This window comes from Dromiciops gliroides, chromosome X (genome assembly GCF_019393635.1).
Source record: "Dromiciops gliroides isolate mDroGli1 chromosome X, mDroGli1.pri, whole genome shotgun sequence".
Classification (NCBI taxonomy): Eukaryota; Metazoa; Chordata; class Mammalia; order Microbiotheria; family Microbiotheriidae; genus Dromiciops; species Dromiciops gliroides.
Window position 1 is genome coordinate 35,518,180 of NC_057867.1, and position 288,358 is coordinate 35,806,537.

General features: G+C 38.7%; 2 pseudogenes; one reads left to right on the top strand and one right to left on the bottom strand.

Annotated features, from left to right (window-relative positions):
- The first annotated feature begins 21,836 nt into the window (after positions 1 to 21,836).
- LOC122733925 lies at positions 21,837 to 94,580 on the top strand (annotated as a pseudogene).
- A 16,355-nt stretch (positions 94,581 to 110,935) lies between these two features.
- Positions 110,936 to 177,770, bottom strand: LOC122733926 (annotated as a pseudogene).
- Positions 177,771 to 288,358: the final 110,588 nt, after the last annotated feature.

The following is a 288,358-nucleotide window of genomic DNA, read 5'->3' on the forward strand; positions in this document are numbered from 1 at the left end:
GGCCAGGAGGGAAAGTACAGGGGTGTCATCAGGACCTACAGAGGAATTTGGCTGTGCCCCCCCAGCAGGGAACCAGAAAGAAATACTGAGCATGGGGAGGCACAGGTGTGGGAGGGGCACAAGCTCTTCAAAGCTAAGAACCACACCATAGAAAGCTTTGCTGGTTGGTTATTTAGTAAGTAGGTTTGGGGTTATCTTCTGACCAGAGAACAGGCCAGGTGAGAGAAATACCTGCCCTTCCTCAAACCAAAACACCTGTGACCCTCTGAAGCTGGGGACAGTAGTGTAGCCTAGAAGCAGGGCCCCGCCCCCAGTGGAGAGTTAAAAGTCAAGTAAATGAGGACAAGATGAGCAAGTAAAGAAAGTTTAGAACTACAGAAAGTTTCTTCAGAAACAAGGAAGATCAAGGTGCACCCTCAGAAGATAACAACCTCAGGGCTCCTAAATCCAAAACTTCCAAGAAAACTACGAACTGGTCTCAGGCCATGAAAGCTCGCAAAAGTGACTTTGAAGAGAAAGTAGGAGAGATAGAAAGAAGATTTAGAGAGGGAGAGGAAAGAATGTAAAGAGAAATGAGAGCCATGCAGGAAAGTCATGAAAAAAAAAGTCAACAGCTAGAAAAGTCAAATGGAAAAAGAGATAAAAAAAATTGTCCAAAGAAAATAATTGCATAAGAATTAGGAATGAACAAATGGATGCTAGTGACCTTATGAGAAACCAAGACACAGTAAAGTAAATCCAATTCAATGAAAAAATAGAGGGCAATGTGAAATATCTCCTTGGAAAAACAACTGACCTGGAAAATAAATCTAGGAGAGATAATTTGAAAATCATTGGACTACCTGAAAACAAAGACGAAAATAAGAGGCTAGACATCACCTTCCAAGAAATTGTAAGGGAAAATTGCCCTGATATTCTAGAAGCAGAAGTTAAAATAGAAATTGAAAGAATCCATCGATCACCTCCTGAAGGAGATCCCAAAAGGAAAACCTCCAGGAATATTATAGCCAAATTCCCGAGGTCCCACGTGAAGGAGAAAATATTGCAAGCAGCTAGAACAAAGGAATTCAAATACTGTGGAGCTCCAATAAGGATAAACCAAGATCTAGCAGCAGCTACATTAAAGGACCGGAGGGCATGGAATATGATATTCCAGAGGGCAAAGGAACTGGGACTGCAGCCAAAAATCACATACCCAGCAAAACTGAATATAATCTTTCAGAGGAAAAATGGGATTGCAATGAAAAAGAGCACTTTCAGGCATTTGTGATGAAGAGAGCTGAACTGAATAGAAGATTTGACTTTCAAATACAAGACCCTGGAGAAACATAAAAAGGTAAACAGGAAAAAGTAACCATGAGCGACATTAAAAGGTTAAACTGTTTACATTCTTACAAGGGAAGATAATACTTCCAACTCATAATGACTTTCTCAGTAAGGAATACACAGAGGACACAGGTCTGAACTGAATATGAAGGGATGATATCTGTAAAGCATTCATTTTTTATCCTTGTTCTCTGTGGGGCAAACAAGGTGGGGTGTCTTATGGCTATGGCCGGATTTGGGCTTGGGGAATCCTGGGTCGAGGGCTGGTACTTTGTCCACTGTACCACCTAGCTAACCCACGATGACATCTTTAAAACAGAGTTGAGGGGTAGGAGGAATATACTGGGGGAGGGGGAAGGGGATAAGTGGAATGGGGAGAGGTAGCTCACATGAAGGAAACAAGAAAAAAGCTTAAGATGGGGAGGGGAGGAGGGTACCGCAAACTTTGCTCAACTTAAGAATGTTATGTTATATACCATGAACCATACCTCCACTTCCCTACCAAGAGTGGGCAACGGGCTAGAAAAGAAAGAAATGGTTGCTTGCCAGCTTAAAATGAGTGTCTCAAACTCATCAGGTAACAAGGAAACTCATTATCTTTCCCCTCAAGCTCATCCCTCTCCTGAACTTCCCTGTCATTGTGTGCCACAGCAACAACCTTCTATCCATCCTGAGCTACAACTTCAGAGCATCTTCTGGTAAATGTGATTAGACCTTCTCTGGCCTGGATCCAAGCCTCCACTTCACCTCCTAGACACCAGCTCTAAACCTTCCCTCCCCTAAGGTTTTCAAATTCTCCTCAGTAATTTTGTCTTCCTCAGCAGAACGAAAACTCACTAAGACAAGGGCCTGGTTTTTTTTTTTTTCTGTGTGTTTTTAAACTCAGCATTTTGTTTATAGGACCTAAGCACCCAATGAATCCCATGCCTTTCTATTCTTCTCTATTTACCAGAATTGATTATGAAATTAAGGAAGTCAGGATGTCTGTTTCTTTAGTTAGTTGCTGGGAAAGATCATAACAGGAAGTGGGAACTAGGGTGGCAATCACACTTTAATAAGATGCAGAGACAACCATCAAGAGTGACAAAGAGGGGGGACCTGAACCTCCCCCTCTCAGAATTAGATGAATCTAGCCAAAAAATAAATAAGAAAGAAGTGAAAGAGGTGACTAGATTATGAGAAAAGTTAGACATGACAGATGTCTGAAGAAAATTGAATGGGGATAGAAAGGAATATAACTTTTTCTCAGCAGGACATGGCACCTTTTCAAAAACTGACCATGTATTAGGGCACAAAAACATCATAGTCAAATGCAGAAAGGCAGAAATACTAAATGCATCCTTCTCAGATCAAGATGCAATAAAAATTACATATAAGAAAGAGCCAGGGAAAAGTACAATAAAAATCAGTTGGAAACTAAATAATTTCATTCTAAAGAATGAATGGGCCAAACAACAAATCATAGAAACAATCAATAACTATATTCAAGAGAATGACAATAATGAGACAACATACCAAAATCTATGGGATGCAGCCAAAGCAGTGCTTAGGGGAAAATTTATAGCTCTAAATGCTTACATGAATAAAAAAGAGAAAGAGGAGATTAATGAACTGGGCATGCAATTTAAAAAGCTAGAAAAAGAACAAATTAGAAATCCCCAACTAAATACTAAATTAGAAATCCTGAAAATTAAAGGAGAAATTAATAAGACTGAAAGCAAAAAAACTATAGAATTAATCAATAAAACTAAGATCTGGTTTTATGAAAAATAAAATAAAACAGATAAAATATTGGTTAATTTGATGAAAAAAAAGAAAGAAGAAAACCAAATTGCCAGTATGAAAAATGAAAAGGGTGATGTTACCACCAATGAGGTGGAAATTAAATCAATAATTAGGAATTATTTTGCCCAACTGTATGCCAATAAATTTGACAATCTAAATGAAATGCATGAATATTTACAAAAATACAAACTGCCCAGGTTAACTGAAGAGGAAATAAAATCCTTAAATAAACCCATATTAGAAAAAGAAATTGAACAAGCCATTAATGAACTCCCTAAGAAAAAATCCCCAGGGCCAGATGGGTTCACAGGAGAATTTTACCAAACATTTAAAGAACAATTAATTCCAATATTATACAAATTATTTGGAAAAACAGGTGAAGAAGGAGTTCTACCAAATTAGTTTTATGACACAAATATGGTGGTGATACCAAAACCAGGCAAAGCCAAAACAGAGCAAGAAAATTACAGACCAATTTCCCTAATGAATATTGATGCTAAAATCTTAAATAAGATATTAATTAGCAAGGAGATTACAGCAAGTGATCACCAGGATAAAACACAATGACCAGATGGGATTTATACCAGGAATGCAGGGCTGGTTCAACATTAGGAAAACTATTAACATAATCATGCACATCAATAAGAAACCCAACCAAAATCATATGATTATCTCAACAGATGCAGAGAAAGCTTTTGACAAAATATAACACCCATTCCTAACAAAAACACTAGAGAGTTTAGGAATAGGTGGAGCTTTCCTTAAAATAATAAACAGTATCTACCTAAAGCCATCAGCAAGTATTATATGCAATGGAGATAAATTAGAGGCCTTCCCAATAAGATCAGGGGTGAAACAGGGATGTCCATTATCACCCCTATTATTTAATATTGTCCTAGAAATGTTAGCTTTAGCAATCAGAGAAGAAAAAGGAATTAAAGGAATTAGAATAGGCAAGGAGGAAACAAAACTATCCCTCTTTGCAGATGATATGATGGTATACTTAAAGAATCCTAGAGAATCAACTCAAAAATTACTGGAAACAATAAACAACTTTAGCAAAGTAGCAGGATATAAAATAAATCCACATAAATCATCGGCATTTCTATACATGACCAACAAAGTCCAGCAGCAAGAGATAGAAAGAGAAATTCCATTTAAAGTAACAGTAGATAATATAAAATACTTGGGAGTCTACTTGCCAAGACAAACCCAGGAACTCTATGAACACAACTACCAAACACTCTTCACACAAATCAAATCAGATCTAAATAATTAGAAAGATATAAATTGCTCATGGATACGCAGAGCTAATATAGTAAAAATGACAATACTGCCTAAATTAATTTACTTATTCAGTGCCATACCAATCAGACTACCTAAAAATTATTTTATAGAGCTAGAAAAAATAATAACAAAATTCATCTGGAAAAACAAAAAATCAAGAATATCCAGGGAAATAATGAAAATAAATTCACAGGAAGGTGGGTTAGCGGTACCAAATCTGGAGCTTTACTATAAAGTGGCAGTCATCAAAACTATCTGGTACTGGCTAAGAAATAGAGTGGTAGATCAATGGAATAGGCTAGGCTCAGGAAATGCAGTAGTAAATGGCACTAGTAATGTAGTGTTTGATAAACCCAAAGACTCCAGCTTCTGGGATAGGAATTCAGTACTTGACAAAAACTGCTGGGAAAACTGGAAGATAGTATGGCAGAAATTAGGCATAGACCAACATCTGACACCTTATACTAAAATAAGGTCAAAATGGATACACGATTTAGACATAAGAGGTGATACCGTAGGTAAATTAAGAGAGAAAGGAATAGTCTACCTATCAGATCTTTGGAAAGGAAAACAATTTAAGACCAAACAAGAGATAGAGTATATTATAAAATGCAAAATGGATGATTGTGATTACATTAAATTTAAAAAATTTTGTACAAACAGAAGCAATGCATCCAAAATTAGAAGGGAGGCAGAAAGCTGGGAAACAATTTCAGTGGCCAGTACTTCTGAAAAGGGCCTCAACTCTAAAATATATAGGGAACTAAATCAAATTTATAAGAATCCAAGTCATTCCCCAACTGAGAAATGGGCAAAGGATATGAACAGGCAGTTTTCTGATGAAGAAACCAAAGCTATCTATTCCCATATGAAAAAATGCTCTAAATCACTATTGATTAGAGAGATGCAAATTAAAACAACTCTGAGGTACCACCTGACACCTATCAGATTGGCTAAAATGACAAAAAAGGAAGATAATAAATGTTGGAGAAGCTGTGGGAAAATTGGAACACTAATGCATTGCTGGTGGAGCTGTGAAGTGATCCAACCATTCTGGAGAGCAATTTGGAATTATGCCCAAAGGGTGATAAACTGTGCATACCCTTTGACCCAGCAATACCACTTTTGGGTCTTTTTCCCAAAGAAATCATGGAAAGGGGAAAAGGACCCACATGTACAAAAATATTTATAGCTGCTCTTTATATAGTGGCAAGGAATTGGAAGTTGAGGGAATACCCATCAATTGGGGAATGGCTGGACAAGTTGTGGTATAGGAATACAATGAAATACTATTGTTCTATAAGAAACGATGAGCAAGAGGAGTTCAGAGAAACCTGGAGGGTCTTATGTGAGCTGATGATGAGTGAGATGAGCAGAACCAGAAGAACATTATACACAGTATCATCAACATTGAGTGTTGATCTACTGTGATGGACTATATTCTTCTCACCAATTCAATGGTACAGAAGAGTTCCAGGGAACTCATGATAGAAGAAGATCTCCAAATCCAAGAAAAAAAAAAACAACTGTGGAGTTATAGATGCTGAATGAACCATACTATTTCTTTTGGTTTTTGGTGCTGTTTTTTTTTCTATTTTAAGGTTTTTCATCATGGCTCCGATTTTTCTCTTATAACATGACTAATGCAGAAATATGATTAATGTTATTGTGTATGTATGTATATATATGTGTATATATATACATATATATATATATATATATTAAACCTATATCAGATTACCTGCTGTCTACCGGAGCGGGGGGGGGGGGGGAGGAAAGGGAGGGAGAAAAATCTGAAATTGGAAAGCTTGTATTAACAAAAGTTGAGAACTATCTTTACATGTAACGGGGAAAAAAATAAAATACTTTATTAATTTTTTTAAAAAGAGTGACACAGAGGCAGGTGGTGGCATGGGAGCAGGGAATGGGAGACTGGCAGCCTGGGGAAGAGAGGCAGAGAATATCAGCCATGAAATTAGAGTTGGGAGAACTCGGCATCATGGACCTGATAGAGATGGAAGAGTGCTGCCAATGGGCACAGGGGGCTGGAGGAGGGGGTATGAGTTTGAATATCATCTTCATAAGGCTTTTTAGGGAAATGGACCCACTCCCATATGGGCCACCTTGGGTTTGACTCATCAACATATTGAAATCATCTCTAAATTATCAGTCAAACCTCACAGTCATCATCCCCAAATGATCAGCACCTTTCTCATGTCCTGTTGGTCTGAAACTATGGAGGTCTGTATTTTGTATGGAATTTAAATATCACAGTACTAGGTGCCATGACAAGGAGACCCTACATAGGTTTCCATGGTCCAGTATATATGAGCAGGATATGAATTTTAGCTAATAATTATTATATGAAATAGTTTGGAAATGATATTCCTTTGGTCTTTGGGATGATTTGTATGTGACTTCCAGGATCCCCTTTACAATCTCATTTCCCACTTGAACTTACTTACGTTACTGACTAGAATCAGGGCGATTGTCAAGGGACCAGACAAAGATGGAATTTTAAGAGATATGGATCTATGTTTCTATCCCTAGAAATTTCTTTTGTTTGGGGGAAAGTTGCTATTCTTCATTGACCTATAGGTTCTGAACGGACTCTTGCAGTATCCTGAAAGGGCAGGCTAAAAAATATTTATCTTTCTCTATAATCTATATATCATCTCTCTCTCCCATGGTCCTAACTATCCCTCAATTCCCAATCAGTTGCCCAGTTTTATTCTTGTAGCCTGCAAAACACACTGGACAATTATAGAATCAGAGTATAAAATCGTCATTGAAAGAATCCACCCATCACACCTCCTGAAAGAGACCCCAAAAGGAAAACTCCAAGGAATACTGTAGCCAAATTCCAGAATTATCCAGTGAAGGAGAAAATACTCCAAGGAGCCAGAAAGAAGCAATTTAAATATCATGGAGCCACAGTCAGGAATGCTCAGGACCTGGCAGCTTCAACATTAAAGGATCGCAACGCTTGGAATATGATATTCCAGAAGGCAAAGGAGCTGGGATTGCAGCCAAGAATCTATTATCCAGCAAAACTGATCGTTCTCTTTCAGGGAAAAAGATGGACGTTCAATGATATTGGGGACGTTCAAGGTTTCCTGATGAAAAGACCCAAAGTGAGTAGAAAATTCGATCTTAACATACAATACTAAAGAGAAGTTTAAAAAGGTAAACAAGGGGAAAAAAGTTACTCAATAAGGTTAAACTGTTTACATCCCTACATGGGAAGATAATACTTATAACTCTTGTCTCGTTGTCATTTTCTTTTTTTTCTTCTTTTTTTTTTAAAGTGAGGCAATTGGGGTTGAGTGACTTGCCCAGGGTAACACAGCTAATAAGTGTTAAGTGTCTGAGGCCAGATTTGAAGTCAGGTACTCCTGAACCCAGTGCCGGTGCTCTATCCACTGCGCCACCTAGCTGCCCCTAAATTTTTTTTTTTGCAGGTCAGTGGGGGTTAAGTGACTTGCCCAGGGTCACAGAGCTAGTAAGTGTCAAGTGTCTGAGGCCGGATTTGAACTCAGGTACTCCTGAATCCAGGGCTGGTGCTTTATCCACTGCACCACCTAGCTGCCCCTATTACTTATAACTCTTGGGAACTGTATCTGTATTTGGGCAGACAGAAGGATTATACAAAGAAGGTATAAATATAAACTGTCTTTCATGTGATGATATGAAGAAAATTAAAGGGTTAAAAAGGGAGTTTATGGGGAGAAGAGGAAAGGGGAGGTACAATGGGGTGAATTACATCATATGAAGAGGTGAAAAAACCTATTACAATAGAGGGAAAGAAGAGAGGGGTGAACATTGTTTCAACCCTACTCTCACTAGATTTGATTCAAAGAGGGAATAACAAATATGTTCATTTATATAAAGAAACTTAACTTATTCTTTAGGGAAGTAAAAGGGGAAGAGGGAAGGGGGGATTGATAGAAGGGAGGGCAAAAGCAAGAGAGAAAAGGGTAAAGAAAAGGGAGGGGGTGATAAAAAGGGAGGGCAGATTGGGGGAGGCAGGGGTAAGAAGCAAAACGTTGGTGAGGAGGAATACGGTTAAAGAAGGGGGGGAAGTACACAGGGGGTAAATAGAATGGAGGGGAATAGACAGTAATAATAACTGTGAATGTGAATGGGATGAACTCTGCCATAAAACAGAAGCGAATTGCAGAGTGGATTAAAAACCAGATTCCTACAATATGCTGTTTACAAGAAACACATTTGAAGCAGAGAGATACTCAAAAAGTAAAGCTAAAAGGCTGGAGCAGAATGCTTCAGCTAAAGTCAAAAAAGCAGGGGTAGCAATCCTTATCTCAGACAAAGCAGAGGCAAAAATAGATCTAATTAAAAGAGATAAGGAAGGAAACTACATCTTGCTAAAAGGTACAATAGATAATGGATATGAATATTAAACATGTATGCACCAAATTCTTAGAGGAGAAGTTCAATGAGTTACAAGAGGAAATAGTAAAACTACACAATGGGGGATATGAATATTCCCCTCTCAGAATGAGATAAATTTTGTCACAAAATAAATAAGGAAGAAGTGAAAGAGGTAGAATACTAGAAAAGTTAGACATGATAGATGTCTGGAGAAAACTGAATGGGGAGAGAAAGGAATATACCTTTTTATCAGCAGTACATGGCACATTTTCAAAAACTGACCATGTATTAGGGCACAAAAACATTACAGTCAAATGTAGAAAGGCAGAAAAATAGGGGCGGCTAGGTGGCGCAGGGGATAAAGCACCGGCCCTGGAGTCAGGAGTACCTGACTACAAATCCGGCCTCAGACACTTGACATTTACTAGCTGTGTGACCCTGGGCAAGTCACTTAACCCCCACTGCCCCGAAAAAAAAAAAAAAGAAAGCAAGAAAGGCAGAAATAGTAAATGCATCCTTCTCAGATCATGATGCAATAAAATTTACATGTAATAAAGAGTCATGGAAAAGTAGATTGAAATTTAATTCTAAAGAATGACAGGGTCAAACAACAAATCATAGAAACAATCAATAACTTTATCCAAGAGAAGGACAATACTGAGATGACATACCAAAATCTATGGGATGCAGCCAAAGCAGTGCTTAGGGGACATTTTATAGCTCTAACTGCTTACATGAATAAAAAAGAGAAAGAGGAGATCAATGAATTGGGCATGCAACTTAAAAAGCTAGAAAAAGAACAAATTAGAAATCCCCAACTAAATACTAAATTAGAAATCCTGGAAATTAAAGGAGAAATTAATAAAATTGAAAGCAAGAAAACTATAGAATTAATCAATAAATCTAAGAGCAGGTTTTATGAAAAAACCAACAAAATAGACAACCTATTGGTTCATTTGATTAAAAAAAAGAAAAAAGAAAACCAAATTACCAGTATCAAAAATGAAAGGGGTGATTTTACCACCAACGAAGTGGAAATTAAAGCAATAATTAGGAACTATTTTGCCTAACTGTATGCCAATAAATTTGACAATCTAAATGAAATGGAAAAATATTTACAAAAATACAAACTGCCCAGGTTAACTAAAGAAGAAATAAAATCCTTAAATAAGCCCATATTAGAAAAAGAAATTGAACAAGCCATTAAAGAACTCCCTAAGAAAAAATCCCCAGGGCTGGATGAGTTAACATTTAAAGAACAATCAATTCCAATATTGTACAAATTATATGGAAAAATAGGTGAAGAAGGAGTTCTGCCAAATTAATTTTATGACACGAATATTGTGGTGATACCAAAACCAGACAAAGCAAAAACAGAGAAAGAAAATTGAAGACCAATTTCCCTAATGAACAATGATGCTAAAATCTTAAATAAGATATTAGCAAGAAGATTACAGCAAGTGATCACCAGGATAATACACTATGACCAGGTTGGATTTATACCAGGAATGCAGGGCTGGTTCAATATTAGGAAAACTAATAACATAATCAAGCAAATCAATAAGAAAACTAACCAAAATCATATGATTATCTCAATAGATGCAGAGAAAGCTTTTGACAAAATATAACACCCATTCCTAATAAAAACACTAGAGAGCTTAGGAATAGGTGGAGCTTTTCTTAAAATAATAAGCAGTATCTACCTAAAACCATCAACAAGCATTATATGCAATGGAGAGGCCTTACCAATAAGATCATGGATGTCCATTATCATCTCCATTATTTAATATTGTCCTAGAAATGTTAGCTTTAACAATCAGAGAAGAGAAAGGAATTAAAGGAATTAAAATAGGCAAGGGGGAAACAAAACTATCACTCTTTGCAGATGATAAGATGGTACAGAGAATCCTAGAGAATCAACTCAAAAATTACTTGAAACAATGAACGACTTTAGCAAAGTAGCAGCATATAAAATAAATCCACATATATCATCAGCATTTCTATACATGACCCACAAAGTCCAGCAGCAAGAGACAGAAAGAAATTCCATTTAAAGTAACAATAGATAATACAAAATACTGGGGAGTCTACTTGCCAAGACAAACCCAGGAACTCTATGAACACAACTACCAAATACTCTTCACATAAATCAAATCAAATCTAAATAATTGGAAAGATATCAATTGCTCATGAATAAACCGAGCTAATATAATAGAACTGACAATTCTACCTACATTAATTTACTTATTCAGTGCCACACCAATCAGACTACCTAAAAATTATTTTATAGAGCTAGAAAAAATAATAACAAAATTCATCTGGAAAAACAAAAAGTCAAGAATATCAAGGGAAATAATGAAAAAAATGCACAGGAAGGTGGGTTAGCTGAGCCAAATCTGAAGCTCTACTATAAAGGGACAGTCATCAAAACTATCTGGTACTGGCTACGAAATAGAGTGGAGGATCAATGGAATAGGCTAGGCATAGGAGACACAGTGGAAAATGACATTAGTAATGTACCGTTTGATAAATCCAAAAACTCTAACTTCTGGCAGAGGAATTCAATAATTGAGAAAACCTTCTGGGAAAACAGGAAGATAGTATGGCAGAAATTAGGCATAGACCAACATCTTACACCTTATACTAAAATAAGGTCCAAATGGGTACATGATTTAGACATAAGAGGTGATACCATAGGTAAATTAGGAGAGAAAGGAATAGCCTACCTTTCAGATCTTTGGAAAGGAAAACAATTTATGACCAAACAAGAGATAGAGTATATTATAAAATGTAAAATGGATGATTTTGATTACATTAAATTTAAAAAGATTTTGTACAAACAGAAGGAATGCATCCAAAATTAGAAGGGATGCAGAAAGCTGGGAAAGAATTTTTATGGCCAGTACTTCTGATAAAGGCTTCATCTCTAAAATATATAAGGAACTAAATCAAATTTATAAGAATCCAAGTCATTCCTCAATTGAGAAATGGTCAAAGGATATGAACAGGCAGTTTTCTGATGAAGAAACCGAAGTTATCTATTCCCATATGAAAAAATGCTCTAAATCTCTAATGATTAGAGAGATGCAAATTAAAACAACTCTGAGGTACCACCTGACACCTATCAGATTGGCTAAAATGACAGAAAAGGAAGATAATAAATGCTGGAGAGGCTGTGGGAAAATTGGAACACTAATGCATTGTTGCTGGAGCTGTGAACTAATCCAACCATTCTGGAGAGCACTTTGGAACTATGCCCAAAGGGCCATAAAGCTGTGCATACCCTTTGACCCAGCAAAACCACTTTTGGGTCTTTTTCCCAAAGAGATCATAAAAAAGGGAAAAGGACCCACATGTACAAAAATATTTATAGCTGCTCTTTTTCTGGTTGCAAGGAATTGGAAATTGAGGGGCTGCCCCTCAACTGGGGAATGGCTGAACAAGTTGTGGTATATGAAGGTAATGGAATTCTATTGTGCTAAAAGAAACAATGAGCAGGAGGAGTTCAGAGAAACCTGGAAGGACTTGCATGAACTGATGTTGAGTGAGATGAGTAGAACCAGAAGGACACTGTACACAGTATCATCAACATTGTGTGATCTGTGGGGTCCAGGAGCCAAGATGGTGGAGGAAAGACATTAAACAGAGGACTCCTGATACAATCATCCTAAAAATAGCAATAAAAGAAACCTTGGGGCAGAAACACACACAAAAATTCAGGCTGAGAGTTTTCTACAGCTATGGATAGATTTCAGGGGGCCCTGCTGGGCCACGAATAAAGCCTAACTCCGCCAGTGGGCCAACACACCAGACACCTGCCCGAGGAATTTGCCCCAGTGCCTCTGAATCGGCTGCAGCACCGGTGTCTTCTGGAACTAAGCACGCGATTGGGCTGAATGGCTGGGGGAGGGGGGGGGAGGATAAGTCCAGGGGTACCAGTAGACTGGGGGAAGGATTCGACTGTCCCACCCCTTCGGGTAACCAGGAAGAAATCCTGAGCAGATGAAGGCCCAGGGTGGGGGAGGAGAACAGGCAGGCTCATCAGAAGCTAAAAACCACACCACAGAAAGCTTTGCTGGTTGGTGGCTTAGTAAGTAGGCCTGAGGTTATCTCCAGACCTGAGAACAGGCCAGATGAGATTAAAACCTGTCCCCCCCTCAAACCAAAACACCTGGGACCCTCTGAAGCTGGGAACAGGAGCAGAGCCGAGAAGCACCCCCCCCACCCCACCCCCAGTGGAGTTTAAAATCAAATGAACGTGAGGCCAGGCAGGCTGAGAAGAAGCCCAATCATCCCCCGGGGCATGCTGTAGCTGGAACAGTGTGACCTGGAAGCAGTGCCACACTTTAAGAAGGAGTTAAAAGCCAAGAAATAGTAAACCAGGATAAGTAGGCAGAGAAAGCAGAAGACCACTGAAAACTTCTTTGGGGATAAGGTAGACCACAATACAACCTCAGAAGAAGAAGATAATAACAGGGTTAAAGCTCCAACATCCAAAGCTTCCAAGAAAAATATGAACTGGTCTCAGGCCATGGAAGCTCTGAAAAGGGACTTTGAAGAGAAAGTAGGTGAAAGAGAAAGAAGATGTAGAGAAAAGGAGGAAAGAATGGAAAGGGAAATGAGAGCAATGCAGGAGAGTCATGAGAAAAAAGTCAACAGTTGAAAAGCCAAATGGAAAAGGAGATTTAAAAAACTATCTGATGAAAATAATTACCTAAGAATTAGGATTAAACAAATGGAAGCTAGTGACCTTATGAGAAACCAAGACACAGTAAAGCAAATCCAATTGAATGAAAAAATAGAGGGCAATGTGAAATATCTCCTTGGAAAAACAGCTGCCCTAGAAAATAAATCTAGGAGAGATAATTTGAAAATCACTGGACTACCTGAAAACCATGACCAAAACAAAAGCTTAGACACCATCCTCCAAGAGATTGTGAGGGAAAATTGCCCTGATATTCTAGAAGCAGAAGGCAAAATAGAAATTGAAAGAATCTACCAATCACCTCCTGAAAGAGATCCCAAAAGGAAAACCTCCAGGAATATTATAGCCCCATTCCAGAACTCCCAGGTCAAGGAGAAAATACTGCAAGCAGCTAGAAAAAAGGAATTCAAATACTGTGGAGCTCCAATAAGGATAAAGCAAGATCTAGCAGCTTCTACATTAAAGGACCAAAGGGCATAGAATATGATATTCCAGAGGGCAAAGGAACTGGGACTGAAGCCAAAAATCACATACCCAGCAAGACTGAGTATAATCTTTCAGAGGCAAAAATGGGATTTCAACGAGAAAGAGATCTTTCAAGCATTTGAGATGAAAAGACCTGAACTGAATAGAAAATTTGACTTTCAAATACAAGACCCTGGAGAAGCATAAAAAGATAAACAGGAAAAAGACTTCATGAGGGATATTAAAAGATCAAACCATTTACATTCCTACATGGGAAGATAATACTTAGAAATCATAAGAACTATCTCAGTAAGAAACTCACAGAAGACACAGGTCTGAACTGAATATGAAGGGATGATATCTGTAAAGCATTTATGTTTTGTTCTTTGTGGGGCAGACAGGGTGGGGTGTCTTATGTCTGGGGCTGGATTTGGGCTTGGGACCTCCTGAGTCCAGGGCTAGTGCTTTGTCCACTGTACCACCTAACTAACCCATGATGACATCATTAAAATGGGGTTGAGCTGTAGGTGGAATAAACTGGGGGAGGGAGAAGGGGAGAGATGGTCTGGGGAGAGGTAGTTCACATGAAGGAAACAAAAAAGCTTATGGAGGAGAGTAGAAGAGGGGGAAGGAGTTGGAGTGAGTGAACCTTAATATCATCAGAATTGGCTCAAAGAAGGACTAACATACATATTCAAGTAGGTATAGTAATATATTTTTGCCCTGAGGGAGGGGAGGGAGAAAAGGTGGGAGGGGTGGGGGAGAAGGGAAGGAAGAAAGGGCAGATTGGGGGAGAGAGCAGTAACAAGCAAAACACTATCAAGGAAGATGAAGATGCTCTGCATTACTGCACCAGTATGACATATTGAATTGCTTGATCTCATAGGGAGGGCTGAGGAGGGAGGGAGGAAGAAAAATTGAGAACACAGAATTAGCTCAGGGACCCTGATCTCATTGGAGTGGGCTCATGGAGGGAATAGCTTTCATACCCAATTGGGAAGAGTAATCTATTTAACCCTGCAGGAAAGTAGGAGGGGAAGAGGATAAGGAAGGAAGGGTTGAAAAAAGGGATTGCAGAGCGAGGGAGAGGATAGTCAGAAGTAAGGCACCTCTGAGGAGGAAAAGGTAAAAAGAAGATAGAGTAAATGTCATGGGAAGGGAGTGGGATGGAGGGAGAATGATGATTGATTATAATGGCAAAACGTATGGTACCTACTTTGCTGGGCTTTTATGAAGAAAATTCTCTGTCAAGCTTAAGGTACTATGAACAGGATACTATCAGAAAAACTTGGAAAGACCTACATGAACTGAAGCAAAGTGAAATGTACTGTATACAAAATAACAGCAATAGTGGGGGATGATCTGCTGGGAAGCATGTGGTTATTTTCAGCAAGGCAATGATCCAATATAACCCTAAAAGACTTATGAAGATTGCAGCCCATCTGCAGAGAAAGAACTGATAGTATCTGAAAACAGATGGAAACACATTTAAAATTTTTTTCTTTTCCTCTTTGATAATTCCTTAATCTGAAGTTTTGGTTTTTTTGACTGTTTTCTCTCACAAATAGCTAATATGGGAATTGTTCCATGACCACTCATGTATAACTTATTTTGAATTGCTTGGGTTCTTGTGGGTGGGGGATGGGAATGGAGGGGGGAAGAGAAGTTGGAACACAAAGTTTTTTAAAAATGGATGTTGGGGGCAGCTAGGTGGCACAGATCATAGAGCAGCAGCCCTGCAGTCAGGAGTACCCGAGTTCAAATCCAGCCTCAGACACTTAACACTTACTAGCTGTGTGACCCTGGGCAAGTCACTTAACCCCAATTGCCTCACTGAAAAAAAGGATGTTAAAATTTTGTTTTTACATATATTTTGGAAAATAAAATTCTATTAAAAAAACATTGTGTTGATCAACTGTGATAGACTAGATTCTTCTCACCAATACAATGTTACAAGAAAGTTCCAAAGGACACATGATGGAAAAGGCTCTCCAAATGCAGAAAAGGACATGTGGAATATAGATGCTTATTGGATCATATTATTTCTTTTGTTTTTGGTGCTCTTGTTTTTCTTTTTTGAGGGTATCCTTTTTCCTGATTCTTCTTGTATAACATGACTAATGCAGAAAGGTATTTGATGTTATTGTGTGTGTGTGTGTGTGTGTGTGTGTGTGTGTGTGTATATAACACCTATATCAGATTACCTGCCATCTAGGGAAGGGGGGAGGGAGTGAGAAAAATTTGAAATTGGAAATCTTATATAAACAAATGTTGAAAACTATTTCTACATGTAACTGGAAAATAATAAAATACTCTTTTTTTTGCGGGTAATGAGAGTTAAGTGACTTGCCCAAGGTCACACAGCTAGTAAGGGTCAAGTGTCTGAGGCTGGCTTTGAACTCGGGTCCTCCTGAATCCAGAGCTAGTGCTTTATCCACTGCGCCACCTAGCTGCCCCCATAAAATACTTTTATTAAAAAATAAATAAATAAAAATTTTTTAAAAAACCACATTGGACAAAGGTCCTCCTATTTATCCCTCCTATGTGTTCCTTTAGCAAGGAAGTTGTCAACAAGTATCTATTATGCACCTATTAATTGTAAGGCCCTTGGCTGGCTGCTGGGGATACAAACACAATCATCAAAGAGCCCCTGGCTTTCAGTTAATTAAATCCTCTTGGGGGAGTAAACTTGTACATGCATAATTATGTCCCAAATAGAACAGAATGCAAGTGAAATGCTTTGGAGAATGGAAACTCCATCAGATGCTAATTCAGAATTGACAAGATTGGCAACCTCTCTCTGAACCCGACTTTGGAAATGTCTGGGATCTGGAAGTCACCACTTGTCCTGTATCTTGAACCATGCTCAAGGTACTGCCACTGGTGGGATTGATCCACCTTTGACTTCTCTAATTGTATTCCAGTCCTCTAGGATTCTGCTAAAATGCAGTAAGAGGAGGATGGAAGTCTGAAATGATGGGATGCTTGCTTCTAGACTTGCCATTTTTCCTGAACTTTGAAAGGAGAGAGAAGGGGAACAGAGATTTGAGCACCCAGTTGTAGTAAAACTGTCCCTGGACATTGGGACCATTTTCTTTCCAATCAGTATCTTTCCTCTTCTCCCTTTGCCATGTCTCATGGGCTCTTTGTCTGGTTATAAACAAAGAATAACTGTTACTTAAGCAAATCCTTGACTGGCCGAGGTAATGCTGGTGTATGAGAAGTTTGGATCCCTTTGGGTAGAAAGGGGACAGAACCCTGCTGCAGTGAGAGCTGAAGCAAAAAGTGGGGCAGAGAGAAGGAGAGAGTAGATAGATGTGGATCTACTGTGGAACAGGCACATATAAGAAAGATGAACTAATAATAACACTTTGAGTATGCCCAAGTTTCCAGAAAATAAGCACCAGCTCAACTGATGGGTGGATAAGGCACAGGACTTAGCGTAAAGAAGACCTAAGGTGGAATCCCACCTCATGTGCTTCTTATTAATATGGCTCTAGGAAAGTCACCAAAGTGTTCTTTGACTCAGTTTCCTCATGTGTAAAAGAAGGGGACTGAAAGCAATTCTATCTGTGGGTTGTTCTAAGGATCAAATGAGGTAATATGTAAAGTGCTTTAGAAATTTTAAAACACCATATAAATAAGAGCTATTATTATTATCATTGGTGCTTCTCCTATTTATTACTATGACTACTCTACTACTAGTACTTGTACTGGTGCTGCTACTGCTGCTACTTACCTGCTGGTAGGTCTAATCACAAGGAGCCCTCCAAGCAAATAAAAAGCAAGCCTGGACAAAACCAGCTTCCCTTGAGGGGCTTGTTCTCACTAGAGCTGGATCTGCTTCTCAGACCACGTTTAGGAGGGTACCACCATCTTTGCTCAACACACGATTTCTCAATGCTGGGAACTACCCCAACAAAAAGACAGGGCAGCTAAGTGGTGCAGTGGATAAAGCACCAGCCCTGGATTCAGAAGGACCCGAGTTCAAATTTAGCCTCAGACACTTGACACTTACTAGCTGTGTGACCCTGGGCAAGTCACTTAACCCTCATTACCCCACAAAAATTAATTAATTAATTGATTAATTTTTTTAAAAGACAGGAAGAGGGTCAGCTAGGTGGCGCAGTGGATAGAGCACCGGCCCTGGAGTCAGGAGGACCCAAGTTCAAGTCCAGCCTCAAACACTTAACACGTACTAGCTGTGTGATCCTGGGCAAGTCACTTAACCCTAATTCACACACACACACACACACACACACACACACACACACACACACAGGAAGAGACTGAAGACAGAAGAAATTGCTGTCTACTAGTTGAAATGGCTGTTTCAAGCTCAACAGGTTCACAATAAAGTTTCACAAGATTACACCATTCCCCTGAAATTCTTTCCTGGCCTAACTTCCCTGTCACAGTCTGGACAGTGCCCCCTTTCCAGCCACCCTGAGCTACAACTTGGAAGGCCTCATCTAATAAGGGAGTTTACAACTCATCTTGCCTAGAACCAAGTCTACATCTCATTTCCTACTCACCAGTTGTAAGCTATTCTCTCCTCTCTGTTTTTCAAATTCCCCAAGCTTGATTCTCTTCTTTCACTAGAATGGAAGCTCAGGGGGCAGCTAGATAGCACAGTGGATAAACCACCGGCCCTGGATTCAGGAGGACCTGAGTTCAAATCTGGCCTCAGACACTTGACACTTACTAGCTTCGTGACCCTGGGCAAGTCACTTAACCCTTACCCCCCCACACTGCCCCCCAAAAAAGAATGGAAGCTCACATAGGGAAGGGATTGTTTTTTTTTTCTTACTTCTATTTTAAAACTCAGCCCTTAGCACAGTATATGTCACATAGTAAGCACTCAGTAAATGCCATGAGTCTATCTACTACCTACCTGGCTATCTGCCTATTCATGCCAAGTAAATATTTTAAAAACAGCTCTCTGAAAAATGTGTACAAAATTGACCTTTTTTTTTGCAGGGCAATGAGGGCAAGTCACTTACTCCCCAATGCCCCGTAAAAAAAGAAAGAAAGAAAAAAATAGAGAAAGGAGGATGGGTATGGAAAAAAATTTGACATTGCTTTGGAGGAATTATTTAAAACAAAAATAAAAAGTTACATTGAGATATTATCAGGGATAATTCCAACAACAGGTCAATGTTTTCCTGTATGCTTAGAGATACTAGCAACATTGTTAACCCTGGAATATGCAAAATCACCTAGTAAATGAAATGACTGCTGTGAGAAAGTAATTATTATTATTTTTTGGCAGGGCTATGGGGTTTAAGTGACTTGCCCAGGGTCACACAGCTAGTAAGTGTCAAGTTCCTGAGGCCAGATTTGAAGTCCGGTACTCCTGAATCCAGGGCCGGTGCTTTATCCACTGCGCCACCTAGCTGCTCTGAGAAAGTAATTTTTAATAATGGATTTCTAGGAGGTACCCAGATATCAGCTTCAGTCCTTTCTCCCCCCACCTCCCCGCCCTCCCCCCTCTATCTCTCCAGAAAGTTCAGCTCTGGTCTGTGATGAGCCCAAGGGAACAAAGGAAATGGAGATGGACTCTTCTGTCTAGCTCAGTGAAGAACCACACCTAGATACTGGACTGTGCCCTTCAGCTAGAGTCCTCTTCACACTCTTCTCTGAGATCATCTGTAGAGTTAATTTTAATTTAGACTACCCTAAAGTCCTGTCAATCAATCAATGCAACTGAATGGTGCTAACCAATTAGCTTTGGTAGGACCAGGGAAATTTTTATTTGTCTCTGAAGGAAGATCCTCTAAAATTCTTCAACGACTTTTACCAAAAGGCAAATTTCCTTTTATTCCTACCTTAGCTTTATCACATTTACTGGAAGTAAGCTTGCAAATAAATATCTTTCTGGCTGGCTTTTCAATACTTAACAGTTCAGAGATTTGAGTAATTTGCATAACAATAAGTCCTCAGTTAGCAGGTGTTCCAGTCATGACCATCAACAAAACCAACTTTAGCATCTATCTCCCCAGGCTTACTGAAAATTTCACTAGACTTTGCCATTACAAGGCAGTATGATATAGAAAGTGCTGCCACTGGGATCAGATTTTGTTGTCATGAAATTTTACTCATGTGTTTCTCAGTGACCAGTTTCAGTAGAATTGTCCACCTTGGGGCATCTAGGTGGCACAGTGGATAAAGCACCAGCCCTGGATTCAGTAGGACCTGAGTTCAAATCTGACCTCAGACACTTAACATTTACTAGCTGTGTGACCCTGGACAAGTCACTTAACCCTCATTGCCCCGCAAAAAAAGAATTGTCTATCATCTCCTCTTTCAAAGTGTTATTCTGGCCATAGATATTATAGTTGGTAGTAAAAGAATTATTTGACAGACCTACATTACTGAGTCAAACCATTAAAAAGAGCAGTAAGGGCTGTTTCTGCATCTGAGTCAAAATTAGTCTGAATGTTATTTTTTTATAATGTCATTCCTTAGTAATATTGGAATTCAGGAGCAGCTAGGTAGCACAGTGGATAGACACCAGCCCTAGATTCAGGAGGGCCTGAGTTCAAATCCGGCCTCAGACACTTGACACTTACTAGCTGTGTGACCTTGGGCAAGTCACTTAACCCCAATCGCCTCACCAAAAAAAAAAAAGGAAAAGAAATATTGGAGTTCCTTTTTACAGTCTCAGCAATATTTGCTTCAGGGACTTCATCAGGGACTGACTGCAGAGCAGATAACTGTGCCTCATCTTTATAATTATGTAAAGTCTCTTCTTTATTAACTGTCTGGTCAAAATCTCACTGTCCCACTGCCTTGTTCCTGCCTTACACATCTAGCTCCACCATGTTTTGATCAAACTGTTTAGTTAGTTTTCTCAATTCTTCTTCATTATTTGTGCTTTAAACTTCATATAGCTGGTTCTTGTTCTAGATTCTATTTTTGTAACAGGAGGAGTACATGGACTGGTAGTTTTACCAATCTTCCTGTCTAGAAGGGAGTCTGCTTTTGGATTTTCACCTGAGGCACATCCAAAATTGCAACACACCTCCTGGCATACTGCTTATTTCTTCTTTCATCTAATGGACAGGTTGTTGCAGAATCTGAATGCCAAAATATTTCTTGCTGTCCATCAAAATCATTACAAGGGTGACTAAGGATAGGGAGGTGATCAAGAACTAGACTGCAACAATCCCTCTGGAGTTTTATACAGGCACATTGACTCAGCACTTTTACTGACAGGAACATAGCTCTCCTAAGACTGGGCCACTTCTCTCAGAGCCTGCCCTTTCCTCAGAACAGCTGCTCCCAAATCCACTGAGCTGCCCCTTTACATGCCAGGCCAACGAATTCTAGGGAATTGTTGGAGGCAGCCAGGCTGGTGGCCCTCTGAAGCCAGGAGATCCCACAAGCTTCCTCTGACAATTAAGCAGGGGAAACCAACTACTGCCAAACACTCTTTTTCTTTCTTCTCCCCTCACATCCTTCCCAGGAGGTAGAGGCAAGGAAGAAAACCTGCACTAGCACCAAGCAGGGGTCTTTGTGACCCTCCTGCCATCTTCACCAGAACTGCTCTCCTTAAATTTAAAAAGAAATATAACATCCAAAAAGGTCTAGTTTCATCTATGTTAGATAAGTGCACGCCTGGAGCCTGGCATTGCCTTTTGATCCAATGAGAAGTTTGAAAGTATTTAGCTCATGACAGACCAGTGCCTCTAACAATCAGCAATTCTCTTCCAAAGATGATGAAAAGGTCAGCAGGTATCCTACCATTGAGAAATTCACGTGCTATAATATTTACCCATGCATCAGAGGGGACCTAGACTATCACAGTGCTCCTGCCTTTCTATTTTCAGGGTTGAAAATTGGAGAAAGTGTAATTCCAGGGTTTGGCCACGCGATGGCAGACAAAATCTGTAATAACTGAAACGGCCACAAGGGGGCAGGCGTGCGTCAAAGGAATCAACGAACATTATCAGCCACCAGATGTCAGTGAAAGACCATGTTATGGAACTCAAAGTTATTTAATTGTTCAAAAAACTTTTCTTAAGCACTTGTTATAATCCACAGGCGGCTGTACTTGGTGAGGAGAGAGAGATAAAAATGAGGCAGTCGCTTCCATGAAGAGAATATCTAGAAATATGTTTTCATAAAACATCAATAAATTAGAAAGGAATTGGGTGGGGTCTAAGGACTAGAGAAAATGGTTTGCAAGCATTTATTTAAGCAGCAGCTGTGTGCCAATCACTGTGCTCAGTTCCGAGGACGGAAAACGAGGTTACAGAAGATGCTGTGCCTGAACAAGCTCCCCATCTCACTGGAGAAGAAAAAGAAAAAGGAAAAGCTCTATATCTCTATATACAGAATAAATGCAAAGTTTGGAATAGGCTTCGTGTCAAAATTGGGATGTTAAGTGTAAATTTAAAAACCATGGCAGCCAGTACTGCTAAGTGGCAGATACAATCACTTCAGGCATAGGAGATTGGCAGAGAAAACGACTAGAGTCAAGAGATGATTTTCTTGGTCATGGAACAGCAAGAAAGCCATTGTCACAATTTTTTGCCAGCCAATGAGTGTTAAGTGACATGCCCAGGGTCACACAGCTACTATGGGTCAAGTGTCTGAGGCCAGATGTGAACTCAGGTCCTCCTGAATCCAGGGGCTGTGCTTTATCCACTGTGCCACCTAGCTGCCCCCCACTGTCACAATTTCAAACAATAAGTGGAAGGGAGTAAGATATAAGAAGACAAGAAAGGAAGCTGTGAGTGTCATGAGTAGGCAGAGTGGGGCAAAGAGGTCAAGCAGGGTGTCTGTTCCTGCTTTTGGTCTTGAGTGAGTTGGGATCTGTTGATCTTTGAGGCGCAGCCAGTTCCAGATCCTTTCTCAGAGACAAGTGATTCTCCAAGACCACATTAGGAACCTTCTCTTATGCAATCTTCTTCATGGGGCCTTGGGGTTCACTCTCAGTTGCTGCCTGTGAGGTTACAATGCCTGGAAATGAATGTGGTGGCAAATGTTCAGAGAGGTCTCTTTCAGGAGGGAAAATTGATCAACCCTTCAGACTTAAGCCTTGGCCCAGCTTCCTGCCAATATACTGCCTTCCATGAAGCAAATGATACTATTGTCTTTGAGGAAGGGCTCCATGAATGTGGCAAGATGCTTCAGGTGACCACAGACTTGCTGGTTTATTGGATAAATCTACATTATAACCCAACTCCTGGTGGCAAGTCCATTATCCTAAGAAACAGTCCAGCTGTGATTTTAATTGACTGCTCTTATCCAAGGAGGAGTAATGGAAGCAGCAAGGCTATGCAACCAACCTGGACTCTATTCAGTTCTATACTGTCCTCACAAAAGGGGCTAAAGTTTACCTTAAAACTGATGACTGAGGGCAGCTAGCTGGCGCAGTAGATAAAGCACTGGCCCTGGATTCAGGAATGTACCTGAGTTCAAATCCGGCCTCAGACACTTGACACTTACTAGCTGTGTGACTCTGGGCAAGTCACTTAACCCCCACAGCCCCGCAAAAAAAAAAAAAAACCACAACCCCCCCCCCCAAAAAAAACGATTACCAATGACTGGAGCACTAAGAGGGCTTCTTCTAGCTATCAAATTTGGGATGTTATTTCCATCCAAGCTGATGTGCACACTGGAAGTCATGTGGCACTGGGGCTTTTATTGACAGCTGGGTTGCCACCTTAAAACCAAACCAATTTTCAACTCCTCCTTATGCTATTATTGATTTCCATGGGTGTCTAACTGATGATGAGTCAGAAAATGTTATTCCAACTTTCATCTCCCAAAGGTCCAATCCAGAGACCCTTTAGTTTATCATTGATGATTTTAAGTTCTCAAGAGAAGCCAGGGATCACATCTACACATGCCGCCTAAAGGTCACTGAAGCAGCTGACCTGCCAGATCTTTCAAATGAAGCTTGTTTCTTCAATAAATCAAGCCAGGAATAGTCTCCTGTACAAGGTACAGGTGATAGCTGTTGGGAAACTTGTACCAGCAGTGAGCAGAATGGTGTATCTGCCTCAGGTGGCAGGACGCATTATTCAGGTCCTGGGGGCTTCTCCCCACCCATTCCCACCATTCCTTCCTTTTCCCTGCTGAGTTGACAGTTAACCAGTAGAGCATGATCCTCTCAGATAAGAACAAACTACATAATTCAAACCCTAAAGGATTATCCCCACTCCCCAAAACTTTCCTTCCTTTCCCTGCTGAGTCAACAGAGGTTTTACTGAAGTTAGATAAGAAAAGAATCATAATATCTCAGGGTCTTGTTGTCCCACGGGGTGGACACAGCAGTGGAGCCACATCTGGGGGGGGGAGATACATGTTTAGAAGTGTTGTGAAGGGGGGCAGCTAGATGGCGCAGTGGTTAAAGCGCTGGCCCTGGATTCAGGAGTACCTGAGTTCAAATCCAGCCTCAGACACTTGACACTTACTAGCTGTGTGACCCTGGGCAAGTCACTTAACCCCCATTGCCCCGCAAAAAAAAAAAAAGAAGAAGAAGAAGAAGAAGGGTTGTGAAGAATGTGAACCCAGATGGGGTAGGGACCTTGCATTAGACCTAGGATAAAAAGGGGAACTTCACTGGGGCAAGTCTCACCACTCCTCTGGAGTGCCTGCCTTTTCTTGCAAGATTCTAAATAAATGACCTTCCTTCTTTGCAACAGACCTGGATTTGTGCCTCAGTTTACCTGTTTCTACCATGCAGGAACATCCATCTTCCAAACAGATTAACCAGAAGTCACTGGAAGAGGAGTATGATGCATTGGAAAGCTATTCCTCAAAAAGAAAATGGAGCTGATGTGGTAGTTGGACCTCTGGTCACTTCTGACGGGACAATGCATGCCTGCAGCATTGCTAGCCAGCCCAAAAGAGCTAGAACCGACTCCCAAGGTATGAAAAAAGCACCTCACAAAAGTGCTACTGAATATGTGGTATTTTTCTATCTATCATGCTAGTCATGTGCGAAGATTTGAAGGCTCATTTTCGTAACACTAACAGTTGTTAAAATATGGTAAAGTATATCTTTTAAAAAAGAAGACAGGAAAGGTAGATAGTGAAGGTCATTGAAAGCCAAAGAGAAGAGTGGGTATTTTATCCTTCAAGTCATGTAGAGGCAATGGAGATTTTTGAATGGGGGAAACACAGAGTTTCACCTGTGCTTTCAGAAAATCACTTTGATGGCTGAAAGAAGCATGGATTGAAGTGAGGAGAGACCTGGGGACAAGCAGACCCAAGAACAAGCTATTGCAGTGCATGACCAGTGCTCGCATGAGGTGATGCACTGCAGCGGTGTGGTAGCACTGTTAGAAGAGAGCAAATGGTAAAGATTTTGCCAAAATGGAAAAAAAGCTTTAGCAAGAGATTTGACATTGGGGGGGTGGGGAGAGATGGTAAGAAGTCAAGAAGAAAACCTAGGTTGTTTTCCAGAAGTACTGGGAGGCTGATGCAGGAAGCTACTGTAACAGAAATGAGAATAAGGGATTTAAGAGGACAGATGAGTTTGGCTTTAGATATATCAAGTTGAAAATGTCTATTGGAGGGGCAGCTAGGTGGCTCAGTGGATAAAGCACAGGCCCTGGATTCAGGAGTACCTCGGTTCAAATCCGGCCTTAGATACTTGACACATACTACCTGTGTGACCCTGGGCATGTCGCTTAACCCTCATTACCCACCCCACCCCCCCAAAAAAAGGTCTACTGGACATATAGTTCCATGTGACTCACAGACAATTGAAGGTGCAATACTGAAGGTGAGTACACAAAATGGGGCAGGACAAGAACAACTGAGCATCGAGCTGGTTATTAAATCCTTGGAAATTGATGAGATCAACAATGGTAACAATATGAAGGGAGAATGGAAGAGGGCCAAAGATGGGACTGTGTGTGATACATCAAAATCTAGTAAAGGAAAATGAGAAGGAGCAGTTAGGTTGATAGGAGGAGAACCAGAGATAGTGCTTTCCTTAAGGAGGGGAGGGGAAAGAAGATAATATCAAGAAGGGAAAGGTGTTCAGCAGTGTCAAAGCCTCCAGAGAGGTTGGGGAGAATGAAGGCCAAGAAATTACTGGATTTGGCAACTAAGAGATCCCTGGTAAGTCTGACGCCAATCAGGAAGGATGAAATGATAAGGCTGGAAGACAGATTAGAAGAGGTTTAGAAGAGTGTGAGAGGTGAGAAAGTGGGCACAAGTATTGTAGCTGGCTTGTTCAATTGGTTTAGAAACAAAGGACAGAAGAGGTGAAAATTAACATAGTGGATAGAAGAAATGAGTGATTTTTTTTGAAGATAGGGAAGGCATGAGCATATTCGTAGGCAGGAGGGAATGAACCAGGACACAATAATCGATTCAAAATGAGTGACAAAATGGGGATGACAGAAGGCACAATCAGTTGGAGAAGATAGAGAAGAAAAGGATTGTTTAAACAAATAGCTTGGGATTGTTAATGAATAAGGACAACTCATCATGACACACACACACATTCTTTTTCTTTCTTCTCCCCTCACATCCTAGCACTAGAAAAAAGAGGAGAAAATAAATAGAAGGAATCTGAAAAGGGAACGAGACAACAGAACTATCTCTTTTTGCAGATGATAGGATGATATACTTGGAAAATCATAAAGACAACTAAAAAGTTGATTGAAATAATTAATAAAAATCCTACACCATATACCAAGGTAAATTCAAAATGGACCCAGATATTAAGGGAGATATTACACAAAAATCTGAAAAAGGGCACATATTATGTATCAGCCTTATGGGAAGAACAATTTATGAGTAAACAAGAGATACAGAGCACTGTAAGATATAAAATGAATAATTTGACTACATTAAATTAAAAATGTTTGTAGAAACAAAACAAATGTAGCCAAGATAAGAAAGAAAGCACAAAACTAAGGGGGGGCAGAAATTTTTTAAACACCTCCTCAGAAAAAAAGTCTTGTAACTCAAACACATAAAAAACTATGTCAAATCTATAAGAATGTGAGTCATTCCCTAAACGATAAATGTGGAAACCCCCTACTGCCACACACTCTTTTTCTTTCTTCTCTCCTCACATCTTTGCCAGGAGGTAGGGGCAAGGGACAATATCTGCACTAGCACCAATCAGGGGTCTTTGTGACCCCCCTGCCATCTTCACCAGAACTGCTCTCCTTAAATTTAAAAAGAAATATAACATCCAAAAAGGTCTAGTTTCATTTATGTTAGATAAGTGCATGCCTTGAGCCTGGCATTGCCTTTTGATCCAATGAGAATTTTGAAAGTATTTTTAGCTTATGACATACCATTGCCTCTAACAATCAGCAATTCTCTTCCAAAGATGATGAAAAGGTCAGCAGGTATCCTACCATTGAGAAATTCACGTGCTATAATATTTACCCATGCATCAGAGGGGACCTAGACTATCACAGTGCTCCTGCCTTTCTATTTTCAGGGTTGAAAATTGGAGAAAGTGTAATTCCAGGGTTTGGCCACGCGATGGCAGACAAAATCTGTAATAACTGAAACGGCCACAAGGGGGCAGGCGTGCGTCAAAGGAATCAACGAACATTATCAGCCAACAGATGTCAGTGAAAGGCCATGTTATCGAACTCAAAGTTATTTAATTGTTCAAAAAACTTTTCTTAAGCATTTATTATATTCCACAGGCTGCTATATTTGGTGAGGACCGAGAGATAAAAATGAAGCACTAGCTTCCATGGTGAGAATATATATAAATATGTTTTTATAAAACACTAACAAATAAGAAAGTAATTGGGTGGGGTCTAAAGACTGGAAAAAATGGTTTGTAAGCCTTGTTTTATTTCTTAAGTTCACAATAAAATAAATGCATTTACTGAAAAAAGAAATTGAAAGCATTGCTTATTAAATCAATAGACTTGGTACCTTGGATCTTTCTTTCCTAAGTCATATACTCTTTTCAGGTTCCAAAGGTTTGTCTTGCCAGGGTGGGAGTGGGGATAAGCTCCCACTCTCCATAAAATGCTCCAATAGCATGCATCTCAAATAGCCTCTGACAACCAAAGCCCAACTCCTGGCCTTCTCCTGGTGGAACTGTTTCCACTAACAGGAGAAAGGGCAAAGGTGAGTCACTGGTGCCTTAAAAACCAGTCGCTCTGGCAGGTGGGACTCGTTAGCCTTGGGAGGCAACCTGGCTAGGGGAAGGAAACCCTCATTTTAAACCTCCGCTCCCTTGTGGCTATACCCATATATGGGAAACGCTTTGGGAGTTAACCCTGAGGAAAAATCAGGAGCGGAGTCCCTTAGGCAGTTGGACGTTGGACATCACATCCCTCTGGCAACTCCTGCGGCCACGGCACTGGTGCCAAACTGTACTGCCTCTGCCTCTCCTTTGGATCCACCAATGTCATGGAGAGGGAAAACCTGCTGCATGGGCAACAGCTTGTTTTCCATATTGATCCGCCCAGGCCAGCACCCTGGAGAGGACGCTCCAGCTACTCCTCATGGGGTAGATACAACAAGGGATGCGGCAGTTACCCGTTATAAGTCACTCAGGAGCTGCGGCTCTAGTATCCACGCTGAGCTACAACTTCAAAGACATCTGATAAGGGAGATTGGACCTGAGCTTGCCTGGAACCCAGCCTCCACTTTACCTCCTAGCCACGAGCTCTAAACACTTCCCCCCTTCCCTTAAAGTTCTCCTGATGTCTTTTGCCTTCCTCTCTAGAATGGAAATACACTTAGTAGTTTTGTTTTGTTTTGTTTTGTTTGTTGCTTGTTTGTTTTTTCAGGGCAATGAGAGTTAAGGGTCACACAGCTAGTGTCTGAGGCCAGATTTGAACTCCTGAGTACAGGGCTGGTGCTCTATCCACTGCGCCACCTAGCTGCCCCTGCCCCTGGTATTTCTAAATTTAAAAAGACAGCAACAACCAGATAGAAGCTGAGCTGCAGTACATGGGTTAGGGCATAGGACTTTGAGTCAAAAGAACCTAAGCAGTACTCCTGCCTCAGGTGTTCCCTAACTATCTGACCAATGGCAAAGCACTAAATTCTCTAAGCTTCAGGTTACTGAACTATACAATGAGGGTAATAACACAAAAATCAGAGGTTTATTGGGATTCTTTATTGCAGAAGACCCATGTCCTGGGAAGCTGGAACAGTCCCATCTGCTGCTTAGAAACCCTTAGCCAAGGACATAGGTCGTGCTGGTACAAGGAGTTTTCTCACAACTCCACATCTCAAGAAAACCATAAGTCTTATTTCAAAACTACTACTATTGCTACAAATATTGTTATTAATATTATCATTATCATCACTTAGATGGATCTCTACCCAATTGAAATCAGCCCTTCATAAACTTGCAAAGTGATCTTTTAAAAGACCACCCTCCCATGAGATGCTCTGTCTACCTGCCTTGCTTCTCAAAATATGTTTAGAAGGGTACCACAGACTTTGCTTAACAAAAGAATGTTATGTTATATACCATGAACCCATAACTCCACTTCCCTACCAAGAGTGGGCAAGTGGCTAGAGAGAATGAAGTGGTTGTTTGCTACCTTAAAATGAGTGTCTCAAACTCATCAGGTAACAAGGAAACTCATTATCTTTCCCCTAAAGCTCATCCCTCTCCTGAACTTCCCTGTCATTGTGTGGGACAGCAACAACCTTCTATCCACCCTGAGGTACAACTTCAGAGCATCTTCTGGTAAATGTCATTAGACTTTATCTGGCCTGAAACCAAGCCTCCACTTCACCTCCTAGCCATCAGCTCTAAATCTTCCCTCCCCTAAGGTTTTCAAGTTCTCCTCAGTACTTCTGTCTTCCTCAATAGAATGAAAACTCACTAAGAGGAGGGCCTGTTTTATTCTTCTGGGGTTTTTTTTGTTTTGTTTTTTTAATTTTGTGGGGCAATGGGGGTTAAGTGACTTGCCCAAGGTCACACAGCTAGTAAGTGTCAAGTGTCTAAGGTCGGATTTGAACTCAGGTACTCCTGAATCCAGGGCCGGTGCTTTATCCACTGCGCCATCTAGCTGCCCCTTATTCTTCTGTTTTTAAACTCAGCATTTTGTTTATAGGACCTAAGCACCCAATGAATCCTATACCTTTCTATGCTTGTCTATTTACCAGAACTGATTATGAAATTAAGGAAGCCAGGATGTCTGTTTCTTTGGTTAGTTGCCAGGAAAGATCACAATTGGAAGTGGGACACAGGGTGGCAATCAGACTTTAAAATAAGACGTAGAGACAACCATCAAAAGTAGTACATGGGGCAGCTAGGTGGGGCAGTGGATGAAGCACTGGCCCTGGATTCAGGAGGCCATGAGTTCAAATCAGGTCTCAGACACTTGACATTAGCTGTGTGACCTGGGCAAGTCACTTAACCCTCATTACCCTAAAAAAAAAGTAGTACAGATGGGACAGCTAGGTAGCACAGAATATAAAGTACCTGCCCTGGATTAAGGAGGACCTGAGTTCAAATCAGGGTTCAAACACTTGATACTTACTGGCTGTGTGACCCTGAGCAAGTCCCCTAACCCTCATTGCCCTGCCAAAAAAAGCAGTACAGAGGCAGCTGGTTGTATGGGGGCAGGGAATGGGATGCTGGCAGGCTGGGGAAGAGAGACAGAGAATATCAGTCATGAAATCAGAGTTGGGAGCACTCAGCATCATGGACCTGATGGAGATGGAAGAGTGCAGGGGGCACCCAGATATCAGTTTCACTCCTTTCTCACCGCCCCCTCCCATCCAGAAAGTTCAGCTCTTGCCTGGGATGAGCCCAAGGGAACAAAGGAAATGCAGAAAGACTCTTCTGTCTAGGTCTGTGAAGAACCACACCTAGATACTAGACTGTGCCCTTCAGCACAGTCTTTGGCATACTCTTCTCTGAGGTCATCTGTAGAGTTCATTTTAATTTAGACCCCCCTCAAGTCCTGTCAATCAATGCAACTGAATGGTGCTAACCCATTAGCTTAGATCAATGTGTAATGACCCGCCTCCACCTAAAGAGGATAAAACCCCTGGCCACACCAGAGTCCCTCTCTCTGGCTTCTCCTCTCTTGCCTCCCTCTCTTAGCTCTTCCTCTGAGGACTAGGTAGTTCTGAAGGCCTGAGACCATGACAAGTAAAGGAAACACTCAGTCAATATTTGACTGATATATGATATTAATTAATAATAAATGCTGACTACCAAAACTGGTGTAATAGCAAGCAATTCATCTATAAAGTATAGTAGTAGCAACAATTTTTAAAACAAACACTTCTATAGCTAGCCACTGTAAGAAGTAGTAGATCTGGGATTGGTATCTGGCTTTGCTACCTCCAATTCTAGTCTTCCTGCCATTGGAGCGTGTCTTATTTTTTCTTTCTTTAAATATTGTATTTTTTAAAATTTTGTTAAACATTTCCCAGTTACATTTTTTCCTGTTTGTTCAAATAGTTTCTTTTTTGAAAAATCTTAATATTTTATTATTTTTCAGTTGCATGTAAAGATAGTTTTCAATATTTGTTTTCATAAGATTTTAATTTCCAAATTTTTCTTCCTCTCTCCTTCCCTTCCCTCCCCCCTCCCCAAGATGGAAAGCAATCTGACAGAGGTTATATATGTACCATCACATTAGCCATATTTCTGCATTAGTCATGTTGTGAAAGAAGAATCATAACAAAAGGGGAAAACCTCAAAAAGAAAGAGTAGAAATAATCTGGTTCCATCTGCATTCAGAGTCCCTACAATTTAATAGAAATCAACTGAAAACATACATATAGAACCTCTATCAGATTTCTTTCTGTCTTGGGGAGGGGGGAAATTTTGGAACTAAAAATCTTATGAAAACAAATGTTAAAAACTATCTTTATACGTAAATGGAAAATAATAAAATACCTTTATGATTTAAAAAAGAAAGAAAAGGGGCAGCTAGGTGGTGCAGTGGATAAAGCACTGGCCCTGAATTCAGGAGGACCTGAGTTCAAACCCAGCCTCAGACACTTACTAGCTATGTGACCCTGAGTAAGTCACTTAACCCCCATTGCCTAGATAGATAGATAGATAGATAGATAGGAAGGAGAAAATAAAAGATGCAAATTAAAATAATACTAAGGTACCAGATGAAATCTATCATATTGCCTAACATGACAGAAAAGGAAAAAGACAAATACTGGAGGGGAGTATGTAAAAAAAGGAATAATAATGCACTACTGGTTGAGTTGTGAACTAGTCCAACCATTATGGAGAACAATTTGGAACTAGAACCACTGGGTTATACAGCTGTAAAGTTATAAAGCCCTTTGACCCAGAAATACCACTACAACTTCTGTATCCCACAAATAGCAAAGAAAAGCAAAAAAGGACCCATTTCTACAAAAATATTTATATCAGCTCTTTTTTTGTGGTGGCAAACAATTGGAAAGTGAGATGTGCCCATCACAGGGGGAATGGCTGAACAAGGTGTGGTACATGATTGTCTCAGAATACTATAGCCCCATAAGAAATGATAAGCAGGAGAGTTTCAGAGAATCCTAGCAAGTCATATAGAAATTATGTAAAGTGAAGAAGGCAGAACTAGCAGAACATGGTACACAGTAACAGCAATAGTGTAATAATGAACAACTGTGAAAGACTTAGTTACTTTGATCTAGAAAATGATAAATGATAACTCCAAAGAACCCATGATGAAAAGAGTATTCACCTCCAGAAAGAGAACTACTGAACTCAGAGTGCAGATTGGAGCATACAATTTGTACTTTCTTTCTTTAATATTTTTGTATGAGTTTTCTTATGCAACATGACTAATATGGAAATATGTTTTGCATGACTTTACAAGTATAATCAATATCATATTTTTCTGCCTTCTCAAGGGGTAGGGGAAGGGAAAAAGGAGGGAGAAAATTTGGAATTCAACATTTTAAAAAATTGATGTTACATATTTTAATGGAAATGGAAAATATTTAATGGAATAAAAATATATTTTTAAAAGAAAATAAATAAAAAATAGTTTCATATACAGACACACATACACACACTGTGTAGACCCAAATTTTAGACAGATGTTACTAATTAAAAATGTTAGCAGGTACATTTTTTAAAAGGACATCATTCCTCATTCCAACACAACTTCTACTAGGCATGAGACATGGATAAGAAAAACAAAGACACTAAAAGGAAAAAAAAAGGCAAAAAACCCTTGTATCTCCAAGCAGACTTTTTGAAGAATGTAGTGAGACTGTTGGGGTTCAATCTTCCTTCTAGAAGAGGAACAGGGACTTCAGGAGGGTGAAGTCTTGACATGCAAATGAATTGGATTTGAATGAGGTAGAGCTATGCAGTCACCAGCCTCACTCTCTCCTCCAGGCTCATGGGAGTCCAGTGGCAAGACATAGATCAGGACAACTGGAAATGGCCCCAGATGCAGGGGGAGCCCTTGGCCTTTCTAAGATGAAGTCTTTACCAGGTCTTAGCAAGGCAACACCCTTTCAGTAATTAAATGCTAGGTAAAATTCAGACAGAACATGGCCTAGTTTGCCTTCTTAAAAGAATGAGTCTGGGAGGCCAAGGGTTTCTGGCCTGAATAGACACAATTTCTATTTATACTCATTCTGAGCCCATCAACCCCCAAAAAATCTGTATATCAAATCAAATGAAATTACATACTCTTCTTTCTTTGGCAAAAACTGTTATTCATATTCCTATTCATGCTAATGAATGGAGTGTCTTTTTCCAGAGGAAAAAACAAAACAAAAAACAAGGTGTGGTCTAATGAGGTCTGATAAGGGTCAAGACTTAAGTTTCAAAATGCAGATATTAGTAATGCTCCTGTGTATTGTAAAAATGATGGTATCAATTTTAAGAAACAAACTTTGTAGATCACTGAAGGGTGAGGCCTGAGAAGCCCAACTGTCAGGACTTGGAAGGTCCTTAAAACCTTGAATATCTGGGCTTTCACTCACATTTCAAGGAAGTATGCACCAGGTGGCTGAGAGCTTAGACACGAGAATGTCCTCTTTCCTGGTCAATAACTCCTTCTCAAGGCCTCCATTAGGAATGGCAGGTGAAGCCCAAACATTAGACTGTGGAAGACACATAGAATTTAGAATGTCTGAGCTAGAAGGAAATATTAACCCCAGAATCCTCAAGCAGATGAGGTACAAAAGCCAGAATGTCAGTGTTGAGACTTACTAGAACAGAGAAAGGAGTTGTTCTTGGCTTGATCAAGGAAATGGTCAGAACCCATGGGATCTGAGCACACAGAATAATGGGATCTGCAGTAGTCATAGAAAAGAGAATGAGAGATGTAGGGGAACACTGAGATGTAGTGGTATTAGCGGGAGAAGAGATCTCTTAGAAGAAAAAGATGAAAATTCTGAGTGGCACAGAAACTACTGTAGGAGATAGCTAAGAGGGTTCTAAGGACACCAAATATCTAGTCTCCAATGGGTCTCAGAGTACAAAATATCACCCACATCAAAGATTGATTGACATCACTAGTCTTAGTACACTGGACAGCAAGAAGGTCAAATCACTCTACTAAAAGAAATTAATACTGTTTACTGGAAGGCCACGTACTGAAACTGAAACTTCCATACTTTAGCCACCAAATGAGAAGATTAGAATCAATGGTAAAGACCCTGCTTTGGGAAAGAGTGAAGGCAAAAGGAAAAGCAGATGGCAGAGGAAGAGATGAAATGTCATGGCAACAACTTGGACAGAGTATGTGGAACAATGGGAGATAAGAGTTAAGAACCTGGTCTTCTATCGTCCATGGGGTCATGAAGAGTTAGGCAGGACTGAACATCTCAGAAACAAAAAATATTCTTAGTACTCCCAATATTGGCATTTGCTAATTAATTTACAACATAGGAAGAAAGATTTTTCATGACAGCAACAAGCAAAAACAAGACAAAACACCAGACATTTGAAATAAATTACCAAAATTTTATCTAAGATTATTGTGCAAGTTTTGGCAAGGCAAAAAACCCTAAATCCCCAGAAATGTGAACACCAGAACAAGTGGAGTTCATCTGTACCATATTACTAAAGGCTGCTCTTTCCATCACTATTAAGAAAACTGAATCTTCAGCAATTTTGGACACAAAAGGTATATGTTCAGTACAGAGAGTCTTTTAGAAAGAAAACTTCACTCTGGAAGTGATCACATCTGTAAAACCAGTGTACATGGCAAAAAGCATCCCATTAATTACATGAACAATGAGAAATCGACACAAGTTCTCCTGATATGACTTTAGAATGAAAATTGTCATGTCTTAGATGCTGCCTTGAACAAGATTGGTTTGGGCATCTAGGACCCTTTCAAGTGGGAATACTGGAAGGAGTTGAGAGGAGAGAGAGAGGGAGAGAGACAGAGGGAGAGAGAGGAGAGAGAATGAGAATATACATATATATATAGCAGATGTAGGAGTTAATAGCTGCCACTAAATGTCCAAAGGAGAAGGGAAAGTGAAGCCAGAGTAGGGGATCATGGTGGGCACTCAAACTCAGAGTGTGTGGGCTGGATGGTAACTTTCAATGTAGAATCCTGAGCCTGATTCATCCATGGAATCTCTAATGCCATGTGTCAGAGGGACTAGACATGGGAGAGGGGGAGAGGTTCAGAAGCTGAGAATGGGCACTGAGAAACAGGAGGGTTTTAGCACACAGGCTGGTGCAGCCATGGTGAAGAGAAGGTAGGAGGTAGGAGAGCACTCTGCAAAAGGGACATCAGAGCAGAGAATGCCCTGAGACTCCAAAGGGCAGATCTTGGAACGTCCTGCAACAGAAATGACCAACTCTGAATGGGCCAGGGAAGAGAAAATGACACATTTGTCAAGGAGGCCTTCTCAGATAGATTCTTATTTGGCTCAAGTATCCAATTATTTAGATCATCTGAAAAAGAAAAAAGGAGGCAGAGTCCTCTTATGACATCAAACCTAAATCCTAATTTAATTTTTAGAATGCATTGGAGCCGCAAAAAAAGAAAACGTCTGACATCCTTACCCACGAGCCTTAACATTTCAATGAAAACACTATCAATTTTATGTGCCCCTCAAATATCTTACTGAGAACGGGAGGATGTGAGCACACAGAGTGTCAGGTCTGGGAGTTGCCATGGAGATGAAAATGCAAGAGCTAGCAGTGCCCACAAGAAGGGGATCAGACAAAAGATGGCCCTTAAGGTTAAAAAAAAAAAAAGGCTGGATCTTAAGGTGCACTGTATACTATACTTTGGAGGCTTCAGAGAAAAAAACCATCTACTGGGGAAGGGGGTCTTAGGAATAATTTATTTTTAAGTATACTCTGAATGGGCTATTTGATTGTCCATTTCATTTACAAAAAATAAGACAAAGGTAGAATTTTCTACATTTGTATTTATTTTCTTTTTATAGGTTAATATAATTTATTTATTTTATAATTCTATTGCATTTATTCTATCTATGCCTTAATTCTTAATATAGTTTTATTGGACATCATTCTTCTATAAGAAAAATAAAACAATGAAAAGAAAAACCTCCAGCCTCCCCTCACCTCCCAAAAGAGTTTGGTGGGATTATTGCCAATTTTTGAGCTAATGAAAAAAAAGAATAAAATAATGACAATCCCTGAAGAGTAAAACAAATGAAAATGAATGTATTTCTTCTCTTAGTAAAGAATAGTTTTTTATTGCTAGTAGTAAAAATGAGTTTTGATGAATTTTCTAGCAAAAACCAGATAGATGTTCAGAACAAAGAACTTCTTAGGGAGACTTAAAACCAGTGTATATGATAATTATAATTCAATTTATAAAAGTAACAGTGAGAGCCTGACAAGTTATCAGGATACTGCTTTATGACCAAAAGTCCAGACATTTCTAATGCAGACTCTGGGGCTTTTTAGACAGTAAAATCTGGAATGCCAGTACGGAAATACACTAGAACAGAGAAAGTGGAAGACATGGGCAGCAGATAGAGCACCAGCCCTGGAGTAAGGAGTCATGAACACCTGACCTCAATATGGCCTCAGACAGTAGCAATGTGATCATGGACAAGGCAATTAAGTCTGTCTCAAAAAAGAAGAAGATATTTGGAGAATAAGAAAACAATTTATGAATACTAGGGGATTTTAGCAAAGAGAATGACAGGCTTGAGAATAACCACAGAGAAGGGAAGGAATAAAGGAGAACCACTTGGAAGGAGCTGGATCAGAGTGAGGAGAGCTCTAAGAACATAAAAGGGCAGCCCTGGACTCTCCTAAATACTGAGATAAGCCATATGTGGGGGTGCTCTGTAAAAAATTTTAGATTTAATTAAATTTAAAAAATAAAAATAAGAGAGTGAGGTTAAAGTACTATCTACTTATTGGCAAGCTAAAAAAACACAAAACAAACAAAAAAACAAAACAAAGCACCATGAAACTGAAAAAAACACCAAAACAAAGGCAATTGCCTATTGGTCCTGCTTTGTTCATGACTATTATGGATATTTCTATGAAGGAAAATCAAGGACAGTTTATTTGCACAACAACTTGGAGGGGTAGTATAATATCAACTTAGAAGAGACAGGAGTAAGTTTTAGAAATTTGCATGCCAGTAAGATAAATGTGAATTTTAATAATTATTCAATGAAAATATAAGGAAAAATTCTTAAAGATGATAGGAGGTTATGGCTTTAGAAGTCAAAATACATGGCCTTAATAGGCCCTTGGAAAACGGAATATGTGGGCTTCCCGGGTTCTTTCACAGATATATGTTGGAGGGGTTCAGGAGTTTAGCATATATAATTTCCTAAGTAGGGGATAAGTCCTGCCTCTGAATGTGCTGATCTCAAGTGTAAAGCTGAGAGCCAGTACTAATGGGGGAGAGGGGATCATGGAACACAGAATGTATGAGTATGACAGAAATTTGAAATTCAGGACCAGGAACTGGATGACATGGCAGAACCTGCAAGGCCAGAATGGTGAGGACCTAGAGAAGAGAGAGGGCAAGATGTATGGAGACTGGGAAGGGGCATTTTTCAGGATTGAGAGGATATGATCACACTGAGTAGCAGGTCTGGGAGACAAAAATGAGAGAGCTAGCAGTGCCCATAGAAGAGGGGACCAGAGAAAAGATGGCCCTTAGGGAAAAAAGTCCAGATCTTATGGTGCAGTGCAAGCCACTGTAGGCTAGAGTTTGGAGGGTTCAGAGAACAAAAATCAGCTAGTGGAGAAGGGGTCTAATGAAGGATTTCTTTTCATGTAAATACGGAGTGGGTCAGTGGATTGTCCATTTTTAGCTAATTTTAAAATATAAGAGAAAGGCTGAATTTTCATAGATAATGCTTTCATTCTAATATATTTTTATGGACATCAGTCCTCTAGAAGAAAAACAAAGAAACAGAAAAGACAAACCAACAAGCTCCATTCCACTTCCAAAATTGGTGGTGAGATTTCTGGCAATTTTTGTGCTAGCAAAAACCAACAACTGAAATTGTGTTCCCAGAATTCTGAGCTGGATTTGACTGTGGGGTCTCTCATGTCTTTGTTCAAAGGGACTAGAAGGGAGAGAGTGGGAGATCTTCAGAAGCTGAGCATGGAAACTGTCAGGAACAGGAGGGTTTTAGCCCATGGGCTGGTGTAGCCATGGGGAAGAGAAGGAAGGTGGTAGGAGAAGAAGGGATATCAGAGTAGAAGGTGCCTGAGACTCCAAAGGGGAGATCTTGTCATGTCCTGAAAATCACCATGTTTGATTCCTAGGCAATCTTTGAGAACAGAAATGATCACCTTTGAATGGGCTGATGACTGGAAATTTCCAGAAATGGCAAAAATTGATTTTCATATATAAATTGGCCCAAATAGGAATTGGTAGGTAATTAATAAAACTACCTTTGTTGTAGGTAATCTATAAAACACGTGGAAGGTACATTTTTCCTATGAGATGAAAAATAGATAAAAATTTAAAATTTAGCATGCATAGGTGATGTAAAAAAAAAAAAGAAAAAAACCTCATTACAGAAACAGTAGGATGTGAGCACACAGAGTCTCAGGCCTGGGAGTTGCCATGGAGACGAAAATGAGAGAACAAACAGTGCCCATAGAAGATGGGAAAATCAGAACAAACAAACCTCTCAGGGAAGAAAAGGTCACATCTTTCAGGTTCCAGGAAAACAGGATATGCTACAGGTGGGAGGCTGTGAGTACAGAAATCATCTGCTGGGCAAGGGACCTCCCATTGGGAAATCTCACAACTCACAAGGATTTCTTTTCATATATATATGAGTGTGTGTGTGTGTGTGTGTGTGTATTTATACTGGGTAAAACCACATTTTATCCATTTTTTTTTACTAATTTAATTCATAAGACAGATTTTTTCATAGAGGATCATACATTTATTCCAACATATAGAATATATAGAAGGGCTTTTGTGATAGATAAGAAAAACCAACCAACCAACCAACCAACCAAAGCAAATGAACAAGAAATCCCCAGAGCCCTTCTATCTTCAACCAGAATCTTCATAGAATTTGGTGAGATAATTGTCCATTTTCTGGCTAGCCAACCAACCCCTCAAAATCACAGCTAAACAAATGTAGTTGCATGTATTTCTTTCTATAATAAAGATCATTGTTTCTATTACTATTGATAAAAATTATTACTAATGAATTTTTGACAGTAAAGCACCATGTGAAATATAAAGTACTTAGAAAAAATCATTTTATTTCAAAAATTATCATATTGGTAAGATCCAGGTACACTGTATTCATAATCAAATCAATCAAGAATAAAAAGAATACCTTGACCCAATTTTTCATGAGATGGCTTTAGAACTCAAAGGGTCATGTCTCTGCTGGTCCTTAGAACACTACAGTTTGAGGCTTCCAGGTACCCTTCATGGGGGAATGTTGGAAGTTGTTGATAACATGGATCCAGAATGTTAGGAGTTAGGAGTTCTTTCCTGCCTCTGAATGTACCAATAGGGAGTGAATATTGAAACCAGAATATGGGACCAGGGAGGGTTCTTAGAACCTAGAACATGTGGCCCTGACAGATATTTCTCCATCAGAATCTGGGGCTTTTTAGTCTGCAAAATTTGGAATGTCACTATGGAGAGACACAAGAATAGAGAAAGTGGTCAATATAAAGCATTAACTTGGTGGAGTGGATGGAGCACCAGCCTTAGAGTCAGGAGGACCTGGGTTCAAATGAAGACTCAGACACTTACAAGGTTTGGTAAGCTGGGCAAGTCACTTAACCCTGCTTGCATACGAAAAACCATGGGACTGTCATTTTCTTTCTCTGTTTTGGCTCTGCCTTGTTTAGGTATGAACACCATATTTGTGTCATAAAAGGTATTTGATAGAACTACTTCTTCACCTATTTTTTGAAATAATTTGTATAGTATTGAAGTTAATTGTCCTTTAATTGTTTGGTAGAGTTCACTTGCAAACCCATCTGGCACTGGAGATTTTTTTCTTAGGGAGTTCAATGAGGGCTTGCTCAATCACTTTTTCTAAAATAGGCTTATTTAAGGATTTTATTTCCACTTCAGTTAACCTATGCAATTTGTATTTTCAGATATATTTATCCATTTCCTTTAGATTGCCAAATTTATTGGCATACAGTTGAGCAAAATAGCTCCTAATTATTGCTTTAATTTCTACTTCATTGATGGTGAATTCATCCCTATTATTTTTGACACTGGGAATTTGGTTTTATTCTTTCTTTTTTTAAATTAAATTAACCAAAGGTTTATCTATTTTATTGATTTTTTTCATTAAACTAGCTCTTAGTGTTATTGATTAATTCCATAGTTTTCTGGCTTTCAAACTATTAATTTCTCCTTTGATTTTCAGGATTTCTGATTTAAAATTTAATTGGGGATTTTTCATTTGTTCATTTTCTAGCTTTTTAATTTGCATAAACAACAAAGCTCAGCAGCAAGAGATAGAAAGATAAATTCCATTTAAAGTAACTGTAGACAATATAAAATACTTGGGAGTCTACCTGCCAAGACAAACCCATAAACTGCATGAATACAATTACAAAACACTTTTCACAAATAAAATCAGGTCTAAATAATTGGAAAAATAGCAGTTGCTCATAGATAGGCCGAACTAAATAAAAACGACAATTCTACCTAAATTAATTTACTTATTCAGTGCCATATGAATGAGACTATCTAAAATTTATTTTATTGCATTAGAAAAATAATTTTAAAAGTCATCTGGAAGAACAAAAAGTCAAGACTATCAAGGGAACTAATGAAAAAAAAAGGTGCTCAGGAAGGTGGACTAGTTGTACCAAATTTGAAGGTATCCAATAAAGCAGCAATCATCAAAACTATTTGGAACTGGCTAAGAAATAGAGTGGTGGTGGATCAATGGAATAGGTTTAGCACAGGAGACACAGCAGTACATAACTATAGTAATCTACTGTTTGAAAAACCCAAAGATTCCAGCTTCTGGGATAAGAACTCAGTATTTGACAAAAACTGCTGGGAAAAAATGGAAGATAGTATGGCAGAAACTAGGCAGAGACCAACATCTTATACTGTATACCAAAATAAGGTCAAAACAGGTACATGATTGAAACAAAAACATAGGTCAATGAGGAGAGGAAGGAGTACTTTACCTCTCAGAGGAGATGGAGAGGAAAACAATTTATGTCCAAAGAAGAGATAGAGAATATTATGAAATGCAAGATGGGTGAATTTGATTACATTAAATTAAAATTTTTTTGTACAAACAGAAGCAATGCAGCCAAAATAAGAAAGGAGGCAGAAAACTGGGAAACAATTTTTACAGTCAGTGTTCCTGATAAAGGCCTCATTTCTAAAATATATAGGGAACTAAATCAAATTTATAAGAATTCAAGTCATTCCCCAATTGAGAAATGGTCAATGAATATGAAGAGGAAGTTGTCAGATGACAACTAAATTTATTCCCATCAATAAACCCTGGGGTTTGTTTTTTTAAAAGAGGCTTTTTAATCTGGTTTCTTATCAGTATGGAAGAGAGGAGGCTCAGGAACCTAGAGGTACCCCATTGTTTTCTGAGTCCCAATTATTGCAGCTAGCCTCCCAATTAACTCTTCCAATATTAAATTTGGCACTTACAGATTGGTGGCCCATACACGGATTAATGAACCTAGGGAATCTTTAAAAAAAAAAAACAAAACCTTACAAACCTCTGAACTGACATTATTTCTCTGAGTGAATTTAGAACATTTTTTATTCCAATATCTAAAATCCCCAATACTCAAACCTTGCTGTTTACTTCTACATTTCTACAAAATATGTCCCCTTCCATGGCAAAAGAAGCAAAATCTTGAAATGTTAATGACTGTCTTGTACATTTTTATTCAGCTTAAATTTGTCTTGTTTGTCTTTAACCCCTTTATTTTCTCCGTCAGTCCTTTCATAATACAAATGCTTTATAAGGTTACTAATTAAAGACAAAAGCAGATTAAGAAAATGATTATGAACAAAATGAGCATATCTGGAATTCAAAGGGTCTTCCAAGGTTGGTTTGGGAGAAGCACAGCAGGTCGAGTCAGAATCAAAGCCTGGCTGGGGTAGGGCTGAGGCTGACTGGGCAGGGACAGTGGCTGGTTGCTCTGATAACAAAGCAGAAGCTGCCAGCACAGGTAGAGGAGGCTACCCATGCTCAAGCTCAGGACCTGAGGAAAGTGGATTAGATCCCTTTACCTCCCTGGCGATCAAGGGGCATGGCCATGGCCTCCCAGTAGGAGGTGGCACCATCAGAGGTAGAGGAGGTGGGGTCCAGAGAGGAGGGGGCCATCTCTCCCACATGCTGCACGGCCCAGGAGGGACTAGGGCAATTTGAATCAGGCTTGGTTTCAAACTCAGGCCTGGGTTCCCCTCCCACCACCAGGGGGACAAAAGCATCTAGAGGCTGGGTCATTGCCTCCAGGCATGCAAAACTAGAGAAGCATTCAGTGTTAGAATGTGAAAAAAGGGCAGGAGTCAGAGGTTTCTCTGAAAAAGCAAGGTTGGGAGAGGGGGGTATATTTATGTTCCCTTATGTGAGCACCTTGCTCCCTCAATTTCCAATTCGTTGTCACCACAAAAAAGAACAGCTACAAATATTTTTTGTACATGGGAGTCCTTTTCCCCTTTTTAAGATTTCTTTAGGTATACACAGTATTATAGCCCTTTGGGAAAAGTTCCAAATTGCTCTCCAGAATGGCTGGACCGGTTCACAACTCCACCAACAATGAATTAGTGTTCCAATTTTTCCACAGCTTCTCCAACATTTATTATTTTCCTTTTTTCTCTCATATTAGCCAATCTGATAGGTGTGAGGTGGTATCTCAGAGTTATTTAAATTTGCATTTCTCTGATGCAGGTCAAAATAACTCTCATATCTATTGGATTGGATAACAAGACAGCAGAGAAAAATAACAAATGTTGGGATATGGCAAAAATGAGACATTCCAGCACTCTGGGTTAAGTTGTAAACTGATTCAAATATTCTCTAAAGCTATTTGGAACTATGGCCAAAGGGCTATAAAACCATGTATACTCTTTGACCTAATAATACTATTCCAAAAAGAGGTAAAAAACAAAAAGTTGAATTCTAAATTGAGGAGATGCCCATCAATTAAGGAATGGCTGAACAAACCATGGGATGAGATTAGGATGGAACACTGTTGTGCTATAAGAAATGATGAGCAAGATTCTATTAGAAAAACCTGGGGGGGGCAGCTAGATGGCGCAGTGGTAAAGCACCGGCCCTGGAATCAGGAGTACCTGAGTTCAAATCCGGCCTCAGACACTTAACACTTACTAGCTGTGTGACCCTGGGCAAGTCACTTAACCCTCATTGCCCTGCCAAAAAAAAAAAAAAGAAAAAAGAAAAAGAAAAACCTGGAAAGACATGTAAGCTGATGCAAAGTGAAATGTACTGTAAAGAAAGTAACATATACATTCATTTGGATAAAGAAATTTAGCTTCTTCTTTAGGGAAGTAAAAGGGTAAGAGGAAAAGGGGGCACTGACAGAAAGGAGGACAGAAGAAGGGGAGAAAGGGTAAAGAAAAGGGAGGGGGGGCTGATAAAAGGGAGGGCAGATTGGGGGAGATCAAGAGATGCTGATGATTTATGTGGATTTATTTTATATCCTGCAATTTTGCTAAAGTTTCATTAATTGTTTCATTTACTTTTTCAGTTGATTCTCTAGGATTCTCTAAGTAAATGATCATATCTACAAAGAGTGAGAGTTTTGTTTCCTCCTTGCCTATTCTAATTCCTTCAATTCCTTTTTCTTCTTATTCCCAAAGCTAACATTTCTACTACAATACTGAATAATGGAGGTGATAATGGATAACCCTGTTTCACTCCTGGTCTTACTGGAAATGCCTCTAACATATCCCTATTCCACATAAAGTTTCCTGATGGTTTTAGGTAGATACTGCTCATCATTTTAAGGAAAATTCCATTTATTCCTATGTTCTCTAGTGTTTTTAATAGGAATGAGTGCTGTATTTTGTCAAAAGCTTTTTCTGCATCTATTGAGATAATCATTTGATTTGGGTTCATTTTGTCATTGATGTAGCTGATTATGTTGCTAGTTTTATAATGTTGAATCAGCCCTGCATTCTTGGTATAAATCCCACCTGGTCAGAATCCATCCATCTGAGGTCTAGCACAATTACTGGATGTCTACAGAATCCATGAGATGTGGTATGGTAAGCTTCCCATAACATTTTCAGGTGTCATCAATGCAAAAAATATGAATAGCAAAGAGTCCTTTTCATATACATTCTAACTAACCCCAAATATGGTACATTTCTTGTGACTTTCAAAAACAAAGATGATTTTGAAGAGACAATGAATTCTTTCTGCCAATTTTATTTCTATTCTGCCATAGTGATGCTTGTATACAGATCACCCTTTCACAACAACACAGCCAAAAGACTGAGCTGAAAGCACTCTCTACTTTTTGGCAAGCCAGAAAACCTGCCCTGAAATTGAGCTTACTTGGACACTAAAACAAAGGCAACTGCCTATCAGTCCTGCTTTGTTCAAGCCTGTTATGGATATTTCCATGAATTCAATGAACGGTGAGCCTATTTCCTCAACAATATGAAGGTGTAGCCTTTCAGATACTAAGAAGAGCCACAGGTCAGGTTTAGAAATGTGCCTTTCTGCAGTGGATAGAGCACTGGCCCTGGATTCAGGAGGACCTGAGTTCAAATTCAACCTCAGACACTTGACACTTAACTGTGTGACCTTGGGCAAGTCACTTAACCCCAATTGCCTGACTCAAAAAAAACAAAAACAAAAAACAAAGAAATGTGCCTTTCAGTAAGATGCATGGGCATTCTAATAATTATCAAATGAAAATAGAAAGAAAAACGCTTAAAGATGATAGGAGCTTATGGCCTTAAAACCCAAAACTTATGGTCGTCATTGTGCCTCAGAAAACTGAAGCTGGGGGCAGCTAGGTGGCATAATGGATAAAGCACCAGCCCTGGATTCAGGAGGACCTGAGTTCAAATCCAGCCTCAGACACTTAACACTTACTAGCTGTGTGACCCTGGACAAGTCACTTAACCCCAATTGCCTCACACAAAAAAAAACAAAACTGAAGCTGGGGCTTCCCAGGTCCTTTCAAGTATATGTTAGAGGGGTCCTGGAAATGAGAAGACAGAATTTCCTGACTGGGGGAGAAGTCCTGCCTCTGAATGCCCAGATTTGAACTGTAAAGCTGAGAACCAGTAACAGATGGGGGACGGCTCATGGGACATACAATGGATGAGTTGTGAAGGAAATTTGTAACTGAGCATCAGGAGAGGGATGACACAGCAGAATCTGCAAGGCCAGAATGGTGAGGGTCTAGAGAAAAGAGAGGGGGAGATGTACAGGGGCTGGGAAGGGACATTTTCAGACAGGAGGATGTGAGCACACAGAGTGTCAGGTCTCAGAGTTGCCATGGAGATGAAAATGAGAGAGCTAGCAGTACCCATAGAGGAGGGATCAGACAAAAGATGGCCCTTAAGGTAAAAAAAAAAAAGGCTGGATCTTAAGGTGCATTGTATACTGTACTTTGGAGGCTTCAGAGAAAAAAAACATCTACTGGGGAAGGGGGTCTTAGGAAGAATTTATTGTTAAGTATACTCTGAATGGGCCACTTGATTGTCTTATTTTTTGTAAATTAAATGGACAAAGGTAGAATTTTCTACATTTGCATTTATTCTTTTAATCGGTTAATAGAATTTATTTATTTTATAATTCTATTGCATTTATTCTACCTATGCACTAATTCTAATATATTTTTATTGGACACTGGTCCTCTGTAAGAAAAAACCAAAAAATGAAAAGAAAAACATCCAGCCTCCCCTCAGCTGCCAAAAGAGTTTTGTGGGATTATTGCCAATTTTTGAGCTAATGAGAAAAAAGAATAAAATAACGACAATACTTGAAGAGTAAAACAAATGAAAATGAATGTATCTCGTCTCTTAGTAAATAATGGTTTTTATTGCTAGCAGTAAATATCAGTTTTGATGAATTTTCTAGCAAAAACCAGATGTTCAGAACAGAGAACTTCTTAAGGAGTCTTCTATTTGAAGTCAGAAAAGACCATTGTACCTTCGATTTATAAAAATAAAAGTGAGAGCCTGACAAGTTATCAGGATATGGCTTTATGACCAAAATTCCATGTCGTGCATGGTCCTGGGAACAGTAAAGGCTTAGGCTCCCAGGGTCCCTTCATGCATGGATGTCAGAAGTAACAGAGCAGAGGCTCATAATGTCTGAGATAGGAAGTGAATCCTGCCTCTGAATGTACTAATGAGGAGTGGAAAGAGAAGTTTGAATGGGGGATCATGGAGGGCACTGGAAAGCAGATTGTAGGGGCTTCGCTGAAATTCTGAGTCCAGAATCCCAAGCTTGATTTAGCTGTGGAGTTCCTCATGTCATGGTTCAGAGGGATAAGAAATGGCAGAGTGGGAAATGTTCAAGAGCTGAGAATGGAAACTGTCAGCAAGAGGAGGGCCTGTGTAGCCATGGGGAAGAAAAGGATGGAGGTAGATCATTTAAAGAAATACTATTTTTATATTTTGACTATTTGACTATTTTATATTTTTACTATTATTATAGAAATAGTATTTTTCATCTGAGATCCCTATTAAGCCAAAAAAGTGAAAAACAAAAACAAAAATTCCCCTACACATTGAAATAAACTGCCCAAAGTTTGGGTGAGATTAATATATTTTTTCATTAGCCAAAACCCCTGTGCCAATTCCACAAAACATGGACACTTGGACAAATTAGTTTTATGTATTCCCCTCTTTTTTTAGCAGACTACTGCTTCTATTAGTATTTTTTTTTTGTGGGCTAATGAGGGTTAAGTGACTTGCCCAAAGTCACACAGCTAATTAAGTGCCAAGTGTGTGATGCCACATTTGAACTCAGGTCCTTCTGAACCCAGGGCCTGTTCTTTCTCCACTACACCATCTAGCTGCCACTCTGCTTCTATTAGCATTAATAAAAAAGATCTTCAGCAATTTTGCACAATTCGAGCAGATATTCAGAATAGAGAGGTTTTTAGGAAGAAGACTGCAATTTGGAAGTCACCATACCTGAAAAGCCAGAGTAATTTGTAATAATAAGCAAATGAATAGATATATGATAATAACTTGACACAAGTTCTCCTGATATGGCTTTAGAAAGAAAATGCCACATCCTTGCTGTTCCCTAGAACACTAAAGGTTTAGGCTTCCAAAGTCCTTTCCTGTGGGAATGTTGCAAGTAGTTGAGAGACAATGGAGAGATTTAATCTGTTGTGGCTGCTCCACTGATGGAGACACCTCTCCATATTTACCATGTAGCACTTTGGGCCATTTAAACAAGGGGTTATGTAACATAGACTTGAAAAGTAAGAAGACAACTTTTTGCAAATCAGTCTATGGGTAAAACTCAAGTATCTTGTTCACATAATACTATGGAAAAAAAAACTTATCCAGCAAACCAAGGGTAGTTATTAAGAGGATGTTTGTCTAGATATGACAATCTCCTCTCTCTGAAGGACCTTAGAAAACATTATCTGGGATTCTATGTATTCTGAAAGTAGTTAAGTTGGTGCAAGGCTAGAGCTTAGAACACAGTATTTCCAAGCAAGGAAGTAGGCCCCACCTCTGAATAGAACAGTGAGGAATGGATTGTAAAGTTAGAATTCTTGAACAGGTCTTTGACTTGGAAGCTAGCATATCTGATCGAAAAGCCCTTGTATCTCCAACCAGACTTTTTAAAGAATTTAGTGAGACTGCTGGGGTTCATCCTTCCTTCTAGAAGAGGAACAGGGACTTCAGGAGGGTGATGTCTTGACATGCAAGTGAATTGGATTTGAGTGAGGTAGAGCTATGCAGTCACCAGCCTCACTCTCTCCTCCAGGCTCATGGGAGTCCAGTGGCAAGACACAGATCAGGACAACTGGAAATGGCCCCAGATGCAAGGGGAGACCTTAGCCTTTCTAAGCCAAGATCTTTAACAGGTCTTAGCAAGGCAACACCCTTTCAGTAATTAAAGGCTAGGTAAAATTCAGGCAGAACATGGCCTACTTTGCCTTCTTAAAAGAATGAGTTTGGGATGACAAGATCATCAGGGTCTCTGGGCAGAATAGAAATACTTTGCAATTCACACTCCTTCTGAGCCCATCCCCCCAACCCCAAAAAATGTGCAAGAGAACTGAGTTGGGATCTACTATTGGCCAATCAGTGAGAATTGGCTATTTTAAGGCCATGCAAGCCCCCAACCAAAAACTAAGACACATGCACAGTTAAACAAATAAAATTCCAAATAATTCTTTATTCAGTGGAGATTGTTCTTCCTCTTTTTATTAATAAAAATGATTATCAAGAAATTTTTCATAGAAAAATATAAACATTTAAAGAGATTATAAGGGAGAAGACTTCAATTTTGATTCCATAATATTGAAAGACCTATGTGCATTAAAATTATAACTGAAATAATAAAAATAAAAATTATACCTTGAACCCAATTTAGCATGACTGGCTTCAGATCCCAAAATCAAATGTCCTGGATGGTAGCTAGAACACTCAACCCTGAGGCTGTCAGTTACCCTTCCTGGGGCAATGTTGGAACCTGCAGATCACATCCATGTTGTATATCAGAGCTAGGAGTTAATCCTGTCTGTAAATGTACTAACAGGGAGTGGAAACAGGCCAGAATATGGGTTCAGGAGAGTTATTAAAACCTAAAAGACCTAACACAGATAGACATTTCTAATGCAGACTCTGGGGCTTTTTAGACAGTAAAATCTGGAATGCCAGTATGGAAAGATGCTAGAACAGAGAAAGTGGGAGACATGGGCAGAGGATACAGCACTGGCCCTGGAGTAAGGAGTCAGGAACACCTGACCTCAATATGGCCTCAGACAGTAGCAATGTGATCATGGACAAGGCAATTAACTCTGTCTAAAAAAAAGAAGAAGATACTGGGAGAAAAAGAAAGCAATTTATGAATACTAGGGGATTTTAGCAAAGAGAATGACAGGCTTAAGAATAACCATGGAAAAGGGAAGGAATGAAGGAGAAACACTTGGAAGGAGCTTTATAAGAGTGAGGAGAGCTCTAAGAACATAAAAGGTCAGTCCTGGACTCTCGCCATATATGGTAGTGCTCTGAAAAAACTTTAAATTAAATTAAATTTTAAAAATAAAAATATACTGTTGTTTTTTTTTCTATTTTGAGGTATTGCATTACTGCCCTAATTTTTTTCTCTTATAACAGGATTAATGCAGAAATAGGATTAATGTTATTATGGATATATATATGTGTGTATATAGACATATATATGTATATGTATATAGATATATAGATATAACCTATATCAGATTACCTGCTGTCTAGGGGAGGGGGGAGGGAGGGAGGGAGAAAAATCTGAAACTGTAAAGCTTGTATAAACAAAAGTTGAGAACTATCTTTACATGTAACAGAAAAAATTAAATACCTTATATGTAAAAAAAAGAAAAGAAAAAAAGGAAAAGGAAAAGAATCTATATATACAAAACTAAAAAAAATTAAAATTAAAAAAATAAAAAAAAGTAAGGGGCAGCTAGGTGGCGCAGAGAATAGAGCACTGGCCCTGGAGTCAGGAGTACCTGAGTTCAAATCCGGCCTCAGATATTTGACACTTACTAGCTGTGTGACTCTGGGTAAGTCACTTAACCCCAATTGTCTCACCAAAAATAAATTAATTAATTAATTAATTAAAATAAATAAATAATAAAAATAAGAGAGTGAGGTTAAAGTACTATCTACTTATTGGTAAGCTAAAACAAAAAAAAAACATCATTAAACTGAAAAAAACCTTGGACACCAAAACAAAGGCAATTGCCTATTGGTCCTGCTTTGTACATGACTATTACAGATATTTCTATGAAGGAAAATCAAGGAGAGTTTATTTGCACAACAACTTGGAGGGGTAGTATAATATCAACTTAGAAGAGACAGGAGTAAGTATTAGAAATTTGCATGCCAGTAAGATGAATGTGAATTTTAATAATTATTCAATGAAAATATAAAGAAAAATTCTTAAAGATGATAGGAGGTTATGGCTTTAGAAGTCAAAATACATGGCCTTAATAGGCCCTTGGAAAACTGAATATCTGGGCTTTCCGGGTTCTTTCACAGATATATGTTAGAGGGGTTCAGGACGTTAGCATATATAATTTCCTAAGTAGGGGATAAGTCCTGCCTCTGAATGTGCAGATCTTAAGTGTAAAGCTGAGAACCAGTACTAATGGGGGATGGATCATGGAACATAGAATGTATGAGTATGACAGAAATTTGTAATTCAGGACCAGGAACTGGATGACACGGCAGAATCTGCAAGGCCAGAATGGTGAGGACCTAGAGAAGAGAGAGGGCAAGATGTATGGAGACTTGGAGGCAGCTAGGTGGCGCAGTGGATAAAGCACTGGCCTTGGATTCAGGAGCGCTTGAGTTCAAATCCAGCCTCAGACACTTGACACTTAACTAGCTGTGTGACCCTGGGTAAGTCACTTAACCCTCATTGCCCTGCAAAAACAAAAACAAACAAACAAAAAAAAAAACAAAAAACAAAAACAAAACAAAACAAAACAAAAAAAGATGTATGGAGACTGGGAAGGGGCATTTTTCAGGATGGGGAGGATATGATCACACCTAGTATCAGGTCTGGAAGTTGCCATGGAGACAAAAATGAGAGAGCTAGCAGTGCCCATAGAAGAGGGGACCAGAGAAAAGATGGCCCTTAGGGAAAAAAGTCCAGATCTTATGGTGCAGTGCAAGCCACTGTAGGCTAGAGTTTGGAGGGTTCAGAGAACAAAAATCAGCTAGTGGAGAAGGGGTCTAAGGAAGGATTCATTTTTATGTAAATATGGAGTGGGTCAGTGGATTGTCCATTTTTAACTTATTTTAAAATATAAGAGAAAGGCTGAATTTCCATAGATAATGCTTTTATTCTAATATAGTTTTATTGGGCATCAGTCCTCTAGAAGAAAAACAAAGAAACAGAAAAGACAAACCAACAAGCTCCATTCCACTGCCAAAATTGGTGGTGAGATTTCTGTCAATTTTTGTGCTAGCAAAAACCAACAACTGAAATTGTGTTCCCAGAATTCTGAGCTGGATTTGGCTGTGGGGTCTCTCATGTCATTGGTCAGAGGGACTAGAAGGGAGAGAGTGGGAGATCTTCAGAAGCTGAGCATGGAAACTGTCAGGAACAGGAGGGTTTTAGCCCATGGGCTGGTGTAGCCATGGGGAAGAGAAGGAAGGTGGTAGGAGAAGAAGGGATATCAGAGTAGAAGGTGCCTGAGACTCCAAAGGGGAGATCTTGTCATGTCCTGAAAATCACCATGTTTGATTCCTAAGGTAATCTTTGAGAACAGAAATGATCACCTTTGAATGGGCCGATGACTGGAAATTTAGAGAAAGGGCAAAAATTGATTGTCATACATAAGTTGGCCCAAATAGGAATTGGTAGGTAATTAATAAAACTACCTTTAAGGGGGCAGCTACATGGTGCAGTGGATAAAGCACGGGCCCTGGATTTGGGAGGACCTGAGTTCAAATCCGGATTCAGACACTTGACACTTACTAGTTGTGTGACATGGGCAAGTCACTTAACCCCCACTGCCCAGCAAAAAACCCCCCCCCAAAAAAAACAAAAACAACAACAAAAAATAAAAGTAAATAAAAAACAAAAGTAAAAATAAAAAATAAAACTACCTTTGTTGTAGGTAATTTATAAAATATATGGAAGGTACCTTTTTCCTATGAGATAAAAATGAATTAAAATTAAAATTTTAGCATGCGTGGGTGATGTTTAAAAAAAAAAAAAGAAATCTCATTCCAGAAACAGTAGGATGTGAGCACACAGAGTCTCAGGACTGGTAGTTGCCATGGAGATGAAAATGAGAAAAACAGCAGTGCCCACAGAAGAGGGGGAATGAGAACAAACAAACCTCTTAGGGAAGAAAAGGTCAGATCTTTCAGGTTCCAGGAAAACAGGATATGCTACAGGTAGGAGGCTGTGAGTACAGAAATCATGTGCTGGGCCAGGGGTCTCACAGTGGAAAATCTCAAAACTCACAAGGATTTCTATTCATATATATATATATATATATATATATATATACACACCAAATCTGAAGGTATCCTATAAAGCAGCAATCATATATGTATGTGTATACATATATATATATATATATATATATATATACTGGATAAACCCAGTATTTATTTTTTTTACTAATTTAAGTAATGACAGATTTTTTCATAGAAGATCATTCATTTATTCCAATATATAGAATATACAGAAGGGCTTTTGTGAGGGATAAGAAAAACCAACCTACCAAACCAAATGAACAAGAAATCCCCAAAGCCCTTCTATCTTCAACCAGAATCTTCATAGAATTTGGTGAGATAACTGCCCATTTTCCGGCTAGCCAAACAACCCCTCAAAACCAAAGCTAAACAAATGCAATTGCATGTATTTCTTTCTATAATAAAGATGGTTATTTCTATTACTCTTAATAAAAATTTTTACTAATGCATTTTTGACAGTAAAGCATCATGTGAAATATAAAGTACTTAGAAAAAATCATTTTTATTTCAGAAATTATCATATTGGCAAGATCCAGGTACACTGTATTCATAATCAAATCAATCAAGAATAAAAAGAATACCTTGACCCAATTTTTCATGAGATGGCTTTAGAACTCAAAGGGTCATGTCTCTGCTGGTCCTTAGAACACTACAGTTTGAGGCTTCCAAGTACCCTTCATGGGGGAATGTTGGAAGTTGTTGATAACAAAGATCCAGAATGTTAGGAGTAAGGAATTCTTTCCTGCCTCTGAATGTACCAATAGGGAATGGATATTGAAACCAGAATATGGGATCAGAGAGAGTTCTTAGAACCTAGAACATGTGACCCTGATAGAAATTTCTCCATCAGAATCTGGGGCTTTTTAGTCTGCAAAATTTGGAATGTCACTATGGAGAGACACAAGAATAGAGAAAGTGGTCAATATAAAGCATTAACTTGGTGGAGTGGATGGAGCACCAGCCTTAGAGTCAGGAGGACCTGGGTTCAAATGAAGACTCAGACACTTACAAGGTTTGGTAAGCTGGGCAAGTCACTTAACCCTAATTGCATATAAAAAGCCATGGGACTGTCATTTTCTTTCTCTGTTTTGGCTCTGCCTTGTTTAGGTATGAACACCATATTTGTTTCATAAAAGGTAAACTACTTCTTCACCTATTTTTTGAAATAATTTGTATAGTATTGAAATTAATTGTCCTTTAATTGTTTGGCAGAGTTCACTTGCAAACCCCTCTGGCCCTGGAGATTTTTTCTTAGGGAGTTCAATGAGGGCTTGTTCAATTTCTTTTTCTAGGGGTGGCTAGGTGGCGCAGTGGATAAAGCACTGGCCCTGGATTCAGGAGTTCCTGAGTTCAAATCTGGCCTCAGACACTTGACACTTACTAGCTGTGTGACCTTGGGCAAGTCACTTAACCCCCATTGCCCTGGAAAAAAAAAAACTGTCCCCAATTTCTTTTTCTAAAATAGGCTTATTTAAGGATTTTCTTTCCACTTCAGTTAACCTGGGCAATTTGTATTTTCAGACATATTTATCCATTTCATTAAGATTGTCTAATTTATTGGCATACAGTTGGGCAAAATAGCTCCTAATTATTGCTTTAATTTCCACTTCATTGATGGTGAATTCATCCCTATTATTTCTGACACTGGGAATTTGGTTTTATTCTTTCTTTTTAAAATCAAATTAACCAAAGGTTTATCTATTTTATTGATTTTTTTCATAAAACTAGCTCTTAGTGTTATTGATTAATTCCATAGTTTTCTGGCTTTCAAACTATTAATTTCTCCTTTGATTTTCAGGATTTCTGATTTAAAATTTAATTGGGGATTTTTCATTTGTTCATTTTCTAGCTTTTTAATTTGCATGAACAACAAAGCTCAGCAGCAAGAAATAGAATGAGAAATTCCATTTAAAGTAACTGTAGACAAGATAAAATACTTGGGAGTCTACCTGCCAAGACAAACCCATGAACTGCATGAATACAATTACAAAACACTTCACACACAAAAAAAATCAGGTCTAAATAATTGGAAAAATAGCAGTTGCTCATAGATAGGCCGAACTAAAATAATAAAAATGACAATTCTACCTAAATTAATTTACTTATTCAGTGCCATATGAATGAGACTATCTAAAATTTATTTTATTGCATTAGAAAAATAATTTTAAAAGTCATCTGGAAGAACAAAAAGTCAAGACTATCAAGGGAACTAATGAAAAAAAAAGGTGCTCAGGAAGGTGGACTAGTTGTACCAAATCTGAAGGTATCCTATAAAGCAGCAATCATCAAAACTATTTGGAACTGGCTAAGAAATAGAGTGGTGGTGGATCAATGGAATAGGTTTAGCACAGAAGACACAGCAGTACATGACTATAGTAATCTACTGTTTGAAAAACCCAAAGATTCCAGCTTCTGGGATAAGAACTCAGTATTTGACAAAAACTGCTGGGAAAAAATGGAAGATAGTATGGCAGAAACTAGGCAGAGACCAACATCTATACTGTATACCAAAATAAGGTCAAAACAGGTACATGATTGAAACAAAAAGGGTGATAACATAGGTCAATGAGGAGAGGAAGGAGTACTTTACCTCTCAGAGGAGATGGAGAGGAAAACAATTTATGTCCAAAGAAGAGATAGAGAATATTATGAAATGCAAGATGGGTGAATTTGATTACATTAAATTAAAATTTTTTGTACAAACAGAAGCAATGCAGCCAAAATAAGAAGGGAGGCAGAAAACTGGGAAACAATTTTTACAGCCAGTGTTCCTGATAAAGGCCTCATTTCTAAAATATATAGGAACTAAATCAAATGTATAAGAATGCAAGTCATTCCCCAATTGAGAAATGGTCAATGAATATGAAGAGGAAGTTGTCAGAGGAAGAAATCAAAGCTACCTATTACCATATGGAAAAAAAATGCTCTAAATCACTAATGCTTAGAGAAACACAAATTAAAACAACTTTGAGGTGCCACCTCACACGTATCAGTTCCAGTAATATGACAAAAAAGAAAAGTAATAAGTGTTGCAGAGGCTGTGGGAAAAAATGAAACACTAATGCACTGTTGGTGGAGCTGTGAACTTATCCAACCATTCTGGAGAGCAATTGGGAACTATGTCCAAAGGGCTATGGGACTGTTCATACCCTGTGAGTCAGTAATATCACTACTAGGTCTGTATCCCAAAGAGATCATAGAAGAGGGAAAAGGAACCCCATGTACAAAAATATCTACAGCCACTCTCTTTGTGGTGGCAAAGAAGTAGAAATCAAGGGAATGCCCATCAACTGGGGAATGGCTAAACAAGCTGTGGTATATGAAAGTCAGGGAATACTACTGTGCTGTAAGAAATGATGAGCAGGAGGAGTTCAGAAAAACCTGAAAGGACTTACATGAACTGATTCTGAGTGAGAGGAGCAGAACCAGGAGAACATTGTACACAGTAACAGCAACACTCTGTGATCATCAACTGTGATAGACTTGGCTTTTCTTGGCAGTGCAATTATCCAAAACAATTTCAAAGAACTCATGATTGAAAATGTTCTCAACATCCATAAAAAAGAACTATGGATTCTGCATGAAGATTGAACCATACTGTTTCTGCTTTTCTGCTCTTCTATTTCCCCCTTCTTTTATGAGGTTTTCCTCTTGTGCTCTGATTTTTTTTCAAAATATGACTAATGCAGAAATATGTTCAATGTGATTGTACATATATAACCTATATCAGGTTGCTTTCCCTCCTGTGGAGAGGGGAGGAAAAGTAGGGTAGGAGAAAAATTTGAAACTAAAAATCCTATGAAAACATATGTTGAAAACTCTCCTTACATGTAAATGGAAAATAATAAAATATTTTATTTAGAAAAACATGGGAGATGTTTATAGGATGAGATTTAAATTGATCAAAATATTTGGATTTTCATGCACAGAATGTGCACAAAAAATGAAGTTATGTAACATGTATTTGGAAAATGAGAAGACAACTTTTTAGAAATCAGTCTATGGGTAACATCCAAGTTTGTTCTTCCCAAGAAACTGTGAAAAATTGAAGCAAAAACCAGAAATAGTTACTAGAAGAATGTTCCCCTAGATATGAGAATCTCCTCTCTGTGAAGGGCCTTAGAAAAGTCCATGTCTGGGCTTCTATGTATCCTAGAAGTGGCTAAGTTGGTGGTAGCCTAGAACTTAGAACACAGTGTTTCCAAGCAAGAAAGTAGGCCCAACCTTTGTATTGAACAAAGAGGTATTTTTTCATTCATTACTTTGATATGTTTGACCTTTTGTTTTCCCATCTCCGGGGAGATGCCTTCCATTTTGATGCCATGATATTGAAAGACCCATGTGCATTATAATGATAATTGAAAGAATAAAAAATAAAAAGTATACCTTGCCCCAATTGAGCATGATATGGCTTTAAAACCTCTGGAAGTGGAGTCCAGCCTGACAATCATGCTGACCCAGAACCAGCCCCAGGCAGACTGCACCAGAGAAACTTACCCCCCCCCCCGAGTCTCTGAAATCAGAGGCAGTGCCCCAGTCTACTGGAACTAAGCTCTCAGTCTGGTGAGAGGGCTGAAGGGCTGGCCAGGGGGAGTCTACAGGGGCATATGTGGGAGCTAAGGGGGCATTTGGATGTCCTACCCCAGGGGTGGGGAATCAGGAAGAAACCTTCAGTGGTGGTGGCACAGGTGGGGAGGGGTGCAGGCTAATTGGAGCTAGCAACCACTGCACACAAAGTTTTGCTGCCTGGCTCATTAGCAAGTTGACCTGGGGTTATTTACTGATCAGAGAAAGGGCCAGGTGAGTGAAGAAACTGCTCGTCATTAAATCCTAACACCTGAGACCCTCTAAAGCTTGGGACAGTATATCTTGAAAGCAGGATCCCTGGGACAGTATATAGTAGAAGAAGGAGTTAAAAGTCAAGTGAAAGATGGGTAGGATGAGCAGGCAGAGAAAGTTACAAACCACAGAAAGCTTCTTTAGGGACAAGGAAGATAGAGATGCATCCTCAGAAGAGGATAGTGACATCAGGGCTCCTACATCTAAAACTTCCAAGAAAAAGATGAATTGGTCTCAGAAATGATGAGATGATGACTACTGACCATGACATGTTTCCTGAACATGAAAGAACAGAGGAGAAAGAGCCAAGAATGACAGAAGGCTAAAGTCCCTAGCTGCAGCCAAAGTTGTCAGAATTCATCTGGGCCATTTCCTTCCGGTTAGCATCTTCCCCCATGTCTGTTGTGAGTAAATTTAGGGGAAACTTAGAATACCTTTGAGAAGACAACAGATAGTCTGACTGTAATAAGGGCTGAAGTACAAAGTGGGGAAGAGAGGAGGAAAGAGTAGATGCAGACCTAATTTGGAAAACCAACATGTAAGAAAGACATACTGAAAACAAATCACTAGGTATTTCTCAATTTAAAAAGAACATAAAACATCAGCCCTGGACTCTCCTAAATACTGAGCTAAGCCATATATGGGAGTGCTCTGAAAAAATTTTAAATTAAATTAAATTTAAAAAATAAAAAATAAGAGAGTGAGGTTAAAGTACTATCTACTTATTGGTAAGCTAAAACAAAACACCATTAAACTGAAAAAAACTTGGACACCAAAACAAAGGCAATTGCCTATTGGTCCTGCTTTGTACATGACTATTACAGATATTTCTATGAAGGAAAATCAAGGAGAGTTTATTTGCACAACAACTTGGAGGGGTAGTATAATATCAACTTAGAAGAGACAGGAGTAAGTTTTAGAAATTTGCATGCCAGTAAGATGAATGTGAATTTTAATAATTATTCAATGAAAATATAAAGAAAAATTCTTAAAGATTATAGGAGGTTATGGCTTTAGAAGTCAAAATACATGGCCTTAATAGGCCCTTGGAAAACTGAATATCTGGGCTTTCCGGGTTCTTTCACAGATATATGTTGGAGGGGTGCAGGACGTTAGCATATATAATTTCCTAAGTAGGGGATAAGTCCTGCCTCTGAATGTGCAGATCCTAAGTGTAAAGCTGAGAGCCAGTACTAATGGTACTGGATCATGGAACGTAGAATGTATGAGTATGACAGAAATTTGTAATTCAGGACCAGGAACTGGATGACATGGCAGAACCTGCAAGGCCAGAATGGTGAGGACCTAGAGAAGAGAGAGGGCAAGATGTATAGAGACTGGGAAGGGGCATTTTTCAGGATCGAGAGGATATGATCACACTGAGTAGCAGGTCTGGGAGTTGCCATGGAGACAAAAATGAGAGAGCTAGCAGTGCCCATAGAAGAGGGGACCAGAGAAAAGATGGCCCTTAGGGAAAAAAGTCCAGATCTTATGGTGCAGTGCAAGCCACTGTAGGCTAGAGTTTGAAGAGGTCAGAGAACAAAAAATCAGCTAGTGGAGAAGGGGTCTAAGGAAGGATTCATTTTTATGTAAATATGGAGTGGGTCAGTGGATTGTCCATTTTTAACTTATTTTAAAATATAAGAGAAAGGCTGAATTTCCATAGATAATGCTTTTATTCTAATATAGTTTTATTGGGCATCAGTCCTCTAGAAGAAAAACAAAGAAACAGAAAAGACAAACCTCCAAGCTCCATTCCGCTGCCAAAATTGGTAGTGAGATTTCTGGCAATTTTTGTGCTAGCAAAAACCAGCAACTGAAATTGTGTTCCCAGAATCCTGAGCTGGATTTGGCTGTGGGGTCTCTCATGTCTTTGTTCAAAGGGACTAGAAGGGAGAGAGTGGGAGATCTTCAGAAGCTGAGCATGGAAACTGTCAGGAACAGGAGGGTTTTAGCCCATGGGCTGGTGTAGCCATGGGGAAGAGAAGGAAGGTGGTAGGAGAAGAAGGGATATCAGAGAAGAGGGTGCCTGAGACTCCAAAGTGGAGATCTTGTCATGTCCTGAAAATCACCATGTTTGATTCCTAGGCAATCTTTGAGAACAGAAATGATCACCTTTGAATGGGCTGATGACTGGAAATTTCCAGAAATGGCAAAAATTGATTTTCATATATAAGTTGGTCCAAATAGTTATTGGTAGGTAATTAATAAAACTACTTTTGTTATAGGTAATTTATAAAACACGTGGAAGGTACATTTTTCCTATGAGATGAAAAATAGATAAAAATTTAAAATTTAACATGCATAGGTGATGTAAAAAAAAAAAGAAAGAAAGAAAGAAATCTCATTCCAGAAACAGTAGGATATGAGCACACAGAGTCTCAGGGCTGGTAGTTGCCATGGAGATGAAAATTAGAGAACCAGCAGTGCCCACAGAAGAGGGGAAATGAGAACAAACAAATCTCTTAGGGAAGAAAAGGTCAGATACTTCAGGTTCCAGGAAAACAGGATATGCTACAAGTGGGAGGCTGTGAGTACAGAAATCATCTACTGAGCCAGGGGTCTCACAGTGGAAAATCTCAAAACTCTCAAGAATTTCTTTTCATATAGATATATGTATGTGTGTGTGTGTGTGTGTGTGTATACATATACATACGCACTAGGTAAACCCACATTTTTTCATTGTTTTTACTAATTTAAGTAATAAGACAGATTTTTTCATAGAAGATCATTCATTTATTCCAATATATAGAATACATAGAAGGGCTTTTGTGATGGATAAGGAAAACCAACCTACCAAACCAAATGAACAAGAAATCCCCAAAGCCCTTCTATCTTCAACCAAAATCTTCATAGAATTTGGTGAGATAACTGCCCATTTTCCGGCTAGCCAACCAACCCCTCAAAACCACAGCTAAACAAATGCAGTTGCATGTATTTCTTTCTATAATAAAGATGGTTGTTTCTATTACTATTGATAAAAATTATTACTAATGAATTTTTGACAGTAAAGCATCATGTGAAATATAAAGTACTTAGAAAAAATCATTTTTATTTCAGAAATTATCATATTGGTAAGATCCAGGTACACTGTATTCATAATCAAATCAATCAAGAATAAAAAGAATACCTTGACCCAATTTTTCATGAGATGGCTTTAGAACTCAAAGGGTCATGTCTCTGCTGGTCCTTAGAACACTACAGTTTGAGGCTTCCAAGTACCCTTCATGGGGGAATGTTGGAAGTTGTTGATAACATAGATCCAGAATGTTAGGAGTAAGGAATTCTTTCCTGCCTCTGAATGTACCAATAGGGAGTGGATATTGAAACCAGAATATGGGATCAGGGAGGGTTCTTTACGTCAGAATCTGGGGCTTTTTTAGTCTGCAAAATTTGGAATGTCACTATGGAGAGACACAAGAATAGAGAGAGTTGTCAATATAAAGCATTAACTTGATGGAGTGGATGGAGCACCAGCCTTAGAGTCAGGAGGACCTGGATTCAAATGAAGACTCAGACACTTGCAAGGTTTGGTAAGCTGGGCAAGTCACTTAACCCTGATTGCATATAAAAAGCCATGGGACTGTAATTTTCTTTCTCTCTTTTGGCTCTGCCTTGTTTAGGTATGAACACCATAATTGTGTCATAAAAGGTATTTGGTGGGGCAGCTAGGTGGTGCAGTGGATAGAGCACCGGCCCTGGATTCAGGAGGACCTGAGTTCAAATCCGACCTCAGACACTTAACACTTACTAGCTGTGTGACCCTGGGCAAGTCACTTAACCCTAATTGCCTCACTAAAAAAAAAGTATTTGGTAGAACTACTTCACCTATTTTTTGAAATAATTTGTATAGTATTGAAATTAACTGCTCTTTAAATGTTTGGTAGAGTTCACTTGCAAACCCCTCTGGCCCTGGAGATTTTTTCTTAGGGAGTTCAATGAGGGCTTGTTCAATTTCTTTTTCTAAAACAGGCTTATTTAAGGATTTTCTTTCCACTTCAGTTAACCTGGGCAATTTGTATTTTCAGACATATTTATCCATTTCATTTAGATTGTCAAATTTATTGGCATACGGTTGGGCAAAATAGCTCCTAATTATTGCTTTAATTTCTACTTCACTGTTGGTGAATTAATCCCTATTATTTTTTATGCTGGGAATTTGGTTTTATTCTTTCTTTTTTAATCAAATTAACCAAAGGTTTATCTATTTTATTGATTTTATTAATTCTATAGTTTTATGGCTTTCAATTATATTAATTTCTCCTTTGATTTTCAGGATTTCTGATTTAGCATTTAATTGGGAATTTTTCATTTGTTCATTCTTTTCTTTTCTTTTCTTTTCTTTTCTTTGGTAAGGCAATTGGGGTTAAGTGACTTGCCCAGGGTCACACAGCTAGTAAGTATTAAGGGTCTGAGGGTGCATTTGAACTCAGGTCCTCCTGAATCCAGGGCCAGTGCTCTATCCACTGCGCCACCTAGCTGCCCCTAATTTGTTCATATTCTACCTTTTTAATTTGCCTGAAAAACAAAGCTCAATAGCAAGAGATAAAAAGAGAAATTCCATTTTAAAGTAACTGTAGACAATATAAAATACTTCGAAGTCTACCTGCCAAGACAAACCCATGAACTGTATGAACCCAATTACAAAATACTTTTCACACAAATAAAATCAAGTCTAAATAATTCGAAAAATATCAGTTGCTCATTCATAGGCCGAACTAAAATAATAAAAATGACAATTCTACCTAAGTTAATGTTCTTATTCAGTACTATATCAGACTATCTAAAAATATTTTATAGCATTAGAAAAATAATTTTAAAAGTCATCTGGAAGAATAAAAAGTTAAGACTCTCAAGGGAACTAATGAAAAAAATTTGCTCAGGAAGGTGGGCTAGCTGTAAAAAATCTGAAGCTTTACTATAAAGTGGCAGCCATCAAAACTATTTGGTACTGGCTAAGAAAGAGAATGGTGGATCAATGGAATAGGTTAGGCACAGGAGACACAGTAGTAAATGACTTTAGTAATGTACTGTTTGATAAACACAAAGACTCCAGCTTCTGGGATAGGAACTCAGTATTTGACAAAAACTGCAGGGAAAACTAGAAGATAGTATGGCAGAAACTAGGCATAGACCAACATCTTATACCTTATACTAAAATACAGTCAAAATTGGTACATGACTTAGGCATAAAAGGTGATATCACAACTAAATTAGAAGAGGAAGGAATAGTTTACCTTTCAGATTTATGGAAAGGAGAACAGCTTATGATGAAACAAGAGATAGTGAATATCATGAAATGAAAAAAGGATGATTTTGATTACATTAAATTGAAAAGTTTTGTACAAACAGAAGCAATGCACCCCAAATTAGAAAGGAGGCAGAAAGCTGGGAAACAATTTTTATAGCCAGTATTTCTGATAAAGGCCTCTTTTTTAAAATATAAAGGGAACTAAATCAAATTTATAAGAATCCAAGTCATTCCCCAATTGAGAAATGGTCAAAGGATATGAACTGGCAGTTTACTAATGAAAAAAATCAAAGCTATTACCATATGAAAAATTGCTCTAAATCACTATTGATTAGAGAAATACAAATTAAAACAACTCTGAGATACCAACTCACACCTATCAGATTAGCAAATATGACAGAAAGGGAAAATAATAAATGTTGGAGAAGTTGTGGAAAAATTGGAACACTAATGCATTGTTGGTGGAGCTGTGAAGTGATCCAACCATTCTGGAGAGCAATTCAGAACTATGCCCAAAGGGCTATAAAGCTGTGCATACCCTTTGACCCGGCAGTACCACTGTTAGGTCTTTTCCAAAAGAGATCATAAAAAAGGGGAAAGTGCCCACATGTACAAAGATATTTCTAGCTGTTCTTTTTGTGGTGGCAAGGAATTGGAAATTGAGGGGATGCCCATCTACTGGGGAATGGCTGAACAAGCTGTGGTATATGAATACAAAGGAAAAATATTGTGCTGTAAGAAACAATGAGCAAGCAGATTTCAGAGAAACCTGGAAGGACTTACATGAACTGGTGCTGAGTGATTTGAGCAGGATCAGGAGAACATTGTACACAGTATCAACAACATTCATTGTGCATTGATCAACTGTGATAGACTTGACTCTTCTCAGCAATACAATGGTCCAAGACAGTTCCAAAGGACTCATGATGGAAAATCCAGAAAAAAAACAAACTATGGAATATAGATGCAGATTGAACCATACTATTTTTTCAGGTTTTTTGGGTTTTTTCCTTTTTACTCTGATTCTTCTTTTACAGCATGACTAATGTTTATATGTTTAATGTTTATGTGTTTAATGTGATTGTACATATATAACCTATATCAGATTGCTTGCTGTCTTGGGGAGGGTGGAGGGAGGGAGAAAAATTCGAAACTAGAAATCTTATATAAAAACAAATAAGAAAATACATCTAAGAAAATAATTTTTTAAAATGAGCAAGATGCTATTAGAAAAACCTGGAAAGACTTACATGAGCTTATACAAAGTGAAATGTACTGTATATAAAGTAACAGCAATACTGTAAGATGATCAGATGATCAGATGTAAATGACTTAGCTATTCTCGGCAATGCAATGACCCAAGACAATTATTAAGTACTTATGAAAAATGCAATCCACCTCCAGAGAAAGAACTGATGGTGTCTGAATACTGATTGAAGCATAATTTTTTTGTTCCTTTTTTAAACTTGTTTTTTGGTCTGTTTTCTTTCACAACCTGACTAATGTGTAAATGTTTTTCATGACTATACATTCATAACATATTGAATTGCTTGCATTCTCAAGGGAGGGAGGTGGGGAGGCAGGAAGAGAATATGGAACACAAAGTTTTAAAAACTGATGTCAAAATTTGTATTTACATGTAATTTGGGAAAAAATAAAATTCTAATTCTTAAAAAGTAAAATAAAAAATAAACATAAAAATGTTTTGCACTTCTCTAATCAATAGTGGTTTGCAGCATTTTTTCATATGGCAATAGATAACTTTCACTTCTTCATCTGAAAACTGGCTGTTCATATCCTTTGACCATTTCTCAACTGGGGAATGACTTGTATTCTTCTAAATTTGATTTAGTTCTCTAATTTAGAAATGAGGCCGGGGCAGCTAGGTGGCGCAGTGGATAGAGCACTGGCCCTGGATTCAGGAGGACCTGAGTTCAAATCTGGCCTCAGACACTTGACACTTACTAGCTGTGTGACCCTGGGCAAGTCACTTAACCCCAATTGCCTCACAAAAAAAATAATAATAATAACAAAAAAAGAGAAATGAGGCCTTTATCAGAAACAATGGCTGCGATAATTGTTGCCCAGCTTTCTTTCTAATCTTACCTGCATTGCTTTTCTTTATACAATTTTTTAAAAAATTAATGTGATCATAATGATCCATTTTGCATTCCACAATATTCTCTATTTCTTATTTGGTCATAAATTCTTCTCCTCTCCATAGATCTGAGAGGTACATTATTCCTTCCTCTCCGAATTTGTCTATGCTATCACCCTTTATGTCTAAATCATGTACCCATTTTCACCTTATTTTGCTATACAGTGTAAGATGTTGGTCTATGCCTAGTTTCTGCCACACTATCTCCTAGTTTTACCAGCAGGTTTTGTCACATAGTGAGTTCTTACCCCAGAAGCTGGAGTCACTGGAATTATCAAACAGTAGATGACTAGAGGCATCTACTACTGTATCTCCTGTGCCTAGCCTATTCCCCAGATCCACCACTCTATTTCTTAGCCAGTACCAAATAGTTTTGATGACTGCCACTTAATAGATTAGCTTTAGTTTTGGCACAGCTAGCCCACCATCCTGTGCATGCTTTTCCCACTGGTTCCCTTGATATTCTTGACCTTTTTTGTTCCTCGAGATGAATTTTGTTATTATTTTTTCTAGCTCTATAAAATAATTTTAGGTAGTCTGATTGGTATGGCACTGAATAAGTAAATTAATTTAGGTAGAACTGTCATTTTTATTATATTAGCTCAAACTATCCATGAGCAATTGATATTTTTCCAGTTATTTAGATATGATTGTATTTGTGTGAAATGTATTTTGTAATTTTATTTATAGAGTTCCTGGGTTGGTCTTGGCAGGTAGACTCTCTAATATTTTATATATTTTCTACAGTTATTTAAAATGGGATTTTTCTTTCTATCTCTTTCTGCTGAGCTTTGTTGGTCATATATGGAGATGCTGATGATTCATGTGTATTTATTTTATTTCCTGCAACTTTGCTAAAGTCTCATTATTTCATTTACTTTTTTTATTTGATTCTCTAGGATTCTCTAAGTATATGACCATATTATCTACAAAGGGTGAGAGTTTTGTTTCCTCCTTGCCTATTCTAATTTGTTCAATTCCTTTTTCTTCTTTTATTCCCAAATCTAACATTTCCACTACAATATTGAATAATGGAGGTGATAATGGAGATCCCGGTTTCACTCCTGGTCTTACTGGAAATGCCTCTAACACACTGCAATTCCATATAAAGTTTGCTGATGGTTTGGGGGTAAGTACTGGTCATAATTGTAAGGAAAATTCCATTTAGTCCTATGTTCACTAGTGTTTTTAATAGGAATGAGAGGAGGAGAGATGGAGGAGGCTAAAAAGGTTAAAAGATAACCTATCAACTGTAGGTAAAAGGTGTTAACAGGAAACCTAAGATTTGCTCAATAGGAGCTAAAAAGGTTAATAGAGAAACTAAGGTTTTTGTTCTTATCAACAGTACTATAAGGAAGAGAGTTCAAGTCCCTACCAACCAACACCATCAACAGAGACAGTAACTAGGGACCATTAACCATTAATAGCCATTAATATTCCTAGATGACAGGACACCTAGAAACCAGATCTTAAAGTAAAGAGATATCAAAAACACAAAGACCTTCTGGCTTTGACAAGTTTAAGCATGTCTTTAAGAACATGTGTATAAAAAGCCAACTGTGTCCTTAAATTCACCTTATGACATGTAAACCCCCAAAACACACCACCAAGGAAAAAGGTACCCAACAAGGGGACTGTCTCAGGACCCCAGGAAATCCAAATTAGGATAAGATCTCCCATGTACCTCCTTAAGGGGGAGATTAAGATAATGAGGAGATAATCTACTCTTTCTCACTATAAATATAACCATTTTTCTCTCCCTATTCCAGACATATCTCCTTAATGTCTCCCTGTGCCTTCACAGTATTTTAATAAATCTTGGGAAACTGAGTCACTGAGTCTTGTAATTCTTTGGGAGGCCTCATGATCAAATTGATCAATTAAACCCACCCCCCCACACACACATCAACTTGACTTCTCCCAGCCCACCCCCATTAAGTGTTAAGATGATCATCCCAAGGGGCAGCTAGATGGTGCAGTGGATAGAGCACCAGCCCTGGATTCAGGAGTACCTGAGTTCAAATCCGGTCTCAGACACTTGATACATACTAGCTGTGTGACCCTGGGCAAGTCACTTAACCCCCATTGCCTAAAAAAAAAAAAAAAAAAAGAAAGAAAAAAAAAAGATGATCATCCCAGGGCAGCTAGGTGGCACAGTGGATAAAACACTGGCCCTGGATTTAGGAGTACCTGAGTTCAAATCCGGCATCAGACACTTGATACATACTAGCTGTGTGACCCTGGGCAAGTCACTTAACCCCTACTGCCCCCCCCAAAAAGATGATCATCCCAACTACCATCCCTAAAAGCTATAGCCTTTCTCCTGTTTGAGGAGGCTGGCATCTCAGAGAATTGTCTCTGTGCCATCTCTCCTCAAAACTCCTCTCAAGGCTTCCTTTCTCTAGGACTTAAATAAAAGATTATTTTATTCTAATTGGATTTCTGTGGGAGAGGGTGTAATTCTTTTTTTTTATCTTAGAAAATTTTGTTTTGTTGAACAGATATGAATCATTTGTGATTAACACATTAACTACTCTCAGGATGGAAGCTCATTAACTAAGGGGAAAAGGGCTTGCTTAGAAAACAGTGAAACGAGACAGAAAGTGGAGCTTAGCTCATTAGGAGTGATTTTTCTTTTTTTCTTTTTTTTCCTTATAAAGTATTTTTTTCCTGTTACATGTAAAGATAGTTCTCAACTTTTGTTTATACAAGCTTTCCAATTTCAGATTTTTCTCCCTCCCTCCCCCCTCCCCTAGACAGCAGGTAATCTGATATAGGTTATATATATATATATAATAACATTAATCATATTTCTGCATTAGTCATGTTATAAGAGAAAAATCAGAGCCATGATGAAAAACCTTAAAATAGAAAAAATAACAGCACCAAAACCAAAAGAAATAGTATGGTTCATTCAGCATCTATACTCCACAGTTGTTTTTTTTTTTCTTGGATTTGGAGATCCTCTTTTATCATGAGTTCCCTGGAACTTTTCTGTACCATTGCATTGGTGAGAAGAATATAGTCCATCACAGTAGATCAACACTCAATGTTGATGATACTGTGTACAATATTCTTCTGGTTCTGCTTATCTCAAGAGTGATTTTTCAAATATATTTAGCAAATGCTGTCTGTAAAGACTTAATTAGGGTACTAAGAGGGTGTAATTCTTTTTTTTTTTTTTTTAGTGAGGCAATTGTGGTTAAGTGACTTGCCCAGGGTCACACAGCTAGTAAAGTGTTAAGTGTCTGAGGCCGGATTTGAACTCAGGTACTCCTGACTCCAGGGCCGGTGCTCTATCCACTGCGCCACCTAGCTGCCCCCAGGGTGTAATTCTTTAAAGAAAAATACCTGAGTGCTCCCATACCAACCATTTCTCTCCTGATAGTTCTGATTATGTCAAATCCACACTCAGAAAATGACATCTGGGGGCAGCTAAGTGGCGCAGTGGCTAAAGCACCGGCACTGGATTCAGAAGGACCTAAGTTCAAATCCAGCCTCAGAAACTTGACACTTACTAGCAGTGTGACCCTGGGCAAGTCACTTAACCCTCAATGCCCCTCCAAATAAAAAAGACATCTGCTCACTGGGACATCTAATAGCATATTCAAACCACTCTGTCATGTAATAGTGATGGAGGAAGCTAAAAGGGTTAACAGATAACCTATCAAGAGTAGCTATCAAGAATACCCAAAAGGGTTAACAGAGAAACTAAGGTTTGTATTCTTATAGTAACCAAAAGGGTTTGTCCCTATCAACCTTCACCATCAAGAAAAGCGTAGACACTAACTAGGGACCATTAACTATTAATAGGCATTAATATTCCTAGATGACAGCACACCTAGAAACCAGATCTTAAAGTAAAGAAATATCAACACAGAGACCCTCTGGGTCTGACAAATTTAAGCACGTCTTTAGGAACATGGGCAGAAAAGGCCAAATTTGTCCTTAAGTTCACCTTATGACATGTAAAACCCTAAAAACACACCGCCAAGGGAAAAGATACCCACCTTAGAGGTTGTCTTAAGATCCCAGGAAGTCCAAATTAGGGTAAGACCTCCCATGAACCTCCCACAAGGAAGAGACTAAGCCAATGAAGAGATAACCTACTTTTTCTCACTATAAATATAACTATTTTCATCCCCTTATTCCAGACAACTCCCTGATGGTCTCCCTGTGGTCACTCACAGTATTGCAATAAAACTCTGGAAACTGAGTCACTGAGTCTTGTAATTCTTTGGGATGACTCACGATCAATTTGACCAATTAAATCCACCCCACAGAAATATCATTGATAAACTCCTAAAACCTAACTATTTGATATTATTCCACTTGGTGTACCCTAAGATTCAGACATATTTACTTTTTTTATGTATAAGGTATTTTATTTTTTCCATTACATGTAAAGATAGTTCTCAACTTTTGTTTATACAAGCTTTACAATTTCAGATTTTTCTCCCTCCCTCCCCTCTCTCCCCCCTCCCCTAGACAGCAGGTAATCTGATATAGGTTATATCTATATATCTATATAACTATATACATATACATATATATATACACACACACACATATATATATACATAATAACATTAATCCTATTTCTGCATTAATCCTGTTACAAGAGAAAAAATCAGAGCAGTGATGCAAAACCTCAAAATAGAAAAAAAAAAAGCACCCAAAACAAAAGAAATAGTATGGTTCTATCAGCATCTATACTCCACAGTTCTTTTTTTTTTCCTGGATTTGGAGATCCTCTTCTATCATGAGTTCCCTGGAACTCTTCTGTACCATTGCATTGGTGAGAAGAATCTAGTCCATCACAGTAGGTCAACACTCAATGTTGATGATACTGTGTACAATGTTCTTCTGGTTCTGCTCATCTCACTCATCATCAGCTCACGCAAGACCCTCCAGGTTTCTCTGAACTCCTCCTGCTCATCCAGACATATTTACTTTGATACTATTCCTCACACACATTTCATTTCCCTTCCATAAACCTTTAGAAAAGCTGGTGCTCTTGCCTGAAATTCACTCTAACCTCCTATCTGCTTCTTCAAATACCCTAGTTTCCTTTGAAGCTCAGCTAATGTGGTACCTCCTCCTACTTAGGGACTTTGCTGTCACCTCCTCCCACCCCCAAAGTTAGAGAGCTTCCTACTTTTCCCAAGATAACTAGCATTTTTGGGGGGCAGCTAGGTGGTTCAGTGGATAAAGGACTGGCCTTGGATTCAGGAGGACCTAAGTTCAAATCCAGCCTCAGACACTTGACACTAGCTGTGTGACCCTGGGCAAGTCACTTAACCCTCATTGCCCCACAAAAAAAATTTTTTAAAAAAGATAACTAGCATTTTCTTTGTATTTTATACATAATTATATATGTACATGTTGTCTCCACCAAGAGCATATAATACCCTGTAAGGCAGAGGCTAGTGAATTATTGTCTTTACAGGCCCAAAACCTAGTCTTTGGCCTCACTGGAAAAACATGCTTGAGAAATACTGTACTTGGTGACCACTTCACTGCTATTTAGGAAAACAGGACAGGCTTTCCTTGACATCTGCTGGCCAGAAAGAAAACTGCAGCATATGAAAAACTGTAGGCCAGAAAATAGTTCCCAGTCCTCCCCGACTCTCTGTGTTTTCCTATGATGTAATACCTGCACTCTTTAAGTCACTGGATTCCTGATAGACTGCAAATATTGGCGGAGAAAATCAAGATGAACCGCACATGACATTTATCTACAATGTAAGATCTGTCCGAATTATAATGTAAGCAAGCCCCTAAAACTTCCCACTAGGAAATTCCTTCACCCCTTTTCAAGTTTGGCAGATTGATTTCTTCAGCTTCCACCCTCCCCCAGGTATAAGTTTGTATTAGTTATGGTTTGCATGTTCTCCCATTGAATAGAGACTTTCCCTTGCAGGAAAGCTATTGCAAGGGTTGTAGCCAAGTGCTTATTCCTAAAGAAATGTACAGTGATAGAGGTGCTCCTTTTACTGGTTCAATTGCCTCCCAATTGTTAGCTTCCTGGCTAGTACTAAAACACTTACACAGCACTTACCATCCCCAATCCTCCAGACTGGTAGAATATATCCATGGGATCATTAAGGTTCAGCTTGCTAAGTTTGGATGATTTGGGTCTGCCATGGCCAAAGGCCCTTTTCCCTAGTTCTTCGGAATCTCAAGGCAACCCCTTTAGTCAGTGGGCATTATTTCTCTCTCCAGGGACTCCCTCACCACCAAGGCCTCCTTTCTGTCCTACTGTAATAGACTCACCAAAACTCTTCATCACCTTAGCCATCTTGTCTCTCAGGTATTTTCTAGAGGCTCAGCCTTAAATCAGTCTGCAATTGCAAAAGGCACCTATCCAAGGATTCCCTACAGCCCAGATGGAAAAGTCCCTACAAGGTCCTGCTGAACAACCCCTCTGCTGCAAAACTGAAAGGAACTGGGGCAGCTAGGTGGCGCAGTGGTTAAAGCACCGGCCCTGGATTCAGGAGGACCTGAGTTCAAATCCGGCCTCAGACACTTAACACTTACTAGCTGTGTGACCCTGGGCAAGTCACTTAACCCCCATTGCCCTGCAAAAAAACAAAACAACAAAAAAAAAAACCTGAAAGGAACTGACAGCTGGATCCTCCTATCACATCTGAAGAAGGCTCCCATTGAAGACAGCCAGACACACTACCAGGTGTGGTAAAAAAATATGAAAGTTTTTTTAACAGTCGGTTAGGATAACTGAAAGACGCCAGTTTTTCTTAAGGACCACCCTTTTGGGGAGGAGACCAACGGCATGAGTTATGCATGCCAGTCCTCCTGCTGCGCACGTCAGACTGCCTGCTACGCACTCGACTTCCGGGGTGCGAGCTTAAAAGACAAGGAGAGAACGGAAGTGGGGCTTTTTCCTGCTCTGCTGGTCTCCTGACTGTGCTGCACAGACGGTCTCTCTCTCTGTCTCTCTCTCTCCAAAGGTGGCCTTCGGTTTTGGTGAATTTTTATAAGGAATATAGACTAAGCTTAGACTTAAGACGATTTGTATCGTGTTTCTACTTTCCTATCCTTCTAATCAACATCACCTTGTGACTACCATAACAATAAAAGGTCTATCTAGAAAACGAAAAGCTTCTTTCATTTACCAGTCTGGGAGATAAATTAAGGGAAAGGTTAAGTAGGGGAGATTTATGATCTAATATCCAATTTTAAATCTCACACAGGGATACCAAGATTCCTCTGGCCAGAAAAAAATTATATGACAGCATGGTAGACCACTTCCCTAAGATGCTGAACATGGCCTGAGAAGCCTGTGTTTCATGCCCCAGCACTACTTTTTGGTCACCCAGGAATTCCAGAATTTGTCTTGACCAAGAGGAGGGAATGATAAAGACAGTTTCCTGAGAACTGACTGATCCCCACCTACTCCCCATTCCCAGGCCAGTGAACTGCCTGGGGCTAACCAATCTTTGTCAGTTCCAGACTCTTATGTCTTATGGATCTTACGGATCTCCCCCAAACAAACTATCCCCTCCCAAAGATTCCCCACCTTACTCCCAGGACCTTAGGTTATTATGTCAAAGGGTCCATTTACATTAAAGAGTTTCTATTTAGAGTTAAGTAGCTTCTATATTTAACAGCAGTCTCATAGTTCCCTTTGTTCTGTTACCCCATATAAACCCTGTCCCCAGTACCCATCTTTGAGTATTCCTAGCTTACTTGCTCTGTGATACTCAGAGCTATAACTCCTCTGCCCAGATGAAAGTCCTTATTTTTCCCATATTGATTATTTCATTAATTTCCAGGTTAAGAGATTAAATAGAAGTAAAGAGTACAGTGTATGGGTTTAGCCTACAGTGGACCTGGTCCCAGGGTCGAATATTAACGTTGCCCATTCACAACAGTAAAACTTTGGAGAAAGCAATACATGAAAATGGTCAGTCTTTGCTTTGGAGGAACTTTTAAAAATAAAAAGCAAAAGTTACATTGTCATGTTACCAGGGACAATTCCAACAGCAGGCGAATGTTTTCCTGTATGCTTAGAGATGCTAGCAGCATTACTGCTGTGAGAAAATAGGTTTTTTTGGTTTTTTGGTTTTTTTGCAGGGCAATGGGGGTTAAGTGACTTGCCCAGGGTCACACAGCTAGTAAGTGTCAAGTGTCTGAGGTCAGATTTGAACTCAGGTACTCCTGAATCCAAGGCCAGTGCTTTATCCACTGCGCCACCTAGCCACCCCCTGAAAATAATTATTAATAATGGATTTCTAGGGGGGACCCAGATATCAGTTTCAGTCCTTTCTCCTCCTCCACTCCAAAAAGTTCAGCTCTTGCCTGGATTTGATGGAGGTGCCCTATTATCCAAAAATTGTTTATTTTTTATGAAACCCTAGGTTAATAGGAGCAAAGTGTCCTTCAACTGAACTCCAAACTGAACCAAGATAGCTAGCAGATAAAAGTCCCTACCTGGTGACTTCTTTCCTCAGGATAGTAAGTCCCTATCTTATGGGGAAATCCGGTCATCCTCTCATCCTTGCCAAACTCTTTTTTGGAATCCTGTAATCTTATCATGATGCTTCTGTATTTCCTCCATACTTGTTATAACTGAAATTGGTAAAACTGCTTTTGCTTCTGTGTTGAAGTAGTATCATACTATTGAAACTGGTAACACTCTATAACCAGTAGACAAAAAAAAAACCCTTATATACCCCCAGAAAGAGAGAGTCTCTGAGCTCCCTTCTTAGGAGGGGGGTCATAACATGATCATGGTTTCATGTCTCTTGGGACAAAATAAATTGGTGTTATGTTATTTCTGTCTGTCGCTGATCTGGTTTATCCTGTAGAACACATTATGTTCTCTGATCTGGTTTTGGACTGGGGGAAACATGTCTCTGTTTATTATTATTAATTTTTGTAGGGGATATTATAACATTGATTTCTCTGGTCTGTTTATTATTTTAATAGGAGGCAGGGAGATAAAAATGTATTTAATTTTCAACACCCTGGAATATGCAAAATCACCTAGTAAATGACATGACTACTGTGAGAAAACAATTATTAATAATGGATTTCTAGGAGGGACCCAGATATCAGTTTCACTCCTTTCTCCCCTACCCCCCACTCCAGAAAGTTCAGATCTTGCCTGGGATGAGCCCAAAGGAAGGAAGGAAATGGAGATAGACTCTTTTGTCTAGCTCAGTGAAGAATCACAACTAGATACTGGACTTGGCCCTTCAGTTAGGGTCTTTGGCATATTGTTCTCTGATGTTATCTGTAGGGTTCATTTTGTTTTGGATCACCCTCAAGTCCTGTCAATCAATGCAACTGAATGATGCTAAGCAATTAGCTTAGATAAATGTGAAATGACTCCCCTCCATCCAAAGAGGATAAAACTCTTAGGATTGTTTCCCAAGATGGTTAGGGGAAAAAGGAAGAGAACCTGACATGGACATTGGTTCAGGGGCCTGGCTCACTCAAAGTATTGGCAGGCTCACTGCCCATCCCTCTCTGGAAATTCCCTGTCATTCTCTGAAACAACAGCCTTCTATCCACCTTAAGCTACAAATTCTGAGACATCTGGTAAGGGATATTGGACCTGAGCTTGCCTGGAACCCAGCCTCCACTTTACCTCCTAGCCACCAGCTCTAAACACTTCCTTCCACTAAAAAAAACAAAAACAAAAACAGAAACAGAAACAGAAACAAAAACAAAAACAGAAACAAAAACAAAAAAGGGGCGGCTAGGTGGGGCAGTGGATAGAGCACTGGCCCTGGAGTCAGGAGTACCTGAGTTCAAATCCGGCCTCAGACACTTAACACTTACTAGCTGTGTGACCCTAGGGGGCAAGTCACTTAACCCCAATTGCCTCACTAAAAAAAAACAACAACAAAAAAAACAAAAACACTTCCGTCCCCTTAAAGTTCTTTTGTCTCCTTCTCTAGAAGGAAATTCACTTAGTGGAGGGACTGCTTTTTCTTGAATTTTTAAACTCAGAATTTTGTTTATAATACCTTAGCACTCAATAAATTCCATCACTCTGTATTTTTACCTATCTACCTAATTTGATCATTAAATGATGAAATTATGAAATAGAGTCAGGATATCTGGTTCTTTGGTTACTCATCAGGAAAGATCAGGATTGGCAGTGGGAAAAAGGGTGGTAATCACACTTTAATAAGGCACAGAGACAAGGAACAAAAGTGGTTCAGAGGCACATGGTGGCTTGGGGACAGGGAATGGGAGGGTGGAGGAAAGAAGGCATCATGGGGAAGAGAATAGGGAGGAAAGGAAGCAGAGACTATCAGTCACGAAATTAGAATTGGCAGTACTCAGCATCATGGGCCTGATGGAGAAGGAAGAGGGCTGGGCTTCAGGGGTGGGGGAAGCAGGAGTTTGAATATCATCATTCTAAGGATTTTAGGAAAACAGACCAAGTCCTCTCTGGACCACCTTCGGGTTAGGTCATCAACATATCCAAAGCATCTCAAAGTTATCAGTAAAATCTCAAAGTCATCGTCCCCAGATTACCAGCATCTTTTTGATGTCTGGCTTCTCTGAAACTACTGAGGGCTCTATTTTGTCTAGAATTTGCATGTCACATGACCAGGGGCCTTGACAAGTGGTACCGAGATGATTTCACCTGACATAGCACATATTACCAGCAGAGGAATTTTACTTAATATTTAATTTATGAAACAATTTGTAAAATGTGATCCTTTGAGATGTTGGATCATTTGCATGTGAATTCCAGGATCCCATCTGCAATATTATTTCCTGCTAGAACTTACTTACTATACTGACTAGAAACAGGGTGATGGTCAGGGGACCAGTAAAAGATGGAATTTTATTATATAGTTATCTATGTATCTCTGTCTTACAATTTCTTTGCCCTTAAGGAAAGTTGCTGTTCTTCATTGACCTCTAGGTTCTGAAAAGACTTTTGCAATATCCTGAATGGGCAGGCTAAAAAAGATTTACCTCTTTCTATGATCTATGTCTCCCATGGTCCTAACTGTCCCTCAGCTTCCACGTCCAATCAGGTGCCTGATTTTATAGTTGTAACCTGCAAAACAACTTGGATAAGGATCCTCCTATTCATTTCTTTAGCAATGAGTTTGTTAAAAAGTATTAATTGGGGCAGCTAAGTGGCACAGTGAATAAAGCACTGGCCCTGGATTCAGGAGGACCCGAGTTCAAATCCGACCTCAGACACTTGACACATACTAGCTGTGTGACCCTGGGCAGGTCATTTAACCCCCATTGCCCCGCAAAAAAAAAAAAAGTATTTATTAAGCACCTACGTACTGTGGGTCCCTTGGATGAGGGTGCTGGGAACACAGACGCAAGAGTCAAAAAGCCCCTGCCTTTCAGTTAAGTACTCTTGGGAGAGACAGCATGCACACATATAATTTTGTACAAAAAATAACATTATTCAAGTGAAGTTTGTGGAGATGGGAGACTCAATCAGATGCTAGCTCAGATCTGACAGGATTGGTGCCCTCTACTTGAATGTGACTTTGGAGACTACTCAGAATGGGAAGGCAGAAGAGAGGCTGTTGTCCTGTATCTTGTACCATGCTGGAGGAAGTGCCACTGGCAGGAATGAAACCTACTAATATTCTTGTCCTCTAGGATTGGGCTTACAATGCACTAGGCCGTGACTGAAAGTCAGAAATGATGGGCTGTTTGCTACTGGCCTTACCATTTTCCCTGAACTTTTAAAGGAGAAAGAGAGAGGGTGGAGAGAGATCTAAGCACCCAGGTATAGCAAGCAAAGCTGTCCCTCTGCAGTGACACCGTTTTATTTCCTATGAGGATCTTTCCCCTCCTCCCCTGCAGTGTCCCATGTGCTCTGTACCGGGATAGAAACAAAGAACATCTGATAGTTCAAGAAGATCTTGGCTGGCCTACGTCACATTGGAAGAGAACTTTGGATCCTCTTAGGAACCAAGGGGACAGAACCCTGATGCAGTGAGAGCTGAAGCACAAAGTGGTTCAGGGAGGACGGAAGAGCAGACGTGGATGAAAGAATAATAAGTATTTGAGTCTGGTCAAGTTTCCAGAAAAGAAGCACTAGCTCAGCTGCAGAGTAGATAAGGCAGAGGACTTGCATTGAAGAGGACCTGAGGTGGAATCCTGCTTCAGCACTCCTAAGCTATATGACCCTGGGAAAGTCATCTAGCCACTCTCTGACTCGGTTTCCTCATCTGAAATGAGGACAATGAAAGGAATTCTCTAAGAGGGTTGTTCTAAGGATCAATTGAGGTAACATTTGTAAAGACCGTTAGAAATCTTAAACCACCATATAAATGAGAGCTACTATATGTTACTACTCTATTATAAGTACTAGAACTAGTACCGCTACTGCTACTGCTACTGCTACTGCTGCTGCTTACATGGTTGCAGGTCTAATAAAAAAAAGCCCTTCGGGGGCAGCTAGGTGGCACAGTGGATAGAGCACCAGCCCTGGAGTCAGGAGTACCTGAATTCAAATCTGACCTCAGACACTTAACACTTACTAGCTGTGTGACCCTGAGCAAGTCATTTAACCCCAATTGCCCCACAAAAAAAAGCCCTTCATTCAAATACAAAACAAGCCTGGACAAAACCAGCTTCCACTGATGTGCTTCTTCTCTCTCTCTTTCTTCCTTTCTTCCTTCCTTTCTTCCTTCCTTTCTTCCTTCCTTTCTTCCTTCCTTCCTTCCTTCCTTCCTTCCTTCCTTCCTTTCTTCCTTCCTTTCTTTCTTCCTTCCTTCCTTCCTTTCTTCCTTCCTTCCTTCCTTCCTTCCTTTCTTCCTTCCTTTCTTCCTTCCTTTCTTCCTTCCTTCCTTTCTTCCTTCCTTTCTTCCTTCCTTTCTTCCTTCCTTTCTTCCTTCCTTCCTTTCTTCCTTCCTTCCTTTCTTCCTTCCTTCCTTCCTTCCTTCCTTCCTTCCTTCCTTCCTTCCTTCCTTCCTTCCTTCCTTCCTTCCTTCTTTCCTTTTTTTTGAAGGGCTTGCTCTCAATAGAGCTGGATCTGCCTCTCAGACCATACTGAAAGGGATACCCCAATCCTTGCTCAACACAGAATTTCTCCATGCTGGGAACTACCCCTCCACTTCCTTACAAAAGGAAAAGAAGCTGAGGAAGGGAGAAATTGCCGTCTCCTAGCTGAAATGGACATTTCAAAGTCAACATGTTCACAGTTAAGATTTACAAGAAAACATCATTCCCTTGAAATTCTTCTTTATTCCAACTTCTCTCTAACTGTCTGGGATAGCACCGCCCATTGAGTTACAATTTGGAAGACCTCATCTAATAAGGGAGTTTCTAACTCATCTTACCCAGAACCTCATTTCCTAGTGACCACATCTCTCCTCTCCTATTCTCTCCTCTCATTTTTTTCCAATTTCAGGGTAAAGGTTTAAAAGCCAGCTCTCTGAAAAATGTATGCACAAGTGACTTTTAAGTTGAATTTGTATTATTAACATCTTTCCCATCACTTTCATAAGTCTAATCATAAAATAAATCAAGCCCAGATTTGCAGAATTTTCCAAATTCTAAGGTGCAAATGTTAAGACTGAAATTTTAACAATTGCCTCTTATGTATATCTGTATCTTTCTATTTCTGAATCAGTCTATCATTAGACATGGCAATGCTATTGAGGTAGATAGTACAGTATTTCTCTGACATCTAGTTTTGTTTGTTTTTTTAGGGCAACGAGGGTTAAGTGACTTGCCCAGGGTCACAGAGCTAGTAAGTGTCAAATGTCTGAGGCCATGGGACAGCTAGGTGGTGCAATAGATAGAGCACCGGCCCTGGAGTCAGGAGGACCTGAATTCAAATCCAGCCTCAGACACTTGACATTTATTAGCTGTGTGACCCTGGGAAAGTCACTTAACCCCAAATGCCTCAAAAAAAGTGTCTGAGTGGGGCGGCTAGGTGCCACAGTGGATAAAGCACCGGCCTTGGATTTAGGAGTAGCTGAGTTCAAATCCGGCCTCAGACACTTGACTTACTAGCTGTGTGACCCTGGGCAAGTCACTTAACCTCCATTGCCCAGCAAAAAAAAAAAAAAGTGTCTGAGGCCGGATTTGAACTCAGCTACTCCTAAATCCAAGGCCGGTGCTTTATCCACTGTACCGCCTAGCTGCCCCATAATTCATTCCATTCCAACTTTTTACTCTTTGAATTCTTTAGTTTCTTTGGAAGCTCAGCTAATATGCCACTTTGTCCTACTAAAGGACTTTCCTGCTGCCCAACCCAATAGTTGGAGAGCTTCCACCTTTTCCCTAAACAACTTGCATTTTCTTTATATTTTCTACACAATTATACATGTACATAGTGTCTCCACCAATAGGATTTAAACTCCTGAAAGACAGAGGTCGTTTCAATATTGTCTTTACACTTTCAGAACCTAGACTTTGGCTTCAAAAAACTAGGGGCTTGGGGGGCGGCTAGGTGGCGCAGTGGATAGAGCACCAGCCCTGAAGTCAGGAGGACCCGAGTTCAAATTCGGCCTCAGACACTTGACACTTACTAGCTGTGTGACCCTGGGAAAGTCGCTTAACCCCCATTGCCCTGCAAAAAAAAACAAAAACAAAAACAAACAAACAAAAAAAAAAACTAGGGGCTTAATAAGTACTTCTTGACCACTTCCATGCCATTTAGGAAACTAGGACAAGCTTTCCCTGACATCTGCTGGCAAGAAACAAAACTACAGCATGTGAAAAATTTTAGACCGGAAGGTAGTTCATGCAGAAAGGGGTCGGTCTTCTGTCCATCTCCTTTCCAAATCCTAGTATTACACTGTAACCTATTCCAAACCATATATTTTTTTCGATTTTATATATGGAAATTTATCTGGAAAAACAAAAATTCAAGAATAGCAAGGGAACCGATGAAAAAAATGAACAGGAAGGTGGGCTAGCTGTACCAAATTTGAAGTTATACTATAAAGCAGCAGTCATCAAAACTATTTGGTATTGGGGCAGCTAGGTGGTGCAGTGGATAGAGCACCTGCCCTGGAGTCAAGAGTACCTGAGTTCAAAGCTGGCCTCAGACACTTAACACTTACTAGCTGTGTGACCCTGGGCAAGTCACTTAACCCCAATTGCCTCACTTAAAAAACAAAACAAAACAAAACAAAACTATTTGGTACTAGCTAAGAAATAGAGTGGTGGATCAGTGGAACAGGTTAGGCATAGGGGACACAGTTGTAAATGAATATAGTAATCTACTGTTTGATAAACCCAGAAATTCCAGCTTCTGGGTTAGGAACTCAGTATTTGACGAAAACTGCTGGGAAAACTAGAAGATAATATGGCAGAAACTAGGAATAAACCAATATTTTATAACTTATACAAAAATAAGGTCAAAATGGGTTCAAGATTTAGATATAAAGGGTGATACCATAGATACATTAGGAGAGGAAGGAATAGTTTTTGCCTCTCAGATCTATGGAGAGGAAACAATTTATGACCAAACAAGAGATAGAGAATATTACGAAATGCAAGATGGGAGACTTTGATTACATTAAATTAAAAAGCTTTTGTACAAACAGAAGCAATGCAGCCAAAATTAGAAGGGAGGCAGAAAACTGGAAAACAATTTTTATAGCCAGCATTTCTGATAAAGGCCCCATTTCTAAAATATATAGGGAACTAAATCAAATTTATAAGAATCCAAGTCATTCCTCAATTGAGAAATGGTCAAAGCATATGAACAGGCAGTCTTCTGATGAAGAAACCAAAGCTATCTATTTTGCCATATGAAAAAATGCTCTAAATCACTATTGATCAGAGAAATGAAAATTAAAACAATGCTGAGGTACCACTTCACACCTATCAGATTGCCTAATATGACACAAAAGGATAATAATAAACGTTGGAGAAGCTGTGGGGAAAAAATGGAACGCTAATGCGTTGCTGGTGGAGCTGTGAACTGATCCAACCATTCTGGAGAGCAATTTGGAACTATGCCCAAAGGGCTATGGGACTGTTCATACCCTTTGACCCAGTGTTACCACTTATAAAAATATTTTTACTGACTAGTCTAATTTGGGGGGCTAATTTGATTGGGGTACTTAATCTTGGGACTTTTGACTATTTGACTGACTGCTATTAACTAAGCATGGGCCATTTATAAAGTTCTACCACACCGCTCCACTCCCAAAATTGATAAGCAAAATACTAAGAAGCCTCAACTAAATAATAAAAGCAGAGTTTATTTATGAGATACTATATAAAATTAAGAATACAGGGAGGGGCAGCTAGGTGGTACAGTGGATAAAGCACCTGCTCTGGAGTCAGGAGTACCTGAGTTCAAATCCGGCCTCAGACACTTGACACTTACTAGCTGTGTGACCCTGGGCAAGTCACTTAACCCCCATTGCCCCACAAAAAAATCAAAAAACCAAAAAAGAATACAGGGAAATAATTTCCCACCTGCTGGGCCTGGAACTTTTTTTTTTTAATACAATAAGGGCCTTAGCCACCTCTCGCCTCAGGGTATGTTACACTTTCCCTGCTCCGCTACTTTCTTCTAACTCCTCTTAATATTCACTTTCTCCAACCTGTACCCTGTGCTGACTGCTTCTGTGCTCTCCACTGCCTCCTGGTCAGTCAGTCTGTCTGTCTGTCTGCTCTGTCAGTCTGCCCTCTGCTGCCTTTGCCACCCCTCTAATCTTGTCCGCTGGCGTTTCCTCCTTGCTCCTAGTCCTGCATTACTGTTCCTCTCGTCCCCCCTGAGTTTAACTCTCAGGTCTATATATACCTTTTCTTCTCTCCACTCAAATCTCGGGGCTTCCTGCGCCCCCACAGACCAAGCTAATTCTCCAGCCAGGGCTGCGGCTGGTGGGGGGGAGGGGCAGAGCTGCACTCCAGCCTCACATGCCTCAGGCTACGCCAGAACCCGGCCTGGACGAGCCCAGGATCTCTTGGATAGCTCCACTCAGGTTGGATGGAGCTGGGGGCTCTTTCCCCCCAGCTGTCTGATGTGGCCCACGGAGCTTTTTGGCTCAGCTGAAGCAGAGGGGGTGGGGCACCAGCACCTCCCACATAGAAGAGACCCTGAGGGCCTAAGGTTTTCTAATCTCAGCCTAAAAGTAGGGTCCCCAAATTAAAATAAATTTCCACACACTGCTAGGTCTGTATCCCAAAGAGACCCTAGAAAAGGAAAAAGGACCCACATGTACAAAAATATTTATAGCAGCTCCCGTTGTGGTGGCAAAGAACTGGAAATTGAGGGAATGCCCATCAAGAGGGGAATGGCTGAACAGGTTGTGGTATATGAATGCAATGGAATACTATTGTGCTGTAAGAAATGATGAGCAGGAGTTCAGAGAAACCTGGAAGGACTTACATGAACTGATGCTGAGAGGAGCAGAACCAGGAAAACATTGTACACAGTAACAGCAACATTGTGTGATGAACAATTGGAATAGACTTGGCTTTTCTTAGTAGTGCAACAATCCAAAATAGTTTCAAAGAACTCATGATAGAAAATGTTCTCAAAATCCAGAAAAAAGAACTGTGAATTATGAATGCAGATTGAACCATAGTGTTTCTACTTTTGAACTGTTTTTTTTCCTTCTTGTTTGAGGTTTTTCCTTTGAGCTCTGATTCTTCTTTCACAAGATGACTCATGCAGAAATATGTTTAATGTGATTGTACATATACAACCTATATCAGATTGCTTTCCATCTTGGGGAGGGGGGGAAGAAAATAAAATTTGGAACTAAAAATCCAGTGAAAACAAATGTTGAAAACTATCCTTATATGGAATATGTAACTGGAAAATAATAAAATAATAATTTTAAAAAGAAGCACTAACTCAGCTACAGAGCAGATAAGGCAGAGGACTTGGAGTAAGGATGACCTGAATTGGAATCCTGCCTCAGCACTACTAAGCTATGTGACCCTGGGAAAGTCATCTAACTACTCTCTGACTCAGTTTTCTCATCTGAAATGAAGGCAATGAAAGCAATTCTATAAGTGGGTTGTTCTAAGGATCAATTGAGTTAACATACATAAAGAACTTTAGAAATCTTAAACGACGATATAAATTACTACTGTTTTCATTGGTGCTTCTCCTATTACTATGACTACTCTACTACTAGTACTAGTATTGGTGCTGCTATTGCTGCTCCTTACCTGCTGGTAGGTCTAATCACAAGGAGCCCTCCAAGCAAATAAAAAGCAAGCCTGGACAAAACCAGCTTCCTTTGAGGGGCTTGTTCTCACTAGAGCTGGATCTGCTTCTCAGTCCATGTTTAGGAGAGTTCCACAATCTTTGCTCAACACAAGATTTCTCCATGCTGGGAACTACCCCTACAAAAAGACAGGAAGACTGAAGACAGGATAAATTGCTGAAACGGCTGTTTCAGTCTCAACAGATTCACAATAAAGATTCACAAGATTACACCATTCCCCTGAAATTCTTTCCTCTTCTAACTTCCCTATCACTCTTGGGACAGCAGCACCTTCCCAGCCACCCTGAGCTACAACTTGGAAGACCTCATCTAAAAAGGGAGTTTTCAAATAGTCTTGCCTAGAAACAAGCCTCCACCTCATTTCCTAGTGACCACATCCTAAACTATTCTCTCCTCTCTTTTTTCAAGTTCCCCAAGCTTGATTCTTTTCTCTTACTAGAAAGGAAACTCACTTAGATGAGAGACTATTTCTATTTTTAAACTCAGCCCTTAGCACAGTATCTGCCACATAGTAAGCTCTCAATAAGTGCCATGAGTCTATCTACTACCTATCTGGCTGTCTATTCATGCCAAGTAAATATTTAAAAACCAGCTCTCTGAAAAATGTGTACAAAATTGACTTTTTTTTTTTTTGGCGGGGCAATGGGGGTTAAGTGACTTGCCCAGGGTCACACAGCTGGTAAGTGTCAAGTGTCTGAGGCTGGATTTGAACTCAGGTACTCCTGAATCCAGGGCTGGTGCTTTATCCACTGTGCCACCTAGCCGCCCCACAAAATTGACTTTTAACTTCAATTTGTATTATGAACATCTTCTCCATCACCTTGATAAGTCTAATCCATAAAAGAAATCAAGCTCAAATTTCAGGATTTCCCAAAATCTGAAGTGTAGCTATTCAGACTGTAAATTTAACCCCTTATGTATATTTGTATCTATTTCTCAATCTGTCATTAGACATGGCATTGCCACTGAGGTAAATAGTACAGTATTTCTGTGACATCTGGTGCCCCAAAGGGATACTGAAACATCCTGAAAGGTTTATGTCAGAAAATATCTTTCTACCTCTGTGACCTTTATATCATCTATCCATCCCATGGCCCTCATGCTCCCCCAGCTCTCATATCTCATCACTTGCCAGGTTTTGTAATAACTACATGAACAATATCTCAGATATGTATTCTTATCTCTCTCATCTGATAACCTCCTCACTTCTCTTCTTGGCTATTACAATAGTCTCCCAGTGGTCTCCCTGCCTTAAGTCATTCCCCTCTTCATGCCAACCTCCACTCAGCTGCTGAAGGGATATTTTTGGTGTGTGGTTCTTGTTCTGGGGTTAGAAAAGTGGCCAGCTAAACTAAAGGACACGGGTCTGGGATAACTCTCCTTGAGAAGGTAAACCAAAGGACAGACACACCTAAAGAAGCAAGGGAGATAAGGGGCACCAGGACTGAGTTAACTCCGGGACCACCACCCTTCATTCCAGTCTCCCTTACCCCTTGGAGAGATAATCCTTTGAGATTTGGCTGCTGCCTGAGTGGCTCAACGAGACAGAGACAGCTCCAATAACCACATCTCACCCTGATGGAGGAGACTAAAAGAGTTAACAGATAATCTATCAATTGTAACTAACAGGGGTTAACAGACAACCTAAGATTTGATCAATAGTAGCTAAAAAGGTTAACAGAGAAACTAAGGTTTGTGTTCTTCTCAACAGTACTGTAACCAAGAGTGTTCAAGTCCCTACCAAGCAACACCATCATTCGAGACAGTAACTAGGGTCCATTAACCATTAATAGGCATTAATATTCCTAGATGACGGGACACCTAGAAACCAGATATTCAAGTAAAGAAATATAAAAAACACAGAGATCCTCTGGCTTTGAGAAGTTTAAGCATCTTTTTAGGAACATGTGCATAAAAAGCCAAATGTGTTCTTAAATTCACCTTATGTCATGTAAGCCCCCAAAACACACCGTCAAGGAAAAAGGTAACCACCCAACGGGTTGTCTCAGGACCCCAGGAAGTCCAAATTAGGATAAGACCTCCCATGTACCTCCTTAAGGAGATTTAAGATAATGAGAAGATAAGCTACTTTTTCTCAGTACAAATATAACCATTTTCCTCTCCCTATTCAAGACACATTTCCTTGGTGTCCCCATGTAGCCTCACAATATTTTAATAAAACTTGGGAAACTGTGTCTTGTAATTCTTTGGGAGGCCTCATGATCAATTTGATCAAGTAATTCTACCCCCGACATCAACCAGACATCTTCCAGCCCACCCCCAACAAATGTTCAGGTGATGACCCCATCTACCATCTATAAAAGCTATAGCCTTTCTCCTGTTTGGGGAGATTGGCATCTCAGAGAATCGTCTCTGTGCTATCTCTCCTCAAGACTCCTCTCAAGGCTTCCTTTCTCTAGCACTTCAATAAAAGATTATTTTATTCTAATTGGATTTGTATGGGAGAGAGTGTAATTCTTTTTTGGGGGGTGAGGTGGGGCAATGAGGGTTCAGTGGCTTGCCCAGGGTCACACAGCTAGTAAGTGTCAAGTGTTTGAGGTCAGATTTGAACTCGGGTCTTTCTGAATCCACTGTGCCACCTAGCTGCCCGAGGGTGAAATTCTTTAAAGAGAAATACCTAAGTAACCCTATACCACCCATTTCCCCTATGACAGTTCTGTTTATGTCAAATCCATACTCAGAAAATAACACTGGCTCACTGGGACATCTAATAGTAAATCCAAACCACTCTGTCATGTAATACTGGTGGAGGAGGCTAAAATGGTTAACAGATAACGTATCAAGAGTAGATATCAAGGGGCAGCTAGGTGGCACAGTGGATAAAGCACTGGCCCTGGATTCAGGAGTTCCTGAGTTCAAATCCGGCCTCAGACACTTGACACTTACTAGCTGTGTGACCCTGGGCAAGTCACTTAACCCCATTGCCCCGTTAAAAAAAAAAAAAAGAGTAGCTATCAATTGTACCTAAAAGGGTTTATAGAGAAACCAAGGTTTGTGTTCTTATAGTAACCAAAAGGGTTTGTCTCTATCAACCCTTACCATCAGCAGAGACAGTATCTAGGGACCATTAACCATTAATAGCCATTGATATTCCTAGATGACAGGACACCTAGAAACCAAATCTTAAAATAAAGAGATATCATAAACACAGAGACCCTCTGGGTCTGACAAGTTTAAGCATGTCTTTAGGAACATGGATGGAAAAGGTCACATTTGTCCCTCAGTTCACCTTATGACGTGTAAGCCCCCAAAACATACCTCCAAGGAAAAACGTACCCACATTAGAGGTTGTCTTAGGACCCCAGGAAGTCGAAATTAGGGTAAGACCTCCCCTAAGGAGGAGACTAAGATAATGAAGAGATAGCCTAATTTTTCTCACTATAAATATAACTATTTTCATCCCCCCTATTCCAGACACCTCCCTGGTGGTCTCCCTGTGGTCATTCACTGTATTGCAATAAAACTTGGGAAACTGAGTCCCTGAGTCTTGTAATTCTTTGGGATGACTCACGATCAATCTGATCAATTAAATCAACCCCACAGAAATATCATTGGTAAACTCCTAAACCCTATTTGATATTATTCCACTTGGTGTACCCTAAGATCCAGACACACCTGCTTTGTTGCTGTTCTTCACACACATTTCATTTCCCTTCTATAAGCCTTTAGAAAAGCTGCTGCTCTTGCCTGAAATTCACTGCAACCTCCTCTCTGCCTCTTCAAATACCCTAGTGTCCTTTGAAGCTCAGCTAACCTGGCACCTCCGCCTACTCAGGGACTTTATTAACTGTCACCTCTTCCCATCCCCAAAGTTAGAAAACTTCCCACTTTTCCCAGAATAAATTTCATTTTCTTTATATTTTACACATAATTTTATATGTACATGTTGTCTCCACCAAGAGCATTTAATACCCTGGAAGGCAGAGGCTACTGAATTACTGTCTTTATAGGCCCAGAACCTAGTTGTTGGCCTCACTGGAAATACATGCTTGAGAAATACTGTACTTGTTGACCACTTCACTGCTATTTAGGAAAATAGGACAGGCTTTCCCTGACATCTGCTGGCCACAGAGAAAACTGCAGCATATGAAAAAGTATAGGCCAGAAAATAGTTCCTACAGTCTTCTCCCCATCTCAATCCAAATCCTAGTATTACATTATGACCCATTCCAAACCACATCTTTATTTGATTATATCATGTGATAATTCAGTCTCTGTGAAAACAAGCAGAACAGAGCCAAATCTTTCAGTGTAAATAGGAATTCAGGATAAATCATCAAAACTCAAAAGGACCTATTTCACTCTTAATCCTGTCACAGAAGAAATGATGCAGGTTAAGATTTGATAACAACAATTTCAGGAGAACTGACTGATCCCCACCTACTCCCCATTCCCAGGTCAATGAACTGCCTGGGGCTAACCAGACTCTTGAAGGACTGATGGATCTCCCCCAAACAAACTATCCCCTCCCAAAGATTCCCCATCTTACTCAATGGACTTTAGGTTATTATGTCAAAGGGTCCATTTACATTAAGTAGTTTCTATTTAGAGTTGGGTAACTTCGATCTTTAACTCAAGAGCAATCTCCTAGCTCCCTTTGTTCTGTTACCCCACATAAACCCTGTCCCCAGTCCTCATCTTTTGAGTATTCCCAGCGTCTTGCTCCATGATACTCCCAGCCATAACTCCTCTGCCCCAATTAAAGACCTTCTGTCTCCTATATTGTTTCATTAATTTAGTGAGGCAATGGGGGTTAAGTGACTTGCCCAGGGTCACACAGCTAGTAAGTGTGTAAAGTGTTTGAGGCTGGACTTGAACTCAGGTACTCCTGACTCCAGGGCTGGTGCTCTATCCACTGTGCCACCTAGCTGCCCCCGTTTCATTAATTTAGAAGTTAACCTATGGGGGCTCTTTCCAGGATGTGAAGACTATGTCCAGCCAGCCACAGTCTTTGACCTCCAGATGCTTGGTGCCAGCAGGAATCTTTTGTGTTCCAGTCTGGACTCAAAATTCGGAGGCCTGGCCTGGGTAAGGGTCCCTCAAATTCAGAATTCGCATCCTTTTCGCTGGAATTCCTAAAAGTTCTTTGATCATGGGGTCTAGTTTTGTCCCTGGATGACTTTATAACATGTCCATTCTGACAGATCCCCCAAAGGAGGACAGTTGCAGGTTGTTTTTTTTCCAAGGCAATGAGTGTTAAGTGACTTGCCCAAGGTCACACAACTAGTAAGTGTCAAGTGTCTTAGGCCGGATTTGAATCCAGATCCTCCTGAATCCAGGGCCAGTGCTTTGTCCACTGTGCCACCTAGCTGCCTCTGGCTGCAGGTTGTTTTTATGGACCACATGTGGCCACTCCCACAAGTCCTAAGAAGGATGGCTGCCAGGCTCTGTTTTCAAATCATGTGCTACATGATTGCAAGTACTTGGAAAATTAGCAGAATTTAAGTCTGACCCACAACACCAATGGCCACAGTGGGGTCTCTCCTTTTTTTGAGTTTACTCTCCATTCTGCCAGCCCAAACCTTAGGTTTGGAGTGGGACTTTTTTATGGCATTTTTAAATCCACTAAGCAAGAGTCTGAATCTAAACCCTCGTCCCTTCCAGGAAAAAAAAGAGGCGGAAAATAGGACTTTTTGATAGGACTTTGTCTTTCAGAAAAAGGTCTAATTTTTTAAGAAAAAAAAAAAGACCAATTGATCTGGCTCAAATTAATGGCTCTTTGAGGATATAAAGGAGGACTTGATTTGTGCATGCTAAATTATCTCAAGAATCTTTACCATCACTGTTTCCTGTGTTTGTGTCTGTCCTTGTACAACACTCTACATAGGTGTTGAAATATATGTGTGTGTTTGTGTCCCTTGCTATTCAAGCTAAGTCCCTTATCTTGCATTCGGCAATCCCCTCCGCCACTCAAAGCAGAATTGTCAGGAATTTACAGAGAGGCACTTAGAGGGTGACTATAGCTTGATTTTATTTTTTACCTGTTTTTAAGAAATTTGTTATAACTTTGAGAACTGATCTCCAATATTGGATATTTTAAATCTGGGTTTTATGAACCCCCAAATTAAGGTTAATCAGGTTCTATTTAAATTTGGGGAACTATTTGGCTTCTCACACACCAGTGTTTATCACCATGTAAAAATGAGTTTATTGAGAATAATGGTCTCATATTGAAATGCTAGTAGATGGGCCTTAGATAAATGAGAGTTTTACCATTTGGGAATAGTTCGAGTTGTAATTCAATTTATTTGTCTTATTTGAAGTGAAATATGTTTTCTAATAAAATGTATGCCTTCATTTTGAGATTTGCATTACGACAAATTTGGAACTGAAAATTTGTTAATTGCAAGATCTTAAAACAAGTTAATTTACCAATCTGTAATGTGAATATTTTATAATTATAGAGTATTCTTTTGGGCTATAAATGGTTATAGATGCAACTGCTAAAATAAATATCAAATACTTGAAACTGTTTGTTCAGAAATGCAGTATCACTGTGAATTCACAAACTGTTTATGGGAGTATTATGGGCCCCGGTTGCCCCAGAAGTTGCCTGGGGAGGTCAAGGAACTTTTTCCTTGAAACCCCAGGAGTTTTCCCCTGAGATCAAGGCCTCTCCTTGAGCTCAACCAAGGGCAGATACACCCAAAAGAGCTAAGCAGCACTGGATCGAACTGAGCAAGTTCGAGGACCATGCATTCCAGTCCTCCCCACCACCTGGATGAGGTAATCCTGTTAGGTTTGGCTGCACCAAGAGAGCACATGAAACCGACCACCAGCAGACTGCTCTGACCCACCAGGATGGAGTTAACACCCATCACCAGATAGCCCACGACGCATCATCAAACCACCCCAACCCACCACCAGAGGACATTGCCCAATAAGGGACATTTTACCCACGCCATCTTAGCCCTATTAAAGGGCGTTCCTCAAGCTAGTCGGGGAGCAAAGTGGTTTTTTTTTTAAACCTTCTTCCCAGCCACTTTCTCCTGTACCCCAATAAACCTGTTCTTTTATTCCTAAATAGGACTTGCACGAGAGTGTAATTCTTTACAAGGAATTCTAAGGACCCACGTGCTTTCTGCCCATATCAGAATTGATCTCAAAGTCAGGAACATCTGGGTTCAAGTTTTCCCTCGAGGATACTAGCTAGGTATAATGAATGTGTGACCCTGGGAAAACTCATTTGGCTTCCAGGTGCTAATAACAAGAACAAATTTTAAAATTCTGAAAACTGGAGGTTTCCCTGATATGCCAGAGAAACTTGTTAAATTTAGCAGTTTTGTAGTTTTTCTCAATAACTCTATTAAGCAGTTAGTATTGAAATAATTACAAATGTTAATAAGTGTGGTAGTTAAAAATAACTTTGTTGGGTTTTTAACTTTGTTAAACTTTCACGGTTTCCTTTCTTCAAACTTCACAGGTATTTCACATTTTCATACCCCTAGCAATTCAAATATTACGATGTCTTTGTATGTTTAAAAGCTTTTAATTGACATTTGAGTAAATTTTCTTTCAAAATAAGATATTCAACTGGAATTTGTTTTACTAACTGGTGTTTTTGTTAAAACATTTATGTTGTTTTAACCTTTTTCCTTCCCTTTATATTATATTTCATTGCCAGGATTACCAACTTCCATAGCATTCATCCACTTTTTAAGTGTTGTCCTAACTATTAATGGCATTTTTAAGCAAACTGAAATTTTCAAAACAAGTGTGACTTAATAAGAGGCAACCTTAATGAGGTATCATTCATCTTTTTCTTCCCTGAAAGGTATGATTACTGTTATAATTAATTTCTAATGAAAATGTAAAAAGATGTACCTCCCCACCTTCTAGGAAGTGACTTTCTCCGGATATCCAGAGCTACGATTGAATTCTCTCCACAAAATGATATTCAACTCTCTTCCCCCATACCCTGACAGCCCCTGTTTTTACCTGCTCTTCTCCACCGCTGGAAGAAGTCCTATCCGGTGAACTCTTCTGATATTGGAAACTTTCTTAGTGTCTCCCCAATCCAGATCGAGTTGGATCACTCTAAACCTCTTGCTGGAATCTCACAGTATCCTCTTTCAAGAGGCAGTTGAAAGCATTAGGCTTCTCATTAAGGACTACCTATCCTCTGGTCTTTTAGTTTCCTGCCCTAGTCTTAATTGTGATCCTCTCCTGTTTGTGAGCTCATGTGACTGCTTGTCCAAGACCTGAGCAGTGAATGCTCCAGTGATTGCTAAAACACCTGTGGTCACTAATCCTTGTACTCTCCTGAATCTCATTCCCCATGATTTCACTGTTTTCCCTCTACCCTCTGTAGTATGTGGCTGATTTCCTCTGCTCCCTGGATCACCACTCTTCAAAAGCTGATTCCATTTTTCTCACCTCCTTCCTCAAAAAGGCCATAAAATATCTTGTTCTGAGGTTTTAAGTTTTTAGGACATCTGATATCAGCCAATAGTCTCTGTCTTGCAGGTTTAGAGACCCCTTTACTATCCAAACCTAATGTAATTATCTCCAGGTGTAGAGCTTTCAATGCAGCCACTTTTCTCCCTGACAAAGAATGAGAACTCTGACCACATACAGGATCATGACTGTATTAAAATTGGTGACTTTATTTTAAACCGCCCCCCCCAAGAATATCTCCAAGAAACTGAGATAGAAAACTGTAATGGGGGGAAATGGGGTACGGGCTTGGGTTAGGGGTTGGGGTTCTTAGGAATTCCTCTTTAAAGAATTACACCCTCTTGCACACAAAAGCAGTTAGAATAAGGTGGTAGTTTATTTAGGGGCAAGGGAAGGGAAGGGGGGAGGGAAGGGAAACCATGAAAGAAATCTTTGGACTTCTCATGGGGAGATGGGGACGTGGCTCAGAGGTACCAATCTCCTTAAGCAGGAGAATGGCAGGTACTTTTATAGGACTGATGGGGAGAGGGGTAACCATTTGACTGTGGAAAGTTCCTTTAGTGAGGGAGGACCATCCCCCACTGGGGGTAGCTGGGGGAATTGAGTGAGGAGTGGAGGACCATCCCCCACTGGTAGTGACTAGAGGAATTGGGTGAGGGGTGGCTACAGATCCCTCTACAGGACACAAAGGCCGCAGCCACACCCAAATTTATCTCCCCAGGGGTAAGGGAGACCAGAATGAAGGGTGGAGGTCCCAAAGCTAGCTCAGTCCAAACTGGTTCCACTTATCTCTCTAGGTTATCTGTCCTGTGGTTTAGTTTCTCAAGGAGAAGATTCCTTGATGTGCCCCAGAGAACTTCTGGGGTGCTCTGTACCCCATGACAAAACCCAGATTATTCCTGGTATACTGATGGTTCCTGTCTCCAAAATGACACTGAGTATGCTAGAAGGAAGAGGTCATTGACCCCTTCCTTTGGCTACCTCAGCACAGTAGGCCTAATTTGAAGTCCCAGCTTGTGAATTAGCAAAAGGAAAACAAGTAAACATTTTTACATGGATAGTAGGAATGTGTTTGGGATGGCACATGATTTCAGGATGTTATGGAAATATAAAGGGTTTTTCATGTCCTCTGGCAGTCCCACACATCTAGAGATTGCTAAACTCCTTTTTGTTAGTAGCAGTGACTATGATTAAAATGCCAGGACACTCCCATGAAGATTCTCCCCATGCCAGGGGTAATGCCCTTGCTGACCTGCAGGCCAAGCAGGCTGCTCAGAAAACCCCAATCCCTATGTCTTTTTTTTTTTTTTTTTGGTGAGGCAATTGGGGTTAAGTGACTTGCCCAGGGTCACACAGCTAGTAAGTGTTAAGTGTCTGAGGTCACATTTGAACTCAGGTTCTCCTGAATCCAGGGCTGGTGCTCTATCCACTGCACCATCTAGCTGCCCCAATCCCTATGTCTTTAACATCTGCTGGGCCTGGCCCCAAATTAGCATTGACCCCAGCAGAGTTTGTCCAAGAGACCGCGTCCTATCCCTTCCAAGACAGGCTGAGACTGGAAGGGTGAAAAAAGGATAAACTCTGTCCTCTGGTATGGGCCAAATGGATGCCCAGTCCTCCTTGATTCTCTGTGTCGACCTATGATGGAATACCTGCACTCTTTAAGTCACTGGAGTACTGACAAACTGCAAATAGTGGTGGAGAAAATCAAGATGAGCTGCACATGACATTTATCTACAATGTGAGATCTGTCCTAAACATAATGTAAGCAAGCCCCTAAAACTTCCCCCTAGGAAATTCCTTCACCCCTTTTCAAGTTTGGCAGATTGATTTAGTCATCTTCCACCCTCCCCCAGGTATAAGTTTGTATTAGTTATGGTTTGCATGTTCTCCCATTGGGTAGACTTTCCCTTGCAGGAAAGCTACTGCAAGGGTTGTAGCCAAGTGCTTATTCCTAAAGAATTTCACAGTGATAGAAGTACTCCTTTTACTGGTTCAGTTGTCTCCCAATTGTTAGCTTCCTGGTGTGTGGGACAGTTATGGATTTGAGTCAGATTAAACTCTGAGGATGGGGTATGAAACATACCTAGCCCCGCCCAGAATAGCTAGCCTCTCGCTTTGCCTAAAAGTTAATTGCTTGTCAAATTCTCACTGTCTCCTTTAAGTTTTATTGTTGAGCTAATGGACTTGGGACAGTTCTGTAAACTTTGGGGATGGGGTCTGGGAGATATCTAGTCCCCCAGTAAGTTTTATTACTTGTCACGGTTCTACCAATTAGCACTATTTACTTTACTTCTGCTTAGTTCCCACATGCCAGCTACACCTTAGTTTATGGCCTGTAATAAAAAACTCCCCTCTCACATGTCAGAATCCCAGTCCCTGTCATGATTAATTGCAATCAGATAAGGGAGTGATTTCTGCCTCCCTCTTTCTTTGACATTCCTCAGACTTGTACCCCTTCCCCTTCTCCCCTTTGTTCTTGGACATGTCTCCATACATGGATCACGAGCTGGGTACGAGCTGGGTACGCATCTTGGGTGAGACAGGATTGGATGTTAGATTGTGAGCTCATCCACCCTAGGTGTACATGGGGACAGTCCTTTTCAAGATTACTATAAAAACCTAAAAGATTGGGCCGATCTTTGCAAGACTTCAATGTGTAATTGGGTTTTGCCCGTCCTCATGAGGATGTAATAAATCTGTCTCTGCTTGACTTGGTGGTCTCCTCGAGTTATTTGGGTAAAATGAGGCAGTTTGTCCCAAACACTGGCTAGTACTAAAACACTTACACAGCACTTACCATCCCCAATCCTCCACACTGGTAGAATATATCCATGGGATCATTAAGGTTCAGCTTGCTAAGTTTGGATGATTTGGGTCTGCCATGGCCAAAAGCCCTTTTCCCTAGTTCTTCTGAACCTCAAGACAACCCCTTTTCTCAGGGGGCATTATCTCTCCCTCCTTGGACTTCCTCACCACCAAGGCCTCCTTTCTGTCCCATTGTAAAGGACTCACCAAAACTCTTCATCACCTTAACCATCTTGTCTCTGTCACTTTCTAGAGGCTCAGCCTTAAATCAGTCTGCTACTGGAAAAGGCATCTACACAAGGATTCCCTACAGCCCAGGTGGAAAAGTCCCTATAAAGTCCTGCTGAACAACCCCTCTGCAGCAAAACTGAAAGGAACTGACAGCTGGATCCACTTATCACATCTGAAGAAGGTTCTGGAAAAAAAAAAAGAAGGTTCTGACCCCTGAATGGACTGCCAGACACAATACTAGTCATGCCAAGCTTCGTCTGACCAGTAAAAAGAAGTAGACCACAACATGGTACACCATTTTCCAAAGATGCTGGCTTGGCCTGACAATCCTGTATTTCATACCTCAGCACTACTTTTTGGTCACCCAGGAATTCCAGAATTTGTCTTGACCAAGAGGAGGGAATGATAAAGACAATTTCCTGAGAACTGACTGATCCCCACCTCTTCCCCATTCCCAGGCCAATGAATTGCCTGGGGCTAACCAATCTTTGTCAGTTCCAGACTCTTCATGGATTTATGGATCTCCCCCACACAAACTATCCCTTCCCAAAGATTCCCCACCTTACTCCTAGGGCCTTAGGTTATTATGTAAAAGGGTCCATTTACCTTAAGTAGTTTCTATTTAGAGTTAAGTAGCTTCTATATTCAACTCTAGAGCAGCCTCATAGTTCCCTTTGTTCTGTTACCCCATATAAACCCTGTCCCCCAGTCCCCATCTTTGAGTATTCGTAGATTTCTTGCTTTGTGATACTCACTTCTAACTCCTCTGTCCTGATTAAAGACCTTATTTCTCCTATATTGATTGTTTCATTAATTTCCAGATTAACAGATTAAATAGAAGTAGAGAGTGCAGTGTTTGGGTTTAGCCTACAGTGGACCTGGTTCCAGGGTGAAGAATTAATGTTGCCCATTCACAACAGTAAAACTTTGGAGAAAGCAATACATGAAAAAGGTCAGTCTTTGCTTTGGAGGAATTTTTTAAAATAAAAAGCAAAAGGGGCAGCTAGGTGGCGCAGTGGATAAAGCATCGGCCTTGGATTCAGGAGGACCTGCGTTCAAATTCGGCCTCAGACACTTGACACTAGCTGTGTGACCCTGGGCAAGTCACTTAACCCCCATTGCCCCGCAAAAAAAATAAATAAATAAAATAAAATAAAAAATAAAAAGCAAAAGTTACATTGAGTTTGTTAACCTGGAAATTAAGGAAACAATCAATATAGGAGAAATAAGGTCTTTAATCGGGGCAGAGGAACTATAGCTCCTGGTATCCCAAAGCTCAGAAACTAGGAATACCCAAAGATGGGGACAGAGGACAGGGTTTTAATGGGGTAACAGAACAAAAAGATTGCTCCAGAGTGACATATAGCTACTTAATGTAAATGAACCTTTGACAAAAGAAATAATAGAACTTAAGTCTAGGCGTTACTGACTCTGAATAGAAGCTACTTAATGCAGGTGGACCCTTTTTACATAATAACATAAAGTCCAGGGAGTAAGGTGGGAAACATTGGGAGGGGATAAGTTGCTTGAGGGAAGGTCCATAAGTCCATAGAGTCTGGAAATGACAAAGACAGTCAGCCCCAGGCAATTCACCTGCCTGGGAAAGAGGGGACTGGGTGGGGAATCAGTTCTCAGTAAATTTTGTAGTTCTCAAGTTGTTTCCATGGATAATTTCAACAACAGGTGAATGTTTTCCTGTGTGCTTAGAGATACTAGCCACATTGTTAACCCTGGAATATGGAAATTCATCTAGTAACTAGGTGCTCTGAGAAAATAATTATTATAATGGATTTCTAAGGGGGACCCAGATATCAGTTTCAGTTCTTACTCCTGACTACTCCAGAAAGTTCAGCTCTTGTCTGGGTTAAGTCCAGGGGAACATAGGAAATGGAGATAGACTCTTCTGTCTAGTGCAGTGAAGAACCACACCTAGATACTGGACTTTACCCTTCAGCTAGGGCCTTTGGCATATTCTTCTCTGATGTTCTCTGTAGGGTTCATTTTGATTTAGACCACCCTCAAGTCATGTCAATCAATGCAACTGAATGATGCTAACCAATTGGCTTAGATCAACGTATAATGGTCGCCTCTATCTAAAGGGGATAAAACCCTTGGCCAGACCAGAGTCCCTCTCTCTGGCTTAGCCTCTCTTGCCTCCTCTTAGTTCTAGACACTTTCTCATGGAGCAAGCTCTTACTCGTAGGACAATGTAGTTCTGAAGGCCTGAGACTGTCATGGGAGGATTATGGAGCCCGGTCACCCCAACAATTCTCTGGGGGGTTCAAGGAACCTTTTCCTTGAAACCTCAGGGGTTTTCCCTTGAAATCAAGTAGGCCTCTCCTTGAACACAATCAAGGACACACACACTCACCTAACGGAGATAAGCGGCATAGATTGAACTGAGCATGCTCCAGGACCATCACCCCACATTCCAGTCCTCCTAAGCATCTGGATGAGGTAATCCAGGAGAAGACCACCTGGAACCGCCCATCAGCAGACTGCTTAGACCCATCAGGACAAAGTTGACACCCACCACCAGATCTCTCACGAGGGATTCTTCCTACCACAGCGCAACTCGGGAAGACCACCAGCCCCTCACCCAATAAGAGACTCTTACCCACCCCCCATCTAAACCCTATAAAATGGCACCCCACAAGTCAGTTGGGGGGAAAGCGTTTTTGTTCTGGCAAAACCTTCCTCCCGGCCGGTTTCTCTTGTACCCCAATAAACCTGTTCTCTTATTCCTGATTAGGTCTTGTGCGAGAGTGTAATTCTTTACAGAGGAATCCTAAGGACCCACGTGCTTTCTCCTATCGGTTTCCCCATATCAAGACCATGACAAGTTAGGGAAAACTCACTCAATACTTTACTGATATATAATATTAATTAATAATAGATACTGAATACCAAAACTGGTGTAATAGGAAGCAATTAATTTATAAAGTACAGTAGTAGCAATAATTTTAAAACAGTGCTATAGCCATTGCAGGAAGCAGTAGAGCGGGGCTTGGAATCTGGCTTTGCTACCTCCAATTCTGGTCTTCCTGTCATTGGACCATGTTCTTTTTTTTCCTTTTTTTTCCTTTTTTTTTTTTTTGGCGAGGCGATGAGGGTTAAGTGACTTGCCCAGGGTCACACAGCTACTAAGTGTCAAGTGTCCGAGGCTGGATTTGAACTCAGGTCCTCCTGAATCCAGGGCCAGTGCTCTATCCACTGCGCCACCTAGCTGCCCCCTTTCATTTTTGATGCTGGTAATTTGGTTTCTCCTATATTGATTGTTTCCTTAATTTTCAGGTTAACACTGTCTTACCTAATTGTATGATATGATTATGGATTTGAGTCAGATTAAACTCTGAGGATGGGGTCTGGAAGGTACCCAGCCCTGACCCAATATAGTTAGTTTAGAAGTTTATTGCTTGTCAAATTCTCACTGTCTCCTTTAAGTTTTATTGCCAATTATTTCTTTGACTTCCCAACATAGCCGAAGATAAATTTTAACCCTGTCATCCTTATTTTTAGAGACAGGGGCCTGGAGAGGGGAGTCAGTGGGAACTGTGAGATCTGAAACATCTGACTGTCACTCCCCTGTTTCCTCTTCCTTTGGTTTGACCTTGTTCCCCCTCCCCTTTTCCCCCTTGCTCCTGGAACACGTATGCATGTCTCCATACATGGATCACGAGCTGAGCACGCACCTTGGATGAGACAGGATTGGATGTTAGATTGTGAGCTCATCCACCCTAGGTGTACATGGGGACAGTCCTTTTCAAGATTACTATAAAAACCTAGAGGATTGGGCATATCTTTGCAAGACTTCAATGTGTAATTGGGTTTTGCCCGTCCTCATGAGGATGTAATAAATCTGTCTCTGCCTGACTTGGTGGTCTCCTCGAGTTATTTGGATAAACTGAAGCAGTTTCTCCCAAACATAATGATGGTGATGGAGGAGGCTAAAAAGGGTTAACAAACTAAGACTTGAGTAATTTATAGTAGCTAAAAGGGTTAACAAAAAAGAATATGCCAAAGACCCATAATGTTAGCATTAGCAATCGGAGAAGAAAAAGGGATCAGACGCCGGGGTCCTGAGCCTGGCTGGCTGAGCACAATCAGACAGGAAGTGCAGGGCTGGGGATCTCCACACACCATAAAGGCCTCAGAGTAAAAGCCCGGCCACACAGCACCTATACCCCGGCACAAGAAGCCCAAAACAGAGACCCTGGTGCCCCCAGAGCAGACCTCAACTTAAAGAATAAATAAATAAGCTGCAATAATGAGTAAGAAGCAAAAAAGAGCCCTCTCCATTGAGAGCTTCTATATCAATAGGGAAGAAGCCAACACAAACTCAGATGAGAACAATAGCCTCAAATTGTCTACATCTGAAGCCTCACAAGGGAAGGCGAATTGGTCTCAAGAACAAAAAGCCTTCCTGGAAGAGCTCAAAAAGGATTTTAAAAATCAATTGCAAGAGGTAGAAGAAAAAATGGGGAGAGAAATGAAAGCAAAACAAGAAAACTATGAAAAAAGAATCAGCAGCTTGGAAAAGGAAGCTGAAGAAAACAAAGCCTTAAAAAATTCATTTGGCCAAATGGAAAAAAAGCTACATAATCTCACTGAAGAAAACAATACCTTAAAAAATTCACTTAGCCAAATGGAAAAAAAGGTGCATAATCTCACTGAAGAAAACAATGCCTTAAAAATTAAAGTGGGACAGTTGGAAGATAAGGAATCCCTGAGACACCAAGAATCAGTCAAGCAGAATAAAAAAAAATGAAAAAATAGAAGAAAATGTGAAATACCTCATTGGAAAGACAACTGATCTGGAAAACAGATCAAGGAGAGACAATTTGAGAATCATTGGACTGCCTGAAAGCCATGACCAGAAAAAGAATCTAGACACCATATTCCAGGAAATTATTATGGAGAACTGCCCTGATATCATAGAATCAGAGGATAAAATCATCATTGAAAGAATCCACCGATCACCTCCTGAAAGAGACCCCAAAAGGAAAACTCCAAGGAATATTGTAGCCAAATTCCAGAATTATCAGGTGAAGGAGAAAATACTCCAAGCAGCCAGAAAGAAGCAATTTAAATATCATGGAGCCACAATCAGGATTGCTCAGGACCTGGCAGCTTCAACATTAAAGAACCGCAAGGCTTGGAATATGATATTCCGGAAGGCAAAGGAGCTTGGATTGCAGCCAAGAATCTATTACCCAGCAAAAATGTGCATTTTCTTTCAGGGGAAAAGATGGACATTTAATGACATTGGGGACTTTCAATCTTTCCTGGTGAAAAGACCAGAACTGAATAGAAAATTTGATCTCAACATACAAGACTCAAGAGAAGTTTAAAAAGGTAAACAGAGGGGGAAAAAAAGTTACCCTATTAGGTTAAACTGTTTATATCCCTACACAGGAAGATAATACTCATAACTCTTAAGAACTGTAAATGTATTTGGGAAGAGAGAAGGACTTTATATAGAGGGTATAAATATAAATTGTCTTTGATGTGATGATACAAAAGAATTAAGGGGTTAAAAAGGGAGTCTATGGGGAGGAGAGGAAAGGGGAGGTGGAATGGGATGAATTATATCATATGAAGAGGTGGAAAAAAACCTATTACAACAGAGGGAAAGAAAGGAGGGGGACATTGTTTCAACCCTATTCTCATTAGATTTGACTCAAAGAGGGAATAACATATACGTTCATTGGGATAAAGAAACTTAACTCATTCTTTAGGGAAGCAAAAAGGGAAGGGAAAGGGGGGGACTGATAGAAGGGAGGACAAAAGCAAGGGAGAAAAGGGTAAAGAAAAGAGAGGGGGGTGATAAAAAGGGAGGGCAGATCTGGGGAGGCAGGGGTAAGAAGTAAAACCTCAGTGAGGAGGAATAGGGTGAAAGAAGGGGGGGAAAGTACAAAGGGGGTAAATAGAATGGAGGGGAATAGACAGTCAGTAATAATAACTGTGAATGTGAATGGGATGAACTCTGCTATAAAACGGAAGCGAATTGCAGAGTGGATTAAAAACCAGAACCCTACAATATGCTGTTTACAAGAAACACATTTGAAGCAGAGAGATACACACAGAGTAAAGGTAAAAGGCTGGAGCAGAATATATTATGCCTCAGCTAAAGTAAAAAAGGCAGGGGTAGCAATCCTTATCTCAGACAAAGTGCAGGCAAAAATAGATCTCATTAAAAGAGATAAGGAAGGAAATTATATCTTACTTAAAGGTACTATACATAATGAAGTAATATCAATATTAAATATGTATGCACCAAGTGGTATAGCATCGAAGTTCTTAGAGAAGAAGTTAAATGAGTTACAAGAGGAATTAGACAGTAATACTATACTAGTGGGGGATCTGAATCTCCCCCTCTCAGAATTAGATAAATCTAGCCAAAAAATAAATAAGAAAGAAGTGAAAGAGGTGAATAGATTACTAGAAAAGTTAGACATGATAGATGTCTGGAGAAAATTGAATGGGGATAGAAAGGAATATACCTTTTTCTCAGCAGTACATGGCACATTTTCAAAAATTGACCATGTATTAGGGCACAAAAACATCATAGTCAAATGTAGAAAGGCAGAAATAGTAAATGCATCCTTCTCAGATCATGATGCAATAAAAATTACATGTAAGAAAGAGCCAGGGAAAAGTAGAATGAAAATCAATTGGAAACTAAATAATTTCATTCTAAAGAATGAATGGGCCAAACAAGAAATCATAGAAACAATCAATAACTTTATCCAAGAGAATGACAATAATGAGACAACATACCAAAATCTATGGGATGCAGCCAAAGCAGTGCTTAGGGGAAAATTTATAGCTCTAAATGCTTACATGAATAAGAAAGAGAAAGAGGAGATTAATGAATTGGGCATGCAACTTAAAAAGCTAGAAAAAGAACAAATTAGAAATCCCCAATTAGACACTAAATTAGAGATCCTGAAAATTAAAGGAGAAATTAATAAGATTGAAAGCAAAAAAAACCTATAGAATTAATCAATAAAACTAAGAGCTGGTTTTATGAAAAAACCAATAAAATAGATAAAATATTGGTTAATTTGATTAAAAAAAAAGAAAGAAGAAAACCAAATTACCAGTATCAAAAATGAAAAGGGTGATGTTACCACCAATGAAGTGGAAATTAAGTCAATAATCAGGAATTATTTTGCCCAACTGTATGCCAATAAATTTGACAATCTAAATGAAATGCATGAATATTTACAAAAATACAAACTGCCCAGGTTAACTGAAGAGGAAATAAAATCCTTAAATAAACCCATATTAGAAAAAGAAATTGAATAAGCTATTAATGAACTCCCTAAGAAAAAATCCCCAGGGCCAGATGGGTTTACGGGTGAATTTTACCAAACATTTAAAGAACAGTTAATTCCAATATTATACAAATTATTTGGAAAAATAGGTGAAGAAGGAGTTCTACCAAATTCGTTTTATGACACAAATATGGTGGTGATACCAAAACCAGGCAAAGCAAAAACAGAGAAAGAAAATTATAGACCAATTTCCCTAATGAATATTGATGCTAAAATCTTAAATAAGATATTAGCAAGGAGATTACAGCAAGTGATCACCAGGATAATACATTATGACCAGGTGGGATTTATACCAGGAATGCAGGGCTGGTTCAACATTAGGAAAACTATTAACATAATCAACCACATCAATAAGAAAACCAACCAAAATCATATGATTATCTCAATAGATGCAGAGAAAGCTTTTGACAAAATACAGCACCCATTCCTAATAAAAACACTAGAGAGTTTAGGAATAGGGGGAGCTTTCCTTAGAATAATAAACAGTATCTACTTAAAGCCATCAGCAAGTATTATATGCAATGGAGATAAATTAGAGGCCTTCCCAATAAGATCAGGGGTGAAACAGGGATGTCCATTATCACCCCTATTATTTAATATTGTCCTAGAAATGTTAGCATTAGCAATCAGAGAAGAGAAAGGAATTAAAGGAATTAGAATAGGCAAGGAGGAAACAAAACTATCACTCTTTGCAGATGATATGATGGTATACTTAAGGAATCCTCGATAATCAAGTCAAAAATTACTTGAAACAATTAACAACTTTAGCAAAGTAGCAGGATAGAAAATAAATCCACATAAATCATCAGCATTTCTATACATGACCAACAAAGTCCAGCAGCAAGAGATAGAAAGAGAAATTCCATTTAAAGTAACAGTAGATAATATAAAATACTTGGGAGTCTACTTGCCAAGACAAACCCAGGAACTCTATGAACACAACTACCAAACACTCTTCACACAAATCAAATCAGATCTAAATAATTGGAAAGATATCAATTGCTCATGGATAGGCAGAGCAGTGATAGTAAAAATGACAATACTGCCTAAATTAATTTACTTATTCAGTGCCATACCAATCAGACTACCTAAAAATTATTTTATACAGCTAGAAAAAATAATAACAAAATTCATCTGGAAAAACAAAAAATCAAGAATATCCAGGGAAATAATGAAAAAAAATTCACAGGAAGGTGGGTTAGCGGTACCAAACCTGGAGCTTTACTATAAAGCAGCAGTCATCAAAACTATCTGGTACTGGCTAAAAAATAGAGTGGTAGATCGATGGAATAGGCTAGAATCAGGAAATGCAGTAGTAAATGACACTAGTAATGTAGTGTTTGATAAACCCAAAGACTCCAGCTTCTGGGATAGGAACTCAGTATTTGACAAAAACTGCTGGGAAAACTGGAAGATAGTATGGCAGAAATTAGGCATAGACCAACATCTTACACCTTATACTAAAATAAGGTCAAAATGGATACACGATTTAGACATAAGAGGTGATACCATAGGTAAATTAGGAGAGAAAGGAATAGTGTACCTATCAGATCTTTGTAAAGGAGAACAGTTTTTGACCAAACAAGAGATAGAGTATATTATAAAATGCAAAATGGATGATTTTGATTATATTAAATTAAAAAATTTTTGTACAAACAGAAGCAATGCATCCAAAATTGGAAAGGAGGCAGAAAACTGGGAAACAATTTTTGAGGCCAGTGCTTCTGATAAACGCCTCATCTCTAAAATATATAGGGAATTAAATCAAATTTATAAGAATCCAAGTCATTCCCCAATTGAGAAATGGTCAAAGGATATGAACAGGCAGTTTTCTGATAAAGAAACCAAAGCTATCTATTCCCATATGAAAAAATGCTCTAAATCTCTAATGATTAGAGAGATGCAAATTAAAACAACTCTGAGGTACCACCTGACACCTATCAGATTGGCTAAAATGACAAAAAAGGAAGATAATAAATGTTGGAGAGGCTGTGGAAAAATTGGAACACTAATCCATTGTTGGTGGAGCTGTGAGCTGATCCAACCATTCTGGAGAGCAATTTGGAATTATGCCCAAAGGGCGATAAAGCTGTGCATACCCTTTGACCCAGCAATCCCACTTTTAGGTCTTTTGCCCAAAGAAATCATGGAAGGGGGAAAGGGACCCACATGTACAAAAATATTTATAGCTGCTCTTTACGTGGTAGCAAGGAATTGGAAGTTGAGGGGGTGCCCATCAATTGGGGAATGGCTGGACAAGTTGTGGTATATGAATACAATGGAATACTATTGTGCTGTAAGAAATGATGAGCAGGAAGAGTTCAGAGAAACCTGGAGGGTCTTACGTGAGCTGATGATGAGTGAGATGAGCAGAACCAGAAGAACATTGTACACAGTATCATCAACATTGAGTGTTGACCTACTGTGATGGACTATATTCTTCTCACCAATGCAATGGTACAGAAGAGTTCCAGGGAACTCATGATAGAAGAGGATCTCCAAATCCAAGAAAAAAAAAGAAAGAAAGAACTGTGGAGTATAGATGCTGATTGAACCATATTATTTCTTTTGTGTTGGGTGCTGTTGTTTTTTTTTTTTTCTATTTTGAGGTTTTGCATCACTGCTCTGATTTTTTCTCTTGTAACAGGATTAATGCAGAAATAGGATTAATGTTATTATGTGTATATATATGTGTGTGTATATATCTATATCTATATCTATATCTATATCTATATCTATATCTATATCTATATCTATATCTATATCTATATCTATATCTATATCTATATCTATATCTATATGTATAGAGATATATACACATAACCTATATCAGATTACCTGCTGTCTAGGGGAGGGGGGAGGGAGGGAGAAAAATCTGAAATTGTAAAGCTTGTATAAACAAAAGTTGAGAACTATCTTTACATGTAACAGAAAAAATAAAATACCTTATACATTAAAAAAAATAAAATAAAATAAAATCATAGGCAAAAAAAAAATCACTAGGTATTTCTAAGTTGAAAAAGACAACCACCACCACCTGCACTGCACAGTGGTTAGGGCAAAGGAATTTGAGTCAAAAGAACCTAAGCAGTACTCCTGCCTCAGTCACTTCCTGTTTGACCAGTGGCAAAGCACTAACTTCTCTAAGCTTCGGTTTATTCAACTATAAAATGAGGGTAATAAAAACAAAAAAATCAGATATTTGTTGGCAGAACCAAATGAGGTTACAAATGCAAAGAGCTTTACAAATCTTAAAACTCTACATAAATATGAAATAAAAGCATTATCGTTACTACTACTACTACTACCACCACCCCACCACCAACAACCCCTATCACCTACCCTACCGCCATTACCACCACTTTCTCCTGTTCAGGGAGACTGGTATCTCAGAGAATTCCAGACTCCTCTCTAGATTTCCTTTCTCTAGTGCTTAAATAATATATCATTTTATTCTAATTGTATTTGTGTGGGAGAGGGTGTAATTCTTTAAATATCAATAACTAAGTACCCCCACACCAACCATTTTCCCCCCTGACAGTTCTGATTATATCAAACCCACACTCAGAAAATTATACTGGCTCAGCTAATGTGGCACCCCATCCTTGGGGTGCTTTGGGGACTTTGTTGACTATCACCTCCTCCTACCTCCAAAGTTAGAGAGCTTCCCACATCTCCCAAAACAAATTGCACTTTATTTATATTTTATACATAATTATATATGTACATGTCTCCACCAAGAGCATCTAAAACCCTAGAAGGCAGAGGCTACAGAACCTAGTCTTTGGCCTCACTGGAAATACATGCTTGAGAAATACTGTACTTGTTGACCAACGTCATTGCTGTTTAGGAATATAGGACAGGCTTGCCCTGATATCTGCTGGCCTGAAAGAAAACTGCAGCATAAGAAAAAGTAGAGGCCAGAAAATAGTTCCTCCAGTGTTCTGTCCATCTCCCATCTAAATCCTAGTATTACATTCAGACCCATTCTAAACCATATCTTTATTTGATTTTATCATGTTACAATCCAGTCTCTATGAAAACAGGCAGAACAGAGCCAAATGAAATCTTTCAGTGTAAATAGGAATTCAGAATAAATCATCAAGACTCAAAAGGACCTATTTCACTCTTAATCCTGTCACAGAAGAAATGATGCAGGTTAAGACTAAATAGAAGTAGAGAAAACATTGTACAGGTTCAGCCTCTAGTGCACCTGGTCCCAGGGTGAAGTATAAACGTTGCCCATTCACAACAGTAAAACTTTGGAGAAAGCAATACATGAAAATGGTCAGTCTTTGCTTTGGAGGAATTTTGTAAAATAAAAATTGTAGTGCGTGAGGAAAAATGACTGCTACAATAATATTCAGGAACTCAGAGGTGGTGATGTGTAAAAGCCTCCTTTACTGTCATTCTCCAGAGAATGGGCAACCCAATATGCAGCTGGTCGTAGCCCAGAATAGAGGCTCAAAGGTCCTGTTTTATCCCCTAGTTCCTAGCATGAATGGACCCTCCCCTTTTTCATCACTAATTGATTACTCAAGGGTTACAATCTACACATAAAGACTGGCTAATCAGAACACAGTATTCAGAATCCAGGACTGGTGCTCTATCCACTGAGCCACCTAGCTGCCCCCTACTACCATATTCTTATTGAGAGGAGACCCTCATTTCCTCACAAGTGGCAGTCTAGTAGGCCTGGGTTCAGTTAGTGAGACTCTGACCCTGAGGAGTACAATCTGCCCATGGAGAAATATGGTTGATAAACTTGCTGAGGTCAGTTAGAGATTACTCTTTCCTTGGAAAAGCAAAATAGTTAATTAATAGTGGTTAGTTAAATAGATAACAAAGCAGACATGTCACAGACACCCAGAAAGTTGGGGGCCCTTAAATTTATAGCGTGAGCCTTGTCTCTAAAATCTCTAAGTCTGACAAAGAAAAGAAATAGCAAAGTCTCCAAGTTGTAAGGAAATAGGTTTATTGAGATAGGGATCTCCTGTCTCACAATAAAACCAGCCTCAGGTCTAGGACCCAAAGACCCTGAGAAGTACCAGTCTCAGACTCTTATACCCAAATAAGGCTTAAGTGCTTATATACCCTACTATTTTTAGACAAAATTCTATTATAGCATCTTTTGAGCATAATCCAAAAAGTACAGAACATGATCTAAATGGTATAGATATGAAACATTGGGACAAAGTCATCATCAAACAAGTCATGTATCCGCAGTCCAAATTGTCTGGCAGCTAGCCAATTTAGTCATGCTCTTCACCAAATTCTCAAGGTCAAACAATCCCTAATGCTGATTGGTTCTTTCATCTTAGAAGATACTATTTTAGTACCTCATTGACCATTTAATCATAATGTATAAGGACCTGTTATGGCCAAAGGGCTATAAAACCATAGTAATACTACTACTAGGTCATTATCCAAAAAGAGATAAAAAACAAAAAAGTTGAATTAGAAATTGAGGAGATGCCCATCAATTGGGGAATGGCTGAATAAACTGTGGGATGAGATTATGATGGAACACTATTGTACTATAAGAAAAGATGAGTAAGATGCTATTAGAAAAACCTGGAAAGATTTACATGAACTGATGCAAAGTGAAATGTACTGTATACAAAGTAACAGCAATATTGTAAGATGATCAACTGTGAATGACTTAGCTATTTTCAGCAATACAACGATCCAAGACAACTTTCAAGTACTTATGAAAAATACAATCCACCTCCAGAGAAAGAACTGATGGTGTCTGAATACAGATTGAAGCATAATTTTTTTTGTTCCTTTTTCTTAAGGTTTTCTTTTCTGGTCTGTTTTCTTTCAAAACCTGACTAATGTGGAAATGTTTTGCATGACTATACATGTAGAGCTTATATTGAATTGCTTGCATTCTTAAGAGGGGGAGGTGCGGAGGGAGGAAGAGAACTTGGAACACAAAGTTTTAAAAATTGACATAAAATTGTTTTTACATGTAATCTGGGGAAAAATAAAATTCTTATATCAAAAATAAAATAAAAAATAAATATAAAAAGAATGTGCATTTCTCTAATCAATAGTGATTTACAGCATTTTTTCATATGACAATAGATAACTTTGATTTCTTCATCTGAAAACTGCCTGTTCTTATTCTTTGACCATTTCTCAATTGGAGAATGACTTGTATTCTTATAAATTTGATTTAGTTCTCTATATATTTTAGAAATGAGGCCTTTATCAGAAACACTGACTGTGAAAATTGTTGCTCAGTTTTCTGCTTTCTTTCTAATCTTGGCTGCATTGCTTCTGTTTGTATAATTTTTTTTTAAAAATTAATGTAATCATAATCATCCATTTTGCATTTTATAATATTCTCTATTTCCTATTTGGTCATAAATTCTTCTCCTCTCCATAGATCTGAGAGGTAAACAATTCCTTTCTGTCCTAATTTGTCTATGGTATCACTCTTTGTGTCTAAATCATGTACCCATTTTGACCTTATTTTGCTATACATTGTAAGATGTTGGTCTATGCCTAGTTTCTGCCATATTATCTTTCAGTTTTCCCAGCAGTTTTTGTCAAATAGTGAGTTCTTATCCCAGAAGCTAGAATTTTGGGGTTTATCAAACAGTAGATTGCTATAGTCATTTACTGCTGTCTCTTGCGCCTAACCTATTCCACTGATCCACCACTCTATTTCTTAGCCAGTACCAAATAGTTTTGATGACTGCCACTTTATAGAATAGCTTTAGATTTGGTATGGCTAGCCCGCCTTCCTGTGCATGTTTTTCCCACTGGTTCCCTTGATATTCTTGACCTTTTGTTCTTCCAGATGAATTTTGTTATTATTTTTTCTAGCTCTATAAAATAATTTTTAGGTAGTCTGGTTGGAATGGCACTGAATAAGTAAATAAATTTGGGTAGAACTGTCATTTTCATTATATTAGCTCAGCCTATCCATAAGCAATTGATATTTTCCCAATTATTTAGAGCTGATTTTGTTTGTGTGAAAAGTATTTTGTAATTGTGTTCATAGAGTTCCTGGGTTTGTCTTGGCAGGTAGACTCCCAAATATTTTATATTGCCTACAGTTATTTTATTTGGTTTTTTTGTTTGTTTGTTTGTTTTTTGTTTTTTAGTGAGGCAATTGGGGTTAAGTGACTTGCCCAGGGTTACACAACTAGTAAGGGTTAAGTGTCTGAGGCCGGATTTGAACTCAGGTACTCCTGACTCCAGGGCCGGTGCTCTATCCACTGCGCCACCTAGCTGCCCCTACAGTTATTTTATTTGTTTAATTGGATGTGGTACCTAATGCTTTTGATCCCATCTATGGGGGAGGTTAAGATTGGTGGATCCCTTTTTTGTTTTTGTTTTTGTTTTTGCAGGGCAATGAGGGTTAAGTGACTTGCCCAGGGTCACACAGTGTCTCCAGTTATTTTAAATGGAATTTTTCTTTCTATATCTTACTGCTGAGGTTTGTTGGTCATGTGTAGGAATTCTGATGATTTATGTGGATTTATTTTATATCCTACAACTTTGCTAAAGTTGTTAATTGTTTCACAAACTTTTTAAATTGGTTCTCTATGATTCTCTAAGTATACCATCATATCATCTGCAAAGATTGAGTTTTGTTTCCTCCTTGCCTATTTTAATTTCTTTTTCTTCTATTATTGCTAAAGAAATAGTTTACATTCTAATGGGGTTTGACAACACATAAAAGGAAACTGAAATAAGATAGGGGAGGTAGCCACAGAGAAAAGGTGGACAATGCCTAATTACCTTAACTTAATTCCTATGTTTAGAATGGGGCAAAGGCCATAAAAGATGTATAATCCTGGTTCCCTAGTTCCCTGGTTCCCTCTCCTTACAAAATTGTATTTGAGGTAGGAGACTCCATCAGATGCTAACTCAAAATTGACAGGCTTGGTGATTTGTGTCTCAATTTGACTTTCCAGACTCCTTGGAACTTGTGAGAATTGGAATGACACCCCCTGCTGGGAGGAATATAGTGAGCTCTGGCCTGAAAAGAAACCATGTGACTTTAGCTTCTGGAAGTGACCTTTTCTGGGGTTTCGAAGGTCAATTTGTCATCAGGAAGTGAAGTTTGCTTGTGGGTCCTGTCAATCAGTGTTACCAGCCAATTAGCTTGGAGCTGTGTGTGTGTGTGTGTGTGTGGATGGCCCTGTTTCCAGCCCTGTTTCTGGTTTCTCAGCAGGCTTTGGCAAGAAGCCTCAGAAGCATTGGTTTGGGGGTTGGCAGGGGAGGCAGATTAGGGAGAGCAGGCAGATCTAATTCTTTATCCACGTGTTTCTCTTTACTAACCCCTAATATAATTTAATAAATACTTAATGCCCAAAGATTGGTGCTATACGTTTTCTAATTTAAGGCGATCACTCATTAGATTTTAGACATCATAGCTAGAATTTTAGCCCCCTTACAAACTGAAAGGCATAAGAAAGGCATTTGACCTGCATCTTGTACCATGCAAGATGAAGTTTCCCTGGCATTTGTGAGCCACCTTTGATTTCTACAAGCTGCCTCTCCTGTCCTTCTAAGATTCTGGTGTAATGCAGTAGAAGGATGGTGAAAGTTGAAAATGATGAGATGCTTGCTACTAGCCATGCTGTGTTTCCTGAACATGAAAGAACAGAGGAAGAATAGACAGCAGAGACCAAAGGCTGAAATCCTTAGCTGCAGCCAAAGTTGTCAGAATTCATTCCTTTTAGGATCTTCCCCCTTCTTCAGCCCTCCCCCATGATCCATGTCTTCTCTGTCCTATTATAAACAAAGAATATTATGTGGTCACCAAAGCCTTGTCTGTTGTGAGTAATGCTGGTGTACAACAAAATTTGGTGAAAAGTTATAATCCTTTTGGGGAGACAGGAAACACAGTCTGACTGCATTGAGGACCGAAGTAGAAAGCAGGGCAGAGAGGAAGGAAAGGCAGATGCAGATCTAATGTGTAACACCAACATATGATAAAGATATACTAACAACAACTCACTAGGTATGTCCAAATTAAAAACAAAACAGCAAGTACCTGAGCTGCACAGAGGGCATAGGACTTTGAGTCAAAAGGACCTAAGTTGGAGTCCTGCCTCAGACACTCCCCTGTTTCACCATGGGCAAATCACATAACTTCTCTATGCCTTAGTTTACTCAAATATAAAATGAGGGTTAAAAAAAGCACCAAAATCAGAGGTTTGTTGGGAGAACCAAATGAGGTAACATATGCAAAGGGCTTTAAAAACCTTCAAACACTGTATAAATATGAACTATAATCCTCATCATTACTACTGCCACTACAAACACCACTACCACTACCATCACTACTTTTACCACGTCGAGGACGACTACTACTACTACTAGTGGTAGTCTTCGTCTTTGTCTTCATCATAGTAGTGCTATGTGAATGATAAGTATTATCATTCCCTACTACCACAACTATCATAACCACTACCATTACTACTGCTGCTGCTTCTACTGCCGAGGAGATAAGAACAGCAAGTTATAGTTGGAATTGAGTGAGCCACACTGACTCCATCTTGTGACTCAATTTCAGAGCTAGCTCAGTTCCCTTGGATCTTGTTCAAGTGATGTTTTCTGAGAAAAATGAATTCAATTATGGAACGTGTAAAAAAACACATTGTTTGAACAGTTCATATTTATGCCTTTGTGGCTGGGAATCTGGACCACTTCTACCTGCTGCTCAGAAACCTTGAACCAAGAACCTAGGTTATGCTTATACAAGGAGTTTTCTCATAGTTAAACATCTCAAGAAACCCATGAGTCTGATTTCAAAAGTCAATCAGTTATTGTTTCCATGTTTTTTGTTGGTTTTTTTTGGTGAGGCAATTGGGGTTAAGTGACTTGCCCAGGGTCACAGAGCTAGTAAGTGTCAAGTGTCTGAGGCCAGATTTGAACTTGGGTCCTCCTGACTCCATGGCCGCTGCTCTATCTACTGCACCATCTAGTTGCCCTCCATGTTCTTTTGATTGAATAAAGACACTTGGTGGAGTGGGGGTGGGGGAATGGGACACCACTTTTTTTTATTTTAGGGAATTTTACCTGTTCACTCTCCTCCTCCAAACTTGGAAAGTCCCTAATCTTTCCTCTAATTAGAAATCATGGGGCAGCTAGGTGGTGCAGTGGATAAACCACCAGCCCTGGATTCAGGAGGACCTGAACTCAAATCTGGCCTCAGACACTTGACACTTACTAGCTGTATAACCCTGGGCAAGGCACTTAACCCTCATTGCCTCGTAAAAAAAAAAAAAAAGAAAAAAAGAAATCAGACTACCTAATTTTGTATCCTGTTAACTGTTTTCTCTTAATTAGCTGGTTTGATTTGATTAGTTTATTTTAATTCACAACACTCTCTCTTCCCCTGTATTCAAGTTCCAGTGCCAAAGGTAAAAAAAAAAAAGTCCTGGTACTGATCTGTTAAGAAACTAAGGGTTGTAATTTTAATGGAGATAATCTATGAGCTTTTCCAGTAAGGTCAGGTGTGAAACAAGAATGCCCACTTTCACCAATATTTTTTAATACTGTATTGGAAATCCTAGCACTAGCAATAAGTGTAGAAAAAGAAATAGAAGGAATCTGAGGAGAGAATGAGGCAATAGAACTATCTCTTTTTGCAGATGATATGATGATATACTTGGAAAATCACAAAGACAACTAAAAAGTTAATTGAGGGGCGGCTAGGTGGCACAGTGGATAGAGCACCGGCCCTGGAGTCAGGAGTACCTGAGTTCAAATCCGGCCTCAGACACATAACACTTACTAGCTGTGTGACCCTGGGCAAGTCATTTAACCCTAACTGCCTCACTAAAAAAAAAAAAAAGTTAATTGAAATAATTAATAATTTCGACAAAGTAGCACGATATAAAGTAAGCCCACATAAATCGTCAGCATTTCTATATATCACCAACGAAATACTGTAAGAAGAGCTAGCTAGAGATAATCCATTTATAATAACATTTATAATGACTAGACATTATAAAATACCTAGGAATATACCTAAACAAAACCAATATCTATATGAACAAAACCATAACAAAATTTGTGGGTTTTTTGTTTTTTTGTTTTGTTTTGTTTTGTTTTGTTTTGTTTTTTGCAGGGTAATGGGGGTTAAGTGACCTGCCCAGTGTCACACAGCTAGTAAGTGTCAAGTGTCTGAGGCCGGATTTGAACCCAGGTACTCCTGAATCCAGGGCCGGTGCTTTATCCACTGCACCACCTAGCCGCCCCACCATAACAAAATTTGAACCCAAATAAAATCACATTTAAATAAGTGGAGAAATATAAATTGTTCATGGGGAGGTAGGACCAATATAATAAAAATGACAGTTTTACAAAAATTAATCTACATATTCAATGCCATCCCAACTAAACTATCAAAAAATATTTTACTGAGCAAGAAAAAAAACAACAAAATTCATTTGGAAGAACAAAAGATCAAGAATACCAAAGGAACCAATGGAAAAAACATGCAAAGTAAAGAGGTTTACAAGTATCAGATCTTAAACTATATTATAAGGCAGCAATTATTAAAACTTTTTGGTACTGTTTATGAAACAGAAAGGCAGATCAATTGAACAGAGTAGCCATACAGTCTACAACAGCAAACGAATATAGTAACCTAATGTATAACAACAGTAAAGACTTCAGTTTTGGGGATAAGAATTCCTTTGTTGGAAAAGCTAGAAAGCAGTCTGGCATAAATTGGAGATAGATCAATATCCTACACCATACACCAAGATAAGTTCATAATGGACATAGATATAAAGGGTAATATGACATGAAAATTTGAAAAATGGCACGTTATATATCACCCTTATGGGAAGAACAATTTATGAGTAAACAAGAGAAAGAGAGCACTGTAAGATATACAACATTTTCTTTTTCTTTTTTTTTTGCAGGGCTATGAGGGTTAAGTGACTTGTCCAGGGTCACACAGCTAGTAAGTGTCAAGTGTCTGAGGATGGATTTGAACTCAGGTCCTCCTGAATCCAAGACTGATGCTTTATCCACTGTGCCACCTAACTACCCCACTGTAAGATATAGAATGGATAATTTGACTATATTAAATAAAAAAGTATTTGTACAAAGAAAATAAATGTAGCCAAGATAAGAAAGAAAGCACAAAACTGAGGGGAAAATTTTATAAATAGCTCCTCAGATAAAGGTCTTATTTCTCAAATACATAAAAAACTATGTCAAATCTATAAAAATGTGAGTTATTCCCTAGTTGATAAGTGGTCAAAAGATATTAACAGGTAGCTTACCAACAAAGAAGTCAAAACAATTTATAGCCATATGAAAAAATGATTAGAGAAATGCAAATTAAAACAACCTTGAGATACCATTTTACACCTATCAGGGTAGCTAAAATGATAGAAGGAGGAATTGACATGGTGTCATGATGAAGACTGTCTCTCTGAATGGAAGGAGAGTTCACCTTTTATACAGTTTCAGACAAAGAAGGCTTTGTACAAAGTGAGGAGACTGCAAAACTAGAAGGAGCAGGGGTGGGGGGTGGGGGCAGTTTTGGGTCCACTGATGAGCTCGATGAGTCACACATCCTGCTGACATATAAGGACTCCATATCATCCTTGCAGACCTTGATGTGCTTATTAGTATTTACATCACAGATGGAATATCCCAGGGTCTGCATGACCCCTGGTCTGTGTCCTGCCACATCACATTTCTGAGGTGAGAAACGGGGATTATTTTTCATTCTGAAAAGTTCATGGTCTCTAAGTTTCTTAGGGTCTCATATCTCACCACAGACCTACATGTTCTTTTTTTTCTCCTCAAATCATTTTAATTCCATTTGCCCACACCCATATAAATTTTAAACATGAAAGAACAATGATACAACTATAGAATCTAGGCTCTTTTTCAAAGCAGTGGTAGTGTACAAAACATAGAAAAGCTATATAGCCTCAGAATGAGCTTCGAAAGAACAAGGACAGGGTGGGGGTAGGTGAAGGATTTTGAGGAAGGCATGAAATTAAGGAAGCTAAAGGCACACAAAAATTTGGGGAATGAATAAAGGAGAATATTACACATTTCAGGTAAAAAGCATCATTAAAAGATATAAAATATGTAAAAAATTAGAACTAGCAAGAGATTTTTGGTTAGTTATTGGTTATACAATAGAAACTAACAATTAATTTTTTTATTAAAGCCCAATTAAATAATTATCAGAGTAATGTACCAATGTTGGGGTTTGTTTTGTTTGTTTGTTTTGTTTTGTTTTGTGGGACAAAGAGGGTTAAGTGACTTGCCCAGGGTCACACAGCCGGTAAGTGTCAAGTTTCTGATTTGAACTCAGGTCCTCCTGAATCCAGGGCCGGAGCTTTATCCACTGCACCACCCAGCTGCCCTCACAATTAATATTTTTATCAGAGGGAACAGCTAGGTAGCACAGTGGATAAAGCACTGGCCCTGGATTCAGGAGGACCTGAGTTCAAATCTGGCCTCAGACACTTAGCACTTACTTTCTTTTTTTTCTGTTCTTTCTTTTTCAACTGAGTGGGATGGGAAGTACACCCACTGACCCCTGTAATAGAGACTCGAGGAGAAAGGAGGCCGAAGCATTGATTTTATTTCTTTCGAAAGAAAGGTGCACCACACTCACTGGGTCAACCAGGAGGTGTGACACACCGGGATTAGAAATCAAGCAGTTTTTATACTTTTTACAGACATCTGATTTGAGCAAAATGCGGTAATTGGGTTCAGCAATAAATCATTCTCCTGGAATGTTCAGCGATTACTTATTTTGCAACATTTTCAGTTTCTGCAACAACTTTATCATGTCTACGTAATGTCTCAGTGCAGACTCTTTGAAACAATTTTTAAGTTGATATGCCTATATTTAGAAAGGGGGATAGTAGCTTCCCATTATTGCCTCTCTCTAGAGAAAAAATATATAGAGAGAAATAGGGGGGTCTAAAGGGCTTTAAGACTTTGAGATCAGATCACTAGGCCAAAGGGGGGGCACTTTCCATCTCAGTGGAGGGTCATATCCATATGTACCTCTCACAATCAATGGTATCAGAATATTACAGTAACTCTGGAATTCCATGGCAGTTCTCGATTTGATAAACCAATCAAACCTGAATTGCAGGGCATGGCACACATACCGCTGTAACTCTTCATACACACTTTCCTTGTCAAAGCCCATTTTTTTTTTTTAGTGAGGCAATTGGGGTTAAGTGACTTGCCCAAGGTTACACAGCTAGTAAGTGTTAAGTGTCAGAGGCTGGATTTGAACTCAGGTACTCCTGACTCCAGGGCCAGTGCTCTATCTACTGCGCCACCTAGCTGCCCCGTCAAAGCCCATTTTATGTAGCATACAAATCAAGAATCGATCTTCCTCTTTGGTGTAGTTAAACTTCCATGTTCTAAAATATTTACAAACACTGTTTTTGTGGTGGCAAAGAACTGGAAGTCACAAGGATGCCCATAAGTTGGGGGGTGGCTGAACAAATTGTGGTATGTATTCATGATGGAATATCTCTCTGTTATAAGAAATGATGAACTAAATGATTTTAGAAAGTATAGAGATCTCCACAGAATAATGAAGAGCCAAATGAGCAGAACCAAGATAACATTCTATACAGTAATATCAGTCTTGTTTTAAAAAAACTTTGAACAATCAAGTTCTTCTATTACAAATACCCAGATTTACTACAAAGACTCTATGATGGAAGAAGCAGCTCAAATACAGAAAAAATAAGTGACCTTATATATACATGTATGTAGGAGTGTATGCATGTACATATGTATTGTGAGAATGTTACTCTCCAGGGCCCTCTGCCAAGAAAGCATGAGGTGACCTTTCTGAGGTTTCTAAGGTCAAATTGGCATCTCAGAAGTTGCCTCACAATTCATGGACTGCCTTTAAGTCATGTCAATCAATGGACTTGAATGCTACCAGCCAATTAGCTTGGAGCTATGGGGGGTGGGGAGGGGGACTGCACCTCTTCCTGTTCCACAAGGGGCTTCCAGTGGAACTGACTGGGATTCAGTCTCTTTGAAAGAATGACCTGCTAGGTAAAGGAGGTTCTCTCTCTCTCTCTCTCTCTCTCTCTCTCTCTCTCTCTCTCTCTCTCTCTCTCTCTCTCTCTCTCTCTCTGGCACAGATCTGAGCTAGATTTTTCTATTCTTTCAGAGACATTTGCTCTTTCTTTGCTAATCCCTAATACACTTTAATAAAAGCTTAAAGCCTAAACTGTTGCTGAAGCTCATAATTTATAAGTAATTCCTAGCTTGTTTCACACACACACAAACACACACACACAAACACACACACACACACACACACACACACTGGGGGGGGGTAAGGTAAGGTGATTTAGTTTTACCATTGACACGGTTTGTACAGTGTGTGTATATGTATGTATATGTATGTGTGTATGTGTGTATATGTGTATACGAACAAAGAAATTTATGTCTAATGGTAGCCATCTCAAAGTTGGGGGGTAGGGGAAGGAAAAAAAAGAAAGTTGCATGATAAATGTATATTTGAAAGAAATAGTAAGTTGTACAAATTATAGTGCCAATCTCAGAGCAATGCTCTGTGTTTCCCACTTTGTTATGAAAATGCTTGTTTTATTTCTTAAGTTCACAGTAAAATAAATACATTTACTTAAAGAAACTGGAAAAATAATTTTAAAATTCATCTGGAAAAACAAAAGGTCAAGGAAATCAAGGGAACTAATGAAAAAAAATGCACAGGAAGGTGGGCTCGTCATACCAAATCTAAAGCTATTCTATAACGTGGCAGTCATCAAAACTATCTGGTACTGGCTAAGAAAAAGAGTGAAGGATCAATGGAATTAGTTAGGGACAGGAGACACAGTAGTAAATTAGTAATGTACTGTTTGATAAACCCAAAGACTCCAGCTTCTGGGATAGGAACTCAGTATTTGACAAAAACTGATGGGAAAACTGGAAGATAGTATGGCAAAAACTAGGCATAGAACATCTTACACCTTATACTAAAATAAGGTCAAAATGGGTATATGATTTAGACATAAGAGGTGATACCATAGGTAAATTAAGACAGAAAGGAATTGTTTACCTCTCAGATCTTTGGAGAGGAGAAGAATTTATGACCAAATAGGAAATAGAGAATATTATAAAATGCAAAATGGATGATTATGATTACATTAATTTTTTTTAAATTATACAAACAGAAGCAATGCAGCCAAGATTAGAAAGAAAGCAGAAAGCTGAGCAACAATTTTCAGTCAGTGTTTCTGATAAAGGCCTCATTTCTAAAATATATAGAGAACTAAATCAAATTTATAAGAATACAAGTCATTCCCCAATTGAGAAATGGTCAAAGAATAAGAACAGGCATTTTTCTGATGAAGAAATCAAAGCTATCTATTACAATATGAAAAATTGCTCTAAATCACTATTGATTAGAGAAAAGCAAATTAAAACAACTCTGAGGTCCCGCCTGGCACCTATCAGATTGCCTAACATGACAAAAAAAGAAAATAATAAATGCTGGAGAAGCTGTGGAAAAGTTGGAACACTAATGCATTGTTGGTGGAGTTGTGAACTGATTCAACCATTCTGGAGAGCAATTTGTAACTATGCCCAAAGGGCTATAAAACTGTGTATACCCTTTGACCCAGAAATACCACTATTAGGTCTTTTTCCTAAAGAGATCACAAAAAGGAAAAGGACCTACATGTACAAAAACATTTAAAGCTGCTCTTTTTGTGGTGGCAAGGAATTGAAAATTGAAGGGATGCCCATCAATTGGGGAATGGCTGAACAAGTTGTGGTATATGAATGTAATATAATACTACTGTGTTGTAAGAAACAATGAGTAGGTGGATTTCAGAGAAACCTGGAAGAATTTACACGAACTGATGCTAAGTGAGATGAGCAGAACCAGGAGAATATTGTACACAGTATCAACAACATTGTGTGTTGATCAACTGTGATATACTTGACTCTTCTTAGCAATAGAATGATCCAAGATAGTTCTAAAGGACTCATGATGGAAAATGCTCTCCAAATCCAGAAAAAGAACTGTGGAATCTAGATGCAGATTGAACCACACTATTTCTATTTTTTTGTTTTTCTTTTTTGAGGTTTTTCCTTTTTGTTCTGATTCTTCTTTCACAACATGACTAATGCAGAAATATGTTTAATGTGATTGTACATATATAACCTATATCAGTGTGGTAAAAAGTTTTAACAGTCGGTTAGATAATGGAGAGACGCCAGTTTTTTTTTTAGGACCACCCTTTTGGGGAGGAGACCAACAGCATGAGCTACGCACACCAGTCCGCCTGCGACACAGGCCAGATTGCCTGCTGAGCACTCGACTTCCGGGGTGCGAGCTTAAAAGGCAAGGAGAGAACAGAAGTGGGGCCTTTTTTCCTGCTCCGCTGGTCTCCTGGCTACGCTGCATAGACAGACTCGGACTGGAGTTTGACTCGGCCCGGCTCTCGGTTAACAGCACGTGCTTGACTCGGTCTCTCTCCCCAAAGGTGGCCTTGGGTTTTGGTGAGTTTTATACAGAATATAGACTAAGCCTAGACTTAAGACGATTTGTATTGTATTTCTACTTTCCTATCCTTCTAATCAACATCACCTTGTGACTACCATACAATAAAGGCTCTATCTAGAAAACCAGAAGCTTCTTCCATTTACTAGTCTGGGAGATAAATTAAGGGAAAAGTTAAGTAGGGGAGATTTATGATCTAATATCCAATTTTAATCTCACATCAGATTGTTTGCTACCTTGGGGAATGGGGAGGGAGGGAGAAAAATGTGAAACTAGAAATCTTATAAAAACAAATATTGAAAACTATTTCTACATGTAACTGAAAAATAATAAAATACTGTTATAAAAAAAGAAATGGGAAGGCATTGCTTAATAAATCAATATACTTGGTACCTTGGACCTTTGTTTCCTCAGTCATTTACACTTTCACCCATCACAGGGCTGCTGCTGCTGCTGCTGCTGCTACTCCTACAAGTATCTTGTTAATGTTATCATTATTATTACTTACATGGATCTCTACTTAATTGAAATCAGCTTATCATACTTGTGTAAGGAGGTCTTTAAAAAGACCACCTTCCCATGAGATGCTTCTTCTACCTGGCACTGGCCTTGCTTCTCAGAACACGTTTAGGAGGGTACCACAAACTTTGCTCAACACAGGAATGTTATATACTAGGAACCATCCCTCCCCTTCCCTACAAATGGAAGGGAAGAGGCTTAAGAAGAATGGAATGGTTATTTGCTATCTTAAAATGAATGTCTCAAACTCATCCTGTAACAGGAGAACTCAACATCTTTGCCCTAAAGTCCATCCCTCTCTTGAAATTCCCTATCATTCTCTGGGACAGCAAGCACCCTTCTATCTACCCTGAGCTACAACTTCAGAGACATCTGATAAGGGAGATTGGACCTGAGCTTGCCTGGAACCCAGCCTCCACTTTACCTGTAGCCACCAGCTCTAAACACTTCCCTCCCCTTAAAGTTCTCCTGATTCCTTTTGTCTTCCTCTCTAGAATGTAAATTCACTTAGGGGAGGGACTGGTTTTTCCTGAATTTTTAAACTCAGCATTTTGTTTAAAATACCTTAGTACTCAATAAATTCCATCACTCTATGGTTTTTATCTTTCTACCTAAATGGATTATGAAATTTTGAAATAGAGTCAGGATATCTGGTTCTTTGGTTACTCATGGGAAAAGATCAGGATTGGCAGTGGGAAACAGGGTGGTGATCACACTTTAATAAGACCCAGAGACAAGGAACAAAAGTGGTTCAGAGGCACATGGTGGCTTGGGGACAGGGAATGGGAGGGTGGAGGAAAGAAGGCAGCATGGGGAAGAGGATAGGGAGGAAAGGGGGCAGAGAATATCAGTCATGAAATGAGAGTTGGCGGTACTCAGCATCATGGGCCTGATGGAGATGGAAGAGGGCTGGGCTTCAGGGGTGGGGGAAGCAGGAGTTTGAGCATCATCATTCTAAGGATTTTAGGGAAACAGACCAACTCCTCTCTGGACCACCTTCGGGTTAGGTCATCAACATATCCAAAGCATCTCAAAGTTATCAGTAAAATCTCAAAGTCACTGTCCCCAGATTACCAGCATCTTTTTGATGTCTGGCTTCTCTGAAACTACTGAGGGCTCTATTTTGTCTAGAATTTGCATGTCACATGACCAGGGGCCTTGATAAGTGGTACCGAGATGATTTCACCTGACATAGCACATATTACCAGCAGAGGAATTTTACTTAATATTTAATTTATGAAACAATTTGTAAATTGTGATCCTTTGAGATGCTGGATCATTTGCATGTGAATTCCAGGATCCCATTTGCAATATTATTTCCTGCTAGAACTTACTTACTATACTGACTAGAAACAGGGTGATGGTCAGGGGACCAGAAAAAGATGGAATTTTATTATATAGTTATCTATGTATCTCTGTCTTATAATTTCTTTGCCCTTGAGGAAAGTTGCTGTTCTTCATTGACCTCTAGGTTCTAAAAAGACCCTTGCAATACCATGAATGGGCATGCTAAATTTCTTTTTTTGTTGTTGTTTTTTTGTTTTTTAGTGAGGCAACTGGGGTTAAGTGACTTGCCCAGGGTCACACAGCTAGTAAGTGTTAAGTGTCTGAGGCCGGATTTGAACTCAGGTCCCCCTGACTCCAGGGCTGGTGCTCTATCCACTGCGCCACCTAGCCGCCCCATGCTAAATTTCTTATAGAGAAACAACAACAAAAAACCCCATACAACATTGGCTATCAAGGATAGATGTAAAGTCTTTAACATGTCTTCTCCTACAAACGGATTTTTTCATTCAGAAAATTAAAGTAATTATGTGCTGTATTCCTAACTGATGTTCATGCTTTAGACAGTCTTCCAAAAAGAGCTTCTTGTCTCTTTGTCTGACTCTCTTCTGGGGAATACTTTCTATTTTTTTTCTTCTTCCTTTTTTGTAGGTAGCTTACAGGATTCCAAAGACTGTCTCTTCAAAAGTTGCTGTGGCACAGCCTCCCCAAAGGAAGAACTGACAAACTGAGTTTTGCTTTTCTCTGAATGTTGTAAAATGTTGGTGTCAGATATGCTTCCTGATGGTATACTACTGTGACTAAAAGGAGGAAGAGTCTGAGGATTTTAGTTTTGGTGAAAAAGTAATCAAAGGATGTTGGAGTTGATGTTTTGATAACAAGGTGATGAGTCTGGGTTGTTACTATACTATGAGAAATATGCTGATGGCATTAATTTCTTGAAGAAGAAGGAATATCTGTATATGTATGGGCTAAACTTTCCCCCAAACATAAATCTCCTGTAAGAATTGAAGACTTGTGAATTCCTGCTGGGACATTTGAATCATTCCAAGAAATGTGTTTATTGTTCTGATAATTTGGGTAGGTGTGGTCTTTATTCAGATTTTTTAGTACCTGTAGAACGTGCAGAACTTCTGTAATTTGTATCCTCTTTACATGTTAACTTTTCTGTTTGTTTAACTTCTCTCAGTCATGTTCCGTGGGCAGAAATATTGTCCATGTCTAAATGTTTATGTTGCAACAACTGATATCCTTTTTCAGATGTAATCAAAATACTTTCAATCTCCAAATAAGAATTATAATTGACTTTTTGCTTGTTTTCAGACCCTTGGCTATCTTTGTCCAAGTCTTGTTGCCGGGTCCACTTTTTTTTTTTTTGCTGGGCAATGGGGGTTAAGTGACTTGCCCAGGGTCACACAGCTAGTAAGTCAAGTGTCTGAGGCTGGATTTGAATTCAGGTACTCCTGAATCCAAGGCCGGTGCTTTATCCACTGCGCCACCTAGCCGCCCCCTGGGTCCACTTTTCTATAGGATCACATCCTTGGCAAAGCAAAACATCATCACCACCACCACCAGCACCACTACCCACATCCCAAGAGTTCTCTAATTCATGACATGCTTCAATAACTTCACTTGGTATCATTCCAGTCATCAAATAGAAAACACTGCTTTAGTGCATCCTTCTTCTTTAAGATGAAACAATAATAACCATTTGAGTCTGGTCGAGTTTCCAGAAGAGAAGCCCTAACTCAGCTGCAGAGTAGATAAGGCAGAGGACTTGGAATAAGAAGGACCTGAGTTGGAATCTTGCTTTAGGCACTCCTAAGCTATGTGAACCTGGGAAAGTCATCTAAACACTCTCTGACTCAGTTTCTCCATATGAAATGAGGGCAATGAAAGCAATTCTATAAGAGGGTTGTTCTAAGGAGCAATTGAGGTAACATATAAAGAGCTTTAGAAATTTATTTATTTTTTTTTTAGTGAGGCAATTGGGGTTAAGTGACTTGCCCAGGGTCACACAGCTAGTAAGTGTTAAGTGTCTGAGGCCGGATTTAAACTCAGGTACTCCTGACTCCAGGGCCGGTGCTCTATCCACTGCGCCATCTAGCTGCCCCTAGAAATCTTAAAACACCATATAAATGAGAGCTACTATTGTTATCATTAGTGCTTCTCCTATTTATTACTATGACTACTCTACTAGTAGTACTAGTACTGGTGCTGCTACTGCTGCTACTTACCTGCTGGTAGGTCTAATCAAAATATGCCCTCCAAGCAAATAAAAAGCAAGCCTGGACAAAACCAGTTTGTTCTCACTAGGGATGCATCTGCCTCTCAGACCATGTTTAGGAGGGTTTCACAATCTTTGCTCAACACAAGATTTCTCCATGCTGGGAACTACCCTTACAAAAAGACAGGAAGAGACAGGAGAAATTGCTGTCTACTAACTGAAATGACTGTTTCAAGCTCAACAGGTTCACAATAAAGATTCACAAGATTACACCATTCTCCTGAATATCTTTCCTGGTCTAACTTCCTTGTCACAGTCTGGGCAGTGTCACCATTCCAGCCACCCTGAGCTACAACCTGTAAGACCTCATTTATAAAGGGAGTTTTTCAGCTAGAACCAAGCCTCCACCTCATTTCCTAGTGACCAGTTGTAAACTATTCTCTCCTCTCCCTTTTTTAAGTTCACCAAGCTTGATTCTCTTCTCTCACTAGAAAGGAAGCTTACATAGGGAAGGGACTGGTTGTTTATTGCTTCTATTTTTAAACCCAGCCCTAAGCACAGTATCTGCCACATAGTAAGCTCTCAATAAATGCACTGACTCTATCTACTACCTACCTAGCTATCTGTCTATTCACGCCAAGTAAATATTTAAAAACCAGCTCTCTGAAAAATGTGTACAAAATTGACTTTCAAGTTGAATTTGTATTATGAACATCTTCTCCATCACTTTGATAAGTCTAATCCATAAAAGAAATCAAGCTCAAATTTGCAGCATTTGTCAAAATCTAAGGTAGAGCTATTCAGACTGTAAATTTAACAACTGCCCCTTATGTATATTTGTATCTGTTTCTTTTTTTTTTAGTGAAGCAATTGGGGTTAAGTGACTTGCTCAGGGTCACACAGCTAGTAAGTGTCAAGTGTCTGAGGCCGGATTTGAACTCAGGTACTCCTGACTCCAGGGCCGGTGCTCTATCCACTGCACCATCTAGATGCCCCTGTATCTGTTTCTTAATCAATCTATCATTAGACATGGCATTGACACTGAGGGAAATAGTACAGTATTTCTGTGACATCTGGTGTCTAAAAGGGATATTGAAACATCCTGAAAGGTTTATGTCAGAAAATATCTCTCTACCTCTGTGATCTCTATATCATCTATCTATCCATCCCATGGCCCTCATACTCCCCCAGCTTTCATATTTAATCAGTTGCCAAGTTTCGTAATAACTACATGAATAATATCTCAGACAGGCATTCTTATCTCTCTCATCTGATAACCTCCTCACTTCTCTTCTTGGCTATTACAATAGTCTCCCAGTGGTCTCCCTGCCTCAAGTCATTCCCCTCTTCATGCCAACCTCCACTCAGCTGCTGAAGGGATATTTTTGTTGTGCGGTTCTTGTTCTGGGGTTAGGAAAGTGCCCAGCTAAACTAAAGTACACAGGTCTTGGGTGACTCTCATTGAGAAGCTAAACCAAAGGACAGACACACCTAAAGAAGCAAGGGAGATAAGTGGCACCTGGACTGAGTTAACTCCAGGACCACCACCCTTAATTCCAGTCTCCCTTTCTCCTTGGGGAGAAATAATCCTATGAGATTTGGCTGCTGCCTAAGTTGCTCCAAGGGGACAGAGATAGCTCCAAGAACCATCCCTCACCCTGATGGAGGAGGCTAAAAGGGTTTACAGATAATCTATCAACTGTAGCTAAAAGGGGTTAATAGATAACCTAGGATCTGCTCAATAGTAGCTAAAAAGGTTAATAGAGAAACTCAGGTTTGTTTTCTTTGATACTGTTGTTGTTTTGGTTTTTTTGTAGGGCAATGAGGGTTAAGTGAATTGCCCAGGGTCACACAGCTAGTGGTAGGTGTCTGAGGCTGGATTTGAACTCAAGTCCTCCTGAATTCAGGGCCAGTGCTTTATCCACTGTGTCACCTATCTGCCCTCTATAAAGAATTATTTTTGGGGGAGGGCAGGGTAATGAGGGTTAAGTGACTTGCCCAGGGTCACACAGCTAGTAAGTGTTGTGTCTGAGGGCAGTTTTGAACTCTGGTCCTCCCGAATCCAGGGCCAGTGCTCTATCCACTGCACCATCTAGCTGCCCCAGGTTTGTGTTCTTATCAACAGTACTGTAACCAAGGGGGTTCAAGTCCCTACCAACCAACACCATAAACAGAGACCATACCTAGGGAGCATTAACCATTAATAGCCATTGATATTCCTAGATAACAGGATACCTAGAAACCAGATATTAAAGTAAAGAGATATAAAAAACACAGAGACCCTCTGACTTTGACAAGTTTAACCATATATTTATGAACATTCACAGAAAAGGCCAAATGTGTCCTTAAATTCACGTTATGATCTGTAAACCCCAAAAACACACCTCCAAGGAAAAAGGTACCCACCTTGGAGGTTGTCTTAGGACCCCAGGAAGTCTAAATTAGGATAAGACTTCCCACATTTAAGATAATGAGGAGATAATCTACTTTTTCTCACTATAAATATAACCATTTTCCTCTCCCTATTGGAGACATATCTTCCTTGGTGTCTTCCTGTGACCTCACAGTATTTTTTTGGTTTTTTTGGGGGTTTTTTTGTGGGGCAATGGGGGTTAAGTGACTTGCCCAGGGTCACACAGCTAGTAAGTGTCAAGTGTCTGAGGCCGGATTTGAACTCAGGTACTCCTGAATCCAGGGCCAGTGCTCTATCCACTGTGCCACCTAGCTGCCCCCTGACCTCACAGTATTTTAATAAAACTTAGGAAACTGAGTCACTGAGTCTTGTAATTCATTGGGAGGACTCATGATCAATTTGATCAATTAAATCCACTCCCCACATCAACCCGACTTCTCCCAGCCCACCCCCAATAAGGGTTCAGGTGATGACCCCATCTACCATCTATAAATCTATGGCCTTTCTCCTGTTTGGGGAGATTGGCATCTCAGATAATCATCTCTGTGCTATCCCTCCTTGAGACCCCTCTCAAGGCCTCCTTTCTCTAGGACTTAAATAAAAGATGCTTTTATTCTAATTAGATTTGTGTGCCAGATGGTGTCATTCTTTTTTTTTTTTTGCGGGGCAATTGGGGTTAAGTGACTTGCCCAGGGTCACACAGCTAGTAAGTGTTAAGTGTCTGAGGCCGTATTTGAACTCAGTTACTCCTGAATCCAGGGCCGGTGCTCTATCCTCTGCACCATCTAGCTACCCCTGGTGTCATTCTTTAGGGAGGAATACCTAAGTACCCCCACACCAACCATTCTCCCCCCTCAACTGTGACAATTCTGATTATATCAAATTCACAATCAGAAAATGGCACTGGCTCACTGGGACATCTAACAGCATATCCAAACCACTCCATTATGTAATTCCATTGGTAAACTCCTAAAACCTTACTATTTGATATTATTCCACTTAGTGTACCCTAAGATCCAGACATACCTGCTTTGTTGCTGTTTCTTCACACACATTTCATTTCCCTTCTATAAGCCTTTAGAAAAGTGGTTGCTCTTGCCTGAAATTCACTCTAACCTCCTCTCTGCCTCTTCAAATACCCTAGTGTCCTTTGAAGTTTGAGGTGTCAATTAACCTGGCACCTCTCCCTACTTAGGGACATTGCTAACTGTCACCTCCTCCTACCCCCAAAGTTAGAGTGCTTTCCACTTTTCCCAGAATAAATTGCATTTTATTTGTATTTTATACATAATTAGATATGTACATGTAGTCTCCACCAATCGCATTTAATACCCTGGAAGTCAGAGGCTACTGAATTACTCTTTTTTTTTTTTTTTGGTGGGGCAATGGGGGTTAAGTGACTTGCCCAGGGTCACACAGCTAGTAAGTGTTAAGTGCCTGAGGCCGCATTTGAACTCAGGAACTCCTGAATCCAGGGCTGGTGCTTTATCCACTGCGCCACCTAGCTGCCCCAGCAATATCAATATTAAATATGTATGCGCCAAGTGGTATAGCATCCAAATTCTTAGAGGAGAAGTTAAACGAGTTACAAGAGGAATTAGACAGTAATACTATACTAGTGGGGGATCTGAATCTTCCCTTCTCAGAATTAGATAAATCTAGCCAAAAAATAAATAAGAAGTGGAAGAGGTGAATAGAATACTAGAAAAGTTAGACATGATAGATGTCTGGAGAAAATTGAATGGGGATAGAAAGGAATATACCTTTTTCTCAGCAGTACATGGCACATTTTCAAAAATTGACCATGTATTGGGGCAAAAAAACATCATAGTCAAATGTAGAAAGGCAGAAATAGTAAATGCATCCTTCTCAGATCATGATGCAATAAAAATTACATGTAAGAAAGAGTCAGGGAAAAGTACAATGAAAATCAATTGGAGACTAAATAATTTCATTCTAAAGAATCAATGAAAAAAAAGAAATAAAGGTCTAAAAAAAAGAAGGAATGGGTCAAACAACAAATCATAGAAACAATCAATAACTTTATTCAAGAGAATGACAATAATGAGACAACATACCAAAATCTATGGGATGCAGCTAAAGCAGTGCTTAGGGGAAAATTTATAGCTCTAACTGCTTACATGAATAAAAAAGAGAAAGAGGAGATCAGTGAATTGGGCATGCAACTTAAAAATCTAGAAAGAGAACAAATTAGAAATCTCCAATTAGATACTAAACTAGAAATCCTGAAAATTAAAGGAGAAATTAATAAAATTGAAAGCAAGAAAACTATAGAATTAATCAATAAAACTAAGAGTTGGTTTTATGAAAAAACCAATAAAATAGATAAAATATTAGTTAATCTGATTAAAAAAAAGAATAAAACCAAATTACCAGCATCAAAAATGAAAGGGGGCAGCTAGGTGGCGCAGTGGATAGAGCACTGGCCCTGGATTCAGGAGGACCTGAGTTCAAATTTAGCCTCAGACACTTTACACTTACTAGCTGTGTGACCCTGGGCAAGTCACTTAACCCCAATTGCCTCACCAAAACCCCCAAAAAACAACAACAAAAAAACCCAACAAAAAATGAAAGGGGTGATGTTACCACCAATGAAGTAGAAATTAAATCAATAATTAGGAATTATTTTGCCCAACTGTATGCCAATAAATTTGACAATCTAAACGAAATGGATGAATATTTACAAAAATACAAACTGCCCAGGTTAACTGAAGAGTGTAACGATTGGAATAACGCCACCTGCTGGAGACTTACTGTAGAAGAGTTCCGCCCATGAAGCGAAGGTCTTTGAGGGCAAGACCAGGAGTCTTTTCTTTGGCGTCAGGAAGTGACGCAGGCTAGTGGGAGGAGGAAGGAAGAGACTGGCGCTCAGTCTTGCTCTTTTTCCTTTGGACTCTGGTGGAGAGCGGGGCTAGAAATGTGCTCTCCCTTTAATAGATAGGAATCTAGGCCTTTCTCTCTCTCTTTACCAAATTCTTATTCTCCTTAATAAATGCTTAAAAGTCTAACTCTTGCTAAAGCTTATAATTTATTGGCGACCACTCATTAGATATTTTAGACAGACTAGCTAGAATTTTAGCCCTTAACAAGAGGAAATAAAATCCTTAAAAATAAGCCCATATTAGAAAAAGAAATTGAACAAGCCATTAATGAACTCCCTAAGAAAAAATCCCCAGGGCCAGATGAGTTCACAGGTGAATTCTACCAAACATTTAAAGAATAATTAATTCCAATATTATACAAATTATTTGGAAAAATAGGTGAAGAAGGAGTTCTACCAAGTTCGTTTTATGACACAAATATGGTGCTGATACCAAAATCAGGCAAAGCAAAAACAGAGAAAGAAAATTATAGACCAATTTCCCTAATGAATATTGATGCTAAAATCTTAAACAAGATATTAGCAAGGAGATTACAGCAAGTGATCACCAAGATAATACACTATGACCAGGTGGGATTTATACCAGGAAGGCAGGGCTGGTTCAACATTAGGAAAACTATTAACATAATCAACCACATCAATAAGAAAACTAACCAAAATCATATGATTATCTCAATAGATGCAGAGAAAGCTTTGACAAAATACAGCACCCATTCCTAATAAAAACACTAGAGAGTTTAGGAATAGGTGGAGCTTTCCTTAAAATAGTAAACAGTATCTACCTAAAACCATCAGCAAGCATTATATGTAATGGAGAAAAGTTAGAAGCCTTCCCAATAAGATTAGGGGTGAAACAGGGATGTCCATTATCACCTCTATTATTCAATATTGTACTAGAAATGTTAGCATTAGCAATCGGAGAAGAAAAAGGGATCAGACGCCGGGGTCCTGAGCCTGGCTGGCTGAGCACAATCAGACAGGAAGTGCAGGGTGGGGGATCTCCACACACCATAAAGGCCTCAGAGTAAAAGCCCGGTCACACAGCACCTATACCCCGGCACAAGAAGCCCAAAACAGAGACCCTGGTGCCCCCAGAGCAGACCTCAACTTTAAAAAATAAATAAATAAGCTGCAATAATGAGTAAGAAGCAAAAAAGAGCCCTCTCCATTGAGAGCTTCTGTATCAATAGGGAAGAAGCCAACACAAACTCAGATGAGGACAATAGCCTCAAATTGCCTACATTTGAAGCCTCACAAGGGAAGGCGAATTGGTCTCAAGAACAAAAAGCCTTCCGGGAAGAGCTCAAAAAGGATTTTAAAAATCAATTGCAAGAGGTAGAAGAAAAAATGGGGAGAGAAATGAAAGCAAAACAAGAAAACTATGAAAAAAGAATCAGCAGCTTGGAAAAGGAAGCACATAATTTCACTGAAGAAAACAAAGCCTTAAAAAATTCATTTGGCCAAATGGAAAAAAAGGTGCATAATCTCACTGAAGAAAACAATGCCTTAAAAATTAAAGTGGGACAGTTGGAAGATAAGGAATCCATGAGACACCAGGAATCAGTCAAGCAGAATCAAAAAAATGAAAAAATAGAAGAAAATGTGAAATACCTCATTGGAAAGACAACTGCTCTGGAAAACAGATCAAGGAGAGACAATTTGAGAATCATTGGACTGCCTGAAAGCCATGACCAGAAAAAGAATCTAGACACCATATTCCAGGAAATTATTAAGGAGAACTGCCCTGATATCATAGAATCAGAGGATAAAATCATCATTGAAAGAGTCCACTGATCACCTCCTGAAAGAGACCCCAAAAGGAAAACTCCAAGGAATATTGTAGCCAAATTCCAGAATTATCAGGTGAAGGAGAAAATACTCCAAGCAGCCAGAAAGAAGCAATTTAAATATCATGGAGCCACAGTCAGGATTGCTCAGGACCTGGCAGCTTCAACATTAAAGGACTGCAAGGCTTGGAATATGATATTCCGGAAGGCAAAGTAGCTTGGATTGCAGCCGAGAATCTATTACCCAGCAAAAATGTGCATTTTCTTTCAGGGGAAATGATGGACATTTAATGACATTGGGGACTTTCAATCTTTCCTGGTGAAAAGACCAGAACTAAACAGAAGATTTGATCTCAACATACAAGACTCAAGAGAAGTTTAAAAAGGTAAACAGAGGGGGGAAAAAAAAGGTTACCCTATTAGGTTAAACTGTTTATATCCCTACACAGGAAAATAATACTCATAACTCTTAAGAACTGTAAATGTATTTGGGCAGAGAGAAGGACTTTACATAGAGGGTATAAATATAAATTGTCTTTGATGTGATGATACAAAAGAATTAAGGGGTTAAAAAGGGAGTCTATGGGGAAGAGAGGAAAGGGGAGGTGGAATGGGATGAATTATATCATATGAAGAGGTGGAAAAAAAAACCTATTACAATAGAGGGAAAGAAAGGAGGGGGAACATTGTTTCAACCCTATTCTCATTAGATTTGACTCAAAGAGGGAATAACATATACGTTCATTGGGATAAAGAAACTTAACTCATTCTTTAGGGAAGCAAAAGGGGAAGGGAAAGGGGGGGACTGATAGAAGGGAGGACAAAAGCAAGGGAGAAAGGGGTAAAGAAAAGAGAGGGGGGTGATAAAAAGGGAGGGCAGATCTGGGGAGGCAGGGGTAAGAAGTAAAACCTCAGTGAGGAGGAATAGGGTGAAAGAAGGGGGGAAAAGTACAAAGGGGGTAAATAGAATGGAGGGGAATAGACAGTCAGTAATAATAACTGTGAATGTGAATGGGATGAACTCTGTTATAAAACAGAAGCGAATTGCAGAGTGGATTAAAAACCAGAATCCTACAATATGCTGTTTACAAGAAACACATTTGAAGCAGAGAGATACACACAGAGTAAAGGTAAAAGGCTGGAGCAGAATATATTATGCCTCAGCTAAAGTAAAAAAGGCAGGGATAGCAATCCTTATCTCAGACAAAGTGCAGGCAAAAATAGATCTCATTAAAAGAGATAAGGAAGGAAATTACATCTTGCTTAAAGGTACTATAGATAATGAAGTAATATCAATATTAAATATGTATGCACCAAGTGGTATAGCATCGAAGTTCTTAGAGAAGAAGTTAAATGAGTTACAAGAGGAATTAGACAGTAATACTATACTAGTGGGGGATCTGAATCTCCCCATCTCAGAATTAGATAAATCTAGCCAAAAAATAAATAAGAAAGAAGTGAAAGAGGTGAATAGATTACTAGCAAAGTTAGACATGATAGATGTCTGGAGAAAATTGAATGGGGATAGAAAGGAATATACCTTTTCTCAGCAGTACATGGCACATTTTCAAAAATTGACCATGTATTGGGGCAAAAAAAACATCATAGTCAAATGTAGAAAGGCAGAAATAGTAAATGCATCCTTCTCAGATCATGATGCAATAAAAATTACATGTAAGAAAGAGCCAGGGAAAAGTAGAATGAAAATCAATTGGAAACTAAATAATTTCATTCTAAAGAATGAATGGGCCCAACAAGAAATAATAGAAACAATCAATAACTTTATCCAAGAGAATGACAATAATGAGACAACATACCAAAATCTATGGGATGCACCACTTGGTGCATTAGGGGAAAATTTATAGCTCTAAATGCTTACATGAATAAAAAAGAGAAAGAGGAAATTAATGAATTGGGCATGCAACTTAAAAAGCTAGAAAAAGAACAAATTAGAAATCCCTAATTAGACACTAAATTAGAGATCCTGAAAATCAAAGGAGAAAGATTGAAAGCAAAAAAACTATAGAATTAATCAATAAAACTAAGAGCTGGTTTTATGAAAAAACCAATAAAATAGATAAAATATTGGTTAATTTGATTAAAAAAAAGAAAGAAGAAAACCAAATTACCAGTATCAAAAATGAAATGGGTGATGTTACCACCAATGAAGTGGAAATTAAGTCAATAATTAGGAATTATTTTGCCCAACTGTATGCCAATAAATTTGACAATCTAAATGAATTGGATGAATATTTACAAAAATACAAACTGCCCAGGTTAACGGAAGAAGAAATAAAATCCTTAAATAAACCCATATTAGAAAAAGAAATTGAACAAGCCATTAATGAACTCCCTAAGAAAAAATCCCCAGGGCCAGATGGGTTTACAGGTGAATTCTACCAAACATTTAAAGAACAATTAATTCCAATATTATACAAATTATTTGGAAAAATAGGTGAAGAAGGAGTTCTACCAAATTCGTTTTATGACACAAATATGGTGGTGATACCAAAACCAGGCAAAGCAAAAACAGAGAAAGAAAATTATAGACCAATTTCCCTAATGAATATTGATGCTAAAATCTTAAACAAGATATTAGCAAGGAGATTACAGCAAGTGATCACCAGGATAATACACTATGACCAGGTGGGATTTATACCAGGAATGCAGGGCTGGTTCAACATTAGAAAAACTATTAACATAATCAACCACATCAATAAGAAAACTACCCAAAATCATATGATTATCTCAATAGATGCAGAGAAAGCTTTTGACAAAATACAGCACCCATTCCTAATAAAAACACTAGAGAGTTTAGGAATAGGTGGAGCTTTCCTTAGAATAATAAACAGTATCTACCTAAAGCCATCAGCAAGTATTATATGCAATGGAGATAAATTAGAGGCCTTCCCAATAAGATCAGGGGTGAAACAGGGATGTCCATTATCACCCCTATTATTTAATATTGTCCTAGAAATGTTAGCTTTAGCAATCAGAGAAGAGAAAGGAATTAAAGGAATTAGAATAGGCAAGGAGGAAACAAAACTATCACTCTTTGCAGATGATATGATGGTATACTTAAGGAATCCTAGAGAATCAAGTCAAAAATTACTTGAAACAATTAACAACTTTAGCAAAGTAGCAGGATATAAAATAAATCCACATAAATCATCAGCATTTCTATACATGACCAACAAAGTCCAGCAGCAAGTAATGGTAGATAATATAAAATACTTAGGAGTCTACTTGCCAAGACAAACCCAGGAACTCTATGAACATAATTACCAAACACTTTTCACACAAATCAAATCAGATCTAAATAATTGGAAAGATATCAATTGCTCATGGATAGGTAGAGCTAATATAGTAAAAATGACAATTCTACCTAAATTAATTTACAGTGCCACACCAATCAGACTACCTAAAAATATTTTATAGAGCTAGAAAAAATAATAACAAAATTCATCTGGAAAAACAAAAAGTCAAGAATATCAAGGAAAATAATGAAAAAAATGCACAGGAAGGTGGGTACCAAATCTGGAGCTCTACTATAAAGCGGCAGTCATCAAAACTATCTGGTACTGGCCAAGAAATAGAGTGGAGGATCAATGGAATAGGTTAGGCACAGGAGACATAGTAGCAAATAACATTAGTAATGCAGTGTTTGATAAACCCAAAGACTCCAGCTTCTGGAATAGGAATTCAGTATTTGACAAAAACTTCTGGGAAAACTGGAAGATAGTATGGCAGAAATTAGGCATAGACCAACATCTTACACCTAAATACTAAATACACACTAAAATAAGGTCCAAATGAATACATGATTTAGACATAAGAGATGATACCATAGGTAAATTAGGAGAGGAAGGAATAGTTTACCTTTCAGATCTTTGGAAAGGAGAATAGTTTATAACCAAACAATAGAGAATATTATGAAATGCAAAATGGATGATTTTGATTACATTAAATTAAAAAGGTTTTGTACAAACAGAAGAAATGCATCCAAAATTAGAAGGGATGCAGAAAGCTGGGGAACAATTTTTATGGCCAGTACCTCTGATAAAGGTCTCATTTCTTTTTTTTTAAAAAGGTCTTATTTCTAAAATATATAGGGAACTAAATCAAATTTATATGAATCCAAGTCATTCCCCAATTCAGAAATGGTCAAAGGATATGAACAGGCAGTTTTCTGATGAAGAAATAAAAGCTATCTATTCCCATGTGAAAAATGCTCTAAATTACTATTGATTAGAGAGGTGCAAATTAAACAACTCTGAAGTACCACCTGACACCTATCAGATTGACTAATATGACAAAAAAGGAAAATAATGAATGTTGGAGACACTATGGGAAAATTGGTACACTAATGCATTGTTGGTGGAGCTGTGAACTAATCCAGCCATTCTGGAGAGCAATTTAGAATTATGCCCAAAGGGCTATAAAGCTGTGCATACCCTTTGACCCAGCAAAACCACTTTTGGGTCTTTTCCCCAAAGAGATCATAAAGAGAAAAGGACCCACATGTACAAAAATATTTATAGCTGCTCTTTTTGTGGTGGCAAGGAATTGGAAATTGAGGGGATACCCATCAATTGGGGAATGTCTGAACAAGTTGTGGTATATGAATGTAATGGAATTCTATTGTGCTGTAAGAAACAATGAGCAGGAGGAGTTCATAGAAACCTGGAAGGACTTGCATGAATTGATGATGAGTGAGATGAGCAGAACCAGAAGAACATTGTACATAGTATCATCAACATTGTGGGTTGATCCACTGTGGTGGACGAGATTCTTCTCACCAATGCGATGGTACAGAAGAGTTCCAGGGGACCCATGATGGAAGGGGATCTCCAAGTCCAGAAAAAAGAAGAACCATCGAGTAGAGATGCTGAATGAACCATACTATTTCTTTTGCTTTTGGTGCTGTTGTTTTTTTCTTTTGAGGTTTTTCCTCATTGCTCTGATTTTTCTCTTATAACATGACTAATACAGAAATATGTTTAATGTTATTATGTAACTATATAACCTATATCAGATTACCTGCTGTCTAGGGGAAGGGGGAGGGAGGGAGAAAAATCTGAAATTGGAAAGCTTGTACAAACAAATGTTGAGAACTATCTTTACATCTAACTGGAAAAAAATACTTTTATCAGAAAAAAAAGCAGTAGCAAGAGCATTGTACGGGTTCAGCCTACAGTGCCCCTGGTTCCAGGGTGAAGTATAAATGTTGCCCATTCACAACAGTAAAACTTTGGAGAAAGCAATACATGAAAATGGTCAGTCTTTGCTGTTAATAAGAATGTATGGACCACCTGGATTTGATGGAGCTACCTTATTACTCAAAAGCATTTTACAAAATCCTGGATTAAAAGGAGCAAAATGCCCTTTAACTGAACTCCAAATGGAACCCAAATTGCTAGCAGATAAGTCCGTATCTGGTGACTTCTTTCCCCAGGATAGTAAGTCCCTATCTTGTGGGGACATCTGAGCATCCTCATCCTTGCCAAACTCTTTTTTTGGAATCATTTAACCTTATCATAGTATTTTTATATTTCCTACATACTTGCTACAGCTAAAACTGTTAAAACTGCTTTGCATTGCATCCATTCTTGTTATAATATTCGCTTTTGGGTTGATTTGTATCATGGGAATGAAACTGCTAATACCCTGTAACCAGTGAGCAAAGAAACCTTATATACCCTCAGAAAGAGGAATTCTTTGAGTTGCTTCTTTGGAAAGGGTCTCTGCATGGTTTATGCCTGCTTGTTCTTGGGACAAGGAAAATGGTACTTTTTCCTGTCTGTCTCTGATCTGGTTTTTCCTGTAGGAGACATTATGTTCTCTACTCTTTTTTTGTTTTGTTTTGGTAAGAGGATTGGTATGGAAAGAAATTTGACATTTCTTTGGAGGAATTATTTAAAATAAAAATCAAAAGTTACATTGAGATGTAACCAGGGATAATTCCAACAACAGATGAATGTTTTCCTGTGTGCTTAGAGATACTAGCAACATTGTTAACCCTGCAATATGTAGCATTACCTAGTAAATGAAATGGCTTCTCTGAGAAAATAAGTATTAATAATGGATTTCTAGGGGGGACCCAGTTGTCAGTTTCAGTCCTTTCTCCCCCCCCCCATCCAGAAAGTTCAGCTCTTGCCTGGGATGAGCCCAAGGCAACAAAGGAAATGCAGAAAGACTCTTCTGTCTAGCTCAGTGAAGAACCACACCTAGATAGTGGACTTTGCCCTTCAGTACAGTCTTTGGCATACTCTTCTCTGAGGTCATCTGTAGAGTTCATTTTAATTTAGACCCCCCTCAAGTCCTGTCAATCAATGCAACTGAATGGTGCTAACCCATTAGCTTAGATCAATGTATCTGCCTCTATCTAAAGAAGATAAAGCCTCTGGCCACTCCAGGGCCCTTCTCTCTGGGCTCCCTCTCTTAACTCTGGACACTTTCTCTTGGAGAAGGCTCTTCCTCTTAGGAATATGTAGTTCTGAAGGCCTGAGACCATGACAAGTTAGGGAAAACTCAGTCAATACTTTATTGATATATACTATTAATTAATATTAAATGCTTACTACCCAAACTGGTATAATAGCAAGCAATTAATTTACAAAGTACAGTAGTAGCAATAATTTTAGAAAAACACACTTCTATAGTCATTGTAGGAACTAGTAGAGTTGGAATTGGAATCTGGCTTTGCTATCTCCAATTCTAGTCTTCATGCCTTTGGACCATGTTCTTTTGTTCTTTTTTTTTTTTAATATTATATTGTTTATATTTATTTTGTTAAACATTTCCAGGTTACATTTTTTTTTCCTGGTTGTTCAAATAGTTTCTTTTTTAAAAAAATCTTAATAGTATTTTATTATTTTCCAGATACATGTAAAGATAGTTTTCAACATTTGTTTTTATAAGATTTCTAGTTCCAAATTTTTCTCCCTCCCTCCTTTCCCCTCCTTCCCAAGACAGAAAGCAATCTGATAGAGGTTATATATGTACAATCACATTAGCCATATTTCTGCATTAGTCATGTTGTGAAAGAAGAATCAGAACAAAAGGGGAAAACCTCAAAAAGAAAGAGTAGAAATAAATAGTATGTTTCCATCTGCATTCAGAGTCCCTAGTACTTTGTTCTGGACTTGGGGAGCATTTCCCATGAGGAATGCTTTGGAGTTGTCTAAGACCATCACAGCCCCAGCCTGTGTTGTTCCAGCTTCTCTTCCTTCTGAACTTCTATAGTGTAGGGCTCTCCTAGAACTGATATCCCTTCTTCTAAATGGGCTGTCAAGTCTAATACTCTATTCTGTGTTCTAGGCCAGACTAGACCTTCCATATTCCAAGTTCTCTAACAGCCTTGATACTCTATGCTCCAGGATCTGACCTTTTCTGATATTCTAGGCTTTTGTTTCTTTTAAGCCTTTTAAAATTAATTCCTCTGTTAATCATTGTACACATCTTAACAATGGAGGCATTTCAAAGGCCAAAGGAGATTCCATTCAAATCCTGTCAATTTAAAACCTTACTTTTCTTTCTTTCTCTTTCTTTCCTTCTTTCCTTCTTTCTTTCTTTCTTTCTTTCTTTCTTTCTTTCTTTCTTTCTTTCTTTCTTTCTTTCTTTCTTTCTTTCTTTCTTTCTTTCTTTCTTCCTTCCTTCCTTCCTTCCTTCCTTCCTTCCTTCCTTCCTTCCTTCCTTCCTTCCTTCCTTCCTTCCTTTCTTTCTTTCTTTCTTTTGAGGCAATTGGGGTTAAGTGACTTGCCTAGGGTCACACAGCTAATAAGTGTTAAGTGTCTGAGGTTGCATTTGAACTCAGGTCCTCCTGATTCCAGGGCCAGTGCTCTATCTACTGTACCACCTAGCTGCCCCTAAAACCTTACTTTTCAAAATATTCTGCATTCACTGTTGTCAAATATTAAAATATAGCTTTTGTATCTGCCTGTCTCCTATAAACAAATCAATAAACAGATCAGAGAAATTATAATATCTTATAATACCTCCTACCAAAAATAAAAGCAAAAACAGATCAGAGACATGTCTCCTACAGAACAAAACCAGATCAGAGACAGACAGAAAAAAAACACAATATGTGAGAAATGGGTAGTTGTCTCCTCTCAATGTGGATATAACAGTCAGTCATACTACCCCTGACCTGTTTGTAGGACAAAGGTCTCAGATCCCCTCCTCCCCCTCAGGTTAGTAAGGTCACATGGTTCAAGGAGCCCTGGTCTCAATAAGGTCTACTCCAGAGTTGTGTCCATATAAGGAAGTATAAGGTCCACTCCTGAGTTATGCCCATACAAGGAAGAGGGGTGGGAATACTGCGTTCAGATTAGCTAGTTTTTGCGCATAGATTGTAACCCCACCAGTGATGAAAAAGGGGAGGGTCCATTTGCATTAGGGACTAGGGTATAAAACAGGGCCTGCGAGCCCCCTTTCTGGGCACCCACTAGCTGCCTCCTTCTCATGAGAATGAAATAAAGCCTTTGTCACTTCACTGCTGAGTTCCTGAGAATTATTGAGAAGAGGATGGATTTTTCCTTCACACAATATCAATTTAATAGTTTTTTCCAAGAAGAAAAAAATAACATGTGGTCATGTGTGGAGTCTCCCCTTCCAAGAGAGTCCAAGGACTCCCTCTTTCTGAGGGTATATAAGGTTTGCTCTGCTCACTGGTTACAGGGTGATGTCAGTTTTATTAGCATGATACAAATTAACCTAAAGAAAATACTATAGGGGGCAGCTAGGAGGCATGGTGGATAAAGCACTGGCCCTGGATTCAGGAGGACCTGAGTTCAAATCTGGACTCAGACACTTGATACTTACTAGCTGTGTGACCCTGGGCAAGTCACTTAACCCTCATTGCCCCACACCAAAAAAAAAAAAATGAAAGAAAGAAAGAAAGAAAATACTCTAACAGGCAGCTTAAAGACATAGGAAGGGTTTACCAAGGACAAGGATGTCTAGATATTTGCTCTATTTACTCTTTGGGGGAAAGAAGATAGTGAATGGGGACTCATTAGTTGAAGTTTAGTCAAAAGGGGCATTTTGATTTGTTTACTCTCTTGGGGAAAGAAGTTAGTAAACAGGGACTTATCTGCTAGCTATCTGGGTTTAGCCTGAAGTTTTAGCCAAAGGGCATTTTCCAGGGTCTCATAAAATCCATTTGGATAACAAGGTATCTCCATCAAATCCAGGTGATCCATATATTCATTTAACACTGCCAATCCTAACAACATCAATATCTGTCTTACCTGATGATCATACTGCATGGAATTATGTTTTTGATCTTCATTTTTCTTTTATGCATATAAACCACTCTGTTTTCATGTTCTTTCCTGGGCTTTATGCTACAGGACCTAAATTTAATTTAGAACAACACAAAGGGCTGAGTGAATTTTATTGAAATAGAGGGGTTTTTTAATCAGAAATACTTTCGTCTGGTATTTTCAAAGTCATCCTATCCCTCCCCTTATCTTGTTGCACAGAATAGATATGATATAAATTGTTTTTAACTATTTCTGGTTGATGGCTTTTTATGTTCTAAGAATTTTCTCAATGAGCAGCTGGCTGGCATACTCCTGACCCTGAAGTCAGGAAGACTCATCTTCAGTTCAAATTGAGCCTCAGAAATTTACAAGGATATGATCCTTGGCAAGTCACTTAAAGAGTCAGAACTTGACTAAACAACAACTCTCTCAGGTCCCAGGACAGGAAGCTAGGTGGCACAGGGTTTAGAGTCCTGGAAAGTCAGAAAGTCCTGAGTTCAAATCAGACCTTGGATATCAGTGGGTGATGGCCCTAGACAAACCACTTAAACTTTCTTTGCCTCAGTTTCCTCAAGTATAAAATGAGGGTGAAAATGGCACTTACTTCAAGACTATATTGTGAAGATGAAATGAGATCTTATTTGTCAAGCACTTTGCCAGCCTTAAACTGCTTTATAAATGTTTCCTACTATCTATCTTTTTGTTTGTTTTTTTGTTTTTGGCAGGGCAATGAGGGTTAAATGACTTGCCCAGAGTCACACAGCTAATAAGTGTCAAATGTCTGAGGCCGGATTTGAATTCAGGTCCTCCTGAATCCAAGGCCGGTGCTCTATCCACTGTGCCACCTAGCTGCACCCCCCCTACTATCTATCTTACCAGAGCCCTTCCTCCTATGAGATTCTGTAATGTTGAGGCCACTCCTAGTTCTCACCTTCTGTATTGAAAAGATTCACCAAGTTCTGAAAATCCTTTTACACAGCTCTGACATTCTCTCCTCAAAGACTACTCCCATGCCTGCCATCTTGTGCTCTAAGACAATTTGTATTTTCAAGCTCTATCTCCCAATTTATTTTTTTCACATTAGTAACATTGAGGAAAAAGAATCAGAAGAAAGGGAAAAACCTCAAAAAAGAAAAAAAAGTATAAATAGTATGATTCAATCTGCATTCAGATCCCACAGATTTTTTTCTGGATATGGAGAGTATTTTCCATCATGCGTCCTTTGGATTTGTCTTGGATCACCTTACTGCTGAGAAGAGTCAAGGGTATCATCAGCTGATCATTGTACAATATCACTGTTAGTGTGTATAGTGTTCCCCTAGTTCTGCTCACTTCACTCAACATCAATCCATTTAAATCTTTCCAGGTTTTTCTTTTTCTTTTTTTTTTAGTGAGGCAATGGGGGTTAAGTGACTTGCCCAGGCTCACACAGCTAGTAAGTGTTAAGTGTCTGAGGCCGGATTTGAAGTCAGGTCCTCCTGAATCCAGGGCCGGTGCTCTATCCACTGTGCCACCTAGCTGCCCCCCAGGTTTTTCTGAAATCTGCCTGTTCATCATTTCTCAAAGCACAATAGTATTGAATTACATTCATATACCACAAGTTGTTCAGCCATTCCCCAACTGAGGCACATTCCCTCAATTTCCAATTCTTTGTCATCACAAAAAAAGAACACCTATAAATATTTTTGTACATGTGAGTCCTCTTCCCCTTTTTATGATGTCTTTAGGTATACTCAGTTTTATAGCCCTCGGGGCACAGTTCCAAATTGCTCTCCAGAATGGCTGAATAAGTTCACAACTCCACCAACAATGTATTAGTGTTCCAATTTTTCCACAGCTTCTCCAACATTTATTATTTTCCTTTTTTTTTATCATATTAGCCAATTTGATATGTGTGAGGTGGTATCTCAGAGTTGTTTTAATTTGTACTTCTCTGATGTAAGTCAAAACAATTCTGGGGTACTACCTCATACCTATTGGTTTTAATAACAGGACAGCAGAGGAAAATGGCAAATATTATAGGGGAAATGAGACATTAAAGCACTCTTGGTGAAGTTATAAACTGATTTAAACATTTTGTTTTGGGTTTTTTGTTTGTTTGTTTGTTTTTATTTAAACATAAACATTCTGTAGAGCAACTTGGAACTATGGCCAAAGGGCTATAAAAACATGTATACTCTTTGACCTAGTAAATAATACTACTAGGTGAATATCCAAAAAGAGATTAAAAAAAACAAAAAAAGTTGAATTAGAAATTGAGATGCCCATCAGTTGGCGAATGGCTGAACAAACTGGGATGAGATTATGATGGAACACTTTTGTGCTATAAGAAATGATGAGCAAGATACTATTAGAAAAACCTGGAAAGATTTACATGAGCTAATGCAAAGTGAAATATACTGTATACAAAGTAACAGCAATATTGTAACATGATCAGTTGTGAATGACTTAGCTATTTCCAGCAATACAATGATCCAAGACAACTCTAAAGGACTTATGAAAAATGCAGTCCACCTCCAGAGAAAGAACTGATAATGTCTGAATACAGATTGAAGCATATTTTTTTTTCCTTTTTTAAACTTTTTTTTTGGTCTCTTTTCTTTCACAACCTGACTAATGTGGAAATGTTTACCATGAATACACATGTATAACTTATATTGAATTGCTTATGTTCTTAGTGGGGGGAGGTGGAGAGGGAGGAAGAGAATTTGGAACACAAAGTTTTTTAAATTGACATTAAAAATTCTTTTTACATGTAATTTAGGCAAAAATATTTATAATATCTTAAAAATATAAAATAAAAAATAAACAAAAATAACTTGCACTTCTCTAATCAATGATGTGTTTTTTGTTTTTGTTTTTTTTTTAGTGAGGCAATTGGGGTTAAGTGACTTGCCCAGGGTCACACAGCTAGTAAGTGTGTGTTAAGTGTCTGAGGTCGGATTTGAACTCAGTTACTCCTGACTCCAGGGCCGGTGCTCTATCCACTGCACCACCTAGCTGCCCCAATCAATGATGTTTTACAGCATTTTTTCATATGGCAATAGATAGCTTTGATTTCTTCATCTGAAAATTGCCTGTTCATATCCTTTGACCACTTCTCAATTGAGGAATGACTTGTATTCTTATGAATTTTATTTAGTTCTCTATATATTTTAGAAATGAGGCCTTTATCAGAAACACTGACTATAAAAATTGTTTCCTACCTTTCTGCTGTCTTTCTAATCTTGGCTGCACTGCTTCTGTTTGTACAATTTTTTAAAAATTTAATGTAATCATAATGATCCATTTTGCATTTAATAATATTCTCTATTTCTTATTTGGTCATAAATTCTTCTCCTCTCCAAAGATCTGAGAGGTAAATTATTCCTTCCTCTCCTAACTTGTCTATGCTATCACCCTTTATGTCTAAATCATGTACCCATTTTTTTTTTTGCAGGGCAATGGGGGTTAAGTGACTTGCCCAGGGTCACACAGCTAGTAAGTGTCAAGTGTCTGAGGCCAGATTTGAACTCAGGTACTCCTGAATCCAGGGCTGGTGCTTTATCCACTGCGCCACCTAGCCGCCCCATCATGTACCCATTTTGACCTTATTTTGCTATTCAGTACAAGATGTTGGTCTATGCCTAGTTTCTGCCACACTATCTTCTAGTTTTCCCAGTTTTTCCTAGTTTTTGTCAAATAGTGAGTTCTTACCCCAGAAGCTGGAGTCTTTGGATTTGTCAAACAGTAGATTACTATAGTCATTTACTATTATGTCTCCTGTGCCTAACCTATTCCCCTGATCCACCACTCTATTTCTTAACTAGTGGCAAATAGTTTTGATGACTGCCACTTTATAGAATAGTTTTAGATTTGGTATGGCTAGCCCACCTTCCCATGCATGTTTTTTTTCACTAGTTCCCTTGATATTCTTGACTTTTTCTTCTTCCAGATGAATTTTGTTAATATTTTTTCTAGCTCTATAAAATAATTTTAGGTAGTCTGATTGGAATGGTACTGAATAAGTAAACTAATTTAGGTAGAATTGTCATTTTCATTATATTAGCTCAGCCTATCCATGAGCAATTAATATTTTTCCAATTATTTAGATCTGATTTTATTTTTGTTAAAAGTGTTTTGTAATTGTGTTTATAGAGTTCCTGGGTTTGCCTTGACAGGTAGAGTCCCAAATATTGTCTACAGTTATTTTAAAATGAAAATTTTCTATCTCTAACTGCTGAGCTTTGTTGGTCATGTATAGAGATGCTGATGATATATGTGGATTTACTTTATATCCTGCAACTTTGCCAAAGTTGTTAATTGTTTCACTTACTTTTCTATTTGTTTCTCTAGGATTCTCTAAGTATATGATCATATTATCTGCAAAGAGTGACAGTTTTGTTTCCTCCTTGCCTATTCTAATTCCTTCAATTCCTTTTTCTTCTCTTATTGCTAAAGCTAACATTTCCACTACAATATTGAATAATGGAGGTAATAATGGACATCTCTGTTTCACTCCTGGTCTTACTGGGAATAACTTATCCCCATTACATATAATGTTTACTGATGGCATTAGGTAGATACTGCTCATCATTTTAAGGAAAATTCCATTTATTCGTATGTTCTCTAATGTTTTAAACAGGAATGAGTCCTGTATTTTGTCAAAAGCCTTCTCTCCATCTATTGAGATAATTATATAATTTTGTTTAGTTTTCTTATTGATGTGGTTATGTTGATAGTTTTTCTAATGTTGAATCAACCCTGCATTCTTGGTATAAGTCCCACCTGGTCATAGTGTATTATCTGGGTGATAAATTGCTATAATCTCCTTTCTAATATTTTATTTTAAATGTTCACATCTATGTTTGTTAGGGAAATTGGTCTATAATTTCCTTTCTCTATTTTGGCTCTGCCTAGTTTTGGTATCAACACCATATTTGTGACATAAAAGGAATTTGGTAGAACTCCTTCTTCACCAATTTTTCCAAATAATTTATATAGTATTGGAACTAATTGTTCTTTAAATGTTTGGTAGAATTCACTCGTAAACCCATCTGGCCCAGGAGATTTTTTCTTAGGGAGTTCATTGATAGCTTGGTCAATTTCTTTTTTCTAAAATGGGGCTATATTCAGATCTTTTATTTCCTCTTCTGTTAATCTGGGCAGTTTATATTTTTTAAAATATTCATTCATTTCATTTAGATCATCAAATTTATTGGTGTACAGTTTGGCAAAATAGCTCCAAATTATTGCTTTAATTTCCTTTTCTTTGGTGGTAAATTCACCCCTTTCATTTTTGATACTGGTAATTTGGTTTTCTTCTTTCTTTTTTTTTTAATCAAAGTAACCAAAGTTTTATCTATTTTATTGATTTTTTCATAAAACCAACAGTTTTATTTATTAATTCTATTAATAATTCTACAGTTTTCTTACTTTCAATTTTATTAATTTCCCCTTTGATTTTCAGAATTTCTAATTTACTATTTAATTGGGGATTTTAGATTTGTTCTTTTTCTAGCTTTTTTTAGTTGCATGCCCAATTCATTGATCTCTTTCTCTATTTTATTCATGTATACATTTAGAGATATAAAATTTTCCCTCAGAACTGCTTTGGCTACATCCAATTAGTTTTGGTATGTTGTTTCATTTTTGTCATTGTCTTTGATAAAGTTATTGTTTCCATGATTTGGTTTTTGAACCCATTCATTCTTTAGAATGAGATTATTTAGTTTCCAAATAATTTTCAGTCCATCTTTCCATGGCTCTTTATTACATGTAATTTTTATTGCATCATGATCTGAAAAGGATGTATTTACTTTTCTGCCTTTCTACATTTGACTGTGAGGTTTTTCTGCCCTAATACATAGTCAATTGTTGTGTATGTCCCATGTACCACTGAGAAAAATGTATATTCCTTCCTATCTCCATTCAATTTTCTCCAGAAGTCCACCATATCTAACCTTTCTAAAGTTCTATTCACCTCTTTAACTTCTTTCTCGTTTATTTTTTAGTAAGATTTATCTGGTTCTGAGAGGGGGAGGTTAAGATCCCCCACTAATATAGTTTTGCTGTCTATTTCCTCTTGTAACTCACTTAATTTCTCCTCTAAGAATTTGGATGCTATACTCCTTGGTGCACATATGTTTAGTACTGATATTACTTCATTGTCTATGATACCTTTTAGCAACACTAGTTTCCTTACTTATCTCTTTTTTTTTTCAGTGAGGTAATTGGGGTTAAGTGACTTGCCCAGGGCTGCCTTATCTCTTTTACTTAGATCAGTTTTTGCTTTTGCTTTGTCTGAGATAAGGACTGCTACCCCTGCTTTTTAAATTTCAGCTGTTTGTGTCTCTTAAGTGCAGCAATGTGGCCACTCCATCCTGCTGCCTCCTCTACTCTTATCTGTCTAAATGTTTTCAGATTGAAGTGGAAGGGATCAGTGGTCTCTTTAAATTTTTTTTCAAGTTTGAAATAGAAATATTTATTAATTAGTTACAATGGAATTGAATACTTTATTTCTATCACCCACTCCCAATACTAGTAGTATAAAAATTGGAGACCTTATTAAAAACCTAAAGCAAATCAGATATTGAACAAAAATATCAAAAGCCCAGACTCTTTATCATATTTCTAAGACCTGAGTTTTGTAATAGTAAAAAGGATACATGTTTTATGAATCTTAAAGTTTCACGTCTCAGAGATGATTGTCCACAATCACAGTTTTAAAATTACTAACAATTTTGCTCATAAAATTATAGTACATTATTTTTTTGCAGGGCAATGAGGGTTAAGTGACTTGCCCAGGGTTTCACAGCTATTAAGTGTCAAGTGTCTGAGGCTGGATTTGAACTCAGGTCCTCCTGAATCCAGGACCGGTGCTTTATCCACTGCACCACCTAGCTGCCCCCCTTATAGTACATTATTAAGATGAACATGAATACTTTAAATCTTGCAGCCTTTCTAGATCTTGCAAAACTTTTGTTACCTACTATATAGATATATTTGGGAGGTAAAGTTTGTTTACATTTGTAAACATTAAATAACAAAATATAAATCTATGCTACATAAGTCAGTATCAGATTTCTCATAGAGAAACAACAACAAAAAACCCTAAACAATATTGGCTATCAAGGATAGATGTGAAGTCTTTAACATGTCTTCTCCTACAAACGGATTTTTTCATTCAGAAAATTAAAGTAATTATGTGCTGTATTCCTAACTGATGTCTATGCTCTAGACAGTCTTCCAAAAAGAGCTTCTTGTCTCTTTGTCTGACTCTCTTCTGGGGAATACTTTCTATTTTTTTTCTTCTTCCTCTTTTGTAGGTAGCTTACAGGATTCCAAAGACTGTCTCTTCAAAAGTTGCTGTGGCACAGCCTCCCCAAAGGAAGAATTAACAAACTGAGTTTTGCTTTTCTCTGAATGTTGTAAAATGTTGGTGTCAGATATGCTTCCTGATGGTATACTACTGTGACTAAAAGGAGGAAGAGTCTGAGGATTTTAATTTTGGTGAAAAAGTAATCAAAATATTAACATCTTGATGTTTTGATAACAAGGTGATGAGTCTGGGTTGTTATTATACTATGAGAAATACGGGGACTGCATTAATTTCTTGAAGAAGAAGGAATATCTTTGTTACATGTAATGGGGTGAACAGTCATCAAATAAAAAACACTGCTTTAGTGCATCCTTCTTATTTAAGTTACAAAAACTGGTTTCATTAGATTTTCTTGAAGAGTTATTAGGATTTGTTTTAGCAGGCATATTAAATGATTGATAACAGTGAGGTGGGTTTTCACCATCTCCCCAGTTTGAAATTGATGATTGGTATGCATTGTGATGAAAAAAGGAGACCGCTTTGCAGAAACTTTCATATTTGATACAAACATGGGGTCAATAATGCCCTTTGTCGGACAGCTAGGTGGCGCAGTGGATAGAGCAGCGGCCCTGGAGTCGGGAGGACCTGAGTTCAAATCCGGCCTCAGACACTTAACACTTACTAGCTGTGTGACCCTGGGCAAGTCACTTAACCCCAATTGCCTCACTTAAAAAAAAATAATGTCCTTTGTCTTTTGGATATTAGATGCAAATGAAAGCTCAGGATACCCAGGAATTTTGGTGGAAAACTTGTCTTACTGAGATTTCTCTCATATTGCACTTCATTCTCAATAGGTACCAAGTGCATAGGTTCATTATCTGACTTTGGAGGAAACAGAGCTTTGGAAGGATCAGGGAAATGTTTGTTATTTTTCTCTGAAGGAAGAGCCTGTAAAATTTTTCAAAGACTTTTACCACAAATCAAATCTCTATTTATTCCTACCTTAGCTTTATCACTTTTATCGGAAGCAAGCATGCAAATATCTTTCTGAACAGTGGACTTTTCAGTAGTTAAAAGTTCAGGGACTTGAGTAATTTGCATAACAAAAAGTCATCAGTTAGCAGGTGTTCCCATTCATCACCACCAACAAAATCAATGTTAGCATCTATCTCCTGAGGCTTACTGAAAATATCACTGGATTTTGCCATTACAAGGCAGTCTGATACAGAATTAGCAGCCATTGGGATCAGATTTTGTTGCCATGAAATTTTACTCATGTGTTTCTCAGTGACCACAGTTTCAGTAGAATTGTCTATCTTGGGGCACCTAGGTGGCACAGTGGATAAAGCACTGGTCCTGGATTCAGGAGGAACTGAGTTCAAATCCACCCTCAAACACTTGACACTTTCTAGCTTTGTGACCCTGGGTAAGTCATTTAACCCTCATTGCCCCGCAAAAAAGGAATGTCTATTCGACATATAGTCCCAAATGTCTAACAGACAGTTGAAGGTGCAAGATTGAAAGTAAGTACACAAGATGGGGCAGGACAAGAATAATAAAGCATAGAGCTGCTTATTAAATCCATAGAAGTTACTGAGAACAACAATGGTAACAATATAAAGGGAGAAGGGAAGAGGATCAAAGATGGAACTGTGTGTGACACCTAGAGTTACAGTACAGGATCTCAATGAAAATCTAATAAAGAAAAATGAGAAGGAGCAGTTAGGTTAATAGGAGGAGAACCAGAGATAGTGCTTTCTCTAAGGAGGAGAGAGAAAAACCTAGAAAGAAAGAATACCAAGAAGGAAAGGGTGTTTAGCAGTGTCAAAGACTATAGAGAGGTTGGGGAGAATAAAGGCTAAGGAAATATTGAATTTGGCAACTAAGAGATCACTGATAACTTGGAAGACAGCAGGATTGATGAAATGATAAGGTTAGAAGACAGATGAGAAGAGGTTTAGAATAGTGAGAGAGGTAAGAAAGTGAACACAATTATTGTAGCTAGCTTGTTCAAGTAGTTTAGAAACAAAGGGCAGAACAAGTAAAGGTTAACATAGTGGATGGAAGAAAAAAGTGATTTTTTTTGAGAAGAGGGAAGACAAGGGGTAGCTAGGTGGCACAGTGGATAGAGCACCAGCCCTGGAGTCAGGAGGACCTGAGTTCAAATTTGGCCTCAGACACTTGACACTTACTAGCTGTGTGACCCTGGGCAAGTCACTCAACCCCAATTGCCTCACAAAAAAGAAAAGAGAATAGGGAAGATATGAGCATGTTCATAGGCAGTAGAAAATAATAGATTCAAAAGAAGTGATAAGGGGGGCAGCTAGGTGGTGCAGTGGATAGAACACTGGCCCTGGATTCAGGAGGATCCGAGTTCAAATCCAGCCTCAGACACTTAACACATACTAGCTGTGTGACCTTGGGCAAGTCACTTAACCCCCATTTCCCCACAAAAAAAGTGATAGAATGGGGATGACAGAGGGAACAATCTGTTAGAGAAAACAGAAAAAAAGGATTGCTTAAGAAAGTTGCTTGGTATTGTTAAAGAATAAGGATACCTCATCATGGCACACACATTCTTTTTCTTTCTTTGCCCCTTGCATCTGTCCCAGGAGGTTGGGGCAGAGGAGAACACCTGCTCTAGCACCAAGCAAGGGCCTTTGAGACCCCCTTTGCATCTTCAGAAAAACTGCTCTCTTTAAATTTTAAGAGAGGGGCAGCTAGGCGGCACAGTGGATAGAGCACCGGCCCTGGATTCAAGAGGACTTGAGTTTAAATCCAGCCTCAGACACTTTATACTTACTACCTGTGTGACCCTAGGCAAGTCACTTAACCCCAAATGCCTCACCAAAAATAAAAATAATAAAAGAAATATAATTAGGGGCAGCTAGGTGGCGAAGTGGATAGAGCATTGGCCCTGGAGTCAGAAGGACCTGAGTTCAAATCCAGCCTCAGACACTTAACACTTACTAGCTGTGTGACCCTGGGCAAGTCACTTAACCCCAATTGCCTCACCAAAAAACAAGAAAGGAAGGAAGGAAGGAAGGAAGGAAGGAAGGAAGGAAGGAAGGAAGGAAGGAAGGAAGGAAGGAAGGAAGGAAGGAAGGAAGGAAGAAAGAAAGAAAGAAAGAAAGAAAGAAAGAAAGGAAGGAAGGAAGGAAGGAAGGAAGGAAGGAAGGAAGGAAGGAAGGAAGGAAGGAAGGAAGGAAGGAAGGAAGGAAGGAAGGAAGGAAGGAAGAAAGAAAGAAAGAAAGAAAGAAAGAAAGAAAGAAAGAAAGAAAGAAAGAAAGAAAGAAAGAAACATAATTTCCAAAAAGGTCCAGTTTCATCTATTATGGATAAGGGAATTCCTTGAACTTGGCATTGCCTTTTGAAGAAATGACAGGTTTGAAAGTATTTTTAGCTTATGACACACCAATGCCTCCATCAATCAGCAGTTCTGCTCCAAAGATTATGGAAAAGATGAGCAGATATCCTACCATTGAGAAATTCACGTGCTATAATACTTACCTATGCAGCTGAGGGGACCTAGACTATCATAGTGCTCCTGCCTCTCTATTTTCAGGGTTTAAAATGAGAGAAAGTGTAATTCCAGGGTTTGGCCACGCGATGGCAGACAAAACTGTAATAACTGAAACGGCCACAGGGCGGCAGTCGTGCCACAAAAATAAACTGCAATATTCTTATAGGCCACTAGACGGCACAGAAAGAACATGTTATACAACTCAAATGTATTTAAATGTTCAAAAAAACACTTATTAAGCACCTATTATATACCACAGGCTGCTATACTTGGTGAGGATAGAAAGAAAAAAAATGAGACACTCCCTTCCATGGAGAGAATATAGAGAAATACGTCTTTATAAAACATCAACAAATAACAAAGTAATTGGGTGGGGGGGGGTGGTCTAAGAACCAGAGAAGATGGTGTGTAAGTCAGTCAATAAGCATTTCTTTGAGTAGCACTTATGTGCCAATCACTGTGCTCAGCTCTGAGGATGGAAAAAGGGGCTAAAGAAAATGCCTTGCCTCAACAAACTCACCATCTCATTGCAGAATGAAAAAAACAAAACAAAACAAAACAAAACAAAACAAAATAAAGCTCTATGCATTTCCTTTTTTTGTACACAATTACAGTTGTCCGTAGCATCTCTACCAATAGGATTTAAGCTCATGGAAGACAAAGGCCATTTCTTTCTTTTTTTTTTTAATTTTTGCAGGGCAATGGGGGTTAAGTGACTTGCCCAGAGTCACACAGCTAGTAAGTGTCAAGTGTCTGAGGCCGGATTTGAACTCAGGTACTCCTGAATTCAGGGCGGGTGCTCTATCCACTGCGCCACCTAGCTGCCCCCAGGGGCCATTTCAATATTGTCTTTATACCTGCCCAGAACCTAGCCTTTGTTCTCACAAAACTAGGGGCTTAATAAATACTTGTTGACCACTTCAGTGCCATTTAGGAAAATAAGCCGGGCCTTCCTTGATATCCGCAGGCCCAAAAGAAAACTGCAGCAAGTCAAAAAATTTAGGCCAGAAAATAGCTCATGCAGAAAGGAGCCTTCTGCCCTTCTCCTATCCAAATCCTAGTATTACAATGTGACCCATTCTAAACCATATTTTTCTTCAATTTTATGATATGATAACTCAGTTGCTGTGAAGACGGGAAAAAGCCAAATGAAATCCTTCAGTGTAAATAACAATTCAGGATAAACCATCGACAAATGACCTGTTCTATTTTTTTTGTGAGACAATTGGAGTTAAGTGACTTGCCCAGGGTCACACAGCTAATAAGTGTTAAGTTTCTGAGGCCAAATTTGAACTCAGGTCCTCCCGACTCCAGGACTGGTGCTCTATCCATTGTGCCACCTAGCTGCTCCAGATCTGTTCTATTCTTAATCTTGTCACAGAAGAAATCATGCAGGTTAATATTAAATCGAAGTAGAACATGCAGTGTATGGATTTAGCCTACAATGCACCAGGTCCCAGGGTGAAGTATTAATGTTGCCCATTCACAACAGCAAAAGTTTGGAGAGAGTGATACATGAAAATGGCCGGTATTTGCTTTGGAGGAAATTTTGGAAAGAAATATTATAAATTGCCTTGAGATGGTACCAGGATTAAATCAATAGGTGAATGCTTGCACCTTTGGGACTAGGGAAACCCTGCAATATGGGAAATCAGTCAGTAAATGAAATGACTGCTTATAGGCCTCATAGAAACGACTAGAAATGGGATTAGAATATGATTTTCCTACTTCCAATTTCAGTGTTCCTACCTTTGGACCAGGTTTTCCATCTGCCTCCCACTATGACAGTCCAATCTGAACAAAGCTGTCCCTCTCTCCTTTCCGTCACTGCCAGTCTTCTCAAATGTGTGGTTTCTACCTGCTGCCTCAATTTTGCTTTCAGACCCTAAATGGCCATACAGAATCAAAGTCCTAGATACAGGGCTCCAAGGGATTAAAGAGGTCATGGACTCTACTCCCATCATTATAGAGCAGGGGAAACTGAGGCCCAAGGAAATGAAGGGACTTATCCTTATTTATTCTAAAAATCATAGATCTATACCTGGTAGTAGCCTCAGAATGAACTAGTTTAAGGCCCTCTGTTTACAAAAGGGGAAATTGAGGCCTAAGCAATGGAAGTTGTAGAATATTAAAATATAGTTTTTGTATATGCCTGTCTCCTAAAAATAGATCAGAGAAATAATGTTTAATCTCTACTACAAATTAATAAACAGATCAGATCAATTACAACATCTTATATCTCCTACAATGAACCAGATCAGAGAACATGATATATCTGCCTGTCTCCTACAAACAGATCAGAGAAATAATGTTTAGTTTCTCCTACAAATCAGAGACAGACAGAAAAACATACCTGTCCTCTTATGAAAAGAGATCAGGGACAGAAAAACATATCTATCAATTTAATATTTTATTGTCCGAAGAAGAAAGATAACACAAGACATGATCATGTGGAGACTTCCCTCCTAAGAGAGAAGCTCGGGGGACACCCCATTTCGGAGGGTATATAAGGTTTTAGTCATCTGATTACAGGCGTTGTCAGTTTCAATAGTATGATACAGAAATCAAGCCAGTAGCAAAAAGTAGTTTATCAATTTCAGTTATAACAAGTATGGAGGAAATACAGAAGCATCATAAGACTACAGGATTTCAAGAAAGGGTTTGGCAAAGATGAGGGTGCCCAGATGTGACCATAAGATAGGGACTTTCTATCCTGAGGGAAAAGAAGTCACTAGGTAGGGTCTTTTATCTGCTGGCTATCTGGGTTCAGTTTGGAGTTCAGTTAAAGGACATTTTAATCCTATTAAGCCAGGGCTTCATAAAACTCCCCTTGGATAATAAGGTACCTCCATCAAATCCAGGTGATCCATATATTTATATTAACAAAGTGAATTATCCTTTTTTATTCTAAAGATCATTGATCTATACCTGGCAGTGACAGAGATAATTGTCCACAATCACAGTTTTAAAATTACTAACAATTTTGCTCATAAACTTACAGTACATTACTTTTTTTTTGCAGGGCAATGAGGGTTAAGTGACTTGCCCAGGGGCACACAGCTATTACGTGTCAAGTGTCTGAGACCGGATTTGAACTCAGGTACTCCTGACCCCAGGGCCAGTGCTCTATCCACCACACCACCTAGCTGCCCCTGAAATAAGATCTTTTTTTTGTGGGGCATTGAAGATTAAGTGACTTTCCCAGGGTCATACAGCTAGTAAGTGTCAAGTGTCTGAGACTGGATTTGAACTCAGGTCCTCATGAATCCAGGGCCAGTGTTTTATCCACTGCACCACCTAGTTGCCCCCCTTACAGTACATTATTAAGATGAACATGAATACTTTAAATCTCAGGTATTTGTGCACTTGACATTCAGCAACGTGGACAAGGTATCCTGCTGCCTCCTCTACTCTCATCTCTCTAGGTCTCAGTGGTCTCTTTAAGTTGTTTTTTTTCCTGCTCAGGGCAATAAGGGCTAAGTAACTTGCCCAGGGTCACACAGGGCACAGGGTCAAGTGTCTGAGGTTCTTCTGAATCCAAGGCCAGTGCTTTATCGACTGTGCCACCTATGCTGCCCCCGACTCTGAGAATTATTACCAGATTATTCTGCCTAATCATATATCTTGCTTTGCTGGAATTAGTGTCTCCTGCTTTTATTCCAAAAGCCCCCGGTCTGTCATTCTGTCTTGTCCCCATTGTTTTATGACTCAGGGGGAGAGCTGTTCCTCCTTAGTGCAGACACCCTGATTCTACCCCTCCCCTCTTAGGTCCAAGGGTAAATAAATCTGTCTACCATCTCTCCCCTTCTCCCCCTTCACCCCCCCCTTACAAGGGTGGAGGGGTTTCACCCTTTCCCCCTCCCCTTCCCCCAGTTCTTGGACAGAACTGAGCATGCAACCATACCATGATCATGAGCTGAACATGCATTCTGGGTGAGACAGTACTGGATGTTAGATTGTGAGCTCACCCATGAGGGGACCCCTCCCTCAAAACTTCCATAAAAACTCAACTCATGAGTTCATTAGCGAGCTACTCCCTTGCTTGGAGTTGTCCATTCTCACGAGAATGAAATAAACGTGTCTCTGCTTGACTTGGTGGTTTCCTCGAATTATTTGGGTAAACTGAGGCAAATTGTCACAAACTGAATTATATTAATGGAGATCCTCTGGTCCAAATTAAGTTAAATAAAAGCTAAAAAGAATTTATATGGGATCATTTCATGTATCTTGTTTTTGTGTAAATGTGTGAGATTATCTCGTGTGTTCAAGTCTCTGTTGAAAAAAAAATGCAATTTTGTGCTTGGAATTTAGAAGCCCATGCTATGGCTAGGTTAAGGAAGTGAGAGAAGGGCAGAAAGAAAAACTGCTCTAACAATATATTGAAAACTAATTAGAAAGCAGATGTGGCATTAAAATACTAATTTAATTTTTTTCCAACTAGAAAAAAAGGAAAGAAACAAAAAGAAAAGGACCATTTCAGTGACCATAGAAAAATAGTTTTAATATAAAAGGTTCCCTGGTTTGTTTTTTTAAAAGCTGACAGGCTCACCAACAAAGGAAGAGATTGTGTCAGAAAGAAAAAAAATCATCAAAAAGGTCAGTGAATTTGATTGGGCCATCTAGTTAAGAAATTTGGGAATTCATATAAACTAAAGTCAAGTAAAATCTGTTATATACTACCACCTTTAAAAAAAAAATCTTTTGTAGTGGAATAGCTTTAAATATGAAGTTCTTGGAATAAACGGTTCTTGGGTAAATTATTACTAAAATGAAATGATCAATTGAGGTTCTTTAAGATATCACTTGACAAATAGGTCAGGTATTCATTCTGATCTCATTTTTCAATTTATTATTATTATTATCAATATTATTATTCAATTATTATTTATTATATATAAATTATTATTAATAATTTATAATTATTATAAATTAATTTCTATCAGGAAATTTGTATTTGTAACATGTAAAAGAAAAGGGCCTAACAGTTAATAGTTCACTGTATTATAGATACTGTCAGAAAGTAGATTCTTTAAATTCTTTTTGGGTTATACATTTAATTAAGTATAATAATGGTTTTCTGTAAAGGGGGCATATTAAGAATATTCTCAGCTCTATTTTAAGGCTTTAAGATCTAATCAGATGCTCGGTAAAGTACACTGATTCGCTTCTTGTTAAGAGCTAGAAATTACAAAAAAAAAAGATTTTAAAGAGAAAAAAAAATCCGTCTCTAACCATTGGACATACTGTCTTAAGCCTGACTTTCAAACTCTGTCTTCAGTTTCCAACTAGAAAGGGGAGATAACCATCTACTTAATCGTGTCTAGCCACCTTTTAGGATAAATCTCTAGAAAGACATGAAATGTAATGATATATAATTATTGGATATGGTAAAAATATTGGTTATTGGTTGTTGTGCTTATTATATGGAATTTTAACTATCTCCTTGTGCTATCCAAATTGAAAATGGGCCACACTCTCTCAGTGGTCAGCCACATTCTTTATCTATAGGCCACAAAAAGCCTTGGGACAGAAAATTCAGTTGTAAGGAAAGTAAAAAGCCAACACATTTTAACTTTAACTTGTTATCTGATAAGTTTCAAATGTATGGGGTAGAGGTCTTAGAAAGTCCTTAGATAAAGGAGGGTACACATTTTTACACATCAGGGGAATCAATCACCACTATATAACTTTCACAAAGGCATTATATGAATTTATTAAATGATAAATTTTCTTTAATAAATGCAGAGTACTAGACCACAGAATTAAAATGTTACCATTAGTTATTATAAATCCATTATAAATTGATTTAAACCAAAAATTTGCCCTAAAAGAAAATAACATGGTCTGAGTGAGGGCTCTTCTATCGGGATTATTATCATAAATTAGGATTTAACAGTAAAAAGATTTGGTGTTATAAAACCTACTAGCCGTGTGCCCCCAAGGAAAGTTCTGTTTCAGTTTACCTTTCTGTAAAAGGGTTGTGAGAATCACCTGATCGTAAAGTGCTTGGCATAGGGCAAAATGTTATATTAATGATTCTCTGTGTAAAGTATAGAGCAAAAGCACATGTAATTAAAATTAAGAACACCTGAATTTTGTAATAGGCAGATTAATGGTAAAGTAACTTTATCTTTTTTTTTGTGTGTGAGGCAATTGGGGTTAAGTGACTTGCCCAGGATCACACAGCTAGTAAGTGTTAAGTGTTTGAGGTCACATTTGAACTTAGGTACTCCTGACTCCAGGGCCTGTGCTCTATCCACTGTACCACCTAGCTGCCCTGTAAAGTAACTTTAAATTGGGTAAAAGTTTCAAAGGAAAATATAGGATTTTTGTTGTTGTTGTTTTGTTTTTTGTCTTTAACCATTGAATAACAGTACCTAAGAACAGCCTTTGGCTTTGAATTACTTAATTCTGGTAAACCAGGCCATGCCCTATCTACATTGGGACTTGCAGGCCCACAAAAGCCTGGGACCTGCTGGAAGAAAAAAAAGTGGCTGCACTTTAACTATATTCCTTATCTGATAAATTTCTAAGGTATGGGCTGTGGGTGGTAGCCTCAGCTCTTTGGAGAAATGGAGTTTTAAGATATGGGGTTTTTTTTGTTTGTTTTTTGTTTTGTTTTGTTTTGGTGAGGCAATTGGGATTAAGTGACTTGCCCAGGGTCACACAGCTTGTAAGTGTCAAGTGTCTGAGGCTGGATTTGAACTCAGGTCCTCCTGCCTCCAGGGACGGTGCTCTAGCCACTGTGCCACCTAGCTGCCCCCAAGATATGTTGTTTTTAGGTATTATGTTTTGTTTGTTTGTTTGTTTATTTGTTTTAGTGAGGCAATTGGGGTTAAGTGACTTGCCCAAGGTCACACAGCTAGTAAGCATTAAGTGTCTGAGGCTGGATTTGAACTCAGGTACTCCTGACTCCAGGGCTGGTGCTCTATCCACTGCGCCACCTAGCCGCCCCAAGGTATTATGTTTTAAAATTTTCTTATAATGTATAAATTGGTAAGCAATGGTATCAGCTATGGTGAAAGTTGTTATGTGAAACCTCTTACATGTGTGTTTTCTGGTAAAAATTTTATTTCTTGCTGCAACTAGAAAATATGAGCGGAATTCAAGTATGTAGATACAAGCAGAATGCAAGTATATAAGATTTTACTTTTTTCAGTCTAATTGTGTAATTACTCAATATGCAAAACAAGTACGTACATTAATGCTCAGGTTTCTCATCTGCCTGCTGATGCTTACATGGTCATGTTATTATTTTACTTCTTGTGATATGTTTTAGAAAAAAAAAATTTTCAGGTTATTATGTGTAAATTTTCAATTAATGCTTGTGTGATTTAGAAGGCCCGCCAACTTGTTTGTAAACTAATTTGTTGCTATGGCAATCTGATATTGGTATAAGAGTAGACAAAGTAAAAGTTGTTATTGCAATATTGAATCAAATTGGTTATTAAATTAATACCAGAGTATCTAAATAACTAGTAAGCTGCGAGAAAGATCTTGCTATTTTGATCTGAATTTATTGGTATTAAGCAATAGTTAAGTTAGTGTCTGAATTTGATATGTATAAGATACACGAGTGAACATTGGTCACTTATGAACTGTCTTATATCACCTTAATGGGAAAAAGGAGTTTACTTATGATTGTTATTTGGAGTTAGATCATGTATAGGAACACATGTAGAATAGTTGAGTCATCACAAAGATTTAAAGGAATTCTGAGGGCAGTTACCCTCTGTGGTTAAGTGGGACATTTTCTAGTTTATTCCAAGTATGCAATTTGGAATTGTTTACCCTCATTTCAACCACTGCTTGTTACTGAGCATCTCAAGGCAGATTGATTTGTGTAGTGCTAACTCAGGGATGAAAAGGATCAATTTAACATGGGTACAAGCATAGTTAATGCTTGCTCCATAGGACATGTGATCCTTGAAAGTGAGTTCACTTTTAGTACTGATTATTGGAACTTGCTCTTTAAGACGTGATGATTCTGAGTCTGACTGCAGGTGGAGTTCTCTTGGGAAAGACTGGGAGACCTACTATTTGGCAAAGGCTGAGGTAGGCGTCTCCTGACTCAGTTTCCACAAATATTAAATTTTCCCACCTGGCTGATTTTTTTTTTCAGGGCAATGAGGGTTAAGTGACTTGCCCAGGGTCACACAGCTAGTAAGTGTCAAGTGTCCGAGGCCGGATTTGAACTCAGGTACTCCTGAATCCAGGGCTGGTGCTTTATCCACTGCGCCACCTAGCTGCCCCAACCACCTGGCTGATTTTAAGCCTGGCACATCACATTGACTGTCTGCATAAATTCTGCCTGGAGTAGACACGGAGTATTATTCCCTGAGACCATTGACTCTTTTCTTTTATGACAAATTCCTATAATCATGTCACTTGATCAGCATGAACACAATACTGACTGTTCATCCCTAGGTTAATACTATAATATCTGGGTGAGATGCAGGTATTAGACTCAAGCTATTTGACCAGGAAATTCTAGTCCATTTCAGAATCCAAACAACTAAAGTGCATAGGCATCTACCTAGTGTTACCATCTGTCTGTTATTGGTTAAGCATTTAAAAACTGAATCAAATTTCTCGAACTAGTTTTGAAGAAAATAATTTTAATGCAACCAGTTTTCTTAGAGGCGGTAACTTGTAGAATATTTTCTTATACCTATGGAGAGATTAACTTTAAATTATTATGTAATGTGGAAATAACACCTGTCTGTGAAGCATATACTATAATACAAATATGGTTTATTATGGACAACTTATTTGAAATGCACTGGTTTGTTTGTTTTTTGGGGTTTTTTTGCAGGTAATGGGGGTTAAGTGACTTGCCCAGGGTCACACAACTAGTAAGTGTCAAGTGTCTGAGGCCGGATTTGAACTCAGGTACTCCTGAAGCCAGGGCCAGTGCTTTATCCACTGCGCCATCTAGCTGCCCCCTGCACTGTTTTTTTTAAAGTAATTGCTTTAAGTGTGTCATCCCAAGTCCTTTACTACAACTGAAGTTAACTTGCTAACTTTTATATAAGTTCATTTGTGGTCATCTCCTTACAAAAATAATCTGTATTCTAAGTTTTATGTGAGGATTAGATCTTTTTTTTTTTTTTTGGTGAGGCAATTGGGGTTAAGTGACTTGCCTAGGGTCACACAGCTAGTTGTGTTAAGTGTCTGAGGCCGGATTTGAACTCAGGTCCTCCTAAATCCAGGGCCCATGCTCTATCCACTTTGCCACCTAGCTGCCCCTAACATTTGCAAACCATAGTTCAGTGATCTTGATTTTTTTGTTTGATTGTTTTTGGTGAGGCAATTGGGGTTAAGTGACTTGCCCAGGGTCACACAGCTAGTAAGTGTCAAGTGTCTGAAGCCGGATTGGAACTCAGGTCCTCCTGAATCCAGGGCCGGTGCTCTATCCACTGCGCCACCTAGCTGCCCCCCCGAGGATTAGATCTTAAACAATCGAGTAAAAAAATTTTTTTGGAGAAAAATTAAGGCCAAGTAGATATAAATCTAATTGAGAAAGGTTTAAGAGTTCTGCTTTCTAAAGTATGATGAAATATTTAGCTTGTATGTCTTATGTGTATCCCTATGGCATGTTTGTGTCAGATACAGTGTTAGATAAAGCTGTGAACAGCATGGGGCATTCCTCACATCTCCCACCCAGTGGACTTCACATCTCCATGTGCTCTCCGGACCAGGCCTTCCCCACTTCCCCACCTGTGATTTCTTCGACCCTGCTCAGCTGGAAGCAGTTATAGAAGAAGAGATCTTCGGCCTCTTTTCCCTTAGCTAAAAAGTGCGGAATGTAGTAGCAGCCTGGTAGGCCTGAGTCTAGTTAGGGATGCTCTTGCCCTGAGTGGGGACACTCTGACCATGGAGAAATATGGTTCATCAGGGGGCAGCTAGGTGACACAGTGGATAGAGCACCAACCCTGGATTCAGGAGGACCTGAGTTCAAATCCGGCCTCAGACACTTAACACTTACTAGCTGTGTGACCCTGGGCAGGTCACTTAACCCCAATTGCCCCACTAAAAAAAAGGAAAGAAATATGGTTAATCAGTTTGTTGGGGTCAGTTAGAGATTACTCTTTCCTTGAAGAAGCAAAGTAGTTAGTTAACCAGATAGTGGTTGGTCAAACAGATAATAAAGTAGCCACCCAGAAAGCTGGGCTCCTCGAATTTACAACAGGAGCTTAGTTTGGAGTCTGTCATAGTTGCTACCAGGTAGTGACTATAATCTCAATTTAGAAATGTGGAATTTTATTATTCATATATCTAAATAGCTAAGATCATCAGTTTCAAACTGCTTTAACTTTTCAGTCTTAGGTCTCTCCCCACACCCCTTCTCACCTAAGGGAGAATGTGAAGTTAAGGGATATATGGTTATCTGTCCATTTTTATGGGTTTAAGTAAACTCTCTTATAGTCACGATCTATGTGGGATTCTGGAATGCGATCAATTGTCCTGTTTCCTAGTGATCATCAGGAGAAACATTAATTGAACTACAGTAACTGACTTGTCCATAAAGACTCTCTTAAGACTGCTCCTGAGAACTGAAACCTGGCTAGTTTGAAAAAGGCTGCTGAAGGGGGCAGCTAGGTGGCACAGTGGATAGAGCACCGGCCCTGGATTCAGGAGGACCTGAGTTCCAATCCAGCTTCAGACACTTGACACTTACTAGCTGTGTGACCCTGGGCAAGTCACTTAACCCCAATTGCCTCACCAAAACCAATCAAACAAAAAAATCAAGATCACTGAACTATGGTTTGCAAATGTTAAGGGCAGCTAGGTGGCACAGTGGATAGAGCACCGGCCCTGGATTCAGGAGGACCTGAATTCAAATCCGGCATCATACACTTAACACTTACCAGCTGTGTGACTCTGGGCAAGTCACTTAACCCTAATTGCCTCACCAAAAAAAAGAAAAGAAAAGAAAAAGAAAAGGGCTGCTGAACTGGTTTGGACTGCCCTAAGACAGCTGCTACAGACCACAACCCCAGGACCCCAGGACCCCAGGACAAGAAGTAGACGGCATTCAGGGGAGACTGCAACCCATGACTGGACTGGATGAGGGCTGAGAATACCCAGCACCCCAAAGACTGTGCCTTTCCTTGTGTCCTATCCACCTTGTCAGGTCACCCTATGATTTTGAATTCTACCACAGATGGGATTGTTTTTGATATGTGTGGGGACTTTCTTTGCAGGCATCTCTGCCCCCCCATTTGACAATGATCAGTCCCTCTCATGTGACCCCACACTCTCTCAGACCCCTAGTTGAATCTATCTGCCTGCTTGGCTCTGTATACTTATTCAGAAGCCTGGCCATCCTGCTCTGATTTATGGATCAGTACTCCTCTGACAAGATCCCTCATGTGTCATTATAGTAAGTCTCCAAGCCTTTGCCAGATTTTCATGCCTTCCTATCTGCCTGACTCCTCACCTTGATTAAAAGGTATTCTTGGGCAGCTAGATGGCGCAGTGGATAGAGCACCGGCCCTGTATTCAGGAAGACCTGAGTTCAAATCCGGCCTCAGACACTTAACACTTACTAGCTGTGTGACCCTGGGCAAGTCACTTAACCCTAATCGCCTTACTAAAAAAAAAAAAGGTGTTCTTGGGGCAGCTGGGTGGCACAGTGGATAAAGCACCAGCCCTGGATTCAGGAGGACCTGAGTTCAAATCCAGCCTCAGACACTTGACGCTTACTAGCTGTGTGACCCTGGGCAAGTCACTTAACCCTCATTGCCCCACCAAAAAAAAAAAAGGTGTTCTTGTTAAAGTTAGGTTCCAAATAGAAGCTTCTTGGTCTACAAGGGTCACTGGAATTGACCCCTTGACCAAAAGTGGGGAATGTTAATATGAATATATGGATCACCTGGATTTGATGGAGGTACCTTACTATCCAAATGGATTTTATGAGATCCTGGATTAATAGGAGCAAGATGCCCTTTGCTCAGACTTCAAAGGGAACTGACAGTCACTATTTACTTTCCCCAAGAGAATAAATCAACTCAAATGCCCCTTTGAAATTCCCTTTCATGATCTTCCCCAGGAAGTAAGACCTCCTGGTCTCTGATAATACCTGTTCCTGTTTCCACCTATCTATACATTAGAATCTACTTTCAGTTAAGCTATTAAACTTATTTGTATTGTTTGACTGATTTACATTTGTAATAGGTTGATCTGTATCATGTCAATGAAGTGATTCTGTAAATTGTGAGCCAAGTAACTTAAAAAACCCCTTAGAAAGAAGGGGCCCTGAGCTTCCCTCTTAGGAGGGAAGTCTCCACATAATCACGTGTTATTTCTTTCTTCTTGGGACAAAAAAATATTAAATTGATATTATGTTTTTTCTGTCTGTCTCTGATCTGGTTTTGTCTCATGGGAGACAGTAAATTCTCTGATCTGGTTCTTAACCTTGTTCTCTGATTGGTTATTATATTTTGTAGGAGGACAGGTATGGGAAAAATTGTAGGAGATATTATAAGATATTATAATTTCTCTGATCTGCTTATTGATTCTGTTTGTAGGAGACAGGCGGATACAAAAGCTATATCTTAATATTGGACAAAATAAAAAGAATTTCCCCAGGATATAAAATTTCATCTAGTAAACATTCTAAAAATATTGATTGGGGGCAGGTCAGTGGCTCAATGGATAGAGCACGAGCCCTGGAGTCAGGAGTACCTGAGTTCAAATCCAACCTCAGACACTTAACACTTACTAGCTGTGTGACCCTGGGCAATTCACTTAACCCCGATTGCCTCAATTAAAAAAAAATACTGATTGGCCTGAATGGAATTGTTTGGCTTCCTGTCTACATAAAGTCTTCGTGGGATAAGTGAATTCCTAGATCTCAGCTTTGCTTTTTGATAAAATGAGAAATTTAGAAGGATTTGTATAAAAGTTTAGGTTATGACCTACAATGCCTCCAAAAATCAGCAGTTTTGCCTCGCAGATGATGGAAAAGGTCAGAATTTATCCTATCATGGAGAAATGCACATGCTACTATACTTACCCATGCATCAGAGGGGACCTAGACTATCATAGTGCTGCTGCCTCTCTATTTTCAGGATTTAAAATGAGAGAAAGTGTAATTCCAGGGTTTGGCCACGCGATGGCAGACAAAAACTGTAATAACTGAAACGGCCACAGGGCGGCAGTCGTGCCACAAAAAATAATAAACTGCAATATTCCTATAGGCCACTAGATGGCACCGAAAAACATGTTATACAACTCAAAGGTTTTTAATTTTTTAATTTTTTTTTTGGTGAGGCAATTGGGGTTAAGTGACTTGCCCAGGGTCACACAGCTAGTTAGTGTTGAGTGTCTGAGGCCGGATTTGAACTCAGGTCCTCCTGAATCCAGGGCCGGTGCTCTATCCACTGCGCCACCTAGCTGCCCCTCAAAGGTATTTAAATGTTCAAAAACCATTTATTAAGCACCTATTATATACCACAGGCTGCTATACTTGGTGAGGAGAGAAAGAAAAAAATTAGGTACTCCCTTCCATGGAGAGAATATAAAGAAATACGTCTTTATAAAACATCAACAAATAACAAAGTAATTGTGTGGGGGAGTCTAAGAACCAGAGAAGATGGTGTGTAAGTCAGTCAATAAGCATTTCTTTAAGTAGCACTTATGTGCCAATCACTGTGCTCAGCTCTGAGGATGGAAAAAGGGGCTAAAGAAAATGCCTTGCCTCAACAAATGCACCATCTCATTGCAGAATCCAAAACAAAATAAAGCTCTATGCATTTCCTTTTTTCTACACAATTACAGTTGTCCATAGCATCTCTACCAATAGGATTCAAGCTCATGGAAGACAGAGGCCATTTCAATATTGTCTTCAAACCTGCCTAGAACCTAGCCTTTGTCCTCACAAAACTTAGGGCTTAATAAATACTTGTTGAGAGGGCAGCTAGGTGGCACAGTGGATAAAGCACCAGCCCTGGATTAAGGAGGACCCGAGTGCAAATCCGGCATCAGTCACATGACACTTACTAGCTGTGTGACCCTGGGTAAGTCACTTAACTCTCATTGCCCTACAAAAAAACAAAAAACAAACAAATCAACAAATACTTGTTGACCACTTCAGTGCCATTTAGGAAAATAATCCAGGCCTACCTTGACATTCGCTGACCCAAAAGAAAACTGCAGCAAGTCAAAAAGTTTAGAGCAGAAATTAGTTCATGCAGAGAGGAGCCCTTCTCCTATCCAAATCCTAGTATTACATTGTGACCCATTCTAAACCATATTTTTCTTCAGTTTTATGATATGATAACTCAGTCACTGAAGACAGGAAGAAGCCAAATGACACCCTTCAGTGTAAATACAAATTCAGGCTAAACCATGGACAATTAAAATGATCTGTTCTACTCTTAATCCTGTCACAGAAGAAATGATGCAGGTTAAGATTAAATAGAGTCGGGGCAGCTAGGTGGCGCAGTGGATAGAGCACCAGCCCTGGATTCAGGAGTACCTGAGTTGACATCAGGCCTCAGACACTTTTAACACTTACTAGCTCTGTGACCCTGGGCTAGTCACTTATTCCCAATTGCCCCACTAAAAAAAAAAAAAAATTAAATCGAAGTAGAACATGCAGTGTATGGATTTAGCCTACAATGCACCAGGTCCCAGGGTGAAGTATTAATGTTGCCCATTCACAACAGCAAAAGTTTGGAGAGAGTGATACATGAAAATGGCCGGTCTTTGCTTTGGAGGAAATTTTGGAAAGAAATATTATAAATTGCCTTGAGATGGTACCAGGATTAAATCAATAGGTGAATGCTTGCACCTTTGGGACTAGGGAAACCCTGCAATATGGGAAATCAGTCAGTAAATGAAATGACTGCTTATAGGCCTCATAGAAACGACTAGAAATGGGATTAGAATATGATTTCCCTACTTCCAATTTCAGTGTTCCTACCTTTGGACCAGGTTTTCCATCTGCCTCCCACTGTGATAGTCCAATCTGAACAAAGCTGTCCCTCTCTCCTTTCAGTCGCTGCCAGTCTTCTGTGGTGTCCACAATTTTGCCTCAATTTTGCTTTCAGACCCTAAATGGCCATACAGAATCAAAGTTCTAGATGCAGGGCTCCAAGGGATTAAAGAGGTCATAGACAGGGGCGGCTAGGTGGCTCAGTGGATAAAGCACCAGCCCTGGATTCAGGAGTTCCTGAGTTCAAATCTGGCCTCAGACACTTGACACTTACTAGCTGTGTGACCCTGGGCAAGTCACTTAACCCCCACTGCTCCGCAAAAAAAAGAGGTCATGGACTCCACTCCCATCATTATAAAGCCGGGGAAACTGAGGCCCAAGGAAATGAAGGGACTTGTGCTTATTTATTCTAAAAAAATCATTGATGTATACCTGGCAGTGGCCTCAGTGTCATCTAGTTTAAAGTCCTCTGTTCACAAAAGGAAAATTCAGGCCTAAGGAATGGAAGTGATTTACCCATTCCATAACTGAAAGGGAAGTCCCAGGTGATCTAGTCAAAACAACATAGTTTACTGAGAAAAAGACTAAAGCCAAGACAGATGATGAGACTTACCTAGGATAACACAGCTAGCTAGGGGCTTATGCTGTATTTGCACTCAGGTGTTTGTGCCCCTGAAGTTCAGCAACGTGGACAAGGTGTCCTGCTGCCTCCTCTACTCTCATCTTCCTAGGTCTCAGTGGTCTCTTTAAGTTTAAAAAAAAAAAAAAACCCAGAATTTCCCCAGAATATAAAGTTTCACTTAGTAAATATTCTAGACATACTGATTGGCCTGAATGGAATTGTTTGGCTTCCTGTCTACATAAAGCCTTTGTGGGATAAGTGAATTCCTAGATGCCAACTTTGCTTTGTTTTTTGATAAAATGAGAAATTTAGAAAGATTTGTATGAAAGCTGAGGTTATCACCCACAGTGCCTCCAAAAATCAGCAGCTTTGCCTCAAAGGTGATGGAAAAGGTCAGCAGATATCCTATCATGGAGAAATTCACGTGCTATAATACTTACCCATATATCAGAGGGGACCTAGACTATCATAGTACTCGTGCCTCTCTATTTTCAGGGTTTAAAATTGGAGAAAATGTAATTCCAGGGTTTGGCCACGCGATGGCAGACAAAAACTGTAATAACTGAAACGGCCGTAAGGCGGCAGTCGTGCCACCAAAAAAAATAATGGACTGCAATATTCTTATAGGCCATTAGATGTCACCGAAAGACCAGGTTATAGAATCAAAGATTCAATGAACATTATCAGCCACCAGATGTCACCGAAAGATCAGGTTATCGAATTCAAAGTTATTTAATTGTTCAGAAAACATTTCTTAATCACTTATTATATTCCACAGGCTGCTCTAGGTATTGAGGATACAAAGACAAAAATGAAACACTCCATTCCATGAAGAGCATAGGGGTAACTCTGACTTTATAAAACAACAACAAAAAGCAATATAATGAGTGTGAGGTCTAAGGACTTAGAGAGGATCATGTCAGTCAGTCAATAAGCATTTAAAAAAATTTTTTTTTTTTTTAGTGAGGCAATTGGGGTTAAGTGACTTGCCCAGGGTCACACAGCTAGTAAGTGTTATGTGTCTGAGGCCGGATTTGAACTCAGGTACTCTTGACTCCAGGGCCGGTGCTCTATCCACTGCGCCACCTAGCTGCCCCCAATAAGCATTTATTAAGCAACTACTATGTGCCAATCACTTTGCTCAGTGCTAAGGATGGAAAAAGAGGCTAAAGAAAATCCCCCCCCCAAAAAATTTTCTTTTAAATCCTTTGCGTTTACTTTCCATCTCATTGGAATAATAATAGTAAAAAAGCTATATGCAGAATAAATAGGAATTAATTTAGAGAAGAAGGTGCTAGAATTAGGCACGTTTGGGATGGGTTTCATGTCAAAATTGGGATGTTAACTGTAACTTAAAAAACCATGGCAGCCAATAGTACTAAGCAAGGAGGAAAATCATTTCAGACATGGGTGATAGGCAAAAAAAAAAAAAAAAAAAAAAATGACTGCAGTCAAAAGATGTATTATCTTGGTCGTGGAATAGCAAGAAAGCCATTGTCACAATCTCAAAGAATAAGTGGAGATTATTGAGTCTCTCCTCACTCCAATCCATCCTCCATTTAGCCACCAAGAACAAGCTATTGCAATGCAAGACCAGTGCATGATGCACGATGGGATTTAGGCTGGCAGCAGCGTGGTAACGCTGTTAGAGGAAAGAAGAGAGTATACAGTAAAGATTCTGCCAAAATGTCAACAAAAGGCTTTAGCAACAGATTTGATATGGGGGGTGAGAGATAGTAAGTAGTCAAGGATAACAACTAGGTTGTTAGCTTGAAGGACTGAAAGGAGGATGTCGGACTCTATAGTAATAGACAAGAGAGCAGGGGATTTAGGAAGACAGAAATTTTGGCCTTAGATATATTAAGTTGAAGACGTCTGCTGGACATATGTTTCCAAATGTCAAAGACAGTTGAAGGTGGAAGATTGAAGGTAAGTAGAGAAGTTGGTGAAGGACAGGAACAATTGAGCATAGAGCTGGTGATTATTAGTTTTTGTTTGTTTGTTTTTTTGCAGGGCAATGAGGGCTAAGTGACTTGCCCAGGGTCACACAGCTAAGAAATGTAAGTATCTGAGTTCGGATTTGAACTCAAGTCCTCCTGAATCCAGGGCCAGTGCTTTATCCACTGCACCACCTAGCTGCCCCCAGAGCTGGTGATTAAAGCCATGGAAGTTGATGATTTCAACAAGGATTACAGAAAAAAGGGAAAAGAGAAGAGAGCCACAGATAGAACTGTATGTGACACCTAGAGTTAGAGGCCATGATCTGGATGAAAATCTAGTAAAGGTAAGGAGGAGCATTTAGGTTACTAGGAAGAGAACCAGAGGTGAATGCTATCTCTAAGGAGAGAGAAAAACCTAGAAAGGAAAGAATATTAAGGAGGAAAGGGTGATCAGCAGTGTCAGAGGCTCCAGAGAGGTTGGGGAGAATGAGTTCTGAGAAAACATTGGATTTGGCAATTAAGAGATCATCGCTAACTTTGAAGAAAGCAGTAGTGGTGAAATGATAAGGTCGGAAGACAGATTATAAGGGGTTTCATGGAGAGTGAGCGGAGAGGAAGTGAACACAATTATTGTAGATAGACTTTTCAGAGAGTAGCTACAAAAACCAGAAGAGAGACAGGTTAACAGCATGGATCAAAGGAATGAGTGATGGTTTCTTTGAGAATGGGGAAGACACAAGTATGTTTGTAGGCAGTAAGGAATGAGCCAGTATACAGGAAGAGCTTCAAAGTAAGTGGCTGAATGGGGATGACAGCAGGAGCAAGCTGTTGGAGAAGACAGGATGGAATAGGATTGCTTGAGCAGGTAGAGCACTTGACCTTGTTAATGGGTAAGGACACCCCATCATGGGAAACAGTGGTTAAAGAGGAGATGGTGGCAGAAGGCATATAATTGTTCCAAGATGAGAAAGAATAAAGAAAAAAGTACTCAGGGTGAAGGACTTCAGTTGTTTTCTGTAAAATATGAAGCAAAATCCTCATCTAAACCTTGAGAGCCATCAGAAGTTTGAAGAGGGATGAAAGGTTTCACAAAAGTTGGTATGGAGAATGGGGATACTAAGTTGAAAAGGAAAGTATAGGAGAATTTTCTTTTTTAAAAAAATTATGAAAGTATTTTATTATTTTCCAGTTCCATGGGGTGAGAGTTTTCAACATTTGTTTTTTGTTGTTGTTGTTGTTGGGGTTAAGTGACTTGCCCAGGGTCACACAGCTAGTAAGTGTCAAGTGTCTGAGGCCAGATTTGAACTCAGGTACTCCTGAATCCAGGGCTGGTGCTCTATCCACTGCACCATCTAGCTGCCCCTCAACTCTAATTTCAAATGTTTTTCCCTCCCTCCCCAAGACAGCAAGTAATCTGATATAGGTTATATATGTACAATCACATTAAACATATTTCTGCATTAGTCATGTTATAAGAGAAGAATCAGAGCAAAAAGGAAAAACCTCAAAAAAGAAAAACAACAGCACCCAAAACAAAAGAAATGGTATGGTTCCATCTGCAACCATATTCCACAGTATAGGAGAATTTTCAAGCAGCAATGAGGATGCAGTTGAAGCTATGTAATATAAATTCAGAGTGGATCCACTGGGAATAGTTTTGTGATTTTCTCCACCTTCATTTAGCAACACAATCGAAAGAACAAATGTGGCAAATAGAAGGAGACATCCCAGTCTGAGGCTTGGCAAAACATAATTACTGAAATACCAAGGCGGCTAGGGATACAAAAAGAAGAGAATAGGTTATAATTGAAATGACTCACCATGGAGGCAAGATGGGGGAAAATGGCAAAGTGACTAATGCAGGGGAGGTAGTCTGGAAGAGAAGTGAGGAGTAAAGGAACTGTGGGTCACATTAGTTATAAAGAACAGAGTTTGGTAAAGGAAGTCAGAGGGGGAAGTAGAAATGCAATAGATTATGGTCAGAGAAGGGGATTCTGGAATTCTTGAACATCTAGGTGGTGCATTTGTGGAAGATGGTAAGATCAAAACTTTGGCCATTGTTGTGTGTGGCCATTGCTGTTTGTGGCTGAAGTGGAGTGGAGCAAGAGGACATGGGAAGTGAGTAGGCTGAGGAACTGAGTGCCTGATAGCGTGTGAGGGAGAGTCAGTATGTAAGTTAAAGCTCACTTCTGTGAGGCCAGGAGCTGGAGATGGAAAAAAAAATGTCATCCATTTAGTGAACTCACTGAGTAAACATGGGGGGGAGTGAATTAGGTCTGCAGACAACAGCTGCCAAGATTCTGATTAGGTGATTGATATGAAAGGCATGAATCTCAAAGGAAGAAATTTAACTTAGGAAGGGACTGAGACATAATGTAGCTTCTCTATTTTCTTTTTTAATTAAATCTATTTTAAATATAATTTTGTCTGAGATCATGATTACTATCCCAGCTTTATTTGCGTCATAAATGCTACTCTTGCCCTTTATTTTATCTTTGTGCATATCTCTCATTTTGTAGAATTATTCCTAAAAGCAACAAATTGTTGAATGCCATTGATTGTCAGTTGCCCAGTATCAAAACAAAACAAAACAAAAAAAAAACATTGACAGTGAATCTGCTGTACTTAGAAAAGAACTGATGTGAATCTCACCAAAGTACAATTTTCTAGTGTTAATTCTGTGTCCAGAGGTTTTTTGATGAAGGGACATTGATCAGAGAAAACTTCACCCTGGCTGTTGGTACTGAAGACCCAAACTTTTTAGTGTATGTGAGAATCAGAGAATAAGAAAAATCATAATGACTCATTGCTAACTTACTGAGTGTAACATAATATTTAGAGTCACAAACATCTGAGTTTGAATCCTGCCTGAGACATTGCTTTTTTTTTTTTTTTAGGCCAATGAGGATTAAGTGACTTGCCCAGGGTCACAAAGCTAGTAAGTGTCAAGTGTCTGAGGCCAGATTTGAACTCAGGTCCTCCTGAATCCAGGGCCTGTGCTTTATCCACTGCACCACCTAGCTGCCCCCATGAGACATTGCTTTTTGCTTTGGTAAAATAAGGAAATTGAACTTGATAGCTTAGGAGGGCTTTCCCAATCCAGTGGAACACCTATGGTTAGAAAGCATTATTTAGATGAAGATCTAGTAAAGAAGATTGAGAAGGAGTAGAAGTCAGGAAGTCAGGAGTCAGAAGTTTGAAGTCAGGTAGAATCATATCTTTGAATTTAAATCTTGCCTCAGACACTTACTAGCTGTGTGACCCTGGGCAAGTCACTTAACCCCATTTGCCTCAATTTCTGCCAATTTTAGCAATTCATAGTTGTCTAATTTCCAAAGTGAATGAATAGTAAATTTAGGAAATATATAAGGGGCAGCTAGGTGCTGCTGCAGTATATAAAGCACTGGCCCTGGATTCAGGAGGACCTGAGCTCAAATCCACCTTCAGACACTTGTCACTTACTAGCTGTGTGACCCTGGGCAAGTCCTTTAACCCTCATTGCCCAGCCCATATATATATATATATATACATACATACATATATATACATACATACATACATACATATACATACATGTATATACATACATATATACATATACACACACATATATACACACACATATATATGCACATATACATACACATACATATATACACACACATACATATATACACACATACATATATACACACATATATATACATATATATACACATATACATACACATACATATATATGTGCACACACATACAACTGTACTGATCTTTCAGATAAAAATATTAGATTTATTTTTTAAAGAATAAGAGGATTTTAGATTTATTCCCTCTAGAGTCTTTGAAGACATGAGAGTTCTGAGGGGACATATTTCTTCTCCCCAATTAATATATTAACACTTTATCATATAAGCACTTCCATATGCCAATCTGATGGGTATGAGGCGGTATCTCAGAGTTGTTTTCATCTAATTGTTAGTGATTTAGTGCACTTTTTCATGAGGGTATTGATAGAGAAGATTACTTTCTGAAAATTTCCTATTCCAAAAAAAAGAAAGTAAGAAATATCACCAACAAAAAAACAAAACCTCCCTGTGTATATCTTTTGACCATTTATCTGTGTAACTCTTTAAATCAATCAAAGCCTTTATTTGAGACCTGGCTGTGTTCTAAGGAATTTGATATAAATGGAGGAACTATTTCCAAACCAGATAGAGATTCTTTTTTTTTTTTTTTTTTTTTTTTTGCGGGGCAACGAGGGTTAAGTGACTTGCTCAGGGTCACACAGCTAGTAAGTGTGGCAAGTGTCTGAGGCTGGATTTGAACTCAGGTCCTCCTGAATCCAGGGCCAGTGCTTTATCCACTGCATCACCTAGCTGCCCCCAGATAGAGATTCTAAGGACATGGAAGCAAAGAGAAAAGATTGAAGGACATACCAAGCTGATCCGATAACTAGCAGTCCTGGGTCAACCAGCAAAAGAAGATAGAGAAAGCAGAACTATTGTGGCTAAGAAGGGAGAAATTAAGGAAGGCCAGTGATGCTATAAGCATTTCAGAACAGAAGAATTGGGCTTCCACTCAGCATCTGGCTTATGGCAGGACATAGGATGTGTGTGGTGCAAATAATTCTGGAGTGAGATCTTCCTTAAGGTATTTAGTAATAAATGATTAAAATAAAAATGCATTTCTCTCTAACTAGCTAGCATATATGAACCATGTAATCGTAGTAGAACTTGGCCCCCTGCCATTGTATAACTCACTTCTGTTAACTGGTTTGGCTATAATAATTTTAATTGACTAAAGGAGTTAAACAGAAAGATTTGGATAATAAGGCAGCTCCATCAAATCCAGGTGGTCCATACACTCATCATATGAATGCAATGAAGCCTCATCCCCCAGATAAGTAACACAGGACCCCAGGATGCTGGCATCTATGGTACAAAGAAAGATTGTTCAACTAACCATGAGGAGGAGTTATCATTTGTTGATTTTTTTTAACTGCAAATTCAAGTTCAATGTAACTAACCTGCCTTTGAATACCCCTTTTAGCAGTTCACTAGAAGAAGAATTAACATTCCAGGAAATAAGCATCAATTGGTCTAAATCACTAATTCCTATGGTAACCTGTCTATCTCCAAAGACACTTTGAACACTGGGTTGTTGGCCCTTCTGACTTCTTTTCAGTCCTGTCATAAAACTTAGGAAAAGAAGAGGGGTGAATTTCTTAACCATTTTGCTTTGAAGAACCAGGTGAGCACAGAAACAAACCATCAGGTGATATAAAATAATAGGAGGCACACATATGTACGATAACTCCAGCCTCCCAAGGTGGAGTATTATTAATGAATCTTTTTCATTCACTAAAAATCTGCCTTCTCTCCCTTCTATCCTCCCATTTCTCAATTGAGAATGGAAGAAAAATAAAACCCTTGTTTCAAACGTGTAGAATAAAGCAAAACAAATGTCTTCAATATCTAATTGCAAAAGAAAAATGTATACATGTATGCATACATACACCCATACATGTCACATTCTACATTCCAAGTCCTTCACCTCTCTATCAGGAGTTGGGGAATCTGTCATTTTTTTTTTATCGCTAGCCTTCTTGAATCCTGGCTAATTATTATGCTGTTCAGAGTTCTCAGTTTTTCAAAGTTGTTTATCCTAACAATATTGTTTTCGTGGCATAAATTGTTCTCTTGGTTCTTTCTTTTTCACTCAGCATCAGATTATATAAGTCTTGCCAGGTTTCAGTGGTGGGGGAGGAGGAAGGGAAAGGAAGGTTAGGAAAAATCATCTCCCATAATATGTAAACATCTTCTGAATGGGTCAAAGGAGGGAAGAATACATGTACATACAAAGACATATACATTTGTCCACATGAACAATTAGGTATAGAAATACACTTCACTCAACGGGGAAATAGAAGGGAAAGGGGGGAAAGATGAATAGGGAATTAAAGGGAGGACATAAGGATTTCTTGTAGGCAAAACAAACTAAGAATGTACAAAAGAAGAGCTCTTTTTGAAGTGGGAAAGAATGGGAGTCTTTTTAAAAAATAATAATGAAAGAATAAACATTTTTATTTATAGTTTGGGGTTCCAATTTTTATTCCTCCTTCCCTCCCTCCCCCTCTCTGAGGTGGCAAACAATCAAATATAGGTTATACGTGTATGATTATGTAAAACATTACATATTTGTCATTTTGTACAAGAAAACTTGATTAAAGGGGAAAAAATGAAAGTGGAAAAATAGCCTGCTTCAGTCTGTTCCATCAATATCGGTTCTTTCTTTGGAGGTGGAGAGTCTGTTTCAATGGTCCTTTGGGATTGTCTTGGATCACTGTAATGTTGAGAATAGTCAAGTCCTTCACAGTTCTTCATCAAATAATATTGCTGTCTCGGTACACAATGTTCTTTTGGTTCTGCTCTTTTCTTTCTATTTCACTTTCATCAAGATATTGCTCTCTCTATAATGCCTGATGATAGGATTTGGAGGGAACAACTATTTCATTTTCCCATATTAGAATGTAAGCATTTTATCCTTGTTTAGTCCCTTATAATAGCCTATTTGTGTTTATCTTTTAATGTTTTACTTAATTCCTTTGTTTGAACTTGTTATGATGAGTGTATGGACCACCTGGATTTGATGGAGCTGCCTTATTATCCAAAAGGATTTTATGAAACCCTGGATTAATAGGAGAAAAATGCTCTTTGAACTCCAAACTGAACCCAGATAGCCAGCAGATAAATCGCTACCTGCTGACTTCTTTCCCCACGATAGTATAAGTCCCTATCTTGTAAAACACCTTGGCATCCTTACCCTTGCCAATCCCCCCCCCTTTTTTTGGAGTCATATAATCTTGTCAGTGTTCCCATTAAGTTGAACTATCAAATTGAGTGGTACTTCCTACATTCTTGTTATACCTGAGATCGTTAAGCTGATTTGCATTACATTCATTATTGTTATAGTATTTGCTTTTAGGTTGATTTGTATCATGCTGATGAAACTGATAACACCCTGCAAAGAAATCTTACATACTCTCAGAAAGAGGGAGTCTTTGAGCTACTTCTTTGGAAGGGGTCTCTGCATGATTCATACCTGCTTGTCCTTGGGACAAATCAACTGGTATTATGTTTTCCAAGTCTGTTTCTGATCTGGCTTTTCCCTGTAGGAGACATTATGAAAATAATCATTTCTGTGATCTGTTTTTTTCTGTAGGAGACAGGCATAAAAACAAAATTTGACAAACTTCAAAGCTTATATGCAGGTCTTTTATCAGGTATGTTTGAAAGTCCCTAATTTCATTAAAAGTCCATTTTCTCCTTGCAGGATTATATTCGGTTCTGCTGGGTAATTTATTATTGATTGTAGCCTATATCCTTTACTTTCTAGAATATTGTATTCTAAGTTCTCCTCTACTTGATAGTAGTGACTGATAAATTGTGTGTGATACTCAACTGTGGTTCTTCAGTAGTTGAATGCTTGCTTTATGACTTCAAATTCTGGATTTTGGCTAAATGTTCCTGGGAATTTTCATTTTGTGGAATCTTTCAAGACTCCACAGTTTCTCCTTTGCCCTCTGGTTCTGAGAGATCTGGACAATTTTCTTGTAAAAGATTTCTTGGTCTTGCTTTGCAAGTCATCTGGTGATTCTTATTTTTTTTTTTTAATCTGAAAGTGAAGCCCTGACTGAGCAGGACCAGAACACTTTTTTTGCTTGTTTTTTGTTTTGTTTTGTTTTGTTTTGTTTTGTTTTGTTTTGTTTTGTTTTGTTTTGTTTTGTTTTGTTGCAGGGCAATGAGGGTTAAGTGACTTGCCCAGGGTCACACAGCTAGTAAGAAGCAAGTGTCTGAGACTGGATTTGAACTCAGGTCCTTCTGAATCCAGGGCCAGTACTTTATCCACCGCTCCACCTAGCTACCCCCTGTGATTCTTAAATTAACATGCTTCATTCTGTTTTCTAGGTCAGTTAGTTTTGCTAAGTGTTAACCTTTATTTTCTTCTATTTTTTCCAGTATCTTGACTTTATATTAATATTTCTTATCTTATGAGGTGATTGGCTCCAATTTTATCTATTCTAATTTTCAGGGAGTTTGTTGCCTGGGGAAAGGTTTTGTACATCTTATATTAAGGAGTTAATTTCCTTTCCAATTCTTTGTTCATTAGTCTGATTTCTTTTCATTTTTTTCTTCTCATGCTCTAATTTCATTTATTAAAACATTTTTAACTCTTAAAAGCACTTGCTTCATCTCTTTTTTTCTTTCTTTTTTCATTTAATATTTTATTTTTCTCCAGTTACATGTAAAAACAATCTTTAACATCCATTTTTAAGACTTGGAGTTCCAAATTCTCTCCCTTCCTCCCTGGCCCACTTTGAGAAGGCAAGCAATTCAATATGGACTATACATGTGTAGTCATAGCATCTTTTTTTTTGTTTTCAGCATTTATTAATATAAGATTTCCAATTTCAAATTTTTCTCCCTCCCCCCCTCCCCTAGACAGCAGGCAATCCAATATAGGTTATATATATTGCTTCATCTCTTCCAGGAATTCTACTTTTTTTTTTGGTGGGGCAATGAGGGTTAAGTGACTTGCCCAGAGTCACACAGCTAGTAAGTGTCATCTAAGGCCAGATTTAAACTCAGGTCCTCCTGAATCCAGGGCTGGTGCTTTATCCACTGTGCCACCTAGCTGCCCCCAGGAATTTTAAATGAATTTGTGCCCAAGCTCTGTTTATCTCTGAGGCTTTGCTTGTAGTTGTTTTGTAGTCAATTTCTTCCCTAATAGAGGATTTAGAGTTCCACAAGGGAGGTTGGGCATCTTTTGCTGAGTAAGTCCACCCTAACTTCCAGTGGCTAGAATATCCTAAGAATAAATGTCTAACAACCAGAGGATTGTATTCCAATCGAAGCAAAGTCAATGAATCAACAAGTATTTATTGAGCAACTTGCATAGCTCAGGCATTATTTTAGATCCTGGGGATAAAAATACAATGAAGGAAATAATCCCTAATCACAGAATCCAATCTATAGTATCAAAATGTCTTATGGAGTTGATATATCTGAAATCAATGCAGAGAAGTGATTATAGCAATGTATGTCATTGCTCTGAAATAGGGCTGGGATGGCAAGTGGGGATGACTCAGTGCAGCCACAAGTTTCCATAAGAAGAGCCTATGGACTCTTTCCCTGAAAGAATACCATACATTCTCTGGCCTGATAGGCCAGAGATAGGAGAAAGAACAAACATATATGCCATTCATCATTCCCACACCCTGGTAGGGGGCAGAGTCAACTGATAAAACTGTTAATTTCCTGAGATACTCAATACTTTAACACTGGAAGGATCCTGATATAGGAAATTATGAAACTTATTTACAAAGCTTATCATTGATATGGGCTGAATAGGTGTCAGGTTTGTTTTTTGTTTATGAAGGGTGATTCGTCTACTCTTCCATCCCCAAATCTACTACATTTTACAGTGTTGGGGGAGAATGTGTGTAGTTACCTGGGCAGGGTCTCTATGAATTGTGGAGTCCCTAAATTAGGTCCAACCTCAGGCAGAAAGAAGCATGGTTTCAGTCCCATTCTCCGCCCCCTCACCCCCCGCCATCTTTATTCTAAAATAATGGGGTAGAACCCGTATCTGTTATTTGTTAAAGGGGGCGAGGGGGAGGGCAAGAAGGTATGCTGCAAAGTCTCAACAACAGGAAGAGATACCGGTATGGATCCTGGACAGGAATCCAAAGGCCAGTTTGTGCATCCTTCCTGGGAATGTGGAAGCTGGTGGGGGAGCAATGGTGAGGGAGTACATTATGGGTGATTGGGCTCCTACTATGTCAGTTCATCTGGATTCTACTTTGCCTGTTATTCTCTCTTTTTTGTCATGGAGGTAGAGAGGAAAGCATTATTCACAAAGTCTTTGTATCAGAAAACAATCCCCAAATGATGTCTAGACAGGAGCCTTAATCTTCAGACTCTTCTAAGGAAGTATTCTGCGTCCTTGAAAGCAGCATTATTAGTTGCCATGGTGCCCAGTCTGTTTCCAAGGAAACCCCCCATCTTGAGTCATTTGTTCTCTTGCTGAATAGTTCCTTATCAAGCTCCTTTTGATCCCTCAGCTAAGAGGATAAGTGCATGTCTGTACATGTTGTTCCGAACAGTGAAATGGGGACTGAATTAAATCTCTAGGTGCTACAAAAGAACAGAAGATGTGTACACGCATAAATATGCGCACAGGCCTATACAAAGTAAGATACTAGCAGAACTAGAGAGAGACGAATATAGAAGTTAACAGCAGATGTTTATCAAGTTCTGTAAACCAGCTATGGCTATAAGACTTGAGCTAGGAGAAAGAACAAACCTATATGCCATTCATCATGCCAATCAAAAGCACAGTGGACACCTATCGGGCAGCTGCCAGCCTCTGTCCTTTGCCCAAGTATATGGCTGAACTCTTAAATTTCCTAAGTTAGTCTCTGAAAGTTGAAGTATCCTATGCAGAACACCAACAGTGACCTTTCACACGCCTCATATGATTTTGACCAGATCCTTGTGAGTTAAGGACAGCAAATATAATGATCACCATTGTATAAATGAAACAGTTGAGAGCCAGAAAAGGACAATAACTTGCCTGGAATGAGAATGGGGGTGGTTTAAAGATGGAGGGCACACTGCTGCTAAGTGTTTCACTCCAGGCCTGTTTTCTCACTCTCCTGACCTCCAGAGACCACTCTGGGAAACTTCATCCACTCAGTTTGGGAATTCTATCCCCACTTCCAACCCCTCCCACCCCCCATACTCCTATTTAGAAGTCCTCATTAGCAAGTAAACACATATTCACACAGCCCATTATATCTAGCCAGCTCAGATCAGCCCAATCTTGACTTCATATGCAGACAGGAAACAAGAACTTTGTCCTGTCATCAGCCCTTCCAAGATTTCAAATTATAGGAGAAGTTACTCAAGGTGTTGGGGGGACTTGCCATGTGGATGGGGGGGCGGGGCTAGCTCACCCAAAGATTCTTGTAAAATAGAAAGATTTATTAGGAGAAAGGAATATGTGGCTGGGGGACAGAATCACTATGGAGACTGTCCCACTGAGTAAGAGAAGAGCCATCTTTATATGTTTACAAATAAAAGCTGCATGCAAAGCAACTGGGAGGGGCAAAACAACTGGAAAGAAAACAAATGGGAAGGAGTGCCTGGGTATGAATAGCACCCATCTGTATCAATATATCATCGTGGTTCCTTGCAAACCAGGGTCTTTATGCTCGGCCACACTGTGTTCCTGAGGTGGGAGGCAGAGCTGCTTTTCCCTAGAGAAAGTTGAAGGATTCCTTGGGGGTGGGGGGGTCCCTCTTCCCACACCAAAGGCACTGACATATTTCTCTGCCACCCAAGTATTAGCTATATGAAATCATCTGGAAGACAGTGTGAGCTCCTTTTCCCTAAGACTCTAAACACACTGATGGGAAAGGGTAGGAGAGTGGTTTTTAAAAAATATATACTGACTCTGTGTGACCATGGGCAAGTCACTTAACCCTCACTGCCCTGCAAAAAAAAAAAATTAAAAAAAATATATATATACACAGACTCAATCACTGCAATAAATACCCTATAAATAATACTGATTCATCACCATGTGAGGAAAACACTGCTGAGGGTTCATAAGCTGTGACACTGCCCGTCAAATCTACTTTGAAACCCTGACGAGAGATAGAATAGCTATTCTTTGGGGGCCTGACCTGTGAGGGTTAATGGGGACTGGCAAAGGAACTGCAAGCCTGTGGTACACATATATCATCTCGTATGGTTCTCTAAGATTCCCTCAAGATGATCTCATTCCTGTTTTACAGGTAAGAGAACAGAGGCTCTGAAATATTAAGATACTTCCCACGGATCATAAATCAACTATGTGTCAGAAATGGGAATCGAAGCTATGTTTCTTCTGACTTTAGGTGTAGACCCATCCATCTTGCTGTTGTGGGAAGGCAGTGGGTCCCCAAGAAACCTAAAGATTCCAACCCCCAAGAGTGAGGGAAAAGCAGCTCTGTCTCCCACCTCAGGTATGACCCCAGTATACTGATCAGCAATGCTAAGGTCTGCAAGAGGATATGCAGGAGATGGATGGATGCTGCATATCTTACTGATCCCCTCCCAGTTATCCAGTACCAGTCTTTGTATTTTCCCTTACCTAGTAATTCCCTTCCCTCCCTTTGTTTTGTAAAGATACAAAAAACCAGGTCTTCTCTTACTCCAGTGGGACAGTTCTCCTTAGTGATTTGTTCCCCGGGCCATACTCTCTCCTAATTAATATTTTTATTTTATAAAATTCATGAGGAGTCTCTAATTCTTTGGGTGAGCTAGACCTCTGAACCAGATCGCAAGTCCCCCCAAAACATTGCCACTATATCATATAGCCAATTTCCTTTTCTTTCTTTCTTTCTTTCTTTCTTTCTTTCTTTCTTTCTTTCTTTCTTTCTTTCTTTCTTTCTTTCTTTCTTTCTTTCTTTTTTTTTTAGTGAGGCAATTGGGGTTAAGTGACTTGCCCAGGGTCACACAGCTAGTAAGTGTTAAGTGTCTGAGGCTGGATTTGAACTCAGATACTCCTGACTCCAGGGCCGGTACTCTATCCACTGTGCCATCTAGCTGCCCCCTCTTTCTTTTTTTTTAAACTTTTAAAACCAGTCATTTCCTGCTATTCCCCTCTCTGATAAAATGCCATACTTGCCCACACTGCAACTACCTCTGAATATGTATAGAATATTATGCATCTATAGTCTCCCACCTCTGTAAAAGAAGAAGGAAGATCATACCACCTTGAAGAAGCATTACTTATTACAATCCCAAGACCCATTGTGAAAACTACCTCTGAATGTGCAGCCCCATTATCATAATGGACTGGACTTGGCGAGGCTGACCTTAGGATCCTAGCTCTAGAACTAGAAAGAATATCACAGATCATCTAGTACAAGCCCCCCATTGCAGAGATGAGGAAAGTGGGGCCCAGAAAGGTTAAAGAACTTGCCCAAAACACACAAGTAGGTAAGGTAGGATTTCAACAAATCAGGAAAGGTAGGATTTAAACCTAGGTCTTCAGACACCACTACAGTCAGTTTTCTTTTCAGTGGGCCTCCCAGGGGAACTTTTGCCCACACACATTTTGCAGACATTTTTTTTCCCCGAGAACATTAATATTTGGCTTCTGTCTAGGTCAACACAAAGAAAGGTCAAAGGAACTCTGTTTCTATGTGAACGATCAGGCTGATGACAAAGCAAATAGAAGACAGACTTTATTTCACCTGAGAGAAAATAGAAGGCACAGAAGATGAGTGCTTGAGCACATTACCTGATAAAGTCTACCAAGTTTAATCTTTTAGGGTTGATTGAGTCTACAAAGAGTCAGGACAAATCATTGTCCCTCTCTCCAGTGTTAACCCACCTCCCCAAGAACCACCCTAGAAGTTGAGGACTTCCAAAGACTATGCTGGAGGGAAAGTATGTCACAGACTTGGAAGGGATGGGGGTGGGGCTGACAAGGGACTAGGTGGTCAATATTTTAAAAAATTTTTTAAATAATAAACATTTCTATTCATAGTTTTGAGTTCCAAACTCCAACCCTCCTTCTCTCCCTCCCCTGCCCATTCTCTGAGGTGGTAAGCAATTAGATATGGGTTATACCCGTGCACCTACATAAAACATTACCATAGTAGTCATTTTGTACAAGAAAACTTGAATAAAAGGAAGAAAATGAAAGAAAGTGAAAAATAGCCTGCTTCAGTCTGTGTTCCATCAATATCAGTTCTTTCTTTGGAGGTGGATGGTATGCTTCATCATTAGTCCTTTGGGATTGTCTTGAATCATTGTATATAGTTAAGAATAGTTAAGTCATTCACAGCTCTTCATCAAACAATATTGCTGTCTCTGCACAATGTTCTCTTGGTTCTGCTCACTTCACTATACAACAGTTCATAAAAGTCTTTTTCTAGGCCTTTCTGAAATCATCCTGCTTATCATTTCTTCTAGCACCATAACATTCCATCACCATTATATACCACAGCTAGTCCAGCTATTCCCCAACTGATGGGTATTCCTTTGATTTCCTTTTTTAAAATATAAATTGGGCAGCTAGGTGGCACAGTGGATAGAGCACCCACCCTGGATTCAGGAGAACCTGTGTTCAAATCAGGCCTCAGACACTTGAACTTACTAGCTGTGTGACCCTGGGCAAGTCACTTAACTCCAATTGCTTCATATATATATATATATATATGTGTGTGTGTGTGTGTGTGTGTGTGTGTGTGTATGTATGTATGTATATGTATGTATATATATGTGTATATATGTGTGTGTGTATGTATGTATGTATATGTATATATATATGTGTGTATATATATATATAAATTTATTTAGAATTTAGACTAGGCAGTCAATAAAGAAATTGTCAGTCACATATTCAAGTTCTAACAATTTGGTGAGCCCTGGGCTAAGCACTGAAAATATAAATACAGATGGAAAGACAGTTTTTGTACTCAAGGGGCTTATATTTTAATGGCAAAAGATAACACATAAAAAGCCAAAAGCTGTTGGGATGGGGTGGCAAGATATAAGATGTCTGGAGGACTTAGAGAGGAATAATAAATGGTTGGCCTGGCCCCAGTGAATAATGAGGGGGAGGCCAGTAGAGATAGGGACTACTTCCAATGTATGAATTCTAGGCTTCGAGGAAAGCTTCAGGACAAAGAGTTGGGGCCCAAATAAATAAAGTCCAGAGTGAAGACAAGTAGAGAAAAGATGGTAAATGTCAGATAAGTTTTAGTGGTAGTAATGACAAGACTTGGAAACTAATTTGATATGGAGGCAGAGAGATAAGTATCATGAAGTTAAGTCACACCAACAAACATTTATTAGGACTATTGTTCTATGAGTCAGTTACTACATGTCAGTTACTATTCTATGTGGTTGGGACAATAATATGGAAAAAAGAAAGGAAGAGAGCCTGTCTTCAGAGCTTGCAGTCTAATAAAGAAAGATAGCACACAAAGTGAAGCTGAAAGGTGGGGTGGAAGTACATGACTAGGGGAGATGGTAGAGAAGCAATAAAGTAGTGCAGCCAGGTAGGAAATGAGATGTCTGTCCTGAGAGCCCTCCTTAAATGAAGGATTTGGAGTTAAGGGCTCTTTTCTCCAATCAGAGAAGTTAATGAGATGAAGTATGAGTACTATTAATATCATTATATAGATTATGGAAGGATGGATAGATAGAGATAAATATATAGATAGGCAGCTGGGTATGGAGAGAAAGAGAAAGAAACAGACTGAACGTTTATTAGGCTTACTAAGTACCAAGCACTAGGGGAAGAGGTTACATAGATGGGAATAAGAACAGATGGAGTAGGTCATGGTTTAGAGGTGGTAGGCCACACCCCATTCAGAATAATAAAAAGGTGTGTAAAATATTTGATGATCAGTCTACCAAACACCTCAAATTACCTGTATAGATTAAATTAAACAGATGCCCTTAAAGAAATAAAGAGCAACTTTAAAAATTGAGAGGTTATTCAGTGCTCATGATTGGGTCATGCCAATATAATAAAAATGACAATACTCCCAGTCAATTTACTGAATGAATGCTCTAGCGATGACGCAGTAAAAGTTACACTTTATAGAGCTTATTAAAATAGCACCCCAAAAAAACTTACTTTGAAAAAAATGACCTAGAATATCAAGGGAAATGATGAAAGAATCTAAGAATGAAGGGGATTAGTCTTATGTTCAGAACTCAAATTATATTATGAAGCAGTAGATATTAAAATATTTGGTATTGGTTTAAACGTGAGAAAAAGATCAATGGAACAGACCAGGGAGAACCAGCATAAATGAGATTTCACATCCCATGTTCCACAAATTTGAAAAAATTAATTCTTTAGGAATGAAATCCTTACTTGATAATAACTGCTGAGATAAGTAGAAAATACTCAGAAATTATGATTACATAAAATTAAAGTTTTGCATAAAGAAAACCAACACATCAAAAAATTTTTAAAAAGCAGGAAGCTAGGAAATAAATTTTTGCAACAAGTTTCTCTGATAATGGTCTTATTTCTCAAATATACAGAGAGCTGAGTGAAATTCATAAAAATAAGAGCCATTCTAAAATTGACAAATGGTCAAGGGATATGAACAAGCAGCTTTCAGAAGAGGAAATAAAAGCTGTCAAGTAATATGAAAAAAGGCTCTTATCACTTATAATCAGAGAAATGCAAATTAAAACAATTCTGGTATCAGACCAACCTCATATTTATCAGATTGGCTAACATGACCAGAAAGGAAAATGACAAATACTAGAGGGGATATGGGAAAGTAGGTACACTAATGCACTTATTGGTGGGCCTCTGAACTAATCCAACCATTATGGAGAGCAATTTGAAACTATGCCTTAAAAGTATTGTGAAAAAAGATACCTTGATTTGTTTGACACCACCCCACCCCTGTCCCCAGCAATTATCCAGGCAAGCAGAAGAACTGTATGAGGACTACCTGCATTGGCCAACATACCAAAAATCCTCTGCAGTAAGGAAGAGTAAGCTTAGCTGAATGTGCAGAAAATCAGCAACTCTAAAGCCAAATAAGCTCATACAGGCTTCAAAGCCGACCCTGAGTCATTTGGTAGTTTATGGACCTTCAAGAGACATCCTTATCTGCAGAGACTTACTGTTTTACATCCCCTAATCTTATTGTTTGTGCTTAAGCCTTCAACTGACAGACTGATTTGTGTATCAAAAGGTCACCTATCTGACACTTGAATTCCTTATTCCCCCTCCTGGATCTCCCCTTCCTTGGCAATGAGGTCATTCTCCCAAAATTTGCTGCCTCCCTTCCTTTGAAAAGTACAAATATCTGAGTCTTTCCAACTGAGAATAAGCTTCCAAGATTATTCTCAGGCAATAAATGCATCTGTGTAAACTGTGATCAAACTCTGGTTCCCCTCTTTGGACCTGTGGTCTCTTCTGTTTAACAGTTCACAGGGGAAAAAAAACAACAAAAACAAAACAAAAAGTGAGGGCAGCTAGGTGGCGCAGTGGATAAAGCACTGGCCCTGGATTCAGGAGGACCTGAGTTCAAATGTGGCTCAGACACTTGACTTGACACTTACTAGCTGTGTGACCCTGGGCAAGTCACTTAACCCTCATTGCCCTGCAAAACAAAACAAAACAAAAAAACAACAAAAAACAAAACAGTTCACAGGGGTTTTTCTTTAACAGTATAAAACTGCATATCCTTTGACCCAGAAGACCACTACTAGTTTTTACCTCAAAATGAATAGAGAAAAAAAGAAAAAGAACCATATGTACCCCAAAAAATCATATAGTAGCTCTTTTTGTGTTGGTAAAAAATTGGATACTGAGAAGATGCCCTTCAATTAGGGAATGACTGAACAAGTTATTTTGTATGAATGTGATGAAATACTATAGTGCTACAAGAAAAGATGGAGGGGATGGCTTTGGAAAAACCTTGGAAGACCCATATGAATTTATGCAAAGTGAAGTGAGCTGAACCAAGAGAACAATTTATATGGTAACAGCAATATTGTAAAGATAGTAAACTGCGACAAACCTTAATAACTCTGATCAATATAACGTTCCAACAAAATTCCAAAGAACAAATGATGTCCATCTCCAGATAGAGACCTGATATACTCAGAGTGCAGATTAAAGTATATTTTTCTCCTTTTTCTTTTCCTTATTTTTCTTTACAGAAGAGAGGGGGAAATTATAATTTTTAAAACCCCAGAATTACAGACAAATGGAAGAAAACATCAACCTAACTTTTGTAATTTTAAATGTCAATGGATTAAAAAATCCAATATAACAAAAAAGAGAGACTACAAAAATGAAAACCTTAAAATTTGTTGCTTACAAGAATCAATATATAAAAAACAAAGACATACAGAACTCAAGATTAAAGGAATGGGAAAAAGATTTACCATGCATCGTGTGAGTCCAAAAAATCAGGAATGGCAATCATGCTATATGACTAAGCAAAAAACAAACATTCAAAAAATAAAAAGGGATAAAGAGTGAAACTATATTATATCGAAAGGAGCCACAGACAACAAACCAATATCTAGAATGCTAAAAATGCCATAGCATTCAAAATGAAAGGAAACATTAACTAAGCTACACAAAGGCTAAAACGGCACCAAAATGTTTACAAAAGATTCCAATATCCTTCTTTCAGTTTTGGATAATTTTTTTTTTTTTAGTGAGGCAATTGGGGTTAAGTGACTTGCCCAGGGTCACACAGCTAGTAAGTATTAAGTGTCTGAGGCCGGATTTGAACTCAGGTACTCCTGAATCCACAGCCGGTGCTCTATCCACTGCGCCATCTAGCTGCCCCAGTTTTGGATAAATTTAACAGAAAAATAAAGGGAAAATATAGAATGCAACAAACTGCTAAAGAAACTAGAATTAAAAGATTTATTGTATCTTCTAAGGGGGATAGCAGAAACATACACAAATTTCTCAGTACTACAAGGAAATTTTTGAAAAACTGACCATGTATTAGGACACAAAGATGTCAAAATTGTAAAAGGGGAAGAAATATTTAATACATCCCTTTTAATTTATCCTTTATAATATATAAACAATAAAAATGTCATTGATTCAGAGACAAAAAACACAAGATGAGAACTGAAATGGAAACTTAACAATGAAAGTGTCAAAGATGAGTTGGTCAAAGAACAAATCATAGAAATAATAATTATTTGAAAGAAAAAATAACGATGAAACAACATACCAAAATTTTGAGGGGAAAAATCCCATCACTAAAAACATGCATTAAAAATAGTAAAGGAGAAGACTTATTAACTGAATATACATTTTAAAAGTCAAAGAGCCAACAAATAAACCTAAAATAATAAAGAGTATATATTAAAATTAAAGGAGAAAGAGAGAAATTAGAAAAATAGAAACAATAAATTAATCCAATCACTCTTACTTTGAAAGACTAATAAAACTGATAAACATTAATTAATCTGATTTAAATGAGAGTTGAAATTAAATCAGTAAGGTAGTAAATAAGCATAATAAAATCACAATTAAATCCGAAGAAGTAAAAAAGAATGATCCAGTAATACCACTCCTAGATCTGTATTCCAGAGAGATCATAAAGAGGGGGAAAGGAACCACATGTACAAACACATTTACAGCATATCTTTTTGTGGTGGCAAAGAATTGGAAATCAAGGGGATACCCATCAATTAGGGAATGGCTAAACAAGCTGTGGTATATGATTGTAATGAAATATTATTGTGCTATTAGAAATTATAAGCAGGATGATTTCAGAAAAACCTGAACTCATGCTGAGTGAAGTGAGCAGAACCAAGAGAACACTGTACACAGCAAGAGTCATACTGTGTGATGATCAACTATGATTGACTTAGCTCTTCTTAGCAATACAATGATCCAAGATAATTCCAAAAGACTGATGATGGAAAATGTTATCTGCATCCAGAGAAAGAACTGATGGAGTCTGAAGGCAGATTGAAGCATACTATTTTCATTTTTTGTTTCTTTTTGTGTTTCTTCTTTTGTTCTATTTCTTCTTTCACAACATGACTAACATGAAAATATTTTTACATTATTGTTCATATATACATCAGATTGCTTGCTGTCTTGAGGAGGAGGGAGGAAAGGGAAGGAGAGTGAAAAATTTGGAACTCATAATCTTTAAGAAAATGAATGTTGAAAATTGTCATTACAGTGGTTAGAGCAATGGGCCTGAAATCAGGAAGGCCTGAGTTCAAATCTATCTTCAGACACTTACTAGCTGTGTGACCATGGGCAAGTCATTTAACCTCTCCCTTAATCTACTGGAGAAGGAAATGGTAAACCATGCCCATATCTTTGCCAAGAAAACCCTATGAGCAGTATTTATGATCCACAGAGTCATGAAGAGTCAGGCACCCTTTTATGATAAAAAAAATCCTACAAAATATAGGAATGGAGGGACATTTGGAAATGTTACATAAAATATCTAAAACCAAAAGCAATTATCATACACAATGGGAATATTCTAGAAACTTTCTCAATAAATACAGGAGTAAACAAAGGATGCTTACTCTCCCCACTATTATTTCATATAATTATGGAAATGCTAGCAACAATAAGATAAGAGAAATAAATTAAAGGATTAAGATAGATAAAGAGTATTTGCTGAAGATATGATGATATACTTGGAAAATGTTAAGGAATTGGGGAAAATGCTAGGGAATCAGAAAAAAATACTAATTGATAGAAAATAGCTTCAGCAAAGTTGTAGACTACATGATAAACTTCCCCAAATCAATAGGATTTCTATTTAGATAATAACAAAATCCAAGAAACAATAATGGAAAGGGAAATCCCATCCCCCCCCAAAAAAACTACAAAAGATTTCTAGGAATGCAGATTAAAACAGCTCTGAGGTATCACCTATCAGAGTGGCAAATATAACAAAAATGGAAAATATTGGATATTGGAGGGGATGTGGGAAAGCAGGGATGCTAATCCACTGTTGCTGGAGTTGTGAAAAGATACAACCATTCTAGAGAGAAATTTGGAACTATACCCAAAAGACTATAGAATTGTGCATACCCTTTGATCCATCAATACCACTGCTAGGTTTATATCCCAAAGACACCCCCCGAAAGAGAAAAAGATCCATTTGTACAAAAATTTTTATAGCAGCCCTTTTTGTGTTGGCTAAGAATTGGAAATCAAAGGAACGTCCATCAATTGGGGAATGGCTAAACAAACTGTGGTATGGGGATGGAATATTATAGTGATATAAGAAATGAAAAGCAGGATGACTTCAGAAAGGTTTGGAAAGACATGTATGAAATAAATGATATATAGTGAAGTGAGAAGAGAACCAAGAGAACACTGTGTGCCAAGACAGCAATATTGTTTGATGAAGAACTGTGAATGACTTGACTATTTCCAACAATGTAATGATCCAAGACAATCCCAAAGGACTATTGATGAAACATGCTATCCCACTTCCAAAGAAAGAAATGATATTGATGACTGAAACATACTATTTTTTGCTTTCTTTCATTTTTTTCTTTTAATCAAGTTTTCTCATACAAAATGACAAATACGGTAATGTTTTGTATAATCATATGTGTATAACCCATATCTGATTGCTTGCCACCTCAGGGATGGAGCAGGGGAGGGAGGGAAGGAAGGATAAAAATTAGAAGCCAAAACTATAAATAAAAATGTTTATTACATTTTTAAAAATAAAGAAAAGAAAAAATAAGATTTCTAGGGATCAGTCTACCGAGGCATAAAAATGTACACACATACGCATATATGTGTTAATATATATGTAGATTCATATGTTTAGTTACAAAGTTCTCCCTAAATAAAGAAAAATTCAAATAGCTAGAAGAATATTCAATGCTTATAACTAGGCTATGCCAAAATAATAAACTAAAAGTAATTCCAAAATTAATTTATACTTTTAATGCTATACCAATCAACTTACTAAGGGGATACTTTATAGATCTTGATAAAATAATAAAACGATTCATTTGGAAAAGAAAATATTTAGAATATCAAGGGAAATGATGAAAAGGAAAAGATAAAAGGAGAATAGCACTTCAAAATTCAAACTATATTATAAAGCAGCAGCCATCAAAACCATCTGATATTGGTTGGAAAATAGAGGTAGATAAATGGAACCGACAACACAAAGTAGCATCAAAAACACTGAAAGTCAATGACCCGGTATCTGACAAAGCAAAAAAAATAAATTACCTAGGGAAAAACTCCTTATTTGATATATTTTTTTAAATTGCTAGGAAAAGCAGAAAGTAATCTGGTAGATATTAGGCTTTGATCTATACTTTGTACCATATTCCTCAATACATTCTAAATGGATAGATAATCTTAACAGTAATGATCAGACCATGAAAAAATTAGGAGAAGCAGATCATATGCCTCTCACAGCTATGGGTAGGAGATGTGTTCTTTCTCAAAAAAGAGACAGAGGTAATTATAAAACACAAAATAGATAACTTTTATTATGGGAAACTGACATGCATCTATACAGAAAAAAAATCAATGCACCTAAGACAAGAAGGGAAGTAGCCAAATGGAAACAAAAGTTCTGAATCTATATTCTCTAATAAAGGTTTGATATCCAATATATACAAACAATAAACAGAAAACTAACAACAAGTCCCCTCCAAAAAAGTCTTCAAAGGATATGAGTTAACACTTCTCAAAAGAAGAACTGCAAAACATTCATAACCACAGGAAAGAATGCTCCAAATGACTAATAAGAGAAATGTATAAGCAAAGTCATGCTAAGGTTTTAACTCACAACCTGCAAATTGGCAAAGGTGTGGAATGACAAACACATTAATACGTTGTTGGTCGAGCTGTGAGATGGTACGAACATTTTGGAAAGCAATTTAAAATAATGCAAATTACATGACTAAAATGTCCATACTACTTAAATCAGCGACTCTTATTGGGTTTATAACCCGAGGAAGCCATTGATAAGAAGAAAGTCCCCCTACGTACCAAAATAATTACTGCAGCATTTTTTTTATGATAGCAAAGACTTGGAAACAAAGTAGATATCTCTATATAAAATTTGGCTATAATTTGGCTATAAAATTTGTCATACATGTTTATGACAGAATATTATTGTGCTGTAAGAAAATAGCTATGTAATGGATACAAGAAAGGTTGGAAAAATCTCCATGAATTGATGCAGAGCCAAGAAAACGATAGATAATGATAGCAGTGGAAATGGAAAAAACAAAAATACACAAAAATGTCAAAAGGGAATGTAACAAACATAAAAACTCAAATGAAGTGATATAAAGTTTAAAATACGACAGTAAAAAATATAGGCCTTTTTGAAGGTGAGAGGTCAACAAGTTTTATTTACTGCACATATTTTAGGACTTTTAAAATATATAGATTAATTGTGCTGATTATTTTCCTTTTCTTTTTTTGTCTTCAAAAATACTGTAATAGGAGATGGATATCTGGGTGACAAAGAGGAGGGGTACTAGGCATGATCATGATGATGTAAAAAAATCAGAAGACACAAATAAAAATTTACTTTAAAATTTCTTACAAACCATTCCAAAACCTTATGATTTATGAGACTTTTTCTAAGATCTCCATTGACGATAGGATTTTGAGAAGTCACATAGATCATCATAATGTTCCGTCAGAAAACTATTTTTGTTTAGTCTTTCACAATTAATCACTCATATTTACCTTTTTTTTGGCTATAGTCTTTGTACTTCAAAGTTTGTGCAGAGCTCTGAACTTTGTATCAGGAATACTTGAAGGCCATCTATTTCATTAAATGATCCATTTTCTTCCCATAAATATATACAGCATTGCTGGGTCAGTTATTTTTGGTTGTAAGTTTATGGGTTGTATTTTTTTGGAGGGGGGGGTTTGGTTTGCCTTCTGAGCAAAAAAATATAATTCAAGTCTCTAGTTCTAGGATGCTGGACCTTGTGCCAATTCCTTCTCAGGCCTATCATAAACCACAGGATAAGTTGAAGGGTGGGTCTCTTGCCCACTTACCTCTGGATAGCAAGGTGGGCACAAAAATAAATCACTAGATACTATAACAGGAAATACACACATATAAGCATATATTATGAAAAAGAAACAGAGACAGGCATAGAGAAATATGAAAGAAAACTTTTTCCATTATTTTCTGCACTTTCCCTTCCTAATGAAGTCACTTTTTTTTTTGGTGGGACAATGGGGGTTAAGTGACTTGCCCAAGGTCACACAGCTAGTAAGTGTCAAGTGTCTGAGGCCGGATTTGAAATGAAGTCACCTTTTTTTTTTTAATGTATGAGGTATTTTATTTTTTCTATTACATGTAAAGATAGTTCTCAACTTTTGTTTATACATGCTTTACAATTTCAGATTTTTCTCCCTCCCACCCCTCCCTCCCCCCTCCCCTAGACAGCAGGTAATCTGATATAGGTTATATATATATATATATATATATATATATATATATATATATATATACACATATACATATAGATATATATATATACACACACACATATATATATATATATACACATAATAACATTAATCCTATTTCTGCATTAATCCTGTTACAAGAGAAAGAATCAGAGCAGTGATGCAAAACCTCAAAATAGAAAGAAAAAAAAAAAACCAACAGCACCCAAAACAAAAGAAATAATATGGTTCAATCAGCATCTATACTCCACAGTTCTTTCTTTCTTTTTTTTCTTGGATTTGGAGATCCTCTTCTATCATGAGTTCCCTGGAACTCTTCTGTACCACTGCATTGGTGAGAAGAATATAGTCCATCACAGTAGGTCAACACTCAATGTTGATGATACTGTGTACAATGTTCTTCTGGTTCTGCTCATCTCACTCATCATCAGCTCACGTAAGACCCTCCAGGTTTCTCTGAACTCTTCCTGCTCATCATTTCTTATAGCACAATAGTATTCCATTACATTCATATACCACAACTTGTCCAGCCATTCCCCAATTGATGGGCACCCCCTCAACTTCCAATTCCTTGCTACCACGTAAAGAGCAGCTATAAATATTTTTGTACATGTGGGTCCCTTTCCCCCTTCCATGATTTCTTTGGGCAAAAGACCTAAAAGTGGGATTGCTGGGTCAAAGGGTATGCACAGCTTTATCGCCCTTTGGGCATAATTCCAAATTGCTCTCCAGAATGGCCGGATCAGCTCACAGCTCCACCAACAATGCATTAGTGTTCCAATTTTCCCACAGCCTCTCCAACATTTATTATCTTCCTTTTTTGTCATTTTAGCCAATCTGATAGGTGTCAGGTGGTACCTCAGAGTTGTTTTAATTTGCATCTCTCTAATCATTAGAGATTTAGAGCATTTTTTCATATGGGAATAGATAGCTTTGGTTTCTTCATCAGAAAACTGCCTGTTCATATCCTTTGACCATTTCTCAATTGGGGAATGAATTTAAGTCACTTTTAACAAAGGAAAAATATAAGCAGAACTGACCCACAATGTGACCATACCATAACACATATAGAATATTCTACACCCCTAGTTACCCACTTTTGTACAAAGAGGAAAGTCTTACTGACTCTTAAAAATATTAGATCTTGAAATAATTCAAGAATCCATTGTTGGTACTACTTCTAATTATGCAACTCCACTAACATCTCATAGATGGTTTTATGAGTTAATTGGTACTCTTTTGGTTACACTTACCTAGGTTGGTCAGAGGATCCCAGGTATAAAGCTGCAAAGAACCTCATCTTGTTTAGCCACTGCACTAAGGTCCTAAAAGGTTAAGTGACTACAGAAGGTACTAAGGATCAGAGGCAGGATTTCAACCAGGTAAAACCAAGGATTTAGAACTCAGTCCCACAAACTAGGATGGTCTTTAAACTACTGCACTCACAGGGGTACAGAGGGAAATATGCTTTGTAAACCTGAAAGCCCAAAGAAATGAAAACTAGTATTTATTTACGCTAGCTAGGGCTCTGTATCAGCAAGATCATTATTCAGGGTGGTCCATTGATTAAAACCTAGTCCACAAAGCAGAGTATTTTCAATTAAATTTCATTTTTTTTGTGGGGCAATGAGGGTTAAGTGACCTGCCCAGGGTCACACAGGTAGGAAGTGGCAAGTGTCTGAGGCCTGATTTGAACTCAGGTCCTTTTGAATCCAGAGCCAAAGACTATGAGTTAACACTTCTCAAAAGAAGAACTGCAAAACATTCATAACCACAGGAAAGAATGCTCCAAATCACTAATATCCACTGCGTCACCTAGCTGCCCCCAAATTTCATTTTCAGTCAACAAAAATCTACTCTCTCCCTTCTATTCCCCCACCCCAAGACTGAGAATGAAAGATAAATAAAATCACTGCTATAAACATGTAGAACCAACCAAAACAAATGTTCTCAATATCTAGACCCAAAAGACAAAATCCATACATATTTGTCACATTATATATTCTGACTCCTTCACCCCTCTATTAGGAAGTAGGTAGCGGGTTTCATCAATAGTCCTCTAAACACAGGTACTACAGCAGATTCCAGGCATTTCCCCAAGCTCTGGAGAAATAAATACATTGCGGGGCAGCTAGGTGGCGCAGTGGATAAAGCACCAGCCCTGGATTCAGGAGGACCTGAGTTCAAATGTGACCTCAGACACTTGACACTTAACTAGCTGTGTGACCCTGGGCAAGTCACTTAACCCTCACTGCCCGCACCAAAAAAATGAAATATGTACAAACATTGAAGGAAACAATATCTAACCACAAAATCCAACATATATATCTACCTCTACCTCCACCTATCTGTCTATCTATCATATATCTAATTTAACTGCCTTAGGAGTTGATATGTGTGACAGCTATCCTGGAGAAGACATTACAGCAATATATACCATTGTTCTGAAGCAGAGGCTGGAATGGTAAATGAGGATGGCTCATTACAGCAGACCCCCACAAGTTTCCACAAGGCAGAGCCCATGGATTCCTCTTGTACTGGAAGAATCTCATATATTCTCTGGCCTAGTGTGTTCATTTCCACATCCTGGTAGGGGGCAGAATCAATTGATAAACTATTCATTTCCTGAGAAACTAAATGCTTTCTCCCTGAAGGATCCTTACATAGGGTAATGGTGAAGTTTGTCCACAGAGCTTTTTATTGATGAGGGCAGAAGAACTGTTAGTTTATAAAGGGATACCTGAGGTGCACAGAAAATGTTCTAACTCAAAATCTTGCTACCATTGACCTATAGACTCCACTCATTCACTGTGATGTAGGGGGAAAGCCTCTGTTTGGAATTTGGAGGCAGCAAGCATGCCCAGTTTCATCCTTGGTTCTCTTTTTGTTCTATATCTGAGCTGAATCAAAACCTACCAAATCTTGCAGTGTGGTGAGAGTATCAGAGAGTATATGAGTTGGGCAGAGTCTCTATGAATTGGGGGGGGGGATTACTGATCTAGAGTTGACCTTGGGCAGAAGGGACCCACATACACACCAAACTCCTTCTAAAATAACTGGGCAGAATTGTGTTTGTTGAAGTAAAGTGGGAGGGGACAGTAGAAGTTGCCGGAGCAAAGTCTCTGTAGCAGAGGTGGATTTCAATATGGGCTCCAGGAAGGAACCCAAATGTTAGTTTCCGTTTGTGTATCATTCCTAGGAACGTGGGGGCTGGTGAGGGAGGATTGCTGAGGGAGTGCATTAAGGATTGCTGTGTTCCTCCTTTGTCAATTCCTCTGGATTCGACCTTGCCTAGATTCTTAATTTTTTTGTCCTGCAGCTATGGGAGGAGGGCAATACTTATAAGGGCTCTGGGGAAGGAAAGGACTCTCAAGTGATCTCTAGGCAAAAGCCTTGTCCTTCAGACTGAGATTCCCTGCTGAGAATATAATCAATGTCCATGAAGGCAACATCAATTGATCCCAATCACCAGTTGCCATGGTGACTGGTCCGTTTCCATGGAAACCCCCAATCTTGAGTTGCTGGCTCTCATGCTAGATAGCTACTTATCAAGCCTGCATTATAGACCCTCAGCTAAGAGGAAAGTTGTATATCTTTCCAACTTTGTTCTGAACAGTTAGGTGGGGCCAGAATGAAATCCCCTGTGTGCTGCATATTCACACAGATTGGAAGGAAGAGTTTGGAAGAGAGATTAATAGAGAAGCTAACAGTGGCACAGAATGGATAAAAAGCTATGGAAACCGTCAACTGAGGTAGGAGAAAGAACAAACATGCCATTTCCCATGACTTTAAAAACACTGCGATTACTCCCTAGCCAACTGCCAATAATTCTGAGCTTTTCCCAAGGACATGGCTGAACTCTTAGAGTTTCCAAATTAGTCTCTGAAGGTTGAGACATGCTATGTATAACACCAAAGGTGCTATAAGGAAGGCAAAGCACATTTCACAGCTTCATTTGATTTTCACAAGACCCCTGTGAGGTAGGGAGGTCAAGTATTTGGATTCCCATTGTTCAGATGAAATAACCGAGTCCCAGAGAACAGAAATGACCTTGACTGGAATATACACACAGCCTATTACATCTACCTAGCCTCATATCAGCCCGTGTTGCCCCTCATATCCAAGCAGCCAACCAAGCCATCGTCCTGCCATCAGCCCTGCAAAGATATCAGACAAAGTAAAGGGTGCCTTTATGACACCTTTGGATGTATGCATTGCTGGTACTCCAAATTCACATTCTTTTCAATAGAACTGAAGAATTGATTTTCTGTGTGGTACTGCATAAAGTTATTGGTCTCCTGTTGGAGGACAAATTCTTATCCTCTTTCTAATGGAATAAAATGGTACTGGAAAACTGCCACTCCTTTCAGATATATTTATGTGAATATTTAAAATAGTTGTGAAAATGTTCCCTTCCATAATTTTTTCCCTTGTATACAGTACCCAGTGTCATCTGGTCCATGACCTGTGTTATTGCAATGCCTCAGGCAATCCCATACCTTATCAGTGAATAGATCCAAAAATGGGTTTCCTACATGAGCTGGAGGGACTTAGTTTGGTGCCAACTGATGTAAAATTGTGGAAAGAGTGGTTCTAGGTCCACATACTTCTTTGAAATACTTACATAATGGAAGGTAGGTGGTGTAGTGGATAGAGCACTGGCCCTGGAATCAGGAGTACCTGAGTTCAAATCCAGCCCCAGACACTTGACACTTACTAGCTGTGTGACCCTGGGCAAGTCACTTAACCCCAATTGCCTCACCAAAAAAAAAAGAAATACTTACATAAAATTAATGTTGGGGGCAGCTAGATGGCGCAGTGGATGAGGCACTGGCCTTAGATTCAGGAGGACCTGAGTTCAAGTCCAGCCTCAGACACTTAACACTTAACTGGCTGTGTGACCCTGGGCAAGTCACTTAACCCTCATTGCAAAAACTGCAAAAACAAAAAACAAAACAAAAAATTAATGTTGGGACTTGATACATTTACCATTAGGTAAAGCTTCATTGGTCATTTCTCAAAAAGCAAGAGGGCTCCTGGTCCTATACAGTCTTTGTAAAAGGGATTCTTCTGTAGGATTTGATGTTTTACACTTAAAATTCTCCAAGCAGCATCATATCTAAAATCCTTCTGCACTTTCTTCAAAAAATAAATCTCGTATTCTTATCCAAAATATTGGTACAGTTCTATACTTCTTAAATTTTACAATTTGGAAATCACTTAACTGGATTTCTACCATTGTTCAACAGCACCATGTAATTTATTTATTTTTAATTAATCACCATGTTATTTAAATAATTTTTATTATTATTGGCTTCCATGCTTGATGGTGTTATTACTACCTCAGTTCCAAATGTTCAAGGAGCATCCAAAATAATTAGTTCATTGTTAATTTCATTAGGTCTACATACTTCCTGTGGTACCTGTTCCTGTGCCGAGTTCCTTTCTCTTCTGGTTTATGTCAATTCTCTCTTAGTCTGGGCCATCACCGAGGATCTCATTAACATTACTTCCTGTCTTTATTGGAGGTCAGGACTAAACCAGTGACTCAGGACTCCTAAGACCCTCCATCAATGTTTGAAGGTTCTCATGAAGAGCCTCACAGGAAAACAAAGTATGCTGTTAGCTTCAGAATAGGCTGGGGGTGGGGTGGGGCAGAGTATAAGAAACCTCTTTACAGGGCAAAGTCCCTTATTAGGCACTGGTATTATTGGATTTCTGACTCCATTGGTGGTTTTAGGTTAGAGCACACTTCCTTCCTAGTGTTTCCTACATTCTTTAATAGCATAGAATATTATCTAGCACCAGGTTGAGCTGGTAAATGTTTAACATCTCGACAGAAAAAGAATGTGTATGTTTGATACACTTTTAAGTTTAGTCTGAATAACAAATATGTTCTGTCACTTTCTTAAGTCTAGACAACCAAGAAAATAAACCAAACTCTAATTTATAGCATTTGCTGATTTACAAGATGTAAGTGTTTACCCTGAAAATTTAACAAGCAGTATAGCTGGCTGCAGCATACCCTTGTCTCCTACCCTATGAATTTAAAAGGGAGGCTCCATCTGTGGTATTTTCTAACCTATTTCAACAAATGTCCATGCATCTTTTTAAAATTCAAATTTATTTTTTCAGTTCTGAATTCTCTCCCTTTCTCTTCCCCCTCCCTCACCCATTCAGGAGACAAAACAAATTATGCAAAAAAAAAAATTCCAGTATTAGCTATGTCAAACAAGGAAGGAGGGAAGATGGAAGGAAGGAAGGAGCCTCAATCTTCACTCAGCTCTCTTTCCAGAGGTGGTTAGCAAGTTTCATCATGAGTCCACTGGACTTGTGGTTGGTCATTGTGTTGATCACAAGTTCTAAGTTTTCCAAAGTTGATTATCTTCATAATATTTTTAGTATTGTATAAATTGTTTTCTTGATTCTGCTCATCACACTTTGCATTAGTCCATACAAGTCTTCTCAGGTTTTTCTGAAACCATCTCCTTCATCATTTCTTATATAACAAGAGTATTCATATTCATATACCATAGCTTGTTGTTTAAAAGAAACACAGAAAGGCACACACAGACTTGAAGGTAAGAGACTAGAGCAGGATTTATTAAGCTTCAGTTAAAGTAAAAAAAATAAAGCAGGGGTAAAGCAAAAGCAAAACTAGATCTAATTAAAAGAGAAAGGGAAGGAAACTATATCTTGTTAAATGGAACCATAGACAATGAAATAATATCAATATTAAACATATGTACCAAATAGGAAAGCATCCAAATATTTAAAGGAGAAGTTAAATGAGTTATTAGTGGAGAACCTCAATTTTCACCTCTCAGCACTAGATAAATCTAACCAAAATGTCAACAAGAAAGAAGTTAAGGAGGTGAATAGAATTTTAGAAAAGTTAGAAAATTGAATGAGTATAGAAAGGAAGATACCTTTTTCTTTTTTTTTTTTTTTTGTGAGGCAATTGGGGTTAAGTGACTTGCCCAGGGTCACACAGCTAGTAAGTGTTAAGTGTCTGAGGCTGGATTTGAACCCAGATACTCCTGACTCCAGGGCCGGTGCTCTATCCACTGAGCCACCTAGCTGCCCCCTACATTAACTCTTAAAAGCATCTATGAGGTATTTGATCTTCCTTCTTTCTAAAAGTAGGGGACTAAAATTGAAAACTATTCTATACACTTTCATATGTGGTCACAGTGTGGGTCAGTTTTGCTTACTTTTTTCCCTCAGTTGCATATGACACTTTATTGGGAGAGAGTAATAGCAGTCAATAACTAATGCAAAAATAAAATGTTTAAAAGGAAACATGAAACGAGCAGAATGATAGAGAGGAGAGAGAAGTAGGTGTGGACTTGTAGTCAGAAGAAAGATGAGTTCAAATCCCATCTCTGACACTTAATAGATTTGTGACCATGATAAGTTCCCTAACTCATCTGAGCCTCAGTTTTCTCCCCCGTCATATAGGAATAAAACACACACAAAGAGAAAGGCATGCACATATATGTATATATGTATTGTATATGTACTTACACATTTGCATATGTGTATATAAATATACATTATGTATGCATATGTGTGTGTATGTGTATGTATGTATATGTATATTAAATAGTCTTACTCAAAGTCTGTAACATACTTTCCAAGCAGTGCATACAGAGTCCTAGGAAAAGTAGGCTCAAGCTTTCTTTGATGTGATTTCATATAACTAATACTTCAGTGGCAGAGAAATACATTAGTGTCTTCAGTAAATGTTCCTGTACTTTATCTGATATCTTTTCAGGGCTAAGGGCAGTTCAACATCCTGGTTAGCTGCCTGGATAAGAAGCCAAGTATCGTCTGGTCTGGGGCAGGCTGGATGGGTGGCCAGTATTTGTGCTTACTCACCATTGAAGACCTCTCAGCTGCAGGGTGCCGGAGGAAGATGGGATTTGATAAAAGGTGGGAAACAGAATTTCCAAACTGAGTGGAGGAAGTCTGTCTCCTAAAATGGACTCTGGGGGTGAGGAGAGCAAGTGAGAAGACAGGCAGGGAGTAAAACATTTAACAGCTGTGTGTGCTCCATCCCTACCCCACCCCAATTCCAGGCAAGCAATTTACCCTTTCTGGGCCTCCATTCCTTCATCTGGATAATGAGGATCATACTCCTCGCCCTCCTTACCTCACAGGTGTCTTATGAGGATCAAACAAGGTGTATGCAATGGTCTTCTGTATAGCATTCCTCAATCTTCAGACTAACTTGGTTAATTTAAGAGTGGAGTCATAGGGGGCAGCTAGTTGGTGCAGTGGATCGAGCACTGGCCCTCGATTCAGGAGGACCTGAGTTCAAATCTGGCCTCAGACACTTGACACTTACTAGCTGTGTGACCCTGGGCAAGTCATTTAACCCTCATTGCCCCACAAAAGAAAAAAAAATTCAACAGAACAAAGTAGTGAAGACACCTCTCTTCTTGGCTGAGGGGTCATAACAGAGGCCCAGTCAGGAGCTATCTACCATGAGGGTCAGTAACTCAACATTTGAGGTTTCTTTGGAAACAGACCAGTTGCTATGGCAACTAGTGATCGGGATCAGCTGATGCTACCTTCTTGGACACCGAATACTTCCTCAGCAGGGACTCAATTTGAAGGGCCAGGGTCTCTGCCTAGACCCCATACTGAGATCTTCTCCTGCTACCAAGATTGCCAACACTTCCCTTCCCAACCCCCATGACAAAAAAGAGAGAATCCTAGCAAGGTAGAATCCATATGAATTGACACAGAAGCAGCACAATAATCTTTAAAGCACTCCCTCAGTACTTCACCTCCACCAGCCTCCACATTGCCAGTAGAGATTCATAAAACAACCTATGGGTTCTTTCCTGCTGATGGAAAGACTTTGCCAGCATGCTTTCTTCCCTCCCCCACCTCCCTTTTTTTGTGGGGCAATGAGGGTTAAGTGACTTGCCCAGGGCCACACAGCTAGTGTCAAGTGTCTGAGGCCAAATTTGAACTCAGGTCCTCCTGAATCCAGGGCTGGTGCTTTATCCACTGCATCAACTAGCTGCCCCCACCTCCCTTTAACAAACAGCAGATATAGATTGTGCCCAGTTATTTGAGAAGAAAGGTGGAGGTGGGAGAGGAAGAGACTGAAAGCATGATGCTTTCTGCCTGGGGTCAGCCCTAACTTAGGCACCCTCCAAATTCATAGAATTTCTTTCCACATTACACTTCCTCCACCCTCCACACACACTCTCCTCCCTCACTGCAAAAAGTAGTTTATGATTCAGTTCAGACACAGAAGTAACAGAGAGCCAAGGAAGGAACTGGGCAGGGAGCCACATTTGCTGCCTCTGAATCCCAAAGAAGGCGCCTTTCCCCTATATAACAGTAATGAATGGAATTTGCAGGTCGTTGGTAGCAAGATTTTGAGATGGGGGAATGGATGTTTTCCCTAAATCATCCTTCATAAACTGACACCTATTCTGCCCACATCCACTATAAGCATTATGGACAGGTTTCACAGTTTCCTATGTGAGGGTCCCTCCAGTATCAAAGTGTTGATTTTCTCAGGAAATTAATAGTTCCTCAATTGATTTTGTACCCAATCAGGCTGTGGGAATGAATATACAAGACCAGAGAATACATGGGTTTCTTTGGGTGCAGAAAAAGTCCATGACAAAGAAACAAAAACAAAAACAAACAAACAAAAAAGAAGTCTAAGGGCTCTGCCTTGTAGAATACTGTGGGGATGGGCTGCACTGAGCCATCATCACTTACCATCCTAATGTCATATATCCCAATAAATCTGACAATCTAAGCAAAATGGATGAATATTTACCCCCCAAATTGCCCAAATTTAACAGAAGAAATAGAATACTTAAATAACCTTATCTTAGAAAAAGAAATTGAACAAGTCATCAATGAATTTCCTAAGAAAAAAATCCCCATGGTTAGGTGGATTCACAAGTGAATTGTACCAAACATTTAAAGAACACAGTTCTAATACTATATGAACTTTCTAAAAGAAACAGGCAAAAAGGGGTCCGAACAAATTCCTTTTATGACACAAATATGTTGCTAAACCAGGGAGATCAAAAACAGAGAAAGAAAACTACAGACCAATTTCTCTAATTAATATTGATGCAAAAAATTAAATAAAAAACTAGCAAGGAGATTATAGCAATATATCACAAAGATCATACATTATGACTAGGTGGGTTTTATACCAGGAATATAGGGCTGCTTCAATATTAGGAAAACTAGCAGCATAATTGACCATATCAAAAACAAAACCAATAGAAATCATATGATTGGGGCAGCTAGGTGGCACGGCGGATAGAGCACTAGCCCTGGAGTCAGGAGGACCTGAGTTCAAATCCAGCCTCAGACACTTCACACTTACTAGCTGTGTGACCCTGGGCAAGTCACTTAATCCCAATTGCCTCACCAAAAAAAACAAAACAACAACAAAAAAAATCATATGATTATCTCAATAGATGCAGAAAAAGCTTTTGAGAAAATACAATACCCATTCCTATTAAAAAAATACTAGAGAACATAGGAATAAACAGATCTTTCCTTAAAATGATTAGTACCTATCTAAAACCATCAGCAAGTATTACCTGTAATGGGGATAAACTAAATGCCTTCTTAGTAAGATTAAGGGTGAAGCAAGGATGCCCATTATCACCACTATTATTCAATATTGTACTAGGATATTAGCTATAGTAAAAACAGAGGAGGGGGCAGCTAGATGGCGCAGTGGTTAAAGCACCGGCCCAGGATTCAGGAGTACCTGAGTTCAAATCCGGCCTCAGACACTTGACACTTACTAGCTGTGTGACCATGGGCAAGTCACTTAACCCCCATTGCCTAAAAAAAATAAAAAAATAAAAAAAAACAGAGGAAAAAGAAATTGAAGAAATTAAAATAGGCAACAAGGAAACAAAACTATCACTCTTTACAGCTTATATGATAGGATACTTAGAGAATCCTAGAGAATTAACTAAAAAATTTGTTGAAATAATTAACAAATTTCCCAATTGATAAATAGTCAAATAATGTGAACAGGCAGTTTCCAGATGAAGAAATCAGAGCTATCTAGAGTTAAATGAACAAATGCTCTAAATCAGTATTGACTAGAGAAATGCAAGTTAAAACAACTCTGAGGTACCACCTCAAACCTATCAGAATGGCTGATAGGACAGAAAAGGGAAATGATAAGTGTTGGAGGGGATATAGGAAAATTAGGACATTAATGCACTGTGGGTAGAGTTGTGAACTGAGCCAACAATTCTGGAGAACAATTTGGAACAATGCCCAAAGGGCTATAAAACTATGTATACCCTTTGACCTAGCAATACCATGACTAGGTCTTATCCCAAAGAGATCCCAAAAAAGGGGGAAAGGAATTATTTGTATAAAAATATTTATAGCAGTTCTTTGGTGGTAGCAAAGAATTTGAAATTGAGGGAATGTCCCTCAATTGGGAAATGGCTAAACAAGTTGTGGCATATGATTGTAATTGAATACTATTGTGCTTTAAAAAATGACAAGCAGGATTATTCCAGAAAAATCTGGAAAGTTTTACATGAACTGATGCAAAGTGAAGTGAACAGAAACATGAGAACATTGTACACAGTTACAGAAATATTGTATGGGGAACAACTGTGAATGCTCTTCTCAGTAATACAATGATTCAAGACAATCTCAAAGGACTCATGATGAAAAATTATATCCATATCCTGACAAAAAATGGAGTCTGAATGCAGATTGAAGCATTTCAATTTATCTTTTTTTTTTTCATTTTTATTTTGGTTTGTTTACTTTCACAACATGGCTAATGTGGAAATAAAAAACAAATCTTGGGGCAGCTAGGTGGCGCAGTGGATAGAGCACCGGCCCTGGAGTCAGGAGGACCTGAGTTTAAATCCAGCCTCAGACACTTGACACTAACTAGCTGTGTGACCCTGGGCAAGTCACTTAACCCCAATTGCCTCACTAAAAAAACAAAAAACAACAAAAAAACAAAAACAAAAAACAAATCTTAAAAGAAAACCAGGATGCAATATCAAAATAGAAGGAATCACCTCTTGAAATAAACTTCAGAATAAAACTCTTAGGAACCTTTAACCACAAGGCAGAGCTGCCAGTTAAAAGACAAAATACTGAAAGCAGACAAAAAGAATCAAAATCCTAAGGAGCTAGTCAGGATCACATAAGATTAGCAGTCATAACTGTAAAGGAGTGGATAACTTAAGAATATCATATCCCAGAATGCAAATATATATATGTGTGTATACACATATACATACATAAGAATAACCAAGAAAGATTTACCAATAAAATTTCATGGAGGTGGTGTGGGGAGGAAATGTGCCATTAATAAAATAGAGAACTTCTAAGTATTTTTGATGCAAAGGCCAGAGCTGTGCCTAAACTTTGAACTGCAAAGACCAGAGTCTTGCAAAACTTAAAGATAAATATGAATGAGCAGTCATAAGGAACTCAACAAGAATTAAGTGTTTCCATTCAAATACATGTGATGATACCCATTACTACTCATAAACCTTTCTTCATTAAAGATCATAGAGTTTATTAAATCAGAGGATCTAGGAATATTTTTAATTCAATAAGTTTTTATCAATCTGTTTTTTACATCATCATAGTTATACCCAGTACCCCTACCCCTCCAAGATATATACCTCATCTCAATATCTTTTAGGATCTTTAAGATAAAATATATTTTGTCATATTTTTGTCAATATTTTCTTATTTTGTCAAAGATTTTTCCTGCATCTATTGGAATAATCATGTGGTTTTACATGGTTTGTTTTTTAAATATGGTTTATTATGTTAATTGTTTTCTTATTGTTGAACCATCCTTGGTATAAATCTCACTTGGTCAGAATGATTCCTTGGATAAATTGCTGTAGTCCATTTGATGGGATTTTGTTTTAAATTTCTGAGTCAATATTCATTGATTATATTAGTCTCAAGTTTTACTTCTGTGTTTTAACCTTTACTAGTTTATGTATTAGGACTATATTTGAATCATAAAAAAATTCTGGAATGGAATTTCTCAGTTTTTTAGAACAGTTTGTGAAGTATTGGTATTAATTTTTCCTTAAAAGTTTAATGGGGGGGCAGCTAGGTGGCGCAGTGGATAGAGCACCAGCCCTGGATTCAGGAGGACCTGAGTTCAAATCCGGCCTCAGACACTTGACACTTACTAGCTGTGTGACCCTGGGCAAGTCACTTAACCCTCATTGCCCCACAAAACCAAAAGTTTAATAGAATTATCCTATGAATCCATCAGGACAAGAGATTTTTTTTCTTTGATAGTTCTTTTTCAGCTAAAATCTATTTTTTCTGATATTTGGGGTTTGTTTGTTTTTTTTTTTTGCAGGCAATGGGGGTTAAGTGACTTGCCCACGGTCACACAGCTAGTAAGTGTCAAGTGTCTGAGGCCGGATTTGAACTCAGGTACTCCTGAATCCAGGGCCAGTGCTTTAACCACTGCGCCATCTAGCTGCCCCCCTGATATTTGGGTTTTTAATATATTTATCTGGCCTTCTGACTGATTATTCTATATTTTGAAGGTATTCCTCTATTTAATCTGTATGAAAGTTTTATCATCATATAACTTGCATAATATTCTGATTATTGTTTTTATTTCTTCTGGGATTGTTCTTATTTCACCTAGCTCATTTGCTATTTTATTGATTTAGTGTTCTCTTTTTAATCAAATTAACTAATGGTTTATTAAATTTATTAGTTGTTTTTCTTTAATTAATTTTTTTTTTTAGTGAGGCAATTGGGGTTAAGCAACTTGCCCAGGGTCACACAGCTAGTAAGTGTTAAGTGTCTGAGGCTGGATTTGAATTCAGGTACTCCTGAATCCAGGGCCGGTGCTCCATTCACTGTGCCATCTAGCTGCCCCAAATTTATTAGTTTTTAAAAGAAACAGATTTTAGTTTTATTTATCATTTCTTTGGATTTTTTTCAAATTTATCTTTCTCCTCTAATTTTTAGTATCTCATCTTCTCTGCTAATTTTAGGTTTATTTATTAGTTTTCTAATTTAAAAACACAAATTTAGTTGGCCAATCATCCCTTTTTCTCTTTTTAAATGTATGATTGTAGAGATATGATTTGTTTTCTCTGATGACTGCTTTAACTATCTCCCCAAAATTGAGGTATGTTTTTTCATCATTACCATGGCTAAATAAGCTATGTTATATGATTGTGATGGAATATTATTGTGCTATAAGAAATGACAAGCAGGATGATTTCAGAAAAACCTGGAAAGTCTTACAGGAACTGATGCAGAATAAAGTGAGCAGAACCAAGAGAACATTATACATATGAATAACAACATCCTTTGATGATCAACTATGATAGACTTAGGTCTTCTCAGCAATACAATGATCCAAGACAATTCCAAAAGACTCATGGGGGGTGGGGCAGAGCCAAGATGGCAGAGGAGAGGCTGTGACTCCCACAAACTCCAAAAAAAACCATCCACTCAGTCCCAAATAATGCCATAAAAAAATCAAAGCAGCCTAACTCACATAAGAACAGAGTGAGACTGTTTTCCAGCCAAAAATGGCAATTGAGATCGCCTGCTGATCAGGCTGAAAGACTGATGAAGGAAAATGCTATCCACATCCAGAGAACAAACTGATGGAGTCTGAATGCAGATCAAAGCATACTATTTTCCCTTTCTTTTCTTTCATGTTTTTCCCCTTTGTTCTGTTTCTTCCTTCACAACATGACTAATGTGAACATGACGCACATGTATAACCTTTATCAGATTGCTTGTCATCTTGGGGAGGGGAGAGAGAAGGGAAGGAGGAAGAAAAATTTGAAACTCAAAATCTTATAAAAAATGAATGTGAAAATAATCTTTACATGTAATTGGAAAAAAAAATGCCATTTACATTTTTTAAAAGAGTTCATTTGACCACATCCCCTCCAGTCTGTCATTTTCCTTTTCTGTGATTTTAGCTAATGAGTTGGATGTAAGACCTAAGGATTGTTTTGAATTACATCTCTAATTACTAGTCATTTAGAACCTAGCTTCTTAAACTGTGGATTGCTACCCCATATGGAGTGGTGTAACTGAATGTGGAAGTTGCCAAAAATTCAGCAACAGTAAAAGGTTATGTATACCTATTTTATATAGCTATATACCCTGGGTTGTGTAAAAGTTTCTCAGGCAAAAAAGAGTTGTGAGTGAAAAAAGTTTAAGAAACCCTGATTTAGAGCATTTTTTCATATGACTACTGATAGATTTTATTTCTTACTCTAAAAGCTGGATTATATTTACCAACTGGGGGAATAATACTTTTTTTTTTTGCAGCACAATGAAGGTTAAGTGACTTGCCCAGAGTCACACAGCTAGTAAGTGTCAAGTGTCTGAGGCTAGATTTGAATTCAGGTCCTCCTGAATCCAGGACTGGTGCTTTACCCACTACACCACCTAGCTGCCGCCGGGGGGGGGGGTTGTTATTTTTACAGATTTGACTCAGTTTTCTATATATTTGAAAAATGAAACCTTTATCAGAGAAACTCGCTACAATTTTTTCCCTCAGTTTCTTGCTTTTCTTATGATTTTGGCTGCAGTGGTTTTGTTTCTACAAAAACTTTTAAATTTTATGTAATCAAAATTATTCATGTAACCTCTCATGAATCTCTCTAGCTCTTCTTTGGTCTTGAACACTTCCTCTTTCTATAGATTTGACATGTAATTTCTTTTATACACCTCTAATTTGCTTATGATATTACCCTTTATGTCTAAATCAGGAACCCATTTTGACCTTATTTTGGTATATGGTATGAGATATTAGTCTAAGCCTAGTTTCTGCCATACTACCTTCCAGTTTTCCCAGTACTTTTTGTCAAATAATGAGTTTTTGCATCAATAGCTAAAATCTTTTGGTTTATCAAACACTAGGTTACTGTACTGAACTGTACTATACTGAAATCTTATTCATGGTCAACCTTCATCCTGTGAGAATAAACTTGTTTTTTAAGGAACAACCATTTCATCTTGATTCAGCAAACAAACCAAGACACCAATAGTCATCTGCAGTCGTCTGATCAACAGTAAAACTCTAGAATACTGGTTTTGATCAAGATATGCTGCAGTGGATAAAGCACCAGCCCTGGATTCAGGAAAACCTGAGTTCAAATCTAGCCTCAGACACTTGACACTTACTAGCTGTGTAACCCTGGGCAAGTCACTTAACCCCCATTGCCCTGCAAAAAAAAAAAAAAGTAAGATGTGCCTATAAGGTCAAAAGAATTGTTTTCTCTGCTTCATTTGAAAGGCAACCTTTGGTTGGACAGAGCAATTTAGATATCTCTGTTTAAGAAGATATGTCATGGGGTAGCTAGGTGGTGCAGTAGATTCAGGAGTACCTGAGTTCAAATCTGTTCTCAGACATTTGACACTTACTAGCTGTGTGAACCTGGGCAAGTCACTTAATCCCCCTTGCCCTACCCAAAAAAACAAAAAGAAAAAAAGAAAAAAAAGAAGATATGTCATGACTTTATATATAGTCATGACTTGTCTACCATAATTGCCTTTTGACTTTCTCCCTGGCCTGCTGAGGCCAAGGGGTAAAAGAATTTCTACTGAAAGCAGATAACAATTTATTCCCCACCACTCCCACAGAGAAGAGGAATGGATACATTACTAGAAAATGCCAATGGCAAAATGTTTCCAGAATTCATCAATTAATATGCCAAACAGCCTTCTCTGATATATATTTATCAACCAGGGGAAATAAAAAGAAGGAAAATATGAAGAATAAGGATTAAAAGAAGAGAAAAAGAAGGAGAAAGAAGGCAAATAGAAAAGCAAGTTCTCAAATTCTGTTATTATAAACAATTAGCTGAGTTCATTGTTACAAAGAATTATTCTTTAAATTTCCTTTATGCTTTAGCAAATTGTTGAAGGTCTTTTTGGGGGGCTTGGACTCAATTCTTTTCTAGTCAGTCATTTAAAATAATATCTTAAGAGTGTAGTGCACTTTTTTTGGGGGGGTGAGGCAATTGGGGTTAAGTGACTTGCCCAGGGTCACACAGCTAGTAAGTGTCAAGTGTCTGAGGCCGAATCTGAACTCAGGTCCTCCTGAATCCAGGGTCAGTGCTTTATCTACTGAGCCACCTAGCTGCCCCAAGTGTAGTGCACTTTTACAGAATGATGATGATAATAATTATAATGAACATTCATTTAGCACTTAAAAATTTATAAAGTGGTTTATTCTTTTGTCTCATAGAATACCCACTAACACTGTAAGGTTAAAGCTGTTATTCCCATTTTAAAGATTAAGAAATGGATGCAGGGGCAGCTAGGTGGCGCAGTGGATAGAGCACCAGCCCTGGATTCAGGAGGACCTGAGTTCAATTCCAGCCTCAGACACTTGAAACTTACTAGCTGTGTGACCCTGGGCAAGTCACTTAACCCCAATTGCCTCACACACATACAAAAAAAAAAGAAAGAAATGGATGCAGAGAGCTGGTAACAAAGTTTGATTTGGATGAGATCCTAGATAATAAGGAGGGGATGGATTTTATAACATATAAAGAAAGAGATGGTTGGAACCTGAGAACACACATTGCCATACCCATTGAGACCTTGAAACATAAATGTCAGGTCTGGGAGCCATAGAGAAGATAATGTCAAAGCTAGGGAAAATGTATATCAGAACTAAGAGGAGCCCTCACCATACAGAAGGTGAAAGAGAAGTAGGAGTAGCTTTAAGACCACAGAATTTCAGAGATGAAAGGACCCTCAGAATATAGATAATAGGAAGCTTTTATAAAGCATTTTAAGGCTGGCAAAGTGCACGATAAATATGTTCTTATTTTATCTTTACAGTAAAGCCCAGCAAGGGAGGAACTATTATCATCATAATTTTGTACATGAGGAAACTGAGGCAGAGAAAGGTTAAGTGATTTACCTAGGCCACACACTCCAAATCCAGGGCTCTGAGCCACCTTTTGCCTAAGTTGAAATCTGGGAGAATTCTAAGAACACACAAAGCCATTGATGGTATGGTGTTATATGGATAACTACTACCTTTCCAAGACAGATGTCAGAACAATGGTGAGAGTTGGCTATCCGATTAAGAGGCAAGCATGGGCTAGTCTGGGGCTGGCTGTATATAGAGGTTTGGGTGAATTTGTGCTTACTCGCCAATGAAGACCTTTCAGTCATGGGGGTGGGGAACATGGTTGAAGGTGAGGGTTGGATTTCCTGAGTAGATCAAGTCTTCCAGAATGGTCTCTGGAGGTCAGGAGAGGGAGGGAGGAGACAGGTATGGAGTAAAGCACTTAGCCCCCCCAAGCTTTCCATCCCTACCCCACAGCCATCCCCATTCCAGGAATGTTATTTTCTTTCTTTAGACATCTATTCTTTCATCCGGGCAATTGTGATCAAAATACTCGGATCCCTTATCTCACAGGGGTCTTGTGTGGATCAAATGTGACATACAAAAGGTACTCTGTAATTCTTAAAGCATCTGTTGTATTCTGCATAGTATGCTTCAACATTGTAAAGCTAATTTGGAAAGTTTAGGAGTTCAGTCATATATTTGAGCAAAAGATAAACTTAATGGGAAGCTGTCTAGGAGGGGGGTCTTTGAATCTTTGACTGGTATAATGGATGAATGTTTGTTCTTTCTGCCTCAAGTCTTGTAACTACAGCTGGCTTCTATAGCTTCTTATACATCCTGAGCTAGTGTTAGCCTCTCTATTAATCTCTCTCTAGTTCTAACTCTTTATATGCATATGCATATATTTCTATATGTTTCCTCTATGTAGATGTGTATATATATATGTGTGTTGTGTACATACATACATATATATCCTATTGTTTTGTATCACCTAGGGATTTAATTCTCAGCTACCTTATTATTTTGCACAAAGGAGTGAAGGCATACCCCTCCCCCCTTAGCTAATGGGTCATAACAGGGGCCTGATAAGGAGCTTTCTAGCTTGAGAGCTAGCTATTCAGAATTGAGGGTTTCCTTGGAAACAGACCAGTCACCATGGCAACTGATGATTGGAATCAATTGATGCTGTCTTCAAGAACACTGAATGTTTTCTCAGCAGGGACTCAGTCTGAAGGGCGGGGGGGCTCCTGTCTAGACACCATTTTGGGACATTCTGCTGAAGTCTTTGCAGCATACCATATTCTTTCACTCCCATTACAAAAAAGAGATAATCCCAGAAAAGCAAAATCCAAATGAATTGATACAGGAGGAGCACAGTAATCCTTGATATACTCCCTTAATTCTCATCTCCCACTAGCCTCCACATTCCTAGGAGGCATGCACAAACTCACCTGTGTATTCCTACCTAGGACCTATACTGGAATCTCCTTCTGATGTATGTATATATATGTATGTATATGTATATATATATGTGTGTGTGTGTGTGTGTGTGTGTGTGTATACACTTTGATAGCTCATTTTCCCCCTCTCTTCCCTCCCTTTAACAAGCAGTAAACACAGATTCTTCGTATTTTTTGCGTGGCAATGAGGGATAAGTGACTTGCCCAGAGTCACATGGCTAGTAAGTGTCAAGTGTCTGAGGTCGAATTTGAACTCCAGAATCCAGGGCCAGTGCTTTATCCACTGTGCCACCTAGCTGCTCCCCCCCCCAGTTATTTTATAAGGAAGGTGGTGAGGGAAGGGTTAATGAAAGTGTGCTGCCTTCTGCTTGAGGTCAACCCTACCTTAAGGACCCCCAAATTCATAGAGGCTCTACTCATATTATTCTCTCCCACACAGTGAAAATATGGTAGATGTTCATTCAGCCCAGACACAGAAGGAAAGGAGAGTCAAGGGAGAAACTTGGCAGGGAGCTATGCTGGCTGGCTCCAAACCCCAAACCAGAGGTCTTTCCTTTACATCAAAGTGAATGAGTAGAATCTCTGAGAGATTTTGGGATGAGGTTACTTTTTCTGCCCCTCAAATGACTGTTCTTAGACAGAAAATCATTCTGCCTAAATCAAGATCAGTCTTGAAGACAAATTAAACTCTTTTCTACGTCATGATTTCTCTACTGTCCAACACTTAATTTCTCAAGAAATGAATACTTCATCACCTGTCTTCACCCCCAATTGGGATGTGGGAATGAACGTGCCAGGCCTGAGAATATATGGAATTCTTCCATAATGGAGGACTCTATGGGCTCTGCCTTGTGGAAAATTGTGAAAATGGGCTATAAACACAGCATGGGCAAATATTCAAATAGAATTCCTGGAAGAGATGAAGCAAGAATTTTTAAAGCATCAAAAATGTCTCTAATGAATGAAATTGGAGCATGAGATAAAAAATGAAAAAGAAATTATAACTATGGAAGAAAGTATTGGAAAGAGAATTAATAGTTCAGTACAAGATGTACACAAACTTGCCAAAGTAACAAATTCCATGAAAATTATAATAGACCAAAATGAAACTAATCACCCCATGAGTTAATAAGAAATATTACTAAATTAAAATATTGGGGGCAGCTAGGTGGCAAAAATCAAAAAGAAATCAAAAGGCTAAAAAACAGAAGAAAATGTAAGATATCTCCTAGCAAAAAAAAAAAAAAAAACAAAAACAAAAACAACCTGGAAAATAGAATAAGAAGGGATAATTTAAGAATCATTTTACTACTTGAAAATCATGATCAAGTAATCTTATGAAAAAGCTGGTCAGATCTCTTAGAACCAGGTGGGTAAAGTGGAAGTTGAATGAATCCACAGGTCATCCCATAAAAGAATTCCAAAATGAAAATTCCCAGGAATGTTGTAACTAAATTTCAGAGCTTCTGGGTGAGAGAAAACATACTGCAAACAGCCAGCCAGAAAGGATTCAAGAATGACACACACTTATCAGTTACTACTTTTTAAAAATAATATTTTCCCAATTACACATAAGGACAATTTTTAACATTCATTTAAAAAATTCTCTCCCTTCATCCCTCCCCTCTCTGTTCCCTGAGACAGTAAGCAATTTTATATAGATAATACACATGCAATCATGCAAAACATGTTTCCATATTACTCATGTTGTGAAATAAGAAACAGACCAAAAAAAAATCCTCAAACAAATAAACCATGAAAAAAAATAAAGTGAAAAATAGTATTCTTCAATCTGCATTCAGGCTCCATCCATTTTTTCTCTGTATATAGATAGGATTTTTACACTTAATCCTTTGGAATTGTCTTGGATCATTGTATTGCTGAAAAGAGCTATTAATTATATCAACAAATAAACACATAGGAAATCATTATTTGGGGCTTATGAACAATGACCTTCCTCTCTCCTACCCTACCAGACCTTAGGGGTCCCTTTTAAAACCCTGAAGGGAGATGCAGCAAAAGCCCCTCTGGGAGCCTGAGCTGTCTGCGTGAGTGTGGACTGGGAGAGTAGCACCAAGCCTGAGTTACAACATGTAATAAGTCGCTTAATTCTCCAACCCTCACTCAGTGGTGATTGAATTACACCAATTTTACAGATGACGAAACTGAAGTTCAGAGAGTTTTGGTGTGCAAGGCCCCACCAAGCTTTCAAGATAGGAAACTAGTTGTCAGAGTGCTTCAAGCCCTGGGCTTAGAGTCAGGAAGAGCTATGTTTAAATCCAACCTCAGACACTTACTAGGTTTGGGACCATGAGCAAGTCACATGAGCTTTCTTTGTCTCACTTTCCTCTCCTTTAAATAAGGATGATAATAGCATCTACCTCACCAGAATGTTATAAAGACACCATGAGATAATATTTGACAAATGCTTTGCCAATCTTAAATCATCTAATAAATGCTTTCTGGTATTTATATTCTGAGGGTGCTTTCATTTGCAATATCCTATGCTCTTCCAGCTAGTTCTGACCTTCTATGTTGTAAGGACTCCTCTATTACTGATATTCCTTCTTCTAAATGCCCTTCCAGGTCTGATACTCTCTTCTCTATGGCATTTCCCAGTTAGAGTTTCTATATTTCAAACCATCTAAGAGGTCTGACAGTCTATGTTTTAGGGCCTTGCCCTATACTGACATTCTAAGCTTTTGTTTAAGTTTTTTTTTTTAATTCAATGCACTGTGTGAGTATCTTGTGTCTGGGGCCAGATTTGGACTGGGGTCCTCCTGGGTCTAGGGTGGGTGCTTTGTCCACTGTGTCACCTAGCTGCCCCATGATGACATCTTTAGGGTAAAATTGAGGGGTGAGAGGAATGCCCTGGGGGAGGGGGAAGGGGAGAGGTAGAATGGGGTGAAATCCCACATGAAAGAAACAGGAAAGGGCTTATGGACTGGGGGAAGAGATGGGGGAGGAGCAGGGCAGTAATTGAACTTTACACTTATCAGAATAGGCTCAAAGACCTTAATCTCATTAGAGTTGGCTCTAGGAGGGATTAACATACACACCCAATTGGGTAGAGTAATCTATTTAAATTGGGCAGTAAATGAGCCTAACACTAATCAGAATTGGCTCAAAAACCTTAATCTCATCAGAATTGGCTCTAGGAATAACATACACATTCAGTTGGGTGGAGTAATCTATTTAACCCAACAGGAAAATAGGAGGAAAAGGGGATAAGGAGGGAGGGGTAAAAGAAGGGAGGGCATATTGGGGGAGGGGGCAGTCAGAAGCAAATCCCTTTTGAGGAGGGATAGGGTAACAGAAGATAGATAATAGAGTAAATATCATGGGGAAGGGAATGGGGTGGACTGAAAAAGTTAACAATAGCAATTGTGAAAAAGAGAAAAGGGGAAAAAAATTGTACCAAAAAATATTTATAGCAACTCTTTGTGGTGGCTAAGAATTAGAAATCAAAGGAATGTCCATCAATTGGGGAATGACCGAACAAGCTGTGGTATATGATCGTAATGGAATATTATTGTGCTATAAGAAATGACAAGCAGGATGATTTCAGAAAAATCTGGAAAGACTCATATGAACTGATGTATAGTGAAGTGAGCAGAACCAGGAGAACATTGTGCACAGTGACAGCAGTATTGTTCTATGAGCAATTGTGAATGACTTGATTACTCTCAGCAATGCAATGATCCAAGACAATTCCAAAGGGCTAATGATGAAGCATACTATCCACTTCCAGAAAAAGAACTGATATTGAATGAACACAGACTAAAAAAAAGAATACTTGTGGATTGTACATATATAACCTATATCAGATTGGTTGCTGTGTTGTGGAGGAGGGAGGAAAGGGAGGGAGGGAGAAAAATTTGGAACTCTAAATCTTATGAAAATGAATGTTAAGAGACACCTCGCTGGTGCTTCTCCCTGTGGTCACTCACAGTATTGCAATAAAACTTGGGAAACTGGGAAAAAAAAGAAAGAAAATGAATGTTGAAAATTACCTTTACATGTAACTGGAAAATTTTTTTACAAAAATTCACTGCACATGTCTTAATTTGTTGTTTAAAATGACTAATATGGTGGTGTTTTGCATAACTGCACATGGATAACCTATATCTGATTCCTTACCGCCTCAGGGATGGAGGAAGGGAGGGAGAGATAAAATTTGGAACTCAAAACTTTAAATTAAAATGTTCATTATTAAAAAATGTTATTTAGTCATTTTCAGTCATGTCTAACTCTTTACGACCCCACTTGGGATTTTCTTGGAAAACCTACTAGGATGGTTTGTCATTTCCTTCCCCAGCTCACGAACCCAGAAAGGGTTAAGTGATTTGCCCAGAGTCACACAGCTAGTGTCTGAGATAGGATTTGAACTCAGGTATTCCAGACTACAGGCCCAGCACTCTATCTACTTTACCACCTAACTTCTCATGCACCTTAAGACATCGATTTAAAAGCACAAATGTGATTTCTTTCAAATGCTTTAAACTTTAAAAAAAAAAACTTATTTTAAAAACATACTCTGAATTCATTGCCAATCATAGTAACATCAATATCTGTCTTACTTGATCATGACACTGCATGAAATTACTTCTTTAGTCTTCATTTTCCTTTGGTTTATATAAGGCTTTCTATTTTCACATTTTCTCCAGGGCTTTGTGTTGCAGGACCTAAGTTTTAATCTAGAACATCACCAAAAAGCTGATATCAATTTTTAAAAAAAATTTATTTATTTATTTTAGTTTTCAACATTTGTTTAGATAAGATTTGATATCAATTTTATCAGAGATTTTTTTTATCCTATCCTAAGTATTTTTGGCTAGTGTTTTCTAAATTATCCTGTCCCAGCCCTTTTCTTGGCCGATGGAACAGAAAAAAAACCCCATAGGTTCTGTTTTTGTTTTTCATTGCTTTATATCACTGGCTTTGTGTGTTGTAAGAACTCTTCCAGCTCTCAAGATAGACAGCAAGGTGGCACAGGGTTTAGAGCCCTGGATCTGGAGTCAAAAAGTCCTGAGTTCTAATTAAACCTTGGGGAATTACTATTGTGGCCCTGGGCAAATCACTTCACTTCTTCTTGCCTCAGTTTCCTCATGTATAAAATGGGGATGATAATAGTACCTACTCACTGTGCTGTATTATAAAGATAATATTTGTCAAGCACTTTACCAGCCTTAAAGTGCTTTATAAAGGCTTCCTATTATCTATATCCTCAGGTCATTTCCATCAATGAAATTCTGTGGTCTTAAGGCTGATGTAGGAGGCAAAAAAGGGGTTAACAGAAAAACCTAAGACCCAAGCTCTAATTTAGATCTGAGCTCTAAGAGGGATTCAGGCCCCAGTTAATGGATAACTTTAGACTTGAGTCTTCATTAATACAAGTCAGGGCCTAGGTTCTTGTTACCCACATTAATCACCACCCATAACAAGAACATACAGAGGCAGGTCATAGAGAACTTAACTATAACAATGATACACTGACAGGACATAGAAATTCTACTGATAAATGAAAATATTTTGAAACCAGACATGGGAATGAAAAGGGGACATGCGCAGAAAAGGCCAAATTTGTCCCCAGATTCACCTTATGATGGGTAAACCCGCAAAACACACCTCCAGGCAAAAAGGTACCCGCCTCTGGGTTGGCTCAAGCCCCCAGGAACTCCAAATTAGGATAAGCCTATCCCTTGTACCTCCCCAGGGTGGAGATTATTATAATCTCCATACTATAAATATAATTGTCTTTCCTTTTCCTATTGGAGAGATACCTTTCCACTTTTCTGGTTCTTTCCCTGTGTTCACTCACAGTATTGCAATAAAATTTGGTAAACTGAGTCACTGAGTCTTGTAATTCTTTTGGGACGACTCACCATCAATTTGACCCTAAATCCAGCCCACATCAAGACCACTCCTAGTTCTCACCTTCTATCTTGTAAGGGCTCTCCTACTTTTGATATCCCTTCTTCCCAACTCTGACATGCTCTTCTCTATGGATATTCCCAGGCTTAATATTTGTGTTCTAGCAGCTCTTTTTTTGGGGGGTGGGGCAGAGCAATGAAGGTTAAGTGACTTGCCTAGGGTCACACAGCTAGTAAGTGTCAAGTGTCTGAGGCTGGATTTGAACTCAGGTGCTCCTGAATCCAGGGCCAGTGCTTTATCCACTGCAGCGCCACCTAGCTGCCCCCACAATAAGTACTTTTTAAAGCTTAAAGTAATGGACAAATTTTCACTCTCATTATTGTTATTGTGGTGATAATGATGATGATGACTATGTCAAAGTACAATATACATTTAAGATATTTTTGATGAGTCCAGGCCCCAAAACACCTTTACCATTTTGTGGAAGCATAAAGGAAATCTAAAGAATAGTTCTTTGTGGGACAGATAGGTGGCACAGTGGATAGAACACCGGCCCTGGAGTCAGGAGGACCTGAGTTCAAATCCAGCCTCAGACACTTGACACTTACTAGCTGTGTGACCCTGGGCAAGTCACTTAACCCCAACTGCCTCAAAAAAAAAGAATAATTCTTTGCAACTATGAGCTCAACTAATTGTTTATACTAGTTGGATTTGAGAACTTCCTTTGCTCTGTTCCTACTTTCTCCTCCTTCCTTTTTGCCGCTTCTCACCCTTTTTCTTCACATTCTTGTCTTTACTCTATTTCCCCTGGCTGGGAAACATGCACTTCCCCCCCCCCCCCCCCATAGCCCTTATCTTCTGCACTATCAGCTGAGGATGTCTGCCATATTGATATGACCAATTCTGGAAACTTTTTCCATTGGCATTTACTAGAAATGTATTCATTGCTTTTTACTGTGGGAATAGTGAAGAATAAAGTTACTTGCTTTCAGAAATAATGTTTGTACCACTTGGCCTCATCAGGCTGATAGAAAGCCAAATGGTAAAAAAAATAAAAAGTTATGACTACAAACCTGTTACATTTCTTTTCTTTGTTTTCTTTTTTCTTTTTTTTTTTTTTTAGTGAGGCAATTGGGGTTAAGTGACTTGCCCAGGGTCACACAGCTAGTAAGTGTTAAGTGTCTGAGGCCGGATTTGAACTCAGGTACTCCTGACTCCAGGGCCGGTGCTCTATCCACTGCGCCATCTAGCTGCCCCACATTTCTTTTCAAAAAGAGATACCTAAATTGTGCGATGCAAATTAGAGTTGTTCTTCAAATGAACCAGAGAAGACCATTCTCTTGAGTTTATAGCTATACTTCGTATTTGACTGAAACCAGGAATATAGTTTTATTACTCACCAAACTTCACTGCAGATGATTGTTTCTTGGTTTATTTATTGAATCAAATTACAATGTTTGTTTCTTTTTTAAAAAATCCCTCTTCATAGGATGAAGGATGATTACAAATAAGATTTAATGAGAGGCAATATGGTGTCCTGGGTAGAGAACCAACCTAAAAGACAGGAAGTTGTTCTTCAGTCACTTTCAGTCATGTCTGACTCTTTGTGACCCCATTTGGGATTTTCTTGGCAAAGTTACTAGAATGGTTTGCCATTTCCATTTCTAGCTCACTTTATAGACAAGGAAACGGAGGCAATCAGGGTTAAGTGACTTACCCAGGATCACACAGCTAGTAAGAGTCTGAGGCCAGATTTTAATCCAGGAAGAAGAAGCTTCCTGACTACAGGCTTGGCAATCTATCTACTGAGACACTAGACTTGGGTTCAAATCCTAACTCTGACATATTGGCTCTGTGACCTGGGACAAGTAGTTTAACCTCTATGCCTCAGGCAATTCTCCAAAAAGTATAAATGGTAGAGAAGGTGCTCACCTACATGTGCAGGGACTCCATTTTGCTTCTAAGATGAAATTACAGGTCTCAAGGAAAATGGAAAATGATTTGAAGGAATGTGCCACAGAGTCTAAAGGCATTTTCTTCAAAATTGTTTATTTTTATAAGCATTTATAATCTATGCCTTTCAGTTTGTCCCTCCTCCCCCCAATTCAACAAATAAAAATAAAACCCTCCTTCCAAACATGCATAGTTCGTGAAACAAATCCTGCCATTGGTCATGTCTGAAAATGTAAGTCTCTTTCTCCATTTATGTCAATCTCATCTCTAATAGGTGAGTGGTGTTGCTCATTTTCAGTCTTTGGACTTTTGGTTTACCTTGGCCTGGACCAGAGTTTTAAAGTCTTTCACAATTATTTTTCTTTATAATGTTGTCATAATATAATGTTCTTTCTAATGTTGTCATCTGTAAAATTCACTTAGCAGTTCATAATGATATTCCCAGATTCCTCAAAAACTGCTCATTTTATCATTTCTTATGACACAATAACATTCCATTATATTCATATTCTCCAATTTCTTTAGCCATCCCTCAGTGGCAAGACAGAACTTTAGATTCCAATTGATGACTACCATGAAAAAAGGTTTGCTATAAATATTACTGTGTACTGTGCATCTCAATCATTTTCCACTTTCTTGAATCTGTAGATTTTAGGTCCAGTCATGGAATAGCTGGCCAAAGGGCATATACAAGTTAATTACTTTTAGAGTCGCAGTAAATTGCTTTCCAGAATGGTCAGACCAATTCACAGCTTCACCCACAGTGCATTGCCATTCCTGTTGACCCATAGCTCCTCCAGCTTTTGCCATTTTCCTTTTGTGTCATCTTTGCCAGTCTGTAGAGGGTGAGAGAGAACTTCAAAGTTCCTTTCATTTTTTTTTTTCTAATCATTAGTCATTATGAGCATTTTTCTTATGGTTGTGATAGCTTCGATTTCTCGAAAACTATCTGCTCATATTGTTGACTATCCACTGAAGAATTGCTCTTAGTCTTATAAAGTTGAATCAGTTCCTTCTATATCTTGAATATATAACATTTATCAGAGAAATTTCTTGCAAAGTTCCTCCCCCCCAGTTACTTGTTCCCTACTAATATTATATATATTAGATTTTTATCTGAAAAACCAACACCTCTTCATTTCTCCCCTGGGTGCACTACCCTGGGACCTCTCTGACTTTTCCACCAGGTCCCAGGAAGCTCATTACTGGGGAAACCTCCTCACTCTGCAAGATCTCATCAGCCTTGGTACTCCACCATCCTCTGTCCCTCTGATTGGAGGGTACAACAATGAATTCCAAAACCTCCATGTACCCAGGGTAGAGTTTTCAAGAAGTTTTTAACATCAAGGCTATTATGTAAAAAATGTGAGATTTTCATAAATATAAATCAGATCAAATGCTTTATGTGATAATAGAAATGAAAATTCACATTAAAGCTTCACCACCATTTAAGAGAAAGCAATAATTTTAAAAACTATTTTTAGAGAGCAAATTTAGTTTGATACTTAGAGGATATAAATGTTGTTTTTTAAAAAATAAACTTTAAATATATTTGCATGAAATACAAAATATATTCAGTATTCAGAGTTGAGACAGCTATTAAAACATAATTGGAGGGGCAGCTAGGTGATGCAGTGGATAAAGCACCTGCCCTGGATTCAGGAGGACTTGAGTTCAAATCCGGCCTCGGACACTTGACACTTACTAGCTGTGTGACCCTGGGCAAGTCACTTAACCCTCAATGCCCTGCAAAAAAAAACAACAAACCATAATTGGAAATGTTTTGAGTTCATATTAGATAGCACCATTACCCCTACTCAATACTAGAGTTCGTGTAATGATGATAGATGACATCCAAAGGCCTTAAGTTATCTTATTTCTTCTCTAGATGGTATATATTTTTTTGCAGGGCAATGAGGGTTAAATGACTTGCCCAGAGTCACAAAGCTAGTGTCAAGCGTCTGAGGCCGCATTTGAACTCAGGTCCTCCTGAATCCAGGGCATGTGCTTTATCCACTGTGCCACCTAGTTGCCCCATCTAGATGATACATTTTAATTAGTGTTCCTTCAATGATATATAAAGTAGAATATTGTAGTTAAATTACTTTGAAATACATTCCATTACCTATCCACAAACAAAATACTATACATTGTTCTCATATAGAACAATTTAATAATAGTATTGTATTAATATCTATGTTTTCAAAGTGTGAATACTTTGATAGTGAGGATAAAATTTTTTTGAAATGTAGGCAAAATGACTAACTTGTAACATAAACTATTAATGTTTTAGAAGGGTTGAAGGCTCCTCTTTTTGGACTCTGTGTTAGAATCAGTTATTAACCAATTATTTTGATAGACCCCCATATGAGGGATCATACTCAAGTATGATTTAAACAGTAATTAGTGTGCTTTCAAGTCTTTTCTTTGAAATTTTACAGTTATTGGGGTTGATAAGTATTAACAGTTTTAATATGAAGTGAAATATTCTATAAACAATATATATTGTACCTGCTTATAAAAGAAAAAAGTGCACAAAGACACTTTATTACTCTGGGAACTGGACTGGAAAGCATATGAGAACATGTGAAATTGTACCTAAAGTTTTGTTATTTGATGATTATAACACTGAGAAGCTAAATTTATTGTACTTGAATGAATGTACTTAGCCTGGTCTTAAGTTACTTTGATTTAAATGTCTAAATTATGCCTTCTTAAAAATGTGTCTGGCTATAATTCAGGCTGTTGGGATTTGGTGGCCATTATTGGACTGCAGGTGTTGTTGATGTGTAACTTGTATTCATTATTTTAGAGAATTATCTATACCAGTTTTAAAAATTTAACTGATATCGATAATCCTAATAACTGTATATTTGGCAAACAATTTTTTCGGTGATGTTTCCCCCCCTTGATTTATATCAAATACTCATTTCTCATTTTATAATAACATAACTTGCTAAGATGTTTGTCCTTTGTAGACCTATCATTTCTCTTCTACTTACTTCCTACTTTACAGCAGGATTTTGTTTCTTTTTGAAAAATGCCCACACAAAACATGACACCCTTTGTATTTTATGTAGACTAATATCTCTTGGGAATAGATATACCATAGAATGGTTGTTCAGCTGCACTCAACTTCAGAAAAGCTCTCATTGAAGGATTTATGCTGAAACGAACCACTCATGAGCACTCTCAAACAAATTCGAGTGTACAAACTCTCAAACAAATTCGAGTGTACAAGAGTTTTAATTTACACAACAAACATGACAAGGACCTTTTATGTTAATAGGGTTGTCAGTGTTGTCAAAGGAAGCATTACAATATTTTTTTTTAGCATATTCCCTGTGAAACATACACTCAGAGGACTTTCTGAGGATTGTGATAATCATGTAAATTTTCCTCTTATAAAATTGAAAAAACAAAAGCCTCAGCTTAGAACATCTCATTTCTTACCTAACTGCACTACTTTGTGACTCCTCTGACTTTTCCACGCTGCCTCCATGTTGGATACCTTTCCTGCCCACTCACACTTTTCAGTTTCCTTTTGATTGTCTTCCCCCATTAGATTATAAGATCCTTGAAGGCTGATAATGTCTTTAATCATATCTGCATCGTCAGCACTTAGCATAGTCCCCGGAACATAATAAGGGGTTAGTAAATGTGTATTAACTGGGTAATTTTCTATATCCACAATTATCCATTTTATCTTATGTAACCCTACCTATTGATTGTTCTTAAACTCTTCCCCGTCTATAAATCTGAAAAGCAATTTCTTCCTTGTACCCTAACTAGGTTATGATATGACCTTTTATATCAAGATTATGTATCCATTTGGAGATTATTTTAGTATATGATGTACGGTATTGGTCTAAAACTAATTTTTGATAAACTGATGTCCTGTTTCCTAGTAGGTTTTATCAAATATCAAGTCCTCACAGTAATTGGAATATTTCAGTTTATCCAACACTATGTAACTATGAATGTTTGCTTCCATATAATATATATCTGATCTGTTTCACTGACCAACTTCTCAATTGCTTGCCCAGTTCCAAGTCATTTGAAATCTGGTACTGAAAGACACCTTCGCATACTATTTTCAATTGCTTTATTGTTTTTTATTTTTTTCTTTCTTGTGGTTTTTCCCTTTTTTCTGATTTTTCTTTTACAACATGACTAATGTGGATATATGTTTAACATGATTGTACATATGTAACCTCTATCCGATTACTTGCAGTCTTGGGGAGGGGAGAGGGAAGGGTGGGAGGAAGAAAAATTTGGAACTCAAAATCTTTAAAAATGAATGTGGAGGGGGCACCTAGATGGTGCAGTGGATAAGCATCGGCCCTGGATTCAGGAGTACCTGAGTTCAAATCCGGCCTCAGACACTTGACACTTACTAGCTGTGTGACCCTGGGCAAGTCACTTAGTCCCAATTGCCTCACCAAAAAAAAAAAAAAAATGAATGTTGAGGGGCAGCTAGGTGGCACAGTGGATAGAGCACCGGCCCTGGAGTCAGGAGTACCTGAGTTCAAATCCGGCCTCAGACACTTGACACTTACTAGCTGTGTGACCCTGGGCAAGTCACTTAACTATCATTGCTCCGCAAAAAAAAAAAAAAATGATGCAAAAAATACTAGCAAGGAGATTACAGCAATATATCACAACGATTATACACTATGACCAGGTGGGATTTATACCAGGAATGCAGGGCTGGTTCAATATTAATAAAAATAGAGTTGACCATATCAATAACAAAACCAACAGAAATCATATGACTATCTCAATAGATGCTGAAAAAGCTTTTGACAAAATACAGCACCCATTCCTATTAAAAAACACTAGAGAGCATAGAAATAAATGGAGCTTCCCTTAAAATGCTCAGTAGTATCTATCTAAAATTATCAGCAAGCATTATCTATAATGGGCTTAAGCTAGAAGTCTTTCCAATAAGAACAAGGATGAAGAAATGATGTCCATTATTCAATACTGTAGCAGCAGTGAGAGAAGAAAAAGAAATTGAAGGAATTAAAATAGGCAATGAGAAAACAATCACTCTACAAATGATTTGATGGTATACTTATGAAATCCTAGAGAAGCAACTAAAAAACTACGTGAAATAATTAACAACTTTAGCAAAGTTGCAGCATATAAAATAAACTCACATAAATTATCAACATTTCTATATATTACCAACAAAGTCTAGCAGCAAGAGATAGAAAGAGAAATTCCATTTAAAATAAATGTAGACAATATAAAATACTTGGGAGTCTACCTGCCAAGACAAACCCAGGAACTATGTGAAACAATTACAAAATACTTTTCACACAAATAAAGTCAGATCTAAATAAAAATGACAATACTATCTAAGTTAAGTTACTTATTCAGTGCCATACAAATCAAACTACCAAAAATATTTTATAGAACTAGAAAAAATAATAAAACGAATCTGGAAGAACAAAAGGCCAAGTATATCAAGGAAAATAATGAAAAAAAATATGAAAGAAGGCGGCCTAGCCATACCAGATTTCAAATTGTATTATGAAGCAGCAATCATCAAAATAACCTGGTACTAGCTAAGAAATAGACTGGTGGATCAGTGAAATAGATTAAGTACACAAGCCACAGTAAATGATCACAGCTATCTAGTATTTGATAAGTCCAAACATCCAAGCTTTTAGGATGAGAATTCATTATTTCACAAAAATTGCTGGGGAAACTGGAAAAAAATTGGAAGAAAATAGGTATAGACCACTATCTCATATCAGGTACCAAGATAAGATCAAAATGGGCACACAATTTAGACATAAATGGTGATACCAAGGGCAAATTGGAGATAGTTTATCTGTCAGATCTATGGAGAAGGGAAGAACAAACAAAAGATGGAGAACATTACAAGTTGTAAAAAGGGAAAATTTGATTCTATTAAATGAAAAAAGTTTTACGCACACACACACACACACACACACACACACACACACACACACACACACCAGTGCAACTAAGATTAGAAGGAAAGCAGAAAGCTAGGGGGGAAAATTTACAGGAAGCATCTCTTATAAAAGCCTCATTTCTCAAATATATAGAGAACAGAATCAAATTTATAATACAAGTCATTCTCCAATTGATAAATGGTCAAAGGATATGAATAGGTAGTTTCTAGATGAAGAAATCAAAGCTACTTAGAGTCATATGAAAAAATCTTCTAAATCAGTATTGATTAGGGAAATACAAATTCAAACAACTCTGAGGTACCACCTAACATCTATCAAAATAAATAGCTTATATGATATAAAAAAATGCCTGGGATGTCCTTATCACTTTTGTATCATAGTTTCCCTGGAGTCCTTCAATCTTCAGATCAAATCCTACCCTCCACAGGTCATGCTTCTTCCCATCTAATTGAGTCTTCCCCAAAATTATGTTTCTTCTCTTCTCTATCATGTATATAGCTTTCTTACAAAAAAGGGAAAGGAAGAGTCTGAAAGGAGAAATGGATGCCTGCTAGTTTGAAATGGGTATCTCAAACCCAACATGTTCACAAGAGAACTCATTATCTTTCCCTTGAAACCCATTCGTCTTCCAAAATTCCCTATCGCTGTCTGGGACAGCACCTTCTAAGTACCCTGAACTGCAACCTTAAAAACATCCTCTGACAAGTGAGCTTACTATGCCTTATCTTTCTTGGAACCAAACTTCCACTTCACTTCCTAGCCTCCAGTTCAAATCCATTCATCCTTTCAACTGTTCAGGTTCTCCAAGTTGTATTCTCTTCCCTCCCTAAAATGGAAGCTCTCTTAGGGGAAGGACTGTTTTGTGTGTGTGTGTGTGTGTGTGTGTGTGTGTGTGTGTGTGTGTGTGTGTGTGTGTGTAAGTTTTTTAAAAATTCAGTCTTTAGCACAGTACCTGGTAGATAGTAAGCACTCAAGAAATACCAAAACTCTTTATGTATGCCTGTCTAGATATCTATGTGAGAGTGTACTATGTAACTTTGGTTTAATCATTACTGTCTTCATCTTCTCTATCACTTTCACAAGTCTAAATAATTGACAAAACAATATATCAAGCTCTTGAGTTCTAGCATTTGTCAAATTCCAGAATTTAAATGTTCACTCTGAAAATTTAACAATTGGCTCTAAAGAACCAATTCAAGGGGCAGCTAGGTGGTGCAGTGGATAGAGCACCAGCCCTGGAGTCAGGAGGACCTGAGTTCAAATCTGACCTCAGACACTTAACACTTACTAGCTGTGTGACCCTGGGCAAGTCACTTAACCCCAATTGCCTCACTTAAAAAAAAAAAAAAAAGAACCAATTCAAGCCACCTGCAGCATACCACATTATGTATGTATGTATGTATGTATGTATGTATGTATGTATGTATGTATGTATGTATGTATCTATCTGTCTATCTATCTATCTATCTATCTATCTATCTATCTATCTATCTATCTATCTATCTATCTATCTATCATCTATCCATCCACCCATCATTGACCATTTCATTGTTATTGAGGAAAATAGCAGTCTTTGTGACCTAAAAATATTATTGCAACATCCCGAAAGGTTTAGGCCAGAAAATATTTATCTATGTATCTGTATATCATCTATGTATCTATCCCATTGTTCTCACTCTCCCTCAGCTCTCATATCCAATCAGTTGCCAAGTTTGTAATTACTACCTACATAATATCTCACCTTCAGTAAACTCCAATGTCTCCCTGGTATATCTAAAATCTAATCCAAACAATTCTGTCATTTAATAGCATTCATCACCTGGCTACAACTTATCCTTCTGGCCTTATCATATATTAATCTGCTTTGTGTACTCTATGATCTAGGCAAATTTCAATATGTTCTTTACACATGACATTTCATTTTCCATCTATAAGCCTTTGCAAACCTGTCACTCATGTCTTTGCTTCTTAGAATCCCTAGTTTCCACTGAAGCTAATAGCTTAGCTCTTCTTTCCTGAGTGCAGTCCTTCCAAAAGGTCAAGGAGCTTGCACCTTCCCCCAATTAGCTTGAATTTTGTTTATAGTCTGCACATAATTATATATGTACATGTTGTCTCTACCAATAGGATTTAAGTTCCTGGAAGGAAGAGGCATGTTTATTATTGTCCTTGTATCTCTACCACCTAGCCAAGGGCTTCACACATAGTAGGTACTTAATAAATACTTGTTGAGCAATTTGACATGCAATAAAATAGCACATTCTTTCAGGGACATTGTTGAAAAAGAATAGTGCAGCATTTGGATCTTGTGTCCATCTTGTATCCAAATCCTAATATTCCATTGCAACCCATTCCAAAAACTATTTTTATTAGACTTTATTATTTGTGACAACTCAGTGTCTGTTAAAGGAGATATAATGGAGCCAAATTAAAAAAAACACAAGAATTCAAACTAAATCATCAGCATTAAAATTACCTCTTGAACTTTTAATCCTATCACATGAGATATGATACAGGTTAAGAATAAATAGGAATGGGGCAGCTAGATGGCACAGTGGATAGAGCACCGGCCCTGGAGTCTGGAGTACCTGAGTTCAAATCCGGCCTCAGACACTTAACACTTACTAGCTGTGTGACCCTGGGCAAGTCACTTAACCCCAATTGCCTCACTAAAAAAAAAAAAAAAAGAATAAATAGGAATGGGGACAGCTAGGTGGCACAGTGGATAAAGCACTGGCCCTGGGTTCAGGAAGACCTGAGTTCAAATCCAACCTCAGACACTTGACACATACTAGCTATGTGATCCTGGGCAAGTCACTTAACCCTCATTGCCCTGTAAAAATGAATTAATTAATTTTTTTAAAAAGCAGAAAAGGAAAGACAGCATTGTCCAGGTTTTACTCTACAGGACACCTGATTCCAGGGTAAACTATTAATGTTGCCCATTCACAAGAGCAAAATTTGGTGTAAATTAATACAAGAAAATGTCTGATCCCCACATTTAAGGAAATTTGTGAAATAAATATCAAAATCTGACTCAACTACTAAAGCCAACTGGAGCCAGCTCCTTCACGTTTCCGAGATCTGATTGTTAAATTTTTAGGAATTTTGTAAGCTGGTTGTTACGCAAAGCCAGTGTACAATTCAATCAGTTCCTGCACAAGTAATGTTATTTATTGCTTTAAAAGAATTGGTGTTTGAGAGAGGAAAGAGGGGAGGGAGGGAAGGAGGGTTAAAATTTGGAACTCAAAACTATAAATAAAAATGTTTATTTTTTTAAAAAAAGACTCCATGGAGGGGGGCAGCTAGATGGCGCAGTGAATAAAACACCAGCCTTGGATTCAGAAGGACCTGAATTCAAATCTGACCTCAGACACTTGATACTTACTAGCTGTGTGACCCTGGGCAAGTCACTTAACTCCCATTGCCTCGCAAATAAATGAATGAATGAATGAATGAATAAATAAATAAATAAATAAAAGGCTCCATGGAGAACATGGTTAGATACCACTGAACAACAGTAGCAATTAAGCTATACTATTTTAATGACAGAAACTATTCATACTACTATTGGATTCTAAATAAAATTATCTGAAAACACTTAAAAAAAAAAGAATTGGTGTCAACCATAGGTCTTACCACCAATAGGATCAAGGTTACTCATGGGCAGGGGATTTTTTTTTTCTTGTCTTTGTATCTCCATATGTAGAGCAGTGCCTAGAATTCAGAAAGTACCTAAGAAATGCTCATTGAACAAATGTCCTATGAGAAAATAATAGTGTTGCCATCTGGTGTTGAACAAGGATAGTGCAGCTTATTGAGATTTTGGGGGCAAGCTTGCCCTCTTGTGACCAAATCAGATATTACAGTTTTAATCAACCATCATATATCTAAATCATTTTCACTAATTGTAAACCCTTTTTTGCTGGGTTTTATTTAGCGCACGAGACAACTCACTTGCTGTTAAGAGAGGCATCACGGAACCAAATTAAATCTTCTATTTGCAAAGTGAAGCAAGTAATGAATTCCTTCAGTGTAAATAGGAATTCAAACTAAATCATCACCACTGAAATGACTTCTTACACTCTCCCAGGAGATATGATACAGACTAAGACTTAGTAGCAGTAGAGACCTCACTGATCAGGCATCATGCTACAGTGTATCTGGTCCCTACATAAAGTATTAATGTTGCCCATTCACAAGAGCAAACTTGGAGGGAATAAATACAAGAAAATGAGTTGTCTCAACTTCGAAAGAAATTTACGAAACATAACATTGAAGTTTGACTACGAGAATAGTGTTTTAAAGCCTGCTTACACGGTCTCCTACAGGCTTTCAAGAGCTCAGGAATTCAGGAATTTTGCAGGCTGGCTGTGAAGTCAGTCACTCAGTATCTGCTAAATACCTGTTATGTGCTAAGGATAACAAAGAAAAGCCTTCAAAGAATCACAACCCAAATGACAACCAGTGAGAGCTGAATTAGTTCTTGCACAGGTCAATGTTATTTGTTGCTTTAAAAGAACTGGTGTCAATCAAAGCAGAGGGAATTTTCAACACGTTGGTGTGTACTTTAAATGATTCTATCTTTAATAATGAATACTAGAAGGTGAACTTCATCGCTTTTTTTCCCCCGGTGGTGCTAGTCTCAAATGCTAGGAAGAACAGATTAGCCACAAAGTTCTTAGAAAATATTCCTAAAATAATCATTTAGCAGTTTAAGTCATTGATTGCAATCATCGCTTGACAATTCAATATCTAAAACAAAACGAATGAATTATTTTAACATATTTCTGGATAAAATATATTCTACTTACAACCAGTCTAATAAAAATCAATCTGAGCTACAAATTGTGGCCAATGAATTTGAAAGTGAAATTATTAAAATTGGTCCAGTACTGGAACTGGGATAAGTAAGCATGTAGTTTGGGAGCTGCTATTTCTGTATGGAATGCTTATACTGGTTTATAAATGCATTTTGCTCGTTATTCTCTTAATTTTGGTTTGGCAAAGCTAACACTAATTTCTTGCAAGACTTTGCTTTAATGACTGACATGTCTGAAGAATTCATATTACATTCAACTGCACTGTCGCCAGCATCAGCTCACATTCAGAAAGTATAAAAATTGATTAAATCAAATATAAGTGCTTTGGAAAAATTAAAGAAATTTGTACTGGAAAGCATGAATATCAAGTTGAAGATTTGATTAAGTCAGATAAGTTTAAAGATATTCTATTTAATAAATATACTATTTTTTGGCCGGCAATGGGGGTTAAGTGACTTGCCCAGGGTCACACAGCTAGTAAGTGTCAAGTGTCTGAGGCCGGCTTTGAACTCAGGTCCTCCTGAATCCAGAGCCAGCGCTTTATCCACTGTGCCACCTAGCTGCTCCCCAAATATAATAAATTTAAGACTCTTCCCAGGAATATGTTATTAGAAAATATAATTGAACAGATGAACTTATGGCTTTTATTGTTCAGAAGCAACAATGAAAGCATTTTTAATTTTTCTGATTTATTAGAACCATATATTTAGCCTCATTAACAACTAAGTTCACCATGGACAGGTGATGAAAAAAATGTATCATTTCAATTAATTGTTTTTTTTTAACTATGAAATTGATTTAAATTATTTTCAGAATTTTCCAGTAGAACAACAATGTTCCAATCCCTAAAGCTATACAATATGCTAAAAAGAGGGATAGTACTATGGCATTCTGTTGAGCTGAAGTTAAAGGAGATTGCAGTTTAAAGAATATAATTTGTATGGGGGAGAAACAAATTAACAGTAGGTCACATATCCAGTTTAATGACACAATTTATTGGGAAAAGAGTTGCCCCATTGGTATGTAACCCCATTTGTTAAATCATGATGGGATTACAACCACAAGTTAGCTATGTATAGAAGAGTTTAGCAAAAAAATTTTAAAAGTATTCTGTGAGAATCTGTTGTGGGAATGCAGTGGGACCCCAAGAAACCCAAAGATCCCAACCCCCAAAGCAAAGGTAAAACCAGCTCTATCTCCTACCTCAGAAATAAGGTGTGGCAGAGCACACTTTGGTACGCTGATAAGCAACACCAAGGTCTGCAAGATGATATTGTTATGATGAATGTATGGATCACCTGGATGTGATGAAGTTCCCTTATTATCCAAAAGGATTTTATGAAACCCTGGGTTAATAGGAGCAAAATGCCCTTTGACTGAACTCCAAACTGAACCCAGATTGCTAACAGATAAATCCCTATCTGCTAGCTTCTTTCCCCGGGATAGTAAATCTCTATCTTGTAAAAATATCTAGGCATCCTTCTCCTTGCCATACCCTTTTTTTGGGAATCATCTAATCTTGTCATAGTGTTTCTGTTAAATTGAATTATAACTGAAATTGTTAAAACGTCCATTCTTGTCATAGTATTTGCTTTTAGGCTGATTTGTATCCTGCTGATGAAACTGATAACACCCAGTAACCAGTGAACAAAGAAACCTTACATACCCCAGAAAGAGGGAGTCTTTGAGCTCCTTCTTTGGAAGGGGTCTCCACATGGTTCATGCCTGCTTGTTCTTGGGACAAAGAAACTGGTACTATGTTTTCCTGTCTGTCTCTGATCTGGTTTTTTCTATAGGAGACATTATGAAAATAATTTCTCTGATCTGTTGTTTTGTTTTGTTTTTTTGTAGGAGACAGGCACAAAAACCAAAAATTGACAATATGCAGGATATGGATGAATGTTACATATTCTACCGATACCCCATTATTCAAAGATCCTCTCCAAGTTATCTGGCCCTTCCCAGTTTTTGCATTTACTCTTGCTTAGTAATTCCCTCCCCTTTTCAAGTGGAACAGATTTCCATAGCGATCTGTCCCCCAGTCATGTATTCCTTGGTCCTAATAAATCTCTTTTTATTTTTACCAGATTTGTGATGAGCCTCCAATTCTTTGGGTGAGCTAGCCTCCCCCTTCCCTCCAGATTGCAATTCCCCCCAACAAATCAACTGGCTACATTGAATTTATAATGAGTATTACATATTTTACCATTATTTTAAATTGTGCTATTTTTCACTTTCATTTTTTTCTTTTATTCAAGTCTTCATATACAAAATTAGCAATATGGTAATGTTTTACATAATTGTAAATGTATAAACCATATCTGATTGTTTACTGCCTCTGGGAGGGGGGAAGAGAGGGAGGGAAGGAGGGATAAAAATTGGAACTCAAAACTACAAATAAAAAATGTATTTAACAAAAAGCTTTCTGAGGGAAAAGTATGCATGTATACATATGTTTGTAAAATTATTATAAATTTACTGATGTGTAGTGAAGTGAGCAGGACCAAGAGAACATTGTATCAACAACATTGTGTGATGATCAAGAGAGATAGACTTAACTCTTCTCAGCAATACAATGATCCAGAACAATGCCAAAAGACTTGATATAGGAAGCAAAAAAGGGGTTAACAGAAAAACCTAAGACCCAAGCTCTAATTCAGGTCTGAGCTCTACGAGGCATTCAGACCCCAGTTAATGGATAACTTAAGACTTAAGTTTTCATTAATACAAGTCCCACATTAATCAGCACCCATAACAAGAATATAAAGAGGCAGGTCATAGAGAGAGACCTTAACTATAACAATGATACACGGACAGGGTATAGAAATTCAAACTGATAAATGAAAATATTTTGAAACTAAGCATGGGAATCAAAAGGTAACATGCGCAGAAAAGGCCAAATTTGTCTCCAGATTCACCTTATGTCATGTAAACTCCAAAAACACATCTCCACAAGATCCCAGGAACTCCAAATTAGGATAAGCCCTCCCCTATACCTCCCTAAGGTGGAGATTATTATAATGAGACTGATAATCAATTTATTCATACTATAAATATATCCAACTGTCTTTTCTTTCCCTATTCGAGAGAAACCTTTCCACTTTTCTGGTGATCTCCCTGTGTTCACTCACAGTATTGCAATAAAACTTAGGAAATTGAGTCACTGAGTCTTGTAAGTCTTTTGGGATGATTCACAATCAATTTGATCCTAAATCCATTCCACATCAGACTCATGGTAGAAAATGCTCTCCACATTCAGAAAAAGAACTATGGAATCTGTTTTTGTTTCTTGTTTTTTTGTTTTTTTAGTGAGGCAATTGGGGTTAAGTGACTTGCCCAGGGTCACACAGCTAGTAAGTATTAAGTGTCTGAGGCCGGATTTGAACTAAGGTACTCCTGACTCCAGGGTCGGTGCGTTATCCACTGTGCCACCTAGCTGCCCCCAAGAACTATGGAATCTGAATGCAGATTGAAGCATGCTATTTTCACTTTTGTTTTTGATTTTATGTTGTTGTTTATTCTTTCTTACTTTTTGATCTTTTTTTAAAAAATAATTAATTAGGGGGCAGCTAGGTGGCACAGTGGATAAAGCACTGGCCCTGGATTCAGGAGTACCTGAGTTCAAATCCAGCCTCAGACACTTGACACTTACTAGCTGTGTGACCCTGGGCAAGTCACCTAACCCCCATTGCCCCCCCCCCCAATTAATTAATTAATTATTTTTACAATTACATGTAAAGATATTTTTTGCATTCCAAATTTTTTTCCACCCTCCTGAAGCCAGCAAACAATCTGATGTAGATTATACATTACAATTATGTTAAACATATTTCCACATTAGTCATGTTGTAAGAGAAGAATCAGTGCAAAAGAAAAAAACAGTGCAAGAGACATTTTGTCTAGTTTCCAGAAAAAAAACGTCATTCTTCATACCACTGCTGTATGCCACACAAGCAAAATAATGACAAACATCAGCCAAGATGCCATTGGCTATCAGTTTCCCAGGTACAAAATCCCACAAAACTATTGACAGTGAATCTACTATGGTTAGAAAAGAGCTGATGCGAATTTTACCAAAGCATTGGTCCATTTTGTGCTCAGACTTTTTTGGGGGGGCAGAGAAATGAGGTTTAAGTGACTTACCCAGGGTCACACAGCTAGTGTCAAGTGTCCGAGGTCAGATTTGAACTGAGGTCCTCCTGGATTCAGGGTTAGGGCTTTATCCACTGCACCACCTAGCTGCCCCCGCTCAGAATTCTTGATGGAGGGACACTGTGCAAAGAAAACCTTACCCTGGCTGTTGAGACCGGCCTTTTATTGTAAGTAATGGGTCCAAGCCTTTTACGGTATGTAATGGAGAGTCAAAGAAGAAGAAAAACCAAAAAGACACTTGTATATGTGGAAGACCTAGAACAAGGAGGAAAGATGTTCTTGGCCTCAAAAAATTTAATGAACAGCTGAGTAGATGAAGAAAATCTGAGTTCAATGCTTATTCTTTATTATATTTTAAAGTCTATTCACTTCAGAAAACAAAAGAAAAGACTTTGGTGAGCACCTATTAGTGGGCTAGACTCTGTAATGGTGAGGAAGAGAAAGAGGAAGGGTGGAGATTAAGGGAAGATTGCCCTTCCCCATCCCGCAGGAAGCAATGACTGAACTCGGTTTCTAGAACTAGAGAGGCTTTCTCTCTTTTTCTCCTTTCCACTTCCTGTCACTTCTACATCAATGTCAACTGATTTATTGAATTAGAGAATGTTTTTTAAAAACAACATTCAACATAAGGACATATATTCGTCATGTGCAGGAGGTGCAAGTGGATATTGAAAAGAAGGTACCGTGGAACTGTGGAATAGGCACTGGATTGGGAGACAGAAGACATAACTTCAAATCCCACCTCTTTCGCTGACTGTGTCACCTGGAGCAAGACACATAACTTCTCTATACTTCAGTTTTTTTCTTTTGTAACTTAAGAGGCCATTTCCAGCTCTCAATCTAGGGTACTATGTGTAATCTTGGGCAAGTCGCTTCACCTCCCTGGGCCTCAGTTTCCTCTTCTGAATAAAGAGGGAGTACAATGGATGAACTCTGACGTCCTTTCCAGCTCTAAGCTCTGTTATCCTGTAGGCCCACTTAGGGGCTGAAAGCAAAGAGAGAGTGAATAGGGAACTGAGGCAGCAGGTGTAGACCACATATTTGAGAAAGGTAGACAGTGACTGAAAGGAGAAAAGGGCATTTTTGTTCAGAATGGAGTGCCACATTGGGGGTAGAAGGGGAAGACAGAGAACAATAGTCTAGTGCCAGGAACATGGTAACACATGCCCGTGTCTCCCACGTCCATCCTCAAAAAACCCTCACTTTGGGGGCAGCTAGGTGGTGCAGTAGATAAAGCACCGGCCCTGGATTCAGGAGGACCTGAGTTCAAATGTGGCCTCAGACACTTGACATTTACTAGCTGTGTGACCCTGGGCAAGTCACTTAACCCCCATTGCCCTGCAAAAACAACAACAACAACAACAAAGAAGCATGAGGATTGAGAAAAAGATCTATCAATTTAAAAATTGATAATAATTTTGGAGAGAGTATTTTTCACTGAATGATCATGCCAAAAGCCAGAATATAAAGAATTAAAAAGAAAGTTAAATGCCTCCCCATTCAGATGAGAAGGACGATGGTAACTAGGAAACATAGTTATGCATTTCAGGTTTTATCATAAATCTGCCCAGTCAGATCTCTGTTACCCACTGCCAAGGGCACCAGGCTACCAATTCTGTAGTACAAGGGAATCACAGGGCAGACCTTTGGACACTTTAAATCACTGTCTTTCCTCCCTGATACTCTTTTCATCTTCAGTTTCATAACACTGCTTTCTTCTGATTCTCCTTCTACCTATCTGTCTACTCACTCTCAGAATCCTTTGTAAGATCGTGCTCCATGTCAGGCCCACTAACTATGGTTGTCCCACAGGACTCTGTCCTGATCCCATCTGTTCCCATGGATTAAATTATCATCCTTATGATTATGATTCTCCTTTTTTTTTTTTTTTTTGCACAGCAATGAGGGTTAAAGGACTTGCCCAGGGTCACACAGCTAGTAAGGATTATGATTCTCAAATTTCTTATCCAGGCCTAACTTCTCAGCTGACCTTGCCTTTTATCTCCAGCTAGGTGGCATTCCCGATAGAGTGCTAGTTCTGGAGCCAGAAATACTTGAGATCAATGATCCTGAGTGAGTCACTTAATCCCTCTCTGGCTCATTCTCCTCAACTATAAAATGGGGATCGTGATAGCACTTAATTCAAAGAGTTGTTATTAGGATCAAATAAGATAATATTTATAAAGCTGTTGGAACAGTGCTTGGCATATAGTAGGAATTTAAATACTTGTTATCTTCCCCTTCCCCTTCTCTATAGACATTTTAAACTCAACATTTCCAAAACAGAATTCACTACCTTTCCCCTCCACATCTTCCCTCTTCCAAACTTCCCTATTACTTAGGGTACCACTGTCTTCCAAATTGAAACCTGTCATCCTCAACTCTCATTTTCTTTCATCCCCACAGATCCAAGCTGTTGCCAAGGCCTGTCTATTATACCTTGAAAACATTTCTTACTTATTCACCCTTCTCTCTTCTGACAATACCACCATGCTGCTGAGTATTAAGGTACCTAGTTGTTGGGCATATGGAGTGACCACACATTTAGACTGAAAACAATAAGATCTTACATACTTGCATTTAGCTCATTTCTTCTACTGACTACTTGCTCTGATTATAGAAATCTGCTATAAAAGAAAAATCAGGGACATGATTATAACGGCCAGGATAAAATTTCTTTAGCTCTGTTTGATTTCATGTAAGAGTCACAAGTGACAACCTGTAGCCAGATAGATTCAGGAATAGCCAGGTGGTAAACATTTCCGGTTCAGCAGGAACACAATGGGGAAACTTGAGCCAGAAGGATCCTACCTTAGGTGAGACCAAGATCATCCTCTCAGCTTTATCCCAGATTCCTCCACCTGCAGTAACTTGTGGCATTCTGCCAAGTGGTGGATTACTGGCTTAATGATCCATCAGACAACTAGACCTGAATTCAAAAATAGAAACATTATCAATTACAGTCCCAAAATATTTTATCTTAAATAGCAAATTTCTATTCTCATGGAGTTGCAATGAGCAAAAATGTTTACCAGAAGATATACACATGTAAGAGGTTTTACATAGCATATTTCACTTGTTTTTTTTTTTTCTTCTCAAGTTTAAACTAATCCTGTAAAGATCAATCATTAGGGGGCAGCTAGGTGGCACAGTGAATAGAGTACTGGCCATGGATTCAGGAGGACCTGAGTTCACATCTGGCCTGAGACACTTGACACTTACTAGCTGTGTAACCCTGGGCAAGTAATTGCCTCACTAAAAAAAAAAAAAAAAGAAAAAAAATTACTTCTACATAATAAACAACCTTATACATTCTCAGTAAAACCATTCCTTGTCTGGGAATTTCACAACCCATAACAAGCTCTTTTCTGGCAGGTTTACAAATTAAGGGGAGTCTAGAAGGTCTCTTTTTCTGTGTCTTTTCCCATACAATCAATTACCAACTTAATAATTTCCACTTAGTTCCAAAATTCTTCCAGTGCTTTCTTCTTTGTCTTAGAGAGGAAATTAGCATATGTTTTTTTTAATATTGTTCTTGTTTATTCTTTCCTGTGCTTTTTTTCCTTTTGTTCTGATTAATGTGGAAATATGTTTAACATAATAGTAATATATAACGTATATCAAATTGTTTGCTGGCCTCAGGAGTGGGGAAGGAAGGGAGAGTGGGAGAAAAATTTAGAACTCAAAAAAATCTTTACATGTACTTGAGAAAAATTTTTTTAAAATCATAGTCTATAACCAAAAAAGGGTAGGAGTCTCATACAATTTACAATTTAACACACACAAATTTAAAAGTGACTTTGAAATTGACCAGTACTTTAATTTTTAAGACTGCCAATACCCACCTAGATGTTCCAATTAAATTGCTTTTTGGTTCTCCTGGGATTCACAGACCTTTAAATTGCAGGCAAGAACTTAAAGTGACAGTGCGCTTTTCTTCCCCTCAAAAGTTTCCGAACTGTTTCCATTGTCAGCTTAAACAGGGTATGACTTTCTTTCTACTTGCTTTTACCAATCATATAAAATTCTTAATCATAGTGATGGAGGAAGGCAGAAGGGCTAATAGCTAAACTAAGACTTGAGTTCTTATCAATAGTAGCCAGAAGGGCTAAAAGACAAATTAAGACCAGAGTAACCAGAGGGTTTGAGTGCTTATCAACCAAGACAATCAACAGAAGCTTAAACATTAGCCAGGGAATTAACCTGGATGACAGGAAACAGAAACTATACCTAGAAACCAGGTCTTAAAGTAAAGAGATATCCTAAACAGAGAGACTCTTGGGGTCTGACAAGTTTGAACATGTTTTAGGAATATCCACAGATGGACCAAATGTATCCTTAGGTTCACCTCAGGACATTTAAACCCCCAAAACACACCCCTAGTGAGAAAGGTACCCGCCTCAGTGGATGTCTTAGGACCTCAGAAATTCCAAAATAGTCTGTCAACCTCCCACAAGGAGGAGATTAAGATAATGAGGAAATAACCTACTTTTCTCCATATAAATATAACCATTTCTATCTCCCTATTCAAGACACCTTTCTCCTTTGGCTGGTTCTCCCTGTGGTCATCATAGTCTTTGAATAAAACCGGAATCTGAGTCACTGAGTCTTGTAATTCTTTGGGACGCCTCACGATCAAATGGATCAATTAAATCCATCCTCACTTCAATAGTACTTCAGAACACGTGGTCACCTGACCAACAGCTACCTCACTCATTCATTCCCCTTTTAACAGGCCCCAAATTGGGGCAGCTAGATGGCGCAGTGGTTAAAGCAGCGGCCCTGAATTTAGGAGTACCCGAGTTCAAATCGGGCCTCAGACACTTGACAACTATTAGCTATGTGACCCTGGGCAAGTCACTTAACCCCCATTGCCTGCAAAAAACCAAAAACAATAATCAAATTTTAAGAAAATTTAGAATCATAGTACTTTACAACAATATTAGGAAGTTTAAAAACTTGCAACAAAACCAATTAATTACCAATCAGGTGTTCTTAGTTTAGTTCCATGTGTTTTAGTCTATACTTTACACAGCAAATCTAACATTATGCCTTATGAGACAGTAAATGGTACATTTTAACTTTGTAAGGCCTAATACTTTTAGCACTTTAAAAGAAAAAAGACTATAAATAAATTTACATAGTACATTTGATAACAGTGAGTTCCCCAGCTATGTTTAAAATTTCTTTACTCTTTTTCTCTAAAGAGCTGAGATGTCAACCCATACCTTAGAAACTTATCAGATAATGATGATGTGGGATGGAATTAGGGTCAAATTGATTGTGAGTCATCCTAAAAGAATTACAAGACTCAGTGACTCAGTTTCCCAAGTTTTATTGCAATACTGTGGGTGACCACAGGGAGAGAACCAGAATAGTGGAAAAGGTATCTCTCAAATAGTGAAAGAAAAGACAGTTACATTTTTTTTTTTAGTGAGGCAATTGGGGTTAAGTGACTTGCCCAGGGTCACACAGCTAGTTAAGTGTTAAGTGTCTGAGGCCAGATTTGAACTCAGGTACTCCTGATTCCAGGGCCGGTGCTCTATCCACTTCGCCATCTAGCTGCCCCAGTTACATTTATAGTATGGATAAATTGATTATCAGCCTCATTATAATATTTTCTACCTTAGGGAGGTACAATGGAGGGCTTATCCTAATTTGGAGCTCCTGGGGTCCTAAGCCAACCCCCAAGGTGGGTACCTTTTTCTGTGGAGGTGTGTTTTTGGGGTTTACACGACAAAAGATGAATCTGGGGACAAATTTGGCCTTTTCTGCGCATGTCTCTTTCTGTTTCCCATGACTAGTTTCAAAACATCTTCATTTATCATTTATTCCTAGTCTGAGTTTCTATAGCCTGTCAACATATCATTGTTATAGTCTCAGGCCTTCATGGCCTCTCTCCCTCTGTTCCCATTATGGGTACTGATTAATGTGGGTAAGAGAACTTAGCATCTTGACTTGTAAGTTATCCATTAACTGGGGTCTGAATTCCTCTTAGAGCTCATATCTGAATTAGAACTTGGGTCTTAAGTTTTTCTGTTAACCCCTTTTTTTGCCTCCTACATAATTTCCCCCTTTTCATATACCCCAGGAAAAAGGACAACAATCAATTCTTCTGTATCCACTTCCTGCTGAACGGGGGCAAAGTGGGACCCAGAGGGGCTATATGAATGGAAGGAGATCTAGGGGCCCGAGTAAAAGGCTTTCCTGGCATACCCTAAGGGTTATATAGAGGCTATTCGAGATGACACAAATGAAGTGATAAGATTACAAATACAAGGACCACATGGGGCAGCTGGGTGGTGCAATGGATAAAGCACCAGCCCTGGATTCAGGAGGACCTGAGTTCAAATCTGACCTCAGACACTTGACATTTACTTACCAGCTGTGTGACCCTGGGCAAGTCACCTAACCCTCATTGCCCTGCCTCCCCCCCCCAAAAAAAAAGAAAAAAAAGAAAAGAGACAAATACAGGGAACACAACACAAAACACAAATGATTAACGAACAGATCAAGGGACAACAGGGACCCTAATACAGAATAAATCTAAGAGTTCCATGAAAAACTCGATGAAGCAAGCAGTTGTGAACAGTTTCACCCATCCAGGTAATCTCTGTAAGGCAGCTCAACCTTCAGGAGGTGTTCTGAACCATATAGACTCTGCCTCAGACCAGGACCACGTTTGCCAGAGAGTTCAAGCACTCTTCCAATTCCTGTAACCCTAATGCAGTAAAATCAGAAACTTGTTCTATTACCAAAGTTAAATTTGTAAGCATAGCTTTGTGTTCAAGTTACCCCACAAAAGGAATAGTGAAGACAACAGTTTTCCAGACCCACCAAAGAAAATTATCCAAGATTCCTCTTCTGACTCTAGTATAAGAAGAGGCAGTAGTATTCTTTCTTTCTTTTTTGTTTGTTTTTGGTAAGGCAATTGGGGTTAAGTGACTTGCCCAGGGTCGCACAGCTAGTAAGTGTCGTGTCTGAGTCTGGATTTGAACTCAGGTCCTCCTGAATCCAGGGCCGGTGCTCTATCCACTGCACCACCTAGCTGCCCCTCACTTTCTTCTAAACCAGAAAAATACCCAGTTGATTTAACCTTCTCATAATACCATGTAAACATTAACAGGCAGATGACAAACCTGAATATTATTATACCTAGTTGTTTGACATATCAAGTGACCACATATTTAAACTGAAAACAGTAAGATCTTACATACTCGCATTGTGCTCATTTCTTCTACTGACCATTTGCTCTGATTATAGAAATCTGCTATAAAAGAAAAAGCAGGGACATAATTATAAGGCCAGGATAAAACATCCTTAGCTCTGTTTGATTTCAGGTAAAAGTTACAAGTGACTACCAGCCATATAGTAATAGCCAAATTCAGGGATAGCCAGGTCAGGAAACATTTCCTGTTCAGGAGGAACTCAATGAGCCAAAAGGAGCCTACCTCGGGATACCTCCACCTGTAAGCAGCACATTCCCTCTTGTGGCATCGATTCGTGGCATTCTCTCCGGTACCTGGATTCCTGGATTAACCATCCAAACAATTATACCTGAATTCAAAACTCAAAACAATATAAATGACAGTCCCAAAATATTTTATCTTAAATAGCAAACCTCTACTCTCATGAAATTGCAATGAGCAAAAAAGATTTACCAGGACACACACACACACACACACACACACACACACACACACACACGTTGCTTGGTTTTTCCTTCCTTATTTTCAAGTTTAAACTTCATCCTGGTGTAAAGATCAATCATTAGAAATTACTTCTATACAATAAGCAGCCTTATAAATCCTCAGTGAAACCATTCCTTGTAACAAGCTCTTTTCTGGCAAGTTTACAAATTAAAAGAAGTCTACAAGGCCTTTTTCTGTGTAATGATTTACCAGCTTAAACCCTTAGTTCCAGTGCTTTCCTCTGTATCTTAGAGGAAATAACAAACTGTACCTGTTTTTGTTAAGACCATCAATTGCTTTGTTTTAACACAAATACACCGATTTAAAAGTAACTTTAAAACTTAGCTGTATTCCAACAGCATTTTAGTTTTCCAATCAAACTCATTTACTCTTTGGTTTCTTCCAGAATGATCTGCTGGGAAGCACATGGTTATTTTCAACAAGGCAATGATCCAATATAACCCTGAAGGACTTATGAAAATTGCAATACACCTACAGAGAAAGAACTGATGGCATCTGAAAACAGACTGAAACACATTTTTTTTGGACAACTCCTTAATCTGGTCTTGTTTTTATCTGTTTTCTCTCACAACCTAGCTAATGTAGAGATGTTTTCCATGACTACTCATGTATAACTTACATTGAATTGCTTGAATTCTTGGGGTGGGGGATGGGAAGGGAGGGAGGAAGAGAAGTTGGAACACAAAGTTTTTAAAAATTGATGTCAAAATTTGCTTTTACATGTAATTTGGAAAATAAAATTCTAAACAAGAAAAAAAAATAGAGAAGTAGATTAATGGAACAGACTTGACAAGAGAAAACCAGAAACAGCATAACATCATAACCCTTAGGAATGAAATCTCTATTTGAGTAAAAGAAACTGCTGGAATAACTAGAAAGCAATCTATATTTTTTTATAATAAGCATTTTTATTTATAGTTTTGAGCTCCAAATGTTATCTCTCATTCCCTTTCCCCCTTCCTGAGGTGGTAAGCTGATATGGGTTATACATGTGTGATTATGTAAAACATTACCATATTAGTCATTTTGTAGAAGAAAACTTGAATAAAAGGAAAAAATGAAAGTAAAAAATAGCATGCTTCAGTTTGTGTTCAATCAATATCAGTTCTTTTTTTGGAGGCGGATAGTCGGCTTCATCAATAGTCCTTTGGGATTGTCTTGGATCATTGTATTGACAAGAATAGTTAGGTCATTCACGGTTCTAAAAAGCAATATGGTAGAAATTAGGCTTAGACTAACAGCTTCCATCATATTCCACAATAAATTATAAATTAATGTATGGAGACATGGGTCTCTAGTTAGAGGGTAGGGTCTTATCACATTTCTTGTAGATGAAAGTGGCCCTAGAAAGGTGCCTCTTCTTTGGGACATAGTTATATTTATGTGAAATATGAAAAATAGTCATTAAAATATGCTCTCCTGGTTCAAAATTATCTATAGCTAGTCCCCATCAAATTCAGGAACTGTATCACTGCTAGCAGTTTATCCTGGTTTATCCCCTTAGAATTGTTTGTTGGGGTGATCAGGGTGTTCAGGGATTATTAGTACTTCTGCTGTGAGAGCTTCTGGGCCCTTTTCAGGGCTGCTTTCCACTATTGGTGTCCACTTGATTCATCCCACTTTCACCTGTGTCTCTAAGAAGCTGTAGCATACACAGTAGCCACAACCTGGTAAACCATTTTGGCAGTTGGGCTAAACCAGGTTGAGGATAACTGAAGCACGTGAAGACTTTATCTGGTGGAATGAGTGATGAGAACAATTTGTTCCAATGGCCATGAAGGTACTGTGGCGTGTTTAGAGCTTCATCATACATCAAAGATGCCAAAGTCATCCACTGAATCCCAAGCAATCACCAGTGATCTTGACTTTTTTCTTGCCACTGGACTTCAATGACTCTGGAAGAGAGAGTGAGGCCAACAACTTTATGCAACTGTGCCTCATTTAAATATAATTTATGTGCAAATCAAAAGACATTACCCATACCCAGGGCAACTCAGGAAGACAGAAAGAGAGGTGTGAGAACACTGGGGTAGGGACTGCCTAGAGTGTGGCAAAATGGAAGTGTCACCAGTGTGGACTTTGTAAGCTTCAATAACAGCAGCAAGAACAGCAGTAGCAGCACCAGGAATTCTCAGTATCCACAAAGAGTAAGAGTTATGAACACCTGGTCAGAAAGAGATTACAGGGGACCTCTGTGCTAACACTGGGCACAGAACCAAGTGCCATTTGGAAACTCTATTGCCCATTAGTTCCAGATCCAGATCATAGTTCCAGGGTGAAGAGGAGTTGCGGTAACCCTATCTGGAAAAAGACCAAAGTTCAAACAAGAGGGCGATGACCAGACCCCTCTTTAGGTCACATCAACTTGGAAGTACCAAAAACTTACAGGTCCCCAGAACTAGCTGAGACAGCAGCAAGGCATAAAAAACAGAAGATAATGCCAGATATAATCCCAGAAGTAGTAAGTTGAGCCCAAATCTAACATAAACTCCAAAGTGAAAAAAATAGGCTGGGAAAATGAGAAAACAAACAAACAAACAAAAGAACCTTATCATAAAAATGTACTGCCTGGTCAGGAAAGTTCAATATACAAACTCAAAAGAAAAAAGTGACTTAAAAGTATCTACAAACAAAGCCTCAAAGAAAATTGCAGATTTGACATAAGCCCAACAAGAATTCCTAGAAGAGCTAAAGAAAGATTTTTAAAAGAGCAAAAGAAATTTTTTAAATCAAATAATAGTGGAGGAGGAAATTTTGAGAAAAGAAATAAGAGCAATGCAAGAAAATCATAAAAAGAAAATTAACATCTTGGTAAAAGAGGCACTTACTTTACTTCTGATCTTATTCTAGTTTATTCCCATTAAAGATAATCCTGGCTCTTGATTTTAAGCAGATACTACTCATTATATCAAGAAAAGATCTATTCATTTCTGTGTGTTCTAGATTCTTTTTTCTTTTAAAGGGAATGGGTGGGTGCTGTATCTGGTGAAAAGTTTTTCCTGCATCTATTGATATAAACATGACTTTTGTCATTCTTATAATTAAAGTGGTCAATTATTTTTGTAGTTTGTCTAATATTGAAGAACCCTAGCATTTATGAAATAAATGCAGTATGGTCATGATGTATAATCTTCATGTTACAGTAGTCTCTTTTCTAATATTTTATTTAAAAATTTTACATTGATATTCATTAAGGATATTAGTCTATAGATTTTTTTTGCTGTTTTTACTTTCCCAGGTTTAAGTAACTAGACCAGATTTGCTCCATACAAGTATTTGGATAGGCCCCTCCACTTTTCCTAAGTTTTTAAAATGTTTTATTTGTATTAGAATTGTGCCACAAATGTTTTAAACAATTCACATCTAAATGTTCATAGAGATTTTTTCTTCGGGAATTCATTTCTGGTTTATTCAATTTCTTTTTCTAAGGTAGGGTTATTGAGGTCTTCTCTTTCTTGTTCTGTTAATCTGGGTGTTTTATATACTTTTATATACTTGATTTATATACTTTTTCATATTCATCCATTTCCTTTATATTTGGCAGTTTTGTTAGTATGTCATTGGGTGAAAAAATTCCTAATAATTTCCTTTACTTTTTTATTAGTTCTAAATCCACCTTTTCAAATTTTTGGTACTGTTAATATGCATTTCTTCTTTCTTTTTAAAATCAAGTTGCCTAATAATTTATCTATTTTCTTGGTCTTTAAAAAAAAACAACTCAGCTTATTTATTTATTCAATACTTGATCTTTTTTTCTTTCAATTTTGTTAAACTCTGATGTTCAGGGTTTCTAATTTGATGTCTAAATCAGGATTTTGTTTTCCTGAATTTCCAGTTTTGTTAATTAAATGTCCAATGTGTTGATCAAGTCTTTTTCTTTTTATTGATGTACATGTTTTAAAATATCAAATTTTCCTACAATTCTGCTTTTTTCTGAACCCCCAAAATTTTATTATATTCTCTCATTGTTGTCATTATCTATTTTTTTTTTTAGTGAGGCAATTGGGGTTAAGTGACTTGCCCAGGGTCACACAGCTAGTAAGTGTGTGTTAAGTGTCTGAGGCCGGATTTGAACTCAGGTCCTCCTGACTCCAGGGCCAGTGCTCTATCCACTGCACCACCTAGCTTCCCCAGTTGTCATTATCTTTAATCAAACTATTCTTTCCATGATTTGTTCTTAGACTAATTCATTCTTTAGAATTAATTTAGAATCAAAATCCAATTAATTTTTAATTTTTCTTTCAAAGGAAAAATTGAATTTGTATTCAGTTTATTGTATTAGATAATTCAATATTAAATGTATTTACTGAATATAATTGTATTGCATTATGAATGGTAAAAGATAAATTTGATATTTCTGCTTTTCTGCATGTTTGTGAAGTTTTATGCCGTAAGATGTGGACATTATTTGTGATAGTGTCCTGAATGCCTCTGAAATATGCATTTGCTCATTCAATATTCTCCAGACATCTATCATATCTAACTTTTATAAAATTATACTCATCTCTCATTTCTTTTTTATTATTTTTGCTTGGGTTTATCTAGTTCTCAGAGGGAGTAAATTGAGTTCTCTCACAACTATAGTATTACTATCTAATTGTCCTTATAACTCATTTAACTTTTCCTTTAAGAATTTAGATGCTATTGCATTTGGGGCATATATGGTTAGTAATAATTCACTATCTATAATGCTTTTCATCAAAATGTACTTTCCTACATTAACTCTATTTTTGTTGCTTTATGTGAGATCATGATTGCTATCTCTGCCCTTTTTTTTCCTGGGCAATTGGGGTTAAGTGACTTGCTCAGGGTCACACAGCTATTAAGTGTTAAGTGTCTGAGGCCAGATTTGAACTCAGGTCCTCCTGAATCCAGGGCTGGTGCTCTATCCACTGCACCCTCTAGCTGCCCCTATCTCTGCCCTTTTTAAAAGTTGGCTTTAGCATAAGATACTAGACACCAAGGGCCTTTCTCAAACTGAACTGCCAAGCATTCAAACTCTACTGCAGAGAGCACAACTCCCATGAGCTGGCCACATTATTTGAATGCCAATGTATATTTGCCTAAAAGACTATTTTTCAGAGAACTCACACAAGGCAAGTGCTCACATGGAGGTCAGAAGAAACAATACAAGGACACTCTCAAGGTCTCTCTGAAGAACTTTGGAATCAATTATGAGACATGGGAGACACTATCCAGGACTGCCCAGTATGGCATGCCCACATCAAATAAGGTGCTGTGCTCTATGAGCAATACAGAATTTCAGTAGCTCAAAAGAAAGATTAGATATACAAATGTGGAGACATCTCCACTACAAATGCTCATATGGACTATTTGTGCCATACCTGTGGTAGAACCTTCCAATCTTGTATTGGTCTAATCAGCCACAGTTGTCCACATTTTACCTTGACCCCAACATGGTGATGTCATTTTGGTCTTCTTTAAGCACAAAGGACAACAACCACTTCAGCTTTAGCATAATAATTTTTTGCTCCAAGCAGTTTTTAAACTATGTGCATCTTTCTGTTTTAAACTTTTTTTTGCACGGCAATGGGGGTTAAGTGACTTGCCCAGGGTCACACAGCTAGTAAGTGTCAAGTGTCTGAGGCCAGATTTGAACTCAGATACTCCTGAATCCAGGGCCGGTGCTCAATCCACTGTGCCACCTAGCTGCCCCTTAAACTTATATTTTTTAAATAAATAAATAACATTGCTATACAACAAGGTGGAGTAAAGGCGGGGACTCACCCAAGCTCTCTCAAATTCCTCTACAAACAACATTAAAATAATGCCATAGAACCAACCAAAAGATGGAGTGAAACAATTTCCCAGCCTAAGACAACTTGGAAGGTCAGTAGGAAATGTCTGTCTCACTGGGAGACAGTCCACTGCAGGCTTAGTCAACGCAGGCCCTGCAAGCCAGAAGCAGACCTTAGAAGTAACTGAATTTACAGCTGTGGTTGCTGGAGCTCTCAGCCCACAGATAGTAAGGGGATTGGACAACTGGTGAGAAGATTACAGGAGACCTTTTGCTAGCACTGGGGGGCAGGACTCTGTTGAATTGCCCATACATAGTTTCAGGTCACATTCTTAGGAGGATCACTAGCAGGAGGAGAAACCCTGCACACAGTTCCAGGACAGAAAAGAGTGCTTGTGTACCACAGCAGGGACCAGGAGAGCACTGACCACACATCTCTTTATATCATACTACCTTAGAAGAACTGAAAACTTGCAGACATCCAGAATTACCTATGAAAACAGCAACATGAAAAACCTGAAGCATGGGACAATGCCCTCTTTATACTGGAAGCAGAGCCCAACTGTAACATAAAATTCAGAGTCAAGAATTAGGCCAGAAAATGAGCAATTAAAAAAATAACCTGAACATAAAAAGTTGCTATGGTGACAGAGAAGGTCAAAACAAAAATAGCTACATCCAAAGCCTCAAAAAAAGAAAAAAATGCAAATTGGTCTCAGGCCCAAAAAGAATTTCTGGAAGAGTTAAAAAAGGAGTTTAAAAATGAGAGAGGTAAAGAAAAAAATTGGGAAAAGAAATAAGAAAATCTTTGGGGGGGGTGGAAAGAAGCAACAACTTGGTAAAGGAGGCACAAAAAATGCTGAATAAAATAATAATCTAAAAGGCCAAATGATAAAAGAAGCAAAAAAAAAAAATCCACAGAAGAAAAGAACTCCTCAAAAAGCAGAATTGGCCAAATTGGAAAGGATGTATAAAAGCTCACTGAAGAAAATAATTCCTTAAAAAACAGAATTAGGCAAATGACTCCATGAGACATCAAGAATCAAACAAAATCATAAGAATGAAAAATAGAAGAAAATGTGAAAACTCTCATTGGAATGAAGACTGATCTGGAAAACATATTGAGCAAAGATATTTAAGAATTGTTAGACTACCTGAAAGTCATGATTTTATAAAAAAAGAGGCCCCAGGCATAATCTTTCAAGAAATTATTAAGGAAATAGACATTTAAAGAAATCGAAGAGTTTCAAGCATTTCTGATGAAAAGAATAGGACTGAATAGAAAATTACTTTCAAATATAAGACTCAAGAAAACCTAAAAAGGTAAACAGGAAAAAGAAATCATAAGGGATTCAATAAGGTTAGATTGTTTACATTCCTACATGGGAAGATGATATGTGTAACTTCAAAGAACTTTCTCATTATTAGGACAGTGACAAGGAGTATACATAGACAGAGAGAGGACACTGGTGTAAGTTGACTATGATGGGATGATATCAAAAAAATTAAATTAAGTTTACGGGTGAAAAAGAGGGATGCACTGGGAGAAGGAGGCAGGGAGAGGTAGAATGGGGTAGATTATCTCACATAAAAGAGGCATGAAAAAGCTTTTACAGTGGAGGGGAAGATGGGGAGGCAAGTAACAAGTAAACAATACTCTCATCAGAATTGTCTCAAAGAAGGAATAACACATACACGTTTAGTTGGGTATAGAAAGCTATCTTACCCTACAGGGAAGTAGGAGGGGAGGGGGTTAAGAGAAGAGGGGCTAATAGATTATGGGGAGTGGTGGTCAGAAGCAAAACACTTTCGAGGAGGTACTTGGTAAAAGGACAAAAAAAACAAAGGGGGGAAACAGGATAGAAGGAAAGACACAGACAGTAATCATAACTGGAAAAGTGAATGGGATGAATTCATGCATAAAACAATCAGATAGCAGAATCAATTACATTCTTTAAACATAAAGAGTGATACCAGGAAATCCCACATGAAAGAAACAGGAAAAGGCTTATGGAGTGGAGGAAGATATGGGGGAGGATCAGGACAGTAAATGAATTTTACACTCATCAGAAAAGGCTCAAAGACCTTAAACTCTTCAGAGCTGCGTCAAGGAGGGATTAACACACACACACACACACACACACACACACACAACTGGGTGGAGTAATCTATTTAATCTGGGCAGTAAATGAGCCTAACACTCATCAGAATTGGCCCAAAGACCTCAATCTCATCAGAATTGGCTCAAGGAGGGAATAATATATACACTCAACTGGGTGGAATAATCTCTCCAAGCCTGCAGGAAAATAGGAGGGGAAGGGGATAAAGAGAGAGGGGCAAAAGAAGGAAGGGCAGATTGGGGGAGGGGACAGACAGAAGCAAATCCCTTTTGAAGAGGGATAGGATGAAAGAAGATGGATAATAGAATAAATATCATGGGGAAAGGAATAGGATGGAAGGGAAACAGTTAACAATAGTAATCATGAAAAAGAGAAAAGGGGGGAAAATTGTACAAAAATATTTATAGCAACTCTTTATGGTGGCTAAGAATTAAGAATCAAGGGAATGTCCATCAATTGAGGAATGACGGAAGAAGCTGTGGTAAATGATTGTGGTGGAATGGTCTAGTGCTATAGGAAATGACAAATAGGATTGATGTGGGCATGAAATTTGGGGTCCAATTGATCGTGAGTCATCCCAAAAGAATTACAAGACTCAATGACTCAGTTTACCAAGTTTTATTGCAATGCTGTGAGTGATCACAGGGAGAGAACCAGAAAAGTGAAATGGTATCTCTCGAATAGTGAAAGAAAAGACAGTTATATTTATAGTATAGATAAATTGATTATCAGTCTCATAATAATCTCCACATTGGGGAGGTACAAGGGAGGGCCTGTCCTAGTCATTATAATATTATCCACCTAGGGGTGTTACAAGGGAAGGCTTATCCTAATTTGGAGTTCCTGGGGGTCCTAAGCCAACCCTCGAGGCAGGTACCTTTTTCAGTGGAGGTGTGTTTTGGGTGTTTGTCATAAGGTGAATCTGGGGACAAATTTGGCCTTTTCTGTGCATGTCTCTTTCTGATTCCCATGGCTAGTTTCAAAATATAATCATTTTTCATTAGAATTTCTATAGGTTGTCTTTTTCCTATATTGTTCTCTTGACCTGACCCGTTCTGGTCCATTATGGATGTTGATCACTGTGGGTACGAGAACCTAACATAAGTTATCTATTAACTGGGATCTGACTCCCTTTTAGAGCTAATATCTGTATTAGAGCTTGGATCTTAGGTTTTTCTATTAACCCCTTTTTGCCTCCTACATCAGGATGATCCCAGAAAAACCTGGCAAGACTCATATAGTGAAGTGAGCAGAGCTGGGAGGACATTGTGCATAATGACAGCAGTATTGTTCAATGAGCAATTGTGAATGACTTAACTATTTTCAGCAATGCAATGATCCAAGACAATCCCAAGGGACTAATGATGAAGCTTATTATCCACCCCATAGAAAGAACTGATAAAAAGAGCACTTGTGGATTGTACATATATAACCTGGCTGTGGTCTTGTGGAAGGGGGAGGAAAGGGAGGGAGGGAGAAAAATTTGGAACTCTAAATCTTATGAAAACGAATGTTGAAAACTACCCTTATATGTAACTAGAAAAAATAAAACAAATGTTTGTTGCAAGAAAAAAAAAGAGTGATACCAGAATCAAATTATGGGAGCATGGAATAATTTACCTGTCAGATCTATGGATAAGGGAAGACCTTATGACCAAACAAGAGATAGAGAGCATTACAAGATATAAAATGATGTAAAATGGATAATTTTGATTATATTAAATGGAAAAGGGTTTGCATAAACAAAACCAATGCAGCCAAGATTAGAAGGAAAGCAGAAAATTGGGGGTGGGAAGAGAATTTTGCAAGTGTCTCTGATAAAGGCCTCATTTCTCAAATATATAGAAAACTGAGTCAAATTTATAAGAACACAAATCATTCCAACCCCAAAGGACTAATGATGAAGCATACTTTCCACCTCCAGAGAAAGAATTTATATTGACTGAACACAGACTGAAGCATGCTATTTTTCACTTTGTTTCATTTTTTTTCTTTTATTCAAATTTTCTTGTAAAAATTACCATATTATGGTAATGTTTTACATGATTGCATATGTATAACCTATATATGATTACTTACCACCTCAGGAAGGGAGAGGGAAGGAGGGATAAAATTTGGAACTAAAAGCTATAAATAAAAATAAATAAATAAAAATGTTTATTATTTTAAAAAAATAAAATAAAAAATACATTAACAAAAGAATACAAGTCATTCCCCAAATGAGAAATGGTCAAAGGATGTGAACAGGCAGTTTTCAGATGAAGAAAACAGTTATCTATAGTCATATGAAAAAATGTTCTAAATCAAAATTGATTAGAGAAATGCAAATGAAAACAACTCTGGGTTACCATTTTACCGCCCCCCCCATTAGATGGCTTAATATGACAGAAAAGGAAAATTATAGATGTTGGAGAGGATGTAGAAAAATTGGGACACTAAAGCACCATTGGTGGAGTAGTGAACTGATCCAACGTCCCAAAGGGCCGTATTACTGTGCCTATCCTTTAACCCAGCAATACCACTACTAGGTCTGTATTCCAAAGAGATTTTTTAAAAAGGAAATGGATCTATATGTACAAAAATATTTACAGCAGCTCTTTTTGTGGTAGCAAAAAATTAAAAATTGAGGGAATTCCCATCAATTAGGGAATAGCTGAACAAGTTGTGGCATGATTGTGATGGAATACTATTGTACTATAAAAAATTATGAGCAGGATGTTTTTTTCACAAAAACCTGGAAAAATTTACATGAACTAATGCTGGGTGAAATGAGTAGAATCAGAACACTGTACACAGTAACAGTAACATTATAAGGTGGTAGACAACTATAATTGATTTAGCTCTTCTCAGCAATACAATATAGGCTAGTTCAAAGGACTTGTGATGAAAAATTATATCCATCACCAGAGAAAGAACTGAAGGAGTCTGAATGCAGATTGAAGCACACTTTTAAAAATTTTCTTTTTTTTCCTTGGGTTTTTTTTTGGTCTGTTTTCTTTCACAATATGACTAATGTGGAAATACATTTTTCATGACTGCACACATATAACCTAAATAAATTTGCTTGAGGGGGAAGGGAAAGAGGGAGAGTATTTGGAATTCTTTTTTTTTTTAAACAATGTAAAAATATTTGTACATGTAATTGGAAAAAAATATAAGGAGGGAAAATAGCATTGCTAGATTCCCATTTTATGGGTAAGTTCATTTTTTACTTCTTCATAGTGGTGGATAGTAAATCATATTTGATTCTAACTAAGGCTCCTCTGCATTTTAAGTCTTTTTTGGGCAGGGCAATGGGGGTTGTGACTTGCCCAGGGTCACACAGCCAGTAAGTGTCGAGTGTCTAAGGCCAGATCTGAACTCCGGTCTTCCTGAATCCAGGGCCAGTGCTTTATCCAATGTACCACCTAGCTGCCCCCTAAGTCTTTCTTTCTAGCTACTGGTAATATTTATTTATTTGACCTAGACATTCTGAATTTTTGGAAATAATATTCCTGAGAGTTTGAATTTGTTTTTTTTTCCCTAAGAAGTGACCAGTGGATTCTTTCTGTTTCAACTCCACTCTCTGCTAAGAGATATGAACAGTTTTAAGATTTTTAAAAATATTAGACTCTATTTGGTCATGACATTTTAAAAAATTAAATGGGTTTAACATACGTTTGCCATGATATTGGCAGTCCAGTGATTCTTAGGTTATCTATCCTAAATTATTTTTTCAGGTCAATTTTTTAAATAAGGTACCTTACATTTTCATCATTTTCCCCACTCTTCTAACTTTTATTATTTCTTTTCTGGGGGGGAGGAGGGAGGGAATTGGGGTTAAGTGACTTGCCCAAGGTCACACAGCTAGTAAGTGTCAAGTGTCTGAGGTCAGATTTGAACTCAAGTTCTCCTGACTCCAGGGTCAGTGCTCTATCCACTGCACTACCTAGCTGCCCCACTTTTACTATTTCTTGAGGTTTCATGTAGCCATTAGCTTCTATATGGTCAAATTTCATTTCAAAGGAGTTTTTACCCCTTGGGAAGTTTTATATTTTTTGTTCTGAGTTGTTTATTCTCTTTCCATATCTTTTTCCCATTGTTTTCATTTCTTTTCTCATTCTTTCCTCTAGTACCATCATTTGGGTTTTTTTTAAAATCATTTTTCTCGGGGCAGCTAGGTGGCGCAGTGGATGGAGCACCGGCCCTGAATTCAGGAGGACCTGAGTTCAAATCTGGCCTCAGACACTTGACACTTACTAGCTGTGTGACCCTGGGCAAGTCACTTAACCCCAATTGCCTCACCAAAAAAAAATTAATTTTTCTCTCCTTAAAAATATTGGACTTTTGACCAAGATATTTGATTTGAAACTTTGCTTATAGATGTTTTGGGGGGGGGTCATTCTCTGGCTTTGTGTGTTGAGATTTTCTATCATTATAATTGCTTTTTTGTGGGGTAATGAGGGTTAAATGACTTGCCCAGGATCACACAGCTAGTAAGTGTCAAGTATCTGAGGCCAAATCTGAATTCAGGTCTTCCTGAATCCAGGGCCAGTGCTTTATCCACTACACCACCTAGCTGCCTCCTTTAATTGCTTTTTATGGTGGGATTTTTGTTTGTTCATTATTCCAACCTGTTTCCCGACTTTGGGCTTTTTCTTAGGAATAAGCTCTGCATGTTTCTGAGTAACTGAGTGTTACTTCATTCTATGATCTCAGTCACAGCTCAGGCTGAGGACCTGCAAGCTTTCAGTGCTCCAAAAATGTTGTGGCCCAGGCAAAATCTGTCCACTGCCTTCCTGATGCCAGCTCAGTAAGTTCCTGACTCAAGTTTGCATCTGAGCAATATGCCTGTGAGTTTGTTCCTGCTTGAGAATACAAGTAGACTACAGCTGTACTCAGCAATTCTCAGTTATTTGGGAAGCTCTGCAGGTTCGGGGTGATCTAACTTCAGGCTCTTCTTTAGTCTGGGATCCCTGCTCTGGTCATTTCTTTTTTTTAAATTTGCGGGGCAATAAGAGTTAACTGACTTGCCCAGAGTCACACAGCTAGTGAGTGTCAAGTGTCTGAGGCTGGATTTGAGCTCAGGTCCTCCTGAATCCAGGGCCAGTGCTTTATCCACTGTGCCACCTAGCTGCCCCTGCTCTGGTTATTTCACTATAAGCTTCAGGGCTGGAGGCTAGAACTTAATGCCTGCTTTGTTTCTGGTATGAGAGCTACATAGCTGTTTGCTTTGGACCTCCATCCTAGCTTGTTACACAGCAAGGTCCATAACTGCTCCTCTCTGCCACCCTCAGTGCAGGCCTTATTTAGTCTACACTGGATCTATGACCCAGAACTGGGTAGTGAGTGACAAAGCAGACAAATGGCCACTGTTCCTACACCCTGCACTAGAATGAGGAGCCCCTGGGATCTTCTCCTTCCCTAGTTCTTCCTGCCCCAGTGGATAACCTAGGTCCTCTTTCAGTCCCTGGGCTCTGGAGTGCTCTGCAATGCACTCCTGGAACGATCCTGTCCCAGTGACCACAGACGTTGGCCAGAAAAACGACTCAATGTATATATTTGAGACCTTTAAAAGGTGCTTCTGCTTTTGTTCATTTGTTTGTAAGGTTTATATGCCCTAATTGGTTTAAAAGGTGACCTTCACAGCTGGGCGTTCTAATCCTATTCAAGTATCTCCAGAGAGCTATCATAGCTAATTTTTCTAAAACTCTATCTAACTTTTAAAATCCTTAACTTTCTTCATTTTTTTTGGTGGGGCAGTGAGGGTTAAGTCACTTGCCCAAGGTCACATAGCTTGTGAGTGTCAAGTATCTGGATTCAGGTTCTCCTGAATCCAGGGCCGGTGCTCTATCCACCGTGCCACCTAGCTGCCCCCAAAATCCTTAACTTTCTACAAAAAAAATGTTAGATTTATCTAGGTCTGAAAAAAAGTATTCTGAAGTCCCTCCACTAGTATAGCCTTACTGTCATTATTTCTTCCTATGACCCATTTAACTCTGATGCATATGTTTAGTATGACATTAATCCTATGGGACCTTTCAGCAAAATTTAGTTTCCATATTTATCTCCTTTAAAGCATTCTGGTTTTTGATATTCTTTTGTCTGAGATGATGACTGCTTACGCTGCCTCTTTTTCCTTCAACTGAAGCATCCTGATCACTACAGTAGTTTGTTATGGTAGGATTCATTTTTTGGTTTCGGACCTACTTCTTGACTTTGAACTTTTTATTAGTTCTAGGCTCTGAGAATTTCTAGAGAGAATGGGGCATGCTTGTGTCCTCTCTGGTTCTGCTCTTACTTTCTTGGGGGTATTGAGGGTTGTGTTATTCTTTTTTTTTTGGAGGCAATGGGGGTTAAGTGACTTGTCCAGGGTCACACAGCTAGTAAGTGTCAAGTGTTTGAGGCTGGATTTGAACTCAGGTACTCCTGAATTCAGGGCTGGTGCTTTAACCACTGCGCCATCTAGCTGCCCCTGGGTTGTGTTATTCTAAGGATATCAGGGACAGCTCTGAAGGGTGAAAACTTCTAAGCCTTCCTTACTCCCAAAGTTTTCTGATACAGAGTGAAATCTAAAAAATCCTCTCTGGTATGAGCTTTCTTCTTCTTTTTTTTTTGGGGGGGGGCGGCAGGAAAATGAGGGTTAAGTGATTTGCCCAGGGTCACACAACTAGTAAGTACCAAGTGTCTAAGGCTGGATTTGAACTGAGGTCCTCCTGAATCCAGGGCCAGTGCTTTACCCACTGCACCACCTAGCTGCCCCCCTTTATAGATACTTCTTGATCAATACAAAGTTTAAGACTGATGGCTACTCCTTTCCCTGGACTACTCCTATGCATACATCTTCTCAGTACCTTACTGGATCTGTGACCCACCCTGGGTAGCAAGCAGCACATGATCCTGCCCCTACACAAGGGCAGGCCCACTATGTAAATCTGGGACTTCTCATCGTAGTGCACAGCTTTGTACAGACTCATTCAGCCTTTATTACAGAAAGATATGTAGCATGTTCATGGCCAGATCCTCTGCCCAGTACCCAGACTTCTCTGTTTGACCTGACCTATGCTAAACTTGTCTGGAAAAATTATTTGTTATGAGGGTTTTTTTTGTATATTTCCCACTCAGGACTCAGTTTGTTGTACTTTCTTCATCTTTGTGAAGTAGTTGTTGGGAGAGCTTGGCTTTACATCTTCCTGCTACTCTATCATCTTAGCTGGTCTTTCTTATTAATGTTTCTATAAAGCAATCATGAGGTTTCCTTGGTATAGAATTGAGACAGTGATGCTAGAATGAATCTTAGTTATCTACAAACAAGATCTCTGCAAAGTGGGCTTTGACACATATTCAGTAGGTACTGCAGGTAATTCTAAGGGTTTTTTTTTTCTCCTAAATTCATTGTTTGTGTCTTTCCAATGGAGCTGTTCCCTAACTTGACAGTAGATGAACATGGCGCTCACACAGATGTGCTTGTCTTCCTCATGGATTATGGCTTACATAGTCAAGTCATACCAGCAGGAAGAAGTCACTGGAGCCCAACAGATACAAATCCTTGTGGCAGGGGATAGAAGAGGCTCGAGGTGGGGCATCAGGGACCTACGACAGGTGGGAAGATGTCTTGAATTTCATGTAGGCTTCTGCCAAATGCTGGGTGTGTATGCATGCTTTTGTATATGCATGTATTTAACACTCCTTTAGCTGTTTCAGATGCAAGGAAAATATGGCTGCTCATTTATTTCATTTTTGTATAGTCTTCTCACCCACCCTGATTATGCAAAATAGGAAGTTCCTCATTCTTCATCCCTTTCTTCTCTAAACTATTCTTTTTTCTTTCTTTTTTGTCTTTTAATTTCAACAATTTTTTAAAAAGCTGATTCCGGGGGGGGGAGCTAAGTGGCCCAGTGGATAAAGCACTGGCCCTGGATTCAGGAAGACCTGAGTTCAAATCCAGCTTCAGACACTTGACACTTACTAGCTGTGTGACCCTGGGCAAGTCACTTAACCCTCATTGCCCTGCAAAAAAACAAAAAACAAACAACAAAAAAATCCTGATTCCAGGCCCTTTTTAGGACCTTTGAAGACAATAGAGTTATGAGGGGATATGTGTTTCTTCTCTCCCATTAGAATATGAATATTTCATCATATAGTCCTTTCCATATGTTCAAATATATATGTGTGTGTGCATGTGTGTGTGTGTGTATTTCTCTGTTTCTCTTCACTCCAATATTTATAATTAAAATTATCTACTCAACTCTGGTCTATTCGTCATGAATAATTAGACATCTTCTATTCTATTCTATAATAATACCTACTTCACAGGGTTATTATGAGGATCAAATGGGATAATATTTGTAAAGTATTTATCACAGTGCCTGGAACATGGTAAGTACATGATAAAGGCTTATTCCATTCCATTCATGAAAATTCCATTTCCTCCTTGTAATATTATACTGTTTTGCTGGGTCAGTTAATATGGGCTGTATCATTTTAGCTGATGCTTTTTGGAAGATCATATTCGAATCTCTCTTCTCCTTTACTTTTCTTTTCTTTTCTTTTTTTTTTTTTTTGCGGGACAATGAGGATTAAGTGACTTGCCCAGGGCCACACAGCTAGTAAGTGTCAAGTGTCTGGGGCCAGATTTGAACTCAGATCTTCCTGAATCCAGGGCCAGTGCTTTATCCACTCCAGTGCCACCTAGCTGCCCCACTCTCCTTTACTTTTGTAGCTGATCACTACATTTGTAGTGATCCTGAATGGAACTCCATGGTACAGTTATCCCTTCCACACTGAAACTTCCCCTATCATGGTTTCAATATATTGCAGGTCAGCATAAGAAATTAAATGGGAATTTTGGGGGAGTTTTGAGGAAGTCACAGAAGACACACAAAGGCCAACTGATGACACAGGAAAACTTTAGAAACTCAGGAATGCATAAAATATATGCATAGTATTGTATAATATCAACCCAAATTTGACAATAAGGTACCGTAAACACCCCATAAAAGAAAAAGAAAAAATTCAGACTTCTCTGCTACAACAGGAAAGCCAAAAGATTTTCCACAGATTTTCTAGATCACAGGGGCACCACAGCCCTAAGCCTTACAATGTGGAAGGCATAACTGTATGTATATTTTTTTCTTTCTTTCTAATTATGTACAGTATTTCTTCTTTGAAATGGAAGCTTTAGAATTTGATTATAAAATTCTTTGAGGTTTTTGTTTGAATTTTATTTTAGGAGCTGAATGGTGTATTTTTTCTATTTTCATTTCCCACTTTGATCCTATTTCCATTTGTCATTTCCATTGATTTCCATTTGTCATTTCTTGAAATATAGTATTTAGGGGTTTTTTTAGGGTCAAGGTTTGCAGGTAGTCAGATGATTCTTAGATCATCTTTCCCTGGGAAGTTTTTCAGGTCACTTGTTTTGCTAGGAGACACCTTACATGTTATGATATTTTGTTGTTGTTGTTGTTGTTGTTGTTTGTTTTTCTTTCTTGGGGTTTTTTTTGTGGGGCAATGAGGGTTAAGTGACTTGCCCAGGGACACGCAGCTAGTAAGTGTCAAGTGTCTGAGGCCAGATTTGAACTCAGGTCCTCCTGAATCCAGGGCAGGTACATTATCCACTGCACCTTCTAGCTGCCCCTCATTTTATGATATATTTCACTCGATTTTGTTCTAATGTTTTGGGGCTGTCTCAGATTCATTGACTGGTTTGGTCCTATTCAACTTTCAATTGGATTCAATTTTTAATTTCCAATATTTAACATGGTGCCTGACACATAGTAGGTGCTTAATCAATGTATTTGATTGATTGTTACTTGAACAAAGTTTTGCATCTACTCATTTCTTTATTCTAGAATAGTAGCTTTTTCATTTTGTCCTCTAGAAATGATCATTTTTATGACTATTTTTTAAAATTCTTGCTTCATTTCTTCCAGAAATTCCACTATAGCTTGTGGGAAATCTGTGGTTTTCTTTGAGGTTTCCTCTAAGGCTACTTAAACTTCTTATTTTGGAGAGAACCATTTTTAGCTGGGAAATATGGGAGCAGGCTCACAGCAAAATGCTGAGGATAAGTTCTGAATCCCAGTAACACCAGATGGAGTAAAGGACCCTTGGAAGCTATGGGTGGGTTCTCTTGCTTTTGGACTTGGTATAGGAGGGAGGGCTTGGGGATAGGTGGCTCTTCTCTTCTTCCTGTCCCCAGTATGCTGCAGCCAGCCACCCAAACTTCTGTCTGAATTCAGTGCCTTCTTGATGGAATTAATACATCAGAAGCAATTGTGAACAGTGCTTATTATACAGTTTTAGGTGTTTTTTTTAATTCAATTTTATTTTCAGATGCATTTTTTCCATCTCCCTTTCCCTGCTCCCCTCCCCTCCCCACTGAGCAATCAAGAAAAACAAAATCCTTACAATGTGTATAGTCAAGTAAAACAAATTCCCTACATTGACCATGTGTGTGTGTGTGTGTGTGTGTGTGTGTGTGTGTGTGTGTGTGTGTGTGTGTGTGTATGCTTCAATCTGCATAGAGATGAGCATCATACTTCATCACAAGGCCTCTGGAATCGTGGTTGGACATTGTTTTGAACAGAGTCTCTATGGCTTTCAGAGTTGATTATCTTTACAATATTGTTGTTACTGTATAAATTGTTCTCTTTGTTCTGCTCATTTCACTCTACACATTAATATAGGTCTTACTGAGTTTCTCTGAAGCTATTCACTTAATCATTTTTTACAGCACAATAGTATTCTATTATATTTGGATACCTTAACTTGTTTATCCATTTTCCAACTGATGGGTACACCATCAGTTTCCAATTCTTTCCCCAAACAAAAAAAGAACTATATACATATATTGCACACATCAGCCCTTTTCCTCTTTGTTTGACTTCTTTGGGGTATAGATTTAGTAACAGTATCACTGAGTCAAAGGATATTTTTTGTTTTGGTTTGGTTTTTTTGGTGGGGCAATGAGGGTTAAGTGACTTGCCCAAGGTCACATAGCTAGTAAGTGCTAAGCGTCTCAGGCCGGATTTGAACTCAGGTTCTCCTGAATCCAGGGCCGGTGCTTTATCTACTGCACCATCTAGCTGCCCCGGGTCAAAGGATATTTAACCAGTTTACTAGTGTTGAGGTATAGTTCCAAATTACTTTCCAGAATGGCTGGTCCAGTTCATAGCTCCATAAACAGTGTATTAAAGTACCTGTCTTCCCACAACACCTCTAAGATTTACCATTTTCCCTTTTAGACAATTTTGTCAATCTAATGGGTATGAAGTGGTACCTCAGAGTTGTTTTAACGTGCATAACTCTAGTTATTCATGATTTAAAGCATTTTTGCATATGCCATCAATAGCTTAGATTTCTTCCTCTGAAAACTGTTGATTTATATAATTTGTTTAGTTATCTGTAGACCTCTTTGAATCAATCAAAGCCATTACCTGAAACTTGGTCATAATCTAATGAACTTGAATAAAAGGGAAGAGCTATTTCAGAAGCAAAGATTCCAGGGGTTTGAAAGCAAAGAGGAAAGATCAGGAATCATAACAAGTTGATCCAATAACTGGCAGGCCTGGATCAACCAGCAAAAGAAGATAGAGAATTTGCAACTGAGCTTTGGCAGAGAAAGGAGGTATCAAGGAGTGCCACTGATTCAAAAGAACAAGATCTGTGCCACCAGTAAACCCAACTACACAAGTTCCAGAAAAAGATTTCTTCCTTGTCTTCCCCTTAGTTCCTGTCTATATATAAACACTCTAATATAATCTACTGTTTCATGACACAATAACTCAAAGGTTTCCAGGAACCTAAATTTTGTCTCAAACACAAAGAATCCAGGAGTTAACAAGAAATAGATATAAATGTAAATTTCCCACAGAGAGTCTACCCTCCACCTAAATGTTGTGGACTTTCCTAATTAGGTACTAAAAGTGATTGTCAATGAGCTTAGAACTTTATCTACAATCATTATTCTAAAGTCAGAAAGAAACTTTAGTGGACATTAGGGCTTATTATATTTCCCCTAGATTTAAAAGAAGATAATTATTGTGACAAGGTTTTACATAGATCACAGAACAGAGAATACCAGTGCTAGGTATGTCCTTAGATGATAGATTGTCAGAGCAGGGAGGGCCCTTAGGTCAAGGAACATAGAATGATAGAGCTGGAAAGGATCTTGCTACTGAATGTCAGTGTTGGGAGGCTCACTGAATGGCAGCATTGTGATAGGGACCTTCCTGATTTATCAGGAAGCTTATCTTTGTTGAGTGCATGGCTTCAGTGGGAGTAGAACTCAGACCAAGTATAAAGGTATAATTCTCCAAGTATAAAGACATAATTCTCCAAGTATAAAGGTATAATTCTCCAAGATCTACAATTCTGAGGTAAATAATGCCACCCTCATCCCCAACCCCCACCCCACTATCATTTGAGTATGGCAGGAAATGGGGGAGGGGTGTAAATTCATTCCACCTAATTCCAGAGTGAGGCACTTCCTTAGATGTTCAGTAATAAGTTCATAAAAATCTATTTCTTCCTAACTAGGTAGTGCATATGAACTCATGTAAACTCAGTAGAACTTAGCTGTCATTGTATAATTGACTGGATTTAGCTGGTTTGGCTCAATTAGTCATTGTAAAGGGCAAGTATCAGCCAGTCTGAATCACCAGTTGCCATGGTAACGTCTGTCTCCAAAGATACGTCCAATCCTGTGTTACTGGCCCTCATGCCAATTGCTTTTCAGCCTTTGTTATAAAGCTTAAGTAAGAGGAGGGGTGCTCTGGAAAGATAGTTGGGCAAAACATTATTCACTAAATTAGAAAATAATGAGAAATATGCATGTAGACACAGATATATGCATATATCAGGAGAGAGAAATAGACAGCCATCTGGCTAGGGAAATAAAGATGCTTTTTCTATCAGTCATTCTCTGCTCTATCCCTCCCTAATAAACTGTCACTTGTAACAGAGGATCCAAGTAAGCAAAACTGACCCACAATGTGTTCACATCTAAACATATATACAATATTACTGCCTCATGAAGGAATATTAATTATATAATTGGAGATACTTTTTTCCAAGTCCAAAAGAAAAAAATATATACATATATAATATACATATAAACATACATACATACATAGAGATCTCATTTTGCCTTTTGAGTCCTTTACCTCTCTAGCAGGAGATGGGTAGCATGATACATCACTAGTCCTTTAGAATCATGGTTGGCCATTTTGCTTATCAGAATTCTAAGTCCTTCAAAACAAAGTTGTTTGTATTTATAATATTGTTGTCATAGTATAAACTGTTCTCTTGATTCTTTTCATTTCACTTTGCATCAGCCCATACAAGTCTTTCTACATTTCTCTGAAACCATTTCCCTTCATTATTTCTTGTTTTGTTTTTGTTTTTGTGTGTTTGTTTTTACAGGGCAATGAGGGTTAAGTGACTTGCCCAGGGTCACACAGCTAGTAAGTGTCAAGTGTCTGAGTCCAGATTTGAACTCAGGTCCTCTGAATCTAGGGCCAGTGCGCCACCTAGCTGCCCCCTTCTTTCTTTCTTTTTCTTTCTTTCTTTCTTTCTTTCTTTCTTTCTTTCTTTCTTTCTTTCTTTCTTTCTTTCTTTCTTTCTTTCTTTCTTTCTTTCTTTCTTTCTTTCTTTCTTTCTTTCTTTCTTTTTGTGGGGCAATGAGGGTTAAGTGACTTGCCCAGGGTTACACAGCTAGTGTCAAGTGTCTGAGGCTGGATTTGAACTCAGGTCCTCCTGAATCCAGGGCTGGTGCTTTATCCACTGCGCCACCTAGCTGCCCCCCATTATTTCTTAAAGTACAATTTTATATTGTCACATTTATATACCATAACTTGTTTAGTCATTCCCCAGTTGATAGATACCCTTTCAGATTTCTATTCTTTCCCACAACAAAAAGAGCTATATTTTTGTACATTCTTAGTGTTTATTTATTCAAAGGCATAAATAATCCTTCCTTTAATCTATCCTCCCTTGTTCCCTCTTCACTTTTTTCCTCTTTCCCTATTACTTCTCTGTTGAATGAAAGGTATTTGTGTAACCAATTGCATGTGAGTATGTATTCTTCTCCCTTTTGACCAGTCCAAATCAGGGTGAGGTTCAAGTATCAGCTGTTCTCACACACATACTTTTTCTTTCTTCTTTATATAGACTTTTATGTTCACATACCAATTATGTGAAATAATTTCCCCCAATCTTCATTTTCCTTTCTGACCTTCCTGCCCCTAGTGTATTCCTCTCCCTTTTTCTTTTTCTTCTTCTTCTTCCCTAAGATGATCAGGAGATAATAATCACTCCCAAATCCTCTAATTAATTAGACTCCCTCTATGATCCCTGATGATGAGAGGACTTAGAGGAGACCAAAATATCATTTTCCCATATTAGAATTTGAGCAGTTTATCCTTGTTTAGTCCTTTATAACTCTTTGTTCACATTTAACTTTTTATGTTCTTAACTCCTTTGTTTGAATTGTAAACCTTCTATGCAGCTCTGATCTTTTCATCAGAAATGCTTGGAAGTCCTTTATTTCATTAAAGATCCATTTTCCCCTGCAGAATCATACTTAGTTCTTTTTTTTTGCGGGGCAATGAGGGTTAAGTGACTTGCCCAGGGTCACACAGCTAGTAAGTGTCAAGTGTCTGAGGCCAGATCTGAACTCAGGTCCTCCTGAATCCAGGGCTGGTGCTTTATCCACTGTACCACCTAGCCGTCCCAGTTCTGCTGAGTAATTTATTGGCTGTTGCCTATATCCTTTGCCTTCTGGGATACTGTATTCCAAGTTATCCTCTTCTTCATAGTGGTGGCTCAGGTACTCCTGACTCCAGGGCCGGTGCTCTATCCACTGTGCCACCTAGCCGCCCCCAACAATAATTTTTTAATAAATTTTGAGTTCCAAATTCCTTCTCTCCCTCCCCCTATCTCTTACCCCCAATCCTTGAGAAGGCTAGCAATTTGATATTATTATACATGAAGTCTATTTCCATATTAGCCACATTGCAAAAGAAAACACAGATAAAAAACCCAAGAAAAATAAAGTTTAAAGTATCATAGCAGCTATTTTAAATCTCTCTCTCTCTCTTGAGCTTTCAACTCCATACTATCACTCTTGCAGCATCAGTATCTTTCTAGTATCTAATACCAAGGGTTGGTGCAGAGATCCATTGCACCATTCTATCTTCCTGCCACCAAGAACTGGATCTCATAAGTAAACTCCTTTAAACAATGCAGTTAACCTAATGAATCCTAATAAACCCACTGCACTACCAAGCTGGCACGATTACTCTCCCTTCTGTTTCTCATTATTCTCTTGGAGGGTCTAGATCCCTACAATTGGCATATCATGGAAGAACAATCAGCCCCCTTACCTTTGGGCTTAACAATTGGACTTAGCTGACAAGATGGTCTGCCCCCCTATAAATCTTGTGTCCTTACAGCTTCTAACAGGTTTTCTTTTTAACTGGTACTTCCTGATTTTGACTATAATATTACAGGGAATTTTCATTTGGGGGGCTTTGTTAAAGAGAACACCTGTGGATTCCATTTCTGTTTTGCCCTCTGGTTCTAAGAAATTTAACCAGTTTTCTTATAGCATTACTTGAAATATATGTGGACTCTTTTTTGTTCACAACTTTCAATTAATCTAGTGATTTTAAAATGATCTTTCCTCTGTTTTCCAGGTCAATTGTTTTTGCTATGAGATTTCTAATTTTTGAAGTGTTTTGCCTTTTTAAAAAATGAATACTTCCTATTATCTGATTGGGTGATTGGCTTCATTTTGGTCAATTCCAATTTTTAGGGGGTTTGTTGCTTGGACAAGATTTTTTTTAATTATAAAAGGTTTTTTTTTGGACAAGATTTTGTACATCTTTTACCAAACTGTTAATTTCTTTCTTTTTTTTTTTTGGTGAGGCGATTGGGGTTAAGTGACTTGCCCAGGGTCACACAGCTAGTAACTGTCAAGTGTCTGAGGCTGGATTTTGAACTCAGGTCCTCCTGAATCCAGGACTGGTGCTCTATTCACTGCACCACCTAGCTGCCCCCTCAAACTGTTAATTTCTAATACTTTCTTCCATAGTACTCATTTCTTTTACAATTTTTTCTTGTAGTGTCTGATTTTATTAAAATATTTTAAATTTTTTCTTCATCTATTCCAGGAATTCTAGTTGAATTTATGCTCAATCTGTTTTTCTTTGAGGTTTTACTTATAGCTGTTTAGTAGTCATTCTCTTCCCCATTACAGGATTTAGATAGGCTTCCACAAGGGAGCTTGGGAGATTTCTGTTACATGAGGTCATCCCTTGCCTTCTAGGCTGCTCATTTTAAGGATAAATGGTGCTAACAACCTGTCCCAGGCACCATTCTAAACTCTGGCGACATAAATACAATGAATGAAAAAATCCCCAATGACAAAATCTAATACATTAGTACTTAAGTGCCTTAGGGAGCTGATACATCTGACAACTATCCTGGGGAGGCCATAGGCTTAAAAAGCAGGGGCTGGGATGGCAAGTGGAGATGGCTCAGTGAAGCCCAACCCCACAAGTTTCCACAAGGAAGAGTCCTCCTGCACTGAAAGAATCCCATATATTTTCTGGCCTAGTATGTTCCTTCCCACAGTCTGGTTGGGGGCAGAGTCAATTTTTAAGCTATTAATTTCCTGAGAAAGTAAATACCTTCACACTGATCCTGACATAGGAAACTGAAATTTGTCCACAAGGTTTATAGTTGATGTGGACAAAATAGGTGTCAGTTGATGAAGGGCGACTTGAGGGGCACAGAAAATGTTCACTCCCCTATCTCAAAATCTCTCTACCACTGACCTGTAAACTCCAATAATCCTCCATGATATAGTGGAAAGGTATCTGGTTTGGAATCTGGAGCCAGCAACCATGATTCCTACCCAGTTCCTCCCTTGGCTCTCTTTGACTTCTGTGTCTGGGCTAAATCATCAACTACTTTTTTTTTTTTTGCAGGGAAGTGAGGGTTAAGTGACTTGCCCAGGGTCACAGAGCTAGTGTCAAGTATCTGAGACCGGATTTGAACTCAGGTCCTCCTGACTCCAGGGCTGATGCTCTATCTACTGCTCCACCTAGCTGCCCCCATCAACTACTTTTTGAAATGAGAAAGGATGGTATATGTGGAGGGTGAAGGAAGTATAACCTAGACAGAGACTCTACAAATTTGGGGATCCCTAAGCTAGGGATGAGACCCCAGGCAGAAAGCTGCATACTTTCAGTACTTGCCTCCCCCTTCCTTCTAAAATAATGGCACAATCTACATCTGGTGTTTATCAAAGGGAGGTGGAGGGAAAGTAGAAAGCATGCTGTCAAAGTCTCTCCAATAGGAGACTTTATGTGCCCCAGGCAAGAACACACAGGTCATTTTGTGAATCCCTACTGGCAATGTGGAGACTGATGGGGGAGGAGTAATGAAGGAGTACATTAAAGATTACTGTGCTCCCTTGGTGTCAAATGATCTGGATTCTTTTTTGTCGTGAGAGTAGGGGAGGAGGGTAATAATGCCAAAGTCTCTGCAGCAGGAAAGGATCCCAATATGGGTTCTAGGCAGGAACCCTGTCCTTCAAACTGAGTCCCTGCTGAGGAAGTTACTCAAGTGTCCATGAAAGCAAAATCAGCTGATCCCAATCACCAGTTGTCATGGTGACTGGTTTGTTTCCAAGGGAACCCATAATCCTGAGTTACTAGCCCTCATGCTAGATATATAAGGCCAATTATGACCCCCTCAAGCCAAGAGGAGAGGTGGACTTCTTCCTAATTTTGGTAGGAACAGCCAGGTGGGCACAGACCTAAATCACTAGGTGCTCCATACTTCAGCGGAGCAAAACCAGAGCTAGCTTAATAAAGAAACTAATTACAGATAATATGAATAAGAAGTTACATAAACCAGCTGTGGTTAATTGGCTTGAGGAAGGAGAAGGAACAAATATGCCATAAATTATGCTGCCAGGCACTCTGGTAATCTCCCTGATTGCTTCCTAGTCACATCCCAACAACTGTCCTTTGCCAAAGTACATGACTGAACTTTTGAATTTCCCAAGAGTCTCTGAAGGTTGAGGCAGGCTATGAAGAACACTCCAAGTGCTTTAAGGATTACAGACCATCTTTCACATACCTCATCTGATCCTTGCAAAACCTCCATGAGATAGAACAAGTATTATGATCTCCACGGTTCAGATGACAGAACTGAGACCCACAGAAGGAAAACAACCTGCCTGGTATCAAAGGTGGGAGTGGAGGGCACACAGCTGCTAAGTGCTTTACTCCACACCTGTGTCCACACTTACTCTTCAGACTTCCAGAAACCATTCTGGCAATCCCACCCCCACTCTCTGGCACTAAGCTGTTCTCCTTGGTAAGTAAGCACAAATTAACCTAGCCCACTATATCTAGTCAGCCCCAGATAAGGCCATGCTTTCCCTCCTATTCAGGTAGCCACTTAGTCTATTATCTTGCCATCTGCCCTAGAAAGGTAATCAAAGTATAGGATCTCAGATCTGAGATACTAACATACTTCTCTTCCACTTAAGTATTAGCTATATAAAATCATCCAGAAGAAACTGGGGGATTGGAACAAATCACCTCGTCTCTCTCAGTCTGTCTTTCTCAACTGTATGATGGGCTAATGATTCATGTACTTCCTCCCTTCTAAGGTTTCTGTGAGGAAACTATTTTTGAGCCCTTAAGTCTCCAAAATAACTGATATTGGGGGCAGCTAGGTGGTGCAGTGTATAAAGCACTGGCCCTGGAGTCAGGAGGACCTGAGTTCAAATCCAGCCTCAGACACGTGACCCTTACTAGCTGGGTGACCCTGGGCAAGTCACTTAATCTTCATTGCCCTGCTAAAAAAGGAATAAGAGCTGATATCATCTAGCATGTTAATGCTTGGGAACAGTGAGGAAAGACAGAGGGAATGTTTTACAAAGAATCCAGCAGGAAAAGCTACACCAAAAGCAAGGAGAATATCTTGAGAACTTTGGCAAAAGGACTTCCAGGAGCTGGGAGTTACCCCTTTTTCATATGTTTCTAAGTTTCAGTCTACTTTCCCCAGGACTCTGTATGTACTAGTTGGAAAGTATATTACAGATTTCAGGTGTGGGTGGGGATGTTTTATACTGTTTAATATCTGCCGTAATACCCATTTCGGAAAGTTGTCAGGTGGGCTAAATGATACTAACTGATCATCATGGGGGAAATATACCACCCTTCAGGCCTACCTCTAAACCCTGAGGAAAGATGAAACCTCAGAAAGGAGGTAATGCATTGTACAGATGAGAAAACTGAGGCTCTGTAGCCGCCCTCTGGGGACCTAACCTGACTGAGGAGGGATTGAGAGAGGAAGCCTATGTTACATGTGCATTATTTTATTGGATTCTCAATGATTCCTTAGAGAGGTTTTATTCCTAGTTTACAGGTGAGGAAACTGAGGCTCAGAGAGATTAAGTGACTTAGCCATGGCTTGATTGTAAGCTCCTTGAGGACAAGATCTATTTTTTTTTTCATATTTGTATTGCCGGTGCTTAATACAGTCCCTGGTACATAGTAGACACTTAATAAATGTCTACTGAATTGAAACAAATAATCACGCAGCTATTAAGTGTCAGAGGTAGGATTTGAATCCATGTTTCCTAAGACTCCAAGTCCATACTTGCCCCTCCCCTTCCCATTATATCATATAGCTGGGTTCAGTTTTCTTTTTTAAGTTTTTACATTAGCCATTTTCTGCTATTCCACACCCCACTAAAACTGTTACTTGTAACAGCAGAAAAAGGTAACCAAACCAATACACTGTGACTGCATCTGAACATGTATAGAATATTGTGCACCTCTAATCCCCAACCTCTAAAAAGAAGAAGGAAGATCATTCTGCATCTTCAGGGAACATTACTAGCTGTGTGACTCTGAGCAAGTCACTTAACCCTCATTGCCCTGCCCCTCCCCCCAAAAGAAAAAAAATTAGATATTGTTACCATTCCAGGGCATACTGTGCACAACACATCTAACTTGTAATCCCATCCACATCTCATAGATGCTTTTAGGTATTAATATAGCCAAACAAATTCTATCCTTGTTGGGAATCATACAGGCTGCACTTGGCTAGGCTAGTGAGAGGATCCTGGTACTAGAACTAGAAAGGACCTCACAGGCCATAAAGTACAATCCCCTAATTCTACAGATAAAGAAACTAAGGCCTAGAAAGGAAAGTGACTATTCTAAGCTCACACAGTAAAGAAAAAAGAAAAAGAAAAAAAAAACCTAAGGTCACGCAGTAAGTGTGCTTCAGAGAGAGGATTTGAACGCAGGTCTTCATACACCACTCCCACCAATGTTCTATTCAGTAAACAACTGTGTCTTCAAGGTGAGATTCTGCTCACACATGGCACATCAATATTTGGTTTCTGACTAGGGATCCACAAAGAAAAGGTCAAGAACCTTTAGCTCCCATTTGAGTAATCAAGTTGACAATAAAGCAGATGTTGGAGAGGTTTTATTTTACCCAGTGGAAAATACAAGGCACACAGGACTAGTGTATTTGGCATATTGTAGCCACTTAATAAATGCTTGTAGGGTTGATTAAGCCTGTAAAGAGTCAAGAAACTCATCTTTCCTCTCCAGTGGTCCCTAGTTCCCTGGACCACCTAAGAGGTGGTTGTTGTTTGCCTTTCATTTTTGAAGAGGACCAATGATATCATGGGTGATGACTTGACTTGCCAGTGAATTGGATTTAAATGAGGCAGAGCTGTAGGCAGCTAGGTGGCGTAGTGGATAAGGCACTGACCCTGGATTCAGGAGGACCTGAGTTCAAATCCAGCTTCAGACATTTGACACTAGCAGTGTGACCCTGGGCAAGTCACTTAACCCTCATTGCCCTGCAAAAAACAAACCAAAAAAAAAACAAAAAACAAATGAGGCAGAGCTGTGCAAAGTCATCAGTCTCACTCTCTTTTCCTGAGTCATCCAAGTCCAGTGGCAGGACACAAGTCAAGGTAACTGGCATCTTCTATGTCTGACCAAGCTCTAAGCCCCCCACGCCACCTGCTTTAGCCACCCTCATGAGCAATGGAACAATTTGTTCTCATCTGCCCATTCCTCCAAAGAAAGTCTTCACATGCTTGGGGGTAGGCATCTCCCTAATTCACCAATGGCTTTGAGGCCTGTAAGTTACCCTCAACCTGGTTTAGCCCATCTGCCAAGTTGGTTTACTGGGGTGTGGCTACTGGTAGCTTCAGCTACCTGAAGCCAGGTGTGAGTTGAGTGCTAGGTGGATGCCAAAGGCAAATGAGTAGTTCTGAAAAGGGCTCAACAGGCCCCCACACTAGAGGTTTTAGTCCTCCTATACAGGAGGGAGAGTGAATCATAGACCTTAGGGAGGAGAAGGGTAGTTTTTGGCACCAATGCAATGGTACTAAATATGCGCTCCTCAAAGTTAATTGAATCAGATGGGCTAAATGATCTCAACTGATAATTATCAGGGAAGTACATGGTTGATGGCTTCTGAACCCTGACTGCGTGCCCCACAAATCCTCAGGGCTAAAACCCTGAAGGGAAATTGAACAGAAGCCCTCTGGAAACTTGAGCTGCCAGTGTGAGTGAGCCTATACATGCAGTATCTCATTTGAATCGTGCAACCTCCCTGAGGAGTATTATTATTCCTATTTTATATATGAGGAAACAGGTTCAGAGAGGTTAGTAGATATAATATGGCCACACAGCTAATAAGTTTCAGAGGTAGGATTTGAATTCATGTTTCTTTAGCCTCCAAGTCCATCACTCTTTCTAGTCTACCATACTACTTCTTTCTTTTTCCTCTAAAAATTACCCCAAAAAAGACTCCCAGGGGCAGAGCCAAGATGGAGGAGTGGAAGAAGTACTTAGCTGAGCTCTCCCAACATTCCCCTCCAAACTGCCTCAAATCAAAATCTGGAGAAGCAGAGCCAAACAAAAGGTCAGAGTGAGACATTTTTCCAGACCAAGAAAACATAGGACGTCAAAAAGAGAGAGTTGTGACAAAAGCAGCAGCAGCAGCATTGTAAATTCTCAAGCCAGAGATGCTAAGGGGACCTGGTAACTGATCAGAAATTACAGGGTACAGGGGGCAGCTAGGTGGCGCAGTGGATAGAGCACCGGCCCTGGAGTCAGGAGTACCTGAGTTCAAATCTGGCCTCAGACACTTAACACTTACTAGCTGTGTGACCCTGGGCAGGTCACTTAACCCCAATTGCCTCACTAAAAAAAAAAAGAGAGAGAGAAATTACAGGGTACTCCTGTGTTAGCAATAGATGCAGAACCAGATGCTATTTGGCAACTCCATTGCCTATACCTACTTTATGTCATAGTTTAAGGACAGAGGGGAGCATTTTCAATCAAGATGGAATAAAAGCCCTGACAGGCAATATCGCTAGTTGCCCCAAGCAATCAGGGACCTTAAGGAACAGTATATGTTCTGGTCCAAAAGGACAAGAGGTTATGAGGTACAATATCAATTGCAATTCCTAGAGATCGGAATCCAGACCAAGAAAACAGTGACCACACTTCTCCCCAGATCACATCACCCCTTAGTAGCACCAAAAACTTCCAAACACCCAGACTAGTTCTGAAAACAGCAAAGTGAAAATGCCTGAAGCTTGAGACAGTCCTCCTCCCCCATCCCAAGTGGGGAACAGAGCCAAACATTAATAAAAAGGTCCAACTCAAGAAATAGTATGAAAAATGAGCAAACAACAAAAATGAACCTGACCATAAAAACTACTATGGGAACAGGGAAGATCAAGATACAAACTGAGAAGACAATGAAGTCAAAAAGCTACAAGCAAAACCTCAAAGAAAAAAATGTGAATTGGACATGAGCCCAACAGGAATTCCTAGAAGAACTAAAAAAATTATTGTCAAAATCAAATAAGAATAGTAGAGGAAAAATCAGGTTAATAAATGAAAGCAAAGAAAGCAAACTATGAAAGTTCAATTAACAGATTCATAAAAGAGGTGCAAAAATATTGAAGAAAATAGCACCTTATAATTGACCAAATGGGAAAAGAGGTACAAAAGCTAATTGAAGAAAATAATTTCTTAAAAAACTGGAATTAGGCAACTGAAGTTAATGACTCCACAAGACACTAAGAAATAACAAAACAAAGTCAAAAGAATGAAAAAATAGAATAAAATGTGAAATCTCTCATTAGAAAAACAAATGACCTGGATTATAGATTGAGGAGAGATAATTTAATAATTACTGAACTACCTGAAAGCAATGATCAAAAACAGCCTAGATATCATCTTTCAAGAAATATCAAGGAAAACTGCCCTGATATCCTAGAACCAGAGGGTAAATTAGACATTGAAAGAATCCACTCATCACTTCTTGAGATTCCAAAATGAAAACTCCCAGAAATATTATAGGCAAAGTTCAGAGCTCCTAGGTCAAAGGGAAAGTACTTTAAACAGCCAGAAAAAAACATGAAAAATTGTGGAGAAACAGTCAGGATCACACAAGATTTGGGAGCTACCACAGTGGCTAGGAATATTATATTCCAGAAGGCAAAAAATCTGAAATTACAACCAAGAATAATCTCCCAGGAAAACTGAGTATAATCCTTCATGGAATTTTTTTTTTAAATGAGGCAATTGGGGTTAAGTGACTTGCCCAGGATCACACAGCTAGTAAGTGTTAAGTGTCTGAGATCGGATTTGAACTCAGTTCCTCCTGACTCCAGGGCCGGTGCTCTATCCACTGCGCCACCTAGCTGCCCCCTCTTCATGGAAATTTAATGAAATAGAGGATGTTCAAGCATTCCTGATGAAAAAACCAAAGCTGAATAGAAAATTGGACTTTCAAATACAAGACTCAACAGAACCATAAAAAGTAAACATGAAAGAGCAATCATAAGAAAATCAATAAATTTAAACTGATTACATTTCTATATGGGAAAATGATATGAGTTAGTTCCTAAAAACTTTATCAATATTAAGGCACTCGGAAGCAGTCTACATAGACAAAGGGCACTGTTGGGAATCAATTATGCTGGGATGATCTAAAAAAATTGAAGCGTTAGACAAAGAGATCATAAAAAAGGGAAAAGAACCCACACATACAAAAATATTTATAGTGGCTCTTTTTGTGGTGGCAAGGAATTGGAAATTGAGGGGATGCCCATCAATTGGGAATGGCTGAACAAGTTGTAGCATATGAATGTGATGGAATACTATTGTGCTGTAAGAAATGATGAGCAGGTGGATTTCAGAGAAACCTGGAAGGACTTACATGAACTGATGCTGAGTGAGAAGAGCAGAACCAGGAGAACATTGTACACAGTATCAACAACATTGTGTGTTGATCAACTGTGATAAACTTGACTCTTCTCAGCAAAACAATGGTCCAAGATAGCTCCAAAGGACTCATGATGGAAAATGCTCTTCAAATCCAGAAAAAAAGAACTGTGGAATCTAGATGTATATTGGACCATACTGTTTCTACTTTTTTGTTTTTCTTTTTTAAGGTTTTTCCCTTTTGCTCTGATTCTTCTTCCACAGCATGACTAATGCAGAAATATGTTTAATGTGATGGTACATATAAAACCTATATCGCATTGCTTGCTGTCTTGGGGAGGGGGGAGGGAGGGAGAAAAATTTGAAACTAGCAATTTTATAAAAACAAATGTTGAAAACGATCTCTACATGTAACTAGAAAATAATAAAATACTTTTCTGATTTAAAAAAATTGAAGGGTTAGAAAGAGGGATGCATTGGAAGAAGGGGAAAGGAAGAGGAAGAATAAGGAAAATTATCTCACATAAAAGTGAATTCTATACAACATTTGAGGTACATTTAATCCCAATGCTATATAAACTATTTTGAAAAACAGGTAAAGAGGAAGTCGTACCAAATTCCTTTTATGACATAAATATTATTTTGATCCTTAAGCCAGGGAGAGAAAATCAGAGAAAGAAAAGTACAGACCAATTTCCTTTGCCTCTGTAAGAAGTGTTAGGTATTGTTTTAATTTAAGAAGCCACTGTGGTACCACTTGTAACTATGCAATCCCATTAAACCTCACTGATGAAATGAATTGATGTGATTAAATAAATGTATCCCTAGTTGGGAAATCTTCTACCTGCACTTAGCTACTTGTTTAGAGTATAAATAATCTGGAGCAGAAAATGGTGTCAGAGGCTATGTAGTAAAATTCTTTTATTCTACAAATAAGGAAACTGAGGGCCAGAAAGTTTAAAGTACTTTCCCAAGGTCATATAGGTATTAAATATCAAGAGGCAGGATTTGAACTTCTAATTCCAGAGTAGTAAGTGTTCTTTCCACTGTACAATTATGACTCCTAGAGGGGCTTTTGTCCCCTACCTCCAACCAAAAGTTCCCCATTTTCCTAAAAGACATCAGAATTTGGCTTATCTAGGTCTCCACAAAGAAAAAGGACCTTCAGCTCCCATGTGAGCAAATGGACTAACAATACAGTAAATGTAGGACAAATGTATTTGTACCTGATGGAAAATTCAAAGCAGAAAGGACTTATGCTCAAACGAAATAGTTGGTATATAGTAGGCATTTAATAAATGCTTGTTTTACTACCCATAAATAGTCAAGATAACATTTTCCCCTCTCCAGTGATTTCTTCCTCTCCAGGACTACCACCTTAGGGCTGAGGTCCCCCCTTCACCTAAGGGAAAGCAGTTGCCATAAATACAATCTACCCTGTCCCCTCTGGTGGATTACACCTTCCCAGGGACCTATTCCTCTAAACTGAGGAAAACCTTGCCACCCCCAAAACCTTGCACTACCTTCTCCACAGACTGTAGGAAGAAAAGTGTTTTGTAAGCCTGAAAACTTAGAGAAATGAGAGCTATGACAGCTTACTATTCTCCTTAGGGCTCTGAATCAACCTGGTCATTCTTTAAAGTAGATGACTGATGGAACCTGAGCCCCCAAATTGGATTTAGACAATCTTCAACAAGAGAGATTGGTAGCTGCCTCTTGAGTGTGGCAATACTTCCCTCTAATGGCCAGAAGGCTACTCATCCTTAGATAAAGTGATACTAACAACTAGAGCAATGGATTCCAAAAAAAAGCCATTCATTCCCATCCAAATCAATTCAATCAATCAACACATTTATTAAGTACCTAATATGTTCAAGGCACTGTTCTAGGCATTGGGGATACAAATACGATGAATGAAACAAGACAATACTTATTTTTAAGTGCTGTTGGGAGTTCAACCTCCAGCTCTGAATAGCGATTACAGAAATGTATGCCATGGCTCTGAAACAGGGACTGGGATGGAAAGTGAGAATAGATCAATGCAGCCAATTCCCAAGGGTGGAAGCACTGGAAAATTCCCATATACTCTCTGGCCTGGTATGGTCATTCCCACTCCCTGACTGGGGGCAGAGTCAGTTGCTAAACAATTCCTTTCTTGAGAAACCAAGTGCTTTGGCACTGGAGACATTCTGACATGGAAAAGAGTGAAGCTTTGTCCCCAGGGCTGACTTTGCATGTAGACAGAAGAGATGTCTGCCTAAGTGTGATTTGAAGGGCATCATCTTGATCGTCTCCAAATTTCTCTGCTGACCTATAAATTCCAAACATTTGCTGTGATATAGTGAAAAGGCTTCTGGTTTGGGATTTATGGTCAGCAAGCACTCTCCCTTCTTCCATTCCTCCTTTCCTTCTGTGTCTGAACCAGCACCTACTACTTTTTGCAGGGGCTAAAGAGAGTATCCTGGGCAGAGTTTCTGCCACCTTTGTGAGTGTATGTGTGTGTGGGGGAAGGTCCCTAAACTAGGGTTGTAGCAGCTGGGAGGCATAGTGGATAGAGTGCTGAGCCTGAAGTGAGGAAGACCTAAGCTCAAATCTGGCTTCAGATACTTACTAGTTGTGTGATCCTGGGCAAGCCACTTAACCCTGTTTGCCTCAGTTTCCTCATCTGTAAAATGATCTGGGAAAGGAAATGGCAAACCACCCCAGTATCTTTTTTTTTTTTTGGCGGGGCAATGAGGGTTAAGTGACTTTCCCAGGGTCACACAGCTAGGAAGTATCAAGTGTCTGAGGCCACATTCAAACTCAGGTCCCTCCTGCATCCAGGGCTGGTGCCCTATCCACTGCCCCATCTAAGCTGCCCTCCCATCTGTTTTTTTTTTTTCTGTAGGAGACAGACAAAATACAGTATTTGACACTGTTCCCTCTACAACCAATTCAGCAATGGGCGACAATAAGGGAAAGGCTTAAAATTCATTAAAAAGATGGGTTTTGCAACGTGAAAGGCTTTGAAACTAATTAATGCACTAACCAACTAGGATCCTAGAGGCCTTATGAAGCATTGAACCTATGTCTTGAGAGAGGTGAGGGGGGACAGCTAGGTGGTACAGTGGATAAAGCACCAGCCCTGAATTCAGGAGGACCTGAGTTCAAAGCTGGCCTCAGACACTTGACACTTACTAGCTGTGTGAACCTGGGCAAGTCACTTAACCCTCATTGCCGAGAGAGAGAGAGAGAGAGAGAGAGAGAGAGAGAGAGAGAGAGAGAGAGAGAGAGAGAGAGAGAGAGGAGGAGGTGGGGGAGAGAGAGAGGTGTGTAAGGGATTCCAGATGATGAATAAGAGATACAACTAATGCTGGAATAGATTTAGTTTGGCTATGCATGTTTGTTACAAAGGTTTGGTTTTTCTCTGTCCCCCTCTCCACCCCATGGAGTGGAAGGGAGCAGTGGTGGGAAAGACAGAGATGGAATTAAGAATAAAGAAGGAAAGGAGGGAAGAGTTCATTTTCTTTAAAATGAAAAGAAGAGAAAAGCACAGCTTGGAAAGCCACAGACTGAACTTCCTAGATACTTAAAAAGCAAAAGGAGCTGCACATCAAGTTCATGTACAATCTTCCCTCTCCGTTTGATGTTACATATGAAGACTCCATCGTATTTGGTGTCTGTTAATTCTAGGATAAAAATCACATACAACTTAATTAAAAGTTACACACATTGAAAAGGCAGAATGTCCACAAACAAGTTCCTTTCTCTCTTCACCCTCTAGAAGCAGCTTAGGAAGGAAAATGACCAGGGCTTTATGGGGGTTTTCCAGCACATCCCGAGGTCGCCAAGACAGGCCCGAGCAGGTAGGTTCATGAGGGCACCTGGTCGCAGCTTGGGACAAAACCAGGGTTACCTTTCCGCGGGGTGTGCACAAAACCAGAGTGGAGGAGACGGAGTTTGCCTGATGGCAGCGTGGGTGTTACGTAAGGGCAAGAGGCGGGGCTGACCTCTGTCAGAAGTCGTCTGGGATTGGCCCCCGAGGCGGGGTACTGAGGCCGACAGGCAGGCCTAGGGCACGAGGAGGACTGGGGCGAGGGGTCGCGATCTCCATCGGGAAAGCAGCCCCCGAACCGAAGGCCCGCAGGACCCGGGCTAGAACTAGGTCAGGGGCCAGGAAACCCAGAGCTGAATTCCTACTCCCTCTGCGAAGGCGGGACTTCCTTTGCCTGTGATCTCGCGGTAGTTTCCCGGTGTAAATAAACACACACCACGTGGACAGGCTTAAGAACTTGTGTTTTTTTCTTTTTCTTTTTTCTCTTCATTTGGAAGAATGAGATATGAAGAGGAGAGAAGAGTTATAAACAGTTCTGTCAGAAGCAGAAGAAAAAAAAGGAGGGTCATTGAAGCTTTTTTTTTTTTTAATTCTCAGAAAAGAATTAAAGGAGTTGAGAAGGAAACAAGACAGCACCTGCCCTGCATTCAGGAGGACCTGAGTTCAAATGTGACCCCAGACACTTGACACTTACCAGCTGTGTGACCCTGGGCAAGTCATTTAACCCTCATTGCCCCGAAAACAAACAAACAAATAAATAAACAAACAAACAAATAAAATAACAGGCCATTCATTACGTACTTGGAAAAAAAAGAGTAAGCTGCCTAGAGCAGAGATTCTGGTTTCACGTTTTTAAAATGCTGAAAGAAATTAATTCTGGAGAAAACCAAACAAACAAACCCTATGGTCTTTATATATCCTGGGTGTCCTTATCCCAGCTCTTCTTCTTGCTGATGAGTCAGGTACCTACAGGATAGCTAGAAACCTCTACCCCATCAATGCTCCAGCTGTGCTCCTGAGGGTTTGAAGAGTGCCTTTCTGTTACTTCTGGTGCCTTTTAATTGAGCTCCCCTTGTAAGGTGTCCCCCTCCCAATATCTTCATCAATGTCTTCCCTATATCAATGATTGATTCACTGATTAGCAACCCAGTATCAATTTAATCAGTTAACATCAATTAACTTTTAAATTTATTTTTATCATAAAAGTATTTTATTATTTTCCAGTTACATGTAAAGATAGTTTTCAACATTTGTTTTTGTAAGATTTTTAGTTCCAAATTTTTCTCCCTCCCACCCCTCCCTCTCTCCTCCCCAAGACAGCAATCTGATATAGATAATATATATACAATCACATTAAACACATTTATGCATTACTCATGTTGTGAAAGAAGAATCAGAACACAAGGGAAAAACCTCAAAAAAATAAAATAACTAAAAAGTGGAAACCATATGGTTGAATCTGCATTCAGAATCCACAGTTCCTTTTTCTGGATGTGGAGAACATTTTCCATCATGAATTCTTTGGAATTGTTTTGGATTAATCAATTAGATTTTACAAAGGGATATTTACTGTTTGTTGTTTTTGTGGGGCAATGAGGGTTAAGTGACCTGCCCAGGGTCACACAGCTGGTAAGTGTCAAGTGTTTGAGGCTGGATTTGAACTCAGGTCCTCCTGAATCCAGGGCCAGTGCTCTATCCACTGTGCCACCTAGCTGCCCCTAGAATATTGTTTTTTAAAAGCATTTTCTAATTTGGTGTAGAACACTACATTGACACAGAGGTGAGGGGGAAAGGAAAGGAGAGAGCAAGTCCATTTAGTTCTAGGAGCAGAATTTGGTCAATATTTTCCAGGGTGGGTAGTGCTGTTGTCCTAATGTCCACCCTTCTTGTCTCTTCTCCAACACTCCACAGAGCCTAGATCTGTGCTGAACAGACAGTAAATAGGTACTCAACAAATGATGTATCAGAACTGGCTCAAAGAGGGAATAACATACATACTCAAGTGGGTGTAGTAATATATTTTGCCCTGAGGGAAAGTGCAGGGGAAGGAGATGACGGTGGGAGGGGGGAGAAGAGGGGAGGGGAAAAATAAAATACAAAATATCCCAAAAAACCAAATGATGTGGGTTTTTCCCCTAAAGTGAATCACCTTTAAATATAATAAATAACAAACATCAAATTCAGACTTTGCTCATCAGCTACTAAGGACTTCTTTTTTTGAACCTTAAGAACATATTTCTTTGTTGTCTCACCTCTTCCACATATACAAATGTCTTTTTAAAATAATAAACATTTTCATTTATACTTTTGAGTTCCAAATTTTATCATTTCTTCCCTCTCTCCCTTCCCATCTACCTGAGGTGGTAAGCAATCAGATGTGAGTTATATATGTGCAATTACCCAAAACATTACCATATTAGTCATTTTGTATAAGAAAACTTACATAAAAGAAAAAATAAAAGATAGTGAAAAATAGCATGCTTCAGTCTGTGTTCCATCAATACTAGTTCTTTCTTTGGAGGTGGATAGTATGCTTCATCATCAGTCCTTTGGGATTGTCTTGGATCATTGTATTGCTGAGAATAGTTGTCATTCACAGTTCTTCATCAAACAATATTGCTGTCTCTGTGCACAATGTTCTCTTGGTTCTTCACTATACTTGATTCACTTCACTATACATCAGTTCATAGAAGTCTTTCCAGGCCTTTCTGAAATCATCCTGTTTGTCATTTCATATAGCACAATAATATTTCATCACCATCATATACCACAGCTTGTTTAGGCATTCCTTTGATTTCCAATTCTTTGCCACCACAAAAAGAGCTGATACAAATATTTTATACAAATGTCTTTATGATTTTTCTTCTTATTTGATTCTCAAATACATGAAGATGTTTGGGCCTTCGGTCCCTACATGTCAGGTGAAGTTTTCTTTGGTCAGTGTCTCTCCATCAAGAAATCTTTGTGCAAAAAATTAACATTTAGAATATAACACTTCTGGTGAAATTCACACCAGCTCTTTCCTAAATACGGAAGATTCACTGTCAATGGTTTTGTGGGGTTAGAGATGGGAAAACTGATAGCCAATGGCATCTTGGTCAATGTTTTTTGTCATTCTGTTCACATAGCATAATGGAAACATGAAAAATGAGTTGTTTTATTCTGGGAAGTGGTCACAACTTGGATTCACATTTTATATACAATTTGTTCTATTATTATGTTACTTGGGACTCTGATGTCTATCTCTGTCTCGAGATTGGGGAGCATATAAAAAAGGAAATGATATCTTTAAGTCAGATTTGGACAGACTGAATTTATTCCAAGAATATCAGAATGATATGCTACCTTGTCACCTGAGTTCCCCTAGATAGTGTATCCAAGAGAAGAAGGGAACTATCTCTAACTGATCAATGATAATTTAATTTTTGCTGTTTAATATAAAGTTGTTTATGTGACAGCATACTTACAGTGAAAGGCAAAGTTAGAAGTAAAGGAATTCACTCCTTCTGGATAGAGTATTTTGTAATAGGCAGGAAGCCAAAGAATTCAATTCAGGCTAACAAGCATCTACATGGAATTTGGGGGAAATTATTTTTTCTCTTAAAATTTCAAAACATAATTTATCCCTTACACTTCTAGTCTTAGAGCATTTAGAGAGATGAAAGTAACCGAGTGAGATAAGGGATAAGAGAGAGCATTATCTCATGAATATACCCATAACCTTGGAGTCAGGAAGACCTGAATTCAAATCCTACCTCAGACACTTCTCAGCTTCATGATCTCAGGCAGGTCACTTCATCTCCCTCAGACTGTCAAATAGAAGGTTTGCTCTAGACAGCCTCTAACACCCCTTCAAGATCTAAATCTGTGACTATGAGACCATGGATTCATTTAATCACATTTAGGACCTTCAGGGATGACTGGTAGAGAGGGAAATGAGGCAGTAGGTGTAGACTAAACATTTGTGAAGCTTGACAGTGACTCAAAGGAAACAGGAACAGTTTTGTTCAGAACGGAGAGCCACAGTGGGAGGGAGATAGAGAACACTGTCCAGTCTCAGGAACAATGAAATTGGAGGTTGAGGACCCAGATTTAAATCCCAGCTCAACTACTTAATAAAATGACTACAGCAGTCACCTTACTATTTGATAATGCAGGTTAATATACTATAGGATCAATATTTTTATAATCCCTGGAAACCTAGGCAAAAATTCTTCGGCATGCCTTATTTAACAATGCTAATATCATAGTCAAACTTGTGATATTTATTTTATAACTTTCCTTCAAAGTTAAGAATTATTAAAGTGATCAGCTGTTTTCCTTGTATTTATTTCCTCTAAGATTTGCTCTTGTGGATGGGCAACAGGTACATCATAGGCTGAAATCAGCTCAATCCTGTCTCCACTGATATTGAATCTAATCCTGTGTCCTGTGACCTTTTATAGGGTAAAGAATGTAACAGGCAATTGGGGGGGGGATGATTTAATATGAATTTGTACCGACACTAAAGGAATTCATAAGTTACTTCATTTCATAAAATCATCATTTCTTTTGACTCCATTTTGCTTCCCTTAACATGGGTTAAATGTGTGCTAGGTATGTCACATCGGTTAAAATTCAGAAAATCTATGGGTTTTTAAATGAGCCAAATTGTAATTCCACGGTTTGGACACGCGATGGCAGACAAAAAATGTAATATCTGAGTTGGCCACAAGACAGCGCCATTATCATTAGTCGTCCCTGTTCTGATTCTGGACACAAGATGTCACCCAAAGATCGTGTTATATTTTTAAATGCCAATTAATTGATGAAAAAGTATTTATTAATCAATGAAAAAGTATTTATTAAGTTCCTATTATTTGCCAGGCCCTGTGTTGGGTGCTGCGGACACAAAGATAAAAATGAAACAGCCTCTGCTTTCAAGTAGCTTACATCCTTTTACTAGAGAAAACATGCATTTATATATCAATATATACAAAATATATAAAGAAAATGAAAGTTAACTTTAAAAGGGGTGGGAAACACTGCTTGCTTGTACCTGAGGAGATAAGGAAAGGCCTCATCCAGAGGGTTCTCTATGAACTGAGGGTTTTTTTTCAGGGCAACGAGGGTTCAGTGGCTTGCCCAGGGTCACACAGCTAGTAAGTGTCAAGTTTCTGAGGCTGGATTTGAATTCAGGTCCTCCTGAATCCAGGGCCGGTGCTTTATCCACTGCACCACCTAGCTGCCCCCACGAACTAAACTTTGAAGGAAACTTTGCATTCTGCTAAGCAGAGGTGAAGATGGAAAGTGTTCTAGGCATCCCAGCAGAGTCCCAGAGGAACAGGAAGGGGAGCCAGCATCTAAAAATCAAAGAAGGCTCATTCCTGCTAAGCATGGAGCAAAACGCAAAACCACCTCTTCTTGTCTGGCTTCTCATTCCCATTGTCCACCAAAGTCAAATTCAATAAGCTGATGGATTTCATAGTAGCTTGGTATGAATTTCCCATCTCCATAGAAATGGTGCGTGGAAGAGGGCTTACACTTTAATGATGGCTTCTCTTCCCAAATTCACAGTTAAGGGATGGGCTGATCCCTCACATTTCAGAATAATTCTTCCTCTTTCAAATAAAAAAAGTCCCACAAACAATCATTGTCCACAATCTAGAAACAAGTAAATAGATATACACAAAATAGATATAGATATGAAGGAGAGCAAACTTAGGAAGCCTCAAATGGATGGAGGATGTTGGAGGAGGACCAAGAAAGGACTCCTGCAGAAGATGGCCTTTAAGTTCAATCTTGAAAGAAGAGAGAGAAGCTAAGAGGGAGAGCATTCCAGGCATAGGGAATAACCAGGCACTGAGGAGTGTCATAGGTAAGAAATAACAAGTACTGTATTATAGAATTTTCAGAGAGGAGTAAAGTATGAGAAGACTGGAAAGGTACAAATAAGCCAGTTTCTGAAGAACTTTAACTGCCAAAATTTGATTTTATATTTAATCTTGGAGGTAATAGGGAGCCACTGGAGTTTATTGGCTAGGGGACTCATATAATCAGAGCTACCATTTAGGAAAACCATTTTGGCAGCCAAGTAGGGGATGGATTTAGTGTAGGGAGAGATTTGAGACAGTATGGCCAACTGGAAGGCATTGCAGTAGTTCAAGCAAGAGGTGAAGAGGGTTTGAACCAGGGTGATAACTGTGTGAATGGAGAAAAGGGTATATTCCAGAGAAATATTTTTGGTAGTAGAAATAACAAGATTAGGCAACTGATTGGATATGTGCAAAGAGTGAGATTGAGGAGTCTTGACTTTAAAGTCATGGTGGTAGGGATGATGTTAGAATGCTGAAGGTAAGCATGTGACAATGATGGTAGAGATATAAAAGTAATGGAAGTAGACACATGAATATGACTGTGCTCATTTAAAAGTAATGGCGATGGGGGTTTTATATGACAGTGTTATTGTTTATGTTGAGACAGTGATTGTGGTAATATTGTTGGTTGTCCTTTATTCTCTAAGAGGACAATGACATTGGGGTGATGTCATGACTTGCAGTGAATTGGATCTATGTGAGGGAGAGCTGTGCAAGGTCACCAGCCTCACTCTCTCCTCCAGAGCTGTGTGGGTCCAGTGGCAAGATAAACATCAGGACTATTGGAGATGGCCCAGGATGTTTGAGGCAATCTGAATTAAGTCACTTGCCCAGGGTCACACAGCTAGTAAGTGTCAAGTGTCTGAGGCCAGATTTGAACTCAGGTCCTCCTCACTCCAGGGCCGGTGCTCTATCCACTATGCCACCTTGTTGCCCCTTGTGGTAATAGTATGGTGATGATGAGTATATACAAGTCTTGGGAATTTAACAGTGAGGGTACAGATTTAAAAGCAATATTGGTAGAGAAGTGACTGATGTTGGTGGGGATATGAATATGGTATTCATGGTGATGAGATAGTGGTACTATTGCTCCATGGCTGATTTTTGTGATGCAGATATTCGTTGTGGTGTAGATGTGATGGTGCTGGTGATTGTGAAGGTATGACAATGATAGTAGAGATGTGAAAGTAACAAAATATAACAATGATATATCATTTATATTGTGGCAATGATTATGGTGATGTGACAGCCATATTGGTTATGAGCAAATCAAGGCACAGTGGATAGAGAGCTGTCCATGAAGTTAGGAAAACCTTGTTTCAAGTAGCTCCAAGGCCCTGGGCAAATCATTGAACCTTTCAGTGCTCTTGGTAATTCTTTTTTTTTTCTTTTTTTAGTGAGGCAATTGGGGTTAAGTGACTTTCCCAGGGTCACACAGCTAGTAAGCGTTAAGTGTCTGAGGCTGGATTTGAACTCAGGTACTCCTGACTCCAGGGCCGGTGCTCTATCCACTGCGCCACCTAGCTGCCCCTTGATAATTCTTTAAGACTACAAGTTGCAGAAAAGTTGCTGATCTTCTTTGGTAGAGAGATTATCCTCACCTAGGAGTACCCGATACCATCGAAGTCATAGGTCCCATCCCTATCCCCATGGCTATGTGTTAGGCAATAGGGATCCAAATATAATAAATGCAATCCCTGTTTGCAAGTAGCTTCCATACTTGCATATTTGTTTTCCTAGCACCTACTATGGTACTTGATATTCAGTAGGCACGTATTAAATGTTTGTTGATTATTTTCTAACAATGTTAATTAATGTTTATATAGTACATTATAGCAATTTAACATAAAGTATTCTATATCCATAATCTCATTTTCTCTCCCTCCCCCCAAAGCCCTGTGAAGTAAGCCATTTTTCAGATGAAGAAACTGATATTTAATGGTTTGCTCAAGATATATAGCCAAGAAATGACAGAGCTAGGACTCAAACTCAAGTCATTTGACTGCAAACATAATTAAAGGTGAGGCAAGCATAATTAAAGAATTATATGTCAGTCATCTATATATCAGTCTTGCTTTCATGTTACAAGATAATTTGTCTCCTACCTAGCTTTTCATCCACTACCCTTCTACTCATTCACTCCTACCGTTGAATGCCATAACTGGTTTGTATAGCCTTCGTATCCATAGTCATTTGGGTCTATCTATTGGTATGTAAATGTTTTGTTCAGCAAATACTCATTGTATGAGTGATAGATAATAAATGTTGTTGAACTTAAAAGGAGAGAGAGAGACAGAGAGAGAGGGAGGGAGGGAGAGAGAGAGAGAGGGAAGGAGGAAGGGAGGGAAGGAGGGAGAGAGAGAGAGACAGAGAGAGAGAGAGAGTTGTCCCAACTGGAGTTAACAAGAAAGGTTTCATGAGTTAGGTGGCCTTGAAGGATTATCTAGAAGATAAATACAGAAGGGCATGGCTTAAGCATAGGAAAACAACTGCATGTGTATGTATTTGCACATGTAAATTTGCATGTATATGTGAAAGGGACCCAGTAGTATGATCACTGATCAAGCATCTCTCTATCACTTTTGGTTATGGGTCACAAGGTAATTGATGGAGACAACATTTCATTTATAATATCAATTCTGAGGCAACATGAGAACAAAGGCTACACTCTGGTAGTTAATGAAAATGAATCATATTTGTTATACTACAGATATTTTGGTTTACAATGCTGCTCTTTCTTTTCAAAGGATCTATGAACATCTCATCCATCAGTTCATGACAGGTAATTCTTTAAGTTCATGCAAAGGGGAAAAAAATCCAGCAACCTGTCAAAGAGGAATGGGAGAAAAGAGAGATGCTGTTAACATTCATAAGAAGAAGAACTCTTTTATATTCTACAAGGCAGGTTTTCAATGTGTTCTCAAAGAAGCCCTCATTTTCATAGGCATAATTTCTGTTACTGCAATTAACTACTTTGAAACATACAAAGCTTTTAGGGTCTAAAGAGATGCTTCCATTATGAAAAAAATTTGACCCTATGTTCCATTAAATACAACACAACAAATGTTAATTAAGCAACTACCGTGGGCAGCTAGGTGGCATTCCATTGGATAGATCCCCTGGCCTTGAAGTCAGGAGAGCCTGGATTCAAATCTGGCCTCAGACACTTGCTAGCTGTGTGACCCTGGACAAGTCACTTATCTTCTCTCAGTCTTAGCTTTCTCATTTGTAAAATGGGAATGATTATGGCATGTACCTCACAGGTTGTTGTGAGAATAAAATGAGATAATATTTGTAAAGATTTAGCACAGTGGGGGGCAGCTAGGTGGTGCTGTAGTAGATTAAGCACCAGCCCTGGAGTCAGGAGGACCTGAGTACAAATCTGACCTCAGACACCTAACACTTACTAGCTGTGTGACCTTGAGCAAGTCACTTAACCCTCATTGCCCTGCAAAAAAAAAAGATAGCACAGTGGCTGATACGTAGTAGGTGCTTATTTTTTAAAAAGTCATTATGGATACAAAGGCATAAATGAAAAAAAAAGCTCCCTTCCCTCAAAAGAGCTCACTTTCTCCTGGAAAGATACAGAATATACAGATATATCAAAACCAAATAATAGGATAAGGAAGAAATTGATACTAACTTTGGAAAGGAGAAGGTGACATGGAAGCCTTGGAATAAAAGGGGGCACCTGGAACTCACCCTTTAGGAAGCTAAGGAGTATAAGAGGTAAATGTATAGACAGTGTATACTCTAGATTTAACCTCATGAGGGAGATCATGAGGGAGTTGAGGCACTGGTAGTGTGGCTGAATTGCTATGGCAGCATTCCTGAACCAATCACACTCATGATCACTGTCTAGCTAGGCTACTCTGCCTCTGTGTCCTCCTTCTCCCCTTCCTTGCTAAAGGAAATGTCAAAGCCATATGGAGGCCTAGGGAGCCGCATTCAGAGAAGCTTAGTGCCACTGTTTCCTTGCTTCATATTCTTGCTGTGTTAGGGTCAAGTCAGCTTCCTTTTGTTGACTGTTCAATGACTCTTGAAGGCCTAATTTCAGCTCAACATCAAACCTAAACTACTGAGATACTGGCTTTTGGCCCACCCTAACATTTGGCATAGTTGTAATTTGGACAAGATGAGATAGCCCCATGGCCATCATGGTTGAGTTGGGAGATGGATTCGGCAAATATATCCAAGGTGTGATGTTTAAAATCTATATTGTGGTGGCCTTAAATTAGAGGCTTTAGCACCAGTCCTTGGGCATTAACATTTATTAAAGCATACAGATATTCCCACGGAGTTCAGAAAGTTAAGAAAAAGGCCTATTTAGCCTAGAGTTCCAGCCTGATCTGGTTCTTCCTCAAGTTGTCTGCCACAAGCCTGCTTCAATCATGAACTCTCTAGCAAGCTGATTGTGGAAGCTTTTTATAGATCTGGAACAGAGGCGGTCCGTACACACTGCTTCAAGCTGATTGGTTGGCATCATCCAAATCCATTGGTTCTGAACGTGTTCTCAAGGTGTGATTACAATCCAGTTAACTTGAAGTAGGCTAATCAGCAGTTAATCACTCTCACTGGATTCAATCAGTCTAGATTAATCTCCAGGTGGGTCTTTGAGTATCTGCTAAATCCCATTATTTCATCACAAAGGGAAGGGAGATCAGATGGCAAGACACTGCAGGTACTGCACAAAGTCCAGCACTTCCTGCCTGTTGTTGACTATACTGCTGAACGTGGAATATC